The 288,358-nt window shown below is 48.4% G+C and overlaps 1 protein-coding gene and 4 pseudogenes across 1 annotated transcript; 4 read left to right on the top strand and 1 right to left on the bottom strand.

Moving 5' to 3' along the window:
• Positions 1-26,269: 26,269 nt before the first annotated feature.
• Positions 26,270-26,992, top strand: LOC144108451 (sentrin-specific protease 1 pseudogene; annotated as a pseudogene).
• Positions 26,993-56,283: 29,291 nt separating this feature from the next.
• On the top strand, positions 56,284-56,376 carry LOC144108926 (U6 spliceosomal RNA; annotated as a pseudogene).
• Positions 56,377-64,583: 8,207 nt separating this feature from the next.
• LOC144106613 (DDB1- and CUL4-associated factor 10 homolog) lies at positions 64,584-232,977 on the top strand. Its single transcript, XM_077639460.1, has 7 exons — positions 64,584-64,671; positions 176,788-176,996; positions 204,475-204,588; positions 206,662-206,859; positions 210,832-211,003; positions 218,288-218,497; positions 231,602-232,977. Exons 5-7 carry the CDS (start codon positions 210,890-210,892, stop codon positions 232,334-232,336), a joined length of 1,059 nt encoding a protein of 352 aa, XP_077495586.1. The 5' UTR covers positions 64,584-64,671; positions 176,788-176,996; positions 204,475-204,588; positions 206,662-206,859; positions 210,832-210,889; the 3' UTR covers positions 232,337-232,977.
• Positions 232,978-249,609: 16,632 nt separating this feature from the next.
• LOC144108449 (synaptobrevin homolog YKT6-like) lies at positions 249,610-250,821 on the bottom strand (annotated as a pseudogene).
• An 815-nt stretch (positions 250,822-251,636) lies between these two features.
• On the top strand, positions 251,637-264,104 carry LOC144108448 (large ribosomal subunit protein uL24 pseudogene; annotated as a pseudogene).
• The last annotated feature ends 24,254 nt before the right edge of the window (positions 264,105-288,358 follow it).

Raw genomic sequence — 288,358 nt, 5'->3', positions numbered from 1 at the left:
CCGAAGTGAGCAGGCACCCATATGAGCTCCATGTGGCGGGGCGGATGTGCGGCGAGGGAGTTCAATATGCGAAATGCAGGGACGTGAAGAGGATCCATGCGCTGAGATGGCAGAATTAAATTAAATTTGTTCTGGAGGAAAGGAAATGGCGGAGTTTCTGTCTCGCATATGGACCGGCAACGCATCCGCGCCGAAACTGAAGGGATAAAGAAGAGAATTAGAGAAGAAAGGGAGAATGAGGGGGCGTAATGGAGGGCTCCAAAATAACTTCGACCGCCTGGGGATCTTTAACCTGCACTGAGATCGCACGGCTCACGGGCGCCTATGCGTTTCGCCTCCATCGAAACGCGGCCGCCGTGACATTGTGATATTATAGCGAACGCTTTACTGGCCGCGAACCTACCAATTCGCCGCGGTGGTACTACGAGGCGGCACATCACGTCAAAACGCGCGCCTCGCCGTGAATATTTCTCTCTCGCTCTATAGTCGCTATTCACATGCGCCACTAGTAGCACCGAGCCACAGGTGTTCCGCCGCTGCACCGCTTTGCGCCTTTCCTCAAAATCCAACTTTCAATTTTCAGTTTTCTCTTTCTTCTTTCTCTATGTCCTTAATCCCTTCCTTTATGACGTGGTTCGGGTGTCCACCGAGATATGTGGGACGGTTACTGTGTCATATTTCTTTTTCTAAAAGCCAAACAAAACAGGAGCCGACGGCGCCCATACAGTTCTTAGGTGTTGAAAACTTTGCAAAGGCTGTTCATTTTGACGAAAGAAAAGGCGCACAACCGGCTCCGTGGGTCAATGAAAAGAACAATAATAATTGTTTTTGTTTCGGAAAGGAAATGGCGCAGTATCTGTTTCATTTATCGTTGGACACCTGAACCGCGCTCGGGTTCAAACCCGACCGCGGCTGCTGTATTTTTATGGAGGAAAAACGCTAAGGCGCCCGTGTGCTGTGCGATGTCAGCGCACGTTAAAGATCCCCAGGTGGTCGAAATTATTCCGGAGCCCTCCACTACGGCACCTCTCCCTTTCTTCTTTCACACCCTCCTTTATCCCTTACCTTACGGCGCGGTTGAGGTGTCCAACGATAAATGAGACAGATACTGAGACATTTCCTTTCCCCAAAAAGCAACTATTATTATTATTATTAAGCGCGCCGCAAGGGAAGGGAAAAAGGTGGTAGTGAAAGAAGAAAGGAAGAAAGAGGTGCCGTAGTGGAGGGCTCCAGAATGAATTCGACCACCTGGGGACCATTAATGTCAACCTTCCTGGGCTCCTCCACCACGGCGGAGTTGATGGGGATCCGGCTCGGGCTGGACCTGCTGCTCACCCTCGGCCCTCCGCCGTCCAGGAGTGCTCTGCTGTGCGACTCCCGCGCCGCCCTCAGCCGCCTGCAATCTAACGGCCGCGGTACCCCAATAGTGCGGGAAATTCGCTCGCGCATCGAGCGCCTCGCGCAGAGAGGTTGTGCCGTGCGTGCACAGTGGGTGCCCGGTCACTGCGGCATCGCCGGCAACGAAGAAGCTGACGACCTCGCGACCGCTGCACACCAACTACCTGCCAGCGATCTGCCCCTTGCGCTGGAGGACGTGCGTGCGGCCATTCACGACCATCTCCGAAAGCAGCACCCGGCCCACGCATCGCGGGAGGTGAGCGCATCGACAGTGTCACGGGCTGTCGCGCACTTGCACGGTCGCAACGTGCAATGATCCTCCGCGCGCGCATTGGCTGCGTGTGGCCCGGGGAACGACGGGTGCGGCACGGAATCGCGATGAGTGATGTGTGTGACGGATGCGGTGCAGTGGAAACACTAGAACATCTGCTCCTTCGCTGCTCCGCGTTCGCCGATGCTCGTCGCGATATGCTCGCGGCCTATAGGGCGCAGGGCATACTACCAGACTCCATCAAGACGCTATTGTGGCCGCAGGGCAGTGCGCGCACTCGTGAGCGAACTTTGGTGAGCCTCTGTGCATTCCTCGAACACACGGGCTTGACGTTCCGTCTGTTCTCCGTCAGGTAGTTACACGCAGTGACCGAACGCTCCGCGAGTTCTACCTTGAACGATTAATAACTGGACGCCCCACTCCAGTTGTAACCTACACAGTGCTGTGCGCGTGTGTGATTTAATTCCTCTAAACTGAACTAATCACGCGCACAACCTGGACACATTACTTATTGTGTAAATAGTTTGTACATATTACTTCTCCCCCTGTCCTCTATTCCTGTCCCCTCACCTCTTTCATTTCATTTCTCCATTCTGCCTGCTGTCCTTTATTTCCGCTGCCCCAGCTCAGGTGCTTCAGTATCGATGGCCGATGCCGGGGCTAGCAAAAATGTTTTCCTTCCTTTTTACTATTATTTTTAATAAAACCACTAACACCACCACTATTAATGTGCGCTGACATCGCAAAGAACGCAAGAGACTGAGCGTTTTGTCTTCATAAAAACGCAGCCGCCCAAGTCGCGTTCGAACCCAGCAACTCCGGACCAGTGGCCGAGCGCCCTAATCACTGAGCCACCAACTGCATAAGCCTGCTTTGATTGCGTTCCACACACTGGATAGGCATCGCACCCTCCCTGCCCACTTGGAGGTGGCATGCAGTTAATGATTGATCGCAAGAGATTCATCATCAAATGAACGCTGTGGCCTAGCTATTGCTGAAGTGCCGTATGTCAGCCTCAACGCTGTCATTGCTAATATATTGAGGTCACACATCTCTCTCACCACCGCCACATGTTATCAAAGCGCCAATGAGGCGTCCTCATGTCCAGGGAGCCAGTTGTGCACGGCTCCTTTCCTCAAAGCCATCGCCGTCTAGAATATTGTCAACGCCAACGACAATCAACAGAATGAACGCCGACATCCTCCGCTTTGTATTACCTTGGATTACCTGAGGTCATCCTTATTAATATTTTTTTGACAAGTGGGACGAAGTGATGTCGTAGAGTAAAGCCGGAACACACCCGGAGCAGTGATCTGTAGAAACGCTGGCATTGTCGTATTTGGTGATATCAGAAGAGTTTGTTGAGGAGTCATGAGATGTGCGCAAGACTAGCTTCACTCGCCTTGCGCGCCTAAGGACGGTTGTGCCTTCTTGGAGTCGTCTTGCACGCGTTCCTCCGTTGGCCACTGTTCGACCATAGGCGAGGTATTCGGAAAGCCACAGCCCGTCTGCACCTCTGAGGTAAGACGAACGCTTACCGTGAAGAGCGAGCAGCAGACGCTAGCACGGTGACGTTCGTTTACTGCTCTGGGTCTCACGGCAGTTGCAGAGGGACGCTTCAAACTGGCATTCAAGACGGATTGTTTGAAGAGTGATCCAGTCTCTTCAGCGCCCCTGTGGAAACCTGCAGTGACAAAATGTAGGCGATAACCGCCGTAGTCGACATCGAGGGAGCCATCAAACGTTGTAGCCGACTCACTTCTGCCATGCAGGAAGAAGTGTCTGAAGTGTTGAAGCGGGACCCACCGGAGCAGGTTCTGGTCGAGGCCTTCTCTATGGCTGTCACTCGATGTGACATAGCCATGCTAAGAGAAGGCAATGTGGCTTTATGACAATATCGTGAACTTTTACCTGGCCATGATCGCGGAACGCTCGGAGAGGCGAGACGGTCCGCGCGTATACGCGTTCAGCACATTTTTCTTCACCAAACTGTATCGCTGTGGACCTGGCGACAGAAAACGCTGGACGCACGGCGCCGACCTCTTCTCTTACGGCAAGATATCTACTGGTGCCCATGCACTCTCAAGACCCCTCTCTGGGTGCTCGCCGTGGTGGATTTCCGGACGCCCGAGATGGTCATATACGACAGCCTGGGCCAGCGCGAGGAGCATGCTGAAAGCATCGACGCATTGGCGCAGTACCCGGAAGAGGTGAGCCACTTGCGTGACTGTGAACTGGACTGGAGGGGCTCGCATTTGTACACACGTATAGTGCCGCTCCAGAAGAACACCAGAGACTCGGCTGTCTTTATGAGTCGCTACGCCCAGTACCTGACCCGGGACGCACAGACTTTGTTCGAGCAGAAACACATACCACACTTCCGCAATCTTACTGTGTACGAGATTTTACATCACAGGCTCCTTCCATGCTGAAGCCTACTTGTAACAACATGCCTCGGTTCAAGCGTCTGCGTATCCAGTATATGTGATTTGGTGTAATTGTTCTTATTGGGGTTCGCACCATTGTTGATTTTTTTTCATATCTACTGCCCCTGGGTATTCATTCTGTATATTTCAGGGCCTGTGCAACCGCTTGTCGGCACACTAGCGTTCGTGTTTGTAGTTTTTTCATCTCGCAATTAGTTTTTCATGTCGATTGTGTGCAAATAGTTTTTATTACTGCCGATTGTTTAATGTAGATTGGTTGATGGTAGAAACGTTATTGGAAGAGACGGAACTGGTGGGGGCGAAGACGGAGCAGCGGAGGGCTCGGATATAATTTCGACCGCCTGGTGTTCAACTTCCGCAGACAGCTCACACTACGCGAAAATTTTTCCATCACCGTGGTGAATATCCGAGCCTCATTCTAGCAAATATTTCATCATGGACTGTTTCAAGATTATGTAAAGATTTTGTATTCTACTTGCTAATTTGTAATAATTTCTTCATTGATTTGCGACCGCGCTGTCAGAGTTCAGTTCTATGTTTTGCATACAATTTTACTGCATTGAAAGTGCATATCTAAATTTATTTGGATTGATTGTTGGATCTGTTTTGCTGCGAAAAATTGACTATTTTATTATTCGCAATACGTAATAATTGACACCCAAATAAAGCTCCATTTGCTTTACATATTTTGCGGAAATTCTTGCTCACTCCAAGGAGTTTGCGTATATTCGAATGTGGACAAAACTCCTCTTTCGTTTAGGTTCAGTTGCTTGCTAATGGCTGATAATATTTGATTTTGTAGCTTATTTATTTAACAATTTATTTTACATTTTTCAGTTTTCATAATTAAATATTTTTTACAATTTTTATGTAGCCTGACAGTACAGATCCGGTCGAGATTCCATCTTTAGCACACGCGAGGTTGTGAAATCAAGATGAGCTCTCCAGCTTTTTTGCAAGTCTTTTTCTGCAGCCGGATTTAAATTGGTTAGCGCTATTCTGACATTTTTAAGCATTACAAACATTTGTGGCATTGATTCATTGCATTTATTCTGCATATGAATCAAGCGGCATAGTTTATTGTCAGCCTATCGATTAGGCGGGACCGTTATTTTATTTGCCTAGCCTTCTTCCCTATTACTATAGTGTAATGAGGAGGTGATGGAGAAGGCCGAGGTGCGGAAACTGTCTCGCCATAAGTGCAGACCTGAGCTGTAAGAAACTCTCTAAAACTGTGAAGAAAGATAAGTGCGCAGCCCTGGTGGTCACCAAATGGATTCGCCAAGAGTAATACTTTGAAAAGCTTGTTTGCCATCGTCACACTTTTGCACCTCTACCATTAGTTTTCACGACTTGTGATGTCACAACTTAAATCCGCAGCTAAAGAAAATATAAATTGTAGAGAAACCTGGGAAGCTCTGCTCGTGATCAAGGTCCCGGAACCACGGCAAGAAGCCATCCGCCTGGCGGAAGTAGCCGCGAGGAGTCAAGACATCTTTGGCTGCTTCTAATCGCGGAGGACCCGGCACCCGTCAACCAAGCCTACGTGCCGGCGGGCGGAGTAGAGGACCTCCTTATCTGGTGAAAATAAACTTCATCATCATCATCGTCGTCATCCGCAGCTCAGTTTACTCACTGCCGCATGGAAGGAGGACCAACCGACGGTAAGGAAGCGAAATAATTTCGGAGAAAAGCACCTAAAAATGCAGTCCTTTATCGTCAAGAGTGAAAGAAAAGGTGGTGGTGGTATTGGTTTTTTTTATTAAAATAATAGTAAAAAGGAAGAAAAAAATTTTTGCTAGACCCGGCATCTGCCATCGAAACTGTAGCATCTGAGCTGGGGCAGCGGAAATAAAGCCATCGCCTTTACCCTAGCCCATGTAAAGGCCTCAAGAAGGCAGATGAGCGGTTCCTTCTCCGCCTCTTCACCAATACATTGCTGTGCCCTGCAGCCCTAAAACATTTCGACCCCTCCTTTAGCGGAAACTGCCCGCACTGTAGCGCGGTGTCTTCGGACACCTATCACATGGTGCGGGCCTGCCCCTCCAACCCGGTCATTCCCCCCATCCCCAACCCAACCCGGGAGGACTGGGAGGCGACCCTGCTCGGCTGCCACGACTTACAGGCCCAACAAGCCTTAGTCGGGCGCGCCCGGGCGGCGGCTACCGCCACTGGGGTCCCAAACTAGGGACCTCCACCTAGTGTTTGTAAGGATCGGTCCCTTACGGGGACCACCACCATCGACACTGAAGCATCTGAGCTGGGGCAGCGGAAATAGAGCATAGCAGGCAGAACGGAGAAATTAAATGAAAGAGGTGAGGAAGCAGGAAGAGAGGATAGGGGGAGAAGTAATATGTTCAAACTTTTTACACAATAAGAAAAGGCTGCACAATTGGTTTTTCAGGGAAGCAAATGGAGCCGTAATTGTCTCACTTATATGCTTGTGGACACCGGAACCGCGTAGTAAGAGAAAGGTAAAAGAGGGATTGAAAGATAGAAAGAGGTACCGTAGTGAAGAGCTCGGGAATACTTTCGACCACCTGGCGATCATTACAGTGCACTAAAATCGCACAGCACACGGGCCCCATTGCGTTTCGCATTCGCCTCCATCGAAACGGGGCCGCTGCGGTCGGGTTCGAACCTAGGTACTCCGGCTCAGTAGGCCAGCGCCCTAAGCACTGAGCCTCCGCAGCGGTACGTTTTTGTCGGCAAAGTGGAAAACATACCATGGAAGGCACTGGTGGTAGTGGTAGTGGTTTTTTATTAAAATAATTGTAAAAAGGAAGGAAAAGATTTTTGCTAACCCCAGCATCTGCCATTGATTCTGAAGCTCCTGAGCAGGGGCAGCGAAATTAAAGGATAGCAGGCAGAATGGAGAAATGAAATGAAAGAGGTGAGGGGACAGGAAGAGAGGATAGTGGGAGAGGTAAAATATGCACAAACTATTTACACAATAAGAAATGCGTCTAGGTAGTGCGTGTGATTAGTTTATTTTAGAGGAATTAAATCACAATCGCGCACAGCAATATGTTGGCTACAACTGGGGTGGGGCGTCCAGCTTTTAATAGTTCAAGGTAGAACTCGCGGAGCGTTCAGTCACAGCGTGTAACTACCTGATGGAGAACAGACGGGACGTCAAGCCCGTGTGTTCGAAGAATGCACAGAGGCTCACCAAAATTCGCTCACGAGTCGTGCACTGCCCTGCGGCCACAATAGCGTCTTGATGGAGTCCGGTAGTATGCCATGCGCCTTATAGGCCGCGAGCATATCGCGACGAGCATCGGCGAACGGGGCACAGTGAAGGAGCAAGTGTTTTAGTGTTTCCACTGCACCGCATCCGTCACACACATCACTCGTCACGATTCCGTGACGGACCCGTCGTTCCCTGAGCCACATGCAGCCAATGCGCGCGCGGAGGATCATTGCGCGTTGTGACCGTGTAAGTGCGCGACAGCCGGTGATACTGTCGATGCACTCACCTCCTGCGATGCGTGGGCCGGGGTGCTGCTTCCGGAGATGGTCGTGGATGACCGCACGCACGTCCTCCAGCGCAAGGGGCAGATCGCTGGCAGGTAGTTGGTGTGTAGCGGTCGCGAGGTCGTCAGCTTCTTCGTTGCCGGCGATGCCGCAGTGACCTGGCACCCACTGTGCACGCACGGCACATCCTCTCTGCGCGAGGCGCTCGATGCACGAGCGAATTTCCCGCACTAGTGGGGTACCGCGGCCGCTAGATAGCAGGCGGCTGAGGGCGGCGCGGGAGTCGCACACCAGAGCACTCCTGGGCGGCGGAGGGCCGCGGGTGAGCAGCAGGTCTAGCCCGAGCCGGATCCCCATAACTCCGCCGTGGTGGAGGAGCCCAGGAAGGTTGCGTGTTGCTGGCTGTGCAGTCGCAGGGCGGGGATTGTAGCCGCCGCTGCACGGGAGCAGCTGTCGCGGGCCACTGAGCAGTCGGTGTACACGAGATGTTCGTGGAGCTCCTCGTGTATGGCCTTTCATTCCCTTTCCTGTGCACAATAGTCGGATGCACCTAAATAACCGAGCAGCTTTCCCCTGGTGAAGGGACTACCTTCGGGCCCATGGTGTCGGCCGATTCTTATGACCCTGCTTGTTTGACACAGCAGGTAGTGGTTGTTGAAAGGAGGTAATCTCGGTCCTCTTTGGTAGAGGAATAGACACATTTCTCCTTTTGTGATACCCATTCTCTGCACCGGCATGAGAACCGGCCGGTACCTCTGATTGAAGAGGGTGCGTTGAAAAAAAAAACTCAAAATTTGTTTTGAGGAAAGGAATTGACAAAGCAACTGTCTCCATATCTAGGCGGACACCCTATCCGCGCCAATAGGGGAGGGATAAAGGAGGGAGTGAAAGAAGCAAGGATCAAACTGGTGCCGCACTGGAGGTGAGTGAGTAATAACTTGTGTGCAGCAATAATAATAATAATAATAGTGCCCAGCAGGGCTTAGCCCGACCGGACATAGGCCTCCCACTAGGGGACATCGAGAGGGCCTGCTGGATGGACCAGAGTTGGTCATTGAGGCTGGTGCTACGAAGAGCGGCGGACCACCACGACGAGAGGGTTTCGGGATTAACTTTGGTTAGATGTGCCTTTCACTCCAAGAGTATGTGCTCAAGTACGGCTACGTCTGTCTTGCTGACCTTGCACGGGTAGAATTGAAGCGGATTCGGGTACGTTTTTGTAATTGCCTCCAGACGACTGCCTGAACTCTGCATATCTTGTTGCTAGGCGGAAGAAAGGCCCGGCAGGCCAGGTAGAAGGCTTTGCCTAGTTCACTGAAGCCTGTCAGCCTCTATCTCACCCCGTCTTCGCCATGGCTCTCTCTGGAATGGATTTCGAGCCCTTGTGCGGCGGAGTGAGTGGCCTCGCTGAAGTTGGTGAGGTAAGGAAAGACGTGTCTCATGTGGGGGGGAACCCAACTAGCTCGGCCTTGTTGTCCGGTGAGCGCTTAAGGTTCCTGTTTTTTCGGCAAGTTTCCACGTATATCCTCCGCTTGGCGCAATTCTTTATGGGTGTGCGCTCTTCACTAACAGCGACCCCGCAATCGTGATCAGATATGGCAAGTGCAATTACTAATTCCTCCGCCACTTCGACGTGTCGGGAGCTTAAGCTGGCGGAGTGGATAAGCGTTCCGCCAGTGTCGACGACCGCAACGACGTATCGTCCATCCTCTTGATCTTCGGCGCCGTTCCCAAAACGCACTTCCCTAGCTCTTCCGTAGACTCCCAGCGGGGCCGCCTCTCTGGCCGGTCTTCTGGCTTGATTATACGCCGGGTGTACGATTAGCGGGACTGGAGCGACTTAGATGCCATCCGTGACGTTACGCAGGATTATTTCCTTGTCGCCATGTTGACGGTGCTAGCCGATGACGAGCGGCTCCAGTATGCGTTGTCCGCAGTGGAGGTGTCCAGCTGCGGAAGCAAACCTGGCGCCGCCGTCGACGTCGCTGCCGTTGCCGCTCGCTCCTCCAGATGTGCTGTGCTGCTGTTGAGGGAGAGAAGGGGTCGCTTGGCGGTGGTGTATATATATATATATATATATATATATATATATATATATATATATATATATATATATATATATATATATATATATATAATATAAAATCACCAAAAATTCATGAAACATAACAGGATTTAATTCACGACATTTCGGCTGGAGGACCACCCTTTTTCGAGTGTAGTACAGCGTTTGAAACACGCCGTTTTTATAGAGAATGCGCGAGGTAGAAAGTTTAGAAGTTTACAGCATAGCACGAGTTCAGAACACTTGGGGGGGAGGGAAGAGATCAGGAAGAACATTTTTTTCTTTTTTTTTAACAAAGGAAGAGAGAGAATTGGTGACGGTGTTCCCGAGAGGCCGCTTTTTTTTAATAACAAAACAACAATAAGATTAAGATAATAAAAGTATAAAAAGGGAGATTCTTTCCCACCACCTCACGGCTGCCTTAAAAACGCCCTCGAGGTGTCGCTCCTCTCAGGATTTTGGTGACAAGCGTGAAGGGCTCCACCCGTCTACAAGGAGGAAGCTACATTCCAAAGAAACTGGTAAGGGGGGGGGGAGGAGGGGGAGTATAGAGGAATGCAAGCGAGGCCTCTATTAAAGAAAAAAAGACGAAAAAAAGAAAAAAGGAAAGTAGTGAAAAAAGGAAAGAAGAGCCATTGTTCAAAGCTTGGTAATATGCATTCAGAGAAGGGTGGTGGCAACACGAGAGAATACAAAATAGGACATCAAAAATTTAAAAAAAAGATATAAAGAAAAAAAGAAAAAAGGAGATTCTTTTCCACCACTTCAGGGCTGCTTTGGAAAAGGGGTGAAGGGCGTATTTTGGTGACAAGTGTGAAGGGCTTGTCCCCTGTACATGCAGAAGACAACATTCCAGAGGTACTGGTAGGGGGAAGGGAGGGGGTAAAGAGGAATGCCAACGAGGCCTCTTAGAAAAGAAGAGAAAAAGGAACAAAAACACAAAGACAAAAAGAATAAGAAAAAGAAAGAAAATTAGGGGAAAAAAGGAAAGAAGAGCCATTGTACAAGGCTTGGAATTATCCATTCAGACAAGGGTTGTGGCAACACGACAGAAATCAAATAATACAAGTTTCTAATCAATCCTTAGAAGGGCACTCCGTACACACGCATACAGATACAGACAAAAGACAAGGCTAACAATAAATCCAACACCAGAAGCGAACTGCAATGAGTCGGAAGTACAATCTACCGCAAGACAAATGACCATTCAGAGTAAACAATTCATCAATGTATGAAGCGAAGACCGACATGACCGCAAAAAAATGAGGGGGATAACAGTAAATGGGTTACAATATAATACAAAGCTCGAGAATACAAGATTAGAATAATAATAAAAAGGGGAAACAAAATAGCAGTAATTGTGGGACAATGCAAGCTCTGCATCAGATATAAGAACCAGTTCACCCAATTCAGGCGCATGTCAATCAACCTTTAAAGTCACCTAATCTACACCAAACAATGTTGTTAATTTCTCGTCAGTAACATTGTCACACGATGAGTGCATGGTGCTGTCCAAGGGCCTCAATGTTTGCCCCACTAGCGGTATAATTAATGAAGTTCAACTATACAAAGATCTGGATAATTTCTCCCGAAACCTTAGACTGAGAGAATACTACCACGGTCACCTTCAAACATTAGATCCTGGTCCAAAACTTCGATCTATTACTCATTGGACACCACCTCCGCAGCGCGATAAGTGTCTAGATTTATACATAAAGGCAGTGCAAAAGGATATCCTTTCCGAATTTCAAAAACGACGCTCTTATCGCCCTAATCTCACAATGCTTGAACGCAATGCGTTGCAGGCTCTAAACAGCCGATCTGACATCGTAATAAAACCAGCGGATAAAGGTGGCGCCATCGTAGTTATGAATGAAAAGGATTACCTTGATGAGGCCCAAAGACAGTTAAGTGATTCCTCATTTTACAAGGCTCTCCCTACTGATCCTACGCCAGAGTATAATAAGAAAGTTTCAGAATCTGATTTAGGTTCGGCAAAAAAGAAGAAAATTGAGGACAAGATCGCAAAAGCTCTAATTCCGTTACATTCAAGTCCAGGACGTTTTTATCTTCTTCCATAGATACATAAAGAAAATAATCCGGGAAGACCAATTGTCTCTGGAATTGGAACCGTTACTGAAAACATCTCGACTTATGTCGACAGCCTCATCAGGGATATCTCTTCCTTATATATTTCCTATGTTAAGGACACCGCACATTTTTTGAGTGAAATTCTCGACTTAGTCATTCCAGATGATTCCTTACTAGTGACCCTGGATGTCGCTTCGCTGTACACCAATATACCGCATGCTGATGGCATCAACGCAGTCGTCTAGAAAACGGCGATTAGTGGGCCGGCTGTCTGACATCGGTCCGTAATTTTCGGCTTTATTTTCTCACTTCAGAGGTTTTCCAGTCTTTTTGGCGTGTGTCCTCGACGTGCGACGACCTGGGGGTCCCTGGCCGCCGGCAAAAGCACGTCAAGCGACCTCCTCGGCGCTGTGCGCCGTATCAACGCCGACACGGAACATCACCGCCAGCTGAGCTCCAAGCTGCACTGATGGCAGCAGCGCCAGCGGCGGGTCCAGCGGCCCCTGTAGTTGCGGCTACAGACCAGGCCCCGCCAAACAAGAGACTGCGCGACGACCAAGCCAGCAACGAGCCTCTGACCGACCATCCAGAGGACATGGACCAAGCATCATTTACAGTTGTACCCTACAAGAAAAAGAGAGCTACCGGTGTTCCTGTAGTTTTCAGGCCCACTGAGGAAGGAGGAAGCCTATGGAAAGCCAACCCCAACATTGTGGCTTCGGCGGTTGTAGCATCGGCTCAAGAAAAATCCTCAGCCATCGCATTCACAAGGATGGGAGCCTGATGGTTACAGTATCGACGCTGCCCGCCGCCAACCGTCTGCTCACGGTAACTAAGCTGGCTGGAATGGCTGTAGAGGCCCGAGTCCCATACTCTTACATGGCAAGCTATGGCAAAATACAAGATGTACCTGTCACCTACACAGACGAAGATCTGCAGGAGTATCTACGCGACCAAGGTGTCCTCTCAGCAAGGAGGCTAACCGCCTACACTCCTGAGGATGGTGGAAAGATAAAAGAGGTACGCCGTCGCACAGTTATATTGGAATTCGCAAAAGATGCGCCGCTACCAAAACGAGTAACGCTGGGGTTCTGTAGTTACCCTGTAACTGAATACGTCGGCGCAGCAACTCAGTGCTATAAATGTCAGAGGCATGGCCACATATCAAGACACTGTAACGGCCCCGTGCGCTGCAAAGTGTGTGGTGGCCCCCACTCGCAAAAAAAATGCACTTCGAGAGCGCAACCTAAATGCGCTAACTGCGGTGGCCCACACCCTGCTTCCTATGGAGGGTGTTATAAAAAGAAAGCAGCCACAGTTGCTCGCACGGCAGAGCAAACACAAGGGAAACCCCCTAAGCGCCATGAACCACCACCTAACCCCGACGTGGTTTTCACGACTACGGCAGCTCTTTCCGAGAATCAGTCAGCAAATCGTGGCAGAGCAGCTGACAAGACCTACGCAGATGCGGTAAAAAAGAAGCGTGGGAAGTCCGTTGGTTCTTCTCCATCAAAGCTACTGCAACGCACTACACAAGACCCGACAAACAGCGTCGCTCGCTCTGACCCTAGGGCGCCACAACATGACAAGAAGATCAGCGGCAGGCAGCAAACCGGAAGCTCTGAATAAGATGTCACATGCCTACTGATTCCGATGCTGTTTGCAGCCATCAAGGCTATTATCCGTGCAAACCCCTCGTCAGGAGGACTCCCAGAAGTAGAAGCTGTCCTTGCAATGGAGCCGTTGGTGTCGGTCTCCTATGCTGCGCAGGGGCGTAATACCACACTTCAGTAATCATGGCTTCCACAGCGAGAACTTCACCGCAGCTGACAATCCACAACATCTTTCGTACATGCACCATTTTCCAGTGGAACGCTCGCGGGCTACGTTCTAAACTCAGATTTCCAACAGCTCGTGCGAGCGTACCGCTTCCCCTTCATAGTCATCTGTGAATCACGCGTCGAGGAAACTTTCCGACTCAATGGATACTATTTCCATCATTCACAACGACCAGATAACGTCAGCAGAATGCTGATTGGCTTTCGCAAGGATATCCCGGCCTCACCGGTTGATGTCCCGCCTCAAAACGACAATGAATACGTATGCGCTGTCACAGTTGTTGCCGGACAACAGTACACTCTGATTGGAGTATATCTTGAGCCAGGCACGCCATTTGATGCTTTGAGACTTGAAGACTTGATAGCAAGGACGCCCTCTCCGCATATTATTTGGGGAGACTTAATGCTCATAATGAAATTTGGGGCAGCTCACATACATGTGCCCGAGGTGCCAAGCTTGCAAAACTTCTCTCTAAGCATTCAGTTCAGCCATTAAATGACGGCAGCATCACCTACCTCCGAGGCCCGACGACTACCAGCAGCATCGACGTGACATTTGTCACAAGTTCATTCGCCCACAACTTTCGCTGGTGCACTGATTTGGAGACACGTGGAAGCGACCATTACCCAACCCTGATATCGGCTTTCCATGTGCAGAGGAACCCAAAGAAATTCCTTATAAAATCTACAGACTGGGACGCATACAAGGACGCTGTAAGCAGAGGAGTTACTGCGGCAGCTCGCAATGAGGAATTAGCATCGACAATTGCGTATTGTCTGAGGGCGAGTACACAAATTACAGCTAAAAATGATAACCTACCTTCAAATGATGACACATTCCAAAGGCTTTGCGCTATACGCAGGCGAGCTGAAAGGAAAGCTCTGCGCACAAAAAGCCTCGGTGACCTACGTGCATGCCGACGGGCACAGCGTCACATTCGACGCTACATGGATAAACTCAGTCAGCAAAAGTGGCGTGACTTTTGTTCTACGCTGGATGTGCGCAAACCAGTAACCATTATTTGGCGGATAGTTAGAGGTATGCGCACGCCACTTCAACAACTCCCCCCCTTCGCTGCACTTTCCCTTCACGAACAAAAATCTATGTCTCAGAAGAATACTGCAAGCTGCGGTAGGAAGGGTCAGGGCATTCGACACTCTCCGCAGATGATCAAACAGGCATCCCATAGGCGGCAGTGCCAGCGTTAGACCTGCCTTTCACTATGGAAGAACTATCCACAGCTATCGCGGAGAGAAACAGGCACACGTCTCCGGGTCATGAAGAGGTGACCTATGACGCCATTGCAAAGCTACCCCACACCTCCCGTCTTCGACTCCTGGAGTATTACAATTCTTCCTGGATGGCTGGTGAGGTCCCCACGGAATGGAAGCTGGCAAAAATCGTGCCCGTTTTGAAACCCTGTAAGCAGCCAACAAGCTACGCATCATTCCGGCCCATTGCCCTACTGAGCTGCGTAGGTAAGCTCATGGAGCGCATGATCTGCAAGCGCATAACTTGGTTCCTAGAAAGCCGAAATGAGTTCCCCCAAGAAATGAACGGGTTCCATCAAAACAGGTCTGCGACTGACAATATCATCGCCCTCGTCTCATCAATTGAGGAGTACCTTCATGCTGGGTACATCCCAACAGCCGTTTTCCTAGACATCAAGGCCGCTTTTGACTCCGTCTTTCATCATGCAATTCTCGCAGCCTTTGGCAGTCTTGGCCTTGTTGGAAGGCTATAGAAGTGGATTGGGCTTTATTTAAAAGAACGACAAAGTTTTATTACCACTCCAAACGGTCCAACACGCTTTCACGCAGTAGAGAGGGGCGTACCACAGGGAGCGGTGCTCAGCCCTCTCCTGTTCGATATTGTCCTTATTCACATAAGAAGACACCTTCCGCGAGGGGTCCGCATAACAATTTATGCTGATGATATCTGCATCTGGACCGCGTCACGTTCGCGCTATATTACCCAGCAACGTCTTCAGAGAGCACTATTGCACATTTCGATGTACCTGGCTTCCAGAGGTCTTCGTCTCTCGCCAGAAAAGAGTGTTGCAATGGCGTTTACAAGAAAAACGATGACCCGATATCCGCTGCTCCTAGGCGGACGATCGCTGCCATATGTACGATCTCAGCGATTCTTGGGTGTTGTAATCGACTATAATCTGTCATGGTCACCTCAGATCAAAAACCTCCGTGCGAGGATTACTGCAGCATCGCAAGTATTCAGGTTCATGGCGGGAACAAGGTGGGGTAGCAACTGCCGATCAATGCTTCTGCTTGAAAAAGCCTACGTTGAAGGAACCTTGCGCTACTGTCTACCAGTGCTTCAAAGATTATCTACATTAAGCAATAAGACTCTTAATGCCGCTCGGAACAACTGCCTGCGAATATGTCTTGGCCTCCCGAAGGGTTCCTCGGCAACAGGAACAGTAGCGGAGGCAGGATGTCTCCCACTAGAGGTAATTGCCGCCCAGGAAACTATGCGTGCCCATCTCCGCCATGTCCTGCAAGGGAAGAAGCACTTCCTACACCGTGTCCACCTAACTCACAGCAACTCTAGCTTTGGCCAGGCAGTGCAGCTCCTGCCCCTTCCTACTATTAATCAGCCACAGAAACTACTCCCTCTGGCCTTTCCTCCATGGACACTCTCTCCTCTAAAGGTGAAGAAGTCTGTTCCAGGTGTGAATGCAAAGAGCCGCATGCCACAGGCAGCACTTCTGCGAGCTAATCTCGCCTACTTAATCGAAGAATATACGCAGCACACTCATATCTTCACCGATGGTTCAACTACTAAAGAAACTTCTTCTTGTGGCCTTTATGTGCCCTCAACAGGCCATGCCCTTTCTTACCGGCTGCAGCGGAGGACCACCTCTACAACAGCTGAGCTTCACGGCATTAAGGAAGCTGTTTCTTACATCCTGCGCCGATCCGCCGGCCGTTGGGTTACCTTCACCGATTCAAAAGCATCTATGCAGATCCTGGCCAACCTGCTGAAGAAAACGAATCACCAGCCAGTTTCCCTGGACATTAGGTATATCCATCATTTAGCTATTGCCGCAGGCCACTGCATAACATTTCAGTGGGTGCCTGCTCACTGTGGCATTATGGCTAATGAAAAAGCAGATGAAGCGGCCCGTAAGGACCATCAACATCAGAGATACATTCGAAGTTTTCTCACGAAATCTGATGCGTCCCAAATGGCTTAAAGTTTTGCGTACGAAAAAACGCATCGGCTTTGGAGTTTGCCGACACATCAGCACCAATTTCTTCACTCAATCGACCCACATCTTAGATCAAGACTCTCAAACAGAATTCCTCGACAACTCGAAACACTTTATCACCGACTTCGTCTGAATGCTGCATATACAAATGGCCTGCGATACCGTTTTGGACAAATGAACAGTCCGCATTGTGACAACTGTGCCTCGATAGAAACTGTGGAACATATCCTGCTTGAATGCCCTGCGTATGCTAACGAGCGTGCGTACTATGAACATTGCATGCAGAAGCTCTGCCCAGTGCCCCTAACAATGGGCAAAGTTTTAGGCCCCTTAGCCTGCTTCAGGCAACAGAGACTTGCAATGAGCTTTCTTTTAACATATTTAAAAGACATTGGACATCTCGATAAGCTCTAAATTCACTTGCAGGTTATCTTCATGCATTCTTCTTGCAGTGAACTTCGTCAGCCCATTTGTCGGACTATGCACTCCATCATTCCATAGGCTACATCAATACTCGCCACTGCATCCTTAGTACCCATTTCATGGCTGCATTTTATCTTCTTTTTTTCCCCTTCCACCTCTTCACGCTGCTCTCCTTCAGTCTTTATCTCCCAAATTCCCCTCCCTACGCAGAGTAGCATGCCAGCGATATTGAAACGCCGGCTAAATTCTCTGTTTTTTCATTAAAGAGTCTCTCTCTCTCTCAGTCGTCTATGCTTATGAGCGCTTAGAATCTAAACAACCGGTTGACGGCAGCACACTTGCAGAGATGTTAAAACTGATACTTGAGTTAAATAACTTCGAGTTTAATGGCCAGCACTACGTGCAAATAAGTGGAACGTCAATGGGAACCAAAATTGAACCAAATTACGCTAATATATTCATGGCTGAGCTTGAGACGAAATTCCTGGACAATTTTCCCTTTAAACCAATATTTTACATAAGATTCATCGATGACATATTTATGGTCTGGACACATGGTGAAGAAAAACTCACTAAGTTTATTTCGGACTTCAACAGCACTCATCCTAACATCTCGTTTTCGTCGTCGCCTTCATACTGGACAATGAATTTTCTTGACGTCCTGGTGACCATCACGAATAACAAACTTGAGACAACAGTCTACAGAAAACCCACCGACCGTCACCAGTGTCTGCACTACCAGAGCAGTCACACTCGCCATTGTAAAACATCCATCGCTTACAGTCAGTTCCTCCGTTTCCGTAGGATTTGCTTTAAAGAAGGCGACTTTGAATCAAACTGCGAGCAACTCCGTGTGGACCTAGCACAACAGAGGCGCCCATTGTCAGTCATCGACGATTCAGTCAAGAAAGCTTCAAAGCATGGCCGGCGCGAACTCATAAATGGCAAAAAGCAGCCACGCCCGGACTATCAATTCAATCTGGTCCTTACCCATTCGGCTTCAATGCTCAATGTTAGCACAATTCTTAAAAAACACCACAACATCCTTCAACAGAGTGAAAAGATGAAAGAAGTTATCCCTGATCTCCCACGTGTTGTGTATAGGCGCGCAAGGAACATCCGGGATATGATAACATCGTCTACAATCGGCAACCGTAGCTTCAGAGGATCCGCGCAATGCCATAAAACTAGGTGCAAACTCTGTCCGATGATGAAAACAACAACCAGTGCTAAAAGCACAGCGTCATCCTTCTCATTTAAGATAAAAGGTAACTTTTCATGCGACAGCGCTAATGTTGTCTACCTCCTGGAATGTGGCACCTGTAAAGCTCAGTACGTAGGGCAGACAGTTACACCATTTAGAATTCGCATCAACAACCACAGATCACATGGCGGACACAGCCAAATCTCCCACTTTCAAAACACATCAACAGCCTTGGGCACCCATTCGATAACTTTACAGCTATTGTACTCCAATCGGGGTTCAAAACAAATTATGACCGCGAAAGCTGTGAATCGTACCTGATTCACAAATTTAACACAGTCTCGCGCGGCATTAAGAAACAGTAGGCCGGCTATCATGCTTACACACTCAATAGATGTAACAAATAGTTATCCCAGACTCCTGGAAAAATAATTATCCCAGACTATCAAAAATAATTATCCCAGACTCATAGAACGGGCGGCAGCATGCATAACAAGCATACCTTCCGACGTGTTTTCCTTTTTTCACTTGCATTGTCCCATATTTACTGCTATTTTCTTTCCCCTTTTTATTATTATTGTAATCTTGTATTGTCGCGCATTGTATTATATTGTCACCCAATTACTGTTATCCCCCCTCATTTTTTTGCTGTCATGTCGGTCTTCGCATCATACATTGATGAATTGTTTACTCTGAATGGTCATTTGTCTTGCGGTAGATTGTACTTCCGACTCATTGCAGTTCGCTTCTGGTGTTGGATTTATTGTTGGCCTTGTCTTTTGTCTGTATCTGTATGCGTGTGTATGGAGTGCCCTTCTAAGGATTGATTAGGAACTTGTATTATTTGATTTCTCCCGTTTTGCCACAACATTTGTGTGAATGGATATTTCCATGTCTTGTACAATGGCTCTTCTTTCCTTTTTTCCCCTAATTTTCTTTCTTTCTCTTATTCTTTTTGTCTTTGTGTTTTTGCTTCTTTTTTCTCTTCTTTTTTTAGAGGCCTCTTTGGCATTCCTCTTTAACCCTGCCTTCCCCCCTACCAGTTCCTCTGGAATGTTGCCTTCTGCATGTACAGGGGTCAAGCCCTTCATGCTTGTCACCAAAATGCGCCCTTCACCCCTTTCCAAAGCAGCCCTGAGGTGGTGCAAAAGAATCTCCCCCTTTCTTCTTTTTTTTTCTTTTTTTTCATTTTTAATGTCCTATTTTGTATTCTCTCGTGTTGCCACCACCCTTCTCTGAATGCATATTACCAAGCCTTGTACAATGGCTCTTCTTTCCTTTTTTCACTACTTTCCTTTTTTTCTTTTTTCTTTTTTTCGTCTTTTTTTCTTTATTAGAGGCCTCGTTTGCATTCCTCTATACTCCCCCTCCTTCCCCCCTACCAGTTTCTCTGGAATGTAGCTTCCTCCTTGTACAGGCCCCGCCGCGGTGGCCCAGTGGTTAGGGCGCTCGACTACTGATCCGGAGTTCCCGGGTTCGAACCCGACCGCTGCGGCTGCGTTTTTATGGAGGAAAAACGCTAAGGCGCCCGTGTGCTGTGCGATGTCAGTGCACGTTAAAGATCCCCAGGTGGTCGAAATTATTCCGGAGCCCTCCACTACGGTACCCCTTTCTTCCTTTCTTCTTTCACTCCCTCCCTTATCCCTTCCCTTACGGCGCGGTTCAGGTGTCCAAAGATATATGAGACAGATACTGCGCCATTTCCTTTCCCCCAAAAACCAATTATTATTATTATTATTATTGTACCGGGGTGGAGCCCTTCACGCTTGTCACCAAAATCCTGAGAGGAGCGACACCTCGAGGGCCTTTTCAAGGCAGCCCTGAGGTGGTGGGAAAGAATCTCCCTTTTTATATTTTTATTATCTTAATCTTATTGTTGTTTTGTTATTAAAAAAAATCGGCCTCTCCAGAACACCTGCACCAATTCTCTCTCTTCCTTTGTTAAAAAAAAATGTTCTTCCTGGTGTCTTCCCTCCCCCCCAAGTGTTCTGAACTAGTGCTATGCTGTAAACTTCTAAACGTTGTACCTCGCGCATTCTCTATAAAAACTACGTGTTTCAAACGCTGTACTACACTCGAAAAAGGCTGGTCCTCCAGCCGAAACGTCGTGAATTAAATCCTGTTATGTTTCTTCAATTTTGGTGATTTTATATTATATTTACCAAATCAGCTGCCAGAAATCACTTTGATATATATATATATATATATTGTAGGGGTGTGTTTATTCGGTGAACCCAGATGATTCCAGCCGCTCAGGGGAGACTCGCAGCGAAGCGTCAGGCGTGGCGAAAGAGCAAGGCAGCGAACAACTTCTTCGTCCTTGAGAGCGGCAGCACGCGACGCATGTCAGTGGTTATATCGATGAAGATTACCACACTACAATATATATATATATATATATATATATATATGCGTATCGCCTCATAACTGAATAATATCTGCTGGGGTCCTTGGACCCAATATATTAAACATATTTTTGGAACATGGCGCAGTGCTTCCCTTGAAGCACCCTGGCACGAACTGCCCGGTATTCGCTGCATCCGGGATCGGCCCGGGGCAAATTAGCGGGTGCCTTTTCTTTCTATCTTTGCTCTCCTATCCTTTAACTCTCCTACTTTCAGCACGGGGTAGCGAGCATGGCCAGTCTTCAGCCAGTAGGCCGGGCCGTGCACTTTCCTTTCCTTCCCAGCAGAAAAGCAACTTCAGTGTATTGCAGTCGTTATGGAGAGCACGAAAGACACGCAACAACGACAGAACGAAGCTAGGAACCGAGAACGTGCTCAAGAGACGTCAGAAGAACGCTCCGAGCAACTCGAGAAGCGTTGTAACGAAGATGCGGCTAGAAGACGTCATGCCACGTCCCGGAATGACTGTTCAACTGGTTGGTTGGATTTATGGAAAATAAAATTGCGCAGTATATGTCCCATATATCGTTGGACCTCTGAACCGCACCGTAAGGAAACTGACAAAGGAGGGAGTGAAAGAAGAAAGGAAGAAAGAGGTGCCGTAGTGGAGGGCTCCGGTATAATTTCGACTACCTCGGGAAGATTAACATGAGCTGACATCGCACAGCACACGGGCGCCTTAGCGTTTTGCCTCCATAGAAACGCAACAGCCGCGGTCGGGTTCGACCCTGGGAATTCCGATCAGTAGCCGAGAGCACTAACCACTGAGTGACCGCGGCGGGTTAATCTTCAACTGCGTAAAAGACCAGTTTGAGTGCTCAGGAGCTTCGGAATGAGACGCTGCGTAGACGACGTGCCAAGTAAACAAAGGTTTCGCAATTCAACTAGGGTTAACCAGAGCTAAACCAATGCCAAAATTTTGAGCTTCACCTTCATCGAAACGCAACCGTTGCGGTCGGTTTCGAACCCGGGAACTACGAATTAATGCTCCGGATCAGTACACGAGCGCATTACCTAATGAGCCACCCCGGCGGATTCCTTCCTTACCTTCGTTATTGAGTGTATCTTTATTTGTAAAATAATATTTTATGCCAAAAAGCATGCTGTCGCCCGAGAAAAAAATGCGCATTTTCGTTCCTCAATTTTCGTCAAAACGAATAATGTCTTCACGAGGTATAGAGCGTAGTTTATTCTAGGGTGCACTATAGCAGAGGCCGTAATAGTGGCCCGCTTGAACTACTTTTCTCGGCAATGCTCCAGCGGCTATGCAGGAACAGAAAGGGTACGGGCACAAAGCCCATTTCCTTTCCTTTCCTTCCAAGCTTAAACCACATTGCCGAAAGAAAAGTTGGGAGTGGCTTAGCTCGGCTATGACAGGATATACGCAGCGAAAGCTAGGGCTCAGCATGGTTAGTCTTGGTTAATCTTGATTGCAAGTCCAGGTTAGTCTGGTTGTCTAGCTATGTTGTCGCATTAAAGACGACACAACTGTGGTTGTGGACCACGCGAGCTCGCGAGCTCTCCTTTTCAACCCTCCGACATGTTAACAGGCATGCGACGAAGCTGGTGAAGCGAGATTGATTGTAAAACATTTTATTCGCCGGGAAGAGCTTGGCAAGAGGTCGCGTTAAGTGGTCGAGAGTACATAGCCCTCGACGACTTTGTCAGCCCACTCCACCGCCAAAACTTGCGTTCTGGGGTCAGAGAGAAGGCGAGCGCAACGACGAGGAACGCGGTGTGACGTCATACCGAACGGCAGCGGCGGCGAGCCGCGCAGTGTTACATCATGCCAGAAGGCGCGGCGAGCACACAAAGCATAGTAGCCGTCTCACATAGCTCAGTGGACACTCGAACCGCGTTGTAAATAAAGGAATAAAGAAGTGAGGGAACGAAGAAAACGCGGTTCGAGTGTCCACAGAAATATGTGAGGCGCGCGTTTTGACGTGATGTGCTTCCTCGGAGGGCTTAAACAGCGAAATGCCCAAGTTCACAGCGAGTAAAGCTTTCGCTTTAAGAAAAAAAATTGTCTCCGGCAGTTTCGCTTCTTCCTTCGTACATCCACAGCAAATCGGCATTCTACAGCACCCCCCCCCCCCACGCACACACACAGAGAAAGCCCGAGCGTTGCACAGCCTTTGTAGACGCATGGGGGGGGGCACATTCTTTACATGCAAGCGATTAAGCGAACTGAGGGAAGAGCCACATCGTGCTGCGATGCGTTTCGCAAGCTTTCATTTCAAATGCGTTTTGAACTGCCGACAAAAATAATAATAATAATAATAATTGGTTTTTTGGGGAAAGTAAATGGCGCAGTATCTGTCTCATATATCGTTAGACACTTGAACCGCGCCGTTAGGGAAGGGATAAGGGAGGGAGTGAAAGAAGAAAGGAAGAAGGAGGTGCCGTAGTGGAGGGCTCCGGAATAATTTCGACCACCTGGGGATCTTTAACGGGCACTGACATCGCACAGCACACGGGCGCCTTAGCGTTTTTCCTCCATAAAAACGCAACCGCCGCGGTCGGGTTCGAACCCCGGAACTCCGGATTAGTAGTCGAGAGCCTAAACACTGAGCCACCGCGGCGGGTCCGACAAAAAGGCTTGAAATCGCTTTTGGTTGTCGGCAAACATTAAAAAGTGTTATATATACGCTTTATCTTGTCACTTGTTCTCATATTTCAAACATTAAAAAGTGTAATAAATACACATTAGCTACCCACCCCGATGGCTCAGTGGATAGGGCGCGCGGCTACTGATTGGTGCTCCCGGGTTCGAACTCGACCCCTGTGGCTGCGTTTTTATCTAGGCAAAGCGTTAAGGCGCCCGTTTGCTGTGCGATGTCAGTGCACGTTAAAGAACCCCAGATGGTCAAAATTATTACCGAGCCCTCCACTACGGCGCATCTACCTTTCTTCTTTCACCCTCTCCTTTAACACTTCTCTTACGACGTGGTTCAGGGGTCCGCCGATATATGAGACAGATACTGCGCCATTTCCTTTCCCCAAAGAATATTATTAATATTATTATTATTATTATTATTATTATTAATATTATTATTATTATTATTATTTATACACATTATACTGTCACTTATTCTCATATTACATTACAAAAGATATACGTCTTGCTTTTTAAGTATTTTATATTTCTTAAAGATATTAGAATAAAAATAATGCCTATATATACTCTTTTTAAATATTGTAGAACACAAGAAACCGGTTCAAGCACTTATATTTTGCCACCAACATTGCCAACGTAAAGGCGGCCGTGTGCCGGGAAATGTCAGTGCAAGTTAAAGATCCTCTGGTGGTCGAAATTATGTCAGAGACCTCCACTACAGCACCTCTCTCTTCGCTTCACCGTCTTTTTTATGCTTTACCTTATAACGGCGCGCTTCAGGTATCCACCGAGAATTTTGAGGCACTTACAGCGGCATTTTCTTTCCTCAAAAACAATCACTTTTCATTTTTTTTCAATTTAAACTTTGAACACCAATTTATGATAATTTCATTTTTAAAACACAATTTCTTACATGCGGCTTACAAACGCAGGTACTGTGGCAACGCGGGGCTGTCTAATAGAAGCGGTGCTGCCACCGCGAAGTATTTCCAATCTGGAGAGGCTGTATGATCTGTGGCGGCGGGAATAAATTGGCTGTTGGGGAAAGGAAAGCGGGCAGTATCTCACACCTCGGCTGAAACTTTAAGCGCGGCGAAAGGGAAGGGATAAAGGAGAGGCTGAGAGAAGAGAGACAGAAATAGGGGCCGTAGGGGAGGGCTCCGGAATATATAATTTCTAACACCTGGTGACTTTAGCGGCATTTACATAGCAGACCGCACGGGCGCCTTTGCGTTTCCCCTCCATCAAAACGCGGCCGCCACGATATTGCGATATTTATTTTTTAACAACCAGGAGGAAGTGACGTCGACCAAACAGGCCGGAAGAAATCCTGAGCCATGAAATATAAAAACACCAGCACTGTGGTCTTTGGCGATATCAGAAGCGTTTGTTGAGGGGTTCTGAGAGGAGTGCGCAAAACTTGCTTCACTCGCCTTGCGCGTCTCAGGACGGTTGTGCCTTCTCGGGGTCGCCTTTCACGTGTGTAACAGTCGGCCACTGTTGGACCATCGGCGAGGTGTTCGGAAAGCCAGAGCCTGTCAACACCTCCTAGGTATTACGAACGCTGACCGTGCAGAGCGGGCAGCAGTTTTGCGTTTGTCGTCCGCTAGCGCCGTTACCCTCGCTGACAGCTCTGGGTCTCCTGACAGTTGCAAAGGGACGCCTCAAACTGCCGTTCAGGACGCATTCTTTGAAGATTGATCCAGTCTGAGCACTAACGAGGTGTTGCGAAAGCCACAGCCCGTCGGCACCTACGAGGTAAGACGAACGCTGACTGTTCAAAGCGGGCAGCAGTTTTGGTTTTAGTCAGCCGCTAGCCTCGTGACGTTCCCTGACTGCTCTGTGTCTCCTGTCAGTTGCAGAAGCACGCTTCAACCTGTCGATCGGGACAGATAGTTTAAAGAGTTATCCAGTCTGTTTGAGCACTAACGAGGTGCTGCGAAAGCCACAGCCCGTCGGCACCTACGAGGTAAGACGAACGCTGACCGTTCAAAGCGAGCAGCAGTTTTGGTTTAAGTCAGCCGCTAGCCCCGTGACGTTCGCTGACTGCTCTGTGTCTCCTGTCAGTTGCAGAAGCACGCTTCAACCTGTCGATAGGGGCAGATAGTTTGAAGAGTTATCCACTTTGTTTGACCATCAACGAGGTGTTCGAAAAGCCACAGCGCGTCTTCTCCTCCGAGGTAAGACGAACGCTGACCGTTCAAAGCGAGCAGCAGTTTTGGTTTAAGTAAGCCGCTAGCCGCGTGACGTTCCATGACTGCCCTGTGTCTCCTGTCAGTTGCAGAGGGACGCTTCCACCTGTTGGTCGGGACAGATAGTTTGAAGAGTTATCTATTCTGTTTGACCATCAACGAGGTGTTCGAAAAGCAACAGCGCGTCTTCTCCTCCGAGGTAAGACGAACGCTGACCGTTCAAAGCGAGCAGCAGTTTTGGTTTAGGTCAGCCGCTAGCCGCGTGACGTTCCATGACTGCCCTGTGTCTCCTGTCAGTTGCAGAGGGACGCTTCCACCTGTTGATCGGGACAGATAGTTTGAAGAGTTATCTATTCTGTTTGACCATCAACGAGGTGTTCGAAAAGCAACAGCGCGTCTTCTCCTCCGAGGTAAGACGAACGCTGACCGTTCAAAGCGAGCAGCAGTTTTGGTTTAAGTCAGCCGCTAGCCCCGTGACGTTCGCTGACTGCTCTGTGCCTCCTCTCAGTTGCAGAGGGATGCTTCAACCTGTCGACAAGAACAGATTGTTTGAAGAGTGATCCTGTCTCCTGAGCGCCCCTGTGCAAACCTGAAGTGAAAACATGGCGGCGATGACCGTCGCAGCCGACCTCGAGGGAGACGTCAGCTATAGTAGCCGACTCACTTCTGCCATGCAGGAAGAAGTGTCTGAAGCGCTGAAGCCGGGCCCACCGGAACAGGTTCTGGTCGAGGCCTTCTCTATGGCTATCACTCGACATGACATAGCCACGCTAGGAGAAGGCAAGGGACTTAATGACAATATTGTGAACTTTTACCTGGCCATGATTGCGCAACGCTCCAAGAGGCAAGGCGGTCCGGCTGTGTACGCGTTCAGTACTTTTTTCTTCACCAAGCTGCATAGCTGTGGACCTGACGGCGTGAAACGCTGGACGCAAGGCGAAGACCTCTTCGCTTACGACATTCTACTGGTGCCCGTGCACTCCGAGGACCCGTCCCACTGGTGTCTCGCCGTGGTGGATTTCTGCACGCCCGAGATGGTCATCTATGACAGCCTGGGTCCGCGCGATGAGCATGCCAACATCATCGATGATTTGGCGGACTACCTGGAAAAGGTGAGCCACTGGCGTGACTGCGACCTGGACTGGAGCGGCTGGTATTTTTACCCATCCAATGTGCCCCTCCAGAAGGACACCTTCGACTCCGGCGTCTTCCTGTGTCAGTACGCTGAGTGTCTCACCCGGGATGCACCGATTTTGTTCAAGGAGAAGCACATGCCGTACTTCCGCGGCCGTATTGTGTACGAGATTTTACACCGCCGGCTCCTCTCATGGTGAAGCCTACTTACAACATGCCTCGTTTCAAGCGTCCGTGCACCCAGAATATATTTTCAGTTTGATTGTACTTATGTATCTTAAGTGCGGTTTTTATGTGATTTGGTGTAATTGCTGTTATTGAGGTTTGCGCCATTGTTGATTTTTTTTCATATCTACTGCCCCTAGTTATTCATTCTGTATATTGCAGTGCGTGAGCAGCTACTTCCCGGTTTACTAGCGTTCGTCCTTTTTGCTTTTTTATGTCGATAGTGTCGATTGCTTTTGCTTTTTCATGTCGATTGCTGAGTGTGCATTGCGTGATGGTAGAAATGTTATTGGAAGAGACGGAACTGGTGAGGGCGAAGACGATGCAGTGGAGGTCACAGACATAATTTCGGCCGCCTGGTGTTCAAATTCCTCTGATAGCGCACACTACGCGAAACTTTTTCTATTGCCGTCGAAAATACCCGGTTCACAATCTTGTAAATATTTTATCATCGTCTGTTCGAAGATTATGCTCAGATTTTTTTATGCCTCTGGCTAATTTGTAATAATTTCTTCATTGATTTGCGACCACGCTGATCAGAGTTCAGTTCTACGTTTTTCAACGTTTTGTGTGTTGACAGTGCTTATGCATATTTATTGTGATTGATTGTTAGATCTGTTTTTGTGTGAAAAATTGGCTATTGTATTCTTCGCGATACGTACCAATTGACACCCAAGTAAAGCTCCAGTTTGGGTATAGAATTCTTGGTCACCCCTCGGAGTTTGCCTTTATTCGAATGTGTACAAACCTCTTCGGTCGTTGAGGTTCGGTTGCTTGCTATTGTCTGATAATATTTGATTCCGTAGCTTATTTGTTTTCCAATAAGATTTAATTTTACAGTTTTCATAATTAACTTTTTACAATTTTCCTGTCGCCTGTCAGTGCAAATCCGGCGGAGATTCCATCTTTTGCATATGCGAGGATGTGCAATCAAGATGAGCTGGCCAGCTTTTTTTCAAATATTTCTCTACAGCCCGATTTAAACTGTTTAGCGCTCTTTTAAGAAGTTTAAGCCCTAGAGACATTTGTGGCATTGGTTCATTACATTTATTTCGCATAGAAATCAACCACATAGTTTATATGTTTTCGACGTATTGATTTGGTGGGACCGTATTTCTATTTGCGAAGCGTTTTCCCTATTTCTATACTGTAAGGAGGAGGTGATGGAGAAAGACGAGGTGCGGTAACTGTCTCGCCATAAGTGTAGACTTGAGCTTTAAGGAACTCTTAAATTGTGAAAAAAGGTAAGTGCGCGGCCCTGGTGGTGATGACATGGATTCGCCAAGATTCATATTTTGAAAAGATTGTTGCCAGCGTCACATTTTCACACGCCTGCCACTTTCTGTCGCGACATGTGACGCCGCGACTTAAATCCGCTGCTAAAGAAAATATAAACTGTACAGAGAACCCAAGCAGCACAGGTCATCGGCCCAGTATTGCAAGAGGATGGTCCCATCACTCTCCTTTGTAGGGCCAACTTTGCCTATACAGTTCCAATGTTGGGCCAATTGTGCTGCTTGGGAAACCTGAGGAGCAAGGTACCTGAATCACAGCAAAAAGCCATCCGCCTGGCGGAAGTAGCCGCGAGCAATCAACGCCTCTTTGCCTGCTTCAAACCGCGGAGGTCCCAGCCCCCGTCACCCAGGCCTGTGTGCCGGGGACGGGGAGTAGGCGGCCTCCTTATCTGGTTGATATAAACTTGGTATTATCAACCTCATCATCTCAATCGTCCTCCGCAGCTCAGTTCGCTCACTGCCGCATGGATGGAGGACCAACCGATGGAAAGGAAGCGAAATAATTGTAGAAACAAGCGCATAAAATGCGGCCCTTTTTCGTTTAGAATGAAAGAAAAAATAATAATTGGTTTCTTGGGGGAAAGGAAATGGCGCAGTATCTGCCTCAAACAAATTTGGTTTTTGAGGGAAGAAAATGGTGCCGTAATTGTCTCAAAAATGCCAGTGGACAACGGAACCGTTTCGTAAGGGGAGGGGGAAGGTGAGAGTTAAAGATAGAGAGAAAAAGGTGCCGTAGTGAAGGGCTCCGGGATGCTTTCGACCACCTGGGGCTCTTTAGCGTGCACTAACATCGCACAGCCCAAGGGCGCCGTCGCGTTCGCCTCAGCCTCCATACGAAACGCGGCCGCTGCGGTCTGGTTCGAACCCGGGCGAAGGGCGCCGTCGCGTTCGCCTCAGCCTCCTTACGAAACGCGGCAGCTGCGGTCTGGTTCGAACCCGGGCACTCCGGCTCAGTAGACGAGCGCCTTAACCACTGAGCCACCGCGGCGGTAGGTTTTTGTCGGCATAGTGGAAAGCATACCCTCGTAGGCACTGAGATACAGCAATCAGCAACTAATCATAAAAGGCTCTCACAGGCGCAGGCGTCTTATGCTGCGTAATCAGCCACCGTAAGCGCACGCTTTCTTCGCGCGCTTTGGTTGTGTACTCTTTCAGAAGCAAAACGCATAGCTTGTTGTATAGTGCCGCATTGAACATGAATGAGCAAGAACAGTGTGCGGCGAAGTATGCACTCCGTTGCGCTCAATATGACCATAGACGGTATGGCCATCTGGTACTGGGAGCACGAATCGCCTTTCTTTTGTTGACAGCGCTTAAACAACACGGGCAGAAGACATAGAAGACGACGTCACAGTCGTCTTCTGTGTCCACTGTGCGTGTTTTTTAAGCGCTGTCAACAAAAGAATGGATCACCACCAACTAGTCCGACAACTTGTCTAATCAATGCAGCGCCTGCAAGAGTGCACTGAGGGCGGCCGCAGAACGTCAGCATGTGCGCGTTTCTCGCTTGCTCAGTGGCATGCGTTAATCCTTTTGCTTCCTAAGGACAAGAAAAATTCTCGCATTAATAGCCGACCGATACTCAGCAGCACCAGCCGCGGCGGCTGAATGGTGAGGGCACTCGGGTACTGTACCGGAGTACCCCGGTTGGAATCCGACCGTGGCGGCCGCGTTTTGATGGAGGCGAAACTTAAAGGCGCGCTTTTGCTGTGCGATATCTGTGCACGATAAATATCCCTATGCGGTCGAAATTATTCTGGGGTCCTCCACTACGACACCTCTTTCTTCATTTCTTCTCTTAGTCCCTACTTATCCCTTCCCATAAGGCGTGGTCCAGGTGACAGCCGAAACGTGAGACAGATACTGCGCCATTTCCTTTCACAAAAAGTAATTTTCTATGAATCATTTGTCAACTTTTACAAACGTTTTGAAAGGCTTGCACCATGCGTTGGAGGTATTCACTTTCCCTCTATTTTTTCTGTCCTCTTCTCTAGTTCTCTTCAGGGAAGCTGATTGGGAAGGAAGGACCTTATAAATCATGCAATTAAATTTTGTTCTCTATTCAGTCTGTGCAATGCGCCAAAATGGCTGGTGAAATGCCACGTGGCTTCCAGAAGACCTGGGCGGATGGGGGAACGGGGGGGGGTGCTCGCCAAAAAGGAAGAACTGGCGGAAGTGACGCCATCCGTGGAAGTCGACCGGTCGTCCGGCTTTGTTCGCTTGCTAAGTTCCATCCCATGCTTTGGTGAAGGAAGGATCAGCGCAATGTTCTCCCGGTGCCGCTTGTTTCCTCCAGTTTGGTTGTTCTGTGAGAGAAACTTGCGGTATGCAGCATACCTTTAATCTGCCTACACAGATTACGTAATTCCGTTAATATTTCTCTTTTGGTCATTTCATTTTCTGACCGCTTGTAAACTTTTTCCCTTTTACAGTTAGTTCGCATCCACGCCGCGCTACAGCCATTTACAGCACTGTTTTATATCTGTTTTATACTGGCAGTCTAACCACGGTCCGCCGTTGTCACACAGCTTGCCACAGTTCTCGGTTACGGAAACCAACGGCCCCTGCGTTCTACGAACGAAGTAACGTGGTGGTCAGCGGAATAAAGCTTCATTTGAAAATATCTTAGTTATTTGCAATGCAGTGCATGTACAACGCCGAGTGCCGTCCCACGGCGCCGTCCGGTGGTAGAATTGCCTCCACCGCCGCGCCGCCCGCAAACCGTCCGCATTATGTTGCTTCTAATGCGCGCAAAAGGCAATCGGTGTGAAACCTGTGATGATAGGCCGCTCCTTGCTTGCTGTGTGCTGGCTTTTTCTTGCTGCAAGGTAGATGCGCGGCGAGAAATATCGCTTATGCCGTTCATGACAGCCGAAATTGAAATTTGCGTTAGTTAGCGCCGTACAAGATCGATTTACTTCGCGCCCCCTGAAATGCGCACTCGCATTCTCAGGTTGATTACGTTTGTTATTTTAATCTTGGTGTTACAGCCAGTCTGGACCACGGAATACTTTTCATTGAGAGTTGTGCATCGCTTGTTACGTGCAGATGCTCGCTCGGCTTTCGTCGTGCTGACTATGAGCTGGGATGAGGGATTTACACGGGATGCAACGAAAATGAGAACATCTCTAAAGACGGCCCAGAACTGCAGAAAACAATAAAGCTTTCCCCTCCTGCTCCTGAAACCCAAGTTTTTTCTCAGTGGCTCTTTCTTTCTAAACACCCTTCTTCTCTTCAAGGTCTGATAGTTACGCCTGTACATACGCCCCTAAGCTACCCATATTTTTGTTCTCGAGGCCGGTGGCGCTTTTTACAACAGGCGCAGGTAGCACTCTTTCTTTCAGCATGGTTGTCGTTGCAGCGGCGACGAGAAGGGCTTTTTCGTGAAATGTAAAAACTGATGTGAATTTTGCTTACGGTAGGCTTCAAACCTCTGAGCACAACAAGGAGCCGAAAACTATTACCTAAAAGTTACTTATTTGGTATTAGTTAACCAGACAGCTAGATAACTGCCTCAGCTGTGTTCCAATGCAGCTCAATGCTCACGAAACTGTTCCGAAGAAAGCGCTCATCTAATTCAAAGAACCCATTTTACCTGGAAACATTGCCTATTGTGTAAAAAGTTTGAGTATATTACTTCTCCCCTATCCTCTCTCCCTGTCGTTTCACCGCCTTAATTCGATTTCTCCATTCTGCCTGCTACCCATAATTTTCGCTGCCCGAGATCAAGTGCTTTGGTATTGATGGCAGATGCGGGGACTAGCAAAAATCTTTTCCTTCCTTTTTATTATTCATTGAAAAAGCACTACTACTACAAACTGTGCAACGATATCTGTTGCTGGCTGCAAAACTGTCGAATAACCTTAAGCTTCTGACACACACATACTAATTTTGTTGCCTGTATTGCGTGGTTTCCAACCATAGTGTAGAGAATTAGCTGCAGCATAGCCTCAAAAGAGGTCGGCATGCTCTGCCCGCAGGCGTTGATCGGGCAGCAGGGATCTGTATCCTTAGTAAGGCTACTAAAGCGCAGAGAGTTTTCTGCCTGCCTCATGAGCTGGTCACAATCAACATGTGCGAGTCGCCCACCAATTAGTGCTATCAAAGTGACGCAAATGGAAGGCCTTGAAGCTTCAAGTTTTCCAGAATTTATTTGTCTTCTAAGAATGGAACCGGCATATACTGGTGTATGTAATTTGTCGCAGTGCCTTGTAATTCTTTCACTTTCGTGCAATTCGCTCCGCAAGTGGTCCTGTTCAAGTATGCAGATTGGATTGACAGCAAATTTTCTTCTCATGTTGGTTTATGGTTTGTTGATTTTTTAACGTCTCAAAGCAACTCAGGCTATGAGGGACGCCGTAGTGAAGGGCTCCGCAAGTTTCGGCCACCTGGAGTACATTAACGTGCACTGATATCGCACAGTACACGCGGCTTTACAATTGCTCCTCCATCAGGATTCGACCGCCATGGCCAGGATCGAAACCGAGTCTTTCGGGACAGCAGCCGAGCGCCATCACCAGTCAACCACTGCGTGCTGCTCAGTATAATAATAATAATAATAATAATAATAATAATTGGTTTTTGGGGAAAAGAAATGGCGCAATATCTGTCTCATATCTTTGGACACCTGAACCACGCCGTAAGGGAAGGAATAAAGGAGGGAGTGAAAGAAGAAAGGAACAAATAGGTCCGTAGTGGAGGGCTCCGGAATAATTTCGACCACCTGGGGATCTTTAACGTGCACTGACATCGCACAGCACACGGGCACCTCAGCGTTTTTCCTCCATAAAAACGCTGCCGCCGCGGTCGGGTTCGAACCCGGGAACTCCGGATCAGTAGCCGAGCGCCCTAACCAGTGAGCCACCGCGGCGAGTCGCTGCTCAGTTTTCGACAACATATTCCAGTGGCGTTTCATTCCCTCTCCTGTCTGTGTGGTCTACACAATAGCCGGATACACCTAAAAAACGAAGCAGCTGTCCCTTGGTGAAGGGACTCCCTTCGGGCCCACGGTGTCGGCCGATTCTTGTGACCCTGCTAGTGTGACAAAGCAGGTGGTGGTAGTTGAAAGGAGATAATCTCTTTCCTCTTTGGTAGAGGAACAAACACTTTTCTCTATTGTGATATACCCATTCTCTGCTAGCAAATGAGAACCGCCCGATACCACTGAATGGAAGAGGGTGCGTTAAATAAATTTAGAATTTATTTTGAGGAAAGGAAATGACAAAAACTGTCTCTATATCTATGTGGATGCCCTATCCGCACCATTAAGGGAGGGATAAAGGAGGGAGCGAAATAAAAAAGGAAGAAAGTGGTGACGCATTGGTGGTGAGTGAATAATAACTTGTGTCTAGCAATTATAATAAGTGTCCACCAGGCTTTTGTCCGACCGAGCCTAGGACTCCCACGTGGGGTCGTCGAGATCTTGTCGCTTCGCCGCCTCGAGGGAGTGCTGGACAGCCTAGAGTTGGTCATTTAGACTGGTGCTACGAAGAGCGGCGGACCACCTGGACGAGAGGGTTTGGGGATCAACATTGGTTAGCTGTGCCTTACACTCCCAGAGTATGTGTTCAATTACGGCTACATCTGTCTTGCAGACCTTGCACGTTGGGGTGTTATATATTTGGGGTAGATCCTCCTCTTTATTGCAGCGGATTCGGGTACGTGTTTTTAATTGCCTCCAGGCGACTGCCTGAGCTCTGAATAGTTTTTTGCTAAGCGGAGGAAGGGCCCGGCGGGCCAGGTAGAAACCTTTGGTTATTCATTGAAGCCTGTCAGCCTATATCTCACCACGTCTTCACCATGGCTCTTTTCGGAACGGTTTCTGAGTCCTCGTGCGGCGGAGTGAGCGGCCTCGCTGAGGTTGGTGAGGTGCGGAGAAACATCCCCCATGTTTGGGTGGAACCAAACAAGTTCGACCTTGTTGTCCGGTGAGAGTTTCAGGTTCTTGATTATTCGGCAAGCTTCCGCGGATATTCTCCGCTTGGCGCATTTTTTTTATCGGTGTGCGCTAGTCACTACCAACGACCCCGCAACCGTGATCAGATATGGCAAGTGCAATGGCTAATTCATCGGCCTCTTCGGCGTGTCGGGAGCTTAAGCTGGCGGAGTGGATAAGCGTTCCGCCAGTGTCGACGACCGCAACGACGTATCGTCGATCCTCTTGATCTTCGGCACCGTTCCCGAAACGCGCTTCCCTCGCTCTTCCGTTGTCTCCCTGCGGGGCCGTTTCTCTGGCCGGTCTTCTGGCTTGATTATACGCCGCGTGTACGATTAGTGGGACTGGAGCGAGTTAGATGCCGTCCGTGACATTACGCGGGATTACTTGCTTGTCGCCATAATGGCGGTGGTAGCCGATGACAACCCGCTCGAGTACGCGTCGTCCGCAGCGAAGGTTTCCACAAAATTTTTACTACCTAGGCGTAAATGCACTCACATCGCACAGCACACGCGTGCCTTTTGCCGCAAGCTCCACAAGATGTGCTGCGCTGCGGTAGAGGAGGTGGCGCTTTGCGGCGATATATATATATATATATATATATATATATATATATATATATATATATATATATATATATATATATATATATATATATATATATATATATGTTGCGAACGTAGGTTGCGTTGGCTCCGCAGAATAAAGTTTTAAGAGAAGTGGGCACTTCTACAAAGACACTTTTATTTATCAACGTTTCAACCGCGGTGCGGTCTTTGTAGAAGTGCCCACTTCTCTTAAATCTATATATATATATATATATATATATATATATATATATATATATATATATATATATATATATATATATATATATATATATATATATGCGCTTCACCTCATACCTGATTTTTTGGAGATCGGCCCCGGTGATATTAGCGCGGCGCGTCTTTTCTTTCACACTTTACTCTGCTATCCTTTACCCCCTCCTACTTTCTGATCGCGGCAGCGAGCGTGGCTCGGCTTTAGCCAGTAGGCAGGCCCGGGCACGTTCCTTTTCCTTCTTCCTCTCAGCAACATCAGACATATTACCTGATTTATTATCTGCTGCGGGTCCTTGGACCCAAGATATTAAACTTATTTTTGGAATATGGCGAAACACCCTGGCACTGGCCGGCCCGGTACTGCACTGCCTCCGGGATCGGCCCGGGGAATATTCAGCACGCGGCAGCGAGCGTGGCGCGTCTTGAGCCAGTAGGCAGGCCCGTGAACTTTCCTTGTCTTCCTATCGGCAACAGCAACGTCACTGTATTATAGTCGTTATGGAAAGCGCAAAGAAGACGCAACAACGACAGAACCAAGGAAGGAAAAAAGAACGCACTCAAGAGACTCCAGAAGAAAGCACCACACAACTCGAGAAGCGTCGTAACGAAGATACGGTTATAGGTCGTGCCACGTCCCAGAGTGACTCTTCAACTGGCTGGTTGGTTTTATTGGGAGATGAAATGGCGCACTTCCCGTCTTATATATCGTTGGACACCTGAACCGCGCCGTAGGGGAAGGAATAAAGGAGGGAGTGAAAGAAGAAAGGAAGATAGAGGTGCCGTAGTGGAAGGCTCCGGAATAATTTCGCCAACCTGGGGATCATTAACGTGTCCTGACATCGCACAGCACATGGGCGCCTTAACATTTTGCCTCCATAGAAACGCCGCCGCCGCGGTTGGGTTCGAACCCGCGGACTCCGGATGAGTAGCCGAGTGCCCTATCCACTGAGCCAGCGCGGCGGGTTAATCTCGAACTGCGGAAGAGACCAGTTAGAGTTCTCGAGAGCGTCGCATTGATAAGCTGGGTAAACAACGTGCCGTGGAAACAAAGCTTTCACAATTCAACTAGGGTTAACCGGAGCTAAACCACAGCCATTTTTTTTGCGTTTTGCCCGCATCGAAACACAGCCGCCGCGGTCGGGTTAGAACCCGAGCACTCCAGATCAGTAGACGAGCGCCTTAACCACTGAGCCACCACGGCGGATTCCTTCGTTATTGAGTGTATCTTTATTTGTAAATTACAATTTTATGCCATAAAGCATGCTGTCAGACGGGGAAAATAATGCGCCTTTTCGTTCCCCAAAATTCTGTCACAACGAATAATCTCTTCCCGAGGTATAGTGCGTAGTTCATTCTAGGGTGCACTATATCGGACGCCGTGATAGTGGCTTGCTTCAATTACTTTTCTCGGCAATGCTGCAGCGGCTATGCAGGAACAGGAAGGAGGCGGGGTCAAAAGCCCTTTTCCTTCCCTTTTCAGCCAAGCCTAAAGCCCAGTTCCAAAAGAAAACTGGCAGTGGCTTAGCTCGGCTATGCCAGGATAAACGTAGCGAAAGCAAAGGAATAGCATGGTTAGCCTTGGTTAACCTTGATTGCAAATTCAGGTTAGTCTGGTTGTCTAGCTATGTAGTCGCACTAAAGACGACACAATTGTGGTTGCGGAGCACGCGACCTCTCCTTTCAAATCCTCCGACATGTTATCAGACGCGGCACAGCTGGCGAAGCTAGAGGAGGCGATCGCAAACGACGCGAAACGTGATGTGACGTCATACCAAACGGCGGCGGCGGCAAGCCGCGCAGTGTAACTTCATGCCAGATGGCGCGGCGAGCACGCAAAGCATAGTAGGTGGTGTTAGTTGTTTTTATTAAAAGAATGGCAAAAAGGAAGAAAAAGATTTTTGCTAGCCCCGGCATCTGACATCGATATTGATGCACCTGAGCTGGGGCAGCGGAAATATAGGATAGCAAGCATAGTAACCGTCTCACACATCTCGGTAGAAAACCGAACCGCACCGTAAAGTAAGGTATAAAGGAGGGAGGTAAAGAGGAAAACGTGACTCGGGTGTCCACCGAGATATGTGAGGTGCGCGTTGTGAGATGATGATCTTCCTCAGAGTGCGGTCAAGGCGAAATGCGCAAGTTCGCGGCCAGTATAGTTTTCGCTTTAAAACAGAAAATGTTTTGGGCAGTTTCTCTTCTTTCTTCGTATATCCACAGGAAATCGGCATTCTACAGCTCCACTTTTTTTTCTTCCGCTGGCGCTCGAAGCGAGCGGACGTGTTCTTAGCTCTCCGCTCCTTCGTACACTGGGCCTAAGGCTTCACGGCGCTGCGGGGTCTCCCCATGGAGGCCACAGACACCATGAACGAGCGACGGCCTGCGTTCGGCGGTGACACTGAGCAACGCAGGGCAGGCCGCTCACGCTCACGATCACAGAGACGAACGCCATCCAGAGCAAGGTCGTCCTGCACCATACGGCGAATGTAGGCCGAGATCACTGATCAGCGGGACACGGTGAGGTGCCTGACGACAGCGCTCATCACCACCTCGGAGAACCTCGAGTCCATCATCGGGACCTTAGACATGTCGCCGGCGGACCCACGCGTTCTAGCCCTGAGGGAGGCCATGACGCTCATTCACCAGGCGCAGGACTCCATGGCGGCTCCCTCCCCACCATTTCTGGCCACCCCTGCGCTTTCTTCCGCCATTGCTACTCCCGGGGAACCGGCTGTGATGCCCTTTCCGCCTGATGCTGCTGCTGCGGGCTCACCGCGGACATCTGCAGCCGAGGAGAGCATGTGCACCCTGATGGACGAGTCTGTTCTCAGGAAACGGCTACGCTCAACGGAGTCCGAGGAGGAGAGGGACGCGGAAACCAACAGGTACATCACGGTGGCCAAACGGACAGCGCTTAAGCCCCCCACCGTCACTGTTTCCTCTTCCTCCATACTCTAATCAGCAGGGCATGCCCAGCACGAGGCCCATGGAGGTCACCTCCAGGCTGCTGCCGATCCTGCTGTTGTTGCTGCTGGGGGACGGCGTCCGGAGGACAACCGGGTGCGACCTCACCAAATCCCGCCGCATGAGACCAGGCTGCGGCTGGGTCTTAGCCTGCTGGCAGCGACCGCGCCAAATTCCGCGGCGCTCTGCAGCAATGCGCCGCAGACAGCGGCGATGATGATTCTGGGACCAGCGTGGTCCCGTGGCGCACCATCACTACCAAGGCGCAGCGGCGTCGGAGAGCTGCCCTGGAGCGAGCCGCGGCTGTCATGGAGTTCTCGTCCAGCCTGGTGGCTAAGGTGCTGTTCGGCTGGCGAACCGGGGCACCGCCTTTTCCAGGGAACAGGGCTGGGAGTTGGCCGAGGAGATCGGTCCGGGCGTCCTCGCCGTCCCGTGAAACAAGTGGCGCACTGTAGTGGCAGTGGATGCGGGCAGCAGCGATGTTTTCCAGGCCCTACTAGCCACAACCGTCATCCGCGGCGTGCCGGTCTTCGCCAAGGAGCCTCCTCCTCGGAACCAAAGCTCCGGCCTAGTCTTCTGTGTGGACGGGCGCAGGACGGCGGAGCAGCAGCTAGCGGCGGCGGAGTCAATGGTGCCGATGGTATCGGCGTCTCTGACGGGCAGCACATTCGCTCTCCGTTTTTAGGCGCCGACACCACCAGCGTTCATCTCCATATTCAAGCGCAGGCTGGCGGTCTGCCCTGCCATTCCCGGCCGCTACACTGTGCCAAGTGCGCCAGCCTGGGACATGCCACTGAGATGTGTCGTGCTCCTGCCCGATGCATGCGCTGCGGCGATCCGCACGAGCCTGGCACCTGCGCGAGCAAGCCCCGCTGCATTAAATTCGATGGAGGGGGGGGAAGGCACGCAGCCATTGACCCATCGTGCCCGCACTGGAAGCGATAGCTTCACGCGGTCTCTTTAGTGGCCACATCCATGGCACCGATGTCCAAGCGGGTTGTCCGAGCCGTCGTCCAGGCTGAAACAGTGGCCCCAGCCCAGCAACATCAGCAGGCACCGCGCGCGTTTTCTTATGCGCACGCCGTCAGCGGAGCACCCCAGCAGCAGCAGCCACCGAAGTAACGGCAGCACTGGCAGCGGCGGCGGCCATCCGGTTGCCCGGCGTCCCGTACAGCGCGGCCCGAGCCTGCGGCCCCTTCTCATGGTCAGCCCCCTGACGCACGGCACACGGAGATCGCGTGCCTAAAGCTGGCATTGCGCGCCCTCAGCGCACTTTTCCCGGAGGGCACCGATGTACACCGGGCTTGCTTCGAAGCAGAGGGTGCTCCCGCAAAGATAAGCCAGCATGACGGCTAGCCGCCGGACTCCCTCCTGCATACCATCCATCCTGCAGTGGAACGTGCGCTCACTTACAGCGCGGTACGCCGAAATGCCAGTTCGCATCGCACAGGATTCGCCGGAAGTTATCGCGCTGCAGGATACGTACATACGTTCACATGACGGGGAGCCCCAGATGCGGCTACCAGGCTACATTGGCTACCACTCAGCCACCACGTGCGAGGAGCCCACCTGTACCGCAGTGCGCTCTTGTGGCACATCTCATCGATCAGGGAAATCAAGGTGCGCGATATATGTGCGGCAGGACGTCCAGCACACCCTCGTCGGATTGGTGGCGGCCACATCTGACGCCCAGGAGTGCGTGGTGGTGACAGTGCGCGTCGGTGGTGTTGATACGTCGGTGGCCAGTGTTTATGTGCGTCCAGCTGTCGTGTGGAACGCGCTGTGTTTTCGTGCTGTGTCTTCGTGCTGTGCCCCGAGCGAAATCATCTGTGGTGATTTTAATGCCCACCATAGTGCGTGGGGCAGTGTGCGCCACTCCGCGCGTGGAGACGACCTGCACGACGCAGCAATACAGCTGGGACTCACCCCCTTGAACACCGGCGAGCCCACCTTTCGACGACGCCGAACAACCGGCTCCTGCATCGACGCTGCCTTCGCATCAAGAGGCATTGAGGCGACATGGCGCCGAACACCATCCCTCTTTGGCTCGGATCATTACTCCATCCTAATCGAACCCACTGCGTTGGAGCCGCGCCCCAAACGTGCCTACTCCATTACCAACTGGAGTGCGTTCAGGCGGGCGGTCGACGAGGCGGCGGCCACTGGAGCAGATTTCTTTTCAAGTCTAGTCTGAAGCGCTGTCGCAGCCACCCAACGAGCAGAGGAATTGTCGGGGCAGCTCACACCTGATATGAAGCTGCTCAATATGCGCGAGAAGAGAGATCGCGCAGAGCGACGGGCGCGACGGACAGACACAGCCACCGACTGAACTGTCTAGAACCACTTCGACGCCGAAGCGCCCGCCACGCCAACAAGCTATACCGCCGGCAGTGGGCTTCACTATGCCAAAGGATGGAGGAAGATGTCAGCTCGAGGAGGCTGTTTGACACCCTGCGGCGCATCACCGAACCACAGGAAAACCGTCAACCGCTGGCCGCCCTCGCAGTCTCCAGCGGGCTCAGCTTTGTAGAATTGGCGGAGCGTTTTTCCGATCGATTCGCGCCGCCCATCCGCGCAAAGGCAGCTAACATAGCTGCTCCTGAGAGTCCCAGAAGCGACGCCAGTCCCTCGCCCGTCGCCTCGGAAGGTCCATGTGATGCGCCGTTCACCGCGGCTGAACTGAACAATGCGCTGCAGCGCTGCCGCCGCCGCTCGGCGCCCGGACCGGACGGGGTGACATACCAGATGCTGCCAAACCTGGATGCGCAGCAACGACAGACCCTCCTGCAGCAGATCAACCTGGTGTGGGAATGCGGGGAGCTACCGGAGAATTGGCAAACCGCGGTCGTTTGTCCCATCCGAAAGGCAGGGCGCCCACCTAAGGAGCTGAGCGGATACCGGGGAGTGGCATTAACATCGGCGGCAGGTAAGCTCATAGAGCATATGACGTTGCAGCGCCTGAACGAGCGGGCTGCGGAGGCTGATATGTTTTACGAGCGGCAGACGGGTTTCCGTGGGATGCGGTGCACGGCTGATTCTATATCGGACGGTGTTACATCGCTGGAGCATGCCTGGGCGGCAGGCCAGGTTGCGCTGCTGCTACTACTGGACGGAACGGGTGCTTTTGACAACGTTCACCACGCACGAATTCTCGCGGTGCTTGAGGGGGCTGGCATGAGCGGGCGCCTTTTGCGATACGTTGATGGCTTCCTGAGCGGGCGAACCATGCGCGTGCGAGTAGGGGGTAAGCTATCCAAGCCTCGCCCGGTGAACATGGGCGTGCCGCAGGGCTCTGTCCTATCACCATTTCTGTTTAATGTGGCCATGTCGGTGGTGCCGGCCTACCTCCCCACGAGCGGCCGACACCATGTGTACATGTCCATATATGCAGACAACATAGCTCTGTGGTGCCGGGACCACCGGGCGAGGCGTTCCGCGTGCGGGGGTGCCTTCAGGGAGCCCTGACCGCAATCGACGCCAGCTTGCGCGGCCTTGGTCTCTCGCTGAGCGCACAAATCGGTGGCCATGGCCTGCGCTTAGCGCTCGCGTGCGCACCTTGCTCCACTGTCACTGGACGGGACTCCGATTCCTTGGCGTACATCGGTGCGGCACCTTAGCCTGGACATCGACTGGCGCCTTTCCTTCCGCCCCACGGCGACCAAGGCCTGTCTGCAGATGAAGAGGATCACCGCCGCCGTGCACAAGCTCACCGCTCGAGGCCAGGGCATCTCCCAGCAAGCCGCGCTGCGGCTATACAATGCTGCAGCTTTGGGGGCGATGCTCTATACGCTGTCGCTCGTCACGGTGCGCAAGCCGAGCTGGAAGAAACTCGAGCTTCAGCAACGCAAGTCCCTGCACGTGTGCCTAGGCCTGCCCAAAAACTTGCATTGCGCCGCAACGCTGGCCTAGGCAGGAGCGTGGCCACTTGAGCTCCAAGCAGCGCGCAGGGCATTGAATCACATCGACCGGCTTCACCACGCACCGGACGGCGGCTCGCTGCTGCAGCGTATGCGCTCGCACCCGCGCTCACGAATGGGTGCGGCGCTGCTCGAGTGTTAGCAATTGACACAAGGCCGACCCCCCTACGGCTCCTGCGCGCCCTAGCCTGCTGCCTCTGAGGTACAGCGAGAGATCGTCGGCATTGCGGGAAAGCGGAGCACACCACTCTGTGCTGTGCAGCAGCTGGCCAGAGCCATCATACACGAGGAGCTCCAGGACCATCTCCTCGTGTACACCGACGGCTCAGTGGCCCGCGACAGCTGCTCCCTTGCTGCGGCGGCCACCATCTCCGCCTTGCGACTGCACAGCCAGCAACACGCAACCTCCCTGGGCTCCTCCACCACTGCGGAGTTGATGGGGATCCGGCTCGGGCTGGACCTGCTGCTCACCCTCGGCCCTCCGCTGCCCAGGAGTGCTCTGCTGTGCGACTACCGCGCCGCCCTCAGCCGCCTGCAATCTAACGGCCGCGGTACCCCACTAGTGCGGGAAATTCGCTCGCGCATCGAGTGCCTCGCGCAGAGAGGTTGTGCCGTGCGTGCACAGTGTGTTCCCGCTCAATGCGGCATCGCAGGCAACGAAGAAGCTGACGACCTCGCGACCGCTGCACACCAACTACTGCCAGCGATCTGCCCCTTGCGCTGGAGGACGTGCGTGCGGCCATCCATGACCATCTCCGAGAGTAGCACCCCGACCCATGCTTTGCGGGAGGTGAGCGCATCGAGAGTGTCACCGGCTGTCGCGCACTTACACGGTCACTACGTGCAACGATCCTCTGCGCGCGCATTGTCTGCGTGTGGCCCGGGGAACGACGGGTGCCTTACGGAATAGCGACGAGTGATGTGTGTGACGGGTGTGGTGCAGTGGAAACACTAGAACACCTGCTCCTTCACTGTGCCGCGTTCGCCGATGCTCGTCGCGATATGCTCGCGGCCTATAGGGCGCAGGTTCATACTACCGGACTCGATCACGACGCTATTGTAGCCGCAGGGCAGTGGGCGCACTCGTTAGCAAACTTTGGTGAGCCTCTGTGTATTCCTCGAACACACGGGCTTGACGTCCCGTCTGTTCTCCGTCAGGTAGTTATACGCAGTGACCGAACGCTCCGCGAGTTCTACCTTGAACGAATAATAACTGGACGCCCCACTCCAGTTGTAACCAACACAGTGCTGTGCGCGTGTGTGATTTAATTCCTCTAAAATGAACTAATCACGCGCACAACCTGGACACATTTCTTATTGTGTAAAGAGTTTGTACATATTACTTCTCCCCCTATCTTCTATTCCTGTCCACTCACCTCTTTCATTTAATTTCTCCATTCTGCCTTCTATCCTAGGTGTCCGCTGCCCCAGCTCAGGTGCTTCAGTATCGATTGCAGATGCCGGGGCTAGCAAAAATCTTTTCCTTCCTTCTTGCTATTATTTTTAATAAAACCACTACCACCACCACCACCGCCGCCGCCACGCAGGCCTGTGAGACGGGGATTTGCGCGTCGGCGGTTAGAGGTTGGTTGGGAGTCGTTGAATGGTAGAGGCCTCTTCCACCTAATAGATTGTGTTGCGCTGGAGCTCAGGTTCCGGGCTTCTTAGCAGGGTCTACACTGCTTCTCTACTGTCAATATTTTTGCCCACCCTGGGAGAATTTGGGCACTCCCAAATTATGCAGTCGAGGGTCCCTCTCGCCCCATCGATGCCCTACAATGTGGGCGTCGATCATGCGACCTCAGCTCTGATGTCACGTGATAAGCCCATACGTGGTTAATAAATGTATTGGTTTGTAGCCGCCTCCGCGGGACAGCTTCTCTATTGTTTAATTTTGGGTCTGGGGGTACCAGCCTATGTCCTAATTTGTAATGGTTAACAACTTTCCTGAAGTAGGCAGCGCTCCGTCGTGACGTCACATCAGTGTTGGTGGAAAGTGGTGGTGGGAGGCCTGGAGGTGCCCACGGTCGAGGAAATGTGGATCCTAGGCATGTTTATCAAAAAGAAAGGAAACAACACCAATACCATAAAGAAATTAGCCACATATGCAGACCAAGTGGTAGGCATATTCAGGACGGTAGCGGTAAAAGGGCGAGGACTAAAAGAAAGGAATGTCCTGAGAATGTCGCAGGCGTACGTAATAAGTCGGATCTGCTACGCGACGCCGTACCTAAACATGAACAAGGCAGAAATAGAGAAGGTAGACAGAATATTGATGAAATGCGCCAAGCGAGCTCTTGGACTCCCGACATCTACGTCGACGGAGCGGCTTGAAAAAATGGGGGTACACAACAGATGGGTTGAGCTGGCAGAGAGGGTGAGAATATCCCAATTAGAACGGCTCGGCCAGTCTGAAACGGGCAGGACAATACTCGAATGGGTAGGAATCCGGCCAGAAAGTAGCACGCACAAGATGGTAAACATCCCGGCAGGAATCAGGGCCATGATATGCGTCCCACCTATGCCGCGGAACATGCACCCCGTGTATAACGAGGAAAGGCGAGAAGATAGGGCTAAGGCCTACGAGAGGAAGCTGAAGGAGCGACCGGCAGACCAGGTGGCGTACGTAGACGCGGCGTGCGGACAGCACGGGGCGGCTGTATCCGCTGTGGTCGACGGGGCAGGAGTACCAACGGTAGCGGCTTCGAGCCGCACAAGAGATGCCAATGCGGCGGAAGAGTTGGCGATAGCGCTCTCTTGCGTCGGTACTAAGGCCACGACGATTTTAATTGACAGCAAAACTGCAGTAAGAAACTTCGCGAAAGGAAGAATCTCGGAAGAGGCCAAACACGTCCTCGAGGCGAGGCCGATAGAACGTAACATAGAGATAATATGGATCCCAGCGCATGAATCTATTGCAGTAAATGAGGCTGCACACGAGCTTGCCCGAGCTCTCTATCACCAGGCGGCCGCAGAGCAGCCCTCTCGCATAGACATGAAAGATGGCCTAATTTCATACCACGAGATCACGGAACATTATAAGCTGAGCAGGAGGGTCTATCCGCCGCCCGACCGTTCCCTCGCAACAGAGGAGGCAATTGCGTGCAGAAGATTGCAAGGGGGGAATCATATAAGCCCCTTCTGGGTATACATCACAATCTCCAAAGAGGAGAAAGACCAATATTGTATAACGTGCGGGGAGAGGGGCACTCTCGACCATGTCATATGGGAATGTGCTGGAAGCCTGGGCGCCGAGCAAAAGATAGAAGATAGAGAAGCCTGGGAGACCTTGCTGCGGAGCGAGGACCCCGCTAAGCAGCGACAAGCCATCCGCCTGGCGGCTGAGGCCGTGAAGCGACAATGTGTCTTCACCAGACCTTAGTTGCGAGGCTCCTAAGTAGGGCTCCCTTAGGCCTGCGTGCCGGGGGGTCCAAAAAAGAGATTCATTTCGGTGGAAATAAACGTTTTGATGATGATGATGATGATGATGAGGGTGCAAAGCTTTAGGGGCGCAGTGTCCACATTCCAGGTAGCGCGCGCGCGTGAAAGTCACGGTCGCCGCTGGCACGGGGGACGAGGAGGGATACTAATGTATCCCACATCTGACATCGCACAGCACACGGGCGCCTTTGCGTTCAGAATCCATCGAAACGCTGCCGCCGCGGTCGGGTTCGAACCCGAGTACTACAGCTCAGTAGCCGAGCGCCCTAACCATTGAGCCACCGCGGCGTGGGAGTGGGTCAGTGGACAAAAATTTGTTTTGTGGAAAAGGAAGTGGCGCAGTATCTATCTCACACATCGGCGGACACCTGAATCACGCCATAAGAGAAGGAATAAAGAGGGGCTGATAATAATAATAATAATAATAATAATAATAATAATAATAATAATAATATTAATAATAATAATAATAATAATAATAATAATAATAATAAGGGACGCCCTCAATCGCGCTTTGAGGTACGTGGCGGTGGTGTGAGAGAGAAGTTGGCTGCAGGCATTAGCGTTGGCTGTCGCGGCGGGCGTAACTGTGGCCGTAGCTGCCTTGAGCACGTTGTCTTGGATTTGACCAGAACTGGACCCCAGTTTGTATATATTACTTCTCCCCTTTCCTCTCTTCATGTCCCCTCGCCTCTTTCATTTCAGTTCACCATTCTGCCTGTTATTCTTTATTTCCGCTACCCCAGCTCAGGTGCTTCAGTATCGATGGCAGATGCTGGGGCTAGCAAAAATCTTTGCCTTCCTTTTTACTATTATTTTAATCAAAAAACACTATTACCATCACCAGTCGATAACTGCGCGAGGGCATTTTCGAGGGCGGTGAAACGCACGTCAGAGCAATGGAGTGTCGGGTCCGCCGGCACTTGCATCGGTTCCGGGGGTAACTAGGCAGTTGAGTTGAGTGGTTGTAAACTTCCGGTGGGATAAGCCTTGCAGTTTCTGCCGGCAATTGCTCCACCGTAGCGACATTTAAATAGAAATCACAGAAACACTGTCCGCAAAAACCCAAATAGACACTCCTGAGGTCACCATGTGGAGGCCAAATCCGTGTCCTGCAGGTAAAGTAGAAGGCGAGAAGCATCCCTTCTACTCGACTGGCTCCCGCGCGGGAAAAATATGTCCTGAAGAGAACTGTGAGGAACTCCTGCCTTTTTGAGGGATCCGAATAACACAGCCCGTTCCGCGTTGTACAAAGTACAGCACAAGAGGTAATGTTCTATGTCACCACACAGGCCACACGTTGAACACAATGGTGACAACGCTAGGCCAGTCTTATACATCCACGCCGGCGTACGAGCAGAATCCGTGCGAACGCGGTGCAGCAAGGTGGCTTGGTACCTTTTGAGACCCTTGGTCACACATGGCTGATGAGGCGAGCCCCACAAAGAACTGAAGTGGCACAACACCACATCTCTGAACATTTCCTTGACTTCATGAGGGACTCCATGTACTGGAATCCCGGAGAGAGCTGTATGGGCAAGTTGTCTGCTATCTCGTTGCCTAAGACACCTATGTGCAAGGGCACCCATTGAAAGCGTATAGAGAAGCCTTTGCTATGTAGATTCTGCACCAAACGTAGAGATCTAAGACTCAAGGCATCAGTGGGGAACCCGTACTCTAACCTTTGAAGGGCAGATTTTGAATCCGTAATTATGACAGTAGGTTGAGGCGTACAACACCGTAGCTTCTTTAGAGCTGCCTCAATGACAACGCTTTCGGCCATTGTGGAGGACATTACTTTAGTAAAACGAACATACCAATCATAATTCAAAGAAGGAATATGAAAAGCAGCTGTACTAGATCCTCTGACCTTGTCCACCGAGCCGTCTGTAAAAATTTGAAGATGACTGGCATATTCGCTCTCGAGATGTTCCAGTACGTGCAAACGCATTGCCGCTAAAGGAGAATTCCGCTTAGCGCGAACGTGGGGAATTGTCAAGGAACAATCGAGGCTCGGAAAGGACCAAGGTGGCTTCAATGTCTTAGGTCGATCTCGAAGGTCGAGACCCAGAGAACGAAGAGTATTTAAAGCCAAGTACGCCCGGGACTCAGATCTCTTTCGAAGGCGCTGTAGAAGCGCTCTCCCTGCAACGGTCTCTCTGAGGCGGCCAATTTGCAGCAAAAGTCTTTGTGAAGCGGCTAGCAGAAGAGGTTTCGATTGAGACTTATACAGTACTGCATTGTTTGGAGCAGCCTGCGGAACGCCGAGAGCCCTCCTTAGTCCCATTCTGTGCAAAACCTCAAGGCGTTCCAGCTGCGATACCGAGGGGGAGATTAAAGGGAGCTGGTACATTATGCGACTTGTCATCAGGGCATCGTGAAGCCTGATCATTGCAGCAGGATGGTTTCCCCATTGCTCCCTAGCAACTCTACGAAGCACATTGAGACGCGAAGATAGTGAAGACACAATCGAGTCCACAGCTCGTCGCCACTGTAGACGTGAGTCAATAGTGACGCCCAAAAAACGTATGTGGTTAACCTGACGAAGGCAAGACTGATCAAGGTCTATGCTCAGCCGCGCATACCGTCGTCCCCTACCTGGAAACAGGACGAAGCCAGATTTTTCCACCGAGAGAGTCAACTCAACACCTTGAAGGTAACTTTTAACCGAAAGCACGGCCTGTCGCGCTAATAGAGCTAAGCGTTTATGTTGATATCCGGTTAACCAAAGACAAATGTCGTCTGCATATATCGTCATACGGACATGCCTACAATGTTGTTGCACGTTTGCGAGAAGACCAGCCATGACAACATTAAAGAGCGTTGGGGACAGGACACTACCCTGAGGTACCCCTCGCGATACCGCCCTTTCGGAGCTCATTGTACTGCCTAACCGCACTCTAAATTTACGATCACTGAGAAATGAGTGAATGAATCGCAGAAGATAGCCCTGTACGCCTATGACCTGCAGACTATTCAGTATTGAGCTCTGGAGGATGCTATCATAAACCTTGGATACGTCTAGGAAAATAGCTAGTGTTGAAAGTCCAAAAGCACTCTGATGTTCAATGTGGCTTATCAAGTCCAGGACGCTATCTTGCGCGCTTAAACCTGTGCGGAATCCAGTCATGCATGTTGGTAGAGTGCCCTTCTATCCTCAAGCTACCAAGACAAACGCTTACGTGCCATCTTCTCCATGAGCTTAGCCACACACGACGTCAGCGATACAGGACGATACGAGGCCGCGTCTGTCAACTCATTGCTGGCCTTCAGCAGTGGGACTACACAAGCCACCTTCCATGAAGGGGGAACGTCACCAGTCTCCCACACTCGATTGAGATAGGTTAAGAGCATCTTCCGGTGTTCCAGAGGCAGGTTCTGTAACATTTGATTGGTAATGCCGTCAGGACCTGGTGCACAGCGACGCCGCAGGCTGCGGAGCGCTGTCTGTAGTTCTCGAAGTGTGAACGGGGCGTCCATAACAGACGGAGACGTAGCAGGCAGAGCGCAGGGATGAATGCCTGGTCTGGAATTTACAAATGCATCCGCAAATTCCTCTGCCAAGCACACGAGATGTTTCTGCGTGCGCAATGCAAGCGCCTCGAAAGGTTTACTCGGACGCGAGCCACCAGCAAGACTGCCAACGACACGCCAAATTCTCGTTATCGGTAAGAAAACAGTCAAACTAGCTCAAAAGGATGCCCACTGGGACCTACACAGCTTGTTCGCATGACGTCTAATGGCAGAGTTGAGCCTGTTGAAAGTTGTCTTCAAGGCTCTATCGTCCTTCTTCCGCAACAGTTGTCGCTCCGCCCTTCTGCGCGCTGCGTGGAGGTTCCTGAGTTTTAAATCCGGAGTCGGAAAATGATCAGGTAGCTTGAGCGCCGTGGTAGCAGCCATCTTAGCATAAATCATTTTGTCTGTCACATCACCGGAAACACAGGCTAAGTGCTCCCTGTATTTGTCCCAATTAACAACATGGCAAATTTTAGGACCACGCAGATGGAAGTCGGCAGTAAACACAAATATCGGGTAGTGATCACTTCCCATTCGGCCAGCTCTAGTTGACCACTGCACACGGCCGTCAGGTGAATATAAGGTTAGGTCTATAGATTTGGGTGAGGTTGGAGGCCGAAAAAAAGTGGGACTTCCGTCATTGGCGACACAAAGGTCCAAACTGTCGATGACTTCTACAAGTTGGCGTCCGCGAGGATCTGTGTTCCTGTCACCCCAGGCAGGGTGGTGGGCGTTGAAGTCACCGCAGATGACTCTGTTTGCTGGGCAGCGGTCACAAAGTTGCTGGAGGAACAAAGCCATATCGACCTTCTTCCGCGGGGACACGTATACTAATGCAATGGACAGAGTTCGGAAGGCGAGCCGAATCCTCACAGCCACTACCTCAATACTGTCGGTGCAAAGATCGGTGACGTTCAAAGCCACATGAGGAATCTCCCTTCGTATGTAAAGGGCGGCACTTCCTGCTGGAAAAAACTTTATGCTGCAATTCTTGTGAGCGACGTATCCAGGCAAAGACCTCCCGCTTGGCAAGCCAGCCTCCGAGAGGGCCAGTACTGGAACACAGGTCTCTTTCAAGAACAATTTTAGTTCATCTAATCGACTTATAATCCCAGCGCAGTTCCATTGCATGATAAACGGCACTTTTCTAGGGTTTTTAGTTGCAACAGGTTGAAGAAAACTAGCCATCTAGGAGTTGAAGTTCTCTGCGAAGGCGGTGATCAAGGTCTCAATGAAAAGCACCAGCTGTATAAAGTTCTTCAAAGTGCCAGGCTGCATCGCTTGGCTATATGAACGCCGGACATCAAACAAAACGCATAGAAGGTCAGAGAGATTCCGGGTTTTGAGCTCCTTATTTTACTGCACGCACTGGCGCACCACTTCGACAAAAGACGGGGACTGGGACCCACTCTTGGCCACGGTAGCTGGTGTCTGCATCTCTTTTAAGGCAAGGGGATGTCCTCCATGTTGTCGAATCTTGGTGTGATCTGGTCGCTGAGGAACATGGACACTTTTTGCAGAAGCAGATCGAACAGCCAGCTCACCCTCGGAGGCCGTTGCCGACTTGCTCGGATCAGGTCGTGCAGCGACGTCGCTTGCTACCACGTCCCGAGCTTCCGACTCGAGCGCAGGGAACTCTTCACTTCCATGTATCGGCTTCACAGTAGGTTGTGGTTTGGGGCCTCTAATGAAGGACTTGCGACGGTGCAAGGCGCTTACACGGAATGTGCAGCCACTGAAACTCGCTGGATTGTCACCTCCACAATTAGCGCAAGCAAAATCTGCCTTGCAATCTTTGTAATCATGGCCACCACCACACCGCTTGCAACGTTGATCTTTGTTGCAAACTCTCGCTACATGTCCTAAGCTGTGGCACCTGAAGCACCGGGGAGGAGTTTCAACGAACTCGTGGACTGCATGTTTGGTGAAACCAAGGTCAATTATTCCAGGGCGCTCGATGTTGGGAGCAAACGTTAGCACAATAGAGTTTGTAGGCTTCACTGCCCATTGTTGTTTTCCAGGCTCCACCCGGCGCATTAACCGTCGCACGTGCAGAACTCCTTGCAGTTTCAAGTAGTCAAGAAGGGCACTTTCCGAATACCACACTGGTACTCCCCTTATAACACATGTGTTAGTCATGTAGGAGTGTGGCAACCGGGCTTGAACTCGTATGCCACCGATCTGAGAGCACCGCAGACGAATGTCTACTTGCTCTTCCGTTGAGATATCTAGATGAAGAGCCCCTTGCGTTGTGAAGCGACTGCGAATCGGAGCAGATCCCAGTAGTACTTTAATATCATCGAACAGCCTGATAGGGTTCCACTCTCTGAAGTCGACACCTTTCTCTTTTGGCTGAACTATCACTGGGATGCCGACTGTCCGTTGCTTACATTGACTCACCACTTTGAAGCCATCGTTGTTCATTTCCGCCATGTCAGTCACTTCCTCGTAAGAGGCGACAATAGTTGAGTCGTCCCCACTGAGCGATGATGACGCACTGCACTGCTGGACGTCCCTGATGACTGGCAGATCCCCGCCATGTGATGCCATGGCCGCCTCCGCCCCACTGGGCTTATTCGGATGGCGCTGTCCCTTTAAGGATACCGGCGCCGGAGCTGTCGTACCCTTCCCGTAGAGACAGTACAGCCTTAAAGACGCGGCCGTCTTCCAAGGATGGAAATAACCTAGTTAATAACAAGAAAACAAGGCAAAATTACTGAGTTGTTGTTGTTGTTGACCTCACACAATGGCACATACCCACAAGGGGGATTGGCCATAACCAGGCGGTGACTATTTAAATGACCAGTTGCATGTGGCAAGCATGGGATGACCTACCAAAATTTGGATCGCACAGTTTCCGTAGCCGAGGTGGTTGCAGGAGGTTAGGGGGGTCATACAGACTAAAATTTAGGCAAAGAAGGGGTAGGGATTACTATAAGTGGTTGTAAAAACCGAAATACAGAAGCTGATAATGGGATGAGCAGGACGAAAGCTCATGATGGTAGTCGTTTTGATTCTAGGAGATAATTTTGAATGGCAGAGCAAACATTCCCATTGGTATGGCCAAGCATAGAAGCGCCTAGAGACAGAACAACCGCAGAAGACAGGCGCAAGCTGAGATTCTGTATTGGAACTTCTAATAGTCGCCTCCTAATCGATGAGTAGCGACGGCAAAAAAAGAAGAAAGTGCTCTATTGTTTCCGGCTCCGCACAATACGGACACAATGGGGAGATCGCCAGACCAGGCCTGTAGAGGTAAAAATTTAGTTGCGGCACCCGGCAACGAAGCCTCGTGAAGGAAACTGCAAGATTGCGCGATCGCCAGACTGAGCTTCTACAAGGGAACAGTAGGTGCTGGAAGTCGTCCAAGGAAGTTAGCGCTGATGCGCCCAATTCGTTCATTACAGTGTACCGTCGAATGCGTGCCGCCGTGATGTAAGCAGTTGCTGGAAGCGGGTCAACAATCGGTCCACTCAGGGCTGCCTTCGCTAAAGCATCAGCTGATTCATTTATTAGAAGATCCCTGTGCCCAGGAACCCAAAGAAATCGAATTGATGTGATGCGTGGAGGGATCAGAAATTTTAGTATCCGAAAGAGCTGCGATTCAGTGGACGCCGAGAGGGAAGTTCATAAAGATAACGAGTCCGTAATTATTATTACTGCTGATAAAGAAATTGGTACCTTGCGCAGAGCGAGAACCACTGCTAGAAACTCAGCCAGATAGATAGGAGTGACATCTTGGAGACGGAGAGAAAAAGACCAGTCAAGGGACTGGGAGTAAATACCTAAACTTGCCTTTTCTGCACACACCGAGCCATCAGTCGCAATTGCAACATGTGAGCTGAAGGTCGACAAATAACCCTGCAACATACCATTTAACCATGAGAAAGGCAGTAATTTTGCATTACATGGATAAATGTCATCGTAGATGATAGACACAGTTGCGGGGATGGACAGCACCGGAACAATTTCAGGTATTCGCACGTTGAGTGGGCCCAGCAAAGATTCAACGAAACAGATTTGGGGAGTTTGAAGGCGAGACTATTCGACACCCAAGAACTCCGCTCACTGCCCAAGGAAGATCAACTCGGATGCATGCTGCTCAGAGTCACAAAACTTTAAAAACCTTTGTACTGTCAAAAGGCTAAACCTTGCAGTAAGAGACGGCACCCGTGCTTCCCGATACAAAACATTGTTTGCCACGTATTTAGGGAGACCCAAAGACAGGCGCAGAGCTTCTCGCTCTAAGAGCAGAAGTGGGCGCAGTTTGTATGCAGCTGCTTCAGAAAACAAAACGCAACCGAATTCCAAGATTGGCCGGATATACATTTTGTCAATCAGCAGAAGAGCATGTCTGCGCATACCGCGGCGAGGGCTACTCATCCTTCGCAGGAGGCCTACCGCCCGAATCCCTTTCGCAGCAACCTGATCTATATGTGACCCCCAAGAGAGAGAGGAGTCATAAGTTACCCCGAGATACTTTAGGAAACATACCTGATGAATGACACGATGACGATAAGACAATGAAATGTGTACCTGTTGAGTAACCGGAAAAGGTAACAAAGCGCACTTGTTTACATTAAGACTTAAGTGTAATTCAGATAACCATCGGTCAAGGGAATTTAGATATGACTGTAAAATCATGTACACAGAATGTAAATCACTCGCAGCCGCAAAGAAAGCTATATCGTCTGCATACACGTACGTAGTCACGAAAGGGGAAGTTGGAATCGAACTGAGTAAGAGGTTGAATAGAACAGGGGAGAGAACGGCACCTTGAGGCACACCTCTAGATTGATGAAATTTCCTTGTAGAAACTCCGCGTTGACAACAATAAAATTCTCTGTCAGCCAGGAAAGCTGACACCCATTCCACAAAATAACTTGGCAAGCCCAGAGCCCGTAGTCTGTACATCAGAGGCCCATGTTCGACACTGTCATATGCTTTCGAGATGTCTAGAGTTACCAGCGCAGCATACTGTCGACGCTGAGGTGACAACAGATCGAGCAGCGTCGTCTTCCTCTTCCTCCCAAACGGCAACTAGGCAGTGGGCGGGGAGCACCGAGCCGTTTATAGCGCCTGAATTTTGGCGTGCAGTTGAAGACTTTGTGCCCGGTGGGGAGGTGGCCGACACCTTTCACATGGTTTGGGCATGCAGGCAAAATCCTTCTCTCCCCTCATCACCCCTTCCCCTACCCGAGAGGTGTCTTGAATCCACTCTGCTCGGCTGCCTGGAACTATGGGCCAAACAGGCCCTGGTTCGGCGGACCTGCGCAGCAGTCAGGACCAACGGGGTCCCGGAATGAGGGACTCCGCGTTCTATTGTAAGAGGCGTGACCCATTAGGGGCCTCTCCCCGTCCACCTCTCTCTATATATAGATAAATTCTTTTCACCACCAGCACATAATAGATTGTTCCGCAAAACACAAGAACCTTAAAAACGACGCCTTTTTTGCTGCTGTTTCATTTTTCTGCGTGTGGCACTGTGCACTGCCGAAAATCTTTTCTGGACGAGTCTGCCTCCACCTTCCTGTGAACTGCGGCGCATATCTTCCCAACTTTATGTTCGCCGGAGAACTCCACCTACACATTCTGCCGCGCAGCGATCTTCTTGAGACGATGTGAGACACCGTGTGGATACGGGATGCGCACGCCCTTCTTTCGTGCCTCTTCCTGCGGCCCAGGAGGGCGAGGTGCCGCCTTTACCTTCAGCTTGCACAAAATTCGTTCTGTTAACCGTGCAAGGACCCGTCGCGGTGGCTCAGTGGTTAGGGCACTCGGCTACTGATCCGGAGTTCCCGGTTTTGAACCCGACCGCGGCGGCTGCATTTTTATGGAGGCGAAACGCTAAGGCGCCCGTGTGCTCTGCGATGTGAGTGCATGTTAAAGATCCCCAGCTGGTCGAACTTATTCCGGAGCCCTCCACTACGGCACCTCTTTCTTCCTTTCTTCTTCCACTCCCTCCTTTATCCCTTCCTTTACGGCGCGTTTCAGGTATCCAACGAAAGTTGAGACATATACTGCGCCATTTCATTTCGCCAAAAACCAATTATTGTTAACTGTGCAAGGTTCTTTTCTTGATAGCCTGCTTCACGAAGTCTGGACACTAGCCCAAGGAAACCTTCCTTTGCATCGCTTCCAGAATTTTTCCCTGGAAAGCCTCTACCTTGATCTCTAGAATGCTATACGGCACTCCACAGTAGGTAGCTAGGCCAGCACGGTGCCGACCGGCCGCCGCGAAACGCTGGTGAGGCCGGAGGAGCCCAAGGCATAATCATCCTGCTCAGCTGGCTCAGATTCGGGCATGGGCTCTGAGTGGCCCGTCCTGTTTTGTCTCTAGTTGTTGAATTTTAATGGCTAGGATCTCATTTTAATGCCTAAGTTAGAATCGGAGCTGAAGGGAGAGTTCGGTTGGAGAAGAGGAAGGGGCGGCAGCTACATTAACCCAACTGCTCACACGCCGGGCATTGCACTAAGCTATGGGCGAGGGTGAAGGTACGGTAGTTGTAGAGGGTGCAGAAGGGGTTGGTGGTAGCAAGGCTTAATGTAAGTGGATGGTACAGTTTCTGCCTGGAGGCAACACCTTAGTGTTTGGTGGCAGTTGTCAAGGCATAAGAGGGAACTTTCGACACATTTCGCAGATACAGTTCACGGCTTTTACTCAACATCGTTTCTCCATCTAATTCATTCATAACCCTTACCTGTATATATAGCAGCGGTGGACCGCGAATAGAGCCGCTGCAATTAGCCTCCTCTGACAAACGGGTCTATATACAAGGGAAGAAAAAGCACAAGGTTAGAGAAGAAACTTAGACATGGCCATTGCGAAAATATTTCACCACCTCTTCGGCATTCAATTCCAAAGTTCCTCCCGACGCGTCCCATGAAATATTTAGTCGAACAAAAGTGAATAGAATATGTGTGAGGCATAACAAATAATTAGCTACGGTTGAAATACTTCTGAACCCAGTTAGAGATCGAAAGCTGTGGTGTGTCGGGCAAGTAGTCACGGCTTGCCGTCTGTAACGAGCGCGTTTCACACACTGGAAAGGCAGCGCTCCCGGCCTGCGCCCTGGCAGGTGGCAGATATATTAATGGTTAATAGAGAGAGGTCGGTCACCCAACGAACGCTGCGGCCTTGTCTACCTTCCTCTACCGGCGAATATAAAGGTCAAAGGTCAACGTCAAAGGTCAAGAATCAAAGGTCAAGTGATGCGACAAAATAGTGGAGAACATATGGTAAGACCTATAGCCACACTTGACCTCTGGCTCACTTGAAGGTCAACCGGCAACGCGCGGCGAAATCAGCTTTACCTAACGTAGTGAAGCTTTCGCTTCAGAAATATAAACGTTGTTTTTGTGGATCCGAATGGTGGAGTACTTCCAAAGTACATGCACAAAAATTTGATTGATGCAGAGAAGATTAGCATGGACCCTGCGAGAATGAGATCTAAAAAATGATTTTCTTTTCAGTGCCCTGAGTTCAGTCACACTGCACACGGGTGAAACACAAAAAGCACCTGTGTGCTCTGCGAAGTCAGTGCACGTTAAACATCCCAACGTGGTCTAAATTCTGAAGACATCCACCACAGGAACTGGTGGTGGTAGCGGTTGTCTACTCAAATAATAGTAAAAGAAAGGACAAAATTTTTGCTAGCCCCGGCATCTGCCATCGATAATAATAATTGGCTTTTGGGGAAAGGAACTGGCGCAGTATCTGTCTCATATATCTTTGGACACCTGAATCGCGCCGTAAGGGAAGAGATAAAGGATGGAGTGAAAGAAGAAAGGAAGAATAGGTGCCGTAGTGGAGGGCTCCGGAATAATTTTGATCACCTGGGGATCTTTAACCTCCAGTGACATCGCACAGCACACGGGCACCTTAGCGTTTTTCCTCCATAAAAACGCAGCCGCCGCGGTCGGGTTCGAACCCGGGAACTTCGGATCAGTAGTCGAGCGCCCTAACCACAGAGCCACCGCGGCGGGGCTGCCATCGATTGAGACTGAAGCACCTGAGCTGGGGCAGCGGAAATAAAAGATAGCAGGCAGAATGGAGAAATGAAATGAAAGAGGTGTGGGGACAGGAAGAGAGGATAGGGGAGAAGTAATATGTACAAACTATTTACACAATAGGCAATGTGTTTAGGTTGTGCGCGTGATTAGTTCATTTTAGAGCAATTAAATCTCACACACGCACAGCACTGTGTTAGCTAAAACTGGAGTGGGGCGTGCAGTTATTAATCGTTCAAGCAGAACTCGCGGAGCGTTCGGTCACTCCGTGTAGCTACCTGACGGAGAACAGACGGCACGTCAAGCCCGTGTGTTCGAGGAATGCACAGAGGCTCACCAAAGTTCGCTCACGAGTGCGCGCACTGCCCTGCGGCAAATATAACGTCTTGAAGGAGTCTTGTAGAGTGCCCTGCGCCCTATATTCCGCTAGCATATTGCGACGAGCATCGGCGAACGGTGCACAATGAAGGAGCAGGTGTTATAGTGCTTCCACTGCACCGCATCCGTAACACACATCACTCGTTGCGATTCCGTGACGCACCCGTCGTTCCCCGGGCCACACGCAGCCAATGCGCGCGCGGAGGATCATTGCACGTTGTGACCGTGTAAGTGCGCGACAGGCGGTGATACTGTCGATGCGCTCACATCCTGCGATGCGTGGGTCGGGGTGCTGCTTTCGGAGATGGTCGTGGATGGCCGCACGCACGTCCTCCAGCGCAAGGGGCAGATCGCTGGCAGGTAGTTGTTGTGCAGCGGTTGCGAGGTCGTAAGCATCTTCGTTGCCGGCGATGCCGCAGTGACCGGACACTCACTGTGCACGAACAGCCCATCCTCACTGCGGGATGCACTCGATGCGCGAGCGAATTTCCTGCACCAGTTGGGTGCCGCGGCCGTTTGATTGCAGGCGGTTGAGGGCGGGGCGGGAATCGCACAGCAGAGCACTCCTGGGCGGCGGAAGGCCGAGGGTGAGCAGCAGGTCCAGCCCGAGCATGATCCCCATCAACTCCGCAGTGGTGGAGGAGCCCAGGAAGGTTGCTTGTTTCTGGCTGTGCAGTCGCAGGGCGGGGATGGTAGCCGCCGCGGCAAGGGAGAAGCCGTCGCGGCCCACTGAGCCGTCGGTGTACACGAGGAGATGGTCCTGGAGCTCCTCGTGTATGATGGCTCTGGCCAGCTGCTGCACAGCACAGAAGGGTGGGCTCCGCTTTCCCGCAATGCCGACGATCTCTAGCTGTACCTCAGAGGCAGCAGGAAAGGGCGCGCAGGAGCTGTGGGGGGGGGGGGGCCTTGTGTCAATTGCTCATACTCGAGCAGCGCCACGCCCATTCGTGAGCGCGGGCGTGAGCGCATACGCTGCAGCAGCGAACCACCGTCCGGTGCGCGGTGAAGCCGGTCGATGTGGTTCAGTGCCCTGCGCGCTGCTTGGAGCTCAAGTGGCCACGCTCCTGCCTCGGCCAACGCTGCGGCGCACTGCGCGTTTTTGGGCAGGCCTAGGCACACGCGCAGGGACTTGCGGTGCTGGAGCTCGAGTTTCTACCAGCACGGCTTGCGCGCCGTGACGAGCCGCAGCGCAAAGAGAACCGCCCCTAAAGCTGCGGCATTGTATAGCCGCAGCGCGGCTTGCTGGAAGATGCCCTGGCCTTGAGCGGTGAGCATGTGCACGGCGGCGGTGATCCTCTTCATCTGCAGACATTCCTTGGTCGCCGCGGGGCGGAAGGAAAGGCGCCAGTCGATGTCCAAGCGAAGGTACCGCACCGATTTACCCCAAGGAATCGGGGTCCCGTCCAGTGACAGTGGCGAGAGGTGCGCGCGCGAGCGCGATACGCAGGCCATGGCCACCGATTTGTCCGCGCTCAGCGACAGACCAAGGCTGCGCAAGCTGGCGTCGATTGCGGTCAGGGCTCCCGGAAGGCACCCCCGCACGCAGAACGCCTCGCCCGGTGGTCGCCGGCACCACAGAGCTATGTTGTCTGCATATATGGACATGTACACGTGGTGACGGCCGCTTGCGGGGAGAGAGGCCGGCACAACCGACATGGCCACATTAAACTGAAATGGTGATAAGACAGAGCCCTGCGGCACGCACACGCCCACCGGGCGAGACTTGGAGAGCTTACGCCCTACTCGTACGCACATGGTGCGCCCGCTCAGGAAGCCATGAACGTATCGAAAAAGGCGCCCGCTCACACCGGCCCCCTCAAGCACCGTGAGAATTGGTGCGCGGTGACGTTGCCAAAAGCGCCCGAGACGTCCAGTAGTAGCAGCAACGCAACCTGGCCTGTCGCCCTGGCATGCTCCAGCGCTGTAACAACGTCCGATATAGAATCAGCCGTGCACCGCATCCCGCGGAAACCCATCTGTTGCTCGTCAAACAAATCAGCCTCCGCAGCCCGCTCGTTCAGACGCTTCAACGCCATATGCTCCATGAGCTTACCTGCCGCCAATGTTAATGCCACTGGCCGGTATCCGCTCAGCCTCATAGGTGGGCGCCCTGCCTTTCGGATGGGACAAACGACCGCGGTTCGCCAATCCTCCGGTAGCTCCCCACTTTCCCACAAAGGTTGATCTGCTGCAGAAGGATCTGTCGTTGCTGCGCATCCAGGTTTGGCAGCATCTGGTATGTCACCCCGTCCTGTCCGGGCGTCGAGCGGCAGCGGCGGCAGCGCTGCAGCGCATTGTTCAGTTCCGCCGCAGTGAACGGCGCATCACATGGACTTTCCGAGGCGACGGGCGAGGGACTGGCATCGATTCTGGGGCTCTCAAGAACAGCTATGTTAGATGCGTTTGCGGAGCTGGGCCGCACGAATCGATCGGCAAACCGCTCTGCCAACTCTACAAAGCTGAGCCAGCCGGAGACTGCGAGGGCGGCCAGCTGTTGACGGTTTGCCTCTGGTTCGGTGATGTGCTGCAGGGTGTCAAACAGCCTCCGCGAGCTGACATCTTCCCCTGGCATTGTGTAGTCCACTGCCGGCGGTATAGCTTGTTGGCGTGGCGGGCGCTTCGGCGTCGAAGCGGTTCTAGACAGTTCAGTCGGCGGCTCTGTCCGTCGCGCCCGTCGCTCTGCGCGATCTCTCTTCTCGCGCAGATTGAGCAGCTTCATATCAGGTGTGGGCTGCCCTGCCATTTTCTCTGCTCGTTTGGTGGCTGCGACAGCGATTCGGACTAGACTTGTAAAGAAATCTGCGCCAGTGGCCGCAGCCTCGTCGACCGCCCACTGGAACGCACTCCAGTTGGTAATGGAGTAGGCACGTTTGGGGCGCGCCTCCAACGCAGTGGGTTCGATTAGGATGGAGTAATGATCGGAGCCAAAGAGAGATAGTGATCGGCGCCATGTCGCCTCAATGCCTCTTGATGCGAAGGCAGCGTCGATGCAGGAGCCGGTTGTTCGGCGTCGTCGAAAGGTGGGCTGGCCGGTGTTCAACGGGGTGAGTCCCAGCTGTGTTCCTGCGTCCTGCAGGTCGTCTCCACGCGGGGAGTGGCATGCACTGCCCCACGCACTATGGTGGGCATTAAAATCACCACAGATGATTTGGCACGGGGAACAGCACGAAGACACAGCACGAAAACACAGCGCGTTCCACGCGACAGCTGTACGCACATAGACACTGGCCACCGACGTGTCAACACCACCGACGCGCACTGACACCACCACGCACTTCTGGGCGTCAAATGTCGCCGCCGCCGAGCCGACGACGTTGTGCTGGACGTCCTGCTGCGCATATATCGCGCACCTTGATTTCCCGGGGCGATGAGATGTGACACAACAGGGCACCGCGGCACAGGTGGGTACCTCACACGTGGTGGCGGAGTGGTAGCCAATGTAGCCAGGTAGCCGGATCTTGGGCTCCCCGTCATGTGAACGTACGTACGTATAATGCAGCGCGATAACTTTCGGCGAATCCTGTGCGATGCGAACTCGCATGTCGGCGTACCGCGCCGCAAGTGAGCGCACGTTCCAGTGCAGGATGGATGGTATTCAGGAGGGAGTCCGGCGGCTAGCCGTCATGCTGGCTTATCTGTGCGGCTTATCTGCTTCGAAGCAAGCCCGGTGTCCATCGGTGCCCTCCGGGAAAAGTGCGCTGAGGGCGCGCAAAGCCAGCTTTAGGCATGCGATCTCCGTGTCCTGTGCGTCAGGGGGCTGACCATGAGAAACGGCCGCAGGCTCGGGCCGCGCTCTACGGGACGCCGGGCAACCGGATCGCCGCTGCCGCTGGCGGCGCTTTCGTTGCTTTGGTGGCTGCTGCTGCTGAGGTGTTCCCCTGACGGCCTGCGCATAAGAAAGAGCGCGCGGCGTCCGCTGATGTTTCTGGGCTGGAGCCGCTGTTTCAGCCTGGACGACGGTCGGACAACCCGACTGGACATCGGTGCCAAAGATTTGGTCATTAAAGTGGCCACGTGAAGCTCTCGCTGCCAGAGCGGGCACGCTGGGGCAATGGTTGCGTGCCGTCCCCCGCAGTTAATGCAGCGGGGCTTAATGCAGCGGGGCTTGCTCGCGCACCCGCCGCGGTGGCTCAGTGGTTAGGGCGCTCGACTACTGATCCTGAGTTCCCGGGTTCGAACCCGACCGCGGCGGCTGCGTTTTTATGGAGGAAAAACGCTAAGGCGCCCGTGTGCTGTGCGATGTTAGTGCACGTTAATGATCCCCAGGTGGTCTAAATTATTCCGGAGCCCTCCACTACGGCACCTCTTCTTCCTTTCTTCTTTCACTCCCTCCATTATCCCTTTCTTGACGGCGCGGTTCTGGTGTCCAACGATATATGAGACAGATACTGCGCCATTTCCTTTCCTCCCAAAACCAATTATTATTATTATTATTATTGCTCGCGCAGGTACCACGTGCGGACCGCCGCAGCGCGTGTATCGGGCTGGAGCACGACACACCTCAGTGGCATGCCCCGGGCTGGCGCTCTTGGCACATTGAAGCGGCCGGGGATGGCAGGGGCGGACCGCGAGCCTACGCTTGAATATGGTGATGAGCGCCGGGGGTGTCGGCGCCGCAAAACGGAGAGCGAGTGTGCTGCCCGACAGAGACGCCGACACCATCGGTACCGTTGACTCCGCCGCCGCTAGCAGCTCCTCCGCCGTCCTGCGCCCGTCCACACCGAAAACCAGGCCGGAGCTTTGGTTCCGAGAAGGAGGCTCCTTGGCGCAGACAGGCACGCCGCGGATGATGGCTGTGGCTAGCAGAGTCTGGAGAGCACCGCTGCTGCCCGCGTCCACTGCTACCACATTCCGCCGCATGTGTACTCGGACGGCGAGGACGCCCGGGCGGGATCTGATCTCCTCGGCCAACTCCCAGCCCTGTTCTCTGGTGAAGGTGATACCCCGTTCGCCGGCCGAAACAGCATCGTCCCCACAAGGCTGGACGGGACCTCCACGGCAGCCGCGGCTCGTTCCAGGGCAGCTCTCGGACGCCGCTGCGCCTTGGTAGTGATGGTGCGCCACGGGATCAAACTGGCCCCAGCATCAGCGTCGGCGCTCTCTGCGGCGCATTGTTGCGCCGCGCCGCGGTGTTGGGTGCGCTCGCTGCCAGCAGACGAGGCCCGAGCCGCAGCGTGATCTCGTGCGGCGCGATTTGGTGAGGTCGCACTTGGTTTTCTTCCAGACGCCGTCGCCTGAGCAGCAACAGCAGCAGCATCAGCAGCAGGCCGGAGGTGGTCTCCATGGGGCTTGTGCTGGGCAGGCCCTGCTCATTCGAGTGTGGAGGGAAAGAGAACAGTGACGGTGGAGAGGGGAGGGAGGGCGTGGAGCTTCCCGCTTGGCCCTCGCAATGTCCCTTTTGGTTTCCGAGTCCCTCTCCTCCTCGGACCCCGTTGAGCGTCGCCGTTTCCTGAGAACAGGCTCGTCAATCAGTGTGCACATGCTCCTTCGGCTGCAGGTGTCCGCGGTGAGCCCGCAGCAGCAGCATCAGGGGGAGAGGGCATCACAGCCGGTTTCCCAGGTGTAGCATAGGCGGTAGAAAGCGCAGGGGTGGCCAGAAATGGCGGGGAGGGAGCCGCCATGTAGTTCTGCGTCTGGTGAGCGAGCGCCATGGCGTCCCTCAAAGTTAGAACGCGTGGGTCCGCCGGCGGCACGTCCAAGGTTCCGATGACGGACTCGAGGTTCTCCGAGGTGGTGATGAGCGCCGCCGTCAGGCACCTCACCGTGTCCCGCAGGTCAGCAATCTCGGCCTACATTCGCCGAATGGTGCTGGACGACCTTGCTCTGGATGGCGTTCGTCTCCGTGATCGTGAGCGTGAGCCGCCTGCCCTTCGTTGCTCATTGTCACCGCCGAACACAGGCCTTCTCTAGTTCACGGTGTCTGTGGACTCCATGGGGAGACCCCGCAGCGCCGCGAAGCCTTAGACCCAGCGTCCGAAGGAGCAGAGAGCTAAAAAAACCCACAGAAACTGAAAGTTGGTTTTTGAGGAAGGAAATGGCGCAGTATCGGTCTCACATCTCGGTGTACAGACGAAAAGCGCCATAAGAATTGGATGAAGAAGGAAGTGATAGAATATAAGAAGCAATGCATGCCGTAGTGGAGGCAACCGGATTAATTTCTACCACCGGGGGATCTTTTTACAGCGAAGCTGTATACCTCTATCATCGAAGGAAATTTTCGTGTCGTCGGCGCCGTAAGCAAAAAACGCCAGGCTAAAAGTTGAATGCTACTCCGAGTGGAAAAGCACTCAACAGCGTAGAAATCGTATGTCATACTGATCATAAAGCAGTCGTAATATAAAACATAAAAAGATAGATACAAAAAATAAAAAGAATTATATATACCAGAATTAAAAATAATATATTTATAGTTAATATAAATAAATTTTAAAAATAAAATATAAATAAAGGGTATGTCTCCATTAAAATCAGGATTAGACATACCGCTCAGTACTCGTTTTCATTAAGAAAAAACACGAAACAAGCATCAAAGCCACATGATGGATTATAAAGCGCATGTGACAATAGGAACACCCTCCGACGCCTTCCGGTAAACAGGTTTGCAGCTGCTTCGAAAGGGGCTGACGTCATTCGAAGCCCTCGTTTGAAGTGCAAACCGCATAACGCATGATAACGGCGCCTGCATACAATGCGAAGCACGTTCTTTTTCCCCTGTCTGTTTCGCGATAAAGATAAAATTAAATTTTTTTTTTGGGGGGGGAGGAAATGGCGCAGTATTTGTCTCACATATCAGCGGACACCTGAACAGCGCCGCAAGAGAAGGGATGAATGAGGGAGTGAAAGAAGAAAGGAAGAGGTGCCAGAGTGGCGGGCTCCGAAATAATTCCAACCACCTGGGTATCTTTAACGTCCACTGATATCGCACAGAATACGGGCGCATTTGCGTTTCGCCTCCACCGATAGGCTGCCGCCGCGGTCGGATTCGATTACGGTTGAGTTTTCGTGTGGAGGTCGTAAGCAAAAGTTGCGTATGGCCTAGATCTGTTGGGCCAGGATACATGTAGCGAAAGCGCGGAGACTTCAGCATCGGAAGAGTTTATTCACTAGATGCGCCTTTATTCAAGGTTAAAGCTTGAGTCGACGTGGCGGAGTGAAGAGGAAGAGGAAGCCTTTCTGACCGGCTGTGTGTGGAAATGCTGAGAAGTGAAGTGAAGTGGGGTGAAGAAGAAGAAGAAGTGATCGAGACGGCGAAGCGAATGAATGCTTTCTTAGCTTCGAAGACGAAGAGAACGACGCCAGTGTTGTAGGTGCTGACGTGTTCTTGCTGGCCGCTGCTGTTTTCTGCATCTTCTCGTGGTTCCGGCTTGTTCATCCTTGGTGAGCCCGTACTACGTTGGGGGGTTTTGGCCAAGGCGTAGTTTAAGACGCAGTTCATGTGAACCTGAGAGCGCGTTTTGCTGAGAGATGTCGTTGACCTCCCCAGGTGGAGGGTCGGCAGCTTGGTTTGCCAGCTTGGCAGCCCAAAGCCTGCCACTTGAGTCCTTCCACAAAAATGGCATTGATGCGGTTCCCGTGGCTATCGTCAAAATCGGTTAGGGTGTGATCAAAATGAAACCGCCAAAACTAGTTCAACAGCAGCTAAGATCATTGACTGCCCAATACCTGCAGATCTCTGAAGTGCGTCCCTTTGGCCGTCCAGGAATTGTGTGCAAGTCCTCGGACATCGCTTGTGTTGAAGTCTTGCTTAAGTGCACAATTTTCAGCTCGCTGCCGGTGAAAGCATTCATTCCCGAACAGCTTGCTAGTGTCAAGGCTATCGTAAGAGGTGTCGACCCAGCATCGTCCCCGCAAGAAATTCTACAGGAATTTCAGGATGCAGGCGTTGGGGTCCTTTCAGTATACCGCTGCAGTAGAGAGGTAAACGGCTCGCGCGTTGCTACTGAGTCTGTAATAACAACTTTTGCTGGCTCTTCCTGCCCTGCTGAACTAAAAATCTGGCCGATTGTATACCGTGTGGACCCTCTTGAACCTCGCCTTTTCAATGCACGAACTGTTGGCGTTTCGGGCATAGCGGCAAAGCATGCAAGTCGGAGACCCGCTGCCGTTTATGTGGACAAGGTCATTCTGCTGATAACTGCACCCCAGAGCAGCCTCATTGTTGCCTCTGCAGCAACAACCACTCAGCTGATGATGTCAACTGCGCAAAACGTAGGGAAGAGTGTAGCTTGTTGGACATTATCAAAGAGAAGCGGTGCTCAAGAGCCGATGCTTACGCTGTTCTTAACAGGAAAAAAATATTCATACGCTAGTCGTGTGCGCGCTTCTGTTTGGGGACATTGAGTCCAACTTGGCTGCCTCAATTGTGACCACAGTAGAAAAAGCTCTTAATAATCTGGTTTAGCGAATGCTAAACACTTTCTCTGAGGCGTTGGCTCAGTTTGTTGCAGTTCAGTCTGCGTCACCATCAACACCCGTCCTGGCAGCAACGTCTGCATCTGTTTCAGCTTCTGCAGCTAGCGCTAGCCGCTCTACATCACCTTCTGATGCTCCCCAGGTCACACCTAACATCTCTGTTCCTAGCAGTGAATGTCGCAGTGACATCTGCACAAGAGATGTCGAAATGTCGTGCCCTACGCAGAAGCGCCGTGCTTCCTCATCACCATCTAATTCTAGTTCTCTACAGATGAAAGCTAAAAAGGACCACCCAAACTTCATCCCCTTGTTGATATCCTTAAAGAGGCGGTTTCGGCCTCTTCAACTGGTCAATAATCATGGCAGGTATCAAAGTGTTACAATGGAATGGCCGTTCCGTCATGTCTTCTCTTCCAGATCTAGACATTGTTATTCACAAGCATAAGCCTGATATTGTACTTTTACAAGAAACGTGGTTATCAACGTATAAATCATTTTCAATGAGAAACTTTCGAGTTTTCAGATCAGATTGAAATGTTTGGCAGGGGAGGTGGGTTGGTAACCATGCTATATAAAAATTTATGTCATCACGCATCTATCCCTAAGAAAATTCCCTCTTACAGTGAGCTTTTAGCGATCAAACTTTCATTTCCGCATTGTGCTGATATTACAAGTGCTAATGTCTATTTTCCTTTAGATGTACACAGGACAGACTGTTTAGACAGCTTGGCGACTTGCACAAACAGTGCAGTCATCGCAGGAGATTTTAATTCTCACCATAGTGACTGGGAAAGTTGCACTGATTCCTGCGGAAGGCTTCTATGGTCGTGCCTGTCTGCAAATGCTGCACGCTGCTGCAATTCTAGAGAAATAACCTTTATGCGAGGGGTTGCTCGCTCAGCCATTGACTTAACATTATCAGCAGGTAGGCTAGATGTGACTGATTGGTCGACAGAGGATTCGGATACGTCTAGTGATCACTTTCCTATAACTTTACTATCCGGTTATCTCCTCTTAAAACTAGTTGTGTAACCCATAAATTTGTCAACCACAAAATTTATAAAAATCTGATGTCCGCCTCACTTGCCTCTATAGTTCATACAAGCCGGGATGACACAGCTCAGCAGACGGTTTCATTTTTGCAAAATGCAATAGACCACTCAATATTCGCTGTGCCCGCAGCAGCCTCTAATAAACAGCCGTCTCCTTGGTGGACAGAAGAATGTGAGAAGGCCTATTGTCGCAGAAAAGCGGCCTGGAAGAGGCTGTCCTGTAACCAGAGTCCGGCTAATTGGTAAAATTACAAATTCTTCTCTGCATCTTTCAAAAGAACAATTGCAAAAGCCAAGGAGGAGAACAACTAAAATTTAAACACATATCTTTCAAATCCTCGTCATCGGAAAGCCCTGTATAGATTCATGGAACGTAACAAGAGTTCTGTCGTCCCTCTTCTCACTAGTTCAACAGTGTTATCACCAAAAAAGGCTCAGGAGAGCCTGGAGTGTATTGCTCAGGGATTGGCGTTACGCTTCCAGACGCAGAGCAACGTCCCTTTGTGCACAATTTCACCCTCTTCAGATTATACCGGGGTTGACGCATCACAGCTCCTCTCAGTCCTGGAAATGTTGCATCCTGCAGCTCCTGGACCAGATGGTGTCACTGTTGGTATGATTAAAATTTTAGCCCAATAGTTTACAAGCGCCCTCTTAGATATGGTCAATGCTTCTCAGGAAAATGCATGGATTCCAAGCATTTGGAAGACGGCGAAAATTATTTTATTAATGAAAGATGTCGGAAAAGGATACGTCTTAGATAATATTCGGCCAATTCCGCTGACTTCAGATTTAGTCAAATTAATAGAAAGAATAGTGCACAGTCGCCTCACAAAACATGTTCATGACATCAACTGTCTCAGCTCAGCCCAGATTGGCTTTCGTCGTGTATGCTCTATATGGTCCGCGCATGTGGATCTAGAGAGCAGAATCCGGCTCTCTACGCAGAAGAGAAGTTTCAGCTTTGGTCACTCTTGATGTAGCAAAGGCTTATGACAGTGTAGAGCATAGTATTTTACTTAACAGACTTGCTCAATTACATCCTCCAACCTAAATTTATGCGTGGATATCTCAATTTCTCAAGGACAGATTCTTTTACTGCGCCGAGGGAACACTATGTTCAAATACATATTATCAATCAAGAGGTGTGCCGCAAGGATCGGTGCTATCCCCTCTGCTTTTTAATATTTTGGTCTGTGGCATCCCCATTCGTCCTGTTATAACAGTTTTTATGTATGCAGATGACATAGCTTTTTCGCCTCGGCCAGGGATATCCACTCCCTTTACCACATTCTGCAGGGATATTTGGATGCTATTGGAGTATGGTTGCAGGGTAATAATTTATCCCTGAATGTAGACAAATGCGGAGTTTTGGTATTTCCTCCAGACAGGCTTTTGCACATTTCATTAGTCCATCGATCTCTCCAGATTCCACAAGTGGAATCCATAAAATATCTGGGTGTTACATATCACCTAGTGTTAGATTGGAGCCTTCATATAAAGAAAAATGCGTTTCAAGGAGAACGCGCTCTAGGCAAGCTGACAAGAATCGCAAATAAAAAGTTTGAGATGCGCCGCGACACGTTATTGTTACTGTACAAAGCCTACGGAAGACCTATACTTGAGTTTGGTTGCATTCTGTTCTCTGGTAGCGCAAGCTACAAGATTCAACCCTTAATCTTACTGGAAAGGTGCGCTCTCCGCCTCTGCCACTGAATTAGGTCATATCTAATGTCACGTGTTTGTGACGTCATGCTCTGGCCGTTGCATGGCTGGAGCAGGGTTTGCTCGCCCTGCTAAGGAAGTAAAGCTTTCGGCTTAAAAATACCCTATGCTATTCTGTTTCTTATATATAACAAGCCCATCATTGCCCTTCCCTTGTCTGCTTAATTTCTTAACGAGGGCATCGGTTTGGGTGCCTTGATTCCACAGAATCCGTATCTACCTGATATATGTGACAGAAGCCGAGGAGAATAGGAGATTTTGTTTAATTTGTAATTTCGATAAGTGATTAGTGAATATTTTATCTCTTACGGGTAACTGACGAGAAAATCAGAAGAAAAACAACCGCATGCTGTCGGCGGGAACCGAACCCACGACCTCTGAATTACGCGCCCAGTATTCTACGAACTGAGCTATGGCAACGGCTGTCACGCCTATTGCCTTCCGGAGTATTGAAGTTTACGTGTGACCTAACCTTGAGAGTCTTCACCAGCGCCACCCTCGTTCAAAAGTGGCGAACCTAGTACGTCCTGTATTACCGCTGGTGCGACGTGGAACGTCTTTGAACGGCGAGAGCGGAAGCTATGCGAGGACCTTCTGATGCATCCTATGGCATCAAGGCTACCAGAACCGAGGCCCTCGTTAAGCAATTAAGCAGACAAGAGTAGTGTAAATGAGGTTCTCGTTATTCATATGACAGAAGCCAACAGCCAAAGAAACCAAACAGCATATGATATTAAAGCGAATGCTTTACTCGCCGCGAACATGCGATTTCGCCGGGCGGTGCTCCGAGGAGGCACATGACGTCAAAACGCGCAAATCGCCGCGGATATTTCTCTCGCTCGCTCAATAGTCACTACTGCGCATGCGCCACTAGCAGCACCGAGTCACAGGTGTTCCACCACTGCGCAGCGCCGTGGCTTTCCTGAAAATCTAACTTGCAATTTTCTGTTTTCTCTTTCTTCTTTCTCTCCCTGCTTTATTCCTTCCTTTACGAAGCGTTTCGGGGGTCCACCGAGATATGTCTGACAGTCGCTGTGCCATTTTTTTCTCAAAAACCAAACAAAACAACTGAGTCGACGGCGTTCGTAGAGTTCATTGGCGTTGACAACTTTGCAAAGACCGTTCATTTTCACGAAAGGAAAGACGAACAACCAGATCCGTGGGTCAGTGGAGACCTCAATATCGCTTTTATGTTCGTGGCGTTAGTGTCCAACTGCAAAGCCTGCTATGATAGTGTTTCGCAAACAGGAGGGGCAGCGCATCCTTCCTGCCACCCTGGGAGGTGGCATAGTTAATGGTTCATTGCGAGAGATTGATAACCAAATGAACGCCGTGGCGTAGTTGTTGCTGCAATGCCACATGTCAGCCACAACGCTGTAATGCATTCAAGCTACATCTCTCTCTCACCACTGCCACACGTATCACAGCACGAATGAGGCATCCGCAGATCCAGTGAGCCACTTACGTGCCCTTTCTTTCCTCCAAGCCATCGCCATCTAGAACATTGTCAACGCCAATGCCAATGAACACAGTGAACGCCGACATCTTTCGCTTTGCATATCCTGGAGTAGCTGAGCTAATCCACATTAATTTTTTTAATTTGTGGTGTCGATCAGTGAAGATTATTAGTAATTATTTTATAGCTTAAATGTAATTGATTAGAAACGCAAAAGAAAAAAAACGCCACACTCTTGAAGACGTTGAAGTAATGAGCGTTAGCTGTTTGGTTTACTAGAATTGATATGAATGAGATTAAAGAGAGGTTTCAGCGGCCCGGCGTACGCAGAAGTATCCGAGTATGTCTGATCTCTTGGAGTTATTTCCCAGATCTTCTTCGGCCACGGCATAACATGTCGATGGTTTGGGATCATCCATGTATTTCTTCAAACATACTGTGGTAGTGAACGTGTGGGTAAAAAGAGCGCATCTGAGAGGAGCTCCGTAGGGAGACGCCTCATTTCGGATGAATGGAAGGAATATAAGAGCATCCCCTTTAAAACGGGGTGGACTGCCACCACGCTTGGCTACGCATACACGCACGCCGCCTAGCGGTCCGATTAGGGTGCCTCAATGCCAGCGCTGGCACCCTAGGTCCGATCGACTTCTAGCGCCATCTATCGGATAAAAAAACGATGCAAAGAGTTGGGAGGGCAAAACCAATTGTAATGGCCGCCGTCTAGAATTCTAGATTCTGAAACTATGCCGCTATTTTGTCCCCTGACGTCATACTCACGGTGTTTCACATCTGGCCACCATACTGGGCCGTTACAGCATCATTTTCACGTGGTAGGTGGTTGTTTCTACTATGCTATTGTAGATGGCGCTACAAGTCTCAATGCGACTTGTTTTTTTTCTAGTTGCTGCAACAGATGGCACTGTGATCTCGTGGCGGTAGCAGACCTAACGAAATCTAGAAACAGGAGTAATTGTTGCCACAGATGGCGCTATAATCTAAAGGCAGTAGCAGACCCCACGAAATCTCGGAACGTGATGAGTCAGAGCTAACGCTCTTAAAAAGAACCACATGCCCCCGGTGGGAACGGAACCCAAGACGTCCGAGTTGCGCGTCCGGTGCTTTACCAACTGAGCTACCGACAGCAAACTGAGGACAAATGCAAATGAAGACAAACTGATTGTCATCTTGGTGCTTCTGTTCTTATTTTTTTCTGCATACATGTATATACTTCATAGATCCTTTCTGTGTAATCTGTAAAATATCTGTATAATTTCTGTATAATCTCCGTACAATTTTTTCATCTTTGCGCATGCTCACATAAAAGTAGAAAAGGCTGTAATCTTTTCTTCTTGATGTGTTTATGCTTTCCGCTGCCACTGAATTTGGGTTCCAGTGATCCCTCAAGCCATCGTAGAACGGCTTTTACCATGGCCTCCCGTACACTCCGGTGTATGAATAAAAATATGGATGAATGAATGATTATACCAACTCTATATATTGCTCTAAAAAATATATTATTGTTACCGCTGTAATCTCACTACCGACGCGTATTGGCCGAATATTTGACCACCAAGGCTTCAAGGAACCACGCTCGGCCCTGTTCAGAGATTTGCTAATCCTCCGGCGCAGTCTTGAGTAACTGGCGGGAGAAGAAGCAATCTGGTGCGTGAGCAAACAAAGCCCCGAAGCACGGACATCTTGGTTACATCAGGCGATATTCATGTGAAACAGCAAAACCACAGGTTGCGAAGAACATTTGATGGCCCACAATTGTACCCTACCCTGGAGCATTGACGCCAGGCAATCCGAAACCAAAATGAGTTTCTTGGTGCAGTTGAAAGAGAGAGGCGCCACCTTGGCGTCGAAGGTATTGGAAGCGCCGTTGGGGCATGAATCAATGACGTACATTACAAAAAGGGGGGGGGGGGGCACACTGCTATCCTCGGATGCGCAAAACACATCTCGAGCTCCTCTAAAAGTTCAGACGGAAGGAAACCGTCAGCGCAGAGTTCTCCAGAGCAACAGTCGACAGTTGCGCCAATCATTAACAAAAAGTTAGTACCTAGGATAACATCACGCATGCATCTCGGAAGCACTGCAAGTTCCGCAGTAAAAACTGTTTCGCCGATTTACAGCACAGTACTGCATATCCCCATTGGGCACAACTCACAGCACGCGCCACTGAGGTTCACATTGTTGTCCTAAAGAAACATAATTTTGCAGTCTTAGCAGGCTCTTCAGCGACAAACGTATAATAGAGACAGCTGCACTCGTATCCACTAAGGCCAATGGGGGCACACTATCCAAAGCACATGAACCGTGTTCCTCAACAAAACTGGTGGAGGAATTCTTGCAGACAGCCCACAGTCTTCAGAGGCCTCACCTCCAGCGGCTATGCTGACTAGTTTCCCGACGAAGGCCAGGGGGAACGTCGCCATGGTGACGAAGAACGGCGCGCAGGAGAGGAAGGCGTGATGAGAAACTTCGGTCGAAAACGGGAGAGTGGCTGCGTTGTCCGTCGGGCAGAGGATAATCGCTCGAGGTCGAGTGCCACTGCCAAGGAGAGTCGTAAGAACGTTATATGGCGGAGCAGGATGGACGGGACGCTCGTACCGAGGCAATGGACAGCGTTGGTAGTAGCGAGAAATGTGCCCTCTATGCCGCAGCGGTGGCACAGGGAATCAGGGCGAACAAGACCTTGTTCCCTTGAAGACTCCGACGAGTCAGAAAGCACTGAGTAACCACACGCGTCTTCAGGCTTTCTCGATGGGCGCCTGAAAGAGCGGGAATATGGCCGTGAATGATGTTCGTAATCCGTATCGTAGTGCAATTCCAAGCCAGCCGACCGTGAGTAGCATGAGAGGAACGACCAGGGCCACCGAACCTAGGGGTTAGGCCACCGAGGCAGGCACCAATGTGTGCATTATTTACTCAAATTATTCCGGGCGTCGAGAGGACAGCGGAGGGTGGGAGACCATTGAGAAACAGAAGCGCATAAGATGGCACGGATGGTGGACACCGTGCGTGGGGCTCGAATCGCAGAAGCTCCTTGCGATCGATCTGTCTGGTCGTCGATGAAAGATACATAAAGCGCTCATCAACGCTGTCCACATGACCCTTGCCAGCCGCCCATATTTTGGCGTAATACGACGAGTCTTCAATGCCTCGAATGTGCGAAACTGCCGAATTACATCTGAAACGGCTTTGAAGTTATCTTTCGTGATCAGAAAATTGTAAAAGTCTTCTGCAAAGCCGTTCGTCATTGTCATTAAGATGAGGACATCCAATATATAGGTTGTGCAAGCTTCTCCCAGTAACTGAAACCTTTGTTCAAACGTTTGTTCGGCCCACTTCCGACGCCAAAACGCTGTCGCAATCCGGTAATGAAGCGTTCTCAGGCGATAAGGGAGTCGTTGAGTAGGCACAGCGCACTGTACTTAGGCATGTTGCCTTATGCCAAACTCTTCTGCTTTGCACAGGTTTCTCTGCTCCGTCCGTCCAAACTGAATCTTCAGCAGAATACCGCTACATTCGACACATGCCTTCCAGATTATCTGACACCGGATGCGGGAGGTGTTTCCTGGTGGAATGATTATCTTCTTGAAACACCGCCACCGTTTACTGGAACCTGCCCGGATCTTCTTTCAAAAGACCGACAGCCAGGCTTCAGTTTCAATGGGCAGAGCGGACCATACTTAGGCATGTTGCCTTCCACCTCGCTCTTCTGCTTTGCACAGCTTGGTTGTTATTCTACAACAACTGGAAGTGACTGCCGCGGTCCTGCTGTACCCACAGCGCTGTGTTGTCATTGCCGAAAACGCGTTTTCTGTTTGCGCACTGCTTTTATGTGGTGACGTTGAATCTAACCCTGGACTTAATAATTCCAATGAAGACAGTTCAGAACTTATAAAGCAGTTGGTTGCAGCTCATTCCATGTTAACAGCTGAGATTGTAGCCCTCAGAACACGAATGGGGAATTTGGAAACAACAGTATCTTAATTAAGCGCACGCTTTGTGGACTTCGAAATACAAGCAAAGTGTACTGACAACTTGAAACGCACAATTCGCGCTTTGCAATCAAAATTAGTCTCTATTGAACATTACAGTAGATGTTCCAACTTAGTCGTTTTTGGTGTAAGCAAAGAACCAGATGAGACAGAATCTGATCTTAAACGGCAGACACTAAGTGAAATCTTCCCAGAAACACTGCCTATTGTACTTCTGTCGGCATAATTCATCGTTTAGGGAATAACACTGTCAGCAAACCTGTGGTCATATTCTTCAAAGGTTACAATGAAAAGCAAAAATGCCTTAAAACCGCACATAAGCCAAAAGGAAAAATATATATTCTGAGTGCCTACTCGAAGGAAACGCTCAGGCAAAGGAAACGATTATGCAATAGCGGTAAAACTGAAAAAGAAATGGAAGGTGACCATAATCAGAGATAAGTTGCTCGTTGCTGGCAAGTTGATTTCGTGAGATGTTATCACTAGCATAAGGCTGAAACTGCCTCCCCAGAGCACACGAAAGATTGAATGACGTTGTGCACGGAGTATGAAGGAATTAAGACTTATAAACATAAATGCGCGGAGCATAATCAACACAAGCGAACAGCTTGAGGCACTTATTGGCTGCAATCCACGTGTCGTCATCATCATTGAGCCGTGGCTCGACGACAAAAAATATTGCCGCGAATATTTGCAGTGTTTGTTCGTTTTTCAAATCTGCCGCCACACCACTTTATCGCTTTGTTTGTGACGCAAGACGCGACTAGATTTATCTCGATTGATTGCAGCCAGGCAGAGCTGATTCTACGTTGTTCCGGAATGTTCTAGTAATTGACTTTGCGCTCTTTATCTCAAATGTTCGCTATCAGCTTTAAATTGAGCACGGCCGACAGCGGCGGGCATTCTGTTCGACGACCGCCGACCACGCTTGTCGCTTCGCCGCCGCCGAGTGATTCAGTCCATTTTGGGCGCAAGTCAGCCCAATAAACAGTTTTCTTTTAGAAGACCCTTTCGTCCGTCTTCATGGCTGCTTCGACTGCCCTCACCACTACGTGACATCTGGTGGAGGTGCTGGGCAGCCTTCCATGTTCCGGACGCTCCCTTCAAGTCGTGAACCCAGCCCTAAGCGCTTCACCCCCGAGGACGAACTAGCAGCTCAGCGAGCCAGCCGACGTCTCCAGGGAGAGGAGCCTGAGATCGGGAAACTGCCGGACCGCACCAGACAGCGAAAAGGCGCTGCTACGAGTACCGCAACCTCGCCGAAGATGTCGACACCGATCATACTGCAGCAGCCGCGGGTGCCGCCAACTTTCAATGGATCCCTAGGCGAAGACCCTGAAGAATGGTTGGACCAATTTGAGCGCGTGGCGTCATTCAACAAGTGGGATGATGCGGCAAAGATTGGACACGTGTTTTTCTCATTGGATGGCTCCGCACGCACGTGGTACGAAAACTACGAGTCGTCCCTTACGACATGGGAGCTATTCAAGAGAGAACTATTGAAGGTATTCACCAGTGTCGTGAGGAAAGAAAGAGCCGAACGACTCCTTGAGTCCAGGATCCAGCTTCCGAATGAGCCCGTCCGCAGTTACGTCGAGGAGATGAAGCGCCTATTTCGCCGCGCCGATCCCGGGATGACAGAGACAAAAACTAATCAAGGAAGCCGGGGGTAAAAGCCTAAACTTGCTTTTCTTCACACACCGCGGCATGAGTCGTAATCGAAACATGTGAGCGGAAGTTCATCAACTAGTCTTGAAACATGTTTAACAATGAGAAGGGCAGTAATTTGGCATTTCGTGGATAAATATGCTCTAAGATGATGTCCACAAATGAGGGGATGGACCGCACCGGAACAATTTTAGGTATTCGCATATTTAGTCGGCCAAACAAGATTTCAACCAAAGATTTGGAGCGTCTGAACCCGGGATATCTGACACCAAGAACTCCGCTGGCTGACTAAGAAAGATCAACTTGCACACATGCTACTCCGAAACGCAAAACTTTAGGAACGCTTGCAACGTCAGCAGGGGAAACTTTGCAGCAAGATGCGGCAAGATACAAAACATTGTTGGCCATTTTGGGTTACCCAAACAAAGGCGCAATGCTTCATGCTCAAAGAGCAGAAGAGGGCGCAGTTTATATGCAGCCGCTCCACAAAGCATAACGCAGCCAAACTCCAAGATAAGCATAGTCGATCAGTCCAAATACACCTCTACTTCCTCCTCTTCCTTAAGCCCGTAGCAGTACATATATGCAAAGGCGGCAAACCCTTCATTTAGGTAGGGATGCCAACGCCTAAGAAGAGGAGCAAGATTTGTGACACTTCAGTCTTCAAAAAGGACAGGCTCAAGCCTGGTCCGCATACTTAGTCTTTGGATACAGAGCAACCTCCGCGTTACCCACACCATCCAGACTCTCATAACCACCGCAAACATGATAGCTTGCATGATCAGCCGCATTACTAACCATCGCCAAAAAATGCGAGAAGACACTCTTCGGCTGGTGCTAGCACTGGTGTTTAGCCGAATCACATACGAACTACCCTTTCACACGCTAACAAAAAGACAGGAGCAGCAAGTTGACATCATCATAAGGGTGTATACAAGACAGCCCTTAACCTTACTAAAAACACTTCAACGGACGGAATGTCTGACCACACTAGGAAGCCTCAACACCTTTGCGGAACTACCAGAAGCCATCCGTGCATCTCAAACACGCATCTCAGACCTCCCAAGCTGGACGAGCTCTCCTGCGCAGACTAGGCTCAGTTGCGGACATCCGCGCACTAGATGCTCAATCTTCGCTAGAAAAACAGTAAGGAAATGCATCAGCGTGTTCCCGATACCGAAGCATATACTTAAAGACGTTCACAACGGCAGACGACGAGGGCGAGTATCCTACCTACGCGGACGCCTAGCCAATTCCCCGAACGGGGTTAATGTTGACGCCGCAGTATACCCGGACCATGACAAGTACGCAGTGGCGGCAGTGTATCACCGCTTCTCCATTCTATTTACTGCTTCTGTGAGAGCCGAACACCAGCGGCCGCGGAGACCACCGCCGAGGCCATTGCCATTAGACATTGCGAGTCTCAAGGCCAAATCGCTCATGTGATCACAGACTCGCATCACGCGTGTCGAAACTTCCTGAGAGGCTCAGTTCCCAAGCACATCAGGCGGACCATGAGCACTACACCCCTCACCAAGCACCACCAAATCACATGGACCCCAGGCCACGAGGGGCTGGAGGAAAATGAGAGGGCACATGCTCTAGCTCGAGGCATCATCAACCGAGTGGGGCCACAAACCGTGCCCGCTTTTACCCCTCTTCCTTCTAGGTATAGCGAACGCCTCCAGTTTCAGCGTCTTCAAAGGAGACACATCCCTCCACCTCATAAGAAATTAGACAATCCAGATGCGGTCTCTCGGCGGCAGATGCAGACGGACTGATTTCCAAATCTATACAGACTACATCTCATATAGCAAACATCATACTCTGACACCTGTCTCTGACGCCAGGCCCGCCCTACACTCTTCCAGATTTCGTCGGGATATGGGGCCAAATCACTCTACAGACGGAAAACACGTCTTTTAAGCAGTGGGCGGCGCTGCTGACCAGCGAGAACGTGGAAGACCAACGGGCCCTCGTACAACAGGTCCCCAGGGCAGCTTAAGCCAGTGGACCCTTGGAAAGAGGGCCCCACCCATAAGCTCGCCCAACTCCCCTTCACTTTATTAAAGTTGTTCCTCCTCTTCTTCTTAAAAATAAAGCATAGTGCTCTTGCAACGTGGCCTTTGACGTTCATCTGCTCGCGCTGTCGTGGCTTCCAAACCCAGTTGCGGCAATATTTTTTTCTCCATGCGCTGTTGGAATTCTATGTTTCGACAAGGTAATCTTCCTGTCGAAGCTTCATACAAACTCGGTTAGCTCGCTTGACTTCGTGAAGGAGTGTTTTCGTAATAAATATTCTTGCTGGAGCATAATTAATAAGCGGAGTTGTTTAACACTTTAGGCATACCGCAACGTTAACACATCAACCGCGTAAACAACATTTGGTTATTGTTAGTCATTGTGGATGGCTAAATCTGTTTTGAGTATCGCAGTATACATAAATAGCTACATGTGACGCAAATCAGTCCCCTTGGACCCGAAACAATCTTATAAGGTGCGTTTGACAATACAAGCTAGGAAGACAGCGGGACTTTCAAACAGCAGCTGCACTAGCCGCCGACGTAGTAGAGTTAATAAGGGTAGAAATCAAGAGTAATCACGTTCAAATAAACTGACACAGGCTAAATAGAACGGAGAAAGCGAACATATAAGCCTGGGTTCCCGGAGGTGACATGAATATCCACACGTGCGCTGTGCTATGTCAGTGGATGTTAAAGATTCCCAGGCGTCCGAAATTATTCCGGTGCTCTCCGCTAGGGCACCTTTTTCTCTTCTTCTTTCACTCCCGCCTTCGTCCCTTCTCTCGCGGCACGGCTCACGTTCACACCGAGATGTGAGACAGTTACAGTGCCATTTCCTTACCTCAAAAATCCAATTTTCAATTTCAACATATAAACAACTTCAAGACTGGTGCCCGCTCTCGCACTCATCGTGATTTATGTAGCAAGGATCCAACTCACACTGGACGACCCCGCTAACCCTCCAATCTCACTCACTCTAGAAAATCACTCCATTCTCTTGGTCTCCAAGATTGACATCTTGGGCCTCGTCCTTCAATCTTATGGTGCGCATGCCAATGCCATCCAAACTCTCCAGACCCAAGCTCAGCAAGCAACCCGTCTCGTTCAGCGCGTGGCGAACCGGCGCGCGGGTCTGCGAGAGCGGAACACTCTCCGCCTCAGACATGTTTACATCACGAGCCGCACGGAGTACTCATTCCCGTACGTTCCCCTAAAGCAGAAGGAGCGGGACTGCATCAACGCGCTTTTCAGGAGTTGCATGAAGGTTGCGCTCCGCCTACCCCCCCAGCACCTCTATTATTTATTTTATTTAGCAAATACCGCAGGCCCTAAGAGGGCCCTGGCAGGAGGGGCGAAAAAAATACAGCATTTTGAATATCAATTCATCGCACGAAACATAAGTAAGTAAAACACAAGGAGACATATTTAACTCTTACAATCAAACATGCACAAACAGGAAACACGACTACGAGGTAGACGACAATTTGTCAATGGAACCTATGAACATGTTTATATCAGAAGGCAACTTGTTCCATTCCTCGATAGTGCATGCATAAAAAGAATTTTTAAAGGCATTAATTTTAGATTGATACGGCGTTAAAGATTGTGCATAATGTCTTGTGGGACGAGTTGCAAGGGGTGCAATGTTAACATCAGAACTCATGGCGAGTTTGCTGTTTTTCAGCGGAAATAACAATTTTAGTCTCTGAAATTTTTTACGTCTTTGCAGTAGTGGGAGGGCATTTTGTTTTCATTAAAATGTAAAGAGAGTCAGATGTGCGATATTTAGAAAAGATGAAGCGCACGGCTTTCCGCTGTACAGCTTCCAATGCTCAATATTCTTTTTGGTATAAGGGTCCCAGACTGTGCAAGCATACTCTAGTTTAGATCTTATGAGGCAGTAGTATGGTAACTGCTTTATCCGGGAGGGAACGTTTTTAAGTTTGTGGCGAAGAAGTCTAAGTTTTCTGTAGGAGGATGAGCATGTTATGGCAATATGACTGTTCCAACTTAGATTACCAGTTATGGTAACACTGAGGTATTTATATTCCTTTAACTTCTATAAGAGGATTTGATAAGAGGGCGGAAGGAAATGACCGGCTCCTCAACCTCGGTACCCACAACACGTTTGAGGAGCTGGCGGAAGCCACCCTAACAGCACAGCTGACTCGCCTGTCGAGTACCGCGGCAGGCCGCACTCTACTCTGTCAGCTAGGCATCACCTCGATCACCCATACTACCGAAGGGGTTGCCATACCTCCAGACCTACGCTCCCAACTCATCATCCTTCCAATACTTAAGAACATGCACCCAGAGCACGACGGAGAACACAGAACAGCCCGCGCCAAAGCACTGCACAAGCTCTATGGCAACAGTTTCGAGGTAGCTTAGGTTCACGCGGCAGCGTACTCGTCGGGCTCCCGCATGGTTCTCGCCGTCGCTACTTCTCAGGCCCGCCTAATCACACCAGGATCCGTCACCACAGACTCATCGGAAATTGCAGAGGAAGCGGCCATTGCACTCGCCTTTACCTCCACCTCTGCCACCAAAACTATCTCCGACTCAAAATCCACCCTATCAAATTTCGCCAAAGGCCTGATATCCCGCACCGCGGCTCAGCTTCTACGCTTGTGGCACCCCACCCAACCCGTGACTGTTATCTGAACCCCGCACACGCATTCCTCCCAGGTAACTAGGAGGCACTTTCCGGGTCGGAGTTGGACCTCCACCACCATCACGGCAGCAGCTGCTTGCGTTCAAAGATATCTTGCCTACTGTCTTCTGCGGTTGTTCTATCTCTTGGCGCTTCTATGCTTGTATATATCAATAGAAACGTTTGCTCTGCTGTTCAAAATTTTCTTCTATAAAGAAAACGCCTGCCAGCATACGCTTTCGTACTGCCTTTTAACCCTTATTTGGTTATTTCCTTTCTGCTATTTCTACATGTTTTTTCTCCTTTCTTGTAGTCATTCACTTGCACGAATTTTATCTTGTTAGGCCCCCAAATCACCCTCATCCACCTCTGTCTCGAAAACTTAGTTGCAAAGATTTCAGGTCATCATATGTTTTCCGCATGCAATTTGCAATACAAGCAGTCTCTGTTTGGTTATGGCCAACCCTCTTTGGGACGATGTGCCATTTTGTGAGGCAAAGAACAACGACGACCCTGCTTCCCGCTCGCCGATTGTCCCTGGAATTTTGAACCGGCTAGAACGTCTCGGCTGTGCGATTACACTTCGGACAACGTACGCAGGAAATCGACGAGTACCTGCGTCGAGAAGAGTACACGCCGAACCGCTTTTCGCGCTGGCCATTGCCGTCAACCTCGCGCTCTGCGTCGCCACGCCGCAGCTACGCAGCCGCGGTACGAGGAAGGTCTCCCAGCCCCCGTAGGGGAAACTAAAGGCAGCAACCTCTGGAGGTGAGGTTGCTCACGAGCTAAACGCCGAAGATCCTCCACCGACCACGCCCCATGAAGACGCTGCACCCGCGACGCCGCATGAAGAACCGACACTCGCTGCACCGACACCGCACACAATGAGAACCTCGACCACGACGCAAGCTACCTTCAAATCGACGCCGCCACCCAGAGGAGCTTCGACCACACGCCCAACCCGTGATTCGCATACGCGACGAAGCCGTGACCCGACGCCGAGAGCGACATGCAATGCAAGAGCCAGGACCTCCGACCTAGAAGTGACTATCGACGGCCGAAAAGTTACCGCTCTAGTCCACACAGGTGCCGATTACTCCGTGATGAATGGAACATTCGCTGCGCATCTGAAAAGTCACAATGGCTTGGGACGGCCCACAAATTCGCACCGCAGGGGGCCACCTCATTACGCCATCAGGACGATGTACAGCGCGAGTGACTGTCAAAGGACATACCTATCCTGCGACCTTTGTTGTGCTACCGCAATGCTCCCGCGAAGTGATCTTAGGTATGGATTTCCTTGATGAGCATCAAGCGATCATCGACCTGCGATCCAAGCTGATCACGCTTTCGACGGACGAAGCCATCGCTTCGGTGAAAACTCGAGAAAATCACGTTGCCCTGAGTGTCCTGGAGGAAGAAGTGAGCGTCCCACCCCGATCAAGCGTTATCGTGACCGTAGATGCCACGAAAGCCATTAACGCTGAAGCCATCATCGAGGGCAACATGCAGTTGCTCCTAGACCGAGGAATCAGCCTCGCAAGAGGCATCGCACATTTGCGCAATGGCCAGGCCGAAGTACTGCTGACTAACTTCAGCGAAGAATACCGGCATGTTAACAGAGGAACGACGATTGCTTTCTTCGACGAAACATCCAACGTACAAGACTCCGTCGCCCTCTCCGATCCCTCCGCAGAAGATTCGCCTGACCAAGAGAACTCGCCCACTTTCGACATCAATCCAGCCCTGCACTGGAACAGACGAGATGAGATCCGCAATCTGCTTCAAAGCTACAGTGAGTGGTTTTCGACATCGCCGAAGGTGCGACAGACGCCAATTGCCAAGCATCGCATTATAACGGATCAACACGTCCGACCTTTCCGTCAAAGCCCCAACCGTGTGTCTCCGCGAGAACGACAAGCCATCCTGGAACAAGTCGAAGAAATGCTTCGCGACGACGTCATCCAGCCTTCAAACAGCCCATGGGCGGCACCGGTTGTTCTAGTGAGAAAGAAAGACGGCGCACTTCAATTCTGCGTGGATTACCGCCGCTTGAACAACATAAAAAAGAAGGATGTCTACCCCCTCCCCCGCATCGACGACACACTGGACCGCCTCTGCAACACGAAATATTTCTCATTGATGGACATCAAGAGCGGCTACTGGCAAATTGAGGTCGACGAAAGAGATCGCGAGAAGACTGCATTCATAACTACGGATGGGCTCTTTGAGTTCAAGGTGATGCCAGTTGGTCTCTGTTCTGCACCGGCGACGTTTCAGCGAGTAATGGATACAGTGCTGGCAGGCCTGAAGTGGCAAATTTGTCTGGTATATTTAGATGACGTCGTTGTCTTTACCTCGAACTTTGAAGAGCACCTCAAAAGACTTCGAACAGTACTAGACGCCATCAAGTCGTCTGGCCTAACCTTGAAGGCAGAGAAGTGCCACTTTGCCTACGAAGAGCTACTGTTTCTAGGCCACATCGTTAGCAAGGAGGGAGTACGCCCGGACCCGCAGAAAACAGCTGCTATTGAGCAGTTTCCACCGCCAGCCGATAAGAAAGCAGTGGGCAAATTTCTCCGACTGTGCGCATATTACCGACGATTTGTGAAAAACGTTTCGCACATCGCCGAGCCCCTGACCCAACTGACTAAAACAGACGTGCCATTTACATGGGAAGCGCCGCAAGCAGAAGCCTTTAAGGAACTTCAGCGTCGTTTACAGTCCCCACCAATCCTCGCGCATTTTGATGAAAACTCCGATACTGAAGTTCATACCGACGCAAGCAGCGTGGGCCTAGGTGCCGTTCTCGTTGAAAAAAGTGACGGGCTGGAGAAAGTCATCGCATACGCTAGTCGTTCCCTTTCCAAGGCCGAGGCTAACTATTCGACAACTGAGAAGGAGAGCCTTGCCATCATCTAGGCTACGTCGAAATTCCGCCCCTACCTCTACGGACGGCCGTTCAAGGTGGTCAGCGACCACCACGCGCTCTGATGGCTTGCCAATTTGAAGGATCCCTCTGGCCGACTCGCTCGATGGAGTCTGCATCCCCAGGAGTTTGACGTCACCGTCGTCTACAAGTCCGGACGCAATCACTCTGACGCCGATTGCCTCTCACGAGCCCCTGTAGATGCACCGCCGCCGGACGACGATGAGGACGACTTCCTGGGACCCATCAGCGCAATCTCTTGTGCTCAGCAGCAACGCTCGGACCCCAACCTAAATGGCCTCATCGAGTACCTGGAAGGCAAGGTTTCTTCACCCCCCGCTTCATTCAAGCGAGGACTGTCTTCCTTCTGTGTGTAGAATGAGGTCCTTGTGAAGAAGACCTTTACAGCGAACAAAACAGCCTACCTCCTTGTTTTACCTACTTGTCTCCGCGAAGACGTTCTACAGGCTTCACACGACGAGCCGACAGCTGGACATCTCGGGTTTACTCGCACCCTCCACAGCATTCAAGACAAGTATTACTGGCCCCGACTGTCTGCCGATGTCGCGCACTATGTGAAAACCTGCCGAGATTGTCAGCGACAAAAGACTCCTCCCACACGACCAGCAGGATTTCTGATCCCCATTGAACCTCCCTCAAGGCGCTTTCAGCAGATTGTCATGGACTTGCTTGGCCCTTTTCCAACGTCAACATCTGGAAATAAGGCGATCATCATAGCGACCGACTACCTAACGCGCTACGCCGAGGCGAAAGCCCTACCGAACGGAACAGCATCAGAAGTCTCCAAATTTTTCGTGGAGTGCATTCTTCTTCGTAACGGCGCCCCCGATGTGCTCATCACGGACAGAGGAGCAGCATTTATGGCGGAACTAACGCAACCCATCCTGCGCTACAGCCAAACCAGCCACCGGAGGACAACTGCATACCATCCGCAGACCAACGGACTGACCGAGCGCCTGAACAAAACCATCGCCGATATGCTCGCTATGTAGGTCGATGCCGAACATAAAACCTGGGATGTCATCCTGCCTTACGTCGTCTTCGCCTACAACACCGGAGTGCAGGAGACCACCCAAATGACGCCTTTTAGGCTCGTCCATGGCAGGGATGCTACGTCCACGCTAGGCGCCATGCTGCCCAACGTTACAGAAGAAGAGAGCGTCGACGTTGCCGCCTACCTTCAACGCGCAGAAGAAGCTCGAAGGCTTGCCCGATTACGGATCAAAGATCAGCAGCGGTCCGACGAAAGACGCTACAACCTACGAAGACGCAACGCGGAATACAAGCCAGGTGACCAAGTCTAGGTGTGGACGCCCATTCGCCGCCGTGGATTGAGTGAAAAGCTTTTGCGCCGCTATTTCGGCCCGTACAAGGTTCTTCGTCGGCTTGGTGAACTGGATTATGAAGTCATCCCTGACGCAATGACTGCATTCCAGCGACGCCGCGTACGACCAGAAGTTGTCCATGTAGTCCGTCTGAAGCCGTATTATGCGCGCTAAAGGCCGCTGCATTTCCATGCTCTATTTTCGCAAGATCCGTTTTTTCCCTTACTAGTCGCATTATTTGTTTCAATGCATCGGGTCGATGCTTCTTTGAGAGGGGAGTAATGCCGCGAATATTTGCCGTGTTTGTTCGTTTTTCAAATCTGCCGCCACACCACTTTATCGTTTTGTTTGCGACGCAAGACGCGACTAGATTTATCACGATTGATCGCAGCCAGGCAGAGCTGATTCTACGTTGTTCCGGAATGTTCCAGTAACTTTGCGCTCTTTATCTCGAATGTTCGCTATCAGCTTTAAATAGAGCACGGCCGACAGCGGCGGCATTCTGTTCGACGACCGCCGAGCACGCTTGTCGCTTCGCCGCCGCCGAGTGATTCAGTCCATTTTGGGCGCAAGTCAGCCCAATAAACAGTTTTCTTTTAGAAGACCCTTTCGTCCGTCTTCATCGCTGCTTCGACTGCCGTCACCACTACGTGACAATATAATGAAGACGTTTTTCCTCCAACTTATCAAGCCTATCGACGTGACAGATTATCAAAAGGCGGTGAAGTGGCGGCTATGGTTAAAAACAATATTCATGCGACTTTAACTTGTCAAATCGATGATCATGAAATCATCTTTTTTAAGGGCACAGGGTAAGATAAAATTAGAAAAAAATCGTTTTTTTTTTCTTTTGGAATTTTAGAAGTTCAATTCTTTCTACACATGTTCCATGATCGCACTTTCCTCAGAAAGCCATATTTACGGCTGAAAAACGCTTTTTCCGAAACCAAGTAGTGAGCGGCCACGCCCCCTTTCAGGATTAACGTCAATTTTTTCAACCAAAAAGTCCACCACCTGATTTCAAAACTTGTCTAAAATCAGCTACATATAAAAAATTGTCTGGCAACTATTGTACAGCTCCTCTTTTTTAGCCAAGACAATCCTGAGACGCTTTGCACGTTTTTTCCACGTTTCTGCAACCTTTATGCAGCTGCGTCCGAGTGCTATTCCTTTCGATCAGTATTGTAAATTGTGCCGGTGTTGGTTGCTGCTGATAAGTTGAGATGCCCAGGGCAAAGAAGGCCTTCATCAGGCGTGAATTTCACGGCAACCGCTACGCTCATCGTGAAAAAGCAAAAGGATCTCCACGACCGAATGAGATCCCGAACGCCGAACGCGCCAGCTCCTCGACATCGAAGCTTTCAAGATTTTCTCTGTGCTTCCAGGAAGAGGATGTGCTACAGAGCAGCAGCCAATATGCCTTAATGGACATGGACGGCATTTGTGCCGCAATTGCACAGATTTGTGTGTGCAGAGAGTGCGGTGGAAGTGTTGAGCTCATCGAAATTGTGACAAAACGGGTAGGTGTTGCAAGCGTTTACAGTTTGAACTGTGAAGTGTGTAGTGCCACACAATGATTTGAGACGTCGAAGAAAACTACTTCTGTCCTCTATGAAGCCAACCTCAGGTTAGTGTATGCCTTGAGGTCCATTGGTAAGGGAATGGCTGCAGGAATTATACTCTGTGCTAGGCTAAACCTTCCTAAGCCGCCAACAAAGTTTGCGAAATACAATCAAGAGCTTCTAGGTCACATCGAAGCTGCTGCTTAGGAGTCGATGAAAAGGGCAGCTGACGAAGCTGTGCAGCTGAATGAGGGGGATAAAGACATCGCAGTTGCTCTCGATTGAAGCTGGCAGAAGCGAGGCCATACTTCCAATAACGGCATAGTCTCTGCGACCAGTGTAGACTCTGGGAAAGTGCTGGATGTGGAGGTTTTGTCTAAACGTTGTCCAAAGTGCAGCATCAAGGGTACAAACAGTGACCCCCTTCATAGAGAGGTGTGCCAAAGCAACTACCAAGGCACCAGCGGTGGAATGAAAGTCGCAGGAGCACTGAAAATTTTCGGCAGGAGTGAGGAGCTTCACGGCGTTCGATACGTCAAATACCTTGGGGATGGTGACAGCAAGGCTTTTATGGCTGTGAAGGCACAAATGCCATATGGTGATTTCGTTGAAATATCCAAGGTTGAGTGCATAGGGCACGTGCAAAAAAGGATGGACACAAGGTTACGAAGGCTAAAAAAAGGAAACAAAGCAGGAAAACTCTCTGATGGAAAGAGCCTCTCGGGCCGAGGCCGACTGACTGATGCAGTAATAGACAAGCTCCAGACGTACTATGGTTTGGCCATCAGAAGAAATGTAGGAAACCTGGATGAAATGCGAAAGGCCGTTTGGACAACCTTCTTCCACTTATCGGCCACAGACGATGACCCATGCCATGGACTTTGCCCAAAGGAACCTGATACGTGGTGTGCCTTCAACAGAAGTCAGTCAGAGGGCAAGCCATTTTTCCACAAGGAGAGTTTGCCTGCATCTGTCTTGGAGGCTATCAAACCCATTTATAGGGAGCTATCGAAGGCTGAGCTCCTAGAGAAGTGCCTGCATGGGCGAACTCAAAATGCAAATGAGTCGTTCAACCATGTTGTTTGGGAACGCGCGCCAGAGAATGTGTTTGTTAGGCTTCGGACCCTACGGATGGCAACACTGGATGCTGTTCTTTCATTTAATGATGGTAGCATCGCACGGGCCAACGTTTTGAAGGCGTGTGGATTGAACCCAGGGAGCAACACCATCAAGTGGCTGAGGGAAGCTGACCATAAGCGCATGTACTTTGCGGACCGAGCAACACGACAGCTTACAAAAGAGGCCCGACAGTCAAAACGACAAGCCGAAAAGCGAAAAAATGACGGCGACAGTGACTACGCAGCAGGGGGCTAATAAACCAATCACTATGGAGGCGTTTCTGCGAATAAAAAATTGTTTTTCACATCTTTTTTCTCTTTACGCTCTATTATCTCAAAACAGTGTTTTTTCTTACAAAGGTACCATTATTTCCAATGCCTTTCAAGACAGACGGCTGATTTTGTTTGCAATCATCTACATAAGTGTTGCCAACTACTGAACTAGAATTAAGCAATTTCACTGAGCAGTTATTCTGTTATGAATTTCGAAATGCGCAAAGAAAGGCCAGATTTGTGTACTACCGGAAAAAATTTCATTAAAACTCGAATTTTCAACACATTTCAAATATTCTAGTTCAGTAAAAAGAGCACAAAATTTGGCAAACAATGATATATGTATTATTAGGCTACTGTTATTAGTGAGAAACATGTACCTCAACATGGCCTAAAATGCATGGGAGGTATAGGGCTTACCCTGTGCCCTTAAACTATATTTTAGGGTCCGTTCTATTTTTCTATTCCCTGTTTACCGAGCTCCAGATTTCTCTCTTATGTTTCCACGTGATTTGTCGGGACGCATGTTACTATTCAAACACAACAACGTGTTTCTTCTCGGTGATTCTAACTTACCTGGCTTAATTAGGATTTGGCCTCATCTAAATCACAACATTGCACAAATGCCAAACATTTATTTGATATTATGCTTATCATAGTTTTAAACAGGCAGTGGGACAAGCTACACGTATTCATGGCTCGTCTGCCTCCGTTCTTGGCTTGTTTTTTTGTGAGCCGTTCCCTTGAAATGTTTTCTGTTTCAATCTATGAGGTATTGGGTGATCATGAGATGGTGTATTTCGGTTCTGATTTCGTTGCTGATAAATGTGTCGTACAGTCCAAATCCGTGCTTAAAAATATTTCTCGCGGGTCAGGGATGAGTGTGCATTAGATTGTTTACATCTGTGTCTCAGCAGCTTTGACGGAACTTACACGTCTCAACTCTGGTTTAAGTTTAAAGTCATGTGCACACATTTTATCAGTCAGTTTATTCAAACAGGCAGAAGGAACTTCCAAATCTAATCCTTGGATTACGCTAGGAATCTTACATCTCAAAAGAAAACTTCCACGCTTAAGAAGCGGAGCACCATTCGAAATAAGCAGGCTTGTTTGACAAAAGCTGTTGCAGATGCTGAGCGAGATTACTTTCAAAACGGTGCGCCAAATTTGATTCGTAACGCCCCCCAGACATTTTGGATTTTTTAAGGAAACAAAAAAAAATCGCTGCCTGCGATGATGCATGAGGGCACGTTGCTCATCAACAAATATGATATTGCTGACAAGTACAATTCATATTTTCACAGTGTGTTTTCCCAGCCTACAAATAATTTTAGAACTCGTAATTCTTGTTCCCAGTCTGTGCATGATCTTCATTCACAAACTGGTATTTTTGCTATGCTATTGAATATCAAAACAAAAGCAACTTCTGTGCCTGACGAAATACATAATTCATTTTACATCATTATGCTGAAATGGTTTCGCTCTCTTGCCATCATTTTTCGTGTTTCTGTTTTGTCTTCAAATCTACCACCCCATTGGAGGGTAGCCCGTGTTGTTCCCATACACAAAGCAGGTGGTGCCGCATTGTTTAATAATTGCCCTCTCATATCGCTCACCTCTTCATGCTTAAAAGTTCTTCAATATCATGGCCAATTACATTAAAACATTTCTAGATGACAACAACAAATTACCGGCTTCCCAGCATATATTTTGCAAAGGCTTTTCTACGCTCACCCGACTCCTATTCTTGATTCCCAATTTCGCTCAGGTTTTTGACAATTGCGACCAAATAGATGTCATATTTCATCATGTTAAGACAACTAATGATTTAGTTCCGCTCATTAAACTAACCCATAAACTGGAAGCTAGTGGTCTTCCTTCTTTTATTGTTAACTTGGTTTCTGCTTATTTAGCTAACCAATTTTATTATGCTATACGATCGATGGTCACTGTTCTAAACAGACTTCCAGTCACTTCTGGTGTCCTATAGAAAAATGTGCTTGGGCCACTACTGTTTCTTATCTATATTAATGACATTACCGACAACATCACTCATCCTGCTCAATTTAGGTTGTTTGCCGACAATTATGTTCTGTTTAATGATGTTTAATATCCAGGTGACCAGATTTTACTTAATTATGTCCACATAATGTTAGTGAATGGTGCGATAAATGAGAGATGAAACTAAATGCTGAGAAGCCGGCTAGAACGTCTCGGCTCTGCGATTACAGTCCGAAGATTCTGGTGGAGCTGCTGGGTTACGATCGCAGCAACAAACAGCGCAGCTGCAACTGAGGCCTCGTCGGAGTAGTCGCCTCTACGGCCTGGAACCACTGACTGGCTCCATGCAACCGGCCGAAGAGCCATCTGCAGCACGACTTGACGCTGCGATCCAAGCTGCAGGCCGGCCTGTGGGTACAGGGACCTGTTCCTCGCAGCCCTATTAGAAGCTTCGCCGTTTCGCAGGAGCAGCAGGTGAGGACGCCGACGAGTGGTTGCAACACTACCAAAGGTTGAGCCGCTATAGCCGTTGGGACGTCACCGCATAGCTTACCAACGTGGTTTTCTTTCTTACACATACGACTTTGCTCTGGTTGATCTATTCATTTATTTAGAGCATACTGCGGCCCAGTGAAAAGCCGAGGCAGGAGAGGCACAATAAGCACAAAACAAAAAGTACGCGGTAAAACATCACCAAAAACAATTCAATGAACGCCCTTTTCAAAGGCGTCAATGTGTACTATTCATGATGGTGGAAGCTGATTCCACTCGGTAATGGTGCGAGGATAAAGAAAATTTGAATATGTTAGTTCAGGCAAAGTAAGGTTTTAACAATTCAGTGTGCTTCTTTCTTGCTGACCTGGACGTTATCGGTCGAAGATACAAATCGGAATCCGTTGACAATTTGTTATATTTTAGTACAAAGAGAAATCGTAACCTCAGTATTCTGCGCCGAGCTTCAAAGGACTGTATATTATGTAGAAGCATTAAAGCAGATGGTGAGTCAGTGGCGCGATATTTAGAAAATATAAACCGAACATCTTTTCACTGAATTTTTTCTAGGGCGTTAATGTTATTCTTTGTGTGAGGTTCCCGAAATGTGCATGCATACTCAAGTTTTGGTCTAATCATAATAATTAATAATAATTGGTTTTTTCGGGAAAGGAAATGGCGCAGTATCTGTCTCATATATCCTTGGACACCTGAACCGCGCCTAATATGCCAATTGGTTAACGTTAGAAGCTCGTTTTAACTTGTGCCTAAGAAAACAGAAATTGCGAAACGAAGAAGAGCATACACTGTTAATATGTTTATTACAGCTAAGGGTATTCGTTACTGTTGCTCCCACGTACTTGGATTTGGCTTCTGAAAGGTACCGGGTAGGAATATTAAATGAAAAGGAATGTCTCTTTCTTTTATTACTGATCCGCATAAGTACTGGCTTCTCAGAATTTAGTTTCACCTCTCATTTAACGCACCATTCACTAACATTATGTGGACATAATGAAGTAAAATCTGGTCACCTAGATATTTAACATCATTAAACAGAACATAATTGTCGGCAAACAACCTAATTTGAAAAGGATGAGTGATGATGTCGGTAATGTCATTAATATAGATAAGAAACAGCACTGGCCCAAGCACATTTTTCCACAGGACACCATAAGTGACTAGAAGTCTGTTAGAACGGTGACCATCGATCGTATAGCATATTGAAATTGGTTAGATAAATAAGCAGAAACCAAGTTAACAATAAAAAAGGAAGACCACTAGCTTCCAGTTTATGGGTTAGTTTAACGAGCGGAACTAAACCATAAGTTGTCCTAACATGTTGCAATATGACATCTAATGGCCGCAGTTGTCAAGAACCTGAGCGAAATTGGGAATTACGGATAGGAGTTGGGTGAGCGTAGAAAAGCCTTTGCAAAATATATGCTGGGAAGCCGGTAATTTGTTGTCATCAAGAAATGTTTTAATGTAATTGACCATGAGATGTTGAAGAAGTTTTAAGCATGAAGAGGTGAGCGATATGAGACGGCAATTATTAAAAAATGCGGCACCACCTGTTTTGTGTATGGGAACGACACGGGCTACCCTCCAATGGGGTGGTAGACTTGAATACAAAAGAGAAATACGAAAAATGGTGGCAATAGAGCGAAACCATTTCAGCATAATGATGTAAAATGAATTAGGTATTTCGTCCGGCACAGAAGTTGCTTTTGTTTTAATATTCAATAGCATAGCGAAAATACCAGTTTGTGAATGAAGATCGCGCACAGACTAGGAACAAGAATTACGAGTTCTAAAATTATTTGTAGGTTGGTAAAACACACTGTGAAAATATGAAGTGTACTTGTCAGCAATATCATTTTTGTTGATGAGCAACGTGCCCTCATGCATCATCGCAGGCAGGGATTTTTTTTGTTTCCTTAAAAAATCCAAAATGTCTGGGGGGCGTTACGAATCAAATTTGGCGCACCATTTTGAAAGTAATATCGCTTAGCAGCTGCAACAGCTTTTGTCAAAGAAGCCTGCTTAATTCGAATGGCGCTCTGCTTCTTAAGCTTGGAAGTTTTCTTTTGAGATGTAAGATTCCTCGCGTAATCCAATGAATAGATTTGGAAGTTCCTTCTGCCTGTTTGAATAAACTGGCTGATAAAATATGTGCACATGACTTTAAATTTAGACCAGAGTTCAGATGTGTAAGTTCCGTCAAAGCTGCTGAGACACAAATCTAAACAATCTAATGCACACTCATCCCTGACCCGCGAGAAATATTTTTAAGCACGGATTTGGACTGTACGCCACATTTATCAGCAACGAAATCAGAACCGAAATGCACCATCTCATGATCACCCAATACCTCATGGATTGAAACAGAAAATATTTCAAGGGAACGGCTCACAAAAAAACAAGCCAAGAACGGAGGCAGACGAGCCATGAATACGTGTAGCTTGTCCCACTGCCTGTTTAAAACTATGATAAGCATAATATCAAATAAATGTTCGGCATTTGTGCAATGTTGTGATTTAAATAATTCCAAATCCTAATTAAGCCAGGTAAGCTAAAATCACCGAGAAGAAACACGTTGTTGTGTTTGAGTAGTAACATGCGTCCTGAAAAATCACGTAGAAACATACGAGGGAAATCTGGAGCTCGGTAAACAGGGAATAGAAGAATGGAACGGCCCCTAAAATATAGTTTAAGAAAGATGATTTCATGGTCATCGATTTGACAAGTTAATGTAGCATGAATATTGTTCTTAACCAGAGCCGCCACTTCACCACCTTTTGATATTCTGTCATGTCGATAGACTTGATAAGTTGGAGGAAAAACGTCTTCATTATATTTTTTGTCGTCGAGCCACGGCTCAGGGATGATGACGACAGGTGGATTGCAGCCAAGAAGTGCCTCAAGCTGTTCGCTTTTGTTGATTATGCTACGCGCATTTGTGTTTATAATTCTTAATTCCTTCATACTCCGTGCACAACGTCATTCAATCTTTCGTGTGCTCTGGGAGGCAGTTTCAGCCATATGCTAGTGATGTCATCTCATGAAAACAGTTTGCCAGCAACGAGCAACTTATCTCTGATTATGGTCACCTTCCATTTCATTTTCAGTTTTACCGCTATTGCATAATCGTTTCCTTTGCCTGAGCACTTCCTTCGAGTAGGCACTCGGAATAGATGCATATTTTTCCTTTCTGCTTATGTGCGGTATTAAGGCATTTTTGCTTTTCATTGTAACCTTTGAAGAATATGACCACAGGTTTGCTGACAGTGTTATTCCCTAAACGAAGAATTATGCCGACAGAAGTACAGTAGACAGTGTTTCTGGGAAGATTTCACTTAGTGTCCTTCGTTTAATATCAGATTCTGTCTCATCTGGTTCTTTGCTTACACCAAAAACGAATAAGTTGGAACGTCTACTGTAATCTTCCGTAGAGACTATTTTGACTGCAAAGCGCGAATTGTGCGTTTCAAGTTATCAGTACACTTTGCTTGTATTTGCTTGTATTGCTTGTATTTCTAAGTCCACAAAGCGTGCGCTTAAGTCAGATACTGTTGTTTCCAAATTCTCCATTCGTGTTCTGAGGGCTACAATCTCAGCTATTAACATGGAATAGGCTGCAACCAACTGCTTTAATAGTTCTGAACTGTCTTCATTGGAATTATCAAGTCCAGGGTTAGATTCAACGTCACCACATAAAAGCAGTGCGCAAACACAAAATGCGTTTTCGACAATGATAACACAGCGCCGTAGGTACAGCAGGACCGCGGCAGTCACTTCCAGTTGTTGTAGAATAACAACCAAGCTGTGCAAAGCAGAAGAGCGAGGTGGAAGGTAACATGCTTAAGTATGGTCCGCTCTGCCCATTGAAACTGAAGACTGGCTGTCGGTCTTTTGAAAGAAGATCCGGGCAGGTTCCAATAAACGGGGGCGGTGTTTCAAGAAGATAATCATTCCACCAGGAAACAACATCTCCCGCATCCGGTGTCAGATAATCTTGAAGGCATGTGTCGACTGTAGCGGTATTCTGCTGAAGAGTCAGTTTGGACGGACGGAGCAGAGAAACCTGTGCAAAGCAGAAGAGCAAGGCATAAGGCAACATGCCAAAGTGCAGTGCGCTGTGCCCACTCAGCGACTCCATTATCGCCTGTGAACGATTCATTACCGGATTGGGACAGCGTTTTGGCGTCAGGAGCGGGCCGAACAAACGTTCGAACAAAGGGTTCAGTTACTGGGAGAAGCTTGCACAACCTATATATTGGATGTCCTCGTCTTACTGATAATGACGAACGACATTGCAGAAGACTTTTACAATTTTCTGATGACGAAAGATAACTTGGAAGCCGTCTCAGATGTAATTCGGCAGTTACGCACATTCGAGGCATTGAAGACTCGTCGTATTACGCCAAAATTTGGGCGGCTGGCAAGGGTCATGTGGACAGCGTTGAAGAGCGCTTTATGTATCTTTCATCGACGACCCGACAGACCGATCGCAAGAAGCTTCTGCGATTCGAGCCCCACGCACGGTGTCCACCATCCGTGCCATCTTATGCGCTTCTGTTTCTCAAGGGTCTCCCTCCCTCCGTAGTCCCCTCGACGCCCGGTATAATTTGAGTAAATAATGCACAACTTGGTGCCTGCTTCGATGGCCTAACCCCTAGGTTCGGTCGCCGTGGTCGTTCCTGTCATGCTACTCACGCTCGGCTGGCTTGGAATTGCACCACGATACGGATTACGAACATCGTTCACGGCCATATGCCCGCTCTTTCAGGCGCCCTTCGAGAAGGCCTGAAGACGCGTGTGGTTACTCAGTGCTTCCTGACTTGTCGGAGTCTTCTAGGGAAAAAGGTCTTGTTCGCCCTGATCCCCTCTATAGAGGGCACATCGCTCGCTACTGCCAACGCTGTCCATTGCCTCGGTATGAGCGTCCCGTCCATCTTGCTCCACCAGATAAGCGTTCTTACGACTCTCGTTGGCAATGGCACTCGACCTCGAGCGATTATCCTCTGCCCGACGGACAACGCAGCCATTCTCCCGTTTTCGACCGAAGTTTCTCACCAACGCCTTCCTCTCCTGCGCGCCGTTCTTCGTCACCATGGCGACGTTCCTCATGGCCTTCGTCGGGAAACTAGTCAGCATAGCCGCTGGAGGTGAGGCCTCTGAAGACTGTGGGCTGTCTGCAAGAATTCCTCCACCAGTTGTGTTGAGGAACACGGTTCATGTGCTTGTGGATAGTGTGCCCCCATTGGCCTTAGTGGATACGAGTGCAGCTGTCTCTATTATACGTTTGTCGCTGAAGAACCCACTAAGACTGCAAAATTATGTTTCTTTAGGACAACAATGTGAACCTTAGTGGCGCGTGCTGTGAGTTCTGCCCAATGGGGATATGCAGTGCTGTGATTTACATCGGCGGAACAGTCTTTACAGCGGAGTTTTCAGTTCTTCCGAGATGCATGAGTGATGTTATCCTAGGTACTAACTTTTTGTTAATGATTGGCGCAACTGTCCACTGTTGCTCTGGGAACTCTGCGCTGACGGTTTCCTTCCATCTGAACTTTTAGAGGAGCTCGAGATATACTTTGCACATCCGAGGATAGCAGTGTGCCCCCCTTTTTGTAATGTACGTCATTGATTCATGCCCCAACCGCGCTTCCAATACCTTCGACGGCAAGGTGGCGCCTCTCTCTTTCAACTGCACCAAGAAACTCATTTTGGTTTCGCATTGCCTGGCGTCAATGCTCCAGGGTAGGGTACAATTGTGGGCCATCAAATGTTCTTCGCAACCTGTGGTTTTGCTGTTTCACATGAATATCGCCTGATGTAACCAAGATGTCCGTGCTTCGGGGCTTTGTTTGCTCACGCACCAGATTGCTTCTTCTCCTCCAGTTACTCACGACTGCGCCGGAGGATTAGCAAATCTCTGAACAGTGCCGAGCGTGGTTCCTTGAAGCCTTGGTGGTCAAATATTCGGCCAATACGCGTCGGTAGTGAGATTACAGCGGTAACAATAATATATTTTTTAGAGCAATATATAGAGTTGGTATAATCATTCATTCATCCATATTTTTATTCATACACCGGAGTGTACGGGAGGCCATGGTAAAAGACGTTCTACGATGGCTTGAGGGATCCCTGGCACCCAAATGCAGTGGCAGCGGAAAGCATAAACACATCAAGAAGAAAAGATTACAGCCTTATGCTACTGTTATGTGAGCATGCGCAAACATAAAAAAATTGTACAGAGATTAAACAGAGATTATACAGATATTTTACAGATTACACAGAAATGATCTATAAAGTACATGCATGTATGCACAAAAAATAAGAACAGAAGCACCAAGATGACAATCAGTTTGTCATCATTTGCATTTGTCCTCAGTTTGTTGTCGGTAGCTCAATTGGTAAAGCAGCGGACACGTAACTCGGAGGTCTTGAATTCCGTTCCCACCGGGGGCATGTGGTTCTTTTTAAGAGCTTCAGCTCTGACTCATCACGTTCCGAGATTTCGTAGGGTCTGCTACTACCCTTAGACCATAGCGCCATCTGTGGCAGCAATTACTCCTGTTTCTAGATTTCGTGAGGTCTGCTACCGCCACGAGATCACAGTGCCATTTGTTGCAGCAACTAGAAAAAAAAACAAGTTGCATTGAGACTTGTAGCGCCATCTACAGTAGCATTGTAGAAACAACCACCTACCACGTGAAAATGATGTTGTAACGGCCCAGTATGATGGCCAGATGTGATACACCGGGAGTATGACGTCAGGGGTCAAAATAGCGGCATAGTTTCAGAATGTAGAATTCAAGACGGCGGCCATTACAATTGGTTGTGCCCTCCCAACTTTTTGCATCGTTATTTATCCGATAGATTACGCTAGAAGTCGATCGGACCTAGAGTGCCGGCGCTGGCATTGAGGCACCCTAATCGCACCGCTAGGCGGCGTGCGTGTATGCGTAGCCAAGCGTGGTGGCAGTCCACCCCGTTTTAAAGGGGACGCTCTTATATTCCTTCCATTCACCCGAAATGAGGCGTCTGCCTCGGGAGCTCCTCTCAGATGCGCTCTTTTTACCCACACGTTCACTACCGCAGCATGTTTGAAGAAAGACATGGATGATCCCCAACCATCGACATGTTACGCCGTGGCCGAAGAAGATCTGGGAAGTAACTCCAAAAGATCAGACATACTCGGATACTTCCGTGAACGCCGGGCCGCTGAAACCTCTTTTTAATCTCATTCATATCAATTCTAGTAAACCAAACAGCTAACGCTCATTACTTCAACGTCTTCAAGAGTGTGGCGTTTTTTTTCTTTTGCGTTTCTAATCAATTACCTTTAAGCTATAAAATAATTACTAATGATCTTCATTGATCGACACCACAGATTAAAAAAATTAATGTGGATTAGCTCAGCTACTCCAGCATATGCAAAGCGAAAGACGTCGGCGTTCACTGTGTTCATTGGCACTGGCGTTGACCATGTTCTAGAGGGCGATGGCTTGGAGGAAAGGAAGGGCGCGTAAGTGGCTCCCTGGATCTGCGGATGCCTCATTCGTGCTTTGATACGTGTGGCAGTGGTGAGAGAGAGATGTAGCTTCAGTGCATTGCAGCGTTGTGGCTGACATGTGGCGTTGCAGCAACAGCTATGCCACGGTGTTCATTTTGTTATCAATCTCTCGCAATCAACCATTAACTATGCCACCTCCCAGGGTAGCAGGAAGGATGCGCTGCCTCTCCTGTGTGCGAAACACAAACATAGCAGGCTTTTGCAGTTGGACACTAACGCCACGTACATAAAAGCGATATTGAGGTCTCCACTGACCCACGGAGCCGGTTGTTCGTCTTTCCTTTCGTGAAAATGAACGACCTTTGCATAGCTGTCTACGCCAATGAACTCTACGAACGCCGTCGACTCAGTTGGTTTGTTTGGTTTTTGAGCAAAAAAGTCACAGTGGCTGTCTCACATATCTCGGTGGACCCCCGAAACGCGCCGTAAAGGAAGGGATAAAGGAGGAAGAGAAAGAAGAAAGGGAAAACGAAAAATTGCAAGTTGGATTTTCAGGAAAGCCACGGCGCTGCACAGTGGGGGAACATTTGTGACTCGGTGCTGCTAGTGGCGCATGCGCAGTAGTGACTATTGAGCAAGCGAGAGAAATATCCGAGGCGAATTGCGCGTTGTGACGTCATGTGCCTGCTCGGAGCACCGCCCGGCGAAATCGCATGTTCGCGGCGAGTAAAGCATTCGTTTTAATATCATATGCTGTTTGGTTTCTTTGGCTGTTGGCTTCTGTCATATGAATAACAAGAACCTCATTTACACTACTCTCTCTGCTTAATTGCTTAACGAGGGCCTCGGTTCTGGTAGCCTTGATGCCATAGGATGCATCAGAAGGTCCTCGCATAGCTTCCGCTCTCGCCGTTCAAAGACGTTCCACGTCGCACCAGCGGTAATACAGGACGTACTACGTTCGCCACTTTTGAACGAGGGTGGCGCTGGTGAAGACTCTCAAGGTTAGGTCACACGTAAACTTGAATACTCTGGAAAGCAATAGGCGTGACAGCCGTTGCCATAGCTCAGTTTGTAGAGTACTGGGCGCGTAATTCAGAGGTCGTGGGTTCGGTTCCCGCCGACAGCATGCGGTTGTTTTTCTTCTGATTTTCTCGTCAGTTACCCGTAAGAGATAAAAATTCACTAATCACTTATCGACATCACAATTTAAACAAAATCTCTTATTCTCCTCGGCTTCTGTCACATATATCAGGTAGATACGGATTCTGTGGAATCAAGGCTCCCAAACCGATGCCCTCGTTAAGAAATTAAGCAGACAAGGGAAGGGCAATGAAGGGCTTGTTATATATAAGAAACCGAAGAGCATAGGGTATTTTTAAGCCGAAAGCTTTACTTCTCTAGCAGGGCGAGCAAACCCAGCTCCAGGCATGCAACGGCCAGAGCGTGACGTCACAAACACGTGACATTAGATATGACCTAATTCAGCTACGCCGGAAGTTGGAGCGGCCGCACCACCGAGTCACCAAACAGGCCAGCCACCCGGCAATGGCTCGTTCACCCCCTATGCTGGCGTTCTATATATGTACCATATGAAAACGAGTGTATGCCGAGACTGGCGCCACTTGGGGTCGCCATTGGTGAGAAAACTTTAGGCCATCCGTTTTACGCAGAGGGTTTGGTGGGATGTCAAACAAATTGGTGCCTTTCGGCGCACAACGTTGTTAGTCGACTTGAAGCCCGGCTCATGTGAGGAACTCGAACCGACGTCCTTTCGTTCTCAAAACCTTAATGAGGGGGGACCTTCGGAGGGCCGTGACTGCCTAACAGGGGGTAGCAGAAGGATGCGGGTGGTACCAAATTAGTCATCGTTTCGTTATGTACACGTTGGTATCCGAATTCGTCGAAAGGATAGGAGAAAACTTGGTTAACGTTGTTTGTGGGATTTCCCATTCGCGAATCATTTTAGAACTTTATCGAAGGGCACCCAGCCGCCGGTTTCGACTGTGTATTGGCGGCGCCAGGCCGAGTATGACTTTCCCAATTATATTCCTGACCATTCAAGGTTTATGGCAACGGAAAGCGAACGCCTCACCAAGTAAAATTACAGCCAAACATAGCTTTCTCTTTGGAGCTTTCGCTCGTGTACTGGAGCTAAACCACAATGAATTTTTGTATTTATAGAATTAATCAATGGAGATTATTGTTAATTAATTTATCGATTGAAGGTACCTGGACAGGATGCCCACCTCTTGGAGGGCAGGTAAGCAGCCTGCTACAAAACTGAATTAAAAAAACGGACGAACGGACGGACGGACGGACAGAGACACAGACAGAGAGAGACAGGCAGACAGGCAGAAACCGGCTAAATGCGAGGAATGGCCGCTATGTATTACATGCATTGTTCGAGGATGGAAGTTTCGGAAAGCGATAATGGGCTGAAGTTCATATAATCAAAATTGGTCATTCCCATCATTTATATAATAATCGGAGCGTGCCTACCACTCCAGGCACATTGATGCAGTGGTGCAGAGCTCAACCAATGCGCTGCTCCCCTTCTAACGCAGGTGCTGCCATCGGTCAGACATGGGTTGCGAACCAGGTTGCTCTTCCCGGGTAGCCTCTCACAATTAATTGAGCTGCCGCTTCACGCGGTGGGAGTTTACTGCTCCTTACCAGCCCACCGAAAATACGAGGCAGGTTGCCCACCACCCGGCGGGCAGTTAAGCAGCCGGTCATCAAAGCTGTCTTCAGACAGACAATCAGACAAATACACATCGGCTAAATGTGGGGAATGGCCAGTATAAGAGCTAGCAAAAAATTCATGCACTTCCGCTCAGCGTCAGTGTTAAGCAAAATGTTTCTCGCAAAGAGCAGGTCGGGGACTATGGTAACAAATTATGGTTGCGGCGTTCGGTGAGCCTGTCTCTGCACGCTGAGGGTACGCGGTCCGGTTTTCTTGCGCCATAGCGACGCGTTCAACTTTCCTACATTACATTACCACCTTGCCGTGCGGCCGCATGACAATAATACTAATTGGTTTTGGGGGAAAGGAAATGGCGCAGTATCTGTCTCATATACCGTTGGACACCTGAACCTGGCCGTAAGGGAAGGAATAAGGGAGGGAGTGGAAGAAAGGGGTGCCATAGTGGAGGGCTCAGGAATAGTTTCGACCACCTCGGTATCTTTATTGTGCAATTAAATCGCACAGCACACGGGCGCCTTACTGTTTTGCCCCCATAAAAACGCAGCCGCCCCGGTTGGGTTCGAACCCGGGAACTCCGGATCAGTAGCCGAGCGCCATAACAACTGAGCCACCGCGGCGGGTCCCGCATGACACTGCCGTGAGACGCGACAGCTTCTTGCCGCGTTGCTAACGGATCCATGAATACCATCGCCCGTTTGGCGCGACGCCTGGCCCCTTGGACAGTTTGAGGAAATGTCGACGCCTGTCTCACATATCTCGGTGGACACCCGAACAGAGCCGCTACATGTCGGCAGGCACCTGAAACGCGCTGTAATGGAAGGAATAAAGAAGGTAGTGAAAGAAGAAAGGGAGAAAGAGGTGCTGTAGTGGAGGGCTCTGGAATAATTTCGACCACCTTTGGATCTTAAACGTGCACTGTCATGGCACACCCCACGAGCATATTTCGCCACCATCGAAACGCTGCCGCCGTGGTCAGGTTCAAACCATCGCATTACCACAGAAAGCTGTCCCCGAGTTCTAGTACCAGACATCCCCCCCCCCGCCCCAATCACAAAAACGATTTCCATCGCATAGACATAGAAAGCTGTCTCCGAGTTCTAGTACCTCTACCCTCGGAGAATTGTATTGGTAGCGTCCAAGCTTTTCGCAAGCAAATGCCCACGTGCAAGCGCGTCCTTTTCAACTCTTCCTCGCGGGCGACGCGTTTCCGTGTTAAGCAGTTCGACGAGCGTTCGCCTAGAAATCATTCATCCCCCCCCCCCCCAAAGAATCGTGTTGGTAGCGCCCAAGCTCCTCGCGAGCCAACGTCTCTTTCTCGCGGGCGAGGCATTTCGGGGTTAAGTTCGAGGAATCGGCGTTCGCCTGGAAATCCGACTTTCACCGCATGCGGTGCAATGCTTCACGACTAGCGTGACAAAGAAGCTGCTGCTGTCAGTGAACCGTGACGCTGAGAAGTCAGCGCGAGCGCTAATCGCGGGCCATAAGTATTATTTTTTGGAGGACGAGGTGGTGTAGTGTGTCGCGAAGTTTCGCTTCGTGTGTGGATTTCCTGCCATTCTTGTTCCTTGAGATGAACGCTGACTAAACATTAGAGCGCAAGCCTCCGGACATAACAGAACAAACCTGGCACGCACTCTCGGTGCACGTGCGCCTCTCGAACCTCGAGAAGCATTGCGCTCCAACGGCAACAATTGGTAAGTCTGCGCCTGTTCTACTAGTTCTTTCTGTGCGTTAGTTGTTCAATAGTACTGCTCACGGCTACAAGAAGGCGTGATTGTATAACTGCTTTGCAGGAAGCCATGCATATAATTGCGCGCTGGCTCGACCTTGTACGTCATTTTTTATTGGAACCTAGGTGAACAGATCCGCGTGAGTCATCCTCCAAGCAAAAGCTTATAGTTGGGTTGTTGCAGATTAGCGGCACCAAATTGCGACACATAAGAGTTCTGTGGAGAGCAAAAAAGAGCGTTTCTATTGTGCACTCTGCCTTTATGCAGACTAGGCAGACTTCCTCGCTATCTTAAGGGGAGGGAAAATTTTGAAATTAATATGTTTGGTTGAAATACATCCAGTGCTCATCCCTGAAGCGACAACTGTGAGCGCTAGCCATTTTTGCACAGTTTTCTTTTTCTCGCGTTTGTGAAATGCTGAATAGGTTTTATTGCATCACATTTGCGTGATACAACCTTGGGATATTCACGCACTTCCCAACTATGCTTCGTGTCAAGTGCCAACGGGCCTATAGAATTTCGCCTCCAACGGAATGAGACATCAAATGGTAGGGGCCGTAGTGTCCGATGTCAGAGCACGTTAAAGACCCCAGGGGGTCGAAATTTCCAGAGCCCTTCACTACAGCGTCCCTCATAGCCCGAGTTGCTTTGGGACATTAACCCCGCATAAACAAAAACGGAACCAACTCCGAAGTCTTGTCGGGCCTGTTTCCCAATGACATCGAGCTGTGTTTTGCTCGCGTTTAACGCTGCAAGCCAAGAACGCTGTAAAGCACGTCCTGTTAACGAACCCTCTTCGCCATCGCAGAGATGCTAACCTGTGCGCATTGCTTATGCGCATCATCTCTAGCTGACATACCCACACGGGGCCCTTGCTCCTGAACCACGGCAGTGCTCTCATCGCGAATGTCGAGGCACTCTGTGTCTGGATTAGATTGTGCGTCTCTAAGCGCTGCTGCGCTGTTCACTGCGCCGTTGCTTCACGTCCGTAATTGCCCATTCACACATGTGACGCGCATTAATACCCGCTAAAGTCAGTTGCAAGTCCGCTGTCTAAAAAATGGTTTTTGGAGAAAGGAAATGCCCCGCCGCGGTGGCTCAGTATTTAGGGCGCTCGACTACTGATCCGGAGTTCCCGGGTTCGAACCCGACCGCGGCGGCTGCGTTTTTATGGAGGAAAAACGCTAAGGCGCCCGTGTGCTGTGCGATGTCAGTGCACGTTAAAGATCCCCAGGTGGTCGAAATTATTCCGGAGCCCTCCACTACGGCACCTCTCTCTTCCTTTCTTCTTTCACTCCCTCCTTTACCCTTCCCTTACGGCGCGGTTCAGGTGTCCAACGATATATGAGACAGATACTGCGCCATTTCCTTTCCCCCAAAAAAACCAATTAATATTATTACTAGAAAGGAAATGGCGCAACATCTGTCTCACATCTCGGCGGACACCTGAATTGCGCTGGAAGGCAAGGAATAAACGAGGGAGTGAAAGCAGAAAAGAAGAATAAGGTGTCGTAGTGGAGGGCTCCGGAATAGTTTCCACCACCTGGGGATCTTTAACCTGCACTGACAAAAGAAAATGGGTTTTCTGGGGAAGAAAAAGACGCAGTATGTGTCTCATATCTTGGTGGACACTTGAAACTAACCGTAATGGAAGGAATAAAGGAGGGAGTGAAGAAAGAAGGGAAGAAAGAGGCGCCGTAGTGAAGCTCACCTGCGGTCTCAGTGCAAGATCCCCAGGTGGTCAAAATTATTCCAGAGCCCTCCACTACTTGTCTCTCTCTCTGCGGCATGTAAAAGTGGAGGAGGAGCGAGTCCCAGCGAACGAAAGCACAGGGGAGGGAAAACATGAGGGAGGGTGAAGGGCAGAAAGCGGCTGTTTCCGAAAGGGCATGACGCCCGCTTGACCTTACAGATCACTGACAAGAGGGAACGCGTCGACGCTACTGGTAATTTTGCTCTTTAGTTTTGTGTGGTGTGGTCTCGTTTATTTGGTTTAACGTCCCAAAACGACTCAAGCTATGAGGGACGCTGTAGTGAAGGGCTCCAGAAATTTTGACCACCTGAGGTGTTTTAACGAGCGGTGACGTCGCACAGTACAGGGACCTCTAGAATATGGCCTCCATCGAAATTTCTTAGTTAATCCTGACATTGGACCCGGAAGGAACTCATATCGATGCCATATCGCGTGGCCCCGTCACTATCACTTTATTTTCGATACATTCTGGCGATTACCCAGTCTGTTTCATTTGCGGTATATATTTAGGGCTCCAAGTCAAAACTTTGCAAGCTGTGTTTTTGATTGTATTTCTTTATGGACAGTGTGTTGTGAAATACTATGCCTTGGGAAACCTCGCCGAGGCAGTAAACACTAGTAAAAAAACTTATTTGTGTTCACGGCGGGTGCGCGCGAACAGGAAATATGATGATTACAGATATGGTCATGCTGATGAGTGCTAGCTTGTCAGCTTTTTTGCTTTTGAAGTTGCTGCAGCTCATTTTATTGGTGCTGTCTGGCATGATTGCGTGGCGTTTGCTTTATCGCTGTGGTGGAGGTACGAGCGTTTTGTAGTGTGAAAAATGCAGCGTAATGAACTTGAAGCCATTATCGTGTGTTGCCTTTATCACGAGCGCCCTCGTCGAGAAGGAGAGACTTAGAAGAGCTCTATTGATGCGCTGGTGAGGTTTCCGCTTGCTCTGATATAGCCCACAACTAACAGTGCCATTAGGATGCGCTATATCGAAAGCCCCTCGAATGATTCCTTGATGCTCCGGCAGGTTAGTGTTGCACAAAGCAGGCCGCTGCGGTGGCTAAGTGGTTAGTGTGCTCGGCTACTGATCCAGAGTTCCAGAGTTCGAACCCGACCGCTGCGGCTGCATATCGAGTGGGCAAAACGCTAAGGCGCCTGTGTGCTGTGCGATGTCAGTACATGTTAAGGATACCAAAGTGGTCGAAACTATTCCGGAGGCCGCCATTACGGCACCTCTTCCTTTTTCCTTTAACTTCCTCCTTTATTGCTTCCCTTGCGGTGCGGCTCAGGTGTGTGCCAGGATGCGAGACAGATACTGCGCCATTTTCTTTCCCCCAAAAAACAAGTTTCATTTGTCAGTGCATTTTAATGATACCCAGGTGGTCGAAACTCTCCCGGATCCCTCCATTATTCGTTTCTTCTTTCACTCCCTGCTTTAAACTTTCCCTCACGGCGTGGTTCAGGCGTCAGCCGATATGTGAGACAGATACTGCACAATTTCCTTTCCTCGAAAACCAATGTTCATTTTCCAATAGCTTTTGGCATTTGCACTACTCGCTGCGCGTTTGAAGGCCGAACCACAAGGCAGCGTTTTTGTAGGGAGAGCTGCACTAGGCTACCAGTCGAGCATATCTCGGTACATGGGAGAGGGAATTTGTGCGCATGCGCCGTTACAATGGCAAACGAGAGAAAAGTGCGGCGTGCGCTTCACCGTTGCCGCTGCCACGCGCCGGTTCCACTGCCAGTTCCAGTTCCAGTTCCAAAAACTTTTATTTCCATCAGAAACGGAGGCCCTCTACTCCATACCCCTGGCGCGCAGGCCTAGGGGCAGAGGTCAGGGCCTCCGCGACTAGACGCAGGCAAAGAGTTGTTGGCTCTTCGCTGCCTCTGCCACCAGGTGGATGGCTTTCTTCTGGGTCGCGGGGTCCGCGCTTTGCAGAAGGGTTTCCCAGGCTTCTCTACTATCTATTCCTTCCCTCGCCCCTTGGGAGTGTACACACTGCCAAATTATATGGTCGAGGGTCCCCCTCTCTCCACATTGTTAACATTTATCTTCTATGTCCTCGTCTTGTAGGACGTGTGACGCCCATACCGTGTTTATGAAATTTCCGGCCTATAGCCTTCTCCAGGTTATTGCCTCCCTGTTCCCGAGCTCCTTGTCCGGAGGAGGGACAGTTCTTTTCTGCAGTCTGTAATTCTCTATGATTTCTGTGCATGTTTGTAGTCTCTCGTCTAGTTCCTTGCAATCTGGCGGTTCCGCTTCTGCTCAGAAGTAGAGATCTCGAGCTAGAAGGTGCGCCTATTCATTGCCTGGTACTGACGTATGAGCTGGTGCCCATATTAGGCTAATTTTTCTATTCATCTTTTCCCCCGTTAGAATCCGCACCGTTTCTGATGCGACTCTACTTCTTCCATAATTGTAGATGGCTGTTTTACTGTCACTTATTATATAGTTTGCCTTTGTTCTCACGCAAGCAAGCGCTATTGCTACCTCTTCTGCTACTTCCGAATTGCGGCTGCGTATCGTAGCTGCTATATATTGTTTTACCCTTACCATCCACCACTGAAGCTACAGCTGCTCCCAGTCTACCGCTCGCCGCATCCGTGTATGCTACCGTCTCCTTATTCATTTCGTTGATGCGTCTCATGAGGGCTTCGGCTCTCTTTTCTCTCCTCTCACTGTTGAAGGTGGGGTGCATGTTTCTCGGAAGTGGGTCTATTCTGATATGTTCCCTGACCTCCTTCGGGATGTCTTGTTTTTGCTGCATGCCTCTGTCTGCCTGCAATCCTACCATGCCTAAAATGACTGCCTGTATATGTCTGGCTATGTCTTTCCTGCTGAGCTGTTCTGACCGCCTCGGCCGTTTCCTTCCACGTGTTGTGTATCCCCATAGCTAGGAGTCTTTCCGTTGAGGTGCTTATGGGTAATCCTAACGCTCGTTTGTAGCACCTCCTAATTACTGAGTCCAACTTATATCTTTCTGGGGCCCGGATGTTAAGGTATGGTGTAGCGTAGCTGAGTCGACTGATTATGTATGCTTGCACCAATTTTATTAGGCTCCTTTCTTTGAGTCCTCTCCCTTCGAGCGCTGATCTTCTGAATATTCCAGTTACTTGTGCTGCATATCCTTCCAGTTTCTTTATTGTTTCATCATTGTATCCATTTTCCTGAATAAAAAGGCCTAAAATTCTTATCTTGTCACCCTAGACACCGGTTTGCCTCCTACCATGATGCTAAGATTGCTATCCCTTTTTAATCTGAAAGATTTTGGGTTGTATATTAACAGTTCTGACTTCTCTGGCGAGCAGCCTAGCCCCCTTACTGCCGCGTACTCCACTACTGTGTATGCCGCAGTCTGAAGTGTGTTTTCTATCTTTGCATCGCTGCCTTTGTTTATCCAGACATTTATGTCGTCCGCATACATGCTAAAGTGTAAGTTCTCGATTCCCCCCAGTTTCGCTGGGAGGCCTCTCATGGCTAGGTTGAAGAGGAGCGGAGATAGGACCGATCCTTGTGGTGTACCTCTGTTGCGTAGCTCTATTTCTTCTGACTTCAGGTCCTGGTATCTAATTTTGGCTGTCCTATTTGACAGGAAGTCTTTAATGTAGTTGTATATCTTGCCGCCTACACCGATCTTCTGAAGTTCCGATAGGACCGCCTCATGTTTTACATTGTCGAAAGCTTTCTTAAGATCTAACCCCAAGATTGCCTTTGTGTCCTTAGTCCGAGAGTCTATGATGTCATTTTGTAATCTCAACATAACTTCTTGAGTACTTAGGCCTGGCCTAAATCCCACCATCTCGTTTGCCCATAATTTCTTGTCCTCCATGTATCTGGTTAGCCTCGTTTGGATTACATGCTCCATCAACTTCCCTACGCATGAGGTGAGGGAGATTGGTCTGAGGTTCTCCAATTTTAAGGGCTTTCCAGGTTTGGGAATAAGAATGATGCTTGTCTCTTTCCATTGTTTTGGTAGCTTCCCCTTTTCCCACACCTGCTGCATGTATTTACTTATAGCAGTGATCGACTCATCATCCAGGTTTCTTAGCATTTTGTTGGTTATTCCGTCCGGGCCTGGAGCCGATTTAGTTTTGAGCTTGATTATCTCCGCTCTCACTTCCGCCTCCGTTATGGGCGTGTCCAGTTCTTCATTGCCCGGTCCCTCATAATCTGGCAGGTTAGTGCGTGCTATATTCCTTATGTATGTTTGTTTGATATCCTTCATGAAGCTATCATCTGTTCCCTCATATTTGTGCCGTGTTTTGGCCAATCTAATGTTCGTCTGTGACTTTGACTGGGTTGGGTCAAGCAGGTGTCTCAGGATGTTCCAGGTTTTCGCTAGGCTCATTCCCTTCTCCATGTCATCGCATTTACTGCACCAGTTTTATTCGCACAACTGTATTGCGTACTTTTCGATCTCTCGGTTTAGCCTAGCTATTCGTCTCTTCAGGGTCCGATTCCATCCCTGTTTTTTAAGTCGGTTCTCTAAGCCTCCTTTTGCCTCCCACATGTGCAGAAGTTTACTATCTGCCACTACCGGAGCTTCTGGCCTTCTAGAGTTGCCATCGCTTCGGTGGCATGTCTTTTAAGTGTATTTGTCCACTCCTCTAGGTCCGTTATTGTATTAGCGGCGGACTCTTTCCTTCGCTTCCTGAATTTGTCCCATTCTGTAAGTTTTGGTTGCTTCAGCCGTTTTTCCTTGAATCCTTTGGCCGTTGTTGTAGCTATTATATAATGGTAACTATCTAGGTCTTGCCCCGTATTTTCCGAGGACACCGCCTTGGTGTTCTTCGACAGTGTTAGGTCAGGTGTGGTGTCTGCAGTGACACTGTTCCCTTTCCTCGTCGGGGTTCCTGGATCAGTGTGTAGTGTCAGACTCAGTTCTTGTATATCCTCCTAAAGCTGTCTTCCCTTACTATCTTTTCTATTGTATCCCAACTCCTCATGCATTGCGTTTATATCTCCTACTATGAAGAGGACGTTTCTTCCTGCTGCTTTCAGGGCTTTCCTGAATATGGCCCTGAACCTTACTTTTTTGTTTGGGACTCTAGTAGATGTTAAGTAGGAAGAGGCTAGGCTCTTCTTTCCTACCGGTGAGCATTTCTACCAAGACTCCTTCTATGTCCCTGGATTGAATCTCATGTTTGATCGTCGCTATGTTTCTCTTTACTAGAGTCGTTATTCTCGATTTCTCTCCCCTGTCGCTGTGGAATGCCTGATATTCTGGCAGGGATGCTGGTTTCCCGTTGTCTTGTATCGATATCGCTAGCGGCTTCTCTTCTAACGTATCCACGTAATTTTGCAATAACGCTCGCTTGCGTTGGAACCCTCGGCAATTCCATTGCCAAATAATGGACTTATTTCGTGCGTTTCTGGCCATATTGAATTTGGGTAAAAGCGTCCTCCAAGTTTTTCTGTCGTTCCGATAGGGCAACCAGCTCAGTTCTCTGCGTTTGCAATTCAGCTCTTTGCGCCTGTAATTCTGCCGTCATGCTCTCAAATCTCTGGTTCATGTTCTCTTGACAATTCGGAGCGTGACGTCACGTGGATGAGCAGTTGTGTGCATGCGCCGAAACCATGGTAACCCGAGAGACCACACAGCTGCGCCGCGCTCTTCATCGCCGCACGCCGCTCCATCACGCGATCTCCGCGTCGCATGCACAGGATTGCGTATAAAAGGCGGAGATGTAGTGGGCGTCCGTATCTCAACGTTTGACATGCATGCATAGGAGTGGCCAGCCGCTGCTAAACAGCGCTATACACAAGAAAAGGTTAACTCTTCCGATCCTGAGGTTGTTGCTTAGCGGTTGGCTTGAACGAAATAAGAACGCTGGAGTCTGTGTGTACGTTAAACAAGGTGTCACCACTGTCAGACATCTCCATTCGATTGCGATGAGTAATGGTGAAGCCTGCTGAGTTCGGCTTCTAGGAAGCGGCATTATCCTCCAAGGAGTCAACGTGGCACCGGGAATATCTGTCAAGCAGATGATTTATGTGGTTGCCACGTGTATACCAGCCCATGGCAGCGTTTCACAGCCGTGTGTGACTTTGGGTGATTTCAACAGGAAAGAGGACTCTCTTAGTGTATGAAAGAAAATTTGACTTTAATTTAGTTTCGGATCTACATGTCCAGACTACACATTGGGGAACTATTACAGAGCTTGTATACTTAAGAGGCTCCACCAAATCAAAACAATGTACCGACAAAATAGAGACAGCTGCATGCTACTTCAGAAACCATCGGGCAGTCTTCGTCTATATCAAGCAACATGAATAAATGATGTGTATACTCAATGTCTCTCATTGCTAAACATACAGTGACCACAACAAGCTCCACCAGGGAAACGTACCTCATGCTACGTATATCCTGGCATAGCCGAGCTAAGCCACCGCCAATTCCGGCTCTTGGAGAAAGCGGACGCAGGGAGTCGCAGATGTCTTGCTAGACAAGGTGTCAGCGTCGGAACCGGAAATACCTCGTAGGTGAAGGTTGAGGAAGAAAAATTGGCAGTGGCTTAGCTCCGCTATCCCAGGATATACGTAGCGGGAGGTACGTTTCCGTGACTGAGCTTGTTCTGGTAATGCCAAACGCAGTGTCATACATTGGATTGATTACGCACTGGTGTCAAGTCCTATTGGTGTCACAGTCTGCCGAACACACTACGAATATGTCCAAACGGATTGTTCACAAAGTCTGCTTCAAATGTTCGGGTCGAAAACGCACTTTCGGAAACTCGAATGGTGTGATCAGTCACACGACGAGCCTTGACATCCTCTTCGGTTAGTTCCCATTGACTGACGCCTCCCATAGGCTCCATCTCGGCGGCTATACGACGTCCATTACGCTCGGCAGTCCAGCGTCTTCGCTTGGCAAGGCGTTCCTCTCTCTGTTCGGGCGTCTTAGCATTCTCTGTTTCCTGAGTAGCCAACTGTCAGGCGACAACCTCAGGATCGGAAGCTGTGTAGCGGGAGCTGCACAAGGCTACCAGCCGAGTATTTCGCGGCACAGGCGAGACGCCAGTTGTGCGCATGCGCTAACATGGTACATGCGGGAGGTCAGTTGCGCGCATGCGCCGTTACCATGGCAACCGAGGAGGAGGAGATTGGGCGCCGCGCGCTTCATCGTTTACCTCCCTCAATTATCCTTTCCTTTACGGCATGGTTTGGGTGCCCACCCAGATATGTGAGACGGTTACTGTGCTTTGCCTGCTCGAGGCGCCATCTGGCATCACGTCACACCACCCGGCTCGCCGCCACCGCCGTTTGGTATGACGTCACACCGCGTTCATCACTCAAACCGCGGGTCATCGCATGCTCTGCATTGCATATAAAAAGCGGAGATATAATCGGCGGCTGTATCCAAACGCTTTATATGTATGCACAGAAGGAGAGTCCGGCCGCTGCTAAACGGCGGTATGAACATGAGATCAATAACTCCTCTGATTCGGAGGTGGTCGCTTGGCAGTTGGCTACTCAACAGAGAGTGAGCGTCATAAGGCAAAGAGAGCAGCGGAGACGCCCGAAGAGAGAGAGGAACGCCTTGCGAAACGGAGACGCCAGACTGCCGAGCGTGATAGACATGCATAGCCGCCGAGATGGAGCCTATAGAAGACGTCAGTCAACGGCAACCAACCGAAGAGTATGTGAAGGCCCGTCGTGTGAATGATCACACCATTCGAAATTCCGAAAGTGCATCTGCGACCCGGACATTTCAAGCGGACATACAGTGCCAAAAACAAAAAAAAAGCAAATTCAGCCAGGGAAACGTACCTCCCGCTCTGTATATCCTGGCATAGCGGAGCTACGCCACTGCCAATTTCTTTTTCTCTTCTCCATACCGCTGTTTAGCAGCGGCTGGACTCTCCTGTCAACATCTAGCGTTGCGATACAGCCGCCAATTACATCTGCGCCTTTTTTGCGCAAAACTGCGCATGCGACGAGGCGGTGGTGAAGAACGCGGAGCAGCTGTGGGGTCTCTCTGGTTACGATGGTATCGGCGCATGCTCACAACTGCTAATCCGCGTGACGCCACATTCACCTACTACAGAGGAGGGGGCGCGCGGCCGCGGCGATGGCGGCGAAGAAGCGCGCGGCGACCACTCTTTCCCGGTTGCAATGCTAACGACTCATGCGCAAAACTGGCCTCTCCCATGTACCGGAAAGCGTGTGGCGCTCCCACTGCTCCTCTCCGGTTGCCATGGTAACGGCGCATGCGCGCAACTTTCCTCGCGACTGTACCGCGAAATGTTCGACTGGTAGCCTAGTGTAGCTGCTGGTAAAAAAAATTGAGGAAGCTTAAGCTTCGGCTCTAAGAGTGGAATGCGACAGCGTGCTGAAGCACTCCCAGGCAGTCTACGAATCGCCATCGCCCGTTCGGCGTGACGGCTTGCCCGTCAGACAAATCGCTCGGCTACGTAGGACGAAACGGACGCGCGAATCGGTAAACCACGTAGAAGCGCTGCCAGGCGCCTTGCGAGACGCACGGGTCTCAAGTTGCAGTCGTAGTTTGTCGGCACATTGTTTATTTATTTTATTTATTTTGTAAGGCTAAAGAAGAAGATGCGTCTGATGATTTGAAAAGACGAAGACGAGGTGACAGTGTTCTCGAGAGTTTTTGCCAGCGCTACGCTTGTGTGTCTTGTGCTGATCTGATCCCAGACTGCTGCCGTTGCCGTTCCCGTCGCCCCAGTACCTCGTAACAACCCCCCCCCCCCCGTTACATTTGGTGGAGGTGCGGGGTAAAACATCGGCCCTGGAGCTCCGTAGTCGTGCTCTCCCGGCGCGCACGATGCCTGAGGACGTCCAACACCAGGCCGTGCAAGTGGGCCAGGCTGTCATCTGTGCCGGCTCTCTTCGTCAACGGGACCCGACCATTTTCAGCGGGACTGACGAGAACGATGTGGAAGATTGGCTCACATCGTACGAGCGGGTGAGCGTATACAACAAATGGGACGATGTGACGAAGCTAAACAACGTCATCTTTTATCTCGCCGGTGTGGCTAACCTCTGGTATCGCAACCATGAGGCAGATATTCAAACCTGGTCCATTTTTAAGACTAAATTTGCAGACGTATTTGGTCGACCGGCTGTCAGGCAACTCCGAGCCGAACAGCGATTGCGTGAACGATCTCAGCAGGCTAGTGAAAGCTTCACTAGCTACATTGAAGATGTCGTCGACTTGTGCAAGCGGGTCAACGCTCGTATGTCGGAAGCCGACAAGATCCAACACATCTTGAAAGGCATCGATGACGACGCTTTTCAGATGCTTCTAGCGCGCGACTTGCGTACCGTCGCCGAAGTCGTCACGCTGTGTCAAAGCTTTGAGCAGTTGCGCAAGCAGCGGATTCTGACACGCCAGCGGCCACAGCAGGTTGAGTCGCTCGCTGGGCTCACGCCTGCTCCTGACCCCTCGCTGCTACAGCAGATTAAAGACTTCGTGCGGGAAGAAGTGGCACGTCAACTTTCCTTTCTGCCGAGCGCTCACGACCGACCATCATATCTGACTCCAGCGCTCCGACATACAATTCAAGAGCAAGTTGCTGAGGCTCTTCCACCGGCTCATCCGTCACCACCTGTCACGGTTCCGCTGACATACGCTGACGTTGTCGCCAGACCACAACCTGTGGCGGCTCCGCTCACATATGCCGAAGCCGTCGCGAGACCGCCTCCTGTCGCGGCTCCAGTGACATATGCCGATGTCGTAGCAAGACCGCAGCCGCCAATCTATAGTGCGCCTCCGGCGCATTTGCGAGGGCCAGTGGCTTACCGACGACCTACTCCAAGGGTCAGCGACTCCTGGCGCACAACGGACAATCGGCCGATTTGCTTCTTTTGTGGTCTCCCAGGTCATGTAGCTCGGCATTGCCGCCGTCGTCTCCCGGACGCGGAAATTCCTCCCCAAGCTCCTGGGTACTGGCCCCCACCGAGTCAGTACTCTGTACCAGCTGCGCCGCCGCAAAGTCGTACTTCCTCGCCTGACCGTTCTACCCTCTCCAGCCGCCGGCCCTCTTCTCCACGACGCCGGTCTATTTCGCCTATGCGACGTCGCCCCACCGCTAACCAGGAGGAAAACTAGGCGCCGCAGTTCCTGAGGCGAGAACTGCGTCCACAACGAACTTCGAAAGGCCTCATCCGTCAGCCGCTAACCTCATTGAAATTTCCGTCGACGGCGTTTCTGTCATGGCGCTTGTCGACACTGGTGCTGCCGTTTCCGTCATGGACGCAAAGCTGTGTAGTTCTTTAAGAAAAGTAAAGACGCCAATTGCTGGACTCTCACTGCGCACCGCCAGCGCTCAGAACATCCAGCCGTCAGCAGCGTGTACCGCTCGCGTTGTAATCCAGGGGACCATTTATGCCGTCGAATTCGTCGTACTGCCCTGCTGTTCTCATGCTGTTATCCTGGGCTGGGATTTCCTATCGCGCCATGCTGCTATCATCGATTGTGCTCGAGCTGAAGTCGAGTTCTCTCACCTGCCCGAAGCTGTCTTGGACACTGCCCCTCCTGGTGCCTGTGTTAAGGCCCTAGTTGCCGACGACATTGACCTGCCTCCCTGCTCTTCAGTCCTCGTACCCCTCTCTTGCGGCCCTCTTCGCGACGACACTGTCCTCTTCACTCCGTCCCCTATCTTTCTGCACCGCAAGTGTCTGCCTCTGCCATACGCTGTACTGACTATATCCGCTGGCCTCTCCGTACTGTTCGTGTCTAACCCATTCTCGTTCCCCAACGCCTTGCGCCTAGGTGAATGTCTCGGCACAGTACAACCATTCGCGTCTCTGCTCATCCGCGAAGAGACGGACGACGCGCCGCACCTCTCCATAGCCGCACTCAGCCCACCTACTGCTGCGCCCGATCCCTCCTCAACCGAAGCATTCCTTCGCTCCATCGACGACAATCTTCCAGCGCCGCAAAGGGCACAGCTTCTCACTTTACTTAATCAGTTTCGCTCATCATTTGACTCACATCAAAGTTCCTTGGGCCAAACTTCCACTGTCACCCATGCCATCGACACAGGTGACCACGCACCGCTGCGACAACGTCCCTATCGTGTGTCTGTCGCCGAGCGCCAAGTTATTGAAGACCAAGTCGACAAGATGCTCCAGAGCGGCGTCATTCAGCCCTCAAGCAGCCCATGGGCGTCGCCTGTGGTGCTCGTCAAAAAGAAGGATGGCTCCATACGCTTCTGTGTAGATTACCGCCGCCTTAATAAGATTACGCGCAAAGATGTCTATCCCCTCCCGCGCATAGACGACGCTCTGGACTCTTTGCAAGGGGCCGAACTCTTTTCATCTCTTGATTTGCGTTCCGGGTACTGGCAAGTTCCTATGAAAGAAGCCGATCGCCCCAAAACCGCCTTTGTGACACCGGATGGCTTGTATGAATTTACGGTGATGCCCTTCGGGCTTTGTAACGCCCCCGCGACTTTTGAGAGGATGATGGACACCATTTTGCGCGGACTTAAGTGGAAGACATGCCTTTGCTACCTCGACGACATTGTGGTCTTTTCCCCGGACTTTGACACCCACCTCTCCCGTTTGAAGCACGTCTTGACCTGCCTCTCTGACGCCGGCCTGCAGCTGAACTTAAAAAAATGCTGTTTTGCCGCTCGTCAATTAACCATCTTAGGTCATGTTGTCTCTAAGCAGGGCGTCAGTCCCGACCCAGCGAAACTTCGTGCTGTGGTTGACTTTCCCAAACCTACCTCCATCAAAGACCTGCGCAGCTTCCTGGGTTTGTGCTCATATTTCCGCCGGTTTATTCGCAACTTTGCGTCCATTGCTGCGCCTTTGACTCAACTGCTGTATGCAAGTGCGGATTTATCACTGTGGTCTCCAGCGTGCGACGACGCATACACCACCTTGCGCCGTCTCCTCACGGCGCCGCCCATTCTGCGCCATTTTGACTCGGCCGCTCCTACCGAAGTTCACACGGACGCCAGCGGTGTTGGCCTCGGCGCTGTCCTCGCCCAATGAAAACCTGGCTTTGACGAATACGTCGTTGCTTATGCTAGCCGCACACTCACACCAGCAGAACGCAACTACTCCGTAACTGAAAAAGAGTGTTTGGCGATTGTATGGGCCCTCGCGAAGTTTAGACCGTACATTTATGGGCGCCCTTTTGACGTTGTGACCGACCACCATGCGCTCTGTTGGCTTTGCAACCTGAAAGACCCCTCCGGTCGCCTCGCTAGGTGGGCCCTTCGCTTGCAAGAATATGATATCCGCGTCGTGTATCGCACCGGCCGCAAGCATCAAGACCCCGATGCACTGTCACGCTGCCCCCTTCCAGCCGAGATCGCCAGCCTTTCCACCTCCGACGCTTCTCTGCCCTTGCTTCGCCTTAGCGACATGCCTTCAGCGCAACGCATGGATCCCTGGATCGCTTCCCTTCTCGACTTTCTCGCCAACCCGACGGCTGCTTCACCGTCACGTGCGCTCCGCCGCCAAGCTGCCCATTTTGCGATCCGTGACACCCTACTTTATCGCCGTAACTACAACTCCGAAGGTCGCAAGTGGCTGCTCGTTATTCCACGTCACTTACGCTCGGAGATATGCGCATACTTCCATGCTGCCCCTCACAGCGGTCACGCGGGCGTTTTCAAGACCTACACCCGCATACGGCTGCGCTACTACTGGCGCGGAATGTACACCTTTATCATGAAGTACGTGCGCGCACGCATTCCCTGCCAACGTCGCAAGACACCTCCCCATCGTTCTGCTGCTGAGCTGCAGCCGTTACCATGCCCTCCACGCCCGTTCGACCGCGTTGGCATTGATTTTTACGGTCCGCTTCCATACACTGCAGACGGCAACCGTTGGGCTATAGTAGCGGTGGATCACCTTACACGATATGCCGAAACTGCTGCCCTTCCGGCTGCCACAGCGACGGACGTCGCCTCCTTCATTTTGCACCGATTCATCCTTCGCCACGGTGCACCTCGTGAACTGCTCAGTGACCGAGGACGCGTGTTCTTATCTGAGGTGGTGAAGGCGCTTCTCAAAGAGTGCAACACGATTCACCGAACTACCACCGCCTATCATCCGCAGACCAATGGCCTCACTGAGCGATTTAACCGCACACTCGGAGACATGCTCTCCAAGTACGTCGCTTCTGACCACACGAATTGGGATCTCGTCCTTCCGTACGTTACTTATGCGTACAATACCGCTACGCAGTCTACCACCGGATTCTCTCCTTTCTTCCTACTTTACGGCCGCCAACCCTCTGCTACTATCGACACTATCCTCCCTTACCGCCCTGATGAATCCGAATATCGGCCTGTTTCCGACGCCGCGCAACACGCCGAAGCCTGCCGCCAAATTGCCCGGTCACTCACCACTGACACCCAGCATCGCCAGCGCTCCCGCCTCGACCAAGACCAATCCCCACCGAACTACACTTCTGGTGCACTTGTGTGGCTCTGGATCCCGTCAGGAACTCCCGGACTCTCCTCAAAATTTCTTGCGAAGTACCATGGTCCCTACCGTGTGCTGGAGCGCACCTCTCCGGTTAATTATATCGTGGAACCCCTCACGCCGTCTCCTGATCTCCGCCGCCGAGGACGGGAGACCGTTCATGTCCAGCGCCTCAAGCCCTACTACGACCCCGCCGTCTTGCCATCATCCTAAGTCGCCAGGATGGCTCCTCTTGTCCCCGGGGTGATTGTAAGGCTAAAGAAGAAGATGCGTCTGATGATTTGAAAAGACGAAGACGAGGTGACAGTGTTCTCGAGAGTTTTTGCCAGCGCTACGCTTGTGTGTCTTGTGCCGATCTGATCCCAGACTGCTGCCGTTGCCGTTCCCGTCGCCCCAGTACCTCGTAACAACCCCCCCCCCCCCGTTACAATTTATTTATTTATCTTTTACCCACAGCGCCATTTGGCATTACAGTGGGGAGGTTGATACAGTAACACAGCACATAAATGCAGGTAAATACAAAAAAAGAGAAACAGTAGCCGAAGCATTCGCAAAGTAAGCAAAGAATAACAACATTGACGCAATGCGCATCTATGTACAGAATTTGGGGTACAAGAAAGTCAACTGTGTTGATCACTCAATAAACGTGTATTTTAGGAGAAAGCACCAACGCAGTAGACATGCAGTAGACATGCAGTAGTTCTCGACAAATTTGATGCCACGAACGCCAGCATAGCTTCCACGCCGAACGAACGGGCAGCAAGCCGCAAGCTTCGTGGTGAACGCGCTTTGGATGTGCGCTGCGTTGTTCGCAGCTCACAGCGCGATTTCACAATGCCCGCGCTGCCACACTGCACCCGAACGAGAGATATGCCAGGCTCGATAGTTCCTTTCGTTAAAACCAATTTTCAGTTCATTTTTTTTCCTTACGGCGCGGTTTGGGTGTCCACAGAGATATGTAAGACAGGCCTCACTTCATTTCCGTAAAACCAATTTTGGTTTAATTTTCGTTCCCTTGCAGCGCGGTCCGGGTTGCCACCGAAATACGTGGTGGTAGTGGCGGTGAAAAGAATTTATTCATCTATATGCACAGAGAGGTGCTCAGGGAGAGGCGCCTAGTGGGTTTCACTCATTACAATATAAGAGGGAGTCCCTCATGCCCTCCCGGGATCCCGTTGGTCCTGATCGCTGAACAGGCCCGCCGAAATAGGGCCTGTTGGGCCGATACTTCCTGGCAGATGAACAGAGCCGCCTCCCAGTCCTCTCGAGTAGGGGAAGGGGTGATGGGGGGAGAAGGATTTTACCTGCATGCCCATACTCTGCGAAACGTGTCGACCAACTTCCCACAGAATGAGCAGCGGCCGTCAAAAGAAGAGTCAAAGTGCTTGAGAACCGCCGGGCACAGCACGGTGTTTGTAAAGAGCCCACGGAGAGTTCGTTGGCCAGCTTTACCAAGTCCCTTTATAGGAACCGGGTAGCGCCGGTGTTCGGCCCGATAGTGCTCAGTAATGTCTCTAAAAGAAAGAAGAGGGCTGTGATCTAGGTTAAGGTCTTCCAAAGAAACGTCTGGTGCCCGGTGAGTTAGTGCGCGGGCGGCCTCATGGGCGGCTTCGTTACCTGGCATGCCTTGATGATTGAGCGATGAGTTGGATCGCAGTCGCGAGTACTCTGGTGAAGAATTTGGTTAGCAAGTCGAGTAATCCAACCGAACTCAAAGTACGACAGGCTCCATGAGATTCTGTAAGGATCAATTTATAGTTGGGATGGGAGACTGCGAGGGCGATCGCTACCTCCTCCGCATTAGTTGAGCTCGGCGCGCTGAACGAGAGACCGTCCACCTGTTTTCCCTCGAGTTTGACTGCAGCCATGTATCATTCCCCCCTGGAGCGGTGGGGCCTGCAATATCGACGTAGAAGACGTGTTTCTTAGCGCCATAGTGGCGGTGCAGGGCATGGGCCCGCGCCTTGCGCCGGCCATTTCGCTCCTCCATGTTCATCTTAGTCGTAAGGGGTCGAACGTAGAGGGCGCGTCTCCACAGGTCGGGCACTCGAACCCGTTCCATCGTATGGTGGCTGTGCTTGATATGTTACCGGTCTAAGAGGCGGCGACCAGAGACGGTCTGCGCGAGACGCGCGTATTGGTTAACGAGATGCGCCTCGCGATGTTCCCGATTGGTGTTCACCATCCTTAACGCGAGCATTCGCGTGTTGGAAGTGGAGATTGGGAGGTCGAGGGCTCTCTTGAAAGTTTTGCGGAGTATAACCTACAAGCAATCTTCGTCATGCTTCCGTAAGCGGAGATAAGGAGTCGAGCACAGTACTCAACTAGTTACGAAGGTATGGGCGAGGCACACCGAATCTTTGCTCGCAAACTTCTACGCTTGTTGGAAACGCGACGAACCGTTCGGCCCACCTGGTCGCTGACTTTGCGGAGTTTGGAAAGGGTCGTGTCTGCCTTGCGCTGCTGATTATGAAGAGACCGAGTATTCGCAGCTCCTGCACTTCAAGGATGGCGCCTCTGGCGAGAGAGAGCTGAACTGAGATTTTGCATCTCGGAGAAGGTCGAATATTCACAAATTCAGACTTGGACGGGGAGCACTGGGGGCCGCAGTGCGTAGCATAGTGGTCTACTGTGCTCGCCGCAGCTTGCAGGCATTCCTCCATCTCTACTATGTTTCCCGTAGTAGCCCAGATGGTGATGTCATCGAAGTACAGTGCATGCTGAACACCGCCGACACCAGCCGGTTGTCCAAGAAGGTGTATCATGGCAATATTAAAGAGAAGCGGGGTCAACACAACGCCTTGTGGTGTGCCTCGAGTTCTCATCTCTAACGGGCCGTACTCGATCTCTTTTATGTGTACATGGTCCAAGCGGACCATTAATAAATGTTTGATGTAGTTGATCATACGAGGACCGCAGTTGGTCTCGCTAAGATGATTTAATATGACGCCGTGTTTAACATTGTCAGACGCACCGTTCAGACTGAGTGCTAGGACTATCTTGTCACTGTGTGGGTGTTCGATGGGTTCGAGAACCTCGCGATAAAGCTGTAAAGTATGCCTTGTGCACACATATGAGGTGGGAAGTCGAACATGGTGTCGGCGAAGGTGTCCTTGCTCTCGAGATATTCCGAAAAACTCTCACGGACCATCGTTTCCATTAGTTTCCCTACGCTTGAGGTGAGGGAGATGGGCCGGAGGTTTTGTGTTTGCCCTTTCTGCGCCTTCGGGATGAAGGTTACCAATGATGTCTTGGAATCGGGTGGCAAAGAAGTGTCCCCGGTCCGAATGGCGTTGATAAATTCAAGTAGGGTTTCGTATGCCCAATCGGGGGGGGGGGGGGTGCCAACAGTTTGTGACCTTATCCCTCCCGGGCGCCGTCCCCCTGAGCATTTTGGCAAGAGCCGCGCGAAGGTCGTGAAGATGGAAAAGCTGATCCAGTTCCGAATTATCGCTGCCTGTAAGCTAATAGTCCTTCCCGCGCGGATCTTAATCCTTACGTTCGCTAGCTGCTGTTTCGTTGAAAATTGTTTATCGCGCGAGTGAGGTGTTTCTATTCTTCCGAGCGTGTTTGTGTAGAGTATATCAGACTCCCACAGAACCGCAAAGTGTTGCGGCTCGACATCTGTCTTGCTGCGCTGTTGCATGATTTACCCAGTTATTTTCAGCGGGCTGGGCAGCATATTCGGCAGCTTGCTGGGTGAGGTCAAAGATGGGAGCGCGGAGCTTACGATTGTGGTTGTGCCGCCGCCATCGTTTAGTGAGGCTGCGGCGAGCTTCCCAGAGGTGCATCAGGTGGTTATCCACGTCCGATTCACGCTCCGTAAGCTGGATCTGGTTTTCGTTGAACGGAGTGTTTGCATGAGTCCATGAGCACAATTTGAGTAGTTTTGCTTCAATAGAGAAGTTACTGGGAGGGCCTGGCGGAAAGCATTCCAGTCGGGAAGTTTGGTTTGTGCAAAGGGGCGATGTAAGGGTAGAGTTTAGATTTGTGTTCAGCATGCAGTGGTCGCTACCGAGGTTGTCCTCAGTGTTGAGCCACTCTGTGTGTCGAATGCGTTTCGGGAAGATAAGGTCGGGGCAGATGTCCTGAGTAATGGAATTCCCTACACGTGTCGGGTGGGCTGGATCGATTAGAAGAGTGATGGCCAGCGTAGATATAAGTTCCGCACCCTTCTAACCACGCGGAACTTCCTTGCGATAGCCCCACATGGGACAGGTGGTGTCAAAAGCGCCCACTGTTATGAGGGGATCGCGACCCATGATCCTTCGCGCTGCGCTAAAGATGCTAGAAAAACTGATGTTTGTGAGTTTCGGGAGGCAGTAGGTATTAAGGATGTGTGCGGGGCTATCTATTCGGCGTAGAGGGAGGACACAGACCATCACGTACGAATATTGCAGATTTAGGCAGAGATCCGCCTTGTGCGGTAGAAGCCCATTTGTAGTCCTTTTTTTGGACCAAGCCCAGAAGGACGGGATTTGAAGGCTCGGGCTCCTTTGCCAAGCCGTGTAACCATAGCAAGCCGAGCACGAGGCCGGGTCACAGCTTGCACCCATTTGAGGAAACCGATGGGGAACCGCCCGGCAGTGTGAGTCGAGCCCACCACCTCCCGGAGCCGAGGCGGGTGCTCTACCACGGGGCCACGGCTGCGGCAACCTCCTGCGTTGTGTAGGCATTAAGGACTTAAGGCATTAAGGCATTAAGGCAGATCATTAACTCTGTTATTAAACCCGTAGCAAATCGTTTTATTATGCCGGACATAGAAATCTTGGGGTTCTCCATTGAAAATCTAGTTACAACGTTCAATGTATATTTTTCCACTATTGGTGCTAGTATAGGAAATACTTGCCCCTGCACTGAGTACCTCCCTCCTCCGCAAAACATTGTAGTGACCTTTGCATACCATGATATTACAGTGAATGAGATTGTATATACAGCTACTCATTTTCCATCGAAATTATCTACTGGATGTGATGGCGTTGCCTCTATTGCGCTGAAGTAATGCATTGATATCTTATGCGAGCCAGTTGAAAAAATCTTCAACTTTGCCTTCTATTCCTCCACCTATCCCGATCTCCTTAAGCTAGCTAGAATGGTACCGATTCACAAAAATGGTGACCGTAACCACGTTGAGAATTACCGCCCAATTTCCATATTAAGCTGCATAAACACACTTTTTGAAAAACTTGTTACAAAGAGAGTGAAAATATTTCTCGAGAAAGAAGCCTTGCTATCTCCTCAACAACACGGCTTTAGACCAAACAGATCAACTGGTACGGCCGTCATATCGCTAACAGACACGATCAACACTTTCCTAAATGATAATAAAATAGTCTTAGGAATTTTCTTGGATATCAAGAAAACTTTTGACACTGTTGATCACAAAATTTTACTGAAAAAGCTGGTGCATTACGGGTTTAGAGGTATCAGTTTAGAATTCTTCAGAAGTTATCTCAATAATCGGCGGCAAATGATCCAACTTAGCGGTGTAAAATCTGACTTTGAAACAGTTACGGCTGGTTTGCTTCAGTGTTCAGTCCTTGGGCCGATTTTTTTTCCTTGTATATTAATGACCTGCCGCATTTCACACAACACTTCTCTGTTTTTATGTATGCTGACGACACTGCTCTTCTATATGCTCATGAATCTACAACGGAACTTATTAGCACCGCAAACCGAGAATTGGAAACTTTGTGCAGCTGGTTTATTTCAAATAAACTTGTTGTAAATGATAATAAGACAAAATGCATAATATTTAGGAGCGCCAGAAAAATCATACATGAAAACCTGCCTTCCGTGCAATGGCTGGGAACACCTATTGCACTTGTCAATAGCATCACTTATCTTGGAATAATTCTAGATGAGAACCTTCACTGGAAGCCATACATTCAGGCGCTTTGTAAAAGGTAGCTGCAGCATGCTTTGCACTGTACAAATGCCGAGATTATTTTGGTAATGACATACTCAGAATTATTTATATCTCAATTTTTCAAAGCCAGTTATCATATTGCATTGAATCATGGGGCCACACCTACCGATCTTATTTGGAACCACTTAGGGTCTTGCAAAAAAGGGCAATTCGATTCATTTCACATTCAGGATACAACGCCCAGACTGCTCCTCTTTTTAAACAGATGAATATACTGCCACTACAATCATTACTTGAATACAGGACTGTCCTGACAATACACACATGCCTTAAAGACAATTACCCGTTACACTCATCGCTATTCTGTATCCCACCACTATGCACTCGCAACGCCACTCATAGAAATTTCCTTCTTCCGAAAACGTAAAACGTCTATGGAGAAAAAAGGATGGCCCATGTTGGTATTAAGCTGTGGACCAAGCTTCCAAGTGAACTCAAACATAGTAAAACTCTTCCTGAGTCATTGAAGAAATATTATAAACATTGAGTGAAGCCAGCGTTTTTTCTTTTCATGTATTTTTGTGTGCTTGTATGCATATGTAAAAGAGGTTTGGTGCTCTGAATATTGTTGCTCTATGTACCCATTTATGTAGTTCTAATTTCATGAGCTTTTATATGTATGTAAATAATTTTAGTTATGCCTGCAATTTTCTTTGAAACTGAATTGCATGGATCCCAACAAGCTTTTAGCTAGGGATCCAGATGTCTTCACAAGCATGCCTTGTATGAATGTTGATAAATAAAATGGAATCAATCAATCAATCAATCAATCAACTGTTGGTGACCACAACTCAGTGAAAGAGTTAAGAAATTGTTGGCTGTGGTCATTCTTTAATTTTTATCGCTAATTGCCAGCAGGAAGTTGGTTTTCTGTATAGTAAAAAATAATAAATTTGAAATGCTAATTTGACGTCATGTTTGCTTCAAATATTTTTTAAAGATCGAATGCATGCTTTTTATTGCAATAATAATCAAAATCAGGAATAAAAAATAAGAAGATCTGTTAAGAAATTCGTTGATATGACAAAACGGTGAAGGGGATAATGCGACAACAGCAAAGCTAGACAACCAGACTAAACTGGACTTGCAATCAAGGTTATCAAAGGCTAACCATGCCATGCCTTAGCTTTAGCTACGTATACTCTATAGCCCAGCTAGGCCACGGCCAATTTTCTCCCTCTCAACCTTTACTCCATCCTTTATCCCTTCCTGTAAGGCGCGGTTCAGGTGTCCGCCGAGATGTGAGACAAATACTGCGCCATTTCCTTTCCCCCAAAACTAATTATCGTTTACTGCCTTGTGTGAGCGCCTTTAAAGTTGTGGGGACACCAGATTTTTGGTTGGCGCGTTTTCTGTTTCAAGCGTTGCGTACTGCCCCAGGACGCGTGATGCACGCTGGGCAATTTATATAAGTGCGGTAAATAGTTTTTATTGCATTACTTATACTGAGCGATTTTGGTTTCGGTTTCTCAGCGCCGAGGTGTGGTGCGATGTCACGATCAGAGAAGTGCAGCAACCCCTAGTCACATGGGCCCCAAAAGCTGTGACGCACGTATTGCTGCGTCGTCTGCACTCGTACAGGTGCTGTGCATTGCAGCGACTTTCTAAATCATGTGCCCACAAACTTGGTCGGTCCTGCGTTATGCTTAAGAAAGCCAAGCGAGAGAGCACGACACTGAATCCTGAAATCAAGCGGCTCGCTTCGGCCGATCTCAATCGCCATACCGCGTATGCCAATGTGATTTCAGCGTTGTATTTCTGCGTTATTACCTCTCGCACTATCCTCTCTTCCTGTCCCCTCACCTCTTTTATTTCATTTCTCCATTCTGCCTCCAATCCTTTATTTTCGCTGTCCCAGCCTAGGCGCTTTAGTATCAATGGCAGATGCTGGGGTCAGCAAATATGTTTTCATCCCTTTTAATTATTATTTTAATAAAAACCATTTACTACTACTACTGTATTAAGATTTGCCACGCCAACGCCGATGCTTGGCAGGCGTCTGTGTCGGTAGCCCGCAGCTCACCCTGATCACATTACAGCGACACGATGCCTCACTTTTCCTACTGACCAATATCCGTCTCTGTCTTCAGTTCTCGCCGCCCGCGCTCCTGCGATGCGAGACTGCTCAGGATCCCGTAGCTGCGGATTATATCTGCTGCTGGTTTAGTAAACAGTCCATGTATTCGCTATATGAATGTTTCGAGATAATTGTACAGGGTTCAGAATTGACCGAAGTGCTACATAACTCTTCTAGGAATGCGCACCTGACGATGACCTCATCACGGCGCTACTTTTGTTTACATATCTGCATCTGTACACAGGCACCAATTTCTCGTTATTTTGGCATGAATAGCAAGCTGCGTTTCAGTTAGGTTAAGCAAGCTCATCTCTTTTGCCCCCGTTCTTTGTTTACTTGTTTGCGCAGTGCGATAACGTTGCAAGAATCGCCGAAGAATGCGAGCGTCAGCCTGGAGAATGCTTCATAGCCAGGTTGTTGACAACGCATAGGACTGGCGTTTCTGACTCGTTGTAACTGCTAACTGCTTTTTCCCATCCATCCAGTACTCGAATTTAAATTGGTTTGTCTAAATATATGTTTGGCGCCCAATTGAGATAAATAAAACGGCCTAATGTGCTGCCCTCAAGCGACGCCGACGACTGTACCTACCGCCGCGGGCGTCTGCAGCGTTGACCGTCAGACGGGCTCACACCGCCTAGCACCGACGCATCACGCTTAATGTATTTGCGTCCTAAGATGTAAGCGATCCTGAATTTCAGGTCACTTTTGTCAAAACTGCGCTCGATGATTACATGTATCATCTAAAACTTGATAACTTGCTCTCCACTATCGCCGACTTTGCACATACGAACGCGGCGGACTCGCTAGCCCTGTTCGTATTGCAGGAGAGCCGAAGAGTAACATACGAAATGTAGGCGCTCGTTTCATTTATTCATATTACAGGGAAGGTGCAAAGAAGAGATCCATCGTCTCATAGACGTGAAGGTAACGCTCAGCCGCCGATATAAGGTGCTGGTTGGTGCGTTAGCAACAGCATATATGCCGATCAGCACACCGACGGCTGAGTCGCCGAAGCCGCGCCTCGCCGATGTCGCGCGTCGCCGTTCATAATACGTCACGTTACTCTGTCGTGATGCCACTGCTACTGAGTGATATCGTTCCCAGGGCTCTACGTCACCACCTATAACACTAGCGATGGCCCTTTATTGTGCGAATGAGCACTTAGGAACTCTGTGAAGCTCAATTAAAATATATTTCAAGCGCTTGTTGCGTCCAATAGTTCGCCGTAAGTGACCTTACATACAGATGAAGCCCATACAAACTTATTATGGCGTGAAAAATTGATGACCCTACCCCTTTAAGTCATCCAATGGCTGCATCCCCATGGTCAGCCACGCCAAAGTCGACGGTAAAGTCTGCAGGGGGATTATTATGGTTCATGAGCAGGAAACTTCTACCATCCTGAAATTTAAATTCAGAAGAAAGTGTGTCTTTGCCAAAGTGGCTGCACATCGCTCTTCAGAAAAACTTCGCCATCCACGTAAATACGTGCACTATTTAAAGAGAAGTGCATCTTCGCCTTCTGAAGAAGCTCCTGACGTCCTCTCACCGTCTGAGGCCTCCATGGAACCTTGCATGAGTGCAGCTGAGCTGGGCACTGACGCTAGGTTAGTGCTCCGCTGTCACGCTGGCGGAGGTAGCTCTGCCGGCGTCTCTCGTGGCAGCACCTGCCACGCAATCGACACCTCATCCGCGGCGCCAGGTCCAGCTTTGTACCCCTCCTGCCTTCCCAAAATGCCGGACTGCTCGTGAGGGATCTGCCACCTGGGCACATGGCCATCAACGCTACACCACTGGTTGGGCCTCAAACCTCACCGCATGACGAACAGGGCATTTCAATGGACTTATCGGCACCTCCACCTGTGCAAAAGTGCTCTCGCGCACTTCACAAGCGTCCCTCAAACGACACCCAACCGATTTCATCTTCGCCAAGTGATTGCACCCAAGGTAAGCGCACTCGTCTTACGATCGATAACTCGGTGGAGCCTACACCCGGATCGTCTTCTTACAAAGTGAACATTAAATCACTGGCCAACAAAAGCCTCACGGATATACAGAACAAGATTTTACAAGCTAACCGAGGCGCGTGCCTTGGAACCAAAGGCTTTCGGGGCTTCTCAGCCAGGACAATGTCCAACACGATTGCAGTGTGGCTTCCGACTCTGGCTGCCGTAGAACGGCTGTAAACGCTCACCAGTATTTCACCAGCAAGCGAAATCTCACTGCCAGTAGAAGTGTATTTAATTCAAGGCTCCGACTTGCAGCGCTGCGTCGTCTACAACGTCGATATCACTGAGGATCAAACTGCTCTCCAGTGTGAGCTGAACTGTCCGACGCACCATGTCATCCAGGTACGACGCGTGGGAAAGGGGCGCTTTTGCACAGTCACCTTGCAAGGCCCTCTGGCACTACCAGCCCGCCTGTACTATTTATTATTGCTCTATTTTGCGGCCTCGGCCATATAAACCGAGTGTGGTTTATTGCTAACACTGCTTCCGTACTGGGCATATGCGCAGATCCTGCCCCTTCACTGCTGCCGGCGAAAGTACATTGGAAGGCAAAGTGGCTTACCGATGCGGCCTTTGCAAATCCGACGACCACGAGATAACATCTTCAAGCCGTCCGAGAGAACAAAAGGCAATACAAAAGGCTCTTAGTCAAATGACTACGCGCTAGCCAATACATGACAGTATAACTTCACTGCAGACATCCAATCGCTTCGCAGCTCCCCAGTGAGACGACGACGAATGGCCGGAGCTCCTTGAGCACACCTCGCATGATCCTTCAGCTCAGCAGCCTTCTAAAAATACTGCGCCAAAAGAACACTTATGGAATGAGTCAACAAACCAGCACACTGTGCCTGAACTACCGCCAGACGATATGGCCGCTGTCGACGAGCAAATCGCACTTCTTTTAGCAAAGGGCACCAAGCTCCGGCAACACCGTGAACTGGTCGCTCGGCGTAGACGGGCAGCGGAATCATCCGCCACATCTATCAATGGCACCGCAACCTCGCCTCCCTGCCGCCCACCAGTGTCATTTCCTGCCGCCTCTTCTTTGATTACTGCAATGCCATTGGACAAGTCTGCGACTTCTTTACTCCGGTTTATGGTCAACCAGTTGTCCAACCTGACGCCTGTGATCCTACATCGCTTGGGCTAGTAACTAGAAATGGCAAGTTCCAGTCGTGCTGGTGTGCTGCAGTGGAACTGCAGAGACATTTCCACGAAGGCAGGAGAGCTCAAGACCCGACTACAGAATCACAACCTCCAAGAATGGGCCATGTTCCTACAGGAAACAAACGCCTTGCCATCGATTCCAGGCTTCAGTGCCTACATGTCTCCTTCAATGATAGACCGTCGAGTACAAACTGCTGCTCCCCCAGGAAAGGCGGCGGTGTATGTGGACTCACAATTTCCACACGCACGTCTTGATCTCTAAAACTGGTGCACGTCGTATCAAGAGGTAGTGGCAGTGGCTGCGAAATTTAAGAAGGGAATCGTTGTGGTCGTTTCATTTTACGTTAGACCAGCCGGTGGTGCTTCCTCCCGTATTCATCTTGGCTGGTTAACAACTGTCCGTCGACAGAATCCCGGGTGTCCGATTTTAGTCGGAGGCGACAATAACGCCCCTCACCAGGATTGAGGGTAACCCACTTCAAGCCCTCGTCGCAGGCGATTGCGGGAAGCCTTCACGGATGAACAATTTGTGCTGCTCAACCATCCTGGGACAGCAACACGGCCAGTGCGTCAAACTCGCAGTGCTTCCAATGCTCAAGACTTGACTTGGTGGTCGGGCCCGGGTACTCGCTTCTGGCACATGGAGCCAGATTGCTGGGAAAGTGATCATCACCCTACCATCATCGGTCTTCACACCTCACATTTCCGCCCTTTACGTTATGAATGTTCTGTGATCACCTGGTACAGTTTTCGATCCTGTATGGACAATCTCTCTTCAGATTCTTCGCCAATCCTTGTTGAGCGCATACAAACAGCACTCAACAGTGATACAATTACCGCATCGACTCATGTCGGTCGACCGGCACCAGACCTCGGCCTCCTTAACTTGTGGGCGGCACTCCGTCAAGCGGAGCTGGCTGCTACGCGAGACCCTCCGTCGCAGACACGTACGCGATTGCACTATCTTACAGGTAAGGCACGCAAATGTAAACGCTACCTCTCTCGAAGGCAGTTGCATGCGTGGTGCGAACAATTTTATGAAAAATTGTCGAATCCCTCTCGCTGGCGAAAAATCAGTACAATGGAACGCGGTCGCCGTTCCACTGACTCAGCAGCAACCGCGTGCTTCGCGGCTAACTTGTCGCCAGATGATTTCGTCAAAGAAGCAGCGCGAAAGTTTTTTCTAAATACGCTCCTGTGCCTTCTTCAGCCGCAAGTTTAAAGATGGCAGGCATACCAGCGCATGTATAACAAATGCCGTCAGATGTCGACGTAAATGGTATTGCGTGTCCATTCTCTATGCCTGAGTGGCGGGCTGCAATAAATGATGCGAAACGTAAAACAGCGTATGGCCCGGACAATATTCTGTACGAGGTGTACTAGACCCTGTGTAGCGCTGCACTCCCTCAACTACTAGACACCATAAACAAAGTATGGTCGGATGACGTAGTGCTCGAGAGCTGAAAATCTGCTGTTGTGATTCCTATACCGAAACCAGGAGAGCTTCCGACAGACCTTGCCAACTTGCGACCTATCTCAGTAACTCCTACGCTGTGCAAGCTCGCGGAGAAAATGCTAGCCACACGACTGTCATGGTGGCTAGAGCAGCACGTCTCTGATCAGCTCGCACAAATCGGCTTTCGTCATTATATTGGTACAGAGGACGGGTTGGCTGTCTTGGCATCTGCAGTGTTGTCATCTACCCGCAGCCGCAATGCGCGTGCTGTTTTCGCAATGGACGTTGAAAAGGCATATGACAATATCAGTCGTGCAGCCATTCTGAACACCACTGACATGCTTCATCTCCCTATTAGAGTGCGTAGTTTTGTCCCATCATTTTTGGAAGGCAAAAAATTTCAAATACGCCTCAATGGCGAAGTAGTCGGATTATGTCTCTCTGCGGCATGCCACAGGGATCAGTATTGTCACCGACGTTATTTATATTGCTTTCTTCCCACTGGCTTCGCGCTTACAAGACATCCGTGACACAAAATTTCTTTAGTACACTGACGACATCACGATGTGGAGTACTCACCAATATCTCTGTACTCAGGAGGCTGCCCTTCAATCTGCCTTGGATGTTACCTCTAATCACACATCAACCATCGGACTTCAGCTACCCGTGCATAAAACAACATACACGTCAGGCGCCAACCGCTGGGGACTCCATAAACATGCTACAAGTCCAATCCGTCTTTGTCTATCAGGCATCTCACTACAAGAATGTCCGGGTGTAAACATCCTTGGCTTAATGATTCACTAATCAGCATCAGCGACTGCATGTATTTCTCAGGCAAAAATGCAAGCTATTCAATCTTTGTGTTTGATTAGAAGAATTTCTCCTAAAAGTGGTGGCGCAGGCTCGTTCGCTGCACGGCAATTGGTGAGGGCAGTTCTGCAGCCCCGTATTGTTTATCAAGCCCAGTTTCCACATCTTAGAAGAGCCCAATGGGATCGGCTTGAAGCCGCGAACCGAGAAGCTATGAGAACCATTACGTGCGTTCTACGTATCACACCGGTGACAGATATACAAGAGAATGCGCAGCTTAATACCAATAATGAGCTGGTGCAGCCGCGCCGTGAAGCACACACCATTAAGGCCAGTCTATCGCACTCCACACATGCACTGTGGACTTATGCAACGTCACACTCCATTCTTAAGAACCCAACGCCAGTGCTTCCCCTATGGAAGTTTGTACATCTCAGCGACAAAAACCCAACAGATAATCGCCAGCTAACATCTCCTAATTCGGCATCGTTGCTTCGCCATAAATTTGAGGAACAAGATGCTTGCCTGCCTGAATGTTTCACTGTTGTCTACGTAGACGAAAGCATGCAAGACTGCAAAGCAATAACAGCTATCTACTGCCCGTGCAGACCTGCCATGAATCAAACCTCTTGGTTTCAGCTTACGGAACCCCCTTCGTCCATTTGTGCTGAGCTCGCTGCAGTTCAAGAAGCATTCTGCTCCGTGGCCGACACAACTATGCTACCTGCGGTGCGCGTTGTTATCCGCACTGACGCTCTTCAAGTTGTCCGGTTGCCACGGCGTGTTAGCCAGTGTTCAACGATTTCAGGACATCCACCGGCTTGCGGCACGCATTTTGCAGCCAGCACGTATTGAGTGGGTCCCACGGGATTTGCTGACCTATCAAAGCCAGGCAGATTTAGCGACCCGCCCTGGAAATCCACTCATCACTGCCTCGGCTCCTTCATTTGGACAATTTTAACCTCCTTTCATCAAGAAAAGCTGCCCTCCGGCGCCGCACACGAGCTCTCATCCCTCCGTGTGCGGTGATCCTTCCCCGCGGTCTTACGCGTGCAGAGGAGGTTGCGCTTGGGAGTATCCTGGTTGGCGTTGCCCTCAAACCAGCCGTCACTAGGAAGTGGCCTCAGTACCGAGAATTGTTTCCTCGGCCAGGGTGTCCGATATGTAAACAAGAGGACATTGAAGCTGACATTCATCACTTGCTGTGGGACTGCCCAGCTCTCAAGCCTATAAGGATCCCGCACCTGATGGTAGCGGGTCTTTCACCAATCAACCCTGCTCCATTCATTGCCTGGACGCAGGTACCGTGCCATCGTTCTCTACTTCACTTCATCAAATCAGCTCGCCTTTTTCATTCATTTATTCTTTACTACATCATTCATCACACCTTAACTCTTCATTGATGCGCTGTGGCAATAAATTTTGCTTAGAAGAAAATCTAAAGTCCAGTGGCACGGAGGAGACATAGCCTTCATCCGCAAGCTGGGGAAGTCGACAATTACCCTGAGCACCTTCGTGGGACGTAGAGTACAGCGTCACATGCACTATAACAGTGTGGTGACTATGTTGCGCGGATATAAGCGGACTATTTCCGCGTGTTTCCGATGCGGCACCATCGGTCACCACGTGGACTTATGCCCGAATCCTCAAGACAATCGCTGCGGACACTGCGGCCAAACGGTCGCACTCCTCGAAGACAGCTACATGGCGTCCCACAAGTGCAATCTCTCCCGCATCGTCTGCGGTGGCGCCCATCTTACGGGCTCGCAAGATGCAAAGGCAAATTTCGAAGGCTGCAACAACCGGGCCACAAGACCGGTGATAGAAAACAACCTCAGAGTTCAGTGGCCGCGGGTCCTGGCACCACTCCGAAAGTCCCCCTGCCTAGCAACCAGATAGTGCAAGGCACAATCGAACAAGCGCCACCGGCAGGCGCCTTGCCCGGGTGTGCCGACAAGGCCCGGCGGCGTGTAGTGGCGCATCAGACGTTTCACTCAGTGGTGAAAACGTGGGGCGTATTCGGCAGGCGTCGCAGTAGGCGTGGTCTCCACGCCGAGGAATTGGATTATTATCGCGACATTCGCGTGGGTGTCGCCCAATAGGCTAAGCGGGCAATGAATGGAACTTTATTTCTGGCCTGAGCACATGATTGGTTTGGTTTGAGATATGAGTTTTCACGTCTCAAAGCGAGTCAGGCTGCCGTAGTAAAAGGCTCTGGAAATTTCGACCACCTGGGGTTCTTCAACATGCTCTGACATCGCACAGCATATGGGCCTCTAGAATTTCGCCTCCATCGCCAGCATATGTTTATTCACTCCTCAAAGGTTCACAACGGACATTGCATGAGAGAGTTTTGCTGGAGATTATAATGCACTGCACACGGTTTCTACAGCTTTTACTATTTACACTTAACATCAGTATTAGTAGCATGTGGTGTAGCGGCATTTGATTCAGGCCAGGGAGAAACGCGGATTTAAATGAGTAACGGCAGCAACAATCATTTTCATTCGCAAGGAGCCGAAATGCACATTAAACAGAGGGGCCGGAAAACGATAGGTAGAAGGAATTCGGCACGTAGACGCATATCCGCAACTCCTTTTGACACAACAGCAACAGGGAGTTTCTATTTTTTTGCGCAACCATGCAGCCACCTGCTGTTTGAAACAAATGAGGCAAATTTGGCCCCACTGCATGTATATGCTCGCTCATTTAATCATTTCGCCTCTCTTTTCTTAAACTTGTTCTAGCACTTGAGAGCAGCGTTAGCAACGACTCCATTTAAGAGGATTCGCTCGTTCGCATTTTCCTGCCTTTTTTAATTAACTCCTTTCACACAGAAGTGCAGTCTAGTCACTAAATAAAACCGTATGACTTCTTCAGAGTGGTAGTAAACGGGGCAACCTTCTTCTTCTGCAGCGTACTTATAACCACTTCCAACTCATCAAGAATGCAATTCATTCCAGGAACACCATTCTGTGAAGTTTTCATGTTTCAACACAAAGCCATAAAACTGCGCCGATGGGTACAGCGTAGTCCTTCGTGGTAGTGGTATTTTCTCAGCCTCGCAAGGAAAATGTTTTCATCGGGAGACTACAATGTAAGCAAGGCTATGCACGTTTGGTAATTTGTCTTCAATACAGACTTACGGGCCACACATACTGCTGGGTAGAAAAAGTCTACAGTCACCAAAAGGAGCGTACTCATAGTGGTCATGCACTGGCATGCAATCTGAGTTCTGTTCTTGATGGAAGGCCTTGACACTACATGTGAAAGCTGCTTATCAGGGCATGCTCCATATCACCCCCGTCTTCAAAGTCTAGCAGAGAATCTAGCACTGTCTCAGGATGATTAGCTTGCAATACTCATTTTATGAGCCCATAAAATGAAAGGAAATTGCCTAAGATTAAACATTGGGTCAGTGTATGGTGCTGGGTGCATCCTGAAGACTGCCTTATGATTCCGAAAAGATTCTCAAGAGGATCTTGGCTAAGCTTTGAAGTCATCAGATATCTGTACTTCAGCGTTTCTATCAGGTATGCCAACACTTGAATTAACTGTGCTGAAAATATTCAAATGAAGAATAGCGGCTGTTGAGGCGCTCTGAAAACCACGACCAATTTTCCCCAAGCATCTCCCAGCTGTCAAGGAAAGCTATAAATGCCTTCATGCATGAACGTCACCATACGTGAACAAAAACGTGAAGTTACCCCGAGAAGCGCACGAACCAGCTCAAAACTGCACAACGGAACAGCAACGACACCCGCCGCGGTGGCTGAATGGTTACGGTGCTCGGCTACTGATCCGGACTACCCAGGTTCCAACCCAACTGCGGCAGCCGCGTTTCGATGGAGGCGAAACGCAAAAGGCGCCCGTGTGCTGTGTGAAGTCAGTGCACATTAAAGATCCCCAAGTGGTCGAAATTATTCCAGAGCCCTCCTCTACGGCACCTCTTTCTTCTTTCAGTCCCTCCTTTAACCCTCCCCTTTCGACGCGGTTCAGGTGTCCTCCGAAATGTGAGACAGATACTGCGCAATTTCCTTTCCCCAAAACCAATTCAATTTAATTTACAACAACGAGCCCGCAAGTTCACACGTGGCACAACGACAGCGATGGCAAATCCTACTGTGAAGTCTACTGCGGCGCTACCCCGTGTCGGCGCCACGAAGCAGCAGCTTGTCGATATTCTTGGGGCCACTCCTTCCCATTGAGGTGCCATGGAGTGAGCCCACTACCTAATATTTTACTTCACTGTAGCCTGGCGCGCCAATGAAGACATCTGAGCCCAACGTTGGCAGCCGAGATGGGCCTCCACCGCCTCCCCATACTTCCCTACCATCTCGTCTACCAAATTTTCCCCTTCCTCCCCTTGACTCCAATGTCGCGGACCTCCGCCGCGCGCTTGAGACTCTTCGGGCACAAAATGCTCAACTCCACGCCAAAATTCACGCGCTAGAAATTGCTCGCTCCTCCCAGCCCACTGCCCAGGTAGCTCTGGAACCGATGCGACAAGTGCCGGCGGACCTGACACCTTCTTGCTCTGACGTGCGTTTTACCGCCCCCGAAAATGCCCTCTTTTAATTAACGACTCAGATGTCGAATTTTAGCAAAATTCAAGACAACCTGCTCAAGGCAGTCACGGCCACAGTTACGGCCACCGTGACAGCCAACATTAAGACGCGGCTAGAGTCAAACCCTCGGCTTCTCCGATGAATGGGACCTCTCAAAGACGCGAACCGCTCATCAATATCCCACTTACCCATTAATCTAACCGAACTCTCGGAGGAGCCAGAACTGCTCCCGCTGCAGGTAACGAAACTTATTCCGGCTCTCAAAGCCTATCGCCTTTCAATCAGCATGGCTGCGCCCCCTCTCAACCAAACCATTAGAGGGCGCTGCCCCCGCAAAGATTTTAAGCTTTTCCCTTGTACAGTTTAACTGTCGGGGTTTCAAAAATAGGACCACATGTGCCAACTTAAAGGCGTACATAAACAAATACGAACACCCCCCTCCCCCCGCAGTCCTTTGGTTGCAAGATACCGGGCATGCGGTCAAGCTCTCGGGCTATAGTACTTTTCAACGAGACCCGTTCGCCTGTCTAATAGTCCTTAATGCCTACACAACGCAGGAGGTTGCCGCAGCCGTGGCCCCGTGGTAGAGCACCCGCCTCGGCTCCGGGAGGTGGTGGGCTCGACTCACACTGCCGGGCGGTTCCCCATCGGTTTCCTCAAATGGGTGCAAGCTGTGACCCGGCCTCGTGCTCGGCTTGCTATGGTTACACGGCTTGGCAAAGGAGCCCGAGCCTTCAAATCCCGTCCTTCTGGGCTTGGTCCAAAAAAAGGACTACAAATGGGCTTCTACCGCACAAGGCGGATCTCTGCCTAAATCTGCAATATTCGTACGTGATGGTCTGTGTCCTCCCTCTACGCCGAATAGATAGCCCCGCACACATCCTTAATACCTACTGCCTCCCGAAACTCACAAACATCAGTTTTTCTAGCATCTTTAGCGCAGCGCGAAGGATCATGGGTCGCGATCCCCTCATAACAGTGGGCGCTTTTGACACCACCTGTCCCATGTGGGGCTATCGCAAGGAAGTTCCGCGTGGTTAGAAGGGTGCGGAACTTATATCTACGCTGGCCATCACTCTTCTAATCGATCCAGCCCACCCGACACGTGTAGGGAATTCCATTACTCAGGATATCTGCCCCGACCTTATCTTCCCGAAACGCATTCGACACACAGAGTGGCTCAACACTGAGGACAACCTCGGTAGCGACCACTGCATGCTGAACACAAATCTAAACTCTACCCTTACATCGCCCCTTTGCACAAACCAAACTTCCCGACTGGAATGCTTTCCGCCAGGCCCTCCCAGTAACTTCTCTATTGAAGCAAAACTACTCAAATTGTGCTCATGGACTCATGCAAACACTCCGTTCAACGAAAACCAGATCCAGCTTACGGAGCGTGAATCGGACGTGGATAACCACCTGATGCACCTCTGGGAAGCTCGCCGCAGCCTCACTAAACGATGGCGGCGGCACAACCACAATCGTAAGCTCCGCGCTCCCATCTTTGACCTCACCCAGCAAGCTGCCGAATATGCTGCCCAGCCCGCTGAAAATAACTGGGTAAATCATGCAACAGCGCAGCAAGACAGATGTCGAGCCGCAACACTTTGCGGTTCTGTGGGAGTCTGATATACTCTACACAAACACGCTCGGAAGAATAGAAACACCTCACTCGCGCGATAAACAATTTTCAACGAAACAGCAGCTAGCGAACGTAAGGATTAAGATCCGCGCGGGAAGGACTATTAGCTTACAGGCAGCGATAATTCGGAACTGGATCAGCTTTTCCATCTTCACGACCTTCGCGCGGCTCTTGCCAAAATGCTCAGGGGGACGGCGCCCGGGAGGGATAAGGTCACAAACTGTTGGCACCCCCCCCCCCCGATTGGGCATACGAAACCCTACTTGAATTTATCAACGCCATTCGGACCGGGGACACTTCTTTGCCACCCGATTCCAAGACATCATTGGTAACCTTCATCCCGAAGGCGCAGAAAGGGCAAACACAAAACCTCCGGCCCATCTCCCTCACCTCAAGCGTAGGGAAACTAATGGAAACGATGGTCCGTGAGAGTTTTTCGGAATATCTCGAGAGCAAGGACACCTTCGCCGACACCATGTTCGACTTCCCACCTCATATGTGTGCACAAGGCATACTTTACAGCTTTATCGCGAGGTTCTCGAACCCATCGAACACCCACACAGTGACAAGATAGTCCTAGCACTCAGTCTGAACGGTGCGTCTGACAATGTTAAACACGGCGTCATATTAAATCATCTTAGCGAGACCAACTGCGGTCCTCGTATGATCAACTACATCAAACATTTATTAATGGTCCGCTTGGACCATGTACACATAAAAGAGATCGAGTACGGCCCGTTAGAGATGAGAACTCGAGGCACACCACAAGGCGTTGTGTTGACCCCGCTTCTCTTTAATATTGCCATGATACACCTTCTTGGACAACCGGCTGGTGTCGGCGGTGTTCAGCATGCACTGTACTTCGATGACATCACCATCTGGGCTACTACGGGAAACATAGTAGAGATGGAGGAATGCCTGCAAGCTGCGGCGAGCACAGTAGACCACTATGCTACGCACTGCGGCCCCCAGTGCTCCCCGTCCAAGTCTGAATTTGTGAATATTCGACCTTCTCCGAGATGCAAAATCTCAGTTCAGCTCTCTCTCGCCAGAGGCGCCATCCTTGAAGTGCAGGAGCTGCGAATACTCGGTCTCTTCATAATCAGCAGCGCAAGGCAGACACGACCCTTTCCAAACTCCGCAAAGTCAGCGACCAGGTGGGCCGAACGGTTCGTCGCGTTTCCAACAAGCGTAGAAGTTTGCGAGCAAAGATTCGGTGTGCCTCGCCCATACCTTCGTAACTAGTTGAGTACTGTGCTCGACTCCTTATCTCCGCTTACGGAAGCATGACGAAGATTGCTTGTAGGTTATACTCCGCAAAACTTTCAAGAGAGCCCTCGACCTCCCAATCTCCACTTCCAACACGCGAATGCTCGCGTTAAGGATGGTGAACACCAATCGGGAACATCGCGAGGCGCATCTCGTTAACCAATACGCGCGTCTCGCGCAGACCGTCTCTGGTCGCCGCCTCTTAGACCGGTAACATATCAAGCACAGCCACCATACGATGGAACGGGTTCGAGTGCCCGACCTGTGGAGACGCGCCCTCTACGTTCGACCCCTTACGACTAAGATGAACATGGAGGAGCGAAATGGCCGGCGCAAGGCGCGGGCCCATGCCCTGCACCGCCACTATGGCGCTAAGAAACACGTCTTCTACGTCGATATTGCAGGCCCCACCGCTCCAGGGGGGAATGATACATGGCTGCAGTCAAACTCGAGGGAAAACAGGTGGACGGTCTCTCGTTCAGCGCGCCGAGCTCAACTAATGCGGAGGAGGTAGCGATCGCCCTCGCAGTCTCCCATCCCAACTATAAATTGATCCTTACAGAATCTCATGGAGCCTGTCGTACTTTGAGTTCGGTTGGATTACTCGACTTGCTAACCAAATTCTTCACCAGAGTACTCGCGACTGCGATCCAACTCATCGCTCAATCATCAAGGCATGCCAGGTAACGAAGCCGCCCATGAGGCCGCCCGCGCACTAACTCACCGGGCACCAGACGTTTCTTTGGAAGACCTTAACCTAGATCACAGCCCTCTTCTTTCTTTTAGAGACATTACTGAGCACTATCGGGCCGAACACCGGCGCTACCCGGTTCCTATAAAGGGACTTGGTAAAGCTGGCCAACGAACTCTCCGTGGGCTCTTTACAAACACCGTGCTGTGCCCGGCGGTTCTCTAGCACTTTGACTCTTCTTTTGACGGCCGCTGCTCATTCTGTGGGAAGTTGGTCGACACGTTTCGCAGAGTATGGGCATGCAGGTAAAATCCTTCTCCCCCCATCACCCCTTCCCCTACTCGAGAGGACTGGGAGGCGGCTCTGTTCATCTGCCAGGAAGTATCGGCCCAACAGGCCCTATTTCGGCGGGCCTGTTCAGCGATCAGGACCAACGGGATCCCGGGAGGGCATGAGGGACTCCCTCTTATATTGTAATGAGTGAAACCCACTAGGCGCCTCTCCCTGAGCACCTCTCTGTGCATATAGATGAATAAATTCTTTTCACCGCCACTACCACCACGTATTTCGGTGGCAACCCGGACCGCGCTGCAAGGGAACGAAAATTAAACCAAAATTGGTTTTACGGAAATGAAGTGAGGCCTGTCTTACATATCTCTGTGGACACCCAAACCGCGCCGTAAGGAAAAAAAATGAACTGAAAATTGGTTTTAACGAAAGGAACTATCGAGCCTGGCATATCTCTCGTTCGGGTGCAGTGTGGCAGCGCGGGCATTGTGAAATCGCGCTGTGAGCTGCGAACAACGCAGCGCACATCCAAAGCGCGTTCACCACGAAGCTTGCGGCTTGCTGCCCGTTCGTTCGGCGTGGAAGCTATGCTGGCGTTCGTGGCATCGAATTTGTCGAGAACTACTGCATGTCTACTGCATGTCTACTGCGTTGGTGCTTTCTCCTAAAATACACGTTTATTGAGTGATCAACACAGTTGACTTTCTTGTACCCCAAATTCTGTACATAGATGCGCATTGCGTCAATGTTGTTATTCTTTGCTTACTTTGCGAATGCTTCGGCTACTGTTTCTCTTTTTTTGTATTTACCTGCATTTATGTGCTGTGTTACTGTATCAACCTCCCCACTGTAATGCCAAATGGCGCTGTGGGTAAAAGATAAATAAATAAATTGTAACGGGGGGGGGGGGTTTGTTACGAGGTACTGGGGCGACGGGAACGGCAACGGCAGCAGTCTGGGATCAGATCGGCACAAGACACACAAGCGTAGCGCTGGCAAAAACTCTCGAGAACACTGTCACCTCGTCTTCGTCTTTTCAAATCATCAGACGCATCTTCTTCTTTAGCCTTACAATCACCCCGGGGACAAGAGGAGCCATCCTGGCGACTTAGGATGATGGCAAGACGGCGGGGTCGTAGTAGGGCTTGAGGCGCTGGACATGAACGGTCTCCCGTCCTCGGCGGCGGAGATCAGGAGACGGCGTGAGGGGTTCCACGATATAATTAACCGGAGAGGTGCGCTCCAGCACACGGTAGGGACCATGGTACTTCGCAAGAAATTTTGAGGAGAGTCCGGGAGTTCCTGACGGGATCCAGAGCCACACAAGTGCACCAGAAGTGTAGTTCGGTGGGGATTGGTCTTGGTCGAGGCGGGAGCGCTGGCGATGCTGGGTGTCAGTGGTGAGTGACCGGGCAATTTGGCGGCAGGCTTCGGCGTGTTGCGCGGCGTCGGAAACAGGCCGATATTCGGATTCATCAGGGCGGTAAGGGAGGATAGTGTCGATAGTAGCAGAGGGTTGGCGGCCGTAAAGTAGGAAGAAAGGAGAGAATCCGGTGGTAGACTGCGTAGCGGTATTGTACGCATAAGTAACGTACGGAAGGACGAGATCCCAATTCGTGTGGTCAGAAGCGACGTACTTGGAGAGCATGTCTCCGAGTGTGCGGTTAAATCGCTCAGTGAGGCCATTGGTCTGCGGATGATAGGCGGTGGTAGTTCGGTGAATCGTGTTGCACTCTTTGAGAAGCGCCTTCACCACCTCAGATAAGAACACGCGTCCTCGGTCACTGAGCAGTTCACGAGGTGCACCGTGGCGAAGGATGAATCGGTGCAAAATGAAGGAGGCGACGTCCGTCGCTGTGGCAGCCGGAAGGGCAGCAGTTTCGGCATATCGTGTAAGGTGATCCACCGCTACTATAGCCCAACGGTTGCCGTCTGCAGTGTATGGAAGCGGACCGTAAAAATCAATGCCAACGCGGTCGAACGGGCGTGGAGGGCATGGTAACGGCTGCAGCTCAGCAGCAGAACGATGGGGAGGTGTCTTGCGACGTTGGCAGGGAATGCGTGCGCGCACGTACTTCAAGATAAAGGTGTACATTCCGCGCCAGTAGTAGCGCAGCCGTATGCGGGTGTAGGTCTTGAAAACGCCCGCGTGACCGCTGTGAGGGGCAGCATGGAAGTATGCGCATATCTCCGAGCGTAAGTGACGTGGAATAACGAGCAGCCACTTGCGACCTTCGGAGTTGTAGTTACGGCGATAAAGTAGGGTGTCACGGATCGCAAAATGGGCAGCTTGGCGGCGGAGCGCACGTGACGGTGAAGCAGCCGTCGGGTTGGCGAGAAAGTCGAGAAGGGAAGCGATCCAGGGATCCATGCGTTGCGCTGAAGGCATGTCGCTAAGGCGAAGCAAGGGCAGAGAAGCGTCGGAGGTGGAAAGGCTGGCGATCTCGGCTGGAAGGGGGCAGCGTGACAGTGCATCGGGGTCTTGATGCTTGCGGCCGGTGCGATACACGACGCGGATATCATATTCTTGCAAGCGAAGGGCCCACCTAGCGAGGCGACCGGAGGGGTCTTTCAGGTTGCAAAGCCAACAGAGCGCATGGTGGTCGGTCACAACGTCAAAAGGGCGCCCATAAATGTACGGTCTAAACTTCGCGAGGGCCCATACAATCGCCAAACACTCTTTTTCAGTTACGGAGTAGTTGCGTTCTGCTGGTGTGAGTGTGCGGCTAGCATAAGCAACGACGTATTCGTCAAAGCCAGGTTTTCATTGGGCGAGGACAGCGCCGAGGCCAACACCGCTGGCGTCCGTGTGAACTTCGGTAGGAGCGGCCGAGTCGAAATGGCGCAGAATGGGCGGCGCCGTGAGTAGACGGCGCAAGGTGGTGTATGTGTCGTCGCACGCTGGAGACCACAGTGATAAATCCGCACTTGCATACAGCAGTTGAGTCAAAGGCGCAGCAATGGACGCAAAGTTGCGAATAAACCGGCGGAAATATGAGCACAAACCCAGGAAGCTGCGCAGGTCTTTGATGGAGGTAGGTTTGGGAAAGTCAACCACAGCACGAAGTTTCGCTGGGTCGGGACTGACGCCCTGCTTAGAGACAACATGACCTATGATGGTTAATTGACGAGCGGCAAAACGGCATTTTTTTAAGTTCAGCTGCAGGCCGGCGTCAGAGAGGCAGGTCAAGACGTGCTTCAAACGGGAGAGGTGGGTGTCAAAGTCCGGGGAAAAGACCACAATGTCGTCGAGGTAGCAAAGGCATGTCTTCCACTTAAGTCCGCGCAAAATGGTGTCCATCATCCTCTCAAAAGTCGCGGGGGCGTTACAAAGCCCGAAGGGCATCACCGTAAATTCATACAAGCCATCCGGTGTCACAAAGGCGGTTTTGGGGCGATCGGCTTCTTTCATAGGAACTTGCCAGTACCCGGAACGCAAATCAAGAGATGAAAAGAGTTCGGCCCCTTGCAAAGAGTCCAGAGCGTCGTCTATGCGCGGGAGGGGATAGACATCTTTGCGCGTAATCTTATTAAGGCGGCGGTAATCTACACAGAAGCGTATGGAGCCATCCTTCTTTTTGACGAGCACCACAGGCGACGCCCATGGGCTGCTTGAGGGCTGAATGACGCCGCTCTGGAGCATCCTGTCGACTTGGTCTTCAATAACTTGGCGCTCGGCGACAGACACACGATAGGGACGTTGTCGCAGCGGTGCGTGGTCACCTGTGTCGATGGCATGGGTGACAGTGGAAGTTTGGCCCAAGGAACTTTGATGTGAGTCAAATGATGAGCGAAACTGATTAAGTAAAGTGAGAAGCTGTGCCCTTTGCGGCGCTGGAAGATTGTCGTCGATGGAGCGAAGGAATGCTTCGGTTGAGGAGGGATCGGGCGCAGCAGTAGGTGGGCTGAGTGCGGCTATGGAGAGGTGCGGCGCGTCGTCCGTCTCTTCGCGGATGAGCAGAGACGCGAATGGTTGTACTGTGCCGAGACATTCACCTAGGCGCAAGGCGTTGGGGAACGAGAATGGGTTAGACACGAACAGTACGGAGAGGCCAGCGGATATAGTCAGTACAGCGTATGGCAGAGGCAGACACTTGCGGTGCAGAAAGATAGGGGACGGAGTGAAGAGGACAGTGTCGTCGCGAAGAGGGCCGCAAGAGAGGGGTACGAGGACTGAAGAGCAGGGAGGCAGGTCAATGTCGTCGGCAACTAGGGCCTTAACACAGGCACCAGGAGGGGCAGTGTCCAAGACAGCTTCGGGCAGGTGAGAGAACTCGACTTCAGCTCGAGCACAATCGATGATAGCAGCATGGCGCGATAGGAAATCCCAGCCCAGGATAACAGCATGAGAACAGCAGGGCAGTACGACGAATTCGACGGCATAAATGGTCCCCTGGATTACAACGCGAGCGGTACACGCTGCTGACGGCTGGATGTTCTGAGCGCTGGCGGTGCGCAGTGAGAGTCCAGCAATTGGCGTCCTTACTTTTCTTAAAGAACTACACAGCTTTGCGTCCATGACGGAAACGGCAGCACCAGTGTCGACAAGCGCCATGACAGAAACGCCGTCGACGGAAATTTCAATGAGGTTAGCGGCTGACGGATGAGGCCTTTCGAAGTTCGTTGTGGACGCAGTTCTCGCCTCAGGAACTGCGGCGCCTAGTTTTCCTCCTGGTTATCGGTGGGGCGACGTCGCATAGGCGAAATAGACCGGCGTCGTGGAGAAGAGGGCCGGCGGCTGGAGAGGGTAGAACGGTCAGGCGAGGAAGTACGACTTTGCGGCGGCGCAGCTGGTACAGAGTACTGACTCGGTGGGGGCCAGTACCCAGGAGCTTGGGGAGGAATTTCCGCGTCCGGGAGACGACGGCGGCAATGCCGAGCTACATGACCTGGGAGACCACAAAAGAAGCAAATCGGCCGATTGTCCGTTGTGCGCCAGGAGTCGCTGACCCTTGGAGTAGGTCGTCGGTAAGCCACTGGCCCTCGCAAATGCGCCGGAGGCGCACTATAGATTGGCGGCTGCGGTCTTGCTACGACATCGGCATATGTCACTGGAGCCGCGACAGGAGGCGGTCTCGCGACGGCTTCGGCATATGTGAGCGGAGCCGCCACAGGTTGTGGTCTGGCGACAACGTCAGCGTATGTCAGCGGAACCGTGACAGGTGGTGACGGATGAGCCGGTGGAAGAGCCTCAGCAACTTGCTCTTGAATTGTATGTCGGAGCGCTGGAGTCAGATATGATGGTCGGTCGTGAGCGCTCGGCAGAAAGGAAAGTTGACGTGCCACTTCTTCCCGCACGAAGTCTTTAATCTGCTGTAGCAGCGAGGGGTCAGGAGCAGGCGTGAGCCCAGCGAGCGACTCAACCTGCTGTGGCCGCTGGCGTGTCAGAATCCGCTGCTTGCGCAACTGCTCAAAGCTTTGACACAGCGTGACGACTTCGGCGACGGTACGCAAGTCGCGCGCTAGAAGCATCTGAAAAGCGTCGTCATCGATGCCTTTCAAGATGTGTTGGATCTTGTCGGCTTCCGACATACGAGCGTTGACCCGCTTGCACAAGTCGACGACATCTTCAATGTAGCTAGTGAAGCTTTCACTAGCCTGCTGAGATCGTTCACGCAATCGCTGTTCGGCTCGGAGTTGCCTGACAGCCGGTCGACCAAATACGTCTGCAAATTTAGTCTTAAAAATGGACCAGGTTTGAATATCTGCCTCATGGTTGCGATACCAGAGGTTAGCCACACCGGCGAGATAAAAGATGACGTTGTTTAGCTTCGTCACATCGTCCCATTTGTTGTATACGCTCACCCGCTCGTACGATGTGAGCCAATCTTCCACATCGTTCTCGTCAGTCCCGCTGAAAATGGTCGGGTCCCGTTGACGAAGAGAGCCGGCACAGATGACAGCCTGGCCCACTTGCACGGCCTGGTGTTGGACGTCCTCAGGCATCGTGCGCGCCGGGAGAGCACGACTACGGAGCTCCAGGGCCGATGTTTTACCCCGCACCTCCACCAAATGTAACGGGGGGGGGGGGGGTTGTTACGAGGTACTGGGGCGACGGAAACGGCAACGGCAGCAGTCTGGGATCAGATCAGCACAAGACACACAAGCGTAGCGCTGGCAAAAACTCTCGAGAACACTGTCACCTCGTCTTCGTCTTTTCAAATCATCAGACGCATCTTCTTCTTTAGCCTTACAAAATAAATAAAATAAATAAACAATGTGCCGACAAACTACGACTGCAACTTGAGACCCGTGCGTCTCGCAAGGCGCCTGGCAGCGCTTCTACGTGGTTTACCGATTCGCGCGTCCGTTTCGTCCTACGTAGCCGAGCGATTTGTCTGACGGGCAAGCCGTCACGCCGAACGGGCGATGGCGATTCGTAGACTGCCTGGGAGTGCTTCAGCACGCTGTCGCATTCCACTCTTAGAGCCGAAGCTTAAGCTTCCTCAATTTTTTTTTACCAGCAGCTACACTAGGCTACCAGTCGAACATTTCGCGGTACAGTCGCGAGGAAAGTTGCGCGCATGCGCCGTTACCATGGCAACCGGAGAGGAGCAGTGGGAGCGCCACACGCTTTCCGGTACATGGGAGAGGCCAGTTTTGCGCATGAGTCGTTAGCATTGCAACCGGGAAAGAGTGGTCGCCGCGCGCTTCTTCGCCGCCATCGCCGCGGCCGCGCGCCCCCTCCACTGTAGTAGGTGAATGTGGCGTCACGCGGATTAGCAGTTGTGAGCATGCGCCGATACCATCGTAACCAGAGAGACCCCACAGCTGCTCCGCGTTCTTCACCACCGCCTCGTCGCATGCGCAGTTTTGCGCAAAAAAGGCGCAGATGTAATTGGCGGCTGTATCGCAACGCTCGTTCCACAGCCGATCGTTCCACAACGCCGCCTCCCAGCCCCCGCCCGCCCAGCCTATGACCGACGCTCAAGCCCCAGGAAATGCGACGCCTGGAGGACTTCCGACAACCGGCCGTTGTGCTTCCATTGCGGTGAGGCCGGCCATATTCATCGTCACTGCCCGTACCGACGTATCGGTCTTCGAGGATTTGCCGTTAACGCCCCGCGACCACGCTTCGGACAACGTCCGCACGAAATCGACGACTACCTGCGTCGAGAAGAGTACACGCCGAACCGCTTTTCGCGCTCACCATCGCCGTCAACCTCGCGCTTTGCGTCGCCACGCCGCAGCTACGCAGCCGCGGTACGAGGAAGGTCTCCCAGCCCCCGTAGGGGAAACTAAAGGCAGCAACCTCTGGAGGTGAGGTTGCTCACGAGCTAAACGCCGAAGATCCTCCACCGACCACGTCCCATGAAGACGATGCACCCGCGACGCCGCATGAAGACCCGACACTCGCTGCACCGACGCCGCACACAATGAGAACCTCGACCACGACGCAAGCTACCTTGAAATCGACGCCGCCACCCAGAGGAGCTTCGACCACACGCCCAACCCGGGACTCGCATACGCGACGAAGCCGTGACCCGACGCCGAGAGCGACATACAATGCAAGAGCCAGGACCTCCTACCTAGAAGTGACTATCGACGGCCGGAAAGTCACCGCTCTAGTCGACACAGGAGCCGATTACTCGGTGATGAATGGAACATTCGCTGCGCAGCTCAGAAAAGTCACAACGGCTTGGGACGGCCCACAAATTCGCACTGCTGGGGGCCACATCATTACGCCATCAGGACGATGCACAACGCGAGTGACTGTCAAAGGACATACGTATCCTGCGACCTTTGTTGTGCTACCGCAATGCTCCCGCGAAGTGATCTTGGGTATGGATTTCCTTAAGGAGCATCAGGCGATCATCGACCTGCGATCCAAGCTGATCACGCTTTCGACGGACGAAGCCATCGCTTCGATGAAAACTCGGGAAAATCACGTTGCCCTAAGTGCCCTGGAGGAAGAAGTGAGCGTCCCACCCCGTTCAAGCGTTATCGTGACCGTAGGCGCCACGAAAGCCATAAACACTGAAGCCATCATCGAGGGGAACATGCAGTTGCTACTAGACCGAGGAATCAGCATCGCAAGAGGCATCGCACATTTCCGCAATGGCCAGGCCGAAGTACTGCTGACTAACTTCAGCGAAGAATACCAGCGTATTAACAGAGGAACGACGATTGCTTTCTACGACGAAATATCTGACGTACGAGACTCCTTCGCCCTCTCCGACCCCTCCGCAGAAGATCCGCCTTACCAAGAGAACTCGCCCACTTTCGACATCAACCCAGCCCTGCGCCGGAGCAGACAAGACCAGATCCGCAATCTGCTTCAAAACTACAGTGAGTGCTTTTCGACATCGCCGAAGGTGCGACAGACGCCAATTGCCAAGCATCGCATTATAACGGATCAACACGTCCGACCTCTCCGTCAAAGCCCCTATCGTGTGTCTCCGCGAGAACGACAAGCCATCCGGGACCAAGTCGAAGAAATGCTTCGCGACGACGTCATCCAGCCTTCAAACAGCCCATGGGTGGCACCGGTTGTTCTAGTGAGAAAGAAAGACGGCGCACTTCGATTCTGCGTGGATTACCGCCGCTTGAACAACATAACAAAGAAGGACGTCTACCCCCTCCCCCGCATCGACGACACACTGGACCGCCTCTGCAACGCCAAATATTTCTCATCGATGGACCTCAAGAGCGGCTACTGGCAAATTGAGGTCGACGAAAGAGATCGCGAGAAGACAGCATTCATAACTCCGGATGGGCTGTTTGAGTTCAAGGTGATGCCATTTGGTCTCTGTTCCGCACCAGCGACGTTTCAGCGAGTAATGGATACAGTGCTGGCAGGCCTGAAGTGGCAAATTTGTCTGGTATATTTAGATGACGTCGTTGTCTTCGCCTAGAACTTTGAAGAGCACCTGAAAAGACTTCGAACAGTACTAGACGCAATCAAGTCGTCTGGCCTAACCTTGAAAGCAGAGAAATGCCACTTTGCCTACGAAGAGCTGCTGTTTCTAGGCCACATCGTTAGCAAGGAAGGAGTACGCCCAGACCCGCAGAAAACAGCCGCTATTGAACAGTTTCAACCGCCGGCCGATAAGAAAGCAGTGCGCAGATTTCTCGGACTATGCGCATATTACCGACGATTTGTGAAAAACTTTTCGCGCATCGCCGAGCCCCTGACCCAACTGACGAAGGCAGACGTGCCGTTTAAATGGGAAGCGCCGCAAGCAGAAGCCTTCAAGGAACTTCAGCGTCGTTAACAGTCCCCACCGATCCTTGCGCATTTTGATGAAAACGCCGATACTGAAGTTTATACCGACGCAAGCAGCGTGGGACTAGGCGCCGTTCTCGTTCAAAAAAGTGACGGGCTGGAGAAGGTCATCGCATACGCTAGCCGTTCCCTTTCCAAGGCCGAGGCTAACTATTCGACCACTGAGAAGGAGTGCCTTGCCATCATCTGGGCTACGTCGAAAATCCGCCCCTACCTCTACGGACGGCCGTTCAAGGTAGTCAGCGACCACCACGCGCTCTGCTGGCTTGCCAATTTGAAGGATCCCTCTGGCCGACTCGCTCGATGGAGTCTGCGTCTCCAGGAGTTTGACGTCACCGTCGTTTACAAGTCCGGACGCAAGCACACTGACGCCGATTGCCTCTCACGAGCCCCTGTAGGTGCACCGCCGCTGGACGACGATGAGGACGCCTTCCTGGGACCCATCAGCGCAAGCTCTTTTGCTCAGCAGCAACGCTCGGACCCCAACCTAAAAGGCCTCATCAAGTACCTGGAAGGCAAGGTTTCTTCACCCCCCGCTTCATTCAAGCGAGGACTGTCTTCTTTCTGTGTGCAGAATGAGGTCCTTGTGAAGAAGAACTTTACAGCGAACAAAACAGCCTACCTCCTTGTTGTACCTACTTGTCTCCGGAAAGATGTTCTACAGGCTTCACACGACGAGCCGACAGCTGGACATCTCGGGTTTACTGGCACCCTCCGCCGCATTCAAGACAAGTATTACTGGCCCCGACTGTCTGCTGATGTCGCACACTATGTGAAAACATGCCGAGATTGTCAGCGACGAAACACTCCTCCCACACGACCATCAGGATTTCTGAACCCCATTGAACCTCCCTCAAGACCCTTTCAGCAGATTGGCATGGACTTGCTTGGCCCTTTTCCAACGTCAACATCTGGAAATAAGTGGATCATCATAGCGACCGACTACCTGACCCGCTACGCCGAGGCGAAAGCCCTACCGAACGGAACAGCAGCAGAAGTGGCCAAATTTTTCGTGGAGTGCATTCTTCTTCGACACGGCGCCCACGATGTGCTCATCACGGACAGAGGAACAGCATTTACGGCGGAACTCACGCAAGCCATCCTGCGCTACAGCCAAACCAGCCACCGGAGGACAACTGCATACCATCCGCAGACCAACGGACTGACCGAGCGCCTGAAGAAAACCATCGCCGATATGCTCGCTATGTATGTCGATGCCGAACATAAAACCTGGGATGTCATCCTGCCTTACGTCGTCTTCGCCTACAACACCGCAGTGCAGGAGACCACCCAGATGACGCCTTTTAGGCTCGTCCATGGCAGGGATGCCACGACCACGCTAGACGCCATGCTGCCCAACGTTACAGAAGAAGAGAATGTCGACGTTGCCGCCTACCTTCAACGCGCAGAAGAAGCTCGAAGGCTTGCCCGATTACGGATCAAAGATCAGCAGCGGTCCGACGCCAGACGCTACAACCTACGAAGACGCAACGCGGAATACAAGCCAGGAGACCAAGTCTGGGTGTGGACACCCATTCGCCGCCGTGGATTCCAATAAGGAAGGGCGTCGGGCAAGAAGACGCGATCTCGCCAATGCTGTTCACCGCATGTTTACAGAAAGAATTCCGAGGCCTGAATTGGGAACAGTTGGGAATAAGAATAAATGAAGAATACCTAAATATTTTGCAATTCGCTGATGACATTGCCTTGCAGAGTCACTCAGGAGGTGATCTGCAAATCATGATCAATGAGTTAGACAGGCAGAGCAAAACGATGGGCCTAAACATTAACATGCAGAAAACCAAGGTTGTGTTCAACAGCCTATCAAGGGAACAACAGTTCACAATTGGCAGCGAGGGCCTAGAAGTTGTGACGGGACACATCTACTTAGGGCAGGTAGTGGCAGCTGATCCGGATCATGAGGGGGAGATAACTAGAAGGATAAGAATGGGGTGGAGCGCATATGGCAAATTCTCGCAATACTTGAGTTGCAGTTTACCGACTTCCCTCAAGAGGAAAGTTTACAACAGCTTTATCTTACCGGTACTCACCTACGGGGCAGAAACGTGGAGGCTAACGAAAAGAGTTCAGCTTAAGTTAAGGATAACGCAGCGAGCCATGGAAAGAAAAATGATAGGTGTAATGTTAAGAGACCGGAAGCGGGCAGAATGGGTGACGGAACAAACACGGGTTAATGGCATTATAGTCGAAATCGAGAGAAATAAATGGGCATGGGCAGGGCATGTAATGCGACGGCAAGATAACTGCTGGTCCTTAAAGGTAACGGAGTGTATTCCAAGAGAAAGTAAGTGTAACAGGGGGCGGCAGAAGGTTAGGTGGGCGAATGAGACTAAGAAGTTTGCAGGCAATGGGTGGATGCAGCTGGCAAAGGACAGGGTTAATTGGAGAGACATGGGAGAGCCCTTTGCCCTGCAGTGCGTTTAGTAAGGCTGAACATGATGAGATGATGATGTCTGAGGGATTATAAGGGGTGTGAAACTACAGAGAGAATAAGGCGCTCGATCCACTGTCGCGACTGCGCGAAACTCTACCGCTATCCTGAGATATGATGCCACCTGAGGAGTGAGTCGCAGAAAAGGTGTTTTTTAGAGCGAGTTTTGATTTGTCGCAGTCGCAATTGTTATAACTGCATTGAATGCTGCTTTGAAAATAACTTCAGATTCTTTAGCTCCGTATTTTATAAGAGTACAAATTGTTTCCATGATACTCACTTAGCCACGGAATCGCTCCCTGGGGACACTTCCCTCTTCTTACATCCATGGTTTTCGGCCACTGACCCTAACATGGCACGAGGCAACCCTTAGGGGTCTTCCCTTACAGGGCAAGAGATAGCCCTTTCAGGACGGTCCGCTTCAGGACGTCGGTAATTATCCGGCGCTGGTCAGCAGCAGCTGATCTGGCCAGGAGAGTCTCCCAGTATGATTCCGCCGTTGTGGGGGATGGAGGGTGTTAGAAGGCAGGACATGTGAGGAGGACATGAAGGAAGTATCCCGGTTTCCCGCAGAGCTTACAAGAAGAAACGAATTGATCGGGGTGGCGGGCATGAAGGAGAAAAGGGTAGGAAGCAGTTCAGGTCTGGAGTCGGCGCCAGTGGTCATCATCATCATCAGCCTTACTAGACCCACTGCAGGGCAAAGGCCTCTCCCATGTCTCTCCAATTAACCCTATCCTTTGCCAGCTGCATCCACCCTTTGCCTGCAAACTTCTTAATCTCATCCGCCCACCTAACTTTCTGCCGCCCCCTGCTACGCTTACTTTCTCTTGGAATCCACTCCGTTGCCATTAAGGACCAGCGGTTATCTTGCCTTCGCATTACATGCCCTGCCCAAGCCCATTTCTTTCTCTTGATTGCGATTAGGATGTCATTAACCCATGTTTGTTCCCTCACCCACTCTGCCCGCTTCCGATCTCTTTACGTTACACCTATCATTTTTCTTTCCATGGCTCGCTGCGTTGTCATTAACTTAAGCTGAACTCTTTTCGTTAGCCTCCACGTTTCTGCCCCGTTGGTGAGTACCGGTAAGATTATGCTGTTGTACACTTTCCTCTTGAGGGAAATTGGTAAACTGCCACTCATGGTCTGCGAGAATTTGCCATATGCGCTCCACCCCATTCTTATCCTTCTAGTTATCTCCCTCATGATCCGGATCAGCTATCACTACTTGCCCTAAGTAGACGTATTCCGTCACTATTTCTAGTCTTTCGCTGCCAATTGTAAACTGTTGTTCCCTTGCTAGGGTGTTGAACATTACCTTGGTTCTCTGCATGTTAAGTTTTGGACCCATCGATCTGCTCTGCCTGTCTAACTCATTGATCATGATTTGCAGTTCACCTCCTGAGTGACTCAGCAAGGCAATGTCATCAGCAAATCGCAGATTATTCAGGTATTCTCCATTATTCTTATTCCCAACTGTCCCCAATTCATGCCTCAAAATACCTCCTCTAAACATGCGGTGAACAGCATTGGCGAGATCGTGTCTCCTTGCCTGACGCCCTTCCTTATTGGAATTTTATTGCTGACTTTATGGAGGACAATAGTAGCTGCGCAGTTGCTATATATATCTTCCAGTATTTGGACATAAGCCTGCCTGATCATTTGGTTGATTAAAGTCTAACGTTGCCCTGACTCTATTAGCGATTACCTTAGTAAATACTTTGTAGGCAACGGATAGTAAGCTGATCGGCCTGTAATTTTTCAAGTCCTTGGCGTCTCCCTTCTTATGAATTAAGATAATGTTTGCATTCTTCCAAGCATCTGGTACAGTCGAGGTCATAAGGCATTGCGTATACAGGGTGGCTAGTTTTTCAAGCACGATGTCCCCTCCATCCTTCAACAGATCTGCTGTTACCTGATCTTCCCCAGCTGCTTTTCCCCTTTTCATTGCTTGTAAGGCTTTCTTTACTTCATCTTTCGTTACTGGCGGGATGCCGCATTGCTGTGCACTGCTGTTTTTCTCATTAGTGCTCTGATACATTGGCTACTGTACAGGTGTGTGTAGAACTCTTCGGCTACGTTAACTATCTTATCCATATTGTTAATGACATTGCCCTGCTTGTCTCTTAATGCATACATCTGGTTTTTACCTATGCCTAGTTTCCTCTTCTATGTTTTTAGGCTACCTCCTTTCTTTATAGCATGCTCGATTCTCTCCATATTAAACTTCCTTATGTCGGCTGCCTTGCGCTTATTTATTAAATTTGATATCTCCATAAGTTCCATTCTATCGGTAGGCTTAGATGCTCTCATGTTTTGGCGCTTCTTAATCACATCTTTCGTCACCTGAGATAGCTTCCCGGTATCCTTTCGAACTGTCCTACCGTCTACTTCTACTGCGCACTCCGTAATTATTGATGTCAGATTATCGTGCATTGAATGAACATCAAAATCATCTTCCTCAGTTAAAGCCGAATATTGGTTTTGCAGCGCTATCCTAAACTCCTGCACTTTCCCTCTTACGGCTAACTCGTGAATGGTCTTCCTCTTCACTAGCTTCTTCCGTTCCCTCTTCAAGTCTAAGCTAATTCTAGACCTTACCATTCTGTGGTCGCTACAACGCACCTTTCCGAGGACGGCCACATCCTGAATGTTGCCAGGTTTAGCGCATAGTATGAAGTCGATTTCATTTTTAATCTCACCATTGGGGCTCTTCCAGGTCCATTTCCTGTTTTCTCGTTTGCGGAAGAAGCTATTCATGATCCGAAAATTATTTCTATCCGCGAATTAGACTAAAAACTCTCCCCTGCTATTTCTAGAGCCTATCCCATAGTCACCTACCGCGTGGTCGTCAGCATGCTTCTTGCCCACCTTCGCATTGAAGTCGCCCATCAGTACAGTGTACTGCGATTTTACTTTATTCATTGCCGATTCTACGTCCTCATAAAAACTTTCAACAGTCTGGTCATCATGGCTGGATGTGGGTGCGTAGGCCTGCACCACTTTCAGCTTGCACCTCCTCTTCAGCCTAATTACTAAAGCTGCTAGCCTCTCGTTAATACTATAGAGCTCCTGTGTGTTGCCAGCTATATCCTTATTAAAGACGAATTCCACACCTAGTTCTCGTCTATCCTCTAACCCGCGATAGCACAGTATGTGTCCGTCCTTTAGTGCTGTATACGCCTCACCTGTCCTCCTAACTTCGATAAGCCCTATCACATCCCATTTAATTCCCGCTAATTCCTCAAACAGCACTGCTAGGCTGGCCTCACTAGCTAAAGTTCTAGCGTTAAACGTTGCCAGGTTCAGATTCCAATGGCGGCCTGTCCGGAGCCAGAGATTCTTAGCACCCTCCGCTGCGTCACAGGTCTGACCGCCGCCGTGGTCAGTTGCTCTGCAGCTGCTGGGGACTGAGGGCCGAGGGTTAATTGGTTTGATCATAGAAGGGTGTGGCCAAGTACTACACCAGGGTGGCCAAGTCCTGCTCTGGTGAGAGAGTGCGTTGTCGGTTCTGGTCACCGAGATCAGGCCGCACTCCAGGCCTGGTTATGCAATTATATCGACACGCGGATTTTTTTTAACCCGGTGGAGAATTGCGCGGCACCAGGATTTGAACCCCGGTCCTCTTGCACGCGAGGCGGATGTTCTGCCTCTACGCCATCGCTGCAATCTGCGCCAGTGGTAGGCCCGGATTAAGGTTATGGAGGGAGCCGGCGGTGCGTAAACGCGGCGGATATCTCTGTAGTGGGCATGAATATCTTTGAACGTAAGCAGACGCTCCCGGGATGGCGGAGGAGGTCCTACTCCGGCCCGGAAAGTGAGAACTCGGGTGAGGGAGTGGACCTCCTCGTTACCCGGGAGGCCTGCGTGTGCGCGTGTCCAGATAAGGGTTACGGGGTGGGTGGGGTGCCAGAAGCGTAGAAGCCGAGCCGCGGTGCGGGATATCAGGCCTTTGGACAAATTTGATAGGGCGGATTTGGAGTCGGAAATAATTTTGGTGGCAGAGGTGGAGGCAAGAGCGAGTGCAATGGCCGCTTCTTCTGCAATTTTCGATGAGTCTGTGGTGACGGATCATAATGCGATTAGTCGGGCCTGAGAATTAGCGACGCCGAGAACCATGCGAGAGCCCGACGAGTACACTGCCGCGTCCACGTAGGCTACCTCGGAACTGTTGCCTTAGAGCTTGTGCAGGGCTTTGGCGCGGGCTGTCCTGCGTTCTCTGTCGTGCTCGCGGTGCATGTTCTTAGGGATTGGAAGAATGATGACATGGAAGCGTAGGTCTGGAGGTAGGGGAACCTCCTCGGTAGGATGGGTGATCGGGGTGACGCCTAGCTGAGAGTAGAGTGCGGCCTGCCGCGGTACTCGACAGGCGAGTCAGCTGTGCTGTTAGGGTGGCACCTGCCAGGTCCTCAAACGTGTTGTTGGTACCGAGGTTGAGGAGCCGGGTAGTACAAGTGCTGGAGGGTAGGCGGACTGCAACCATCGTGCAGCTCCTGAAGAGCGCGTTGATGCGATCACGCTCCTTCTGCTTTAGGGGGAGGTAGGGGAATAAGTACGCCGTGCGGCTCGTGGTGTAAACTTGGGTGAGGCGGAGAGTGTTCCGCTCTCGCAGATCCGTGCGCCGGTTCGCCACGCGCCAAATAAGACGGGTGGCTTGTTGGGCTTGGGTCTGGAGAGTTTGGATGGCGTTGCCATGCGCGCCGTGGGAGTGAAGGACGAGGCCCACGATGCGAATCTTGGAGACCAGGGGAATGGTGTGGTTTCCTAGAGTGAGTGAGTTGGGAGGGTTGGCGGGGTCGTGCGGCCTGGGGCGGTAGAAGAGTTCTGATTTAGAACGGGAGCAGGCTAGGCCGCGCACGCGAGCGTATGAGTCGATGTTGAGGGCCGATTGTAGGTTTTGTTCTATGTCGGCATCACTGGCTCGATTAGCCCAGATAGTGATGTCGTCAGCATAGACTGAAACATGTCGGGTATTAGGGCGAGTTGGTGGGGGAGTTGGAGAAGGGCTATATTAAAGAGGATAGGAGACAGTACAGCACCCGGTGGGGTTCCCGTTGCTTCAGGGAGACACCGGACAGCCGGTGGTCGCCCATGGTGAGAGTGGCTGTTCGTTGGGACAGGAAATCGTGGACGTAATTTTACATCCGCGGGCCTACGCCCAGCGCGTGGAAGCTCTCTTGGATGGCTGCGTGGGTAACGTTATCGAAAGATTTTGTTAAGGTGACGCCGAGGATAGCCTTGGTGTCGCCCGCGGGGGAGTCAAGGATATGGTGCTTGAGCTGTAGAAAGACGTCCTGAGTGAAAAAAACAGGGCGGAAACCAAACATGGACGAACGCATAAGGTTGTTCTCCAAATACCGGCGGAGCCGGGTCTGGAGAACGCGCTCCATGAGCTTGCGCACACACGACGTAAGAGAGATGGGACGGAGGTTAGCGGGTAGAAGTGGTTTGCCGGATTTGGGAATAAAGACTACTTTGGCGTCTTTCGACTGAGATGAGAGGGCACTGCGCAGCCAGCATTCGTTGAAGCAGTCGGTTAGGGCTTTGAAGGAGGGGGAATCGAGGTTGCGGAGTGCCTTGTTTTGCACTCCGTCGGGGCCAGGTACTGAGGACGCGTTGAGGCGCTGAAGTTCTGCCCTCACTTCCGCCTCGGTGATCGGTTGGTCGAGAAGGGCGTTGGGGAGGGTGTGTAGTCAGGGTGGTCTGCAGAGAGATATGCCGGGAAGTAGAGATCACGAAGCTCCTCGAGAAGATCCTGCGGGGAGGCCTCGAATTTGTGTATGAGCTTTATGAGGTTTTGTCTCTGGTGTGTCTTGGACTGAGTCGAATCAATGAGATAGCAGAATAGGTTCCAGGTCTAGGGAGGCTCATGTTGCCGTCCAGCTTGTTACAGAGAGATTCCCAATTTTGGCGAAACAGAGTTGCATCATGCGTCTCAATCTCCTTGTTGAGCCGGGCCAGTCGGCGTCTGAGTGTTCTATTCCAGCGCAGACGCCGCCACCTCTGTTCGAGACTCGCCTTCGCGCCCCATAGGTGCAGGAGATGGAAATCCATCGCGTCTGCAGGGCAGTCCTCTGGGAGTTGGCGACTCAAGGCGCGGACGTCATGCTGGAGTTGGTCGCACCAAGTGGCTATGTCTGAGATGGGGTGTAGAGTGCGGGCTGCTCGGGAGGTGCGGAACGAGTCCCACTTCGTGATGGTAGCATCACGAGAGGGTCCACGTGTTGGGCCTGCTTGTAGGAGGATCTCGATAATGTAGTGATCACTACCCAAATTCTCCTGGGTGTTACACCACGCAGAGTGAGGGAGGCGGTGCGTAAAGGTGAGGTCAGGAGTAGTGTCTGCGCAGACGCTTTTCCCGGTGCGAGTATGGGTGGTGGGGTCTGTAAGAAGAGCCAAGCCGGCTTCCTGAGCTGGGAGCCATACCTTGCACCCCTTGGGGTGTCGGCTTGTAGGCCCTGGCCGTGTGCGGTGCGTTGAAGTCCCCTACAATCAGAAGAGGGCATTTGTGTGCGGCTCGTTTAGCAAGCGTGAATAGTCGGTCGAAGTCGTGCCGCAGGCACTTCGGGTGGCTGTATACATTGAGGATGAAGAGAGTAGTAACCTGAGCGGACTGCGGCACGTGTTCGATGAGGAGATGACCTATTTCGGGGACGTCTAAGGGGTGGGAGATAGTAGTGAGCGCACGGCTTACTAGAAATGCAATCCGAGGGATGTAGGAGAAAAGGGGACGGTGGGCACGTAGAGGGGTAGGGTGAGGGGATTTGAGGGCTCTTGCAGAGCGAGCGTGTCGGGGCCGTCTGCCCGAGCTAAGAACTGGGGAAGCAGCCCCCGCTTGGAACCAAAGCCTCGACAGTTCCACTGCAAGATGGTTAGACTGGTGCGTGGTCTCGCCTTCACTGAAGCTTTCGTTTGCAGTTAGGAGTTGGAGACGGTGTGGAGCCGAGCTTTCTTTTTAGGCAGCACGGCAGCACAGGCTTTTGCGTGGCGAGTCTCTTGCTCCTTAAATCGCTCGTCAATCTGGCGAGAAAATTCGTCTAGACGAGTAGTGAGGTTCGCGAATTGATCTGTGAAGGCCTGGATGGCCGTCTGCACCGCGGCTTGAATTCTCGCCTCTATGAGTTCTTCGAAATTAATGGCAAGGCTGGCGCTCCTAAGTCGGGGTTGGTGTGGTCAGGGAGGTAGTGGGTGTTGCGGCCCGCTTCTTGGCCGGCTGTTCGCGAGTAGAGAGAGGTAGTGGTGGAAGAGTGGGGAAGGAGCGACCGGGACCGCTGGTGCCGGGGTAGGGGATTGGGTCTGCTGGCGGGCATGCAGCTGTGCCTGTAGGCGGTGGTTGGTGGTTTGGAGGGAGGCGAGCTGCGCGCGGACACGCAGCCGCTCTTCATAGAGGGGGTTGGTGGAGCCCTGGGAAACTACGCCTGGCCAGCTCACCTCTTTGGTGCTGCGGCCGTGTGCCTGGGCAGGTGGTCTCCGTGGTACTGGAGGTGGTGGTGGCCTGGTTTCAGTCCAGGAGAGGGACCGGGCCTTGGGCTTGTGAGGGGTGGACGGCTGTTTTGGTGCGGCAGGCTGCAGTACCGGAAAGGACTTCGATGTGAGCTGCGGGGCCTAGGGCTTGCGGGTCGTGGAGGAGCTGGGGTGTTGGGGTGGAGCCTGACTGATGGGAGACTGGCTGGCGTTTGCCCCGGCGGCTCGCTTCTCATCCCTGTACCTCTTTTTGACGAGGTATGGCTTGCGGAAGCGCCCCTCGTACGTTTTGTATGCCGTCAAGTGTGCTTTTGGGCACACCTTGCACTGCGGCGTGCAGAAGTGGTCCTCCGGGGTTCGACTTGGTCGCAGCCGGAGCAGCTGCGTTGCTTGGGAGCTGGGCAAACATCCACACGGTGGCCGAGTGCACCGCAGTTACGGCAGTGCTCGATCTTCTTTTTGAAGAGGTAGCACTTATAGAGTACAGAGGAGTAGTAGATGTGCTTCGGCACCCAGACTTGCTCGAAGAGGATGATGATGGACTCTGTCGAGCTCATGCGTCTAAAGTCGAGGATGGGAGGGTTCCGCTCGTGACTGAAACGGTCCTTGATGTTTTCATATGAGTGGTCAAGAGAGACCCCGTGGACCACGCCGTGGGCGCAGTCCTCCGGTGCCGCTTGGTAGGAGTATATGTCATAGGTGGTGTTTTGATCATTATGGACTTGATGTCGAGGTAGCGGAATCTGCGCTGCGGGTCGCGAGTGTTAATGAGGATAGATGGAGGGTGTTGACGATGACGGTGTCGGGCTTGGCCTCTTGAGGTTCGAGGCGGGCTGCTTGCAGAATGGCATCGCGAAGCACAATGCCGTTCACGGTCGGAAGGTTAAGGCCGCCACGGGGATGGAGGATGATTTTGTGGTCGTCGATGGGGAGCTTGGAGTGGCGTAGGGATGACAGTTGGGGCGGCCGGGGCCGGTGCCCGGCCGGGGCTTGAGGCAGATTCGGAGTAACGGTGTGAGGGGATTTGCGATTAGAGGTTCGCTTGTCGTGCGCTGATTGCCAGCCGTTAGTAGAGGTAAGTTCCGAGGGTGATATGTCTTCTCCCTCTACTACAATGGGCTCCATGCCGGCGTTGAGGCTCCGACGTGCCGGTGCTCCGAGCTGCGTCTCTGGCGGCGTTCGGTGTCGGCGGCTGCTGCGCCGCGAGTCTTAGCCTCAGCGCAGCGAGGTGATGAAAAGATATGGACTTGCCTCTTATTGTGGTGGTCCAAATCGAGAAAAGTTGGTATCGGCAGGTTTTTGACAAGAAGCGGAGGCTGATGACACTAGTTTCACACGGCTGGGATGAGTAAATCCCATCGGTAAAACAACGTTTGCGGATCGCATGTGAAGCGCGTCCACTCGCCTGGCCTCCGAACGCCGTTCCGAAGAATACACCGAGCTGGTCCTGGAACGTCGTATTTTTCAAACAGTAACATGGTTGGCGTCAGTCATCCTTCTACTAAATTGAATTTCCCAACCAGACAGCCTTCAGTCAAATGGTTTCTTTTGAATTTTTTTTAATGAATTCATCATTTCCAGTCGCGCTTTACAGTGCTGAATATTTATTCACTATTGTTATCTTATGTAAATAGTGTATATATCATCACTCCCCCTATCCTTTCTTACTGTCCCCTCACCTATTTCATTTCACTTCTTTAACTACCTGCTATCCTTTATTTCCGCTTCCCCAGCTCAGGTGCCCCCACCGCAGTAATGGCAGATGCCGGGGTTAGCAAAATTCTTTTATTTTCCCTTTTTTATTTTTGAATTAAACACTAAAAACTACTACTACACGGGCATCTGAAGCATTCGTTTAATGGATTTGAGGGATTAGCATATATGAGTCATCAACAGAATACCATACCTATCCGCGACATAAGAAAATCTTCTGTTGGCACCAGCAATCACCTCAAAATTTTAAGCCAAACCCCTGGCCAGGCGCGCTTCTGCAGTAGTTAATGAAGTTAACAGACAACTATGAAATAAAGTGCTCTTTGAAGCAGCCGTGAAATTTGTAATGAAGGCAATAAAGTCGCGGCGTGTGCAATACTCCGACGAGCCAAGCTTCCTAGCGCGCATTAAAGAAAATTTCCCAGCATTTTCGCAGCCACTCACTCACTTGTCAAACGACTTCGTTACCTAAATTACCGAGTGTTTACCTCTTTCGATTGCAGACTAACAACGTCATAAACAGTACTTCTGCAAAAATGTAGACCTAGGTTCAATCTTCATTTAGCGTAGCGTCAGTGAGCTAAAATATTGAATAAAAATCTGAAGCCAATAAATACTGCCTTGTTGTAGAGCACGGAGTGTGGTTTGATTGCTCATGTCGCAAGCGCTCACGTTAGGGACTTTTCCTACTCGAACCGGAAAGTGATAAAAGTGATTCGTTGCAAAGACGCATGTCGCATCAGTTTCTGCGGTTGTGTTAAATATTAGAGCGTGAAAAGAAGCGCAAACTTCGGCGCGCTCATGTGGGCCAGCGAACACATCGGGCAGGCGAGCGCGCGATGGCCTGTTGTTGTTGTTGTTGAAAAATTTTATTGTCCAAGAGAGAAAGACCACACCGCCTGGGCCGCTCTGTATCACCCCCCTTTACAGGGGAGTGGACTTAGAAGCGGCCCAGCCGCACGGGATGGTCGCATTCGATGCTGGCCGGGTTGGTTTCGCCGGCGGCCTCTTCTGCCAGTTGGACGGCGGTGATTTGGAGCTCAGGGTCCGAGCTCCGCAACAAGGTTTCCCAGGCTTCCCTACTGCTAATGTTTTGCGCCCTGCCTGGGGAGTAAGCGCACTCCCAAATTATATGGTCGAGGGTTCCTCTCGCCCCACACTTTTTACATTTATCGTCCTCGCAGTCCGATCGGATATGTTTGTTTAGTACTGAGTTTGGGTATACTCCAGTCTGTAGGCGTCTCCACGCCGTCGCCTGACTCCTATTTAACGCCGTGTTTGGTGGGGGAAAACACCTCCGGCATTGCTTGTAGTGTTCTGTAATCTCTTGATACGAGATTAATCGCCCTTCTCAATCATGTTCGGCCTGAGCCGACCCATCCTGTACAGCACGGAGGTAGAGATCTCGAGCTGCACTGTGGGCCGCCTCGTTACCGCTGACAGATTCGTGCGCCGGGGTCCAGATGATGTTGATCGTCCTATCAATCACTCCTTGTGTTAAAATTTTGGTGGTGAGGGGGTTTATTCTCCCTCTGCTGAAATTTTGGATTGCAGTCTTACTGTCTCTAATGATATATCTAGCTTTGGAGCCAGCGCAAGCGATCGCTATCGCGGCTTCCTCCGCTATCTCGGTTTCTTTCCCTAGTATGGTGGCCGCCGTGATGAGGGTGCCCTCCCCATCTACCGCCACTATGGTCATGTATTGACTGTGTCTGTCCCCTGCCGCATCTACGTAGGCGACTTCATTTCGGGGTTTACCCCATATATTCTTTCTATCGCTTCCGCCCTTTTCTGTCTCCTTTCCTTATTAAACTCAGGGTGCATATTCTTGGGTAGTGGAGGGATTCTTAGGTGCGCCCTGATTTCCCTGTCAATGTCGACCCTTTCCTTTTGCCCCCTGTCTGTGGCCATTCCAAGATTACTAAGCATAGCTCTTCCCACTCGCGTCGTGCTGAGTCTTTCAAGTTGTGAGGTTTTAACCGCTTCCGCGATTTCTGCAATCGTATTATGCAGTCCTAGGGCCAGTAGCTTCTCCGTCGATGTACAGATTGGGAGCCCTAGGGTCTTTTTTACGCATTTCCTGATGAGCGCGTCTATCTTGCTCCTCTCATCTGCCTTTAGGTTCAGATATGGCGTGGCGTAGCCCACTCTACTAAAGATGAAGGCCTGTACCAATCTTAGGAGGTTTTTTTCCTTGAGGCCGCCTCTCTTACGTGAGACCCTCTTGATGAGGTTTAATGTCTGGGTCGCGTGGTTTTCTAATTTGTTAATTGTGATCGTGTTCCTCCCATGTGTTTGTAAGTGGAGGCCCAATATTTGTATTGTCTCTACCTTTGGTATTTCCCTTCCTTCCACGTACACCTGTGGGTCAGAGGGAGGTTTGTTCCTGAGTGACTTGTCATTATACATGAAGATTTCTGATTTTTCAGGCGAACATTTAGGTCCTCTGTCCTCCGCGTACTTTGAGATGACGTCTGCTGCCGCCTGCAGCGTTTGATTGATCTCTGCGTCGCTCCCTCTGTTGATCCAGAGATTGATGTCGTCCGCGTACAGGCTGTAGTTTAAGTTGTAGTTCCCAATTTTTCGCAATTCCTTCGGGAGCCCTCTCATGGCCATGTTGAAAAGAGTGGGTGACAGTACCGATCCCTGAGGTGTCCCCCTGTTACCCAGCCTGATCACGCCGGATTGTATTTCCTGGAAAGTTATAACCGCCGTGCGGTCCGTTAAAAAATTTTGGATATAACGATAGGTTTTTAGCCCTATTCCTGCCTGCTGGAGCCCCTCTAGAAAGGCTTCGTGCTTGACGTTGTCGAAGGCCTTTTTTAGGTCTAGCCCCATAATTACTTTGGCGTCTTTGGTTCTGGAATGAATTATGTCGTGCTGCAGCCGCAGCATGACGTCCTGTGTGCTCAGATGGGGCCTGAAGCCATACATCTCGTCTGGCCATTTCTCTGTTTCCTCCATATAATTTGAAATTCTGATCTGAATGATGTGTTCCATTAACTTTCCGACACATGACGTGAGTGATATAGGCCGGAGGTTTTCCAGCTGCGGTTGTTTCCCGGGTTTTGGAATCAGGATCACAGTAGCCTCTTTCCACAGCGGTGGGATCTCCCCTTTTTCCCAGCAATCCTGCATGTAGCTGGTAAGGTCCTCTATCGAGTTGTCATCTAAGTTCATGAGCATCTTATTCGTGACTCCATCTGGCCCTGGAGCCCACTTGGTTTTGAGTTTCGCTATCTCCGCCCTTACTTCAGCTGTCGTGATGGGCGCGTCTAACTTCTCATTTGGAATCCCGTGGTAGTCGGGTAGCTCTCTAATTTCCGTGTCGCCTATGTATGTCTGGACGAGTTTTTCTATGAATATGTCGTCGTCCTGTTCTTCGCATGCGTGTCTAACTTTAGCCATTTTGACTCGTGCTTGTGTTTTGGACGTGTCAGGGTATAATAAATGTCTTAGGATATTCCACGTCTGTGGGAGATTCATATTCCTTTCCATGTCAGTACAATTGTTAGTCCAATTTTGTTCACACAGCTATGGTTTTGGTTGTTTCTACCTTGCCTTTTAAGTCGACGTTCGATGCCCTGTTTGGCCTCCCACATGTGTAAGAGTCGGGCATCCGCTATTTCCGGAGCTTTTTCTCCTTCTAGCGTCTTAGTTGTTTTCCTGGTGTCTTTACCGCTTCGCACCAGTCCTCTATATTTCCTATCTTTGTTATGTCTCTGTTTTTCCTAATCTCTCTAAATCGGTCCCAGTCTGTGATTTTCGTCCGGAAACACTTTTTTCCTTTGACTTTATTCCTGATTTCAACCGTGGTTTCCACTATTGAGTGGTCGCTCCCCAGATTGAGTTCCGTATTTATCCATTGCGTCGTTTCTACATTTTTAATCAGGATCAGGTCCGGTGAGGTATCGGCGGTAATGCTGTTCCCCGCCCGCGTGGGGTGTAACAGGTCAGTCAGCAATGTTATCCTCAGGTTATGCGTGTCCTCCCACAACTGTCTCCCCTTTGCGTCTTCCTTGCGACCCCCACTCCGGGTGATGGGCGTTAAAATCCCCTACTATAATTAGCGGCTGGCTCCCGGCTATTTTAAGTGCCTTGTTCATTATCGCCCTGAAGCGGACCTTCCGTTGTCGCGGTGGGCTGTAAATATTGAGTAGGAAAGTGTTTGATTCCTCCTTTTTACCTGTTAGAATTTCTACAAAGACCTTTTCTATGACGTTGTCTTCTAATTCGTGTTCGATCGTTGCTACGTGCCTCTGCACCAGTGATGTAACTCTCGATTTGTCCCCTTTCCCACTGTGGAAGGCGCGATACACTTGTAATTTGGCCGGGCCACCGGTTTCCTGCAACGCTATAGCAAGGGGGGCTGATTCGCGGAGCGACAGCGTGGTCTGCAATACCGGTCGCTTGCGCCGATACCCGCGACAGTTCCACTGCCAAATTTGGATGTTATTGGGCGGTCTGTCCATTATTCAACTTTGTCATGTTCTCCTCAAGTAGAGTCACTCTCGCATTTAGGTTGGCGGTTTCCCCCTTTAATTGCTGGAGCGCCTCCGTCATGAGGTGAAAGTGATTTTGCATCTGTATCTGCATTTGTTGAATCTGATTGGCTAAGTCCTCAAGTTTACTGTCTCTTTCCTTAGCAAAATTCTTAAAACTTCTCTCCAGTTTCACATTTAATTTCTCTAGCTTTTCATTCACTGTCAGGTCTGAGTAGTTTTCCTCCCTGACTTTGCGTTTAGATGGGGGTGGAGAGGTACCCTCGACCATCATACTAATCTCCGCACCCTTGCTGTCGGCTTGAGCGCTAAGAGGGTCGCTTTCGATTTTGTTGGGCGCCGCTATTTTAGATCCGCCTGCTTTTGTTTGAGATTGAGTCTTCACTGTATTGCGCTCTGTTTTTAAATTTTGTATGTCCTCCTTTAAACTAAGGATTGTTGCATTCATGCTCTTAATAAAGTTTGTCAATTTTTCTCTTTCCTCGTCTTTTTTCTCAAGATTTCCGCCCTGGGTAGCCGTGCTTGCGAAGCTCACGCCTTTGCTCTCACCATTATGGGTTGTTGATGCGCCTCGGGCTCGACTGGGGGTCCTGGCTCTCGAGCTCAACAGTCCCCTGCGATGGCCTGCGAAGCGTGCCTTGCGCAGCGCGCACAGCCAGCGGGCGAGGATAATCGAGGAAGGGAACGCGGGAGTGGAGGGGAGTGTCGCTACTATCAATATCAAGAGGCTTTAGCAAAGTACAGTAACCGTCTCACATATCTCGGTGGACACTAGAACCGCGTCGTAAAAGAAAGAGAAAAAAGAAGGAAGGAAATAAGGGTAAGAAAACTGAAAATTGAAAGTTGCATTTTGAGGAAAGGCGCGGCGCTGCGCAGCGGCGGAACACCTGTGGCTTGGTGCTATTAGTGGCACATGCGCCGTTTTAACTAGGGAGTGAGAGAAAGAGAGAGAGAGAAATATTCGCGGCGAGGCGCGCGCTGTGACATCATGTGCCTCCTCGGAGTGCGGTAACGACGAAATCCCAAGTTCGCGACCAGTAAAGCTTCCGATTTAAAAGAGGCGCCGCGGGCCCTTCAGAATAAATTCGTCCACCTGTGAGACAGGCCGCATTTCCTTTCCTCAAAACCAAGTTTATTTTTCCTTCACTTAAGGGCGAAAGTCTGTTCTCCGCTATGATAAGTGAGACAGACATAATGTACTTTCTTTTAAACCTATTTTCATTTCATTTTCCTTCCCTTACGGGTGCGGTTCGGGTGTCCATTGAAATATGTGTGACAGACGTCATTTCTCATGGTTTAACCTCTACTTACATTCAAGGTGAAATTTGAGGAAAACTCTTCTAGCTGCATTCAAGGTGAAACTCGAAAAGCTGGAGTAGTGAAGCTTTTCGCTTCAAAAGGCGATCGTGTACAGTGCGCTGTCAGTGCAGGTTAAAAATCCCCATGTGGTCATATATATTGTGGAGACCTCCAAAAAGCGCCCCTGTTTTCCTTTCTTCTCTCAGTCCCTCCTTTAATCCTTCCCTTACGGCGTGGTTCAGGTGTCCGCCGAGATGTGAGGAAGATACTGCGCTGTTTCCTTTCCCCCAAAACCAATTTTCCTTTGCTGAAAGCCAATTTTCATTTCCCTTCCCTTACGGCGCTGTTCGGAGGAACGCGGCCGCCGCGCGTCTCGAGCGGACGCGCCTCATTTGGGCTCCAGCAATTATTGTCCGGATTACCGAAAAGATCAATACGACCGCGAATATTTTGCCTCTGATAGACGGATAAGATCTCGAGGCAACCGAAGATACCGCCATCGACCAGGTGAGCCAATTTTTGGGCCTTTTAGGCTCATTTATGTCTTCACTCTGCGGGAGCTCTAGCTAGGCCTAAAGACAAGTAGCTGGTCTCCAGCTTTCATTGCGGATGCCATGGCGGCCTTCGCTCGCTGAGGGTACGATCCCGACACGATGGCATAAACAGAAGTCGCGCAGGCGCCTTGTCTCCGCCTGACACTCCAACTGCGACGCAGGATATAGTAGACGAAGGTCTTTTCCCGTCGGTGGCACTTCGTAAACGCCAGCAACGCCTGAACACCTCAGCGGTCAACGGACTCTCCGTGAGTGCCGCTGTACCTGTGCATCCAAATACTGCCAGCTCCAACCTTTAGCTCTCTCAAACAGTGTTATCGAAGAAATGGCGGCCCACTGCTATGCCTTGACTCCGCAAAGAAGATTTTACGATCATCATCAAGCCCAGAGTGACGATCTCCCTGTAGACGGTCCTGCAGATCGGTGAGCATGGTGCTTTACTCTCTGCGTATATAAATGCATCATCTGTAGACATGCTTAGTATCTGGCCCATCTAGGACCAGAATATCACCATCGCCACCACTCAAGACATCAATCCTGCGAACGCTCTTGCTCGCGAATTTGCCCTTAAAGGTTTGGAGACACCAAATTTTTGGTTGGCGTGTTCTTTATTGAAAACGTTGCTTGTTGTCAAAGGACTCGTGATACACGCTGCGTAATTCATATATGTGCGGTAAATAAATTATTATTGTATTCTTTATACTGAGCAATTTTTGTTTCGGTTCTGTGCGCCGTGGTGTGCTACGACGTCACTATCATGAAAGAGCAGCATGAAGAGCAGCAACCCTCGTCACCTAGGCCCCAAGAGCAGTGGCGCCCAGATGGCTGCGTCGTCTGTTCTCGTACACATGTTGTGCATAGCAGCGCCTGTGGAAATCAGGGCCGATATTACGCATCGCTCTGAAAAACTCTCTCAATTTTTTAGATCGTGACGTCAAAATGACGACACCGCGAGATGCCGACCGCGGAATCGGCCAATGAGGAACAAGGTTGCGGTGGTTGGTAGCAGGGCTCCGCCCCGGAACCATTTATTCGCACGACAGGAGACCGCAGACTAATGTTTTGCCGTTTTTGCTGTAAAAACGCAGTGAATGAAACAAGTAATGTTTTATTTTGCTAGGAAACTGTATTTCAAACTCAACCACACCAAGCTAAAGAAGCAGCGTTTTCATTTTTTCAATTAAATTTGCTGCTCAGTCACTTTGTTGCCGCGAAGGTGTGCTGTCAGCACTAAAGCGTGAACAAGTTAGTCTAAAAATAAACATAAACGCAATGAAGAAAACCAGTATTGTTTTATTTTTGTAATAAACTGCGTTGTAAGTGTAATAACACGAAGTAAAGTTAGAAGCGTTCTAATTTTTTTTCAAATAAATTTGCTGTAGGGTAACTTCTTCCGCTGTGAGGACGCGCTGGCAGTGGTATCGCGTGAACATGGCAGCCTGCAAGAAAACCGCTGATTCTATGGCTAGTTCCTGCCCCGCCGCGGTGGCTCAGTGGTTAGGGCGCTCGACTACTGATCCGGAGTTCCCGGGTTCGAACCCGACAGCGGCGGCTGCGTTTTTATGGAGGAAAAACGCTAAGGCGCCCGTGTGCTGTGCGATGTCAGTGCACGTTAAAGATCCCCAGGTGGTCGAAAATATTCCGGTGCCCTCCACTACAGGACCTCATTCTTCCTTTCTTCTTTCACTCCCTCCTTTATCCATTCCCTTTTAGCGCGGTTCAGGTGTCCTACGATATATGAGACAGATACTGCGCCATTTCCTTTCCCCCAAAAACCAATTATTATTATTATTATGGCTAGTTCCTGTTTGTTTGCGTGCCGTCTAAAATCATGGTACTTTGCGGATGTCTTCAGGGCGCAGAAACATCTGATTGAAGGCAGTGAATGCTACTTGCCTGCCGACATCGACTTACAAGCAGCGCTGGGCTCGAAAATTGATGACGACAACTTCACTCGGTGTTCTCGGTCGGCGCCTATCGATGACCGAGTGACGTGTCGTTCTGTTTACTTTCTTTACATAATACCAGAAAACTATGAATCATCGCATAGAAGCGACAGCCGACAGACGGGAGCAGCAAGTTGCAACTGCTGGTAGCTTGCAATATCTGTGCGGGAAATGAGAGCCGACACGGCCTGCCTCTGTGGCAGCACTCTTCTGCCGGGTAACCAAGTGATGCCGCCCACATCGGGCTAAGAAATTGAGGTTCCGTTGGTATTTTTGTAGCTCCGTTCGGTTTATGTTCAGCTGTTGCGGTAGTTTCTTTTTTTGTGTGCAAGATGCAGAAATTGTGATGTTAATTCTCCACTTTCATTTAGAGAAAAAGGAAGCACTTGATTTGATAACTTTGCTATTGTCACCGAAGAGAGAAATAGCTTGTTCCATTTACGTTGTTTGCTGATCTTGTAGTAGATCCAGAGCCAACCAGGAAAGAAGTGGTTTGCTTGTATGGCTTGTGTAGAGGCTAATTGCAACTGGGCAGAAAGTTGAGCAAGTTTGTTCATGTTCGCTGGTACACAGCGCTTGAATTACATATGATCTAGGGCAGTGAGGTAGGTAAGACAGGGAACTGATATGTAACCTGTTACTGTATTTTGCTCAGCAGGCGGACTGATGTTGGTATAGCTGGGTTTGATGAGGGCAGTGTTGAAGGTCTTTAAATATTTTGCATAGTTTCTAACATGCACTTCCTTTCAGGTCGGAAGACCACTTAGGTTTTCTTTTTTTAAATTATGGTCCATCTTATCTGAGGCACCCTATATACAGGCTGCTCCAGTTAGAAAGGAAACAACCAGTTGAAAATGACTAGGATATTAGACACCCAGAGGAAAAGTAGCTTGAAAGCAGTTGCCCTTGTCACACATATTATGCAATAGCATAAGGAGCTTGTCCAGCTATTCGGCATTGCCACTGTCTCGTGTCATCATGGACTGGACTTCGTAGACTTGTGTTACGCAAACAAAGCTAGGTGTCAGATATGGGGCAATAACCGAATGCTCAAAATTTCTCACTATGAAGCTGCTATATATTCTTAGAGCTGTAGAGCATTTCCAGTAACGGTGTTGCGTAATTTGTGATTGTAAACTAACCACTACTCACACACCATCTCCTTGATGATGTGTCTGTGATGTTTACGCATCTTTGTCTATCAGTGCAGATGTTCTAGACATTCAGCAGTCATTGTAGCCACTGCACCTTACAATATTAATTATGCATTGTTGTACAGCTTTTACCACAGAGTGAAACCCCTATCCACATACCATTTAGCAAAAAGCTTAGCTTTGGTATTTACACATCTTATATGTGCCAAAATGTTTTCTAGTCCTGAAAAAGGATTATGTGCACTGTAACATGCAGTATTTATTGTACAGGTAGCCTCTATGAAAGAAAACAGGCATTTTGAATAATTTTTCAAATTTTTTTTCTGAACTGCACTCTAAAGTGTCATATGGTAATTGTACATCAAGGTAAATTATTCTTATATGTACAGTGCCTTTTCTGCAATAGAAACTCTTGTGTCAAATTCTACGCCAAAAAATAAACGCGCTTACTGAATGTATGATGCACTAAAAATCAGCCTTGGTGTTGATTTTTGATTCCAACAAGGATCACAAATATTTCGTGCCTTATTCCAGCACTACACGTTTGGTTCATGCATGTTCCTCACACAGGTAATAACCACAGAAACACCACCAAGCTGCAAGGAGATAGCAGAGAAGGGGCAGGTGGGCTTGGCATTGACAAAAAGAGAGTTCACGATGACGCTTTTCACAAATTGGGCGACCTGCTTCAACACTTTTTCCGCCTTCACGAAGAGACTGTGCAACACGCTGCTGAGGAACTGGGAGGTATACTGGCAAACACACTGAAAACGAAGTGGCAGCCGGTGAGGGCACTTGTTTGTCACTGCAGGCTTCTGGCCGCACTTAGCTTGGCCAAGGGCACAACCACATCACAGTTGCTCACACACTTGCAGATGTGTGTTGTGCACTGACATTAGGCAATAAGAGTGGAAACAGGAACAGTGGCTGATACAACTCTCCACGCCAGCATGTTGAGTCATCTCTTGACGCTAGATTTTCTACCGCAACTGCTGATTAGGGTATGTTATGCCGCAAAACTGGCGCAAGCAGCCATAGAGGAAGTAGACATAGTCTTCTGCATAAAAAAGTGGAGGAGCTAAGCATGTCCTTTCTCAGTGATCACAACAGCCTTACGGGACGCTCTGCTATACAGTAGAAGACTCATGTCAAGTAGCCCACATCTAAGTTTTGCTGAATATGACATTCAAGAGCATACAGACATGCAGTATTGAGATGTATAAGTGAGCACTGCTGTAAGGTCAGTCTTTTTCCACCATATTGATATAAATTATGCGCTATGGCTACCTACACAACACAAGCGCTGTCAGGTGCATCTTGCCTTAATTTCTTCGACAGGAAACGCTATGTATTTCAACAATGTAACATGTGTCCTGTGTTTCTGCTGCAATTATAATTAACAAAAGGGTAGAAATACACTGTATCATACTGTAACGTGTCTGCATTGGTGTAACTAGCGAGACTTATTCTTGTAGCTTTAGCAGATCCGGACAAATACATAGTGCTGGAGCTCAATGTATGCTACTGAGTTCGCCCGACGGGTGACACGGCTCTTTTACTGCTTATCCAGAAAAAAAAATCACCGTCGTCTAGCAGGCCTTTCTCCGCCTTGGAGTCGCCAGACGAACGCGTCGCTGAAGGATGCGGGTCAGCGCCAGTCCACGGCCAGGATGCGCATGTTCGCGCCAGAGATCTGAGAAAAAACACGCACAGCTCGTATTCACTCTGCCCTGCCGCGGTGGCTCAGTGGTTAGGGCGCTCGACTACTGATCCGGAGTTCCCGGGTTCGAACCCGACCGCGGCGGCTGCGTTTTTATGGAGGAAAAACGCTAAGACGCCCGTGTGCTGTGCGATGTCAATGCACGTTAAAGATCCCCACATGGTCGAAATTATTCCGGAGCCCTCCACTACGGCACCTCTTCTTCCTTTCTTCTTTCACTCCCTCCTTTATCCCCTCCCTTACGGCGCGGTTCAGGTGTCCAACGATATATGAGACAGATACTGCTCCATTTCCTTTCCCAAGAAGCAATTATTATTATTATTATTATTATTATTATTATTCACTCTCACTGCCGAGGCCCGCACTTGTAGCTGATCTCATGCGGTCAAAACAGCTGCCGAGGTATACTCACTCTCGCGTTCGCAGCGTAGAACCTCTTGCTGCTCGTTGGCAGCACTGCCCCCAGACTCCTTGATAGTGATGAGTGCCCAATCGACACACCCGAGGATGCCGGAGACGCTTCCGCGGCGAAACTTTAGGCAAAGAAAGCCCACCTCCGCCGCCTTCTCTTCGGGTCTCCTCTGAAAGCGAACAGACCCCTTCTGCGATCCAACGTTGACATTGGTATCCGCTACCCGCCGCAAAGACTTCCATGTATTCCATGTATTCGCTAAATGAATGCTTCCAGACAATTGTACAGGAGTCAGCATTTACCGCACGGGTACGTACCTCCACCAGGAAGGTGTTTTTGATGACTACTGCATCTCGCCGCTACTTTACATATCTGCATCTGTATACAGGCAGCAATTGCGCGTTAGTTCGGCATGAATTAGCAAGTTACGGTTTGTTTAGGTTAAACGATTTCTTCTCTTTTGCGCCGGTTGTGCGTTTACTTGTTTGCGCAGAGCGATAACATTAAAAGAATCCTCGAAGAATGAGAGCGCCAGCCCGGAGATCAAACGCATCATAGCCAGACAACGCATATAGGTCCGACGTTTCTCACTAGTAACTGCTTTGTTGCTTTTTCCGCTGCATCCAGTACTTGAATTTAAATTGTTTTATCTAAATATATATGTTCGACGCCCGTTTGAGATAAATAAAATGGCTAAATTTGCTGTCCACAAGCGACGACGACGACTGTAGCTGCCGCAAAGAGCGTCTGCAGCATTAACCGACAGACAGGGTCACACCGCCTAGCAGCGGCGCTTACCGCTTGTATTTTCGCCCTAAGAACTCAGCAGTCCTTCATTTCAGGTCACTGTGGTCCAAACTACGCTCGATGACCATTTGTATTTGCTAAAACTTGTGAACTCGCTCTCCACAATCGCCGATATCGCACAGATGGACCCGGCGGACTTGCTAGGCCTAGTCCTACCGCAGAGTCGGAAGGTAAACATATGAAATGTAGTCGCTCGTTTCGCTTATTCGTATGACGGAGAAGGTGCAAACGAGAACAACTATGGTCATCGTCTCATCGACAGGAAGGTTTTGCTCGTCCGCCGATATAAGGTGCCGGCTGGTGCGTCAGCAACGGCATATTGCCGGTCAGCACACCGACCTCTGAGTCGCCGACGCAGCGCCTCGCTGATGTCGCGCGTCGCCGTTAATAGTACGTCACGTTACTGTGCCGTGATGTCAATACTATTCACTTATATGGTTCCAGAGTTCTGCGTCAGCAACAATAGAGCTAGCGATGGGTCTGCATCGTGAGAAAGAGCATATAGAGACTCTTTGGAGCTGAAATAAAATATATTTTTATGCGCTTGTTGCTTGTTCTCTTTTGCTCATCGGTAACTGGAACTGTTACCAATGTTTTGGTACGCATAGTCTCTGCGCCGTTTGCGTTCCTGATGGCTGTCAAAGGCACCCTGTGTATACCTGAGCTGTGTTGGGATGGTAATGTTGTATCCTCTGCTCTCGCTCCGTTCGGCGCCTTTCGAGCGCTGGCGTTCTACGTGGTTTGCTGCTGACGATTGTTCTTGCAGCGAGTGCCTTGTCAGGAAAGCTGGCTCCGCTTGGCTTGTGCAGAGCTGATATTGTCTGTATCTGTATCTTGTACAACTGCGACAGTATCCGAGCGTCGTAATTTTGCGGTTTGTTTGCGTTTTGTAATGCTTAGTCACGTTCCGTCAGTTTGCATAGAGATACGGAGGATGGATTCGATGCCTCAGTACGAAAATTTGAATAATTCTAGAGCCGAGTTTTGTGTTCAAACAAGCCTTTAACAAATTTATCGCGAATGTGTCTCGGGATCGATATTTTGCTACAGTGGCCACAGCTGTTTTGCAACTGTTTGACAACGCTTTGCAGCAACCTGTGCGTAAGGACGTGCAACTTGGCGTCAGTTGTGTGGAGGGTTTGTGTTCTGGCTGTTTTCATGTGGATCTGTCTTGTATAAACGCCGCAGCTTTCATGCAATTCGTCAGATTGCCTCAAGAGGAACAGCAGTTCTATTTGTTTACCTCCTGTCAGGCTTGCATCAGTGTATCGCTGCACGGTTTTCGTGTGAGACATCGGAAAGTGTTAATACGTCTCTGATGATCTGATGGGAAAAATTAGTTGGCCTCTAAAGCGAAAACTTTACTGGCCGCGAACTTGCGTTTGCGCCGTGGCGATGCTCCGAGGACGCACATGACGTCGCATTGAGTGACTCGCCGCGAATATTAAAGCGACTACGCTACGGGCCCAGTGTCGTAGAAAATAAGGTGTCGTCGGCGTCAGCAGCGCTTGCCGTGAGTGAAAAATGGCGCAGTATATGTCACATCTCGGTGGACAGGGAAAGGATTTTCCTTCCCCTACGGCGCGGTACAGGTGTCCAGCGAGAACTGATATTGAGGCGTCATTTCCTTTCTTTAAAACCAATTTTCATTTCACTTTCCTTCCCTTACGGCCCGGTTCGAGTGTCAACCGCTATATGTGGGACAGGCGTCCTTTCCTTAAAATGTCCAATGGGCAGCGCGTCGCGCTGAACGGGCGATGGCATTCCGTGGATCCCTTGGCAACGCCGCAACACGCTGTCGCGTCTCACTCTTAAAAGAGGAAGCTTAAGCGTCCTCCAAATTTTTTTTCTCTCTCTCTCGTTCCCTAGTCACAGTTGTGAGACTGGCGTCATTTCCTTCCCTTAAAACCAATTTTCATTTCATTTTGAAGTTTAGAAGTTTATTTCATTTCAGTAAGAAATGAGGGACTCGAGACAAAAAGTGAACGTTAACTTGGCGGCGCTCGGGCTCCATTATCTGGCAAAACAACAAGGTGTCTGTAGTAACACTTGGTGCACTTTGGTGCACATTTGGTGCACTTAGCTATTACTACGCATACTTCAGTTTTTTTGTTGTTAAAGGTAATGACGCAATATAAATGACACACATGATCAGCGAATATTAGCACTTGTACAAAGCAACAAACCCCCAAAAATCCAAACGACACCGCAGAAATACACCTAACGAAAAGCAGAAAAATTACATTTGCGAGAGAAAGAACGAATGTGTTCTTTTTTATTTACATTTTCAATATAAACTTTATTTTGACGATAAGAGTTTAACAGAGTGGGCAGAGCATGTGCAGGCCTTTGCTGGCCAAACGTCGTTCTTACGAAAGGCACCGCCCAGTTATGAGCAGAACGCGAAAGACATGTTCGTGTTGAGCAGAACGCGAAAGACATGTTCGTGTAAGTGTTGTGAGATTGGCGGTCGAAAGAATTGTACTCTTGGAGGTAGTTACGTGCTGTTTGTAGCGAACTGCTAAGTAATACGAGTAGAAATACTGACATCACTATAAAATTCTGAAAAAGCGGCGCAGTATTAGTGTCGTAGTCTGTTCCGGCTATATGGCGAATAGCCTTTTTTGTAGCGCATATATTCGATTTAAATTTGTTTGTGTAGTTGTATCCTATATAAGAAAAATATAGTTTAGTAAGACAATAATAATGAGCGGTAAGAAGAAATGGAGCTTTGCTAAAATACCTACTGTTTTTGACAGGCGTGAAGTTATTTCATTTGTTTGTCTATCCAGGACATATTTTTGTTGAAATGAACACCAAGGGTTTTATTTTTTAAAGAACTTCAGTAGGAGCATGGTCAAAAATTAGATTATAATTTGAGGGCATGAAAGGCATCGGCGACTGCATTGTGAAAAAAAACGGCTTTTGTTTTGGTTACATTTATCTCCAATGAATTAAGTTTGCCTGTATCCTAATTTTCTTACGTCCCGCTTCGGGTGTCCGCCGAGATATGTGACGCAGGCGTCATTTCCTTAAATTCTTCAAAGGGCCACGCGCCGCACGGAACTGGCGATGGCGTTCAGTGGCCCCTTTGGCAACGGTGCAACATGCTGTCGCGTCTCTTAAAGACGAAGCCTGAGTGTCCTTCAAATTTTTTCTCTCTATCTCGCTTCCTGGTCACTACTGCCCATGCGCCACTAGTAGCACCGAGCCACAGGTACCCCGCCACTGCGCAGCGCCGCGCCTTTCCTCAAAATGCAACCTTCAATTTTCAGTTTTATCTTTTTTCTTTTTCTCGAGTTTTTTCTTTCTTCTTTTTCTCGCCCCTTTATCCCTTCGTTTAAGGCGTGGTTCGGGTGTCCACCGAGAAATCTGAGACTATTACGGTGCCATTTCCTTTCCTCAGAAACCAAACAAAACAAGTGGGCTTTCGGCTTGCATACAGTTCATTGGCGTCGACAACGTTGCAAAGGCTGTTCATTTTCGCGAAAGGAAAGGCGCACGAACTCCGTGGGCCAGTGGAGACCTCAATCTCGCTTTCATGTACCTGGCGTTGGTGTCCAACTGCAAAAGCCTGCTTTGATTGCGTTCCACACACTGGACAGGCAGGGCACCTCCCTGACACACCGGGAGGTGGCATGCATTTATTGGTTGATCGCGAGAGATTGATCACCAAATGAACTCTACGACCTAGCTATTGCTGCAGTGGCGCAAGTCAGTCACAATGCTATGAGCGCAAATGCATTCAGGCCACCATCTCTCGCCCGCCGCGGTGGCTCAGTGGTTAGGGCGCTCGACTACTGATCCGGAGTTCCCGGGTTCGAACCCGACCGCGGCGGCTGCGTTTTTATGGAGGAAAAACGCTAAGGCGCCCGTGTGCTGTGCGATGTCAGTGCACGTTAAAGATCCCCAGGTGGTCGAAATTATTCCGGAGCCCTCCACAACGGCACCTCTCTCTTCCTTTCTTCTTTCACTCCCTCCTTTACCCTTCCCTTACGGCGCAGTTCAGGTGTCCAACGATATATGAGACAGATACTGCGCCATTTCCTTTCCCCCCAAAACCAATTATTATTCACCAGCTCTCTCTCACCAACCGCCACATGTATCAAATCACGAATGAGGCGTCCACAGATCGAGGGAGCTAATTATGCGCCCTTCCTTTCCTCGAAGCCATCGCCGTCTAGAAGGTTGTCAACGCCAACGCCAATGAACACAGTGAACGCCGGCACCTTTAGCTTTGTATATCGTGAGATTAGCTGAGCTAATCCTCAATAATGTGTTTATTGTAGCTGTTACACTGTTGATGTAGTCTTATAAGCAGGTGCCAAGAAAGAGTATAAAAATATTTTGCAGGGAAGCAGATGACATGCATAATTTTTGCAATGGACATTGTATCCCAGGCAGGGTATCAAAACATGGTTGTCCTTTGGTTAGTGTTGCCAACAAATTTCTCACATCTAATATGTGCTGATGTCCTTTTCCAGAGTAAGAAAAACTGCTCAAGTATGGCACCAAAAAGACTGGACTTTTGGGGCAGGAAAGTGGATCATCAGCGTTTAGGACTACGCTCATACATTGGTGCCAATGATCACATGCTCCAGGAGCTGTACCGTGCGTTTCTGCCATCACAGAAACCTGATTTCTACCGTTCTAATCATGGAGGCATTTTCAACTTATCTTTCGCCCCAGAAGGGTATGTCACTTTTTTCTTTTTTTACACCTGCAGCTTTTGAAAACATAGCTCGGAGAGGCTGCCTTTGTGTGCTTGTAGACACCTGTAATGTTTAGAAATGTTTAATTATTTAATTTTTGAATCAATTGTTTAAACATTAGGCTTATCCCGTTGCATGTTTTCGAGATTTGCAAATGGTGGCACTATAAATGTTTTCACCGTTTATTGGTGGTGCCCTCCAGCTCTTCATTATTCATTTTGTAAGCAAGCCTGACCAGTTATTGAGCTACCACAATTATACTTCCTGACCTAAAAATTTTGTAGGAAGAGCCCGTCCGAATTCGGAACTAAGAAGCCTGATAAATTTCACCACTGTTGTCTGTAATGAGTATATTTGTGGTGCCTGAGTACATAGCATTATAACGTTGGACATGTTAGAAATGCTTTGTGGCATTATTGGTGTCAGTGTTCAATTACATTGTGAAATTATATAACAGTAGAGGCCACCAATTACAAGCCTACGCCATGATAACATACATCCACTTGCATCCACCACATATGGCGGACACAGTGAAAAATTACTGTAGAACGTTCAGTTGGGCAAGTTGGTACAGATGCATTTTTAGTAAATTAGTGCGAAAGACGTCAGACAAGAACAAAGAAGACACGGGACAGCGCTCGTCCTGTGTCCTTCTTTTTCATTTCCGATGCTGTTCGCGTTTTTTTACAAAAGATGAAAATTATTGTAGAAGAAAAGGTTTAGATGTTTCTTAATTGAGAAGTACGGGAGTTGTGGAAACTTACCATCTATGCTCTTAAAGGTGCACCAAAGAGGAATCTGAACACGTATATTTACTGCGAAAACTCGGTCTATATGTCCCGAGCTTTCTTAAACAATTCTAAGTATTGCCCTGTACAGCCGATTTCCGTAGCCTAACTCGGATTAAACGTAACAGCTCCCGCTTTTTTTTAACTCAACGCTGAAGGTCGGAAAAGCCATCGAATGCGTGCAGTGGTTTTCAGCTAGTCCCATGGCGGCTTCGCATTCACCTTTATTTTATTTTTTTAGGTCTCTGTGAATAAATAATTCCAGTCGTTGACGTAGCCGCAAATTATGCCCACGTAACTAAAAATACGCGTAGACTCTGCTTTCTGTATCGCTCCGCCGATGGCAGAGCGGCAAGCCGCCACAGGACTCACTGAAAGGGACTCCAAGCTCTGGTTGGCTCTTATCTTCAGCGTTGACATAAAAAAAGGCGGGAGCTGGGACTGGTGATCTGATTTAAATGAAGGAAATCGGCCACACAAGACCATAATTTGAAGTTTCTAAGAATGCGAGGAACGTGTAAATTGAGTTCCCGTGTTAAATGACGCGTTCAGATTCCTCTCGAGTGCACCCTTAAAGAAGTCCGTGGTCTCTTCGGTGTTTGGTAGTGAGCCATCTTTGCACCCACAAACGCCCTGCCGATCAATGTGGGAAGCGTGACACCAGACAGCACATGAAAGATAATGACACAGCTACCATCTGTCTTTTTTGTGTCACTTTATGTTGCTTCATGTTAGGGTTTCTTTGGTACCTATCATTGTATTGCTACTATGCCTGTTAGGTTGCATAAAAAAGCAACATTCACTTTTCAACAGTTATCAGCTCTGAGGGCATTACTATTCTGAACACTGGTCACTTTTTGGCGACCTATAGTTAATGTTGCGGCAGCTTTTGTTTACCAGGTGCTGCAGCATTGCCAGGAGACAAATATTTTTCACACCCGAGTGTCGTAGTCAAGTTACTGTTTGTTTGGATTTGTGACCATGCGAACACATACAACACCATCACCGCAATCTGATGAACTCCTCAAAGTATTTCGGAGTGATTGTAGTTGTTGTGGAAGTAGTTTAGGAAAGTCAGTTGATGGGCACATACTGGAAACAAATGTTTTATTCGCACTTTTGCTTTCAATCAAACTCTCATCTTCATACTCATCCATGTGCTCTAGAAATGTGTTTTCTTCAGTGCCAGTTGCGATCAGCCACATAAATTCCATCTAGGGACAAAGACCTCTGTCTGTACACATACACATTTTTGTAGCGGCTCGACGTTAATAACAAATAAACGAAAATTGAACAAGTAATTATATGAGACATTAACTACAAGCGTGCTGTGCTGGTATTGGCCATTTTCTTCTAGGAAATTTGACCCAGTGCTGTCCTTGACTTCATTACTGTTGTCTTCATATTTGTTCTGTCACTCTAAGAGATCTTCAAGCAGTTATCTCTTTTGTAGATTACATGTCTGGCCCAAGTCCGTTGCCTTCTCATGGTTTCAGCTAAAAAGTTCTTAACTTGCACCTTTTGGTCCCCTAAGCTGTTTTTCTGCCTTAGAGAGAGAAAAATAACACTTATCATTTCTTTTTCTATTGCTAGCTATGCTACCCTTAGTGTCATTTCAAGCTTTTGTTGTTAGCTTGCTAAGTTTTGGCAGCACAGGTGTATTTTCAGCCAGTATCTTGAAATTGACATGAAGAGCAGCAGCCGTGCACTTGTTCAAACTGTCGCCATTGCTGTCGCTTGTTTCTTCAGTTAACATATGGGTTTTGTTGGTCGGGGATGTTTCTTCCGTTCTTGCATTGCCCTCGGCACAACTGTACTGTCGAAGCTGACAGCGGACGATGAGCATTTGGAATTTGTTAGTGAGTACAAGTGTTGCACTTCGACCTCATTATTTAATTCATTCATTATTGATTGTATTCATCACCCAAATAAGTCAACAGTCCGTACACAAACTGGTTTTATTAATCACTCAACTAAGTCAGCAATCTGTACACATGGTCATATTTGTAGCGGCTCTAGTTTATTATTAAATAAACTGAAATTGAACAAGTAAATATATTAGATATCATTAAGTGTTCCTATTTCGCCTTTGTTTTCTGGCATGACACGAGGTACGGTACTCGGCCCGTGGCCTTTTCTTACTTTGATGGCTTGCCAGCTCAGATTTCCTTGTACATGCAATTATTTACGGGCCTTTGTAATGGACCACTTTCACTGCTAGCACTAAGATCATAATTGTAAAACAACTTGCATCATTGTTAAGCAGGCGGCTGATGTAGCTTAACAATATTAAAACGTCACCAATTGCATTTTCACTGCAGGCTATCATAACCTGGTCATCACCTAAGTAATTTTCTCTGTGTCTTAAATATATATTAGTCACTCTTATGCTTTTTTTTATATTTTGCTGTGGCCAATGTTAGCCTGTGTGTTTCTGTGTGTGTTTCTGGTGAATCAGTTCCAATCCTTGAGCTAACAGCTCAAAACGAACTGCTAGTTCTATCTCTTGTTTGGTTCTGCCTGTGTGGTGTCTTGTGGCATTTATAAGGTTCTTAGCTTTTTCGGGGGAGCTTACGAGAGTCCCGCCCAGCTATTATACTTTCTTCCTCAACTGCATATTTTACGATACATGACAATTTAGGTCAAATCAATCGCTGCCTCAACATTGTTCTCATTTTCCTTGGTCAAATTGGAGAGCCTGAACTCCAACGTTATTTATTTTTCTGCGGTCAGTTTATTACTTTTTTGCTGCTTAGTCGCTTATTTTTTCAAATCTGGGCAAATTCTATACTTATTGATTCTCCGGTCATTACATTTCACGTTTTCCTTGGTATCTTGGTATGCAGTGGCACAGTTCGCGCACAATATGCAGTCCAAGTTTTGCATAGGAAGGTGTTCTTTATTCATACATTATTTTTCTCTAAACTTTGCCGGTGATCCCCTCCTGCTATTCCTGGAGGCTGTGTCTATGTTTTCTACTATGTGTTCGTGTTATTGCATGATGCTTCCCTGCTTTTGCATTGAAGCCACCTTACAGTATAGATACGTATTCTGTGTTTTTACTTTTCAATGCGAGAAATGCGACAGTCAAAGACTCGATGGTGACGCCTCTGTGCGAGGCCGCCATTGCAGCAGTTTTGGCGCGACTGAACTGAACTAGCACACATGCTGCCGTTCTGCTGGAGGAGTGTGAGGAGAAGGCGCAGATGTTAGAACAAATCGGATTGGCTTATTGGATAACACCATAAATGTTGTACACCAGCTCAGCGCCTCGTGTCTCGCGCTGCGCACAGTTGTGTTCGAGCTTGTATTTGTGATGGGCCCCGCTGGGGGGCGTCAGCAGCTTGCAGACGTTGGTAAGTGGCGACGCCAAAGGTTCCCGAGCATCCGCAGGGACATCCCTTCAAGGGGGTGATGGTGAACAGTGCATCACCACGGACACGAGTGCCCGCGCCTAGCCGTGCGTGATATCGCCGTGTCTGGAGAAATGGGGATCCTGGTGGTTCTGCCGATGCGGAGTGCTTGGACCTTTACGAACCCTCGGCGGAGGCAACACCCCACTTCGGCCCTACCTTCCTGTAGACGGCACCTCCGGCCTGACCCGACCGGCGGAAATCAGCAGTCGTCTTTTCCTATCCTCCCCTCCATCTTTCACTTTCCTATCTCCATTTATACAACTGTCCTATATCCTACTCACTTCTTCGTTTTTCCTTTTTGCTGGCGACGAGGGTTAACCGTCTGTGACACACTACCCTGAGTTGCGTCATACGTGGTTATAGTTGGGGTGTGCAGTTGGCGTGGGCAGGAATTGGTTTCCAGTTCCTTTCGCGTCCCCTTGTTGGACTCCGTGGTAGGTGGCTGGCAACATGACCAAAAAACGAATTTTTTTTTACGGCTCCTCTCTATTCCAAACCCGATCGCTCTCTTTAAAGAGGGCGGAACGAAGCAACAGTCTTTTTCTTCATAAAGAAAGAAACTTCCGAGAGATTTATGTCATACATAGTGAAGTAGAAAGAAAGCAGGCAAGAATCCCGTCCCCTTTTCTGGAACCAAAGTGCCTAAAACATGCCATGGACCCCGAATATAAGCTATCGAAAATGTGCAGTGCCGAGTTATTATTAGAAATTTGTGATCAGGGGCTAGATTACGCAACTGTGACAAATTCTGTCACAAGTTATTGACAGTGATGTCAAAATGACGTCACGATGAGACGCCACCGCATGACGCAACGAGGAATCAGCCAATTACAGCAGGGCAGCCCCCGAGAGCATTTGAGGGGCCGTCTGCTTATTTTTTGTAAAACAAGATAAGAAAGAAGCAAAGATGAAAATAATTAATATTTTATTTTGTCAAAACATTCGGTTTCAATTTCGAAAATATTAAGCAAAAAAAATGCGTTCGAAGTTGTATTAATTTGACTGGTGGGTAGCTGTCGGTGCCGCGGAGGTGTGCTGACGGCAGTAAAAAGGCCGCTTTGCACAGAAGCAGCTGTTCCACGCCGTGTTAATGTTTTTTTGCGCGGCGTCTGGAATTGAGCTACTGTGCGGTTAACCTATGTGCACAGAAAAATTTCAACGAATGCAGTGAAGGCTACCTGACTACCGAGAGAACTTGCAAGAAGCGCTTGGTACGAAATCGACGAAGACAACTTGTTGAAATCTGTGCTGTTCGGCTCCTTCGATCGATGACAAAAATGCCAAAAGGTGAGGCGTTGCAGTATGTGGCGAGTGGTTGTTTGTTTCTTTCCCCTTGGGAAACAGAAGAAGACCACGAAGTGCCATTTGCTGGGAAATATAAAGTGCTTTGCCAGCTTATAAGCGTGTCTTACCTATATGTAGCTGTGTGACAAAGAGGTGACGACGCAACCCACCCCTTCAGAGCACTAACTTTACAAGTTGCCGCCAATACCTGCCGCACGCATTTGCTCACCGCCGGTTGTGCGATGCTGACGTGCGCCTCGCTACCAACTGCAGCCTGAAAGCCGCCCGTTGCAAAGAACCGTAATGCACACAGCACCTGCCGCCGCACCGACAGCGCACTCTCACGCAAACCTCCAAGTTTATCGCGAGTTCGTCGCACAAATACTCCACAGTCTGCTTCTCCAGTCGAAAAAGGCGTCAAAACAGCTCGTCCCGGCAAGTCAAACGCGTCTTCGTGCGTCCTCCTTCGTCGTTGATCACACCAGTGCATCCGCCTCAGTCGTATCGCTGCGTATACCGCCGCCAGTTCCTGTCAGAAACTCAACGGTCAAATTGACAGCCTCAAAACTGTGACAAAAACTGTCAATAACCGCCTGCATAATTAGGCGTGCAACGTCATCACTTCTGTCATATCCGTGACGTCATCAGCAGCCACCCATGACGCAAAAAAGAAATATGGCCGCTGGCTACAACCGACCAATAGGAGCGAGGCTTATTGACACCTTTGTGACAAGTTTTTGACAGTTTTCCTAATTGACAGTTACGTATTGTAGCCCCATATCCAAAACTCTAAAATTTCAGACATTCTATCTTTTGGAGACATTCCAGTCTCCATAACAGCACACAGATCCCGCAACACCGTCCGTGGTGTCATCTCGGAAAACGATTTCATACATAGAACCGAAAATGAAATGCTGGAAAGTCTCAGTGACCGAAATGTCACAGATGTATACCTAGTTAAAATCCGCAAGAAAAACAAAGAAATATACACTAAACACCTCGTTCTCACAATCAGCGCAAGCACATTACGCAAAACCATCGAAGTCGGATACCTTAAGGTAAATGTCGGTCACTACATTCCGAACCCACGCAGACGCTTGAATCGTCAGTGATTCGGGCGCGTCTCACCGAGTTGCCGGGGCCGCAAAACTTGTGTGAAATGCGCTTCCAAGGACCATCATTCCGAAGAATGTGATACAGAACTAAGCTGCGCAGACTGCGAAGGAGACCACGCTGCGTACTGCAGGGCGTGTCCTACCTGGATACAAGCAAAAGAGGCAATCACCATAAAGACCAAGGAGAACACTTCATTCAAAGAAGCGAGAAAGCGTTTCGCGCTTACCAACACATTCTTTTTATCAACAAAGCCTAATTTTGCTGATGTCGTGCGCAAGGGCGTCGCTCCACACAGCACTCCGGCACCCGCCGAGGCCACTTCCACCAAGCCTATGGCAGGGCCTTCCATGCCAGAGGCAGGGTCAGCGAAAGCTGGCTTGCTATTTCCAAAGGAGGCAGTTTCGTTCCGTGGGTCGGCATTCCGCAGGACTTATTCCTTTCGGGGTAAGCCTGAATCTGAGACAAGCGCGGCAACGTGGTCCTCCAGCAACTCTGGCCAGGTGATGGATATAACTTCCAGTCCGCCTGCTTGGAAGCGGCGGAACAGCCCTCTTGGACGAAAAAAGAGCGTTCTGACCTCCAAAAATTAAACATGGTTGTTTAAGCTGAGTGGAACTCTGGAGGACTGTTGAGGAGTTGCAGTCACATAACATTATATTAGGGTGAGTGTTGCCCGTAGCTTTATGTCTTCAGGAAAATAATCTTGGTCTACAACATATGAGTATCCTGATACGTAATAAAATTTTTAGACGCGATCGCGAGAAGACAGATAGGCTTTTGGGAGGTGTCACGATTTTCATTCAAAGCTGCGTTGCTACTCAAGAAATGAACATAAAATCAAAACTTGAAGCCGTTGCGGTCAGCGTCGTCAGCTATAACACAATGACTATCTGTTCTGTATACATTCCACCACATTTTACATTAACAGTCCATGATCTGCAAGAACTCATTGATGAACTTCCAGAACCGTATTTAGTACTTGAGGATTTTAACACTCCTTTTTAAGGGTAAGCGAGAGCTGTGACCCTAGAGGCCAAATAAACAAAAGTTTTATCCTCACAAATAATGTATGTTTGTTAAATACGGAAAAAAATATACTGCTCCCCTACATCTGGTAAAATTACCTGTTTAAATTTGTCATTTACTTCGCCTTCTGATTTTACCAATTTTTTATGTGATGCTATTGACAACCGATATCGTAGTGATCACCTCCCTGTATTACTCAGTTTAACATCTCCACTTGAAATAATCCCCACAAAACCGCGACGCTGGAAGCTGCATCTAGCAGACTAAGAACTTTGTAGAGCAAGAACCTCTTTACAAAATATAGACTTAGAATGCCTGAGCATCGTTCAAATAAATGAAAAGGTCATCAATTGTGTCGTAACTGCTGCACAATTAGCTATTCCGCTGTTTTCTGGAGTAGCGCGACCAAATCACAAAGGGTGGTGGACAATAGAGTGAAAGGAAAAGAAAGAACTACAATATAGAGGTTGAAGTAACTTTCTCAGCTATCCGACACACGAAAATCTCGTAAATTTTAAAAAGGTAAGAGCTAAAGCTTGGTACGTTCATCTCATTGCCGAGAAAGCGTACTGGCAGAGTTATGTTTCATCTATAAAGAATTAAATCACATGTAAAAAAATGGACCAGGTGCCAAAATTAAACGGCAACTTCTCATCTTTCACAATTCTTCTGCTGACCTCACTTGGCACAGAAAAAAGCATAAGGAAGTAGGCAGACATCTTGGGTGAACATTTTTCTGCAGTATCTATTTCATCGCAATGTACGCAGACATTTATAAAACACAAAAATATAACCAAAAAACAAAAACCACCAATAAGTGGGGGTAGAAAAGAACAGTACAACAACTTCTTCACTCTCCAAGTTCTGTCTATGAGAAATAAACTGCTCCAGGACTCAACCAACTACACTATGAAATGCTTGCCCATCTTTCTGAGCCTGCCGTAGAAGCACTTTTGAGATTATTTAACATCGTTTGGATATCAAGGAAAATACTGGAAACCTAGAAAAATTATTATTGTACCATTTTTTTAACCTAATAAACCCCCAACCTCTCCTTGCAGTCATAGACGCATAGCCGTTACGAGTGGCCTCGCCTGATCCTTTGCAAATGTACTTAATATAAGAATCACTTTTGTCCTTCATTGCTTGGAAGTTCTTGATATACATATATATATTTTTAAAAAGAATGCCCTTTAAGGGATCACCTTGTCCGTCTAGAAAATACCGTCAGAGAAGCCGTTATCTACAAAAAAAGAACATTGTCTTGCAGTCTTTTTTGATTTAGAAAAGCATATGATACAATCTGGAGGTTTGGCATTCTTCAGTACTTAACTGAGCTCGGCATCCGTGGCAGAATGCTTAATTTCATTTATGACTTTTTTGTCTAACGATTCATTTATTATCCGCCTAGGCTCAACCCTTTTGAAGTGTGGCAAGTGCGCTGCACGCACTCGCGCGCATGGGGGGAGAGAAGACGACGAAGTAGGAGAATACAGATCGGCTCGACCGTATGCTACGTGTACTGTTTCATTGCTAATTATCATTACTACGATACAACATATTTTGGCGACGAGGATGCTGTTTTGATTCGGGACCTTCACGTGGCCTGCTCACCATCCGTCAAGAGCTTTTCTGGGCTTCAGCCACCACCACCCTTCCTGCCGACTCCTGGTCATCCTGCCCTTCCATGGGAGCAATAGGAGCTGGCGTTCCGGAATTACATGCTGGCCTCTGGTGCCTCTACTCTGGGCGCGGACAGGTGGAAGGCCATCCTGCTGAATTGCCTCGGACTGGAAGGTCAGCGCATTTTTTATACATTGGCGCCGCCGTCGTCCACTCCAGCGCCAACAGCTGCGGCTTCGCACTCCGGTGACGAGGCGCCCCGCCTTGACGGATTTGATGCGGCGATATCCATCCTGTCGGAGCATTACAAATCGTCCAGTGAATGTAATCGCCGCACGTCATCGCTTTCGCCGTCGAGTTCAGGCTCCAGGAGAGACAACCGATGAGTACGTCGCTGTCCTTCGCAGCCTTGTCGGTGACTGCGGGTTTGGGACCATGGCGGACGATATGATCAGGAACCAGCTGGTGGAGAAGACCTCGAGTTGCCATCTGCGTGAGCGCCTACTCATGGAAGGCTCCTCCTTGACTCTGTCGCGCGCCATGCTCCTTGCTCGACAGTGTGAGCAAGGTTCCCGGGAAGCCAGGGAATTGGCTGAGGAGGACGCTCCAGTACATCGTGTGAGATGCGAGCGCGGATCGACACAAACACCACCTCAGGCCCATTGCTGCAAGTGCCAAAGTCAACCATCACAACCTGCTGCTGCAATACCAGAGCGCATGTGCTACCGCTGCGGTTCTACAACTCACCTAGCGAACAACCCTGCATGCCGAGCCCGCAACCACAAGTGTCGTCGGTGCGGCAAGGTGGGCCATTTCGACTCTCTCTGCAAGTCGTCCGACAGTCCTGTTCAAGTTCAGCAAGTTGCAGTTACTGCTGACACATCGTCGATGCCGGATGGCTCCAGCAGTGCGTCTATTCTCAATGCTGAAAGTCAAAAAACGGAATTTTCGCCTCAGTCCTGATTGAAGGCAAGTTCATCCGCTTCCTGATTGACACCGGCTCATCTGTGTCAATTATTTCTGAAGATCTATACCACCGATTCTTCGCTAAATGTTTCCCGCTTAAATCAACTGCAGTTCAACTATTGGACTATTCTAAGTCTAGGATTATAGTCCAAGGGTGTTTTGTTGCCACAGCAAAGTTCCACGACTGTACCGCCGGCATCCTGTTGTACGTTGTCTCGGGAGGCACCACGCTGCTGGGCCTGGATTCCATTGCCGCTCTACAAATGAAGATCAAAGGTGCATCGTTGGAATGTCTTTCCATGACACCTGATACGCCTCTGCTACCTCCTGAGCTACGTCCACACTTCGAACATCTCTTCTCCAAGGAACTCGGAGTTGCTCGTGGCTACGTGCACAAAGTCAGAGTGCAGGATTTCGTTTCTCCTGTTGCTTGCAAGCTCCGACGGCTGCCGTTTGCCATTCGTCAGCAGGTGTCCGAGGAACTCCAGAAACTTGAAGCTCAAGACATCATTGAACGGGTCGACGCTTCCAAGTGGATTTCACCCATAGTCGTGGCTCGGAAAAAAGATGGCTCCATCCGAATGTGCGTCGATTTGCGTGAGCCGAACAAGGCTATTGTGGTCGACAGTTTTCCTTTGAATCAAACGGAAGAACTTTTACATAGCTTGGCCGGGTCACAGCGTTTTTCGAAGTTGGACCTTGCCTCGGCTTACCATCAAGTACCACTTAGCCCTGAGAGTCGGGAATTGACCACATTCATTACCCATGATGGCCTCTTCCGCTTCAAACGAGTGTGTTTCGGCCTTGCTTCTGCGCCTTCGGTTTTTCAGAAGATGATGCACTTAATTTTAAAAGGGTGCAAACGTGTCCTCTTCTACATCGACGACATCATAGTCCATGGCGCCTCCCGACAGGAGCACCTGACCAACCTCCGTGCTGTTCTCGAGCGCCTGTCCCAAGCCGGACTCAAGCTCAACCACAAATGTGTCTTCAATGTTCCGAATCTCACTTTCTTGGGGCATGTTGTCAGCGGTGAAGGACTGTTTCCGCTTTCTTCTGCCATCGAGGCGATTACGAAGGCTCCGACTCCATCTAACATCAGCGAGCTTCGCTCCCTCCTTGGACTTGCGGGTTTTTACTCCAAGTTTATCCCGCATTCCGCCGACGTCGTTGAGCCTATGCGCGCCCTACTTCGAGGCAGCGACTCCGCCTTCACTTGGACTGCTGCTGCGGATTCAAGCTTCAAACTACTGAAGTCCATGTTGGCGTCATGTGACATGTTGCATTTTTTTGATCCTGCCCTTCCCGTGGTCGTAACGACTGACGCTTCCGGATATGGCCTTGGGGCAGTGCTTCAGCAAGACAACGGCCATTCCCTGCAAACTGTTGCGTTTGCCTCCCGTACCTTGACACCCCAAGAAAGAAAGTACTCTGTTGGTGAACGTGAGGCCCTAGCTTGCGTTTGGGCATGCGAACGGTGGCACGTGTATTTGTGGGGCCGGCCTTTTGTTCTACGCACCGACCACAGTGCACTTGTCATTTTGCTGTCGACGAAAGGAACGGGCCATCGGCCGTTGCGAATTTCACGTTGGTCGGCTCGCCTGTTGTGCTACAACTACACTGTAGAGTGCCGCAAAGGCAATGACAACTCTGTTGCGGATGCTCTGTCTCGCCTTCCCTTACCGACCACTTCGTGCAGTGAGCCCAGTGAGTTAGACGCCAGTGACGACGACTTCGTCTGCCTGCTATCGCCAGCCGTGACACAAGAGCTTCAAGAGGCAACCATCAGCGACGCGGCAGTTGCTCAAGCCATTCAGTTTACATCGGCGACATGGCCGGACAAGAAATCCCTACCGGAGAACCTTAGGCCATACTATCTCCTGCGCTCGGAGCTGTCCGTCGTGCAAAGCGTCTTGTACCGAAGTGACAGGCTCGTCGTTCCCGAAAGTTTGCGATGACGCCTCATGGACATCGCGCGCGAGTCAAACCCCGGGATCAGCCGCACGAAAAGTCGACTGCGAGAGCTCTACTGGTGGCCGCGAATGGACGAGCACGTCGAAGAAATGGTACGGACATGCGTCGTGTGCCAGTCCTGTGATAAATCGGCTCGTCCAGTGGCAGCTCCTCTGAAACCTGTCGCCTTCCCAGGGAAACCTTGGGATAAGGTTGCCATTGATATCGTGGGGCCTTTCGACCAAGCTCCCAGTGGCTGCCGCTTCGCGATTACTCTCATGGATTATTACAGTAAGTGGCCAGAAGTTGTCTTCGCTGATGCCATCACAACTAAAACCGTTCAAGAATTCCTGCTTGGCCTCTTCGCTCGTGAGGGTTACCCTCAAGAGATTGTCTCTGACCAAGGACCTTAATTTTTATCGATGGCCATGCAAACTTTCCTCCGCGAACGGGGGATACGCCATTGCTACTCTTCAGTGTACCATCCCCAAGATAATGGACTCATTGAACGATTCAATCGAGTGCTTAAGTCCTACATTCAGCTAGCTCTGTGCGAGCGACGCGACCTACGTACAGCGATTGTGGACTACCTCGGTGTCTACCGCTGTACGCCCCATGCCACGACAGGAATTGCACCAGCTGTCCTACTTCATGCCCGGTTGCCCCGCACAAGGCTTAACGTCGTAGGACTGCCGGATCAGTCCTTCTCAGTGGATCCGACAAAAGCGCTTAAGCTTTTGCGGCAGAGGCTTGACGAAAAGCAAGCGCAATACAAGCTTTATGCGGACCAGCGGAGTGGCGCCCAGTGTCGTGACTTTCAGATTGGCCAGTACGTGCGTGTCCGCGAACCAAATGTGTGAGGCAAACTGTCAGCTCGGTTTTCGGAGCCTCGGAAGGTTGTGGAGCAGCGTGGACCTGCATCTTATCTGCTGGATGATGGGCGAGTGTGGCACTCGTCCAAGTTTTCTGCGGTTCGCCCAGAAGTAGTTCAGCAGCAACTGTCCTCCTCAGCTCCAGTGGCCCTTTTCGCTGATATTTCGCCCCCTATCGACGGCAACCGAATGCCGCCGCCCAGTCCACAATCCGGAACCGTGGTACAGGGTCCTTCTTCGGACGCGCCTTCAATCCATATGATGCCAGCCGTTCCGCCCGCTCCGGAATCGGCAGCCGCTCCTCAACCCTCGTGTAGTAAATCCACAGCAGCAACTGCGGCTTCACCTCCTGCGCCGCCTCGTCGAAGTACTCGCAAAAAGAAGCGGCGCGCATGGTTCAAAGACTATGACATCCGCTAGACATTTTGTTTTTTTTAAGTGCGGCGGAAATGTGATAAAGATGAAGTGTGGCAAGTGCGCTGCACGCACTCGCGCGCATGGGGGGAGAGAAGACGACGAAGTAGGAGAATACAGATCGGCTCGACCGTATGCTACGTGTACTGTTTCATTGCTAATTATCATTACTACGATACAACACCTTTCGAAGATTTTTCTTGAACGAAATGCAGTACCTCAAGGGTATATTTTAAGCACTACTCTCTTTATAGTGAAAATAAATTCTATTAGCAAAGTAATACTGAGATCTTTGATGTATTCACTTTATGTAGTCGGCCTCCAGATAGCTTGCACATCCTCCAACATATCGAGATGCGAAAGACAAGCGAAATAACAATAAACAAACTGTCCTCATGGGCAGGGAGAAATGGCTTCCGGCTCTCTGGACAGAAAACAGTAGCCATTATTTGCTCACTCAAACGAGGGTTACACGCCGATCCGACCCTATATCTGCACGAAACTCAGTTGCCTGTAATAAATGGAACACAAATTTTTAGGTATAACATTTGACAAAAAACTCACTTTCCGGCTTCATACTAATGAGTTAAAAAAGAAAACTTCCCGATCAAAGAACATACTCAATGTCCATTCGCATAAATCGCGGGGTTCTAATAGGGCAAGCCTTCTAAAAATTTACTGCTTTGTTGTGCGATCATGCTTAGAATATGTTAGTAGAGTATATCGCTCAGCAAGACCATCGTACTGGAAACGACTCTTCCCAGCGCATTATTTATGTTTACGTCTTTCAACTGGTGGTTACAGGACGTCACTTATAAACACTTTATGTTGAAACCAACCAAGCGTCACTTACAGACAGAAGCACCATGCTCACACGCTCATACCCATTAAAATTTCGTTTGATGCCCAAACACTTATGTTACCCCATAGTCACAAAATGCCCAGCGATTAGGCCAGTCCTCCTGCGCTTTGAAGCGATGTGCCTAAACCTCGGCGTACTGGATACATTACCTGGCATTGCTCGAAGTCGAGGTCCACTGCTTCCATGGTACAATTTTCCTGCAATCTGTGACCTCACTCTTAACTCCATTGCAACGTATAATACAAGAATTCCTTGGTTTCGAAAAAAAATACAGGAGTTTTACAGGGTTTTATACTGATGAATCAAAAACAGATAGTTACGTAGGAAGCGCAGAGGTGCGAGGGAATTCGGAGGAAATAGTACGACTACCACAGTGTTCCTCCATCTTCAACGCGGAATGCTAGGCAGTGTGTGCGTCCATATAAAAATACTAAGCGAGAACCACAACAAAATGCTCTTACTTACTCAAACTTCTAAATGTACTTACAGCTCTCCATTCTAATACTGCAAGCACCCCTCTGTTAGGTTACATCACAGACCACATAAGAACTGCCACAGCTCAAACACAAAATATAAAACTGCGCTGGGCCCCTAGTCATGTGGGAATAAAAGGCAACGAGAGAGCAGATTTGAGTGCTGCTAATGCTCGTGACAAGAAAAAAAATAGAAATATGCCGTTTAATGATAGCACGAAATTAGTAGAAAGTAATCTAAAGTAAAAATGACAGTCAGCTTGGAACAGTGAAGTAAATAATAGACTAACTTGGTAAAAGCAGATTTAGGTCATTTAATTCGTGTGTGCACCAGGTACGTATCAAGGAAGTGATCTTATGCCGTCTCCGAATAGGCCACACGCACCTTAGGCACAACTTCCTTCTAACAAAAGAAGACAAGCTTCTTTGTAAAGAATGCTGAGATGAACTCACGGTTAGCTACATTTTATTATCTTGTGTGAAACTGGAAAAACTAAGAAAAAGTACTTTAATAAATTTTAAAATTAATGCATTCTATTTCACCTAGCACTGCTCTTAAATGATAATGCCATTGTGAACATACCTTCTATTTTTAGCTTTTTAAAACAAGCAGGCATATTTTAAAAATTTGTAAATTTTTAACGACTAGCTCGCTTTGTTTCATGATACCTCTAAGACAATTTCTCATTCTGAAAAGAAGGCTGAGGATTTTAATTGGTTGTTTGGGAGCCTCAGTAACTTTACTCAGGCAAGGATAGCTGCTGAGGCTACCTGACCTTTTTTAAGGCTTTTACATTTAGCCATTTTCAAAATTCTTCTCTGTTATTACTCGACAGTACAATCTTTTAGGCCATCTACACCACTGATAATATTTCACATTTGTAAACATTCTACAGAAAACTTGTTCCATACCTTGAGCTTGCCGCATGATGGCCTTAGCTTCCTATGTGCCATAAAACCCAATACAGCACGTTTGTAACGGATGCTCCCGGGAACTTGAGTAGCAAAGATGTTGATAGAGCCTGGCGTGCTCAGTGTGTCGAAATGCGGCAGCTAAGGCGACAGTGGCAGCGGGATCAAAAAGCAAGATAACAGGACTCTGCAGTGCGAGTGGCCAAAGTGGAAGTGAAGTGGCTGAAACGCGAAAATCTCTCAACGTAAGCAGCCAAATGGAACCAATGCGTAGACAATGTGGAGCAGAGGCGAGCAGTTCACATCCCGCTGGTGAAAATTTGATGCAGTACATTGTGTAATCAGCATCCCCATAGAACATTCAGACCCCATCATGACTGGTCGTTGGTGTATAGGCCTATGTGACGATGTTTGTACCTTTTTTTGGTTTGATTGTAATGACTGCCAACCTCTCATCCATGCAGACAAGTTGGCCAATGTTCCTTGCAGCAGTAGATTATGAGGGATACTGATCTCACGAGGTCACAAAAAATCTTCGTATTGTCCGAAATTTGTATAATCCAAAATGATAAAACTCCTTGTGCAGAAGCATGAGAGGTGCGTGCACGCAGGTTGTTTATGGCTGACAAGATTTAGTCACCACCGTGTGCCCTTGCACAGGGCTCGCGGTGTATACCGTGCGACAGGTGATCGCGCGTTGGAGATGTGTGGGTGGCGCTTAGTGCTTGACGCGGTTGCGGCTCTCACGTTCGTATCATCCATATAGGTTTGGGAGGTTGTACGGGGCAAGCCAGATCCTACGCATTATACTGGGATGTGATCCGTTCTTTGAATTATATCAGTTCATGTCTTCCTAAAATATATCTCCACTGTGATCGTTCCATTGAGATTTTACTCTTTTTCTTCGTGAATCAAGAATTATACTGCATATTTTGAGAGCTTGTGACCGCGTACCAGAATGTGTGTTCAACCCCTAACACTGTACACCACCAGGCACCAAAAAGACTAGAGATAAACCACTCGAAGAAGCAATTTTCAACCGCAAAATTTATTTGACTTGTCACTAACCAGTGGTAATTTTCTTTGTATCGTTCTTCTTGCTGATGGGCTCTTTATTTTGATCATTACATCCGCTAACTTGCTTAGCAGTTTTTTATTTTAAACCATTTGCTTTTAACTGATGCTCACACTGTTTGCTGCATGGCCATATGTCACTGTATATGATAATGTCTCAAGACTCTAAAATCCTCAGGTGGTTGCAATTTCCGGAGCCCTTCTCTGCGGCCTTGCTCACAGCATGAGTCGCTTTGGGATCTTAAACCCCCATAAACCACAAACCAATCACCAGTAGCACAGAGCTGTACTGCTAGGTTCCACACGTCACTCATATTCTATCATCATTACTATTAGTGCACTTTAATAATAAAATAACAGAGGAAGGAAAAGGCGTCGCCAGCGGTGGCATCTGCCATTGAAACCTGAAGCACCTGATCTACGGCTAACGTAATAGAAAAGACAGGGAGACGAACAAAAGTGGGGAGCGATAGTAGAGGCGACCATACTTGCCTTCCTCAAAATCCGTTGCTTATTTCATAACAGGCCGCGGTTGTTAGTCTTTTTTCACTGCTTTGTGCTCTGACTTCACAGTATGTGTTCTTGTGGATGTGATAGTGATTCTCTTTCTCATTATCTTGGTCACTCTTCCTTAACTGCTAGCCAAATCTGTCGCATACTGTCCATGTATACTGGTGCAGATGCTTTGCAACTCCTAATTCACTGGCATGCACCCTTATTAAGCAAATTAGTGCAGTTGAGTGGCGCACTGCCCATCTGTCATCGTACTGTCATACATCGGGATGGCATACAGGATTTGTTTTCTTTTCTGCACTCTCTATCTTGATCTTTTTTCGAAATCACCACTCTGTAAGTCTATTGTTATTACGCTGCAATACCCACGAACCAAGGTGCGAGGGCACTACACCCGCTTTTCTATGTTGCCGAATGTTTCAATGCCTATCTCTTGCAGCTATTCTTGCTTTCGTTTGTTTATTTCGTCAATCGACCTACTTCTATAGCTTTTTGAACTCAGTTTTAATTGTCTCTATGAAGAGTAATCCCATTTTGTTTTCTTTTCTATCTTGTCCATCGCTTACTCCTCGCCTTTCCGCTCATTGCCTATCTCTTTCAGCTATTCTTGCTTTAGTTTCTTTTTTCCTCTCTCTTCCTACTTCCTTTGCTTTCTGCACTCAGTTTTTTTTGTCTTTATGCAGAGTAGTTTCATTTTGTTTTCTTTGCACCTTGTCCTTCGTTTAGTCTTTACATTCCTGCTCACTGCGTTTCTCTTTCAGCTATTCTTGCCTTCTTTTTTTCGTCTTTCTTCCTACTTCCTTTGCTTTCTGCAACTAGTTTTGTTTGCATTTATGAAGAGTAATCTCATTTTGTTTTCTTTGCCCCCTTGTCCTGCCTTCACTCCTTGCCTTCCTGCTAACTGCCTATCTCTTTCAGCTATTCTTGATTCCGTTTCTTTTTTTTCGACTTTCTTCCTGCTTCTTTTGCTTTCCGCACGCACTTTTTGTCCTTAGGCAGAGTAATCTCATTTTGTATTCTTTGCCCTCTTGTCGTTCGTTCACTCCTTGCCTTCCTGCTCACCCTCTATCTCTTTCAGCTCTTCTTGCTTTCGTTCCTTTTTTCGGCTTTCTTCCTATTTCCTTTGCTTTCTACAGCCAGTTTTGTTTATTTTATGCAGAGTAATCTCCTTTTGTTTTCATTTCTTTCTTTTACGTTGTTTACTCCTTTCCTTCCTGCTGACTGCCTATCTCTTTCAGCTAGTCTTGCTTTCGTTTCTTTTTTTTTCGTGTTACTTCCTTTGCTCTCTGAACTCAGTTTTGTTTGTTTTTAAGCTGAGTAATCTCACTTTGTTTTCTTTGCCCCTTGTCCTTCGTTTACTCCTTGCCTTTCTGCCCACTGCTATTTCTTTCCACTATTCTAGCTTTCGTTTTTTTTCGTCATTCTTCCTACTTCTTCGGCTTTCTGCACCCAGTTTTGCTTCTCATTAAGAAGAGTAGTCTCATTTTGTTTTCTTTGCCCACTTGTCCTTTGCTTTGTCCTTACCTTCGTGCTCATTGGTATCTCTTACAGCTATGCTTGTTTTCGTTGCTTTTTTCATCCTTCTTCCTACTTCCTTTCCTTTCTTGCATCCAGTTTTGTGTCTCTTTATGCAGAGTAATCTTACTTTTTTTGCCCCCTTGTCCTTCGTTTACTTTTCTTTCTGCGCATTGCCTATCTCTTTCAGCTATTCTTGCTTTCGTTTCAGTTTTGTCTTTCTTCCTACTTCCCTTGCTTTCTGCACCCAGACTTGTTAATCTTTATGCAGAGTAATCTAATTTTGTTTTCTTTGCCCCTTGCCCTTCGTCTAGTCCTTACCTTCCTGCTCACTGCTAATCTCTTTCAGCTATTCCTTCTTTCGTTGCTTTTTTAGTACTTCTACCTACTTCCTTTGCTTTCTGCAACCAGTTTTGTTTGTCTTTATGCAGAGTAATGTCATTTTGTTTTCTTTGCCCCCTTGTCCTTCGTTCACCCCTTGCCTTCCTGCTTACTGCCTATCTCTTTAAGCTATTCTTGCTTTTGTTTCTTTTTTCAACTTTCTTCCTACTTCCTTTGCTTTCTGCACGCAGACTTTTTTGTCTTTATGCAGAGTAATCTCATTTTGTTTTCTATTTTCCTTTTACTTCGTTTACTCCTTGCCTTCCTGCTCACTGCCTAACTCCTTCAGCTGCTCTTGCTTTCGTTCCTTTTTTCGTCTTTCTTCCATTTTCCTTGGCTTTCTGCACTCAGTTTTGTTTGTCTTTATGCAGAGGAATCTCATTTTGTTTTCTTTGCCCCCTTGTCCATTGTTTAATCCTAGACTTTCTGCTATTCTTGCTCTCGTTTCTTTTTTCGTCTTTCTGCCTGCTTCCTTTGCAATCTGAACTGGGTTTTGTTTGTCTTTATGCAGAGGAATCTCATTTTGTTATATTTGCCCCTTGCCGTTCGTAGCTGCTTGCTTTCCTGCTCAATACCTCTCTCTCAGCTACTTTTGCTTTGATTTCTTTTTTTCGTCTTTCTGTCGGCTGCATTTTTATGGACGAAAAGCGCTAATGCACCCGTGTGCTGTGCGATGTCAGTGCACGTTAAGGATCCCCAAGTGGTTCAAATTATTCCGGAGCCCTCTTCTACGGCACCTCTTCTTCCTTTCTGCTTTCAATCCCTCCTTAATCCCTTCCCTCACGTCGCAGTTCAGGTGTTCAACGATATATGAGACAGGTACTGCGCTATTTTCTTCCCCCAAAAGAAATCAATTATTATTATTATTATTCCTACTTCCTTTGCTTGCTGCACCCAGCTTGGTTTGTCTTTATTCAGATTAATCGCATTTTGTTTTCTTTGCCCTCTTTTTCTTCGTTTACTCTGTCTTCCTGCTCACTGCCCATCTCTTTAAGCTATTCTTGCTTTCAATTCTTTTTCTCCACTTTCTTCCTACTTCCTTTGCTTTCCGCACCCAGTTTTTTGTCTTTATTCAGAGTAATACCATTCTGATTCTTTTCTCCTTGTCCTTCGTTTGTTCCTTGCAACTTGTCCCTCGTTCACTCCTTGCCTTCCTCCTCACTGCCTATTTCTTTCAGCTGTTTTTGCCTTCGTTCTTTTCCGTCTTTCTTCCTACTTCTTTCGCTTTCTACGGCCAGTTTTGTTTATCTTTAAGCAAAGTAATCTCATTTTGTTTTCTTTTCTGTCTTGTACTTCGTTTACTCCTTGCCTTCTTACTTGCTTTGCTTGCTGCACTCAGTTTTGTTTGTATTTTTGCACACTAATCTCATTTTGTGTTCTTGGCCCCTTGTCTTTCGTTCGCTCCTTGCCTTCCAGCTCACTGACTATCTCTTTCTGCTATTCTTGCTATCGTTTCTTTTTTTTCGACTTTCTTCCTACTTCCTTTGCTTTCTGCACGCAGTTTTTTGTCTTAATGCAGAGTAATCTCATTTTGTGTTCTTTGCCCCTTCGTTCGTTTACTCCTTGCCTTCCTGCTGACTGCCTATCACTTTCAGCTATTCTTGCTTCATTTCTTTTTTTTCGTCTTCCTACTTCCTTTGCTTTCTGCACTAAGATTTGTTTGTCTTTAAGCAGAGTAATCTCAGTTTGTTTTCTTTGCCCCCTTGCCCTTCGTTTACTCCTTGCCTTTCTGCCCATTGCCTATTTCTTTCCACTGTTCTTGCTATCGTTTTTTCGTCATTCTTCTTACTTCCTTGGCTTTCTGCACCCAGTTATGTTTGTCGTTATGAAGAGTAGTCTCATTCTGTTTTCTTTGCCCCCTTGTCCTTTGTTTAGTCCTTACCTTCGTGCTCACTGTCTATCTCTTTCAGCTATGCTTGTTTTCGTTGCTTTTGTTCATCTTTCTTCCCATTTCCTTTGCTTTCAACAGCCCTTCTTGTTTTTTTTATGCAAAGAAATCTCATTTTGTATTATCTTCTCCCTCGTCCTTCGTTTACTCATTGCCTTCCAGCTGACTGCCTAACTCTTTCAGCTAATCCTGCTTTCGTTTCTTTCTCGTTTTCTTCCTACTTCCTTTGCTTTCTGCACTCAGTTTTGTGTGTTTTTATGCAGAGGAATCTCATTTTGTTTTCTTTGCCCCTTGTCTTTCGTCCACTTCTTGCCTTCCTGCTCACTGTCCAGTTCTTTAGGATATTCTTGCTTTCGTTTATTTTTTCTACTTCTGCCTACTTCTTTTGCTTTCTGCACTCAGTTTTTTGTCTTTACGCAGAATAATGTTATTCTCTGTTTTTTGCTCCTAGTTTTTCGTTTAATATTGCTCTTTGTCCTTCAAAAACTCCTTGCCTTCCTGCTCACTGTCTATTTTTTTTTCAGCTGTTCTTGCTTTCGTTCTTTTTCGCCTTTCTTCCTACTTCCCTTGCTTTCTACAGCCAGTTGTGTTTATCTTTATGCAAAGTAATCTCATTTTGTTTTCTTTTCTCTCCTGTTCTTCGTTCGCTCCTTGCCTTCCTGCTCACTGCCTATCTCTTTCAGCTATTTTGCTATGTTTCTTTTTTCGTCTTCCTACTTCCTCGGCTTTTTGCACCTAGTTTTTTTGTATTTATGCTGAGTAATCTCATTTTGATTTCTCTGCCCCCTTGTCCTTCGTTTACTCCTTGCATTCCTGCTCACTGCCTATCTCTTCCGGCTATTCTTGCTTTCGTTTCTTTTTTTCGTCTTTCATCCTACTTTCGTTGCTTTCAACACGAAGTTTTATTTGTTTTTATTCGGAGCAATCTCATTTTGTTTTCTTTGCCCTCTTGTCCTTCTTTTATTCCTCGCGTTTTGCTCACTGCCTATTTCTTTGAGCTATTCTTGCTTTCGTTTCTTTTTTTCTTTTTTTTCCAATTTCCTTGGCTTTGTGCACTCAGTTTCGTTTGTCTTTATGCAGAGTAATCTCATTTTGTTTTCTTTGCAGTTTCGTTTGTCTTTATGCAGAGTAATCTCATTTTGTTTTCTTTTCCCCTAGTACTTCGTTTACCCCTTGCCTTCCTGCTCACTGTTTACCTCTTTCAGCTATTCTTGCTTTCGTTTCTTTTTCGTCTTTCTTCATAATTCCTTTGCTTGCTGCACCCAGTTTTGTTTGTACTTATGCTGAGTAATCTCATTTTATTTCCTCTGCCCCCTTGTCCTTCATTTACTCCTTGCCTTCCTGCTCACTGCCCATCTCATTCTGCTATTCTTGCTTTCGTTTCTTTTTCGTCTTTCTTCTTCCTTTGCTTTCTTCACCCAGTTTTGTTTTTCCTTATGCAGAGTAATGTCATTTTGTTTTCTTTGCCCTCTTTCCTTCATTTACTCCTCGCCTTTCTGCTCACTGTCTATCTCTTTCAGCTATTCTTGCTTTCGTTTTTTTTCGTCTTTCTTATTACTTCCTTTCCTTTCTGCACACAGTTTTGTTTGTCTTTATTTAAAGTAATCTCATTTTTGATTTCCTTGCCCCCTTGTCCTTCGTTTACTCTTTGCCTTTCTGCACACTGCCTTTTTCTTTCACTTATTCTTGCTTTCGTTTGTTTTTTTCGTCATTCGTACTACTTCGTTGGCTTTTTGCACCCAGATATTGTCTTTACGAAGAGTAATCTCATTTTGTTTTCTTTTCCCTCTTGTCGATCACTTACTGTTTGCCTTTCTGCTCACTGCCAATCTCTTTCAGCTATTCTTGCTTTAGTTTCTTTTTTTCGTCTCTCTTCTTTCTTCCTTTGCTTTCTGCACTAAGTTTTGTTTGCCTTTATGTAGTGCAGTTTCATTTTCTTTTCTTTGCCCCATGTCCTTCGTTTAATCTCTGCCTTCCTGCTCACTGCCTATCTCTTTCCAGTTATTCTAGCTTTCGTTTATTTTTTAAACTTTCTTCCTACTTCCTTTGCTTTGTGAACCCAGTTTTTTTGTCTTTATGCAGAGTAATCTTATGTTGTGTTCTTTTACCCATTGTCCTTTTTTTTCTTGCGTTCTGCTCCCTGCCTATTTCTTTCGGCTTTTCTTGCTTTCGTTTCGTTTTTTCGTCATTCCTGTGTCCTTGGCTTTCTGCACTCAGTTCTGTTTGTCTCTGTAGCGAGTAATGTCATTACGTTTTCTTTGTTCTTGTACTTCATATACCCCTTGCCTTCCTGCTCACTGCCTATCTCTCTAAGCTATTTTGCTTTCGTTTGTTTTTTCGTCTTTCTTCATAATTCCTTCGCTTGCAGCACGCAGTTTTGTTTGTCTTTATGCCGAGTAATGTCATTTTGTTTTCTGCGCCCCCTGGTCCTTCATTTACTCTTTTGTTCCAGTTCACTGGCTATCTCTTTTAGCTATTCCTGCTTTCGTTCGTTTTTCGTCATTCTTCCTAATTCCTTTGTTTTCTACAGCCAGTTTTGTTTGTCTTTATGCAGAGTACTATCATTTTGTTTTTTTGGCCCCTTGTCCTTCGTTTACTCCTTGCCTTCCTGTTCACTGCCTATCCCTTTCAGCTTTCTTGCTTCCTTTTCTTTTTTTGTCTTGCAACTTCCTTTGCTTTCTGAACTAGATTTTGTTTGTCTTTATGGAGAAAAATCTCCTTTTGTTTTATTTGCCCCTTGTCTTTCGTTTGCTGCTTGCATTCCTGCTCACTGACTATCTCTTTCAGCTATTTTTGCTTTCGTTTCTTTTTTTGCCTCTCTGGCGGCTGCATTTATGGACGAACAACGCTAATGCGCCCGTGTGCTGTGCAGCATCAGTGCACGTTAAGGATCACAAGGTGGTCGAAATTATTCCGGAGCCCTCTACCACGGCACCTCTCCTTCCTTTCTTCTTTCAATCCCTCCTTTATCTCTTCTCTTAAGTCGCGGTTCAGGTGTTCAACGATATATGGGACAGATACTGCGCCATTTCCTTCCCCCTCGCTAAAAAAATCAGTTATTATTATTCCTACTTCCTTTAGTTGCTGCACCCCGTTTTGTTTGTCGTTATTCAAAGTAACCTCATTTTTTCTTTGCCTCCTTGTCCTTCGTTCACTCCTTCCCTCCCTGCTCACCGCCCATCTCATTCAGCTATTCCCTTTGTTTCTTTTTCTCGACGTTCTTCCTACTTCCTTTGCTTTCTACAGCCAAATTTGTTTATCTTTATGCAAAGTAATCTCTTTTTGTTTTCTTTTCTTCTTTGTCCTTTGTTTACTACTTGCCTTCGTACTTGCTTTGCTTGCTGCACTCAGTTTTGTTTGTGTTTTTGCAGAGTAATCTCATTTTGTTTTCTTTTCCCCCTTGTCCTTCGTTCGCTCCTTGCCTTTCTGCTCACTGCCTCTCTTCCAGCTATTCTTGCCTTCGTTTCTTTTATCATCTTCCTACTTGCTTGCTGCACTCAGTTTTGTTTGTTTTTATAAAGAGTAATGTCATTTTGTTTTCTTTGCCCCTTTTACTTCGTTTACTCCTTGCCTTCCTGCTCAGTGCCTATCTGTTTCAGCTATTCTTGCTTTCGTTTCCTTGTTCGCCTTCGTAATTCCTTTGCTTGCTGCACACTGTTTTGTTTGTCATTATGCAGAGTAATCTCATTTTATTTTCTCTGCCTCCCTGCATTTCGTTTACTCCTTGCCTTCCTGCTCACTGCATATCTCTCAGCTATTCTTGCTTTCCTTTTTTTCGTCTTTCTTCCTACTTCCTTTGCTTTCTGCACCCCCAGTTTTGTTTGCCTTTATTCAGAGTAATCTCATTTTGTTTTTTTGCCTCTTGTCTTTTATTTCCTCCCTGCCTTTCTGCTCACTGCCCATTTCATTCAGCTATTCTTGCTTTCGTTTGTTTTTTCGTCATTCGTCCTACTTCCTTGGCTTTTTGCACCCAGTTTTGTTTGTCTTTATGAAGAGTAATCTCATTTTGTTTTCTTAGTTCTTGTACTTCGTTTACCCCTTTCTGTCCTGCTCAATGCCTATCCTTTCAGCTATTTTTGCATTTGTTTCTTTTCTTTGGTCTTTCTTCATAATTCCTTTGCTTGCTGCACTAAGATTTGTTAGTCTTCATGCAGAGTAATCTCATTTTGTTTTCTTCGCCCCCTTGTCCTTCGTTTGCTCCTTGTCTTCCTCCTCACTGCATCTCCCGTTCAGCTATACTTGCTTTCGTTTCTTTTTTTTTCGTCTTTCTTCCTACTTCCTTTACTTTATGCACACAGTATTGCTTGTCTTCATGCAGAGTAATCTCATTTTGTGTTCTTTGGCTCCTTGTCGTTCGTTTACTCCTTGCGTTGCTGCTCACTGCCCATCTCTTTCAGCTATTCTTGCTTGCGTTCCTTTTTTCGTCATTTTTCTAATTTTTTTATTTTTTACAGCCAGTTTTGTTTGTCTTTATGCAGAGTACTGCCACTTTGTTTTCTTTGCCCTCTTGTTCTTCGTTTACTCCTTGCCTTTCTGCTCACTGCATGTCTCTTTCAGCTATTCTTGCTTTCGTTTCTTTTTTTCCTTTCTTCCTACTTGCTTTGCTTTCTGCACTCAGTTTTCTTTTGTCTTTATGCAGAGTAATCTCCTTTTGTTTTCTTTGCCCTTGTCCTTCGTTTACTCTTTGCCTTCCAGCTCACTGTCTATATCTTTGAGCTAATTTTTTTTTCGTTTCTTTTTTTCGTCTTTCTTCCTACTTCCTTTGCATGCTGCACTCAGTTTTGTTTGTCTTTATGCAGAGTAATCTCATTTTGTTTTCATTTCCCTCTTGTCATTCGCTTACTTCTTGCGTTTCTGCTTACTGCTATATGTTTCAGCTATTCTGGCTTTCGTTTCTTTTTTTCTTCTTACTTCTTTTGCTTTCTGTACCAAGTTTTGTTTCTCTTTATGCAGAGTAATTTGATTTTCTTTTCTTTTCCCCCTTGACCTTCCTTTATTCCTTGCCTTCCTGCTCACTGCCTATCTCCTTCAGTTATTCATGCTTTCATTTCTTTTTTTTCCGTCTTTCTTCCTACCTCTTTTGCTTTCTGCATCCATTTTTCTTTGTCTTTATGCAGAGTAATCTCATTTGTTTTCTTTTCACTCTTGTGGATCGTTTATTCCTTGCCTTCCTGCTCACTGCCCAATTCTTTCATCTAGTATTGCTTTCGTTTCTTTTTTTCCGTCTTACTGCTTCGCTTGGTTTCTGCACCCAGTTGTGCTTGTCTTTATGCAGAGTAATCTTATTTTCTTTTCTTTGGCCCCTGTCCTTCGTTTACTCCTTCCCTTCCTTCTGCAGGCCTAATTTGTTTTGTTTTTGTTTTAACATAGTTTCTTGGTGATGTAGCATTTTGACAGCATAATCATTTTTTTTCTGTTCTTTAAAGGTTTCTGGCACTTTATGGTGCTATCTTTTAATATTGTACCTGTGGCTTGGTTTTCATCTTTTCTGGCAACAGTCAACGTCTTGTGTGTGTCCTTCGGCCCTTGGCTTTTCATTCCACTAGAGGTGTACCGCGCCACTTTTTCTTTCCTAAATGAAGTTTGATTTTAACTTACCTTTTCTGTGTTTTTTCAGCACTGTTCTTTGATTTTTATTAGTTTAGGCCTGTGGTTTCTTTGCTGTTGCAGGCATTTCTTCACTTTTTTCTCTTTTGGCTTTATTCCTTTTCATACTCTAAAATGAAGCTTAGAGTGCAGATGTGTGACTGTTGCGTCCACACAGTCACATACTCATTTAACAGACGTAGACGAGTGCGGGGAAATAATTCAGAATATTCAAGCAGTCTGAAAAAGCGAACTCTTATGGTAACCCAATGGGGTTCACAGCCGGTTCTGTACACCTGCCTGCATGGTTAAGGTGTCTGAACTTTTGGAGCCTGAAAATTTAGTTTGTGATTTTACCTGAATGAGAATATTGCAGCATTTTCAGAACATTTTGATCAAATAAAACAAATATACTTCTCTATTTGACTTAATTGATGATATTCTTGTTTTTGTAGTGCCATCCTTCTGGCCCTCTGTATGGGCCCACTTAGATTTGCTATTCAACTAGGTGACTAATAAAAACCTCTCGTCGAGTCCTACTGCATTGGCATGCTTAGCGAAGCGTGCCACAATAAAAAAAAATGTCCTCGTGGCATCTCAGCCCATTTACTTGACCTTGTGCATTAGGTTTTTGCACATGCCTTCTTATTATACCTGTTTTGTCGCTGTTTGCCTGAACATTGCTAGAATATCTGTTTGCATGTTTCCTTTTGTGCATTTTAATTCGGTATGAGCCTCTGTACTGGCTGGGCACCAAAAAATCCGCATTTGTCACAGTGCTTTATTTCTGTTTTCAGTTCAATATTGGTTGCAGCTACACAAGGCAAAAGCATCCTAATATTTGACCCGCTCAACCACAAGCTCATTAGGGAAGTCAGGCATGCACACAGTGACTGTGTCAACTATACCAGGTATGTGTCACTCAGGGACGTGGGGTCTGAGGACCCCCCCCCCAGCAGTGTTCTTGTTAGACATGGGCCCTAACCCCCCTCCCCCGAGCGACTGCCTCGGGCCCTTCCCGGAAAAATATTTCTGCCTATGTGCCTGGTGTCAATTATACATTTGAACCCATTATATAACAAAATCTTATAGGAATGAAGTTTTCAGTATGTTAAGATTTTATTCGCTCGGCGGATGTTTATAAAAGGTATTTCATTTTGCGTCTACGCAGTAAAGCATCTTCACTGCTCCATGCAGCAATAATGCGGCACTCCGAAATAGTAGTTTGCAAGTTGTCTTGAGACGTGGGCCTGATAAATAACTAAAGTGACTCGAAAAATGTTTATTTTCTGATAAGTTGCAAATAGATGGGTTGCATGCGACGTCATGGGTGCTACGGCCGTGTCTGTAGCATAGCTTCAACTGTGCAGGCTGAAGCAGGTGGTGGTAAGCTGATTAGAAAAATGCGCAGGCTTTCGCCGCGCTTTGGATCTAAAACATTGCAGCCACTTTGACATCGATGCAATATATGTACACACTTGAACCCAGTTTTGACACAATCCTGTGATGACCGCGGCAGTCGAATTTCGATGGAAGCAAAATTCTAGAGGCCCCTATTCTGTGCGATGTCAGTGCACGTTAATAAACCCGAGGTGCTCGAAGTTTCCGGAGGCATTCACTACGGCGTCTCTCATAGTCTGAGTCGCTTTGGGATGTTAAACTCCCATAAACCAAACCAAACGAAGGAATCCCATGAGGATTATATTCTCAGGATGAAATTGTTTTATTAACTCAGGTGGTCTCTATAGGGTTCATTTAATTTCTCCGAATAGTAGAGAGGATTTATCATGCCATACAGCTGAAATGCTTAAAATAACAGAAAGTTGTGCTTGTCGGTATCTCATATACTGTCATCACCATCAGCAGCAGCGGCATCAGCAGAAGGCTGACTACGCCCGCAGCAGGAAAAAGCCATCTCCAATATCTCACCAATAAACCCCGTCCTGTGCCAGCTGCGGCCACCCTGTCACTGGGAACTCCTTAATCTCTTCCGCCCACCTTACGTTCTTCCACCTCCTGCTACGCTTCTCTTCTCTTGGAATCCAGTCATACCCTTAAGGACGATCATTTATCTTACCTTTGCATTAGATTCTATGCCCAAGCCTATTTCTTCCTCTTAATATTGACTAGCATGGCATTAACTTGTATTTGATCCCTGACCCACTCTGCCCTCTTCCTGTCGCTTAACGTTACACTGTTATTTTTCTTTCCTTAGCTCATTGCGCTCATCTTAACTTAAGTTCCACCCTTTTCTTTAGCCTCCACGTTTCTGCCCATTAGATGAGTACCGGCAAGATACAGCGGCTCTTTACTTTTCTCTTGAGGGATATTGGTAAACTGCCTTTGATGATCTGAGAGAACCTGCCGTCATCCTTGTCTTGCGCTACTTGTATAGGCAATAATGCCGCTTCGTGATATAGTAGTCCACAAGTTCTCTATGCCTAAACATATTAAAAACCCCAAATGCCTTGAAATGAGCCTAACTTTGATAGATGCATTCATAATCCGAGAATTAGGGCAGCACCTTAGTGCATTATTTATTGTAAAGAGATGCTAGTAGCGGTAATGACGGAGCTGCTATGTGCGGCTGAAAATATAATTTTGACAACAGAAGGCAATCAAAGTGGATATAATTTGATAGACTAGATACGTGATTGCCGGCATGGTTCTCCAAGTACCGACTGCTGCAAGAGTAGTGTTCTGCTTGCAACATGTCGAAACAGCTACGTTAATTGTTTGCTGCACATTGAAATTGATCACTATGGTCTCTCCTACCTGCGATCAGTCTTGCCATACGGCCTCAAACTGCCTGTACTCACAGGGGTTTTGGCCATCATGCTTTTGCAACAGGTGGTGTTCCTGTCAGTGGCATGTAGTGTTGCATTTTAGGAATAATAAAAAGTCGTGCTGCCTGTGTGGATTTTCTTTTTGCGAGTTTCAAATGTAGTGGAGAGGAAAATATCTCAAAGTGGAAAATTTCTCAGGTTTATTGACTCCACGACATTTGCCACATGCTCGGATGACACGACTGTGGCATTGTGGGATTTGCGAAACTTGTAGCGGAAGATACGTTCTCTCGTTGGCCACTCCGACTGGGTCAGAAACATTGAATATGCATCGGCAGAGAGATTACTAGTAACCTCTGGATTTGGTGGAAGCATATATACCTGGGACATCAATAAGTGAGTCTGTTATGCTCTCTTCTTGCAATTTACAATGAAACTTCATTGTGATTATATATATTCATGTAAGCTAAGGCTAGCTTAATGCTAAGCTTTCTTATTGTCTCGTGCAGGTGCGGTTGCGTATTTTTTATTCACCACTTTTTGTATTTCAAATAGCATAGATACTACCAATAATTATTAAAAGAAGGCCAAGATTGCAGCTTTTTCAGACAGGCAGCCTTTATAACGGTACAAGTAGTCTTCGTGTTTATACAGCTTCATAGGATGACTGTGGTTATACTTGGTAGGCACCGGGCTAAGTTGTGGAATCTGTGAGGAAGTAGGACTAGTGGTTTCATTCCTGTGTCGATTAAGATAGAGATCATTACTTGGGTAACAACCACAAAGGCTGGCTTTGTGACTGACACTATGTGACTGGCAGTGCAAATTGGTACTTCAAGAGTGGCTATTCATGTACGGCATTTTAAGGACAGGGTAGGTTACAACGAAAAAAATCAACTTTCGGCTTACCAGGAATATTCAGTCACTATGACATGTTTGTCTGTCCTTTAGTAGAGCCAGAACAGCTGGTGCATTGAAGTCAAGTGATGAGCAGACAAGCCGAGATCTCCTTGGAGCGTGCACTTGCTCACAATTTTGGCTAAAAATTGTAAAAAAGTGGGAATTTTTCTAAGCCCAGCTGTATCTTTAATAGCTGTCTGGTAAAGCACGAAAGGTGCATTGTTCGTTTCATTGAACTCTGGAACGTTTTTCTCCGCTCTTTTGTTACCTCATAAAAGACGCCCAGTTTATTCACTACTGTATGGTTAGTCCGAAACTTTTCTTTTGATTTTAGTTAGGTTGTTTTCGAGCGTGTATTGCCACATGCTATCAGTAGCGACACCTGTCATATGCTGTTTGAAAGACAGTGACAATGAGTGTGCAGACAAAGCCAAATCAGGAACAAGCCTTTTTGCATGATACTAGCCCGAATCAACCCTTGAAATCATAATGTCCGTTTTGCAGCAGCCAGCACAGAGAGGGCTTCTCAGAAAGTGTCTCCTTATGCAAATTCAAAATTCCAACAAGCCGCTTAACCATTTAGCCTAGGATGGTGGTGAGCACCAAAGAATGCCTTCCTTGGAATGCAGATCTTGGAATTGCCATTCTAGATGCTGTGTTCACATTCGGTGATGGCAGTGCGGCTGTAGTTAACATTTTGTGATATTCGAGGTGGCATCACAAGATATTTAGGATATCACTGCGGTGCTACATTGTGGCATGGTTGTGTGAGGGGGACCGTTGTCAAAAGTGCTTCACTCAGAGAGCTGCCAAACAGATAACAAAGAAGGCTAGAGAAGCAAGCTAACAAGCTAAAATGCATATGATTGTCAATGGTACAGAGTACATGGCGAGTAGCTATTAAGGCGAAAACCTTTAATGGATGATACTTGCGCGTCCGGTGTAACGCTGTCTTCCACCTATAACGCGGCAACTACTCAGGATAGCATAAATAGAATGGTAGAATCAGAGGGGACAAAATGTAATCCCCACGCCACGTTCGATGACAGTAGATTGATTAGTAAATAATTAGAGCCATCTATAGCGAAAAAAACAAAGAAAACAGCCAAATGCAACCATATAGCGCGGACGTTGATATAGCGACGGGAGAGGGTCACGGCGCACCCGAGGTCGTTTTAGAACAATATACACCACGTAGTTGCGTTCCGCTTTATTTCAGTAGGTTTGCATCTCTCTGTATATAGATAAAGGTGGAAAAACGTTAAGCCTGCTATCTTTTCTCAATACTTTCGCAATGAGTCAAATGTAGGGGGACCGTTATCAAAAGTGCTTCACTCGGAGAGGTGCCAAACAGATCACAAAGAAGGTTACAGAAGCAAGCTGACTTGCAAATTAGAGTAAGATTTCCAATGGCACCGTGTACATGGCGAGTAGCTATTAAGGCGAAAGCCTTTAGTGGCTCACACTCGCGCGTCCGGTGCAACGCTGTCTTTCATGAATAACGCGGCAGCTGATCAGGATAGCAGAACTTGAATGATGGCATCAGATAGAATGGTCAAAATGTAACACCCACGATAAGCTTGATGACTGTAGAGTGATTAGTTGATTACATATAGCCAAATATGGCAAAACAAAAACAATGAAATCCACCAAATGCGTTGATATAGCATGTGGATTCCAAGATGTGCGTTCCAAGTAAGGCATTCCTTGGTGCGCACCCCCATCTGAGGCTAAATGGTTAAATGGCTTGTTGGAATTTTGAGATTTGCATATGGAGACACTCTGAAAAACTATCTCTGCTGGCTGCTGTAGAGCAGACAATATGATGGTCAAGGGAGGATTTGGGCTAGTATCATGCACCATTAACAGAGAAGCCAGAGAATAAGAGGAGAAGAAGAAGAAAGAGAAGGCCATGGCGCCAACAACATCGTCTAGATCAAAATTGTGCCAAGGTAGAAGCCTTTGGGAGTGCCACTGGTATGGGAACCTGCGTAGCTAGAATCGCAGTCGGCAAGGCCAAAGGCTTTCGGTTTGCCGCAATTTAGATTGGAAAAGTGCTCCCAAAATGTTTGTATAGATGTTCGAGTGCACATTGTTTCAGTCAAGAAATTGAAGTAAATATATTTTTGTTTTTGACCTTGAATATATCAAAATATTATTTTTGCAACATTTGACTCATTGCTAGAACAATGAGAAAAGATAGCAGGTTTAACTTTTTTCCAGCTTTATGTACATACAGAGAGAAGAAAACCTACTGAACTAAAGCGGTACGCATCTACGTGGTGTATCTTTTTCTAGGACAGTTTTAGAAAAAAACTTATGCTTTGAGAAAAAATCAGAGAAAAATATTGCTTACAGAACAACAGCTTTAGTTCGGTTAAATCAAAAGGGAGTAGAGAATAGGCTAAAAAACAGAGTTGCTGATGAAACAAGCCTTAAATATGCCTCAAGATACACAAGAAGCATAGGTCTTACCCTGCTTCCTTAAAGAGACACTGAGGACAACTCTATCCATTTGTCGGTCTTATCAAAAATTTAATGCCTGGCTCGTTCTAGCTGTCTTGACATTCTGGACAACACTACTCCTTTTTTTTTCTCTGCCCACAGTGATATATACCTTGATGTTTGTTCGACTGCAAAAGGCATATTTATTGTTCACAAAATTGGAGTTAAATATCTTTCCATCTGTTAATTCAAACTTGTATCCTCCGTAATGAGCACGACAGGTTGCCACCATTTTGATGTGAATAGTGATGTAGTGTTGTCTGGTATCTGCGCCAAAAAATCTGTGTCAATGCATGCATTTTACTTGTGAAATAGGCCTATGATTATGGCACCTAGATTTTGTTTTCAGGTCATTATTAGGCTTTTAAAACCTTGCGAGAGTGGTCTCTTTGTGATTAGAACCCTAGCAATACAGGCCAGCTCCTATTTATTCTCAGTGTGCCTTTAACCACCCCATTCCATGTTTTGCATCACATATTGAGTGTGCCGGCATAACCACATATTTTTTGTTTTCTATGAGTTTTAGAGTAGGTATTAAGGAGAAAGTAGGTAGTGCATATATGGTGGGAGAGGAGCTAAGCATTAATATTTTGGGCAGTTGTTCAGTAACCTCACAGCCCACTTCAAGGCCATGGCCCTAGCACAGTCTTTCAAGTTTTGTTGCTTAGGTTTCATCGATTGCATGATACAAACTTGAAAATTTCCGTGTTTAGCGGAAACACCAATTAAATGCAAATCTGTCCCTCTGGCACTTTGAAAAATGACTGCTGTGGAGTGGGCTTATAGATTAAACTTTGGGGGCTACCAAGCAGCTCAATCTCTGATATCCCTGATCTCTATCAAGTTTGTTAATGGCTTTGCTGTCTTGTTACCTTGCCTGTTTTGGCGGTTAATTGATTTCTGGGTACTTACATCGGGCAGTAATACCTCAGTGTGCATTTTTTAATTGTTTTCATGGTTCAGATTTTCAGAGAATGGGGCTGAGTTCCAAAGAATCTTATGCTCAAAGGAACTGATCAGGATGCGACTATCTCCAGACAACCAGAAAATGGTGATCTGCACTAAAGGGGGCTACATGGTCGTAATTCATGACCTGGACTTGCATGCACTGGCATATGATCTACGTGGATTTAAGGTACGTGCCCTTGAGTGAACTCTCTTTTGCTAGCACTGAATATGAGGCTCTGATTTGGTGTTTTCTTGCTATTCCTGAAAGAAACCAGCTAACGTTTTCGACTGTTTCGAATCTTGTCCTGAAGAAGCTCAACCATGATTAAAATTTTAGATTAGCATAGCTGATATACAACACAGCCAATAGTTACCTCTTATTTCTTTGCATGGGAAGTTTTTTCTCCCACTAGCACGTTTATTACTGTAACAAATTTTTTTGAGGTGCCCAAACTTTTTGTCAATGAATACCTTGACATATATGGTTGGGAGTGCACTTTCTGGTCACAAAGCACCTAGCCTCGTTTTTTAGTGCAGAAAAATAACAATTTATTGCTTCCACTTTGTGCAGTGCATGTTCATTGCTGCTCCATTCATGCAGAATGCTTGTGGGTAGATGGCCAGAGGAGTCATGCTCAGCCTGAGCCAGGTACAGGAGACAAGGGCACCTAGGCAGTAGAATAAACGAAAGGCTAGGAAAACTGAAGAGATGGATTGAACAAATAAGGACCCTAACTAATGAAAAGATGTCAAATCAGACAGTTTTGGTAGCTGGCGGAATCGGGATGTATTGTGTCTTGGGGGGGGGGGGAGAATTGTGAAGAGTGATGGATAATCAAGTGTACATCACTTCGGGCATCTGTATTGCATGCAACTTTTATTTTCACCTGACTTCAGTTTCGGTTGCGCCAGTGGCGGTATGATTGCTATAATATTGTAAGTGCAGTTGAATTTCAGCTGCTTTCTTTGAAGTTATTGGTGCTGTGTGTGCTTTTGGGAAGGGGGTATTTTGGTTTCAAAGGGGTTGGCAGGAACATTGTTTCGTTTACTGAAATGTAGTAGAACCACAGTGTATTAGGGAAGTTGCGAGCACTGCAAGCAAATTTCACTATATCAGTAAACTCACCATATCTGTTGGCAGCTTCTTTTGCCTTTATGTTCATGGAATTATTTTGAATTGTGTATGTTTTGTTTTGAATAGAACCCACACAAGTGGTATTCACCTTCCCCGACAGTCCTGTACTATGTGTGAATGTAAAGACATCGAGAGCCAAGGCAAGCTCTGCTTTTTTGGGACTTCAGTCACTTTGTCAGCGTTTATTTGGTCCTTCAGCACCGGTGCCTTTTCGATCCAAAATATCCTTTCATACTTTAATATCCCTGAGCATGCCTAACCATCGCGACCTAGTCACCACATTCTACTCATTTTTCAAAAGTGCATAGGTACTCCAGCTTTCACAAATCACCCCCGGCTCCTGTACCTCGATAAAATTGATGATGCCAGTGTTGCTGGCAGGTGGGCTCTCGCTGGTTGGTCATTCTACTCATAATGAGGCGCACCAATTTCTTCATATTTTAGATATGAGTGAAAATTTTCATATTAGTTAAAACATGTCCAATAAGAAGTATAGAGGCCTTCTTTTGAGGAAGAAAAAATATTTTCTCCAAATATTATTCTCCAAAGTGCCAGAAACTGCCTTATTGTTGGCCATTTTAGGCAATTATTGTTCAGGAACTGTCCCTTGCTGCAAAAATTTGTCTCGGCATGTAGACAGCTATTGAGATGCCCTATCATGGCCCAAAAGGTATACTGTGCTTGCCGCCATTTTGCTTCAAAATAAAAGCGCTGAACACGAGAAACATTTTAATGTTTCCGCATTTTTTATGTAAATTTTGAGTCTAATGTTTGGCAAAGTACGTTTTGTGTAGTGTTTTCTAAAACATTATCAGTAGTTTTGTTCGCTTTAGAGTTAAGAACTGCCCTTGCGTTGTTCTTTTTTATTGCAGGGATCTCTATTTGTGCGAAAATAGCCGTATCGATGGCCAAGAAATGTCATGTGGGCAACGGTTCTGACAAAACAAGAAAGCTAATTGCTCAAACGAGTTTATTATTTTCACATATCAGAATTTTGAAATAATAGTTTTGTTGATAGTGAGAAACTTTTTAAAAATGAGTTGCATTGGTGTGGAGACTGGGTAAATACCCTGCTGGGAAAGCGGGGCGGCGTCTGCTGTGACCGATTGCATCAGACTTTTGATGGCATTTGGTTAGCAGACGATGCCTACTAGTATACTGGTATTCGAAGAGGACATCGTCTTCCACATGAGTTTGAAAAGGCAGGTGCTGCTTTAGCAGCCTGGGATGTCTAATTATTCCGGTAGGAAGAAGAATACCTTTCCTAAGCAGTTGGAATTTAAATGTTCCATTAATTTTCATAGCTTTTCTGGTCATAAATTAAACAATGTCTGGTGGAACGTTGTATAATGTCTTTTGGATTATATATTCAACTAAAAGAAAATGACTTTACCGTACAGGCATTTTTTCCTCTCTTTATTATGTCCGATATGTCTGCAGAACGACATGCTGCCTCTATACGGGGCGTTCCATTTAATTAAATACAAATTATTTATTAACCATTGTGTTCACTATGCATCACAGCTTTGGAAGTTGATTCATTTGGTCAAGCCGATTTTTTTGTGAAGCTTAATGTAAATCATAAATTCTTATTTATCTAACAGGTTTGGACTGCCTTTTTAAATCCTTCGTTTTGGTCAAAACTATAGTGAATTACATAAGGTGCCCAGTAGACCGCAAGCATTCCACCCTAACCTATTCGTTACCATTTATTGAAATCGTGAAACCGCTTTATAGGCTGTCTTTTCACAAAATGTTCAAAGATGATGACAGCTACTAATGCAATGACTAAGACGAGAAATAGAAGCGGTGTTTTACCGGACTGTAGCAGATGCTGGCAACACATTGATGTGAATCCGTTTAGAAATGATTTATCGGCAGCAGCAAAAGTACTTTTTCAATTTTTTTTCTATGTGAAACTAAATACGGCATTTGCGCGATTGTATGTTGACTCGAGTGTAAGTCGACCACACCTCCCCCATTTCATTTCTGAAAAAAAAGCTTGAAAAATAATACATTGCGACAGCACTATACTGCGGCCTTCACTTATCGCTAGCCGCTATCGGCTGTATCGCGAAAGAGCACCCGTGGGCACAATCCAAACGAAAATTTATTACTCACTGGACCCACCGCGGTAACTCAGGGGTTAGTGCGCTCGGCTACTGATCCAGAGTTCTCTGGCTCGAATCCGACCGTGGCGGCTGCGTTCTTATGGAGGAAAAACGCTAAGGCGCCCGTGTGCTGTGAGATGTCAGTGCACGTTAAAGATCCCCAGGTGGTCAAAATCATTTCCGAACCTTCTACTACGGGCACCTCTTTCTTCCTTTGTTCTTTCACTCCCTCCATTAACCCCTCCCTTAAAGCGCGGTACAGGTGTCCAACGATATATGAGACAGATACTGCGCCAGTTCTTTACCCCAAAATCATATTACTAATATTATTATTAGGCACTGGTCTACTCGTCCTCACTAGCGCTGCCGCCCTGATCGCTGCAGCGGTTTAACCGCTGGTAGTTCTAACATCGTTGTGCAGTGAAATACCGTACTTCGCAAAAAAGCCACATCACAACATCGCGTGGAAAGGTTGAAAATTTTGCCTCGCTGCAGCTGCCACACTAGTATCAACCGTTGCATACATCGAACTTGCGGCGCGGCTCGCAGTTGTTCGTTTCTTCGGCGCAAATAATGATCGCCATCCTAAATGTAGCCGTGAACGAGCGCTGGTCACTTACCGGACCAAGAGCACAAATGACAAATGACTAAGCACTACATTAAAACCTTGTGAAACGCGGCTGGCAGTAGTCGAATGCGCCAGAGCCAAAGTGAAACCGCGTGAGCGACGTCGACTTTTCTGTTCGCTACGGAGACTCCCCGGCTCCGGTTCCGGAAGGGGGGGGGGGGTGCCGCCGCAATTAGAACAGCGGCCCTTCCATAAACTATCGATGCTTCGTTGAGCGCCGAGTGCGCGTTTGAAATTGAACAAAAAAAACTTGTGCGACACCTAATAAGAGTAGAAAGCGAATGCGCTATCGGTCCGCCGTAGCTTTAAGCAGACGCAATCTGCGGCCACGTGTGGGGAGGAGGAGAGACCTTAATGAAACAGCAGAGGTCTGTCTGGTTTTCGGCCTGGCATGCTACTCCAGGAAGGGGTGAAAGAAGAGAAGATTAGACAGGATGCTGCTGAAAAAAAGAGAATAGAAAAAAAGGGTGAATGGTGATATGAAGCACACACACACACGCGCACACACAGGCACGCACACACACATCAAATAATATCCACCAAACTCGTGTCTTTTGATAACGCTAAAAATGCTCTTGTCCCACTCACACCTGAAGCCGCGTCCCTCCAGGGTCCAATGATATTCTCTAGGTGCACGAGGCTAATGTGTGGGGAGTGGACTGGTGCCGGTTTTCTGCTTATTGACAGGCACCATCGGCAGCCTCGCGATGGGTGGGGATGCCAGTTCTGCCCGTTGACATAGCAGCTGCTCAAGGCCAGCACCGAGAGCAATGCGACGGTGCCGCGCAGCAAAAATGCAACCAGGCTTTATGTAGCATGCCTGATATCTCGTTTGTCTCGCCTTTATTTATGGAGCGATGCTTTGGTTTCAATTTTACATCCCCCCCACTTCGGATTTCAAATTTTGAAAAATAGGTCAACATAAAATCATTTAGATAGGGCAGATGAGTAGACCCTTTTGTTATTCTTGTTTTGCTGAGCCATAGTGCACGTGCCATTTCTTAGCCCTCAATGTCACTAACAGAATTCGAGATATTTGCACTTACTTATCTACACGATTTTGAGTCGACATATGTTTTTAAATTTGAAAGTCCGAAATGGGGGTGACTTACAATCGAAATCGAAGCATGGCACCATAAATAAAGGACAGAAAAAGAGATATCGGCAATGATACAGCGTGGTTGCATTTTTGCTGCGCGGCTCCGTCGCATCTCTCTTGCTGCTGGCCTTGAACAGCTGCTATGCCAATGTGCGGAAACGTTACTCGTTCCCACACTCCGCAGATGATGGCGGCTGCTGATAAGCAGGAAACTGGCACCTCCCCCACCTCACTTCCCCACATGTCGCTGCAGATTGCGGCTGCTAATATGCCGGAGGGGAGAGGGCTGATAACACTATCGCTTTTTACTCCTAAAGGAGAAGCTTAAGTGTCCTACAGTTTTTTTCTTTCAACTGTGCACTGGCCGCACAAGGAAGTGTCAATATTGATGGAAGCGCCACTGTTCCAATTGCGGCGGCACCGCCACTCGGAACGGCGGCGGTGCCGGTGAGTGTCGGTAGCTAACGGAAGCGCTGACGCCACTCATACATAGTTTCTCTTTTGCTCTGACGCATTTGACAGCCGGCCGCGTTGTACAAGTTTTTAATGTAGTGCTTCGCCAGTCTTCATTTGTGCTCAGAGTCCGGTAAGCACCTGGCGCTTGTTCACGGCTACTTTCTAGATGGCTGTCGTTCTTTATGATGAAGAAACGCACTGCGCGCGAGGGCTCAAGTTCGACGTTCGCAACGCGTGTTGCAGCCTCAGGGAGGCAAAAGTTTCAACTGTTCCACGTGATATCATAGTGCAGCTGTTTGAGACGTGGGGGATTTCGCTGCACGACGATGACAGAACCACGTGCTGTGGGAGTGCAGCAGCGATCACAACGGCAGCGCTAGTGAGGATGATGACCCATGTGTAGATGAGTATTACAGTGACTAATACATTTTCTATTTTGTAACGCGCTCACGGGCGCCTCCACATGTGGCAGCTAACAGCTGACAATAAGCGGCGGAGGCCGGATGAGGTAGTCGCGCTCTACTGTTAAACAGCAAAGTTAAGCGACCTCCATGTTTTTTTTTCTGACTTGCGATATGTGGGCGTCGACTTACAATCGTGTAATACTTTAATTTAAACAACAATGCGAGGGCAATTTTTAGATTTAAAGCAAAAAATGCTGTTACAAAGTTTAGCAAAACACCGCAAAGAATTTCTGTCGCAAAATTTAGACTCCACCTTTTTTGCAAAAATGCAAAATTCTAATTTTTCTTAAATGTCATCATCCCCGGTAGGGCGGTGACGGCGTTCATGAAGTTTGCATGGCGTCGCGGAAATGGCTACATAGATACAGGTAATATTGTAAGCTGTGTGTATAGGTTTACGTCACGTCGCAGTGTGTATAGTAGAACGTGTACAGCAGAGCTGCAGCAGCTACTTCGTACAGCCATGTAGAGGTAGAGCGTTGCCGCCTACGTGGCAATGCGATACCCTCTGCCCATCACGTCACAGCGTGCGGTGACTGTGCTCTCGAAGTGAGTGAGTGGGCTTTTACCTTCTCACAAGTAAGCAGCCTTAAGTGTCTCTGCCGACTTTTGCGGCAAGGAACGGTTCCTGAACAATATTGTTCTAAAAATACCCTAATTAAGGCATTTTCTGACACTTTGGAACACGACATTTCGAGGAAATAAATACTTTTTCTTCAAAAGAAGGCTTCTACGCACCTATTTGGACTTTTCAACCGAATCTAACATGTCATGAAATTGGCGCCTCTGCTTCCACATGGAATGACTATAGTGAAAAATCTGCTTTTGAACAGTACAAAGGCATTAGTTAGATGAAAAACAGCTTCCTGAATGTGGCTGTATTATGTATGGCTTTCTAAAGGTTGACTAGGATCTATGTGCCTTGTAATCTGAGTGTAGTGAATTGTATATTTTTTCTAAGCTATATTTATTTCGAGAATGGTTAGAAACTATAGAAATGGACGAGGACCGACAGCAGGTAAAGAAAACAAATGCGAAACTACAGGTTCAGTGGGGCCGCATTTTTTTACTTCCTGTCCTCGTCCTTTTGCGCCCTTTCTAGCCCTCCTCGAAAATGAACCAACTAGCCCCGAAGAACGTTCTACTAAAGTATATTTGTTTCTTTACTACATACATCTTCACTTTAATAGGGAAAATACATGCATGTCTGTGGGAATTTCATTAGGACCGAGGTATTTCTTCACTTACTTCGTAACATCACTTCTTGGCGGTTTACTATATCATGTATCTATAATATATGCCCTGTATGTTTATTTAAGTTTATCTTATTTCTACGGATGGGAGAGAGAAATTGCCCAAAGAAGGAATTGTAGCGTGTTGGTTCTATCTGAAAGTTTTCATTTAGTTGGCAGGTTGATTTGGTTGAATGCTAGTTTTACGTAGTCTCCCAAATATAGAAAACCTTGAGCAATTGTTGAGAGCAGTAACATTGTTGCGAAGATGAACTTGTTTGCTTAACGTGACTGTTTCATGGCACGTCGTTTATCGTGGTCTTATTCATTTTCTTTTGATGTGAAGCTCCCACAGATGTACCGTTGGCGGGCCTCTGAGAAAGCAGCCTACCACATAGGGGACTGCAGTGCACATAACTTCACTTCACAGCGCAACAGGGTGGAGCTCATCTTTGACTTCCCGAATGATAATGATGTGATCATCTCATCCCTTGAGGTGCATCCACATGGCTGGTGTGTACTGTCTCGTAACACAAGCAAGAACGAAAACTCAGAGGTGGGTGCATTTGGGCAACAATGTGTTCGTTGCGGAGACTTGCAAGGAAAAAATGCCTGCCTCCATTTGCAGCCAGTTTACTTTAGGTGCAAAGTGTCATGTAGAGGTGATAGCTCCGACGAGTGGCTGTATTTGCAACTAGATTCTAGCTAACAGGAAGATCTTTGTGCAGGAAAAGTAGCATGTGGTATGTGGTGTTTAACGTCCCAAAGTACTACGTGGGTTATGAAAGGTGCCGTAGCTGGGAGTTCAAGATGAATTTTGCTCACCTGAAGTTCTTTAAAATGCTCTAAAATTGCAAACTACAGGGCGAGCTACCTTCTGCATTGCCCTTGCATCGAAATGTTGCCACTGCCGCCAGGATTCAATCCCACACTCTTGCACTCAGCAGCCAAACACCACACCCACTAAGCCACTGTGGTGGGTGTGCAGGGCAGTACTCTTGAGTTTACAGCATGCACGGCCTCTGCAAGTAGCTTACCGTATTTACACAACTGTAAGTCGACCTATTTTTCAAAATTTGAAAATCCGAAGTGGGGGAGGGGCTGACTTAGAATCGAAACCAAAGCATCGCACCATAAATAAAGGCGAAACGAATAAGCTATCAGGCATGATACATACAACGTGGTTGTATTTTTGCTGCGCGGCTCTGTCGCATCACTCTTTGTGCTCGCCTTGACAGCGGTTATGTCAATGGGCAGAACTGGCATCCCTACTTCACCCAAGGTGGTCAGTGGTGGCTGTCGATAAGCAGCAAAACGGCACCAGCCCACTCCCCACACGAGGCCGCAGATTGTGTCTGCTGATAAGTGGCGGCGGCCCGATAACGCATTCGCGTTCTACTCTTAATAGGCGTCATCCAAGTTTTTTGGTTTTTTTTTCAATCGCGCACTTGGTGCTCAAAGAAGCGTCGATATTTGATGGAAGGGCCGCTATTTCAATTGCGGCGGCACCCCCTCCCTCCCCCCCCCCCCCCCGGAACCGCAGCGGAGCCGGTAAGTGTCCGTAGCCGATGGAACAGCCAACGCCGCTCACGCGGTTTCTCTGTGGCTCTGACGCATTCGACTACTGCCAGCCACGTTTCACAAGTTTTAATTGTAGGCCTTCGTTATTTGTGCTCCGGGTCCGGTAAGTGACCAGCGCTCGTTCACGGCTACATTCAAGGTGGCTGTCATTCTTCAGGCCGAAGAAACTAACTGGGCGATACAGGTGTGGCAGCTGCAGCAAGGCAAAATTTCCACCTTTTCCACGCGATGTCGTGATGTGGCTATTAGTGAAGTGCGGGATTTCGCGTAACGGCCATGTTAGAACGACGAGATGTGAGACCGTAGCAGCGATCATAAAGGCAGCACTAGTGAGTACGATGGCGCACGTGTGGATGAGTAGTCCAGTGGCCAATACATTTCCGTTTTGGAATGTGCCCATGGGTGCTGTCGCGCGCGGCAGCCGAAAGCGGCTGGCGATAAGTGGAGGCCGCTGGATATTGGTGTCGCGTTCTATCATTAAAGGTTAAGTGTAAACAATGCAAGGGAACTGATGTGGAAAAATTATTTGATGTGAACTTTATTTTGTAAGAGACACCTTTCGTTCGAAGAATGGAACCTTTCACGACAGTGTGAACTGAAATTGACAGGTGAGTTTAAACTTGAAATAAAGCATGCACCCTTTCAAGGCGGTGACCAGAGAGATTGGCTGGTGCGCCTATGCTGGAATGGTCTCAGAGTGATTCTGGAGCTTGCCTGGTTGACAAGCTGAAAGTTTGTGCCATAAGGTGCAGCTGCACTGACTTGGCATTACGGGAAACAGACTTTTGCTTGCGAAATTTTCTTAGTGTAAAGCCAGGTAACAGACAGACCTATAATTTTTTGTATGCAAGTTTCATAAAAGTCCACAACTGCTGCATAAATTTTGAGCGAGCAGCCCACTTTTTGGTACGAGTGCTCTCTACTTTCCAACATTAGAAAGGGCTAGAACTTCACTTCCTTGTGGCCTGTATTCTTTGTCAGTGTGCAGGGGGAATGTTGTACACGCATTAAATATCACTTTTGAACTCTAGGTTACGTCCATGTGCGATGTATAATGCATGTGCACACTAAGGAAATCCAGGCAGTCAAAATTATTCCCAAGCTATCTTTTATGGCGCCCCTTTCGCGTTTCATTCTTTCCTTAATCCCTTTGCTCAAGACATGGTTGAGTTTTCTAGTGAGAGTGAGGCAGTTAGTTCTCCTTTTCTTTCTTCATAACCAATTTCATATTCTTTTCTAGTTGCTGTATTTGCTAGAACATTCCAGGTATAATTGGATTTGCACGTTCACAAAATTTTTAAATAAGAAAACAAAGGCAATCTTGTCTTTCGGAGATACTTTCAAAGTTTAGCAATTAGGCTCTTCGGAAGTCAATTTTATTTTTTTCTCAACTGAGTCGATTTGATTCCAACAATGCTTTTCCCATGGGCATGATTTAAGGTGACAGATAAGGTTAGAAGTTTTATTTTGGCAATGGCGATCGGCCAGTGCCGCATGGCGGTTTTTATTGATTCGATACACATCGACTCTATGAAGGTTCGCGGTGGCCAAAGGAATATCAATGATCATTAAAAAAATATCTTCCTGATTTATTTGCAAAATTTAGGCAGTACCCAGTTCAGAAACTAATGTTTATTCGGTTGCCAAACGACAGCTCCACAGAACAGCCAGTGGTTAGATGTGAACAAACCGACTCCGATCTTGCGCGGCGTAGCGGTGTTTCACTTGTTTTCAGTTTTTTTTCACCTGTTGGAGCATTTTTTGATAACAAAGACCAAGGGGTGCCCCGCCAATGCTGTACCGACCGAAGCTATGAACACGACAAAGATGATCGTTGATCTGCGGTAGCTTCGCCGGCGAAACGTGAATGCTTTTAACACAAAGCGCGCACCGCTGTCCATCGTCGCCCTGCCATCGCTTTCTCCAGATTGAGCGGAACTGTGAAGTATTTGAATAGTTTTTCCGAAAAAAGTCTGAATGTAAACACCTATTACCCTAGCATTCAGCTTGTTTGACCTCAAGCTTCGATTTTTTTACATGTTGGTACGCCTAGCGCCATCTGTTGGATCGCATGTTCACTACTCACTCAGCGGTCATTGAAATTTTCCATGTGGCAGCGATGCATCTGCATGCCTCTAGAAAATGTTGAAGGTCATTGACTCAATAGGCATTGAGATTGCTCTTGTTACAGGATCATTATTGAGCTTTCTATCAGGAAAAAAAATAAATCATCTATTGTTGAGCAATGTTGCAGTACACATGTCGGTTGCACCTGATACCCCTCCTACTCTCCTATCCCTAGACTAGTCGACAGATATTTTTCGCGAAATACAAGCGTGATTTGACACGCTGCTTTTCAAAATAGATGTGAATGTGCACAGTAGGCTGCATGCACCTTCTGAATGCATCGTTAGCCGTCCACGCTGCTGCCCTTGTAGTCCAATATTTCAGCATTGTGCAGAGATTTCTGAACAGTATTTCACCGTAGCGTGAAACATGTTGAGTAATTTCTGCCTTCTTGGCTGTTAAATGGACCAACAACTCAAATGAAGATCACAGTTTTTTTTCACTGCAGGAAAACACTAAGTGCCCAATGTGCTAGATATCGTAATCTTTCTGCATAGGAGCATTAAAAGATTTTTACCGAGAATTTCTCGGTCAGTGTGTGTGTCCATGCTGGAAACCATGATCAATGAGCGCGACAGTGATTGCACGGTGGGATAAGATGTTGAACTGTAACCTAATATTGTCCCAGGCGCAAAAAAATTGAACAGTTTTACCCTAGCCTAGTGCCTAATTGAGTTTTCGCATCCAAAGTTGATATTTACCGGAGTTTTACTGGACTGTAGTTACCAGTTAAACTAAAATTCAAAACACCCTGGCACAACATATCATCAACAGTTCAAATCACGTCATTGGCGTTTTGATGAGAGCGCTGTTTTTTTCTTGAAGGGTGCACTGGAGGTAGTGTAAAATAAAATGAAATATAAAGAAGACTGCTTAAACACAAAACAGTCCTCATGCACTCAGAGGTAGTATTTTACCGAAAAGGGGTCACGTGGTGAAATACACCGATAATAAAAAAGTTTAACCGTAAGATGGCACTTCAGTTTGCTTTATGTGATTTTCAATGCCAAATTGAAGTCATAAAACCTTGTTTCTTTGATATTAGTGCTAGATTCTTAAACTATTGGTAAGATTAATTTCCACCAAAACCTCATGCCACGCTTCGGTCACTTCTTAGCCCCTAAAATTTTTATGAAATGATGAAAGTGAAGGCTCTTGATTTCAAATTAGTTTGCAAAACACTCTTTTCGAAGAGCACATAACTTCTTGACGCAATTCTCACCAGTAGCAATGTACTTCCATTATCTAGGCATTAGTCTCTGCATGTTACTTGGAAATATGTTATGTGTTATGTACGAGGCTGTTTTGTCTCATCGATTTTATAATCATGCCTCATTCCATCAGAATTTAAGCTTTTTTGTAAGATGAAGGAATATTTTAAGACTGCATGTTTTGCATGGGACCAAGCGATCAGCAGAGGAATGCCCCATTGGTGTAATCCGCAGCTCTTCCTGTTTTTTGTGCAATGGCGTGCAAATAGTGCACACCTGGTGCATATACATCATTACTGATGGGGAGTATGTCAAAAAGTGATGTACGCTTCGGAAAGCAGACGTTATAAAGTTTCATTGAAGGCAGCATCTTTGAACTTGATTGCTTGACAGAAGGGTTATAGCGTAGAACGCATAACTTATTTCTATAGTATAAGGAGGGAAAACAGTCCTTGCAGGTATGTTATTTTACATGATTCTTTGAAGTTGCATTTGATGTCTTATAGAAAAGTGTACTTATTGTCACATACCAGCAATATTGAGTTTGGTCATAATTTTGCAGGATCCAGAAAACATTAGTAATACATGCTTGCCTTGGGAAAATTCTTTGCCACTTGTGTGCACACGTAAAAAAAAGCCATTTGGGTGCACCAAGACAAGAACTTTGGCAATACGGGCCTTCATTCACTTTTGTGATGTTAGAAAGTGTGCCGTGTCTTTTTAGTCTTTTTTGATCTGCCTCCAACCATCATCATTATGCCCCATCGTGGCCCTCTTTTTTCTCCTCTTCTCCTTTCCCAGTGCAGAGTAGCAGGCCAGATATTCATTTTTCCAACCAAACTCACTGCCTTTCCCGTCAATAAACTCTCTCTCTCTCTTAGCACTTGTTCCACCAACAAAATCAAAGCCAGAGTACTCTTTATGCTTAACAATGCAGAACTAATTCACATGAACGTTAATTCTAAAGCCGTCTCTTTTTAGTAAACTCACATGAGTTGATACAATGCTGTTGAGCGTATTAGTGTCCAAACATATTAATTAGCTTTCCAGCAGTGCTGAATTGAAAAACTTCCGTTTACTTCAATCTGTGAACCTTGTGCCATATTGCTCTGGAATGCTATTTCCAGTGATAAAACGAATATTAGTGAATTTAAGCAGGCGGTAAGAAACAGAAGTCAGTTGTTCAGCATTTTTCTTTATTTTCAGAAATTCTGCTCCTGATTTCCATTGCTCTTTATTCTTTTACTTATGTGCATTATCAGCTATTTATGTATTTGTTCAATGGGTACGCTGGCCATAAAGAGGCCACAGCTGCAGATTAGTCTGTCTGTGCATTGGACTGTGTAAAGAGATGCAGTGCGGTGGACATGGCAGCAGAATAAGAAATAAAGCAGAGAGCATAACTGATCTAGCTTTTTTGTGCAGATACTAATTTGGCCTTCATGTAACATGCAGTTAGGCACACTGTGTTCCTTAAACTTGGTGACCACTTGTTTGGAGGCATCAAACAATGTACACATGTCCTCCTAGTTGACTTATCATATTTGTCTAGAACAACAGCCCTAAAATCTTTAATTCAATGATTGGCTGTAGGCCCCATATGAAATTACCGAAAAATGAACTGGTAAAAATATGTCGTATGAATATGATGGGAGTGAGGAGATCTTGCCTGACGTTTAAAGCTTCAAGCAAAACATTACGAGTTAAATGCGGAATTCCTCAAACTGGCACACATACCTGCATTAAACTAAAATGACCTTCTGCGGTGAAAATTTCGTGGCGGTGTGTCTTCACCACGCAACTGCACATGGGTGTACAAATATCAGCTGTTGTTGAACGCATTACGATTACCTTTTAATGCGCAATTACTCTACTTAGTGTTTGCACTGTTTTCAATCCAACTTTTTAAGCAGAAAAAATATGTTGCGATGGCTATTGGGCGAGGGGAACAATAGCAACCTTAACTTATTCGTTACCACGTCAGTATGCATAAATATCCGATGATATAGGTATTCAAAGTGCAATTTCAGTGCTGCCGTGTTTGCTGAAGACTTTTTGGGCTATCTACTGGGTAGTTTAGATGCTCTACTTTTGTTTATTGCGCAATTTGTATTTTTCCTTCAAGGCGGCAATTTTTATAACCCTTGAAGTTGAAGTTCCAGCGCAGTTCACCGCGGGGAGGCGCCAGCCGCAGGGACGGTGCATCCTCGGATTCAGCTGCATCTGCAGCAGATGTTTTCGATGCATCAAGCAGCACTGATTCTGACGATGATAATGCAGATTATTAAACTGCAACGTAGGCATGAAACGTGGGGGCCTCTCTACCCGCAGGTTCCGTTTTCCGCTTGTCTGTCTGTTCATTCCTGAACGCGATCTCAGTATCGCACTGATGAAAAGACTGAGATTTCCTGTTTTTGTAGTATCTCAACATCATATGGGCAAGAATTACTTTCATTGGCCCAAAAAGAATTGACTTCAGGCTCACTAGAAATGAAGGCACCGACCTCGGATTAATGCTGTACAATAACCAAAAGCTGCTCACGAAAGCTGTGGATGTTTCCAAACTGGTACTAAATTGCCTGAAACGTGTTCCAAAGTGGTTTTTTATAAAACCAGACAATTGTAGAGTATTTTCAGAAAATTTACCATCAAACCTGTCGGCATGAGAAAAGCACCAGGATGCGGCTAAATAATCCACACTGCTTCTTCGTCCAGGTTACGGCATGGTTTCTCTTCAGCACCACGCCACTATTGTCACTACTCTTGATATCAGCAGGCTGCCCTGCGACTTCAACGACCCGTTTGATTCGGCATTGGTGCAAGACAGGTACCTTTTCTTCGCCGCCCCTCCATCACATGAAAAATCCGGGTAAAAAACGACATGATATGCAGCCTATATGAACAGCTGGCTAGATCTCGGCGCCATTAGTGGGCGTGACAACAGCACCAGTATCGGCTAGCTAATCCTCTCGGCTTGTTCGTCCAGGTTACGGCAAGGGCTTTCAGCGCCGCGCCACTATCGTCATCTACCTGTGCTATCAGTGGACTGCCCTGCCACTTCAACGACCCGTCTGATTCCGCATGGCTGCAAGACAGGCACCTTCTCTTCGTCGTCCCTCCATCACATGAAAGGTCCGGGTCAACGGCGACCTTATATGCTGCCTATAATGAAGAGCTGGCGGGACTCCGGTGCTTTTAGTGGGCGTGAGAACAGCACCAGGATGCCTGAGCTTAAAGACAGGCAGTGATGCGATAACCCTCTATTCTGTAGCATACGTCACATGCAATCAGAGTTCTGGGCTCAGAAGAAAAACTATTCAGTTTTTTTTTCCATCCAGCTTGTCGGTTCCGTCCTCTGAAATTTTGATCGACAGAGCATACAGGCTCGGTGGGTTCGCATCGGAAAAGGCAGACCAGTTATTGCCAACGTTTCATCTTTCAAAGAAAAGCAGAATATACTGCTTAACAGTTCTAAGCTCAGAGAGGAAAAAAATACGTTTATTGAGGATTATATTTCATCACCCGTCACGCTCGAAAAAAACTGACCGAATTTGGCAAATCCCAGCTTTTGACATTCAAGCATCGCTTCTACAAGCTTTTCATAAAAGATAAGTGCTGCACCTACAATCACTCTGGTCATTCCGTTCATGAAATCCCAAGCGCCTTCCCGTTACCGACCAAAAGTTCTGAGGATTCTATGATTGAACCCACAGTGCCTCCGCGCCACCGACCGAATCTGTTATCAAACAGCACTGCAGAAAGGGCAGCGTAACTAAGTCCCCGGCCAATTGTCCACTGTTTTTCTTGTTCACAAATATTCGTAGCATAGTAGCTTAATACGATATTTTTTTGTTAATGTTTGCGATGCTCACATTGTATGCCTGACTGAAGCCTGGCTATCGGCGAAGCTAAATAGTAGTGCTTACCTGTAAAAAGCGCTATAAAATTTATTGGTGTTAAAAAGGGACCAGATTTGGCAGAGACGTGCTTGTAGCTGTTACTGATACCGTTATGTCTTTTCCGATCCACTTTGTGAACGCATTAACTTGTCCTGCTCGAAATTCGCACATGCTCTAGGAAATTAATACTGTGCGTTTGCTATCGTCTGCCGTCTACCTCCCCCACCTTTAACGAACTTCTTGATGTCATCCATACGATTTCCGTCCGTTATCAGAGCAGTCCTTTATTTTACTGGCCGATTTTAATTTCCCCATCATAAAGCAATCTAACGCGAGTTCTTATTGTGGTCCTTCTTTAAGTGAATACGACATGTTCTTGAATTCGTGCAGTAATTTTTAATAATAATATTAATTGGTTTTGGGGGAAAGGAAATGACGCAGTATCTGCCTCATATATTGTTGGACACCTGAATCTGTGTGTTGTAACCCCTGATATCCCGGTGCTGAATTTCTACCGATGGATTCTATAATATTTAACAAAAACTTTTTCATCAAATGGTGTTGATAATATTAGTTCAAAGTTCTTGACTAAAACCAAATTATATAGCGCAATAATAATGTCTCACCTATTGAAGCAATCTCTAGAAACACCTGCATACCAGATGGCTAGAAGGTCGGTAAGGTGATTCCCTTGCACATTTTTTGGTGATCAACATTACCCATCTCACTTATGGAGCACGTTATTTACTCTCACCTTGCATCATTCCTTGATTCTAATGACTTTTTTACTGGCATTCAAAAGGAATTTTGGAAGTATTCTTGTAAAACATAGCTTTTGACCTTCACGCATGATTTAAATTCACTCCTTGGGAGGGGTTCTGTTGTCGCATTCTTATTCCTCGATTTTTCAAAGGCGTTTCCAAAGTCTCTCATCAACTACTTTTTCTTAAACTAAGTAAACTTAACCTTGTCCCTAACGTTCTTAGGAGGCTGCATTCATTTCTCACTAATCGTTCACAGTTTGTTGCCGCAAATAACGCTTCTTCCTTCACTTCTCCCTGCGAATATGGAGCGACAGAAGGGTCTGTACAAGGGCCTCTGCTTTTTCTTATATACATCAATGACTTACCTAACAACCTATGTTGAACAATAAATTTTGTTTCAGATGACTGCGTCGTATACTGCATTATTAATAGTGATTCTGATGTAGTTCTTGTTAAATCGAATGTTAATCATGCTCTTGAATGGATAACGGGTGGAACATGGAAAAACTTAAAATGCAAGTATATGCGTGTTTCTCGTCGTAACACCACCTTACCTTCATTTCGTCTTAATTATAGTAGCCTTGAGTCTGTGCCTTTTTATAAATATTTAGGTGTATCTACTTCCCATATTCTTTCTTGGAAAATACATATAGATCATGCAAGCGGCAGCGATAGCCTCATGGTGGGCCACATATGCCGTGACTTTATTCTTTCTTCTAGCTCCGTAAAATTGCTAGCCCAAAGTCGTTGGTTCGGACTAAACTGGAATATGCTGCATCCATCTGGCACACCTATCAAGATACACTAATATACCATCTTGAATCTATACATAACCGTGTGGACCCCTTTTCATTCTCTCGAATTATCACCGTAACTCTAGTGCTGCTGTCATGAAATCAAGCTGATCACTGCCACTGCTGTCTCAATGTAGAAATATATTCCGCCTTTGTCTATTTCACAAGATTTAGTAGATAACCTCATCCTTAAGAGAAAATTTAAAACACCACCTTGCTATCTTTCAGCTCAGATCAATCATCGTAATAAAGTTGGTATTCTTAAATGCCAAACAAATCACTTTTATAACTCATTCATCCCTAGCACATTGGCACAGTAAAGATACCTTCCCCAATTGGTCGTCGAAATATGTGACCTTTCTGTGTTTAAATCTACTTTTATTGACCTGATGGTAACATACTACATGAAATTTTTGCACACTGCCATTTGTTTATTCTTTTTCATACCATCTGGGGTTTTAAACAAACCTTGTTTCTTTTTTTCATTTTCACAAATTCTGTTGTTTACTTGCATCACAGTACATTTGAGCAATAGTTATTTCCTGTCTGGTCGAAAAAATTTCTCTTTATGGTTTTTTGCGTGACATACTTGTCTGCTTTTATTCTTTGCTCCTAATTTTGTGCTAATAGCTGTTAATTTGTTTCATTGCATTGCTGTAACCTATTCAATTGGGCGAGCCATAATTTTGTTCACATTTTATATAATAGTGACTGCTGTTCATTTTTTATTATTTTGTCCATTGTACCCGACTGCCCTCTGTAATGCCCCCTGGCCCTGGGGGTACTGAAATGAATGAATGTATAAATGAATAAATAATAAATAAATAGATAAATTAAACATAGATAGAACAATCACAGATATGAAAACTTATTGGCTATATTGAACTGTTATAAATGCTTTCAACAAGCACATTCATTTCTTACTTTACATACCAAACGCGGTTTGAAATAAAGCGCATATATTAAACTGCAGAGTGCCAAGTTGTGCACGCTCGGACGGCAAGGAGCAGGCTTTGCCCCATTACATCGGTGACTAGTGGCCGTTAGCAGCATGGTTTACGCATTAGATCACATTAGCCAACAGCGCCACAGAAGAAAAAGTGACGAGAACAGCTGGTAGCCAGGCGGTCGGTATCCGTTTTCATCTCTCAAACCTGTAGATAGTGCCCCACAATTAGTGACATGGTGTGTTGATGTATCTTTCCAGCAGCCGTTTCTGCTCACGTCTTCTGTGCTCACAGAGAGGAAGTGGTGAAAATGGCGGTAGCTTTCGCTCTAACCTCCCATATTTTATTCGATGCCGCTGTAATACAAGGAAGCACTCATTTGGTGTTTGACCTGTCGTCGCCGCTGCTTGCCGTGGTGCTTTGCGAAGAAGCCAGCGTAACTGGTGTTTTCTGCTAGGTTTTTTGCGGCCTCCGCAATCCTGCAAGCGACTTCAAAACGGTTCTAATGCTTCAGAAAAGGTCTCTTTCATAATCCGCTGTTTTGCCGGTTTAAGTTTTGTTGCTCCAGCAAGGCTTCTTGTCAAAATTGCTATGACACATTTCGTCTATATTGAAATTTATTGATTTTTGCCTATTTGCCATAATTAGTTGTTCTTCAGCAGAGCAAGGGACAAAGCACAAGACAAGTGCACAGACACGCCGCTCTGTGTCTGTGCTCTTGTTTTGTCCTTTTCCCCCTTGCGTTGCTGAAAATAAATGTCACGCCAATTTGCCCAAGCTTCTACAGTTTCTGCTCTAATGAGATTTCACGGTGTTAACTTTATTTTTATGTTGGTACATCCTCTCAAACCATGTGCCAGATATATTTTGTTTGTTTGTGCCATTTTTTGCTTCTTTAGAGAGGTTTTTAGCTCAGACTGATAATGTCGTAAAATACATTTATGAAGCCGTTATTTGATACATTTCGTTTTACTTTGGAATTTTTTGCTCGGAGTGAAAAATTTATATCAAGGGCACTGAAAGTGCCTTTTTTCACTGTCAGGAAAAATTTCTACTTTAGAAAGTTTGTGAGCTATAATTTAAAAACTTTAGTGCCTAGTTCAAAATAAATTTGAAACAATTTGTGCGTTTGTGATTGTGTTATTATTTTTCTTCAAAAAAATAATACCTTGTTAATGGTTTTTTTATTTTTAACTTATTGTGTGTTTGCTGATTCTTCTTGCAATATTGACAAGTATTCGTTTTGAAATAAATTTCTTCAGAAAGCACATTCTATTGCCGCCATTTTCATGAATATTGCATTTTTTACCCATTGTTTGCAGGACAAATTTCTGTCTGAGACTTATCAAAAACAATCATTTTTTTCATGGTGACTACTGTTAGTGGCACGGCATTTGTGCTTTCTGTATGCATGCAGGCACTGTATGCATGCAGGCAGCTACTGGGGCCACCTCGGGTTTAAGTCTCTCACTCTTGCCAGCATGCATTTACCATTGTGCCAGCTTATTTTTCGAGTACTATGAAATGGTTATGTCCACATTTGAGGAAGGCCCTTTAAAGGACCTTGGGCACCTAATTGTAGTTGCATGTCTTCGTTCAAATGATGCATTAGACATTTGAATCACTGCGTGTTATTCATCTAGTACCGCTAAATAATTAGAATTAAATTGCTTCTTCCGTGCTGTTTCGGTTTCATGAACAGAACGATGATTGTGACTGTGTAGGTTGCCTTTAGGTGACATGAGACACAAAAAAATTTGCACTATACACACTGATGTGTAGTTGTTATTCGCTACAGCACTTATAAACCAGCCTGATTCAAGAGCTGAAATTACAAAAAACGAAGCATCAGCAGTTGTATTACAGATTTCATGCCTGACGTGGCCTAAAGATCAACTACACGTAAGAGCCACAGTCTGGTTGATGAAACCGAAACAGCGTCAAGAAGAAATTGAATCATATATTATTTACCAGTGATCGGTAATTATCACAGGCAAATCATCTATTTACCGTCTATTGCGTCATTTGAAAGATGGCATGCAAGAAAAAAACTTGGTGTCTAGTCCTTTAAATGTTGTCAATGCACTTTTTCTGGAACTATTGGACAATTAAATAGGTCAGATGCGAAGCTTTCTGCCCCCAAATAAAAGTCGATGGCTTTACTCATAGTTTCCCTGCGCACCTGCTAAATGTGCTTTGTCCCCAACCTGCTTTACTAACAGTGCCTGCGTACTTCAGCATAAAAAAAAGTTCGGGACTCTTGTTGAGCTAAACAGGTTTGCACTGTCTTGTTATGTTCAACCTCATGTGAGCTTATTTCATTTCTGTTGCGCACAGTGGACCTATGTACATGACATTCAAGAACCACCAATGACCGAGGGCAACAGCAGTACCAGCCACAGTAATGCTCAGAGTAGCTCGTACGAGGGACAGGTCTGGCCCAGCACGGACTCTGAGCTTGACGATGAGCTGCACATCGAGGGACCGCCTCAGCGGGAACCCCAGCAACCAGCGTCTGCGTCCCATTGGACTAACCCCTTGGAGCGCCTGTGGACACCATCGGTCTTCATTCATGAGGAACCCACAGATCTTTCCGATTCCCGCATTTTCCACCTGGCGCAGGGTGGCCCCCATGGACCAGTACTGACTGAAGGTGCTGTAGAGGATGCTGTGAGGCTGCGTCCTATTGAACCACCTTTTATGGGCCTGCAGCCATTAGGCTGGCCGGGCAAATCTAAAGGTGTCCGGTGCAAGGCCGCACAGCCACGGCTGCTTTATTACAGCCAGGAGCCCAATTGTGGGATGGTCTGGACCGAGCAGCTGTGCTTCAGCACCGACGGAAGACTCGTGTGCTCGCCACTACAGCGGGGGGTGCGCCTATTAGCTTTTGACGCAGACTTACGGGAACTCAGTGACTGTGCGCCCACGTTGCCTCCTCGGCCACTGGTCCCCGTGCTGACCAATGTGAGCCACTCCAACTACGTTGTGAGCACCAATTTCTCACCAACCCATTTTCTGCTGGCCTCTGGCTGCCTGAGTGGACAGGTGTGCTTCCACCAGCCTGTGTTGTGAGTTTAATGGACCATGAATGCAAAGATGCACATTTTGCCTTACTGCCCATGGAGTCCCAACAATTCATGGACTTTTAGGCCCAGTGTTGGAGGTGGTACATCATGAAAAAGCAACCCCAACAACTTGACAATGCGGGCCAAGATGTGTCGTCAGGCTGAAATTTTTTTTTGGCCATATGTGAATGTTAATAGGTTGAGCATTTTGGTTAGCAGAAGGCGAGGGCAAAAGCAAGAAATGGTTTTGTACTGGTGCTGGGGGAGTGAACTTCAAGTACCTTCTATAGTCCATGACATAACTGCCTGCAGTGCCAGCTGTTTTTCCTAGTGCTTGATGGCTTGTAATAAAGATGGCGGCGAGTTTAAAAGTGTGCGGTGCCATCCTTGTGTTTTATGTGCTACACTGGCAAAGCAGCAAATTTAAATTGCGTTTTGGAAGTTCATGCTTTCGCATTTTATTCGGAGGTATCACTGCAGACGCAGACAAAGGTATTTAGTGTAGTGAAACTGAGTAGGGGTCCTAGGAGACAAACATGATGTAAATTGGTTTAGGCTATTTGCATCATTATTGCCACAATTGCGGGCGCCAATTTTGCATAGCTGAACCATGCGCAAAAGTGGCATCAGCATAGTGTGCACTTTACAGCTGCTGATTGCATGTAACTATTCTTTTTAAAACACTTCAACTGGCCATGAAGCTCTTGGATAACAAAGTTGGCTGGTGGGCTTGGTATGCCACCAACAATAACCACGCCAGTTTTGTGTTCATTTGGCGAATGGTGCAATTTACAAGTTTGGCCTACGTGGGCAAAAAGTGTATGCCACTGTTGACTTGAATTTTCGTAAATATTTTTAGAAATCAAACTTCTATCAGAGTGGTCCCTAACATGCAAAGGTCCTACCAATGGGGCAGCTGGCGGGATGGCTGCCTCGAAAATAATACCGGTGCCTCTCATATCTGCTAACCCGCCTTTTTCATATGGCAGCTCTGTGCATGTGTGGCTCTTCTCCTCCAGTTCCACTTGTTGAAAATGAAACCGCGTGCTCCTTCTGTGGATGCGTAGTTCATGTTAGTGGCAGGTGCATGCGACAGACGGCAGCAGCTGTCGAGCATACTCACGAGCCACTTTGCGGGTGCAGCTGGCTCCTAGTGGAGCCAGATCGCGCCTGTGTCGCCCAGGTCCATTTATTTTCATTAAGTAGCATTCAAATCCTCGCCACTCCCCAGAGGGCGCCGTATGTAGTGAAAATTGCTTTTGAGGGACGGGAATTAACTGTAACTGTCACACTTGATTTTATCTGGCCTGCTTGCACTGACCTGCCTCAAATTTAGCAGCAGTGCACCAGAGATTTTCGAGATCTACTTTGCGCATTCGCACTGCCTCTTTTTTAAAGCTTGGCACTGTTGCACTTTTATTAGGCTAGACCTGCTAGCACTGAGTCGGGATGGACTTGCTTAGCCCGACACTTAACCCGCTTCTGTCAGGTTTACATGTAAAGAAGAATTTTTGGGCTGTACAGAAGCGCATGTACAATAAACACGCATCTATTGTCTGTACAGATTCTGCAATGCACTGGCTATCCCATTTTTAGTGCTTATTTGTCCACTTAGCTACAACAACTATCTTGTAATGGCCTCTCAACACAAGGCCAAGTTGCACAATGAGTAGTGCCTGGTGTCCAGCAGGAGGCACAACAGCCTTGACAAAACTTGTATATATCTACACATACAAATCTACGAGCTTGAGCTTGCCTTCAGAGAATGATGCAGCGCTGATTGGTCTTGCAGGTCTGAAAAATGTACCAGGCACGTGAGCCACTTATGCTATTTAGCATGCACCTGCGCAACAATCAACACACGGTGAATGCCTACAACCTGCTACTGTTTGCACCTCTTGCTCTCCTTCTGGTGTTTGTCAGGAATATTCTTATGGCATCACCAACCTTGTTTGAGCATCATATCATTTTCAGAGAGTGCTCTCCAGACCTTGACAGACATTGGAGACTAGTGCTTGTGCCTTTTCTTACCCAGTCTGAAGTTCTGACGTCTCCACTGTTTTACATGCAAGTGAATGCAATTTCCCATGTATGGCAACAGCCTGCTGCTTTGAGAAGCAGCAAAGTGTCGTGCTTCTGAAGACTGCTCCCTACAAATGTGTCTGGATACCGTGTGAGTTTGGCTTTCTGTGATATGTATTGATTCGTGGTCACACCCCATAGTGTTCCTATGAGGTTCCTCACATTGAATCAAATGAACTTTGTGTGACCCTGTAGAAGCAAGGTCCTGCCTTGCTCCACTTAACATTTACAATTCTATCTATTCACAGTGTTAGCTGAGGCTTAAAGCAAGAGCGGGTGCTTGAAAGCAGTTAGAGAAGCCAAAGATAGCACAGAGCTGGTCGAAGCCATTAGCAGAGGCAGGTACAGCGTTTCAACAACCATAACAGGCAGCGTACTAGAAGTGAGGCGTGGTGTAGTGTAGATGAATGCCCCCTACAAAAAGGTTATTACACAAAGTACCCAAAATCACTTTTATTTAGAAAGTCATCCGTTTAATGCCAACTTCTCAAGTTGAGCACAAATCGTGTCTTGCACTAAAAATAAATGTTCTTGAATCCTTTTAAAAGGCAAATTTACACTACACAGAACAACCGTTTATTGTTCTTCTGTTTAACACTAGTCACTTAGTGCCACCTGTATGCAATGGCACCACATTTACTGTAGACCGCGGCTAATCTGCAATGTGTTGGTCCTGAAGCATTTCAAGGTATTGGGCTACAGTAGGTTTGGGCTGGATGACAGTAGTGTGTAGCAATACCTTCTTAAGGATAGCACTGCCACAATTAACACGAAATGCATCTTTCTCATTGCTTTGTCCAACTGTTCCACTCTCCACTTCCAATAGACCACACTGTAGCTACTGCTCGCCAAGTATTTTTTGCATAGTAAGGACATGGCACTGAAGAGGGCAACAATTGGTACTTTTGTGTCTGGCTTTTTTTCTTCAAATACCTAGGCAGCCCAAAAAAAGGCGTAATTGAAGTACAGTACATTTTAGTGGGCACTCTAAAACTCCGAGGCCGGATGTGATGAGGTCTGGGACATGTTCCCACGAGGCCTCGCTTTGCTAGCAGGGAGCAGGGCGTCGCGCCAAAATGTCTGCACGCGACGTGTTCCTGATTCTGAAAAGAGCTGCCACTCCTATTACAATCACGCCTTTATACTTATGCTGCGGGCCGGGACACATTTTTCTTATTTCTCACCTCTAGTCCCAATGTAATCTACGTCATCATCACACATATTGTTGGTGCTTAATGGCGATGCGGACATGACAATGTCTGTTGGTGCTAGTATCGCAGCAACGCTGGTGCCCTCTCTTGTTCAGTAAGGTACCGAGACAGGAGGACACTGCAGGGAAAGGAATCTTAAGGAGTCTGAGCAGGGTGAGTCACCGCAGCACGACTAGCTGAACAGTCAGGCTATGAGCCGTGCTGGTAAAATATCACTAGGGAACATCTGTATATGTTGCTGTCCAAACAGTTGCCCAAATGCCGATGTGCAAACAGTTTGTGCCAAGCATAAACAATGCTGTTATTGTCAGTTACAACTTCAGAATGTGGGAGAAGCAATAACTTTGCAGATTAAAAATTGTCATTTGGGCTTGCCATTTATTAAACGGCTCGGAACTGCAGCCACTCATATAAAGAATGCAAACCTGGAGCAACGTTATAATGTGAACGTTGAAGTTGCACAAAACCAAGCTTCCTTATGAATGCAAGTCGTTTGTAATGGAAAGGTAAATATGGCCTTTATAGAATTTCGACACAGAAAAAGCAAAGCAACTCTTTACTTGCAACAGCCACACACACACTTTAATTCCTGTACCTTAATGACATAAATCATTTTCAATGCAACAAAATGCTCTTTGCATTAGTATCAAATATTCCTACTGCCAAGAGTGCAGCATGCATTCACAGCTCCGCTTTTCACACTTCCGTGTTGCTGCGTGCACACCTTGAATGTGCTTCAACTTTGACTGCGGATTTTGGCATCCACAGGTGCTTTGGCCTCCGTTCCAAGACACCTCGCCAAAACGCACACGTGCGTTCTGGCAAGATGGGAGACCGGAGCCTATTGTGGAAGAAATGTACATATTTGCTGGCAAAGCACGGCTGAGCCAAGAGCGTCCAGAAGAAAGTTTTTGACACCAAACCAAAAACTATGAAGTGTTGCCTGATATGATAACTTTGTACTCTGTGTACTGAGACCATCTTACCAGAACCAGTAGTTCCAATGCAATTAAAATCTATGCTAACCACGTAGAATACTAGAAACCAGTTTTCACATTCTTTAATATCAGTTCATTACAAAACATGGATTATGCACCACCTGCTGCAAGAAACCAGTCCAAGGAAGAAAAAAGAAAGCGAGACTATGAAGTGTGTGTCAAATTGAGTGTATCAGTAAGATAGATGTTGAATGAGTAGGATATATATCAATACTTACTTTCAGCAGGCAAGCCTGGCACTGAGCGTCCTGATGCAGTGGAATACACACCACACTGAGAAGTGCACTGGAAGCTACACAAGTCTGCATTCGAGACCTTATGAAGAGAAAACGCCTTTATCAATACTGGAAAAAGGAGCTCTGTTGGGCATTTGTTGGCCAGGCTCTTATTGCTTGACCTCAGCACTTAAGGGCTTTCTACAGGATTGCAAAAAAAGCTATGATAGCTTTTACATCAAAAATATTTATGGTAAACCTTGCATTACAGCATACACTGTGTACATTTCACTTGACAGCTATTGATAGACTGAAAATTGTACAGCGGGTAGCCAAGCTAGAACAAGTCGCATCCAAGAAATCTCGTGCATCTTAAATCACACATTACTGGCATCTTGGGCCACAGGGTTTCAGCAAGGCAATGTATGCAGACTTTCAAACAGTTATCTGGGCTCTTATGAGGATGAACAGCCACTAACTTTATAAGATGGCGGATAACACTGCAGATCAGAACTAATGCAAATATGTAGCTTTCAGATTGTATCAAGCTAATTTATATAGGTAGCAAGGTTCTTTTCATTTTCAGAAAAATGGGCTACAACATTTGCCTAGAATGTGCACACTAATTCCCTTTGAGAGGTGCAGTAGCCAAACAATTTTCCGGACTGCGATAGCTCAGACTGGTGATATATCAGACTTTATTGATGAACTGTCATGCATCTCATAGTTAATGTACAGCTGAAAGCTCGATTTTAGCTTTTACCAAACATAGATGCGAGCAAACGATGCAGTCTTAAACAGTTGAGTCTTAGCCGTCGTGGCTGCCATTACAGTAAACTCGCACGGCTGGGATTACACATTGGGGCGCTTGACCCCACCAATGGCGAAGGAAGCGATGGCACCGAAGTAGCCCGCTTTTGAACTTGCTTATATAGGTTTCCTGTTTGTATGCAAGCAGAGTTGGTAACTTGCGTTGCACTGCATGCCAGCTGCATAAACCGAAGAAATCCTTTCGTTTATATTTTTTTTCAGATACCTTCATATCCCACAAGGCATTGTTGAGGGGAGTGGTACACACAAATAAATAACTGTTACAGGAGACAACGCATACAGTGTAAAAAGTTTTAAAAAATACCGGAAAATATACATAATTCGAAAACTTGAAACATGAAGTGAGTTAAACATGACACAATTAACAAGAAACGCTCAATCACTCAAAAGGAAGCGATACAAATTGGAAAACGCCACCATTAGTACAAATATATTTGCAGGAACACCGGGGGAAAATATACAAGAATTCGCATGATTACGAGGCAAAAGAAATGAAACCACAGCTACAGTAAGCAATATTGTGTTGATAACTTCTTCTTAAATTCATTAAACTCATTGGAAAGTGCAATATCCCCTGGTAATTGGTTCCAGTTCAACGATGTTTTTGGAATGAATGCATTCATGCAGGATTTTTTACGGCAGTGTGTAACGCCAATTTTGCATGGGTGATATAAGCGGGATGAAACATATGTTGGTGGCGTGAGTAATGTATCTTTAAGAGCAGAATTCATGTGGTAAATTTAAAAAAAAAACAAACACAGGCGTGATATTTTTCTGCGCGGGGAAAGGGGGTTAGTGACAATGTGTTTTTCATTTCTGTGACGCTGGACGAACTATCGCAGTTACGGAAGATGAAACGTGCTGCTCTGTTCTGTACGGCTTCTATGGCCTCGATAAGAGAGGTAGTGAAAGGGTCCCATACTCAGTTAGCATATTCTAATTTGGAGCGAACAAGCGATTGGTACAGAAGATGTTTAGCAGGTGTCGGGGAAAAGGAAAAATTTCGTTTTAGACATTCAAGCATTGTATTAGCAGACGCGATGATAGAAGTGATATGTGCTTTCATTTCTTTTCATTCATTTCACTTTATTTCCTTAAAGGCGCCTTGACTGGGGTATTACATAAGGGGTGGGAACTGAATAAAAAAAGCATTCTTACAATTGTACATAATTTTTTACCTTTTCAATGAAGTTGAATGAACAGGTCCTGGTAGCAATGTCGCCTGGAAGGCCGTTCCAGTCAGCAGCTGTGCGGAAAAAGAAGGAATTGGCGGAGGTGGGAGTGCGCGAGAGTCGACGAGACGAATGAAAATGATGACTGGTGCGTACTGAAATGCGTGCTGGGGGAGGGAGAATATAAGGAGTTGTGCGCATAGGGCTAATGAAGATTTTATGAAATAAACAGAGGCTGTAAGTGCGACGACGGAATGATGAGGGCGGTAAACCGGATACCATTTTCAAGGCGGAAACGCTTATGTCTTAAGCCTAGGATACGTGAATAAACCTGGCTGCGCGATTTTTCTCGGACTCAAGAGAATTATTGAGATAAGCTTGATGGGGATTCCAGACTGGTGATGCGAATTCCAAGTTTGACCTAACGAACGATTTATATGCTAGTAACTTTACATGTTGACGAGCGGGATGAAGATGTCGCTTTAAGAATCCTCACGTTCTGGTAGCAAATGATATTTTGTTAGTGGACATGCAAACTCCAGGAAGGATCACTAGAAAGTGATACGCCTAAATATTCGTAGGACTTCACTGGTTTATGGACACATCAAAGATTACGCAGGAACGAATAAGAGGATTATGACGGCGGTGGACAGATAAAGCTTGCACTTATGAGGGTTGAGTTCTATTAGCCATTGATTACAAAAGTTCCGGACAGCATTAAGATTACTTTGAAGAAATGCTTGGTTAGCGGGTTTAGTAACTGCACGATAAATTACACAGTCGTCAACAAACATGCGTATATTAGAGGTGAATTGTGATGGAAAATCATTAGCGTATATTAGGAAAAGTAGCGGGCGGAGTACAGATCCCTGAGGAACACCTGACATTACCGGAAGAGAATGAGAGTTTTTATTGTTAACAGAAACAAATTGGGAGCGATTAGATAGGATGGCTTCAAGCCACTTCATTATGTAGGGGTGCAAATTTCACCTGGAAAGTTTTGTCAGTAAGCGTTACTGGGGTACTTTATCGAATATCATTTGTAAAATTTATTAGCGGTATTTCACAAAAAAGCGCTTTCTAAAACCATGCTGGGCACGAGTGAAAAAGGATTGTGACTCAAGAAAGTTCGCTAGGCATGACAAGATGACATGTTCCCTTATCTTGCTAAGAATGCAGGTAAGTGATACTGGCCGATAGGTGAGGAATAGGTGCTTGTTGCCTAATTTATGAAGTGGAACCACCTTAAACAATTCCCAGTCGTCTGAAAGGTCACAACTTTGAAGGAATAGCTCCAATATTTTCGATACTATGATGGAAGAATATGTGTTAGTGTTTTTTTTTTAATTTTAGTGCTGATATTATTGAGACCAGATGAAGAGGATAACTTTAAACGATCTATGATGCTTATTATTCTTTCAAAGTCAAAACTAACGGGATCCATTGGAAGTATGATATTTTAAGTATAGTCTGGTAGTGATGCGCTAAAAGAGACAGAAAATGCATTAGGAAATGGGTAAATAATTACATTAGCACTGTCACTGCTAAGGATGGGATTTGACTGAGAATCCAGCAGAGAGATTGACGGCTGATCTGACCCATTAACAACGTTCCAGAATTTTTTATTATTAGTTAAAAGAAAAGATGGCAGTGCGGAAGTAAATAAATGTTATTTGGCATCTTTTAAAAATATTTATAAGCACTAACCTCGGCTCTTAGTGCTGACCAATGTTCTGATTTTCCCGACGACCTCGCCTTACGTATAACTGCTGTTTTCTCTTCCCAAGGCGTTTTAAGGAACGAGTGAAACGTGAGACGTACCACTAGTCGTGGTGATTTTGCTTGGGGTTTGCAATTCAATTAATTCATGCAGTTTTTTTTAAACATGCACCAGTTCATGTGAACAGACCGTTCGGCACATCCCGGGACGAAATCGTCGAGAAAAAGGTGGAGGCCAAGAATAATTGAAGAAAAACTTGCTTTAGCATATTGGCAAGTGGTTTTCGTTTTATTTGGCGTTTTATTCGACGGTAAATTCAACGTGATGTGCAGTAAACAAAGATCAGTCAGCCTGGAAAGTATTTTTTCTCGGAAACAAAATCTGGGGCGCTCCTTAGCAAAACGTCTAATACGTTAGAAATGGTAGCTGTTGTCCTTTTCGGCTGGGTGACCATTTGAGTTAGCGAGAAAGGAGCAGAGGGATTTTTTTGTTTTGGTTACACAACAGGTGGGCTGACAGTGAGTGAGGTGAAAAAACGCGAGATCTCGCAAACACTTGAATGTCTTGGTGATATGATCTGTATCTGGCTGTGCTGCAATCGAGAACTCCTGAAAGAAGGCCACTACTGTCGACGCCGCTGGGGTCACATGGAGACCCACGCACTTTGCACTGTCTATTCACCGTACCACTGCAGTGCTGCCGTTACATTGCCTAGACTATAATGACTAATGTGCTGAGTGCGGGCACCGGATTGGCAACGAATGCAATGCCTGCCTAAGGAGGCCCCTGCAGGTTGCGTGCTCAGCGCTGAATAGTCTGTTGACTGTGTAAATATTTAAGAACTGCTTAGGTATAAAATACAGGCAAGTCTCACAAAAACATAAGATTTTTCAATGCTACACGCACCCGGCTAGAGCAGACAAGCAGTGGGATCTGCGTCACATGCTGCATTCACGGCGGTGAGCACATGCACAATCTAGGATGTGTGATGCAGGGCAGTTTGATGTATTCGTTCATTGAGTGATTGATTGATTGGGGTTTTGTGCGCAAAACCAATGTCATGCTTTTTCTTTAGCCAGACCGCAGTGATTAGCTCTGGGTCAACTTCTACCGCTGGCTATTTTAATGTAAGGAATGCGGGTCTTTTCATCAACACTCGGGACACTCAATCTGCGAGGATTACGCATAGATTATCAGGTACTGTCTGTTCCAATTTATCATGCTTATGTTTGCTCTTGGTTCTGACGCTTGCATTCTACTTCCTTGTTTTTTCACTTTTCTTCCTGAGATTACAACAAATTTATATTATTTGTGATAACAATGCTAACCCCTCCCCCCATAATACCCTCATAACGATTGCCTGGGGAAGGGTAAGAGGGCGTAATCTGAATGAACATGTCTAAGAGAGAGACTACATGTAGTGATGTAGCTTTGGCAGTATGCCTCGCTCTCACTTCTCTTTCCTCTGTATTTTATGTACTTTGGAAAAGGAAATCTTAACAAATAAATCTTAAAACTAAAATAAATTTCTGTTTTTATACTCAAAGCATGCACTGAAGCTTCGCAAGTGCAGTGTTCAAAACATTTGTGAACGAAACTAAGCTTTCCCCAAATATCTCATTCCTGCTAAAACATGAACAAAATCCATAAAGAACTACGTTCCACGCTTATTAAAAGGGCGTCATTACTGTTAGGTGGCTCGAACTGGCACCACTCATTCATAACTGGGTTCACGTTCACTGCCATAATCGGTAGCCAATTAAACACTGCAATTCGCACATGGTTTTCTTTACAAGGTGCCTAAAAGTTCTGCCAGGGCAAGCGGGTTTTCTCTTTTTTTTGCTACATAGCACGTAACATAGTATAGCAGGACCGTCCCTAGTTTTGTCTACCTATCATGTGAACTTTTAGAAAAAGCTGTTCAAGTACTGCACCATACTCGCATCCGTCATCGATGTAAATCGTCTACTGAATCTAGAAAGATTTTTGTCCTGCTTGAGTAGCTTGCTCTGAACAAGGCTTGCAATACACATTGTGAACCGTTGTCTCCATTCGGTGAATTTTGTATAATTTAGACCCGTTATGGAATGGTGACACACGGCAGAAGCATGTCTTGATGCAAACGAAATTATTTTAGTATCTTTAACTCGGAACTAATCATGTTAATGAAAACACCGCTGCACCTAATTTTGACTGCTATGCTTGCATTTTTGGAGCTGATGATGCTTGAGTAGTGAAGTGGGGTGGTTGGCTCACGCCAAAGATCAATGTAAAACAGCACAGAGCAATAATGTGGAGTGATGAGACAAAGCGCAGCCTGTTTGTCTCTTCACGCTGTGTCATCCCTGCGCTCCTTTACATTTATCATGTGTGGAACCTTCAGCAACATGGCACCGAGTAGGTGCATAAGATACAAAATGGCAGGCAGGTTGTGGGAAACAGCCACCATGAATGACATGCCTGAAGTTGAGAGGCGAGCGATAGCGGTGAACCCTGTGACTGACAATGGATGGACGGCGCCTGCTTAGTCGACATCCGCTAGGGGCTTTGCCGTTGTTTATCCTTTTGCTCCACTCTCCTGACATGCAGCACCCTCTGTCGACGGCGCCAGCCTCTCGCACAACAGAGGGCAGGCACTCAGCACACTAATCAGTATACTCCATGCAATATAGTGCTGTGGAATGTGCCATAGAAGAAGAAATTCAAATATAAATTACTTAGTGGTCTTGAATACCATGAGGTTCCTCCACGTATAAAAATGTCTAACGCATCAAAACAATAAAACATGCAAGCAAAAATTTTGTGTTTATAGTCCTTGAAGCACCGCTACTTAAGTGTTGATGCTGCAATGTCACCACCAATTTTATTCAATAGATGAACCCTGCATTCTGAAAGTATTATATACAGTAGGGGGAGGGATAAAACTAAAGTTCATAAACAAGACGAAAAACACAGATTGTGCACAATGTGTAAAAGTTCAAAGAATACTTGTACATCAATTTACAGAAATAGTCTAGAGCCGTCAATACACCAAACGCTAGTGAGAATGGATCTTTAACCATGGTTAGTAGCAAATATGCAGCATATGGCAAGCGGGCCTGTGGCACTGCAGTGAGCGGTAGATTTATGAATTTCATTCATAAATAATAATATGCATGTAAGATGGTGAGGCTCTTGTAATGTAAAACTAGCACTCGCTATCTTGTAAAACGTCTTTGTCTGCATGCTCAGATCCTCAGATTTTACCACAAGGTCATCCTGACCCGCCGCGGTGGCTCAGTGGTTAGGGCGCTCGGCTACTGATCTGGAGATCCCGGGTTCAATCCCGACCGCGGCGGCTGCGTTTTTATGGAGGCTAAACGCTAATACGCCCGTGTGCTGTGCGATGTAAGTGCACGTGGTGGTAAAAACGTTTATTTCCTCTGAAAAGAGGGAGTTACATGGAGGGTGCTCTGGAGTCAGGCTTAGTGCCCTTCCCCTCACAATCACTAGGTGGAGTCCCTAGTACGGGACCCCAGTGGCTTCCGCTGCCGCCATAGCTCGTTCGACCATCGCCTTTTGGGCTTTCAGGTCGCAACAGGCGAGTAGGGTCGCCTCCCAGTCCTCCCGGGTGGGGTTTGGGTTTGGAGTAAAAGCAGGGTTGGAGGGGCACGCCCACACCATGTGGTAGAGGTCCGAGGACCTCTCCCCACAGTGCGGGCACTCCCCGGAGAAGGCAGTGTCAAAGTGCTTTAGCGAGGCCGGGCACATCATGGTGTTCGTGACAAGGCGGAGGAAAAGGCGTTCCTCCGCTCTCGTTAATCCTTTACACGGGTGGGGGTACAGTTTATGTCTATCTTTGTACAATTGCGTTATTTCCTTGTAAGTGTAGGTCGGCGTGGCTTCCGCTACTTCTTCAGAGGAGGCGCGGGACGAGGTTGCCCGGTTAGAGAGCGCGCGGGCGGCTGCATCTGCTGCCTCGTTTTCTCCTAGCCCCGAGTGGGCCGGAGCCCAGACCATGAAGCGGTGGGATGGACCTCCTACGTACGAGCTGTTTTGCAGTAGCCGGTAGGCCAGGTACGGGACCCAGCCCTGTTGGACGTTCCGACACGCCCCTCGCGAGTCGGTTATGATTGTCTTGGAATCGGAGTGTGTTGCCGCTAATGCGATGGCGACTTCCTCTGCTTGAGTGACGCTTCGGGCTTTGAAGGTGAGCCCGTTCACCGTTTTGGACTCGTGGATCACTGCCGCCGTGTACCACCCGCCTTGGTGCGGGCCGGATGCGTCCACGTAGTATACCCCGGGTTTCCTTCCGTAGTGGTGAGCTAAGGCCTCTGCCCTGGCCTTGCGTCTACCCTCGTGGTCGTCCCTGGAAATCTTAATTGGGAGTGGTCTTACGTGCAGGGCGTAACGCCACTCCTGAGAGAGTCTTACTCTCTCCTCGGTTAGAGTCGTGTGTTCTATGTGCAGACGGGCTAAAAGGCGGCGTCCTGACGGCGTTTGCGATAATCGCGTGTATTGACCTGTGAGGTGGGCTTCTCTAAGTTCATCGAAGGAGTTCGTCATACCCAGACCTTGGAGTCTCAGGTTAGATGTGGTTATCGGGAGGTCGAGGGCCTTCTTCGCCATTTTGCGTATTATCACCTCGATGATGTTCTGGTCGTGTTTGTTGAGGTGGAGATAGGGGGTCGAGTGCAGGAGCCTGCTTGTTACAAAGGCATTCGCCAGCCGCAAGGCGTCTTTGCTTCGCAATCCCCCTTTCTTGTTCGAGACTCTGCGGACCATTCGGCCCACCTGATCTCCCACCTTCTTTAGTTTGTCGAGCGTGGTCGTCGCCAGCCGACGCTGGTGGATGAAAAGGCCTAGGACTCTAATTTCTTTTCTTTCGGGTATCGGTTCCGATCCAAGTTTCAATTCTATCTTGTTTGTGCATTTTTTGTTGGGGCGAATGCGCACGAATTCGGATTTTTGAGGGGAGCAATGAAGGCCACTTCTTTTCGCGTACTCCTTCACCACGGTGGCCGCCTCCTGCAGGCTGGCCTCCATTTCACCGAGAGAGCCCTGCGTGGCCCAAATGGAGATGTCGTCCGCGGACAGCGCGTGCTGCACACCCGGGACTTTCTCCAGGTGGACCGGCAGGTTCTTCATTGCCAAGTTGAATAGCAAGGGGGATAGCACCGCTCCCTGTGGCGTCCCTCTCGTGCCTAATAGAAAGGGGCCGTGTTCCGCGTTCTGGATCCTCACGTAGGCCTGTCTGTCCGTGAGGAAGCGTTTTATGTACTCGAAAGCGTTCCTGCCGCATCCAGTCTCTGATAGGTGTGTGAGGATCGCCTCGTGTGTCACATTATCGAAGGCTCCCTTCAGATCTAGGGCCAGCACTATCTTATCCCCGTTCGGATGTTCGATCGGGTTTAGTACCTCCCTGCTGAGCTGCAGCAGGATGTCCTGAGCCGATTTATTTGGCCTGAAGCCGTACATCGAGTCGGCGAAGAATCGCTTGTTTTCTAGGTACTCAGATAGTCTATCTCTGACCATAGCTTCCGTCAGTTTGCCCACGCACGAGGTGAGAGAAATAGGTCTTAGGTTATCCGTATCTATGGCCTTGCCCGCCGTGGGGATGAAAGTTATCAGCGCCGTCTTCCACTCCGTGGGAATTGGACCTTCGCCCATCCAAACCGAATTAAAGTGTTTTAGGAGGGATTCGTATGCGCGGTCCGGAAGATTGGCTAGGAGTTTTACCGAGATCCCGTCCCTTCCTGGCGCGGTCCCGCGTTTCATCCTCGCTAGAGCGGCCTTGAGTTCGTATATTTTGAAAGGTTCGTCCAGCTCAGCATTTTGGGCTCCACTGTATCTGTAAGCTTCTCCCCTTGGACCTTGGGTCGTGCTCAGGTACTGGTCCCGAAGCTTCAGCGCGAGCTGGGCCGTATTTCCTTGAAATGCATGTACCGCTCTCTGCAGGTGCTTCTGCGTCTCGGTGCGCGTCTGGTTGGGATCTATGAGCGCCCGGAAGAGGCGCCACGTGTTTTTGCTAGACATCTGCCTAGCGGCCGCGTTGCACCTACCTACCCAGTTCGCGTCCGCGAGTTGCGCCGCGTACTCCGCCGCTTTTTTAGTGATTGCCGCGATCCGAGCTCTTAGCTTTCGGTTATGCTTCTGTCTACGCCATCTTTTGACCATGCTGCGTCTGGCTGCCCAGAGGTGGAGGAGGTGGGTGTCCACGTCCGTCACCGCCTCTGAGAGGTTTACCTGCGTCTCCGTCGAACGCAGGTTGATCAGCAGCTGTTTTGTCCAGGCTTGATAACCCTGCTCCTGGATGGAGCTTACCTCGTATTCCTTTCTAAATTTCGTCCAGTCCGGCAGCATAGTGTGCCCCGTAGGCCTGGTAAGGGGTTTCGTACGGATCGTTATGGTGATCAGGCAGTGGTCACTACCGAGAGTTTCCTCCGTATTCGTCCACTCCACTCGCCTCGCGTTTTTCGTGAAGGTTAAGTCGGGACACGTGCCCTCTGCACCGAGTTCCCTATCCGCGTGGGGCACGCCGGGTCAGTGTGTAGGGTTAGACCTAACGCGGACGCCGCCGCCGCTAGCTTCCGTCCTCGTACGTTTTCTCGATGATAGCCCCATGAGGGACTCTGTGCGTTGAAATCTCCCATTACTAGTAGCGGGTCTCGTCCTGCTTCACTGATAGCTCTGCTCAGTAGTGCGGAGAAGGTTACGTTTTTTGCTTTAGGTGGGCAGTACACGTTCAGGATGTGTAGCGGCGAATCCTCTTTTTTCAGTGGCAGAAGAGTCACCATCACGTGCGAAAAGCTGGTTTGTAATTCCAGATCTACTAAATTTGCGGTGAAATTTTTGTGCAGAAAGATGCACGTAAGGGGGTCGAGTTGGAACGTTTTGTAGTTTGTGAGGCTCACGTTCCCGCCAGGTTCCTGTACGGCCACTACTGCCGGAGTATGCTCGTACGTAGACAGGTGCATCCTAAGATCCGCTCTCTTAGTCCTCGATTTCAAGCCTCGACTATTCCACTGCGTTAATGTTATGGGACTCTCTTTAGTTTGTCTCGCCATGTTGTATCTGGAGATTGTTGTTATTCTGGAGGGGATATTGCTCCTGGTGGTCTTCCTCCTCGTCCTCGCTCAGCACCCTACGCATCCTGTAGGCTCGGGGATTCTGGAGTCTCCTCGTGTTAGCGTATTTGCGAACCGTCATCGCTTTCGCTATCTGTTGTGAGACTATGGTGGGATGGATTCCTGGACCCTTCTCATCATAGCTTCTAGTTTATTTTCAAGACTAGGTTCTGTGTCGCTTTCCATCGCCTCCTCTTGCTGAGGTGGCTGGGGTTTAGCTAGCGCACTTTCTAGTTTGCTCGTTAGCACCGCGATCTGCGCTTTTAGGGCTGCTATCTGGTTTCGTAGCTCGGTTTCTACTGGGTTGGATGTGGGTGGAGAGGAAGGTTTGGGAGGAGGAAGAGGAGAGGCGGTCCCACTCACCTGCCGCTTCCCGTTCTGGACTATGCTGGCCCAGGTCCTCTTTTGCTTGGGTTGATCAGAAGTCGACTCCCTGCTAGGTGGAGGGGGCGGGGGATTCCCGCTTCCTCCCTTCTTGTTTTTTTTCTTCTGTTTCCTCCTCTTTTTCTCCTGATTGCTGGGTTGTTGCTGCGCGTTCGTGCGAAATTTCGCCGTGCAGTCTCTGGAGTTCGTGGCGTGGTCGCCGCCACACACCGCACATTTTGGTTTGCACACGTGAGGGGACCACACCCCCTGCACAAACGGGGCTAGCGTTCCGCAGAGTCCGCAGTTTTCCTGTATCGGTGTCGGGCAGGTATCTGGCCTATGTCCCACCGTGCCGCACAAATTACACGCTGGTATGGTGCGGCGGTACGTTGCTGCCGGTATGACTTGCGCGGTGTACAATACAGTTCTGGGCTTGTACTTGCCTTCGAAGGTGATTCTGGCTTTGTTCGAAGTTCCGAACTTTCGGATCTCCAGGATGGTGCTTTCTCCGTGAAAGTTTTTCACCTTCCCTCGCAGGGACTCGGTGGTTTCCAGATTGGCCACTGTGATGACTCCGTGAAACACGTTGTCTTCGCTCTGTTTTACGTGCCCGTGCAAACGGAGGTCTGCTCCTTCTTGGATTTTTATCGCAAAGTCCCCGACCAGTTTGTCTGCCGCGTGGATGCTCGACGTGCCCACGATGATCAGGTTTTAGTCCGGGGATATTGTGAAGTGAAAGTTGTCCGCTTCGGCCTCCCCGACTCGTTGTCGGAGGGCTAGGCCGAGCTCACCGTGTTGTAAGTTCTTCAAGCTTGTCGCCGTCAATGGTTTGATGATTAGCACCACATCGTCTGGTCTAAATCTGCAGAGAAACTTGGGTTTCCATGCAGCTTTGACTTGCCTTGGGCCTCCGGCTGCGCGCTCATCGGATGCCTTGTCGGGTTGCGCATGGTGGCCTCCGTGGGCTGACGTGGCCTTCCCTTGCGCGCAGGCTTGGAGTTTCTGGGCTCTTTTTTCAAAAGCCCGGATCACATTAGCGTTGCAGGCTTGGTCCCGACTGGTCTGCGGCACAGATGACCATGCCATGCCTTCCGGGTCGTAGCCGCGTTGCTGGTTTGCGCTTGCCATGTTGGCCTGGAGCGGCCTCCCCGCCGCCGAACGTCGGCGTTCAGCCTTGAAGCTGCGTCGCGGCGCTATGGTGGATGGGAGGAAAAACGTTAAAAAAGGTCAACAAATCGGCCCACCGGGTTGGGAGTGGTCTCCATGCGTGCCGGCTGACTTGCTGGTCCTGTCAAGTCCAAATTGTCGGGATCCAACGCGCTGGTCAGCCGCCACGGTCGAAAATCGCCGGAGCCGATGTCCCATGCGTTCGCTCGCTACGCGCGCTGGTAGCGCCCCCCCAAGTGCACGTTAATAATTCCCACATGGTCGAAATTAATTCGGAGCCCTCCACTACGCGTACCTTTCTTCCTTAGTTCTTTCACACCCTCATTTATTCCTCCTTTTACGGCGCGGTTCAGGTGTCCAGCGTTATATGAGACAGATACTGCGCTAGTTCTTTTCCGCAAGAAACGAAATTTTATATCACAAGGCCGTCCAATTTATCGCCGCGCTCCAGAACAGCTTCCATGGTATTGGGCTGCATAAATAAATTGTGACGTGCTCACTGTCACTCTACAATAACATGGTGCAGGCGCGTACGTACGAAGATTATTTTAGTTTCATTGAAGTCGGCTTGGACTGTGTTCATTTCATCTGCTTCTTAGGGCTCCATCAAAAAATAAGAAGGAGGGGGGCGCAAAAAAACAGGTATCTGAGGCACAGTGCTTGCAAGCATAACGAAAAGATGGAGTTCTAAATCTGTAGCACGCCTTACCTGGTACTTAGCCAGATATGCCTCCCGTCCTTGATACTGGCATGCAGTAAAGCAGAAGCGCAACACATTAGACAGGGGAACGAAAACTTGTCAAATGGCTTTACCTCTCAACTAGTGAAGACCATGCATGCGAAGGAACTTTGGAGTCAAAGTCCTCCAGCACTTAGAATCGGAACACACAAACCGAAAGCGTGATTTGCGCTGGGCCACTAGAAAAACTGGCAATTACCTTGTTTTTCAAAGTCTGCGCGACACGGCCTGGGTACTTATCGTCTGAGACGACAACACCGGCTAACCAGTCGCTGCGAACGTAGACGTGGCACATGCATTCTGCACAAGAGACGGATTACCGATTAAACCATCATATAGCCATGGACTGCCAGGCCTACCGTTTTCCCGCACCGAAGTCCGAGTCGCTGCCGAGCTTCACGACACCAAGATCTGACTAGAAAAATTGAAGAATTCCGCAACACTGCAACAGATGAAGGTAAATTGTTAGCTCTAGCCAGCGAATGGAAATGTAAAACATTACTTCAGACCCGAAACACCGAGAAACATCTGCGCCCAATTCTGACGCATTGGGTTTTATCAGCCCGGCGCATACGCAACTCGATCACTGGAAGTAACTAAACAAGGACACTTCATGCGCGCTTTTTAATACGACGCTTTTTGTTCGATGCTTGCGGAGGACGGCTATGTCGAATAACTTAACCTTTCTGGCTTATCTCTTGAGTTCTTTTCTTTGGAAAAAGAAGAACCACCAATTGGAGCTTGCGGGAAGAAAACTCGGGAAGCTTCCACTTCACATTTTACTGCTGTTACTGAGATCTGCCATTAATAACGTTTCTTACCTAGTTAGAAAGAAGGCTAAGCAATAGGCGACCTAGCCTGGTTGTTCAAGAACACAACATACATTGTACACGCAAGGCTTTTCACCGATTGCCGCAGCAGCCTACTCACAGCAAGGAAGTTCCGAGATCGATCGACGTGGTACGCCACAAAGCCGAAGTGGACTTATGCGCCAGAACCCATATTCATCGCTAATAAAGGCATAAACCAAAATCATGTTTCTTTGGAAATAATATTATTAATGTTTTGCTGCTTTTAAAACTTCATTTAAACAACAATATTGGAATGAACAGCTTTTTTTATGCGACAATCATATTATGTTCTCACCCCTTCGAACGAGAGAACGTTATTGCCTATCTTTCCGGTTGATGAAAGGCATAAGTGAGCACTGCTGCGCTGTCACTCCTTAAAATCTTTATGAATCCTTAAAATGTCTTGAGAGTTTTCTGGTTTTTAACTTTGTCTGCGTGTTTTAAAGTGCTTTCTTGACATCTGCTCGGTGATTTATTCAAGTTACTGCTCAAAATCAATTTTCGTTGCTTATTAGAGGCCGGCCCTGTTTGGCGGTGTGTACCATCGCCAGGTTCTGATGTTCTTGTCTGATCTCTCAGCGTTTTTTTTTCTAACAGTGCCTTTTGGGTGTGCAGTACAATTTTATAAACTGCGCTGTGCATAGGTTTGTTGCATGTTTTCTGCTCGTTATCATTTTCGGTAATAAGTCGTTGCTTGTCACTATAAGGTCACCATGGCCTCCGGCACGAAATTCCCCTGAGTTGTAGAATATTTGAAGGTTTTTTTACGAAAGGGTATTGCATTTTTTACTAATTTTTACAGGTCCTAAAATATCACTTGTCTAAGCTTCATCATTTGGTGTCCTCTTCTGGGAGAAGGAACAGGGAAAGGCACTTCAGTGCTCCATCGCACATTTCACGGAAGATCATGAGCTCACCGTTGTCGAAGGAGCTTCAGCAGAAGTATAATGTCCGCAGCATGCTCATCAGAAAAGACGACGAAGTTCAGGTAACTTAGCGTGCCTGACTGGTTTCTGTTACCACGTGCAATCGAATTGACGTGCGTGACTGCGCCTGTGAGAGCATTAACCTTGGCACGAGAGTACCCTTGTTGGGAACAGGTGTATTTCGTGGGCTGTTTGAGGCCACCTTATTTGCATGATTGTATATTTTGCTATATAAGGGTGTAGCTGGATTATTAGGGCTCAGACCTTTTGAACACGAAATGTGCAGTAGTGTCCTGAACAGAGGGGTAGTCTTGCATGCCAGTTCTATGGGATCCGTTGTTCGTTGTGCATAGTCTGGCTCCATTCTCTGACATTAATCCCCCTTCGCTTTATTGTTTAGGGCCAGTAAATATTTCTGAGGGTACCGTCTTGACTGACCTTTGGCTGAAGCCTATACTCATTCATTGCATCGGCAAGTCTATGAGAGAGTGGACGTATCGTAGAAGTGATGTGGACTAAGTAGTCTGTTTGCAGACTGGCCGCAGACAATTGGCGGCTTGGTTCATCAGTCGGTGTTGACCTAAGTTATGGTACAGGTATTGCTGAAGTCGGCTAGTTCAGGGTGGTGGTGCACGTGGTATTTGTCTGCTTTAACCGCAATCAAGATCTAAGTTTGGTCAAATGTCCAGCTTGACTTCATGCTGCGAAAGTTTTGACCTCCTATTTTATGTTTGAGTTTATACACGGTTTAACAAAGCAATATAATTGGTATTATTCTATCAAGTTCATAGATGCTTTTGTGCAGGTTGAATGAATGGTTTCGCTTGTAAGGAATGCTTTGAATAAATGAAGGAGAGAAAAGCTGATGTGTCTAGATGAGGCATGTGCGGTTGATCTCTTTTGCTATCAGTTGTGCTCTAATCAGTATGTTAGCAAGCACCATAGTTGCAGTTGCCTAGTAATATGGTACATGCCGTTGTGGTCTTGGCTGGAATGGAAATTTGCTGACCACAAGATTAGTGGGCACTGTCTGCATAGTGTGCGAAGTGCAGTACTCAAGGCATTGACATCGTCTACATTTGGTTGTGTGGCTGCTTTGATGCCCTGCCTAAAGGACATCTTTCAGAATAATTGCATGCCCTCTACAATACAGAGCATACGAAGAGGATTGGAGGAGATTCCTCTTTATCTGTATTAGAAAGAATTTGTTCAAAGGACGCTGTAGAGTAGTATAGAAACCTTTCCAGAGAATTCAAAATTTCTACTAGGTCAGAGTTATCCACATCCAGACTTATACATTTATCCTCGAGCAGGTGTACAAATGGGACAAGAACATTATTCCAAGGGAATGCATCGTTGCACCCTTTCCACAGCACCTTTACACTTGATAAAGCTGGTGGTGAATAATGGGCCTCAAGTTCACCAGATTAAAAGGAACCCCCTCCCCTTTTCTAAAAAGTACAATTGAGGGTGACTGACTCATGTTCCCTCATGTTTACACCTTCTGTTGGCTGAGCTGAAAAAACTGAGCAAGAGTTCTTGGTTGCAAAAATTTTCCTGTAAGTCAGCTTTCCTGCCATTAAGAACGCTTGGCGCATGCTCAGGTACCAGAAAAAGGCCCATTGCATTCATGCTGCGTTGAACTGCATTTTTTGTGCATTCTTTATGCGACTATGCCCAGCTAAAGACATGCTTCACGCTGAGAGATAGGCATGGTATTGCGCTGATGGTGCTTCAAAAATTTTATTGAATGACATTTCGGTAAAAAATGCTTTTGAAGCATATGAAGTAGCGTTTGAAAAACTGAGCACTTTTTTATCTTGCTTTAGTGAAATTGTAAGTTTTGTAGCTTCCTGCAGCTGTATGCTGTGGTGAAGAGCATCAAGCGAGAAGAGCGATAAAAAGAAAGTGTGGCTATTAATAAAAGTCACATGAGCTGCCTAATGATACCTGGCTACAGTTCCCCTTGCCTGAAAGGCTAGCTGCTTGTAGAGGGGTTGCAGCATGAGATGATTCCATCAAGGGCAATGCAACGAGCTATGGAAAGCGAATTGACAGCGGTAATGTTAAGAAATAGAGACCAGTTTAAAATAATGGTAATCAGGTAATGATATTTTTGCGGAAATAAAGGACATGGATAGAACAAGTAATGTGGAGAACAGATAGCCAGTGGTTCGTTATGTTAGCGGAGTGTATTCCAAGAACTGGCAAGAGATGGCAGAGACATGGGAAGATGAGGTCAGTAAATATGCGGGTATTGGGCAGTGAAGGCGGTGTAGGATGACTTATTTGAGACCATTTGGAGGTGTTATATTGTCTGGCAGCTCTGGTGAAGAATCTGTCTGTAATCCATGCAGAACCTCTTGTAATCCTATAAATGCAACATTGGGGAACCTGAGGTTGGGACCAGGAAATTATGGCTTTTATGAGCAAATTTGTCTTTAAGAACATTGATTCATGTTACTCCAGTGCTTTTGTTATGTCATTGGCCTGCCAATTTTAACAACAGTGCTCTACTTGCATGTGAATAGTGTACAGGTGAATCCGGTTATATTAAGTTTTAGTCTGCATTTAAAGGTCAAAACATTTGCCTGAAAATGGCATGCAAAAATATAGCTTTTAGTTCGTGTTTTTTGGACTCTCATTTCGTGTAACATCATATAAAATGTCATGCCATGGCCCTACAAGTGGCACTTTTAAGGTTTGCTCTCGCGTTCACTTTCCTTGCGAAGATGCTGCAAACGCTTCTAGATGGGAAGTGGTGTGGGTAGCCATCTGTCTGCTGTACCTGTTTTCAGCACGATAACACTCTTATACTCTGAATCAAGTATTTGATGCACTGCTCTTCATGGGGTGAAGCGAACCTAGCTCACAAAATGCTTGCGGGCGCTCTCGCCTGGCATGCTTTGGTGCCAAAGTCGCTGCAGCAACAAACTTCACTTAAGGGGGCTTACTGATCTTTGGTACCGAAAGATGGCCCAGAAATGGGTTTTTAGGAACTTCATTTTTTTTAAATTACAGATATTAATCTCTCAAGTTTAACAACTTTTTTTTCTTCTGAAATCAGTATTTTGACCATTTTACCAGATTTGTATCATATTGTTGGTTGAATTATGCGCGAACAGGCAGTACTAGGCATTCAAATTTTGGGGCCCTGGCTACTTTGTAAAATTAATATCTCCGCATCTAAGACAGATAGTAATTTTTGCCAAGGAAAGCTGAAGGTGCAATATTTGCAATGTTCGAAGCAGAATTTTGGAATCTTGCCTCAGTTCTTTTATTTTGCAAAGAATTGATGCATGATAGGCACACCGTGAATATTGCTTCTCTTGTGGAACACATCTCGCCCGTCTCTGTGTTTTTCTGGACTTCTTACTGCACCTGTGGGGTCTACCGCCCCCTCCATCGCGGTGATGGATGTACAACAGCCCGAGGATCCTCCCGGTTGCCGTTCACCCGCGGACATCAGTTCGCGGAAGCGAGGAAATACGTCGAATGGTAGCGAGGACACAGAGCTGTACTGCGCATCGGGTGACGAGTCCTCGGAAGACAGCTTTCGACTTGTCCAGTACCGCAAGGCCAAACGAAGAATTATCATCTCATCTTCGGCGTCCAGCTCGGACACTGTGAAAACAGCTCCTCAGCGATGGCCTCACTCCATCCTGTTTGTGCCACAGAACGCTACCGACAACCTGCACGTCCTCAACAGGCAAGCACTCTCCGTGTATCTAGAAAACACCGTGCCAAATGAGATCAAGGATGTTAGGATAAACACTAGGCGAAACATCCTGGCAATCGATGTGATGAACCCGAGCGCACTGACCATACTACAACATGTAACGCAGCTGGGAAACATCAAGGTCCGATCCATCGTGCCAACGAATGGTGCCACAATAACAGGAGTCATCTATGACATTGACAATAAAATATCTAACGCACACCTACCAATTCTCATAAAACCAGCAAGCGAACACAACGTGATTGTGCATGTTGGTCGCCTCGGCAACTCACGTTGTGTGAGGATAACCTTCAAAGGCGACTGCCTTCCACCCAACGTGAAGGTCGGCCACTTTCGCCACCAGGTTCAACCATTTATTCCAAGACCTATGCAATGCTTCAATTGTCAGAAGATTGGACATGTGAAGGGTGTTTGCAGAAATTCCGCCGTGTGCCCTCGATGTGCCGAACCCCTCTCAGAAGACAACTGCAGCGCAACCACGCTGAAGTGTCCTGACTGTCAAGGTGATCACTGCGCGTCTTCCAAAGACTGTCCCCAGATCATGAAAGAGATCACCATTCTTAAACAAATGGTGAGAGACAACTCTACCCACAAAGAGGCCGCTGTGAAAGTACGGCGAGGACGACGTCACCGATGAAGGTCTTCACGGCGGAAAACATCAAGCTTTCAGGAAAAGTCACCTCGTCAAGCATCATCATCAGCGGACGTTTCCAGCACTCCGAACACCGATGTTGGAAGGGAGAAAACTGCCAGATCTCTTTCCACAAAGAATGGCCGCCACTTCCGCGTACACGACCACCAGAAGAGCCGCAGAAGAAGCCGCCCCCAGTACAGCAAGGTGCTGTATCCGAGGAGTCGCGGAATACAGATGAGCAAGTGATAGCACTTATTAGGCCTTTAATGAATGCCATTCGCGTGCTGCTAAGCAACATGCACACACCGTCTGCCAGAAGTGCGCTTCAAGTACTGGAAGCTCTGAGTCCGGTGCTTGCAACGCTTGAGTAGATCATGGCTCCACAGCCTTGGTATTTTAGGGAAGAGGTCCGACAAGCAGCCATTTTTCAGTGGAATGCCCGCGGACTCAAAGCGCGCCTTTCGGATTTCCGTAGCTTCGTGTACGCCAATATGTTTCCCATTATCGTCATTTGCGAGCCGAACTTATCGAACAAAATCAGGCTTCCTGGATATGAATCATTTATGTCGTCAGCTGTTTATGAAAACAGTAAGGTTTTAGTGTTTATTCGCCGTGAGCTAACCTACACTCATCAGCCTGTACCACCTAATGACAGTAATCAATATATATGCCTAAACGTAAGGAAAAAGAATCTGGCCTTTACTTTTGTAGGCGCCTACCTATCTCCGTCAAGTCGATTTGATTACAAAAGACTACGAGACATCCTTTCCTCAACTTCCAATCCCTGGGTCATCATTGGAGATTTCAACGCCCATCATACACTCTGGGGAAGTCGCATCATCAACGCAAGAGGCAGAGCTCTGGTATCTTTCGCCTCCAGTAATGAACTTTGGCTGCTGAATGATGGAAGCCCTACGTTCTTAGGCGGCTCCACGTACAGCAGCTGTCTTGACTTGGTTTTCGTCTCACGAAGCCTAGTCAGACGTGCAGGGTGGTTTGCGGACATAGAGACGCACGGAAGCGACCATATCCCCACGTACATCAAGATCAGAGGGTTGACCGCTTCCAAAACACAGGTTACGATCCAAAGAGTGGGCTGGCCTAAATTTCAGTCTATTATGGAAGAACACTGCGACGCCAATTCATCTTTCGACTTGGAAGAGGCAATCAAGAGCGTGGTGCAAGACACTATGTGTACTCTAACATGCTCTTCGAAACATAATGGTTTTGATGTGGAACTAGAACGACTACGAGCAATCCGATGACCTGCTGAACGAAGGTACCGACGTACGAAAACAATGGCGCACGCAAAAGAATTAGGCGCACGCAAAAGAAGATACAGCGCCGGTTAGACAAGCTCGAATCGCAACGTTGGGCTGCATTCTGTGAGTCGCTAGATCCACGCAAGCCTTTATCGCTACTATGGAGAACGGTGCGCGGGCTGCGGACACTTCCAGTACAGCGATTTTCATTCAAGGCGCTTGTCCTCTCTCAAAAGAGATCGGAGATTGACGTGGCAGAGGATTTCTGCGCCAGATTATCCGGCAAACTCACAGCTACCAACATTCCATCGCCTTCGATCAGATACCCGCCACCACGTGATTTCCGGTTGGATCTACCATTCTCGATCCACGAACTTAAGGCAGCATTAGCTTTGTGTAGCCGCACATCAGCGCCAGGACCTGACGGAATTTCCTACCGAGCTCTGTGTCACCTGGGGGAGCGAGCGAGAGGAATTCTTGAGGTGTACAATGAAGCTTGGAGAAATGGCACGCTACCAACAACCTGGAAGACAAGTCGCCTTGTTCCACTGCTGAAGCCTGGCAAGTCACCGTTGGAGCTCTCATCATATCGCCCGATCGCTTTGGCGAGCTGTGTGGACAAAGTAATGGAGAGGATGGTCCTAGGACGCCTGGAGTGGTACTTGTAGTACCACAACACCTACCCAGATGTCATGGCGGGCTTCCGACGCGGTCGATCATCGATCGATAACGTCGTCTACCTGGTGACCTACATTCAACATGAGAAATGCCGTAAGCGTCTCTGCGCATCCTTATTCCTCGACGTTAAAGGGGCGTATGACAACGTTACGCAAGAAGCCATGCTCTCTGCTCTCGCAGAGGTAGGAGTGGGTGTTCGGATGTTTCAATGAATACGGAGCTATCTATCCATGCGATCCTTCTTTGTAAGCACCTAGGAAGGCCATACTTCACTATAGCTACCGCGGCGTCCCCCAGGGCGGTGTACTTAGCCCCGTGTTATTTAATCTAACACTAATTGCTCTCCTTGAGCACGTGCCAACCACAGCCAGGCTATCAATGTACGCGGATGACATCTGGATATGGACATCTGCAGTAACACGCCTACAGTTGCGAGCGAGAATTCAGAGAGCCGCCACACAAACTATTCTCTACCTCAGTAATCGAGGCCTGGAAATTTGCTCCGAGAAATGCGCACTAGTGCCATTTACGCGCAAACCCATGGCAAACTACAGTGTAATGATAAATGGCCAAATAATACGACGGGTCCGATCGTACAAGTTTCTAGGTGTCATAATCGACAGGGACTTGTCATGGAGCCCACACATATATTACGTGAAAAAACGGTTGACAGGCATCTGCCACCTGTTCAAGTTTTTCGCTGGCAAGACCTGGGGAACGTCGCCTAGTGCCATGTTACAACTGTACAGGGTGCTTTTTCTAGGATTTCTGCGATACAACTTGCCAGCAATAAACAACACAGGCAAAACGAATCTACGCACAATACAAAATCTTCAGGGTCAAGTGCTCCGGATTTGTCTAGGCCTGCCTCAGAGTGCTTCAATAGTGGCTACGATAGCAATCACTAGAAACCACCTTGTCAAGACCCACATTGAAATTGAAGTACTCAGGACCCATATAAGGCATCTAGCCAGGAATCCTCGTCACCATTTAGCCTCTCTACCAGCGGACAGGCCACACACATCTTTGAGCCAAACGATAACTGCATATGATGAATCATTGCCAGCTTGTTTCACTCCGGCTGCGAGACCTTCGATCCCTCCATGGTGCCTCGCTCAGCCAAAAATCAACCTCGCAATACCTGGTATCTCTAAAAAAGCTGATCTGTCATCACCAGCCCTTAGACATCTGACGCTACTACATTTGTACGAGAACTACCGTGACTCAACGCATATTTACAGTGATGGATCTGTCCTTCCAAGCAGCTCCGCAGCGGCAATCGTCATTCCAGCGAAAGCTACAACAATCAAATTTAAGACGACCCACGCGACAACATCGACGGCAGCAGAGCTCGCAGCGCTCTTAACTGCCCTTCATCACATTGGTGATGAACCGCCACACAAATGGACAATATACTGCGATTCGAAGGCGGCACTGCAGTCTCTACTGTCACCTCTACGACGCGGACCGCACGAACAACTAATCTTCCATATTACAGAGACGTTACACGATATAAGTGATGCCGGCCATGAAATAACGTTCCAGTGGCTTCCAAGTCACTGCGGGATTATCGGCAATGAACGGGCGGATCACGCTGCCCGCTCAGCCCAAACTGAGGAGCGCCACGTCCCAATTCCTCTTTCTAGAACTGACGCGGCACGGAAGCTCCGCCTACTTGCTCGGCAGTGCACCGAGTCGCAATGGAATGAGCCACATTTAAGAAATACGCGACTGTACTCACTTGATCCAACATTAAGTCTTCGAGCGCCATCACAGCTTCGCCGTAGAGATGCCACGCTTTTATATCGACTTTGGTTGGGTGTTGCCTTTACTAAAGCCTATGCCTTCCGCATAGGGATGACCGACACCCCAACCTGTGACCACTGCGGCCATGAAGAATCAATTGGCCATATATTGCGCTCCTGCCCGCAGTACAGTCCACAGAGGGCATGCCTTAACCACGAACTTGACCAACTGGACGACCAACCGCTATCCGAAAAAAGAATTCTACAACATCGAAAGGACCTACCGTCGCAGAAGAAGGCCATGCAAGCGCTTTTGCGCTTCTTACAATCTACCGGCCTGTGTGAAAGACTTTAACCGGAACGCCTTGTGTGTGTGTGTCTCCGTGTGTGCACGTTCCTTTTTTTGCGTTTTCCTCTCTGTCATCTTTCTAACCCCTATCCCCCATCCTCAGTGTAAGGTAGCAAACCGGAGACTCACTGGTTAACCTCCCTGCGTTTCCTTTTTCATTCTCTCTCTCTTGATATTTCAAGTGCTGTAAATCAACCAATAAGAACAAAATGAAAAAACTGCTTTTATAATAGCACTTATGCAGCCATGCGCACAATAAATAAAATAAATGATGAATAAATGATGACGCAAGCTGCGTCTAGATGGGAAGTGGTTTTGGGTAGCCCTCTGTCTTGTGTACCTGTTTTCAGCACGAAAGCACTCTTATACTCTGAATCAAGTATCTGATGCACTGCTCTTCATGGGGTGAAGCGAATCTAGCTCACAAAAGGCACCTGCAAAAATGTAACAGCATTCACAACATGCACAGGACACTATGCGACACAATTGCTATGTTCAAGAATATTAGTAAAGCTGTTTAAAAGAATGGATGATTCCATATTGCTGATGTTGCTGGATGGCAATGTGTACTTCTTATTTATTGCCATTACCAGCGGTGACTAATATTTGTGTGCGACTTTAAATTGGTTGGACTTTATGCGATGATCCAAGTGAGTTGAGATCCGTGACTAATAAAAAATGATTATCTTGCGAGCTATTGTATAGAAAAAGCAAATTCGGATTTGAAATTCTCATAAAAACTGAACAAGGTTGGTGCATTTTCGTTAGCGTTGGGCAAAAAAATGATAAGAGGTCTATGACCAGGGACCTCTTCAAATTTTAAATTGATTGTTGTGTTTGTATTGGGATTAAGCCTTATGATAGGCAGTGGCTAGTTCCCAAGACAGTCCGCTGCGGTTTTGATATGCAGCAGGCTATACTTTGTTTCATACCATAGCAGGCTGCATTTGGAGGCAGTGCATCTGCGAAACCATGTTACTCCGTCACACCTCATTCGTTCTTTTCGAAACTTGTGTGAGTGTTGGTGCGAAAGCAAAGAATGGTATAAAACGAAGTGGCAGCATTGAAAATCACGGTCGAAGATATGAAGTGCTCAGTTTTCGAGCCCTCTAACTATATTCTTCATTTAGTGTGAACTAGTTTTTAAGAGTGCATTGGACAAGAGTGATTTGCCGTTTCTGCCGCGTATCATACTGTCTTATGTATTTCTGGAAATCTAGATGAGTTGCAGGACTAAAATGTGGCAATTAGTAAAACGTCCAGGAGGTTGCCAATCATGCTACTTGAAATTTGTCGCAACGAAATATGCCTGTGTTCACTTTGGCTGAATCGCAAACTACTTTTGGCGGCCGACTTCACTTGCGTGAAAAGGTGCGCTAGCTCTGGCAGCGTTGCCTGTTGTGTATGCAATGGAGTATAGGTATTCCACCATCCAGTAATTGGGCTGCACGTCGCGGCATGTAGTGCACTGCAAGCATGGGGGCACTGTATTCATGATTTCAGCTTGCATATAATGTACTGGCATGTTTTATGTATCCACAAATCTCGCTATTTAATCCGCGTTGAGTATAAAATCTCTGGCCGGGAGGGTATTGAATTTGGTCACTCACTTAGTGATGTCTTGTTGCACGGTTTGAATGACTCGGAAGAGTGGGTGCCCCATGGTTACTGGAGGGCATCGGAGCGGATCATGCCTGAATTCACAAATATGACTCTATTTTACACGCCACATCCACTCCGTTGGGGGGCGAAAATGGCCACTCCTCCACTCGTGGAGGCGTGTCAGTTGAGATTAAAAAATGCCACTCAACGTTTCCTGTGATGCCCTCTTTGTCAAACATCTCCATTGGGACCTCCTCGAGTAAGTGTGAATGGAGTCTGGGGATGAGATTAAGGTGATAGGTTGGCCTGACAACTGCATGCCCCGAATGTAACACACGCATTTGTCACGTCAAGTCTACTGAACATCCTTCACACCCGAACATTGCATTCAAAGCCTAGTGACACGTTTTGCGGGCTGCATAAATGAAGCAGCAGTGAAAAAAGACGAAAAATGCTTTCGTGCCAAAAGTATTTTAAATATTTTCTTCGAATCAAAAAGCCGTTACTCGCACATGGCTAAAAGCAGAGGATGATGAGAGACAGAATCTGCATTCTTTCTCCTCCGGTTGGCTTTGCGAAAGGAGGGGGTGGTTTACCCGAGGTGGTTGAAATTATTCGGGGTCCTTCGGATACGATCTGTCTCATAGCGCACAGTGGTTTCCTACATCAAAATTGTTGCAAAAATTTCTCAACTAATTATTCTATTTGGTTACATTATTCCTGTGTTTTTCTTATAGCTTGGTGTATTGGAATATTGGGCTCACTTTCATATTGCTTCTACGATACGGTCCACTGTTAAAGCAAGATGTTAAAACTAGTTCCACTGTTAAAGGCAACATGTGACCACAAAGCACTTTCGCGAAAATCAGCGGCATAGGGTGCAGTACGCATGACCAGCCCTCTTTTCACGCATGCGCCTGGTCCCACGCATTCTCGGCGGCACCGTTTTGTGAAGCACGCAGGCCACGTGATTGCATGTTTCCGTTAACAATTGATGGTGTTTTATGGTTTTGATGGGGTTTAACGTCCCAAAGTGACTTAGGCTATGAGGGACGCCGTAATGAAGGGCACTGGAAATTTCAACCACCTGGGGTTCTTTAACGTGCACTGACATCGCACAGTACACGGGCCACTAGAATTTCGCCTCCATCGAAATTCGACTGCTGCGGCCCAGATTCAACCCGCGCCTTTCCTGCCAGCAGCCGAGCGCCGTAACCACACAGCCACCGCTGCGGCTAACAGTTGATGGCACTGTACGTGTACAGCCATTGGCAACCTTACTTATAGGAAGTATTCACAGACATCACAGCAGCCGCCATTTTGTTGTTTGTGAAGTGCTGCGAAAGGCCTCGAGTGTCTGAGATTATCCCTTCTTGCTTCTGCCGGCACTATCCAAGCTGTAACCTGGACAACAAAATGACGCCAGTTACGTCACAAGAATACCTCCTATATTCCGTCTCATACATCACGTGCAACGCTAGTAAAGGTAGTGGTCTTGTTTGTGTTGCCTACATCTACGATCAAAAAGTACTGTGTTTCTTGTGGTGGGCGTAAAATATTACTTTGCCTGCAGGACTATTAATGACAATTTGTCATGAGCTTGATTAATTTCGATGATCTTGCTGATGATACACTGCCACTTTTTGTTCTTTGTACCAATTGGTCCCAAAATAAGCACAGTGTAACGCACCTTCCTTTATTTTTTTTATGTGGGCTACTTCCTTGCTTTTCACAGTGTTTCACCGGAGGTATGAAACAGAGTATAATGTTTCGTTGGTGTTTTGAGTAGAAAGCGAAATGTAGTTCAAGTAAAATACTCAGTGCATGCGCTTGAGTGCATCTACTTTAGACATAAAACAGAAATGGACACGAGCACTGCGGTCCTGACAGCAGCTGCCCTGAAGTTTGGCTTTTTGCTCTGCCTTTTCCAAGAGAGGTGTAGACCAGTAGGCTTGTGTCTTATAGCTGTGCTACGTTTCAGAAGGGCATGAAATGTGTAAATTGCAGCAGTTTTAGCTGATAGAAGGGGAATGCATGTTGTTGGTGCTTTATAATTGAGCACATGAGCATTGCAATAATTTCGAATGGCATCCCATGCAGGTGGTGTGTGGCCATAATAACAGCCAGCAGGAGGGCAAGGTCGTGCAGGTGTACCCTAAGAAGTATGTCATCTACATTGAGCGGATCCAGCGTGAGAAGGCCAACGGTGCATCGGTCTACGTGGGCATCCATCCCTGCAAAGTGGTGATCGTCAAGCTCAAGATGGACAAGGATCGCAATACAATCCTCGAGCGACGTGCACGTAGCCGCCAGGTCAGGGAAAAGGGCAAGGGAAAGCACATCGAGGAGAGTGTCGCCATGGAGACGAAAAGTGTTAATTGACCTGACTTTAAAAAATGGCTTGGCCAGTCGTCAGTGGTCTTATGTCAAGGCTTGCTTAAAACTAAATGGCCTTTAGAGCAGTCTTGCGATGTTTGCAAAAGTCTGATTCAAGGCACCTTAAGTACTGTATATACTCGTGTAACGACCGCATCCCCCGAATTGGCAGCTGTTAAAATAAAAATTAAAGCTAGATCAATGGGATTATTGCGGCGGCAGAGTATGCGCAAGTATCATACGTTCCCCTGGATGGAGCTGCCGTTGACGGGTTCAGCCTGTGCGAACAGGTGGTGTGATTCAGTCCATCAATCAGCGCATGAGTAGCCATATCGCTCTACACTCACACCCTCTGTTCTCCATTTTGCCAACTGTTGCCTCTCTGTCTTCCCACCCAGGGTTGTTTTGCACAACTTTTCCACCTTCCAACTGATTTTTCGGTAAGACGAGCAGATTGCTTGCAACATCAACGTTATAATGCTAACGCATAAAAAAATCAGCCAGAATTGAGTTAATTGTGTTATCTTTTTCCCGTGCAGCTTGTTTCTCTGGGCGCTAACAGATGACGGCGAAACGCAAAAGGCGTTCATATTCTGTTAAATGTTTGCGCACGTCGTGTGGCGCAGGTTAATCTAGGGCATCAAACACGGCAAGGGCATCAAACACGGCAAGAATTATACCATATAGTTAACCGGACGCGGAACATTCCGGTTAACGCAATGGTCGTGCATTCGCAGATGTTGCCTGCCTTATCCGATCAACGGTAACTATGCGTTATAATTAGGGCTCTTCATTTTCGGGTTTTACCTTTTGCTGAATTGGGGCCGGGGGCGAGTAAAAATCTTTCAATATTTTTTAGTTCAAATTTCGGTACAAATCACTTGTTCAGCAAAAATGTTCCAGAATTTTGCAGCAAAAGACAATTTTGCATCAAGCGCTCGTTCTTCTCCCGGACTCAAAATGCCCTATTTCTGATTCAATATTTCACAAACGTTGAAATGGCTGGTTATCCAGAGACTTTGCTAAATAAATTTTTTTTCATCTTTTGGAATTATTTCGATGCATCGACTGTCGATTTCTTACGCAGCGCTTTGTGCACATGCGAGACCTGCCTGCCCTGTACACTGCAAAAACTGTCAAACATCAAAAAGGTTATTTTAAACAGGCAAGAGCCCTGGAGCAGGATGTCGTTACCGTGGATAGCACTTGATACATGATGCCAAAAAAATGCGTGGTCAGTACTAGTGTTTTGTCTTTTCTCTTTTAAAAGTTACTTTTGGGATATATCCTCAAATTAAGCTACGCCAGGAATAAAATGTGTGTAATATCTCCGGTTGAACAAACACTTCGCTGAAATAATTGCGCAGGATATAAAATAATTTTCATGTGGTGTCTCCAGCTATCTCAAGGAAAACAGGTTCTTCATGTACTTTTATACAGGGTGTTCAACCTAAGGCTTTACGCATGTGTTAAGAATAGGCTGTTTAATTAGAAGAGCACTTTTTCAGCATAGTGTTGATAGCGCTGTAGTACATCAAAAAATACGCAAGACATGCTACCTATAAGGCTGAGTAATTAATATTGAATGGTTAATTACAACATCTTAATGGTAGGGCACTAAATTATTTGGGCTTCACGCGTCTGTATAATTAAGGATTCTAATTAAGGATTCTAATATCTTTAATATTAGTTAACCAGCCTGCTAGCACGTCTTAGCTGCATTCTGATGTATTGCACTGCTGACAATGCTACGCTGGAAAAAGCGCTCTTTATTAAAAAGCCCATTTTTAAAAATAGTGTTGTCTTGGGTGAAACACCCTGTATATACAGCCAAGCCTGCTTAGTGCGGCTGTACATATAATGAACGCTCGTTTATTAAGAACGGGTGCGGTGCTACCGTCAAAATATGCGTTAGGCAACTAATATCAACAAGGGACATCGTCTCGGATACAACGAACTAGTTTGGTCGTACCACTCGGTAACAGCGAACAAGGAGGCACCGTACTTCCTCCCGAGGTCGAAGAGGTCCCGCTTCCAGCAAGCGCGGAAATCGAAGAGCGCCTCTCAACCCTTGCAACACCGCTCCGGAAAGAACATGCCGACCCAAAAGTGCAATAAAAGTCCGGCATTGAAGCAGCATGTAACCGCCGGCCAAGCTCGTGCCGATGGACTACGAAGCCAACCATTGCCTGCGTGTTCGCCGGCTGGGCAAATCATCCCTAGTGGAAGAGGCGCGATGGGCGCGATGCAGAGGCATGGTCGAAAGAGAAGCTGCAGCCAGTGGTTGTGGATCAACTAACAGCAGTGATGTGAAAAGTTTGAATGCCTTGCTGGCCAGGCTGGTCACGTGGTATGCGTAGCCTGTCCAGTCGGCTGCATCTTTTGCGCTGCTGCCACGATCACTACTGTACTTTCGTCGCTGCATGAGCCTAGGTACGATCGATAGAGCTCGAATATGCACGTGACCAAACGCGCCCTGATTTGTGGCAAGACTTCGTTGATGCATATATCTGATCAGCTGTCCCCTCGGATATCGATGACTCTGTTCCTGTGAACCGCAAACTTGTAGAGCCGCGTGCTCTGACGAAGCCGTTGAAAGCCAAGTACGAGCACATCCCTACCACCAGGAGTTTAATTTTTGTCTTCGGTTGGCAACCAGCTTCCGTGTAAGCTTCAACCACGATTAGTTATATATCGTCCCTAAAGCTGATAGCCGCAAGAGTGTCGGTGAGGAGAAATTAGCACCCTGGAGAGCCTGGAAAAAGCAGCGGTAGGCTCTGTTTTGCAGAAGTACACGCAAATGACGCAGTTTTGTACGAAATGAACGTCACTTTTGGCGGAATCAGTATTTTTGGCCGTTATACAGAGAGTCGGGTTACCACGAACATAGGATTTAACGAACGGATTCCCCGTTACCGTCAAGTTCGTTGTAAGTGGGCTCGAACCCGTATATTAACAAGCAACTCATTCTCTTGCCCTTGTGTGTCTCTAGCAAATATATTTTCGGGGAGAAACCGGGCTTAGCCCGATTTTTAAGAAATATGATCGGGATCTAAGAATGGGGTAAAATCGGGTTTAACCCAAAATCAAAATGCTGTATACATATTTAGACGTGTCTAGCATACCGGAGACGTATCTGCGGCTGCGCAGGAGGCGTCCTTTCTTGTGTGCTAGATGCTTGCACCAGTAAGGACAGAAATTTGTGGGAACGCTTCCCTGCTTCACAATAACCAGGATGGAGTGCACCCACACTCGCGGCGTGCTTCCCTGCAACAATGCGCCGCCCTTGCCAATGTGCTCCGCTGGCATGGTGTGGCTAGGGCATAGCGTGCTTCGTAGCAAATCTGCTTTGAATCCAGTCACTCTTTAGTATAAATGGTTTAACCTTGTTGACAGTTTTCCATCACACAACCATACATTGAAATAAAGGCACGGTTTATTTGCGCAGTGCGAACCGAGTGGAAACACATTCCAGGCGTGGGCCAGCTCGCACCGATGACTCCACCTTATTTTTTGTTATGAATAAGTTTAAATGTCATGAAATCTACCAATACAGGCATCTGCCAGCCTGACGTGCTCGTGTTTAATGCATTATCTCTCAAGAAGTATTCGCCGTGGTCGCGCTAATTTGTCACTAAAAATCTTGTAGACGTATAAACGGAGTACGCGTAATCAAGGCTCTGCTGTGGGGAAAAATTGACGGGAAAATGCTGGTCCCGTTTAAGGGCTGCTCCCTGCAAAAATTAAAAGAAAAGTTTGGCCCTTACACGAGTGCATGCAGTAAATTTTGTTAGGTTCTCAAGATATGACCGTGCGCTTGGCCGAATTTTATTTGCGGTTTGAATGCACAGCGAGTCATATATCGAAACCTTCTTTAGATATGTTCTTCGTAATACTGACCAGAATTTTATACAATGTAGTTATGAGGATTCAGCTGCACTCACACTTGTATCGTTGCAAAAAAGGATTCCAGTGAGTGAACTGCCTTGGAAGAGTAGTTTGGTTGCGTTTAGCATGTTTATTTACTTGTGCAAATTTTGAAAAAAAAAGAGCTTCTTATTGTATCTCTCGGTGAGATGAATGCAGGGTTCCTGTTTTAGAGCGAAAGGTCTGCCTCACAACCAAAGCTGCAAAAGCCGGTCCATCGCTGAAGCCTTGCTCTTCGCCTTGAATAAATAAAATAATGCCGCGACAGGGATTCGAACCCTTGACGGCCAGTGCACAAGAGTACTGTGATATCGCCGTAGCAGAGCTTGCCTCGTGTTAAACTGTTAAACTGTAAACCACTCCTGTGCAGTGCATTGCACATCGCCGTCAGCGTCAACTTTACTCTGCGGAGCGAACAGATCAGGTCCGCGTAAGCTAGATCAGAGCTAAACCACAGTCTAATATCATCGCCAGACGTGTCGACGACCGAGCAAAGCAAACCCATTAGCAAGTCGGGCTAACCACATGCTTTCGCATGTCTACTTAGTTTAACTGCGTTGAAACCCTACCATGTTTTTTGCATGAAGAGAACGTAATCTTGCGTTGACTGCAGATGTGTTAGCAGTGCTTGCAGTCACGTTTCGTTTCCAAGGCCTGGTAATGCTTTTTAAAGTTCTAGAATTTTTTGCATTATTATTGCAAATTGATGTGGCTAAGCACTAACAATAAGGGTGTAAATTAGAGATTACCGCCATGCTAAGTGCGGTATGGCTGCAAGTGGTCAAAGAACAAATCTTGATAGGACGCTCGAGCTTCGAACGTCAATCCCGGCTGAAGCGACGTACTGTTATGACTTGGTGATTCGAGCCGTCCCAGTACATGTGTTCAGCGGTGCTCCCTGCCCTTGAGTTGTAGAAAAACAGTCGAGCCAAGTTAATCGGACTCGGATATTTCGCGTCATCGCCTATGTCGAACACATAGATTATCCTCTTGAATATTCTGTGTAAAAGTATAGGAAAGTCGCGCAGTATATCGCAGTGTACAGGGTGTTTCACCTGAGATTTTGCACAATTTTTAAAAATAGGCTTTTAGAGATTGAAGAGCCCTTTTTTCGCCATAACACTGTCAGCGGTGTAGTACACGGGAATACAGATAAGATGTGCTAACTAGCTTGCTGGTTAACTAATATTGAATAGGAACTATTACCGTTAGGCTCATTAATTGTTGAGAGGGGTGTTGCCCACCGTAAGTAATGCCGATATCAGTTTTTAGAATTTCTAAAACGCGGTTACTCTCGGCGCTGTCGCCAAACAAATTTTGGCCAAAATACATGCGCTTTCGAGAAGCTTGAAGGCAAAGCAACCTCTCCAGTGCACGTAACTCGTCGAAGTGGCCAAAAATCGTTGTGCACAGCGCCAGCGGTAACGGCATTTTCGAAATTTTAAAACTGATAGGGGCATTGCTTACTGTGGGCTACACGAAATCAGTATTTAGGGCGCCCAAGAAAAATAGTTTAAAAGTTAACTATGCAATATTTGTTACACAGCCTTCTAGTTAGCACATCTTAGCTGTATTCTTATGCATACTAAATCGCTGACATTGCTATGCCGGAAAAAGCGCCCTTCGAACTGAAAAAAACCCTATTTTTAAAAATTTGTGAAATTTTACGTGAAACACATTGTATAGCGTAGCAGCGGGCGGCGAAAGTTAGGCGGGCGGATGAGATTAAGGAGTTTGCGAGGATTCGGAGGCCGCAGTTGGCGAAGGACAGGGTTAATTGGAGGGACATGGGAGATGCCTTTGCCCTGCAGTGGGCGTAGTCAGGCTGATGACAATGACGACAAAGATGATATCGAACTGTAATTTCCTTCCGATCGTTCGGGATATCGAGCGCCGTGCCGCGCCCCTGCAATGTGGCTCTGGACACCTGCTGGCACCTCTAGCGCTGTGAAACTCCGCACCTAAGTGAATGTGGGGAGTTCTTGAGTGTGGCCTTTGCTACAGCAGGCACTATCGTACGGTGAAGGCAACACAACTAAAGCCTAGCGCTGGCACTCGCCTGGCGTGCTTCGCTGCCGAAGGTGTTGCGGGAACCACCCGTACCTTAATTTTAATGAGCAATTATTCTATTTTTATTGTTCTGTAGCAGGACATCCTATGATAGGCAGGGGCTAGTTGCAAAGCAGCGTCCGCTGGCTGTTCGAGGCGAACCAGGTTAGGCCTAGCAACGCTTAGCGAGCAGTCCGCTGCCAGCACACTGCAAGAGGTATCTAGCGTTAATGCAATCAATTCTTGCTTCTCTGTCACAGACAAGCTTACTTACTGCAAATTTAACTCGAAAGATTTAAGGCTTCTATTCTGCAGAAAATCTAGTGTAATCGTCGGCGTTGTCAGCGAAAAATCCCCGAGAAGCGACCTATATAGGTGGGCTACCAAGGTGACGTGACCTTCTGGCGTCATCATAACCTGCCCACCGGATTGTGAGCACATTTACTACTATGGCAGGTCGTGGTTGAATTACTTATTGGTGGCGAGATGTTGCCCAGGAGGAGCAACCTGGGTCTCATAAGGCCCTCCGGTGGCAGAACCTGCCATCGCAGGGCATGCAGTGACGCATCGCTTAACCGCTGTACCACTGCGCCAGCATATGTGCTATGATGACTCCCAAGGATCTATGGATGTAAAGTAGAGAATGATCGATTCCACATACATGGGCATTACCCCATGAGCGCTATTGCGTCATACCCTTAAGGCGGAGCTTAAGTGTGCCCTCCAGTTTACAGTGCGCAGATTGCGCCAACGTTTGTCGGTTCAAAGCGTCCCTCCGTGATTTTGAGGTTGCCCGGGAATAGCAACCTCGGTATCACAACCCCCACCGGTGGCAGCACCTGCCATCACAGGGCAGTGGCGCATTCCTTAAACACCGACCACTGTGCCAGGAGTGTTATGAGGATTCCAGGGATCTATGAATGTAGAGAATATTTCTGCCATAACCCGCCCACTAAGATTTATGGCTGCTGTAAACGCCTCCCACCCTTTATAAAGACCCGGTACACAAGAAGTATTTAGATGAAAAAAAGGGATGTGGTGAAAGTGATATCCAATTCCGCAAAAATGGTCAATAACTCATTAATGCTGCCGCGTGATACTCTTAAGGTTGAGCTTTAAGCCCCATTTCAGAGACGCAGCAACATGAAATTCACTCACTCCATGTGACCATAGCTTGTGCTTCTGTTGACGACCTGTCAAAGCTTTTTGCGATTACCGTTGAACAACCATTTCCGAGGAGCACATTCTATAAAATGGTAAACGCTCAGATACCAAAATCTCTGCAGAGGGATTATATCTTGTTTTTTGGCCATTACTTTCAGCTTATGCTGAACTGCTTAGATACAATGCAAATTGATTATTGTAGAAACCGTGAAGAGACGCTGAGGACGCATTGACGTTGGCCTGAATTAATCGATTGGACGTACACCACGTTCTAAACAGTAAGGAGCCACTCTGAACGAAAACGAAGCTTTTGTGGGGTAGAAAAAACAAAAAAAAAACGGAATATACGCGTCAACATGAGCGGTCAATTCAACACGTCAACGGCGTGCGTCTACACCAATTTTTGTGGGTGCATCCCAGAGGTTAGACTACATCAAGACGGTGGAAACCCGTCCGAGAAGATACGGCGTCATTTACTTTCTCCAGAAACCAAATTTAACCTGATAGCGTTAAGGAGCTCGTGTCGCAGAAAAGCCGTTTTCGTCGGCGTCAGCGGCGTTGGTTGTTGGCGAAAAAAAAGGGTCTGCACTGTCTCGAAGACGTTGAAGTAATAAGCGTTAGCTTTATTGGCCATGCATCAAACGAGTCTTTCCGCATCCAGTGGGGCCAGTGAAGAAAACCCTGAGCTGTTCGGAAAAGTAACAACTTTTTCACTTAGGAGTGCGATCGACGCCTAGAGCCACCTATAGGAGAAATTACGATGCACGTCTACCCATTGTAGAGTTACATCCCCTCAGGATGCGTCTGGAATGGAGTTTACTTCGTTTGAGGGGTCAAGTTGGGCCTAGAATTCGGCTTGCGATTCGATATGGTAACACTTCAATCAGTAATTGTATGCATACATTTTTTACCTATTATCTATTTGTGGTTGTATTTATATATCAACACCCATAGGGTTTTTTTGACAACCAAATTAGGTACGCATCTCTCCCCGGATGGGTGCCCCTTGTCGGAGTATATATAGCTGAACGAATATGTAAATTGTAGTTGGCGCTACATGTTTCACTGCAAGATATGCTGTTTTCTAGTTGCTATCACATATGGCGCTGTGATTTCAGGTGACAGCGTACCCTACGAAATCTCGAAACCTGAAGAGTAGTTGCTGCCCCAATTGGCGGCGTGATCTCAGGGTGGTAGCAGACTCCACGAAATGGCGAACATGATGAGTAAGAACAAAGGGTCTTAAAAGGCGCATCTCGGTGGACACCTGAACCGCGCCATAAGGTAAAGGAATTTTCCTTCTTTTACGGCGTGGTACGGGTGTCCGGCGAGATATGTGAGACAGGCGTCTTTTCCTTAAATTGTCCAACAGGCCACGCGCCGCGCCGAACGGGCGATGGCGTTCCGTGTTCTCCTTGGCAACGCTGCAAAACGCTGTCACGTCTCACTCCTAAAGACGAAGCTTAAGCATCTTTCAAACTTTTTTTACACAGCGGAGATTCAAACGCTTGCAACAGACGTCAGCGGGTATTAATGCATGTCACAGGTGTGGTAGGCCAATTAGAGACGTGAGGCGCCCGCGCAGCGGCGCTTTGAGGCGCCTAACCTGCCATGGTTGAGCACTGTCGTGGTTGAGGCGCAACGGTCTCGTGCAGGAACCTCACTTATGGACGCTGTGCATAAGCAACATCCACCAGTTGGCGTCTCTGCGACGGCGAAGAGGGTTCATATTTAGGACGTCCTTTACCGCGTTTTTGCCTTGCAGCGTTCAAAGCGAGCAAAGAACAGCTCGGCGCCATTGGGAAACAGGCATGCCAGGACTTCGAAGTTGGTTTGGTTTTGGTTTATGCGGCGTTGACATCCCAAAGCGACTCGGCCTATGAGGAACGCCGTAGTGAAGGGCTCTGAAAATTTCGACACCCTGGTGTTTTTTACCGTGCTCTGACATCGCACACTACGGGCGTCTACAATTTCATGTCGCATTTCGATGGAGGCGAAATTCTATAGGCCTGCTCGCGCTGGACATATAAAGCTTAGATGGGAGGTGCGTGAATATCCCAAGGTTCTATCACGCAAAGGTGCTGCAATAAAATCCATTCAGCATTCACAAACACAAAAAACAAGCAATGTAACAAAACAGCTAGCGCTCACATTGTTCGCTTCAGGGCAGAGCACTCGTTTTAATTTGTAATAAAATAATAATTTAAAAAATTTCCTTCCGCGTAATCTAGCGAGGAAATCTGCCTAGTTGCCTTAAACGCAGACTGCACAACAGAAACGCGCCTTTTTCGCTCTCCGCAGAAAGCTTAGGAATCGCATTTTGGTGCGGCTGATCTGCAACAACCCACGATAAGCTTTTGTTCAGAGCACGACTCAGGTGGAGCTGTTCACCTACGCTCCAAGAAAAAATGAGATGTGCGGTGGAGTAATAATGATAATATTAATTGATTTTTGGGGCAGGAAATTGCGCGCTATCTGTCTCATATATCGGCGGACACCTGAACCGCGCCATAGGGAAGAGATAAAGGAGGGAGTGAAAGAAGGAAGCAAGAAAGGGATGCCGTACTGGAGGGCTCCGGAATAATTTCGACTACCTGGGGATCTTTAACTTGTCCTGACACCGCACAGCACACAGGTGCCTTAGCGTTTTGCCTCTATAAAAACGCAGCGGCCGCGGTCGCGTTTGAACAAGGAAACTTCAGATCAGTAGCCGAGCGTGCGCGGTGGAGCCAGCGCGCAATTATATGCATGGTGTCCTGCAAAGCAGTTATACAGTTGCGGCTTCTTGTAGCCGTGAGCAGTACTAATGAACTAACGCATAGAAAGAAGTAGTAGAATAGGTGCAGACTTACTATTTGTTGTCGTTTGAGGGCAATGTTCGTCGAGGTTTAAGAAGCGCTTCTTCAAGTGCACCGAGAAAGCGCGCCATTATTCTTCTGTTGAGTACGTAGGCTTGCGCTGTAATGTTTTCAGTGTTCATGTCAAACAGGAAAAATGGCAAGCAATCCATAGACGAAGCGAAACATCACGATACACTGCACCACCTCGTCGTTCAAAAAATATTACTTATAGCCCACGATCAGCCCTCGCGCTGACTTATTGGCGTCACTGTTGACTGACAGCAGCAGCTCCTTTGTCATGCTAGTCGTGAAGCGTTGCAGCACACGCCGTGGTGGTGGTAGTGGTTTTTATTAAAATAATAGTAAAAAGGTAAAAAAGAAGGAAAACAATTTTCCTAGCCCCGGCGTCTGCAATCGATACTGAAGCACCTGAGCTGGGGCAGCGCAAATAAAGGATAACAAGCAGAATGGAGAAATGAAATGAAAGAGCTGAGGGCACACGAAGGGAGGATGGGGGAGAAGTAATATACGGCTCACCTCAGCCGTCGTGGCGAAGTGGTAGCGTCTCCACCTCAAACGCTGCGCAAGCGGTGAATGTCGGAATTCCAGGCGAACGGTGATTCCTCGTCGAGCTGCTTAGCCCCGAAACGCTTCGCCCGCGAGAAAGAGGCATTGGCTTGCGAGAGGATTGAACGCTACTTAGACGATTCTCTAAGTGTTGGGGGAAGGGGAAGGAACTAGAACCCGGGGACAGCTTTCTGTTGCTAAGCGATAGAATTTGGTTCGAACGCAGCCGCTGCAGTCGGGTTCGAACCCAATCGCGAAGGTCCCATGTGGTCGAAATTATTCCGGAGCCCTCCATTACGGACATGAAGCTCAGGTGCTTCATGTCGATGGCAGATGCCGGAAAGGACAAATCTTTTCTTTCCTTTTTACCGTTATTTTAATAAAAAAACCACTACCACCACCTGGTGCTGGAAATTATTTCCGGGGCCCTCCACTACGGCACCTCTTTGTTCCTTTTTTTCTTTCACTCCCTCCTTTATCCCTTCCCTTACGGCGCGGCGCAGGTGTCCAACGATGTATGAGACAGTTACTGCGCCATTTGCTTTCTCCAAAAAAGTGGTGGTGGTAGTGGTTTTATTAAAAGTAATAGTAAAAAGGAAGGAAAAGATTTTTGCTAGCCCCGGCATCTTCCATCAATACTGAAGCACCTGAGCTGGGGCAGCGGAAATAAAGGATAGCAGGCAGAAGGAGAAATGAAATGAAAGAGGTGAGGGGACAGGAATAGAGGATAGGGGAAGAAGTAATATGTACAAACTATTTACTCAATAAGAAATGTGTCCAGGTTGTGCGCGGGAATAATTCATTTTAGAAGAATTAAATCACACACGCGCACAGCACTGTGTTGGTTACAACTGGAGTGGGGCGTCCACTTATTAATCGTTCAAGGTAGAACTCGCGGAGCGTTGGGTCACTGCGTGTAACTACCTGACGGATAACAGACGGGACGTCAAGCCCGTGTGTTCTAGGAATGCACAGAGGCTCACCAAAGTTCGCTCACGAGTGCGCGCACTGCCCTGCGGCCACAATAGCGTCTTGATGGAGTCTGGTAGTATGCCCTGCGCCCTATAGGCCGGTGGTGGTGAAAACATTTATTACGGATGAATAGGAGGTATGTTTGGATCAGCCCGTAAGGCACCGATCCGTACAAGCACTAGGTGGAGGTCCCTAGTATGGGACCCCAGTGGCGGTTGCCGCCGCCCGGGCGCGCCCGACTAAGGCTTGTTGGGCCTGTAAGTCGTGGCAGCCGAGCAGGGTCGCCTCCCAGTCCTCCCGGGTTGGGTTGGGGATGGGGGAATAGCGGGGTTGGAGGGTGGGGCCCAAACCATGTGATAGGTGTCAGAGGACACTGCACTACAGTGTGGGCAGCTGCCACTAAAGGAGAGGTCAAAATGTTTTAGCGCTGCCGGGCACAGCAATGTATTGGTGAGAAGGCGGAGAAGGAGCCGATCATCCGCCTTCTTCAGGCCTTTACATGGACTAGGGTAAAGGCGATTACAATTTTGATAATATGTTGTAATATCTTTGAATGTATAGACCGGATTAAAATCGGGTTCCTGATCGGATGGGGAGCAGAAAACAGCCCGGTGAGAGAGCGCGCGGGCGGCTGCGTCTGCTGCCTCGTTTCCTGCCAACCCCTGATGAGCAGGGGCCCATATGAGGTAACGGTGTGCGGGGTCCGTATCACATATGCAATTTTGGTATATTCGATAGGCTAGGAAGGGAGTGCAGCCTTGTTCGACGTTCCGACAGGCCCCTCGCGAGTCGGTGATTATGTATTTTGAATTGGAATGTGAGGCCGCGAGAGCAATCGCGACCTCTTCTGCTTGTGTTACACTGCGGGCTCTGAAAGTTAGGCCGTTAACTGTGTTGCGGTTGTGAACTACCGCGGCCGTGTACCATCCCCCGTGGTGAGGGCCGGAGGCCTCCACGTAGTAGACACCTGTTTGGTTGCCATGATATCGGGCTAGCGCTTCCGCTCGTGCCAGGCGCCGACCATTATGGTCTTCGTGTGACATGTTTGCTGGAAGAGGCCGCACGTGGAGGGCACGTCTCCACAGTTCCGGGATGCGAAACCTGTCTTCCATTGGAGGGGTGTGTTGGATATGGAGTCGAGCAAGAAGGCGGCGACCCGACTCTGTTAGCGACAGGCGCGTGTACTGGTTTGTAAGGTGCGCCTCCCGGAGCTCCCGGAAAGTGTTCGCCACCCCAAGAGCCATAAGCCGGATGTTTGAAGTAGTGATGGGGAGGTCAAGGGCACGTTTAACAATTTTGCGAAGGATGACCTCAAGGGCGTCCTCCTCTTGTTTCCGTAGGTGGAGATAAGGAGTCGAATAGAGAATTCGACTAGTTACGAAGGCGTTTGCCAGCCGCAAGGCATCCTTACTTCGTAACCCTCCGCGTTTGTTGGAAACCCGGCGGACCATGCGGCCCACCTGGTCCCCCACCTTACGGAGTTTGGCCAATGTAATGTCTGGCCGCCTGTGTTTGTGGATGTAGAGTCCGAGTACCCGTATCTCATCACTTTCGCGTATGGGACCGCTCTCAAGAGAGAGAGATATTTTAGTTGTGCACTTCTGTGAGGGGCGGAGGTGTACAAATTCCGATTTTTGAGGGGAACATTGAAGACCGCAGCGGCGGGCGTAGCGGTCTACTATCGTCGCCGCTGTTTGCAGGCTGGTTTCAATGTCTCCTGTGCTGCCCTGTGTGGCCCACAGAGTGATGTCATCGGCGTACAGGGCGTGCTGCACGCCGGCGACACCACTCAGCTGGGCCGGCAGGTGCATCATGGCCAGATTAAAGAGCAGCGGGGAACGTACCGCGCCTTGAGGGGTTCCCCGCGTGCCGAGTAGGTAAGGACCATGGTCTCTATCTTGAATTCGAATGTAGGATTGACGATCCATTAAAAATTGGCTTATGTATTGGAATGTGTTGAGGCAACAGTCGATGTGACTTAGGTTAGTGAGTATGATCTCATGTGTTACATTGTCAAATGCCCCTTTAAGATCCAGGGCGAGTACTACCCGGTCATTATGGGGGCATTCGAGGGGGTCAAGGACTTCCCAATTGAGTTGCAGGAGGACATCCTGTGCGGATCTGTGTGGGCGGAATCCGAACATGGTGCTCGCAAAGACTTGTTTGTGTTCAAGATATGTAGATAACCGATCCCGCACCATCGTCTCCATTAGTTTGCCCACACATGAGGTGAGAGAGATGGGGCGGAGGTTATCTGTGTCAATTGGTTTGCCAGCTTTAGGAATAAAAGTCACCAAAGCCGTTTTCCATTCGATTGGCAGAGGGGTGTCCCCGCGCCAAATCGCATTGACGTATTCCAGGAGGGACTGGTATGCCAAGTCGGGCAGGTTCGTCAAAAGCTGACGGTGACCTTATCCTGTCCTGGCGCAGTGCCCCGTTTCATTTTGGCGAGAGCCGCCCGCAGATCATGGAGCTGGAAAGGTTGATCCACCTCCGTGTTCTCTCTGCCTGCATAAGAGTACGCAGATCCACGGGGGTCTTGGGCTGTACACAGATACTGGTCCCGAAGTTTCTGTGCCAGTTGAGTCGTGTTGCCAGGAAAATGGTGCATGGCTCGCTGCAAATGTTTTGGTGTTTCGGTTCGTGTTCGGGTTGGGTCGAGTAGGGCTCGAAAGAGACGCCAAGTGTTTCGGCTGGACATTTGTCGCGCGGCCGTGTTGCATCTATCTACCCAGTTGGAGTCGGCGAGTTGGGCCGCGTACTCTGCCGCTTTCTGGGTAAGCTCGGCAATTCGAGCTTTAAGCTTTCTGTTGTGTTTCTGGCGTCGCCAACGGCGGACGAGGCTGCGACGGGCTTCCCAGAGGTGTAGAAGGTGGTTATCCACGTCCGCGACCGCCTCTGAGATCTGGATGTGTGTTTCATGCGAGGAAAGGTGTGCCAGCAGCTGTTGGGACCATGCTGTGTAGCCTTGCGCGCAAATGGGTGTATTATCAAGTGAGTTAAAATTTTGCCTGAATTTCGTCCAATCTGGGATATGGGCTTGTGTTCTGGGACGCTTGAGGGGGCGTGTGCGTAGTGTAGTGTTAATGATGCAGTGGTCGCTACCGAGGGTCTCCTCGGTGTTGAGCCAGTCTGCGTGTTGTATGTTGCGAGTGAAGGTTAAGTCCGGACACGTATCCCGTTGTGATGACCCCCATAATGCGCAGGTCCACACGGGACGGAGAGGCAAAGAGACACCGTATGGCTCAGTTTAAACAAACAGGTATATTAAATAATTACACATGGTTAAGGTTATACATCAGAGGCTGGGGCGTCCGAGCTTACGTGCCGACGACTTCATGGGGGCGATGGAGTGGCTCCGGAGTTGGGCTCGAGCGGTTGCTGGCAGAAGCTGCACGCCGTCGGGCTTCGGCACTGAAGGCTCTCTTGGCGAACGATGTCGTCCTCAGCGTGTATGCAGTAGAATTTCAATAGTCGTCCGTTTCTTCGAGGATGGTTCACAAACCCTTCCTCTAGTGTCGTTCGGCTTGGAAGATGAACAGGAGGCGAGCTTGTAGATGATGACAGCAGAGCATAATTTTACAACATACATATACAGAGAGTTAAACTGGAAAAAGCAGAACTGAATTTACAAAAGAACAAACTTTGCACTACTTTACTCATCGACCGGGCAGGTTAGTGCCTAAGTAGCATCACATTACATGCTAAGCATGGAGCCCCAGCTCAGACTGGACTGCATCCGTTTACATGCGCTTTTAAGCACTTGATTAACAAAGGACTAAGGGCGGTCATTTCCAGTGGCCCGCCGAAAGCATCAATTCTCCAATCCAAAATAACATGCGAGATGGGGACCATCCCTTTGGGTTGGGCTTAGCCTCGAACCCAGAGTCTGTTAACAATACAAACTAAATAAACAACAAAAACGCCACCACTCTCTCTCAAGTGAGAGTATACACAGGCTCTCTCTTCGGAGCTAATTCACTAGCGCCTGTCTTTCCACATTCTTGGCGAGTACTGCCTGTCCGCCATGACAGGTGTCCGTCGCGGCCCTTCTGGGAAGCTGTGGGTGCCTTCCCGGCGATAGCCCACGACAAAGGGGGGGGGGAGGGAAAGAATGTCGTCTTCGCGGTATCGCATAGCGTCGGCTGTGGTACGGCGCGCTCTGGCCCGCTGACAGCTCCCTTGTCCTGGAATGTAACCGGAAATTGGGGAGGATAAAGCCTGTTTCCCCGGGGCGGCGGCGGGTCCGGTTTTTCTGGTCGTCACTCAAAGAGCATGGCTGGGTAATTGATGATGCCGCTGTCACGGGTCTCCGTCTACGCCGCGCCGTCGAACGTGGATCCTCGTAGCACACACGGAATGTCACACTCGCTCACCCTCCAGAAGAATGTTCTCCGAACATTTGAGTCCACGCAGCTCCCCTTGTCTTTCTGAATCGCCTCGCACAGTGCGTCCGACAAAACACTTTTCGCTGCACTCAACACCACTGCACAACACCATATGCCTCCGCTGTCAATACTGGCGTCTCCAGGGGCAGCACTGATCTTCTTTTACAGATAAACATGAAACTCAGCACCCAAGCCTCTCCTTTCTAGTCCAAACTGGACGAAATAAATTTACCACAGTTACAAAGGAGCTCCCACTTCTAGCACGATCACGGCACAGACAAAAATATAGATAACGAAAGGAAGTAGGGCAGGTTCCGCATGCGCTCCGCATGCTCTCCTGTGAAGGTGTTACTTAATGACAGAAAGGTTTAACTATTAACTCCGATAACTTAACACATACGCATATAGCAATGTTATGAGCTGCGGCATTACACAATTCTAACCAGTTCAAAACTCCGCTCTGTTTACGCCATTAGTCCGACTTAGCTTTCCGATTTCGCAGCGGATATCGGCCTTTATGGGTCATACTAAGTAAGTCTGTGACCCTTTGTCTGCTTTGGGACTCGCGAGGGCTCGTGGCAGGAGCCTCTCCTGGCGTTATCTGCGCGGCAACCTCGCGCGCTTCTTCTTCTAGCAATGCATGAAGTAAATCCGGTGGCATTCCGGCCGTCACCTCTGGCGCCTGCCGAACAAATGCAGGAGAGGGCGTTTCTTGCGAACTATCTGCGCGCTCCGCTTCACTTCTGTCCCCATCAAAATCCGCGCTTTCCCTTTCCTCATTTCGTGAATACTGAACCGGTGCCGACTTGAGGCGATTTGCGTGTATCCTTATCAAGCGCCGGTTCACGTCTCGGACTCTGAAGTTTACCGGAGAAAGCTTCTCGACAACCTCGCACGGTCCTCTCCACTTCGTCTGGAACTTACGAGCTAGCCCAATCTGCCTTTGGCAGTTTTCAATGTACACGCTGTCCCCCACATTAAACGGCGCGTCTCTAGCACTGCGATCGTGCACCTCCTTCCTGCGCTTCGCCGCTTTCTTTAAGGACTCCTTTGCGATGTCCCTCGCCACTTGCAAGCGCGATTCTAGCTCAACCTTATAGTCGTCCAGTGAAGCGTATGGGACACGACGGGGGCCCTCTGGCACTTCACTAGGCTGGTCCGGGTCTCGGCCGTAGAGAAGAAAGAATGGCGATTCGCCCGTGCTCTCGTGTACTGCAGAATTGTAGGCAAACATTGCATACGGGAGCCACAAATCCCAGTCCCGCTGGTCGCGCGAAACAAAATGCGACAGGAACCCGGCCACGGTTTGGTCCAGTCGCTCCACCGCGCCGTTGCAAGCCGGATGGTACGGTGTTGTCTGCTTCTTAGCGATCTTAAGCAGCTCGCAAACTCTCCTCATTAGCTGCGACACGAAGTTTGTTCCCCGATCTGTCAAGAGTTGCCTCGGGGGTCCATGTCGGAGCACGATCTGTTCGACAAATGCTCTTGCAACCGTGTCTGCCTTCTGATCTGGGAGTGCTACCGCTTCCGCGTATTTTGAAAGGTGGTCGACAAATACTAAAATGTACTTGTTTCCGGAAGTGGTCGTGGGCAATGGGCCCATTATGTCCATACCTGTCCGCTCGAAGGGAGCCGAAACCTCAGGGAACGGCTGAATTGGAGCTGGTCTTCGTCCCTTGGGTGTTTTTCTTTCGAGACAGGAATGACACTTCGCACAGTAGTCTCTAACATCCTGTCGCATGCCACTCCAAAAGTACAAACGCTCCACACGCCTGCGTGTCTTCGCTACGCCAAAATGACCGGCGCATGGCGCATCGTGAAACTCGCGAAGAACCCTTTCTGTCCACGACCGAGGTATGACGACTCTCTCCCAAGCGGTTTTCTCTGGTCTCCCTTTCCTGGTTGGCCTCGTGCGCCGACACAGGGTGCCGTCTTTGTCAATGAAATAACCTAGCTGTTCGGGGTGAGACGGTGCGCCCTCTAAGCTTTCGATTATTCGCTTCAGGTCAGGATCTTTGCACTGCTCTGTGCGTAATTCGGCGGGGTCGACTACGGGGACAAACTCATCTATAGCTGCCACGACAGCTGTGCGGCTGAGTGCATCAGCATTCAGATGTGTCTTTCCTGACTTGTGCTCAACTTCAAAGCAGTATTCCTGCAGGTGTAGATTCCATCTAGCGAGTCGCGAGCTAGGGTCCCTGACACTCATCACCCATTTCAGAGGATGGCAGTCTGTGACTAGCTTGAATTTGCGGCCGTAAAGGTAGCATCTGAAGTGCTTTACTGCCCAGACAACGGCGAGGCACTCCCTTTCCGTAGCTCCGTACTTTTGCTCTGTGGGGCTCAGCTGTCGGCTAGCAAAAGCAACGGGATGTTCTTTGCCCTCGATAACCTGAGATAGCACGGCACCAACTGCGAACTTTGACGCATCTGTGGCCATAACGAAGGGCAAATTAAAATTCGGGTGGCGCAACAGCGGTGCACTCATTAGCTTCCTTTTCAGGGCCCCAAAAGAATTCTCCGCGTTTTCGTCCCAGCGAAAGGCGACATTTTTGGCTGTTAAGGCGGTGAGCGGCTTAGCGAGCTTGGCGAACTCCTCTATGTGCCTTCGGTAGTAACCGATCAGGCCGAGAAACTGCCGGACCTGGCGGACGCTAGTCGGGGATGGAAAATCCGAGACACACCTTAGTTTCTCAGGGTCCGGTCGCACGCCGTCAGCTGAAACAACGTGCCCGAGGTACTTCACCTCGTTTTTGAGGAATTGGCACTTAGAGGGCTTCAGCTTGAGACCCGCTCCTCTTAGTCGCACCAAAACCTGCTCAATATCGCGCAAATGGTTCTCAAAACTGTCACTGTATATGATAATGTCATCCATATACACGAAGCACAGCCTCCCCAGAAGACCTGCCAGGATAACATCAGCGGTTCTCTGCCAGACAGCAGGGCTGTTGGCCAGACCCATCGGCATTCTTTTCCATTCATAGTGCCCTGAGGGCGTGTTGAATGCCGTTTTCTCGGCATCTGCCGGATCCATTGCTATCTGCCAGAATCCCGCCGCCATGTCCACTACCGTGAAGTACCTGGCAGAGCCCAGCTGAGAAAGCGTCTCCTGTATATTGGGGATGGGGTGTGGATCGATGCGAGTTACGGCATTTAGTTTGCGGTAGTCCACTACCAATCGATACGAGGCATCTGGCTTTTCCACCAATAGTGCTGGTGCTCCCCAGGGTGACTTTGAGTGTTCGACAATGCCGCGATCAATCAGGTCCTGCACCTGCCGCTCCATCTCCTCACGTTGGGAGTAAGGAATCCTGTACGCACGCTGGTAAACGGGCGATGAAGTGCCGGTTTCTATCCTGTGCTTTATAACGCCACAGCAGCCCAAATCCAGGTTGGACGCGGCGAATACCTCCGAGTAGTCGTTCAGCAAACCAGCCAGAGCCTCCCTCTCCCTGGATTTTACGTGAGAAAGATCGAACGACACCTTTGGAGCAGCCGAAGGACTAGCATGCTCTACAGTTGCGAGTACCGTATCGGTGGGCTCACGTTGCTCTATCGCAGAGGTGAAGAAAGCCAATGTTTTGTTCTTGGGAAGGCTCAGTGGCTGCTGGCTACAGTTAACCACCCGTAGGGGCACTCTGTGGGCGTCATTAACTGTCACGAGGCACGCGGCTGCCTTCAGGCCATTGCTGAGAGAGTCGACCGGCTCAAGCACTCCCACGGCGCCGCTCTCTACATCTGAAGGCACAAACGCGTACAAAATGTGCTCCGACCAAGGAAGGACGACCGCCTCCTCGACCAGCCGGACGGCAACCCGCGAATATACCTTCTCCAATGATCCCACTGTTTGACGGGTGTCAATATCGGTAATGCGAATCTCAGCCCCTCTCCTGTTCAAAAACGGAACTTTTGAGCCGCCCGCATTAACCTCTTCCTCAGAGAATGAGACTACTACCTTCCCTTTTCTCAAAAAATCCTGCACTAATATACCTGACACTCCGTTTGGCAGAGACACCGTGTCCGGGCATACGTAGCAGGGGTGCTCCAATGCAATTCCGCCGAGAGAGAAGTGTAACCGGTAGAGTCCACTTATGCCAAGAGGATCCTCCGTTATGCCTACAAATTTGGTTGCCATACCACCAGACGCTTCCAACACCTCGCGGTCCCCCTTCCTTCGAAGCGTGTTAAAACTGCTCTCCTTAAGCAATGTCACCTTTGACCCCGTATCTATCAACAATTCCATACAACAACCATTTAACTTGCAACGCACAACAGGGCATGCCTCGTCGGCCACACAAACTACCACCACCTCATCATCTACTGCTCCCTCCCCACGCTCCTCAGGCTGGGGAGGACTAACTAGTTTTTTGACTCGGTATCTGGAACCCCGCTGTAGGCTTGCTTAGGGCGTGTCTCGCCTGCTTCTCTTTGTGGCTCCCCACGGCGCACGTTTTGGCAGAACCTGGCGATGTGTCCGCGACCCTGGCAAGCGAAGCATACAATTTCTTCAAAATCTCGCATACCGCGCCTGTAGCTTTGTGGCGGTCTCCGGTTTCCAGCGAATGGGCGCTGTTGAGCGCGCGCTTCAACCTGGCATTCTACCTGCTGAGATAGCAGCTGTTCTAAGCGATCTAACCGCTCTGTCAAGAGAGCAACCTCAGGGTTGAGCACCGCTCTCTCTATGACGCGTACTCTCGCTGCGGCTGTCGTTAACGCCTCATTTTGATCCTCATCCAATGCGGCCTCCACGGCTTGGTCGAAATTGCTCGGCTTGCGCGAGAGCACGAACCGGCGCACGGGGTCTTGCAGACCAGCCACGAACAAAGCGGTCATTTCCTCTTTAAGTATATCCTCCGCGTATTTCTTCTTAAGCTGGTCTCCTTCCTCCTCCCTGCTTAACGTATCGCGCGCTAAGCGCTGAAGCCGCGACGCAAACGTTCGCACGTCCTCCCCTACCATCTGTCCGGCGTCACGGAACCTCTGTACTCGCACGTGACGTGGTTCAGTGTCAAAATGCTCTAACGCGAGCTTCTTAAATTCCGTAAATGATTTTGTGGATTTTACTTTTTCGTCTCGCCATGCAAAATCATGAGCAGCTCCTGCCATCTTACACCTCGCCATTCCCAGCATTTGAGCATCGGACCATCCCCCCATTTTCCCAATCTCTTCTAGCATGGAAAAGAAATCGCAGATTGGAACCCCTGTCTTATCTCCCGTAAACGTCGGAATGACGCTTCCTAATGCCAGCATGCTTGCTCCGAGCGACGGCTGTGGAGTGGGAGCTCCCTCAGATACAGTCATTTTTTTTTTCAAGCCCTCCAGTGCCTCAAGCCTCTCAAATGGGGGTAAAAGTCCCACAATCAGTCCCGTGATTCCCTTTTGATTACAATTTTGAAGTCATGAATGTCACAGCATTCAGAGGACATTTGCTTTTGAGACCCCACTTCTGACACCAGTGTGATGACCCCCATAATGCGCAGGTCCACACGGGACGGAGAGGCAAAGAGACGCCGTATGGCTCAGTTTAAACAAACAGGTATATTCAATAATTACACATGGTTAAGGTTATACATCAGAGGCTGGGGCGTCCGAGCTTACGTGCCGACGACTTCATGGGGGCGATGGAGTGGCTCCGGAGTTGGGCTCGAGCGGTTGCTGGCAGAAGCTGCACGCCGTCGGGCTTCGGCACTGAAGGCTCTCTTGGCGAACGATGTCGTCCTCAGCGTGTATGCAGTAGAATTTCAATAGTCGTCCGTTTCTTCGAGGATGGTTCACAAACCCTTTCTCTAGTGTCGTTCGGCTTGGAAGATGAACAGGAGGCGAGCTTGTAGATGATGACAGCAGAGCATAATTTTACAACATACATATACAGAGAGTTAAACTGGAAAAAGCAAAACTGAATTTACAAAAGAACAAACTTTGCACTACTTTGCTCATCGACCGGGCAGGTTAGTGCCTAAGTAGCATCACATTACATGCTAAGCATGGAGCCCCAGCTCAGACTGGACTGCATCCGTTTACATGCGCTTTTAAGCACTTGATTAACAAAGGACTAAGGACGGTCATTTCCAGTGGCCCGCCCAAAGCATCAATTCTCCAATCCAAAATAACATGCGAGATGGGGACCACCCCTTTGGGTTGGGCTTAGCCTCGAACCCAGAGTCTGTTAACAATACAAACTAAATAAACAACAAAAACGCCACCACTCTCTCTCAAGTGAGAGTATACACAGGCTCTCTCTTCGGAGCTAATTCACTAGCGCCTGTCTTTCCACATTCTTGGCGAGTACTGCCTGTCCGCCATGACAGGTGTCCGTCGCGGCCCTTCTGGGAAGCTGTGGGTGCCTTCCCGGCGATAGCCCACGACAAAGGGGGGGGGGGGAGGGAAAGAATGTCGTCTTCGCGGTATCGCATAGCGTCGGCTGTGGTACGGCGCGCTCTGGCCCGCTGACAGCTCCCTTGTCCTGGAATGAAACCGGAAATTGGGGAGGATAAAGCCTGTTTCACCGGGGCGGCGGCGGGTCCGGTTTTTCTGGTCGTCAATCAAAGAGCATGGCTGGGTAATTGATGATGCCGCTGTCACGGGTCTCCGTCTACGCCGCGCCGTCGAACGTGGATCCTCGTAGCACACACGGAATGTCACACCGTGTCACGGAATTTCCTAGCCGGGTTGGGTGGACAGGGTCCGTGTGGAGGGTGAGGCCCAACGTGGACGCAAGCTCCTGGATGCTGCAGATGGCTCTGGCCATCTGCAGCACAGCACAGAAGGGTGGGCTCCGCTTTCCCGCAATGCCGACGATCTCTCGCTGTACCTCAGAGGCAGCAGGAAAGGGCGCGGAGGAGCCGTAGGGGAGGGTGGGCCTTGTGTCAATTGCTCATACTCGAGCAGCGCCGCGCCCATTCGTGAGCGCGGGTGTGAGCGCATACGCTGCGGCAGCAAACCGCCGTCCGGTGCGCGGTGAAGCCGGTCGATGTGGTTCAGTGCCCTGCGCGCTGCTTGGAGCTCAAGTGGCCACGCTCCTGCCTCGGCCAACGTTGCGGCGCACTGCGCGTTTTTGGGCAGGCCTAGGCACACGCGCAGGGACTTGCGGTGCTGGAGTTCGAGTTTCTGCCAGCACGGCTTGCGCGCCGTGACGAGCCACAACGCAAAGAGCACCGCCCCCAAAGCTGCGGCATTGTAAAGCCGCAGCGCGGCTTGCTGGAAGATGCCCTGGCCTTGAGCGGTGAGCATGTGCACGGCGGCGGTGATCCTCTTCATCTGCTGACAGGCCTTGGTCGCCGCGGGGAGGAAGGAAAGGCGCCAGTCGATGTCCAGGCCAAGGTACCGCACCGATTTACCCCAAGGATTCGGGGTCCCGTCCAGTGACAGTAGCGCAAGGTGCGCGCGCGAGCGCGAAACGCAGGCCACGGCCACCGATTTGTCCGCGCTCAGCGACAGACCAAGGCCGCGCAGGCTGGCGTCGATTGCGGTCAGGGCTCCCTGAAGGCACCCCCGCACGCGGAAAGCCTCGCCCGGTGGTCTCCGGCACCACAGAGCTATGTCGTCTGCATATTTGGCAATGTACACGTGGTGTCGGCCGCTCGTGGGGAGGGAGGCCGGCACCATTGACATGGCCACATTAAACAGAAATGGTGATAAGACAGAGCCCTGCGGCACGCCCATCTCCACTGGGCGAGGCTTGGAGAGCTTACCCCCTACTCGTACGCGCATGGTGCGCCCGCTCAGGAAGCCATGAACGTATCGCAAAAGGCGCCCGCTCACACCAACCCCCTCAAGCACCAATTATGACTATTTGGTAATACCTGCCTCACTCTGCGACCGCCGGTTGGGCCGGCACGGCCCTCCGAAGGTCGCCTTTCATTACAGTTTCGACGAATAAAGAACGTCGGTACGAATCCCTCACACATATCAGGCTTGAAGACGACTAACAAATTTGTGTGCAGCATTGCGCCAATTTCCTTGACATCCTTCTAAACCTTATGCGCGAAACGGGTGGGTCACAATTTTGGCACTAACGGCGACCCTAAGGGGCACCAGAGAGAGAGAGAGAGAGAGAGAGGAGCACTAGCATCGGGGGTGAACCGGTGACTGCTGGGAGGCTCGGCGGTGCGGCTGCTCAGACTTCCTGCGTAGCTGTGTCAGTTTGTCTAATGTCACGTGTATGTGACGTCACGGTCCGGCAGTTGCAAGGCTGGAGCCGAGTTTGCTAGCTCGGGCTAGGAAAGTAAAGCTTTCTTCTTAAAAATACCATATGCTCATTGGTTTCTTATATATAACAAGCCTCTCATTTTACTTCCTTTGTCTGCTTAATTGCTTATCGAGGGCGTCAGTTTTGGCAGCCTTGATGCTATAG

The sequence above is a fragment of the Amblyomma americanum genome, chromosome 10, assembly GCF_052857255.1.
Source record: "Amblyomma americanum isolate KBUSLIRL-KWMA chromosome 10, ASM5285725v1, whole genome shotgun sequence".
In the NCBI taxonomy this organism is placed as follows: domain Eukaryota; kingdom Metazoa; phylum Arthropoda; class Arachnida; order Ixodida; family Ixodidae; genus Amblyomma; species Amblyomma americanum.
This window is presented reverse-complemented; position numbering and strand designations above follow the sequence as displayed.

Excerpts from the sequence above, each read along its gene's own strand:
- LOC144106613 (XM_077639460.1), top strand. The coding sequence starts at position 210,890 with ATGCGACTATCTCCAGACAACCAGAAAATGGTGATCTGCACTAAAGGG. Across the intron at positions 211,004-218,287 it reads ATGATCTACGTGGATTTAAG|CTCCCACAGATGTACCGTTG; the intron begins GTACGTGCCCTT and ends TTTGATGTGAAG. Across the intron at positions 218,498-231,601 it reads GCAAGAACGAAAACTCAGAG|TGGACCTATGTACATGACAT; the intron begins GTGGGTGCATTT and ends TGTTGCGCACAG.